The following is a 283,547-nucleotide window of genomic DNA, read 5'->3' on the forward strand; positions in this document are numbered from 1 at the left end:
ACAGTTAAGCTGCTGACACAGGCAGAGACTAGGTCACATCAGCTGGGGCAAAAGAAGGGAACAAATACTGGGATTTGGATTTCTCTTCTCTGATATTATGTATCACCATGGTATGTGTATATTGTGGGAGAGCAGTGGTAAGGAATAGGTCTTTTTTGTATGCCTAAAACCTAAACTTGTCTAACCCAGGTGTCAACAAGTACTGTTGGGAGAGACAACTCATGTTCTAAAGCAGACCGCTCGGCCAGCAGCTGTCTTGTTGCTGTGCAGTTCTCCAAAACTTTCCATCTCAACTCCTTCACCTTTGTTCTGGGAATGTACAGCAACAGAAATTCAAGAAGTGCTACTCCACTTCCACCAGCTCCATGTGAAATCCCCCAACCCCTGGACTTTCACAGTTTTGGCCAGGGGAGGAGTCTTTTGATTTTCTATTGGGAAGCTTTTTGTGGTAGTCAGCTTTACATTTCAATTTATTTTATGAAATCATGTCACTAAAAATAACTAAAATAAATCCCTGATGCACTTTTAGGGGAATTAGAAGGGGTAAGACTCCTTCCTTTCCTTAAATTGTCACATTCTTGGATTATATGTGCCATTAAAAACTTCCAGGTCCCCCAGATATTCCTCTCACTCCCTTCTCAGTAAATATTTTCTCAGCAGTTTCAGCTATTTGCTAAATGCATTGAATTTTAGCAACTTGCAAATTCTCAGGTTAGCATTTCAGAAATGATCACCGTTTCTCTGGCTGGAGCAGAAGACATCCCTTCTGTCTCAAACATTTCATTTTCTGTGAAGTGCGTGAGCTGTTTTTTTCATAGATGCTTCTCTGACACGCTCAGAGCCTGTCCCTTGCTAGCGCAAAGCAACAGGGCTCCTGTGAGAAAAAGGAGATGCATGAAACTGCTCTGCTGAGGATCTGGCCTCCTTTCTCCTCTTTGTCACTTTTTAAACTCCCCCCTTTTTGTTTTCTTTTATTTTTCTCTGCCAAGTTTTATTTGGGTGATTTCCAAAGCAAAACTCCTTAATCAAGCAGTACTGGTGCTAGAACTGTCTGTGTGTGTTGCTACTTGTCAAAAGTTAAAGGCTAAAAACTCCAGGCATATTTTGGAGGGAAATGGGGGGAAATTTTGAAATAACTTTTTTTTTCTTTTTTAGCCATCTCCCCCTTCCTCCTTCTCATTCCTTAAGATTGTTAAACTTGACATCTCTTTAAATGAGCTGGAAGAATTTCAACCTGAAGCGCTTTTTCCTTTTGAGAGTCTCCATGCTTTAGGCAAGTGAGCACGACTTTCCAAAGTGATTGATGGATTCTCATAGAAATGTCTTTCAATTTAAATAACCTAAACACATGCAAAGAGGAGGAAAAGAGGTTTGCTTGGTTGTTTGGGTTTTTTTTTTACTGTTTTTAGTCTTGTTCAGAAAGTGAATCAGTTATCTGCATCAAAACACGGGCATGTTTTCTTCTCCTCTGGAACCTAATGTTTAACTGGCTTTCCTCCATATCCTCAGTGCTGATCCACCTTGCCCCTGGAAAGCAACACTCCAGTAAGCTCAGCTTGTCCTCCCTGCTAAGCTGTGCCAGCACTCCCTCCTTGTAAATATTTTTATATGTTCTATGATTTAAGACTGGGTTTGGCCCCCTTCATGCCTTGAAATGAAGAACAAATGCATTAATACACTATACCCTCAAGGTATCAGAGAATAATTATCATTAAACATCTATGCATTCACCCCAGGTAGAGCTTGTTGCTTTAAAAGCCTTTGGTGACAAGGAAATTGAAAGGGAATACACATTCAGGTATTAAAGTTATGCAAGCTGCAGCATTGCAGTCTGCCTCCCAGACCTTCCTTAGTTCAGCACTGGGTTTTATTCAGTGTGTTATAAATTTTGCTCCCAAATTCACTTCTCACATGAAAGCCAGAGAAACTATCACTAATATGTTTTTATCTAGATATCGTGTGCATTATTAATTTTTTTTCCAACCTTTGTTGCTTTTGGCTGCCATATCATGGAAATGAGAGTTCTTCCCAACCTCACAGCACCAAGCTTTGGTTTCAGTGCACTGCAGGACATGTAGGATTTTGAAAACTGGACCTACCCGTCTATCTAGAAGAAGTCTCATGATCTAGCAAAGACCTTTGAAATCACAGCATTCCCAGAGTAACCTGATATGACTTCACATGGGCTCCAACAAGGTTTTGGGAAGTTGCTCCAAGGTCCCTTCTGAGAGGGCTGGAAACCTTCTACTACCCTATACTTTTCCCACATGAAATATACCCATGTCTGGTCCTTATCCATCTGTTCCTGTGCATTGGTCTTTCTTCTACTTCTTTGCTTTTACTGTCTCCAAGAGTGTGTTCAGACAGACATGGTGACTAGGTCCACCCAATTTATTGCTTCACCTGTGACTTTTATTTCCTCCTGTTGTTGGGATCTGTGAGATATCATGCCACAGGATTGGGGCTCCTAGGTTAGTGGACGGACAATTTGTTCCACTATTAGCACCGTCCCTGACATGGCTTTTAGCCCAGGCAAACTGTCACACTCCCAAATAATGCACGGGTCCAGTCTGGGATGAGCATGAACCAAGGACCAGGCAATGTGTGTGTGACTGATTTTTGGTGATGGGGGTACAAGGATAATTTAGCTCTGTGAACAGAAACTATATTGTACCTGTTGGCCTTGGGGCTAGAAGACATTTCCTTGATCTGCTTATTCTGTAGAATAGGCATGGCCTGAGGACTTTCTTTAGTTGGTCAGGTCATCAATAATCTCATGTCCTTCTTGTCTCTGTGGGGATCCCACTGGCTCATGGTGGGGCTGTAAAGCAGATGTCCTGTCCTGCACTCCAGGGAGCTCTCTGCAGCAGACCCAGCACATGTTTAGCCTTTCCGCAGGCTGGTGTGGACAGGCTGCCCGTCTAGGGCTGTAATAGCTCAGCAAGGCAAGGCTGCTGCAGAGAGGACACAAGTTACCTAGTGCTGTCATAACCTAAAGTCAAGAGGCCTTGGAGGCAGTAGATGACTGCAAACTTCATGAAAACAAGTCAGGGTAGAAAAATGAAATGTTCCCCGGACCCCCATTGACAAAACAATCTTGGTATCTCAGCTGTTACTAGACCTGAGAGAAAGGGCCAGGAAGGACCTGGCTCTGTTTCCTCCAAGAAAACTCGATTTATTCTCTTGCGGCTCCATTGCCTGGAATTTTTCCATGCCTGAGTCCTGCGTTCACTTGTGTGGGTGGGGGTAATAAAAAGGGGCCACAGGCAGTCTAGACAGAGGTGGCCTCCTAAAGGCAATCAATCTTCATTAAACAGACCAGAGCCCAGCAGCTGGGAGATGAACTAGGGAAAGAGCTATCTCTGGGTAGCACCGCATTTAACCCTTCAACTAGCAGTACAGCAGCTCCCTTGTATATTTTTTTTACTGAAATAAACATTTTGAGATTTATTTCCTCTCTCCAGCAGAGCAGCTATGGTGGGGCTTTTGTGCTGGTGAGCATGGATGGATTGATTATGGATGGTCCTTGATTGCCTTGAGATGAGGGATGGAGAAGTTGGAGACTGGTTTGAAGTGAATGGAAAAGCTGGTGGGGGGTTCTCAGCAGGGTGGTGCTTGCTCCCGGTACGGGGTACTTAGTCTCATCTCCAGTTGTACATGAATTACATTTTGCCCCTTGTCTCCCAAGCTTATGGTAAAGCTTCCCGGCAGCTTGACCGCAAGGAAAACCTAATTGCTGACCCCTGGCCATCATCTCTGACCCATATGGGAGGGAGCTAAGCTCAGCTTTCTTGGGGCACCAGCCACACTAGGCTCTTGTGAACTTTGCTTAGCTACAAAGGTCTCTGAGAAGGGGCTGATGCCAGGCAGACACTGGGGATTTCCAGGACCTCTAAATATTTGCACTTATTGCTGGGCCAACATTTCATTTGCATTTATTGCTAGGCCAAGGTCTGGGTTGAACTGAGCTGCCCTTTGTGTTAAGAGATGCTTGTGCAGATCTTCCAGGTTTCTTGAGTCTCTCCACGAGCACAGGCACTTCAGTACTATCCAGGTTGCACTGTTGGTGCTTAACTGTTACTTCTGGTCTTGCCATTAATGTACAGACAAATGTGTTCCCAAGCCTTAGAGATGGCAGTGGTGATATGGAAGACATAGGTGATGTTTCTCCCAGATTTAAAAAACTTTGTTTCTTCTTGTACAAGAATTGAGTGGCAACAAATGAAACAAGCAGGATCAAGGCTGAAAACTAATGAAAGGACCTCACATTTTCATGCAGCATGTAGTAAACCTATGGAACTCATCGCCGCATGACATTTGGAATGCTAAAAATTTAAATGGTTTCCAAAGTAAGATTCATAGAAGAAAAGTTCATACAGGATTTGAATGCAAAGACATTTGCAGACCTATAGATCACTGGAGGATGGAAGGATGAAGGTGTTTGCATGTTCTTGTCCTGCTTTTACACTCTTGTTAACCATCTAATGTTGACCATTGTAGGAAGCAAACGCTGCACTGGATGCCCCAGCCTAATACTGCAGCTCTCATGTCTTTCTTCAGACTTCGTTTTCAACATCTGCTGTCTTTGCATAAATATTTCACTGGCACCAGCTGCCGTTCTCTGACAGAACAAGAGTCAGCAGGGTTGACTTTCAGCTATCTTAGTTTTCTCAGAGTCTGCAGGATTTTCAGTGTGTCCTTCAGAGAGGCTGGAGTTTTCATCTTCCCTTTTCAAGCTCAGTCTCAGTCTTTGGCAAGGCTTCAGAGGAAGAAACAATCTGAAATGTGTTACAGGTGTGTGGGTTGCTGAATTTCAGGTGCTCCCCTATGGACAAGGTAAGTGAAAATGGAAGAGCTATACTGTGGTTGTTGTGGGTCACAGTCCAAAGTGAGGAGATGAGATGACGTGACTCGGACTTTGATTCAGACTACTGCAAAAAATATTGCAGAGGGGGAAAGTGGCTATTCTGTATCTTGTTATTGTCTCTGTGCTGGAGTTGTATTTTATATGACCTAATGAATTTTCAGTTTTGTAAATCCTAGTTTTAGCAAAACATATTTGGAAAAGGGCAAAGAAGAGGACATCTGTGAGGTCCCCTAAATATTCTTCAGGATGCTTGGAATCAGGAGATGTGCGCTGGGTATCATGCACATTTAGGGATATTCCCCCACCCACCCCCGCTCCCACACTAGATCTAATCCTGCAACCTAATATTTATAGGATAGATAAAATCTGAAGTGGAAGCTTAAAATCTCATGTATAAGAGTGGCTCTAATTATTTTTAATGATCATTGGCTATTCTTTCTATTCAGATAAGGCAGAATTGCAATCTCTGTACAGCTCTCAGCTACAGTTTGGGGTCCTGTACTAACATTGTGTTAGGTGGCTGTCATCAAGGCTGTGATAGCACAGGGGCTGGCAAGTAAGCCAGGTCCCTGGCTGTGGGGAGGAGCTAGCCAATCCCACCAGTCTGCTCTGGAGCCATTTGGCATGCACAGTCTGTCTGTGCCTTGCTGAGAAGTGGTGTGAGGCCAGGGAAGATGGTACCATCTCCCACCCTTCAGCCAAGTGGCTCTTGACCATGTGGAGAGTTTGATGTGTGTCACCCAGTTTTATCCTGACTGTCATTTCTTTCTCTTCTAAAATAGCACCTCAGCCTGATGGTGTTTCATGGCATAAATGGCTTTTATCCCTCTTTTCACCTCTACTGTCCATTTAATTCCCTGTAGCGCAGCCACAACTACTTCTTCCCATGGTAGAGTGACATTCAGAGCAATGCAGCATCCCCAGGAAGGGTTGATAACAGAGGACAACCCTTCTGTGTTCAAGAACCATAGACAAGAAGGCAAGTACCCTATTATTCTTTTTCCTCTCAACTTCTTTTAATTCTGACAGTATGATCCAGAACATAGTGAGATTTGACCACATGCAGGTTGGAGGGAACATTAGTTTGCCCTAAGGGTTTGGGGATCCTTTTAGAGCATGTCCTCATCAGTTTCTGTGTTAAGGCACCACTACCTTTGCCCCATGTAATTTAGTTTCGTGATGCTATATACGTGCTAGTATCTAGGGAAGCTATTCACTCCTGCATATGGGAGTGCAGAGTCTGTCAGTCCACTTGATAGCTGACTTGTAGCCCTCCTTGCCAAGGTAGATTATCTTGTAGATCAATCACTTTGAGTTTACTGTTACCTTTAAGTGCTTCCACAGGATTGTCAGATTGCAGTTGTGTATGTGCAAGTGTGAAATAGAAATGCCAGCCCAAGTGAAAGGTGAGGATTTACTCTTTCTGAGAGACATCTCAAGTGAACGCAGATGTGACAGGAATCTGCTGTGCTTTGGGGCTCCCTTTGGCCCCTGGAAAAATTAATGGTGCTAGGCAGGGCTACTGAACTTGGTTATCTGACCACTTGGGCATCCTTTCACTAGTTACACCTTGGCAAGCTGCGCACTGAAAGCTCCTGTTTTCTCTGCTTTTGCAGAAGCATGAGAGTTGGAGTTGCTCTTGGGATGCATTTAAAAGCTTTTTCTTCCCTTGTAAACTGTAGGTACTCTCATCTGAGAAAAAAATGGTGATTTATAAGTAGGTCTTTGCTTGCTTTCTAGAATACAAGGGACTGCACAGCACTGCCCTGTACAGTCATTTACTCCTGCAAGGCCCTTGTACACTCCTGCAGCCCACACTTTTCCCTCTGTGATCCCACTTCTCAGTTCGTGATCCCATTTGTGCTTCCAAACTCATGACCCCATGTGGAAACCTGCAGACACAGCTCTTGAACACTCCCACTATGAAGGCCAAGAGCTTCCTGCTGAGGACGCAAAATCAGCCTTCGTTATACTACGGAAAAAAAATCCTTTGTTAACTCTTAGCCTGCAATAGTGTTAGCACCAAAGTGCCTAATGGTCTGGGAATGAAAGGATGATAGAATCACAGAATCATTAAAGTTGGAAAAGACCTTTAAGATCTTTGAGTCCAACCGTTAACCCAGCACTGCCAAGCCCACCACTGAACCATGTCCCTAAGCATATCTACATGTCTTTCAAATACCTCCAGGGATGGTGACTCCACCACTTCCCTGGGCAGCCTGTTCTGACACTTGACCACCCTTCCAGTGAAGAAGGTGGTCAAACATCAAGGTTAATACCCAATCTAAACCTCCCCTGGCACAACTTGAGGCCGTTTACTGTCATACTGTCTCTTGTCACTTGGGAGAAGAGACCGACCCCCACCTCACTGCAACCTCCTTTTGGGTAGTTGTAGGGAGCGAGAAGGTCCCCCCTGAGCCTCCTCCTCTCCAGGCTGACCCCCCCAGCTCCCCCAGCTGCTCCCCATCAACCTTGTGCCCCAGCCCCTTCCCCAGCTGCATTGCTCATCTCTGGACATGCTCCAGCACATCAATGTCTGTCCTGTAGTGAGAGGCCCAAAACTGAACACAGTATGTGAGATGCAGCCTCACCAGCCTGGAAGTGCAGTGTTTTATCCTGCTTTCTTGTCATTGCCACCAGGTTACGTATCTCCAGGCAGGCTGCCATACTGACAGTTCATGGGTAGTTAAACCCAGCCTCACCCATCACTCACCCTAACTAGCTGTAGTAGAAGGGGCTTGATGCTTCCTACTGCAACATAAGCCTGCAGTCAGTAGAAGCCCAGAGGGAGCAGAAATGGGACAGCTGGGCCGTGGTGCAGCTGTGCTGCATGATTTATTTGCCATGCAGGACATCAGCAGTGGTTGGGGTAAAGCCCATTCCAGGACTTTCCAGGTAAATCTGTGACTGAGTGAAGTTTAGATTAGATGTTCCTAACAGAGAGCACACCACCAGGAAGCACAAAATGCTGCCATCACATGAGGAAACATCGTGTTTACAGTCCCTGCATAGCTGTCCCTGTGTAGTCCGGGGAACAGCCACCTCTTCACTGCCATGTTGCCGATTTCTAACATCTGCCATGTATCCGCTTGCCTGACGTGAGAGTGAACTGGGCTATCAAACAGTGCCACTAATTGAAATAGGATGTGTGACCAACAGAGACTCCAGCCCAGCTTTCCCAGTCCTGTCTTGCTGCAGTATCCTGATGGTAAAGGAATACATCCCAGCAGGGTATTTTCCTGTGTGCCTCCTGCAGAGCATTCAGCTACAGTCAGTGAAATATGTTCTGTATTATTTCCAAGGGGTAAGCATGGGGGAGGTCTCTCTTTCTCCTAATCGGGCTTAATTTCATTTATTTAGTAATTTTTTGTTTAGAAGTCTGGTTTTTTTTTTAATCACAAGGCATTTTCTCCAGCCAGCATAGGCACATGTGCCTTCCATATTGTGGGATTTAACTGAAGAAGTGGTTCCTAATTCATCCTGACTTTATAAGGGATATTTCCCCTCCATGGAGTCCCAAGTGATACTGCCTTCACTGTTGAGTTTTCTCTCTGTCTGGTTTCTCTGGGACCTATGTGCTGATTTTTCCTGTAGTTGGGACGTTTGGCCCAAGACACTTACAGACTCTCTCTGGCTGTTGATTTCTGTGCAGTTTGGCTTGGACTTTTGTAGGGAAGATGGCAAAAGCCCAAAGATACAGCTGCACAGAAAAACTGACCATAATTGCTTTGTTTCCACAGGCAAATCATGCTGAGAGTGGTTTCAAAGATCGTGGTACGGAGGAAAGACTTGGAGCCCTTTAGCAACAGCAGAAAGGGACAGATGACATATGAAGATGTCTTTGCAGGTGTCTTTAACAGAAAGCAAGGGGTTGGTCCCTTCAGGTTGAGGTGACGCTGCAAGAGAAGGGCAAAGGTTGAGACAGCAAGGCTGAGATGGGGAGGGAGATGCAAGATTGCCTGTGGGAAGAGGGGGGATCAGGTTGGGATAGGAGCTACAGAGCGTCCTGACGGCTTCCAGGCGGCATGCGGGTACCTCCAGAGAGAGCCATATACCAATCTGGAGATCTGGCTTAGCATCACAAGAGATAAATGTCCTCTTCTCCCACACAGTAAACTCAGCAGCACCAAGTGATGCTCTACATTGGCACTCCAGGTAATCCACTGGAGGCTCATTCAGGTCAGTGGTCCTTCACACTTGTTATCTCTCACCTTTGCAGCAAAAGGTGCTTGTGGTGACACTGGTGTGAAGGAAGAAACCATTTCCATATATTTCATATACAGTTCTAGGGGTCGGCTTTGGTCATTTTTGGTGGTCAGTGCTTGCTGGGTTGGTATCATGGAATACCAGACAAGGGAACATCCATGCCCAAAGGTGTACCCTTTATTTCTGTATAGGGCAAGTCTGGCACCCTGTAGGTGTGACTGAAAAGAAAGCTTCTTTAGCTGGGTAACTGATGAACCTGATATGCTCCAAGGAGAGTCTGCATGTGGAGTCTACCCACAAACCCACCAAAACACTATTTTAAACAGGAAAAAAAAATCTGTGTGATGTGGTGTTTGCCTGGAGCCAGAGGTGACAACCCATCAAAGTCACTTATGTTTCACAAGGGTCTGGTTTGACCCAGCATACACTCTACTGACACATAACACATTTGGTTCTTCACAACAAGGTGCTGCACAGCCTGCTTGGGTCCAGACAGCATTTAAAGAGAGCAGCAGGATGAGCTCTCTTCCCCTTTGAGTGGCCCTTCTATCAGATACTGGGGAACAATTTCTCCTTGATCTTTCACCACCTGTGTGCTGGTGGTGTCTTAGACACTGGATTTCCCTCACATGAGGCATCAGCTGATAGATGCTAATGCATTTCAGTTTTGAGCGGAGATGAACTGGAAGTCTAGAAAGGAGGTACTTCATAACCCCTTGGCAGCCCCCAGAGCCACGCTACAGTTGCTTTAATAGCCCGAACCTAAGCAGGTTACGAGAAGAAAGTATGTACAGGTTGTGTTTTCATCGCTGCCTGTTGAAAACATCCCAGCTAGCCTGTGACCTAGCACAGACTGGAAGTGGTTGATCTGGTTCATGTGCTCCAAACAATGCATGGGGAAGTTGTGAGATGCTAAAATGTTGACCCTTACCTTTTTGCTGGGTTTCGTTCTGCTTTCAGCCAGCATCTTGACTTTCCTCCCTTGCTGTGCAGTTTTGCTGTGGACTAGAAGACGTGGTGTGTTGCCCTGACAATGTCATTAAATATCAGGTGCCTCCAGCCCTCTCTCCCTCAAAAGCAGAGCTCTGGGCAGGGATTAACATAAAATTTGGCAGAGGAATGGTAGACTTCTTGGTGTTGATGATGAGCAAAGTGGGACATGAGCAGTTGGACCTGGTGTAAGTTGCTGGGGGGTGAGGGGTGTGTGCTCAGATGCTTCCAGTGGAGACCATACCCTCAGCTGGTGAAAACTGAACATCTGTTGGTTGCGATCAGGATGTACCAGGCTGTGGATGCTGGATTGAGTATGCATTCATTGCATGAATTTGAGGGCAAATGCAGCTGCCATACTGCAAAGTCTGGCTTCTTGGCCTTCTCCCCAGCCCTTCTCCAGGGTATATGTGAGGATAATGAAATGTATGACACTTCCCACCACTTCCATCCATACGTCCTAGAACAGAGAAGGCTCTGAGGTCTTGGAGTGATCAGGTGTTTAATAATTTCCTTTTGGGTGCAGGAATGGCAGGGGCTGCGTGCTACTGGAGTGTGTGGTTTGACAGCAAAGATAAATGGACTTGCTGAGTAACATTAAATATAAAAAATCCCAGGAGCTCCCCTGTTTCTTCCTGTGTCTCCAAATTGACTTTTGAAGCTGTAATTTTAAGCTGGCATGGGACAGGTATGGATGGAAATGTTGTCAAGTACAGGCAGCATCTGCTGCTTGAGGGGGAAGGTGCTGATGTAAAATGTGATCTCTGTGAATGAGGAGCCCTGGGCTGAGATGCAACACACCAGCACATGCCTGCTTTCCAAGAAATACACATTAAAAGGTTCAAAAATACACCCTGAAGAATGAGCAAGGTGGGGCGGATGCTATGCTTAGCAGTGTGTCCTTGAAGCAAATAAGGCTGCTTGCATCTTGGGCTGCATTAGTAAGAGTGAAGCCAGCAGGGCCACGGAAGAGATTGTTTCCTTTGTCTGGCACTTGTGAGATGGCTTTTGGAGTGTGGTGTCCAGTTTTGGGCTCCCCAGCATGGGAAGGTTATTGAGATACAGGAGTGAGTCCAGTGGGGGCCACTGGAGAGCATTGATGTCCAAGGGGATGCTTGGGGGTTTGGCTCTGTTCAGCTTGGAGAAGGCAGTCAGTCCTTTGGGGCTCCTTTCCCAACCTAAACTGGGATTTTACAGCTCAGTGGCATCTGATCAGTCGGGCTGTACTGTATTGCCCGTCAGAGCAAGCACTGCACTTGGAGGGCCCTGTGCAGAAGACAAGCTGCATGTCTGCTCTTCTCCCACTGACTCTGAGCAACTTGTGCTAATGGAGCCTAACAGGATCCCCAGTATATCCAGTGCCCTGGTAACTGAGTCTCTAAGCAGCTCCCAGGCATCCCAAATTCTAACTCAGGCCACCAGAGATGATGAGATTATCTTTAAAATTATGCTTTTTTTAGATATGAAGGTGGCTCTGTAACACCTCAGAGCATTATGCTCAGGGGTTTAGATGCTGCAAAGGGAAAAGTGAAGGAATGCTCTGGGGCTGCTTTCTGGAAGGATCATTTTCATATATTTGTTTTAAAATGTCTTATGTTTGAAGTATTTTATCAGATAGGAGAATCTGCTGGATTAGGTTCTTCTTTGAGAAAAACTGACATGTTTCAAGCTGTGGTCCATATGCATTTCTTGGAAAACTCTTTCCAAGAGTTTCTCTTGGAAAACTCAAGTTTACAGGCAGGGAAATTTTGAAATGGCTCAAAATTTTAAACCCTCCCAAGAAACAGGATGGGATACTGCTAGATAAAGAAGCTGTGGGCTGCTCCTGCGTGACACACATGCACATGTGGAGACAGCAGTGGTCCAGTAGTGCCTTGCTGCTTTCTGCAGGAGGTGTGTGTCGCAGCAGCTGCATCTCCAAGGATGGTCCTTGTGGCTGCTGTTCAGTTATTAACATTCAATATCCAGGATTTTTTTGAAACACAGGCTTCTCTGGTTTTATTTTAATGAATTAAAGAGAAATAGTGCCCACAGCAACATGACAGGTGCCTGTGGCTGTGAAGCAGGACATGCCAGACCAGATGATTAGCTGTCAGTGAGCCCAGCACTGCAGGGGTTGGACATGGGGATGGGTTCAGTGGCCTGAACATGTAAATATTTACTGTATTTTCAGGTTCTGGATTATCTCTCCAGGCCTCTAAAAGCATCTGCAGGAGGACAGAGGTCTCCCCTAATTCCCAAGGCATAACTGCAAGCCGCATGCATGTCTTAGCTGCCTCTGGTGGCACCTCTTGCAGCACTAAATGCCTATTTTTAGGTAAAGGCACCAAACCCACTGTGTCTTAACAAGCTGCTGGGCATCGGCTGAGCCTAAATAACTGTGTATTCTTGTGTGCATGATCCTACACTGCCAGTGTGATTTGAGGCAGATGAATTCATACCTCTTCCTATCTGCCTAAAAAATAACACTTTTCCTCTTGCATATATATATACTGTCCTAGGAGCATTTTCTTGTGGAAGGGCTTCCTTTCTGTCTGTGCATTATATTTTGTTAAACCAAGATAATTTGCTCATGGAGCCAAGCCCTAAATCTCCCCATCTGTACAACATGCAGCTATTTTATGTTCTTTTATTTAAAATACATAAAATTTCTGCATATTTAAAGCAGATAATATGGCAGTGCTTGCATAATCATGGGCAGAGTCAAGGGGAAGTTTTTGGCTGGATCTCTGGACTTCATTGTCTCGCTGGTACTTACAGGCTTAACTTATAGGTACTTACAGGTTTAACCACAGTTGAGTTCTTTGAAACTTTTTCTTTGGTCTATTTTCTCTTTTATTTAGTAAATGCTAAAAAGAGAAGAGGCAAATTTTGAACACGTTTTTGACTAACTGCAAATGGCTTGAAATGAACGGCTGCACATGACTATTACAAAAAGCAGGACAGGCAAAATTGTTGCTGAATTGTAAGCAAAGGGTCACCCTGCTCTGCAATTACCGTGGTCCCTAATGCACTGAATTGCAAATCATATCCGTTCCTGGAGCGTAATAGTATCTGGCCTGCCTGCCAGACTAAAATGAGCTCATAGAGCAAAGCAGCCCAAGAAAACAGCTTTCAGAAGAGATGGGAAAATGGTCTTAATCTCCAACCTGAGTGGGAAAGTAATCAGCCTCAGTTCCTTAACTCTGTGAGGAAGACCTTTGTACAACAGCAAGGGGGCAAAGGTACCACTTGCAAGCAGCGCTGTATTAACAGCTTCTCTGCTGGGTGTTGCTGTGCTGCAGGAGGATGTTTTCAGGGACTGGTATCCCATCGGCTGCAGAATGGTAACATCTACAAGTGATCGATTTCCCTGTCCTGGACTCAAAAATATGCTTTGAAATGGCAAGTGGAAACGTATCGCATGGATAAAACTTTAAATATTTCAACTGTTCTGGTTTTTTCTGCAGCCAGATTTTTTTAACAGCAGAATTTGGCCCAGATTTGTCCTGCCCCCATGATGGAGTGACCCACACAGCAGTTCTGGCAGCAACTAGGCTCCTGAACTGGGTTCCTCATTGAAATGGGATGAGTCCAGACCTTGCTGCCACAGTCTGGCAGCATCAATGGTTTCTGTAACCACTCATAGCTGTCTCAAGAGCACAAATTCTCTTGAATGCTTTTTTTTTTAATTTTGCTTCCCATAGGGGCCATCCTAGGAGGATTCCACTGGAAGCGTGCACCAGGAACTGAGGCCAGGACCTCTTGGTCTAAAAAGCATTGCATAGTTGTGAGAAGAGGGCATCACCGTTGTATTGGAAATTAGGAATTCAATCTGCTTCTGTGCAGTTAGCAAAATGAGGTCACTTTTTCATCCCTGGCAATACTTTTACCAGCTGCCCACTGTGCCTGCTGGGACTGTATCTCTGAATTGTGATACCACTCTACATGAGTATTGCCAGTTAGTTCGAGGACTAGCAGCAGCACATTATAACCTGGCAATTAATGATGCAGATGTGTTGCTCCTGTTTTTGGAGTCAGTGCCTCTGGATGCTACACTGTGATGTATCCACTGGTTCAGAGCTACCAGAAGATTTACCCTCCATTTCTGCATGGTGTGGTATACATTTGCCTTTATTTTCCTGGACAGGCATGTTTAAGAGTCCCCAGTGCAGTACTGTAAAAGTTATTTCTGGTTCTTACAAAGAAAAACCACTTTTACTGTGAGATTTATGTCATCCTAAATTCAGAAGACCTAAAAGGTAATAATGGTCAAAAGGAGATCATTTCTTTTTTCTTTTTTTTTCTTTTTTTTTTTTTTTTAAGTTGATGAAGAATACAGAATGGGAACATTTAAAGTTGTCTGCAATATATTCTGTACAGGGCACAGAATGAAGGTCATGCTTTGATAAGTACCGGTGTCACATACCAAACCTCTGTCTCCTTTAACTAATCTGTCTGTGCACGCTTGCCCTGATAACCCATGATGAGTGGCTGCGCTTGGTTTCACACTGGAGATCAAATGCGGCTTATTGCAGCTGGCTGTGTAGGGAAGTAGGTTTGGTCATACCTTCTCATTATTTAATTACTTTTCCAAAGAACTGAAACAATCCCCTTTTCCTCCAAACACACGTCACTGCTTTAAGGAGGGTTGCTGTTGTCTCTCTGGGTACTGGTTCAATCTTTCATGTTACTACTGGCATTTTCCTTTACAAAATGAGCAAATCTTAGCATGGTAATTAATAAATGAAAGGTTGAAATGTGTCTGCAGGGAGAACCAGTTAAAACCACAGTGGTCAGGAGGGCTCACTTCATGTAATCCCATTTACATCCGTGTGCGTGTGTATTTTGTTCTCTGTAAGCAATGCTCTGTGTTTCACCCCCATGTTTTTCATTAAAAGACTTTGGTGCTTGGTGTGCATCCAAAGGAAGCTAAATCATCTTTGTTCCACCCCTGATGAAATCAAGGTGCACAGAAAGCTTGGTTTACCCAAGCTGAGACAGGGAAGGGAGGTAAAGGTGGGCCCTACCGTTTCCCAGTGCTTTCCCTCCATCCCTGTGCTACTTACCAGGGGAGCAGGCACGAAACTGGCTGCAAAACCCCTGACTGTTGTGACCAAGCAAGAGATGGGTGTGGAAAGGAGCTGGTGTGGTCACAGTGAGGTCAGGCAGCTCCTCGGGCTTCGGGCTTCTCGTACACTTTTTTCAGCCTTGGTGCAAACTCTAGCATTAACACTTGGGTCGTTTCTAAAAGTACACAGGCTCAGGAAAGCTACCACAATCATAATTTGTCAAAGATCTGTTGAGCTATCCCATCTTCAGAACCCACATCTGCTCAGCTGTGGACATCTGCCTCTGTTGGCTGTCTTATGTTTACTAGTGAGATTACTTCCAATAAGCTTAAATATTAGGGTTTTGCTGACCAGACTGGTTTTGATTGAAAAGGGTTAAAATTTACTCATGAAGTAGCTCCTCTGAGAGGCTGGGGACAAAGAGACCTGGTGAAAGCAGCTGTAAGTAGTTCAAGATAACAGCTCTCCCAGGTGCTGGTGGAAGAGGGTGGGAGCTGAGATGCAGCTGTCCTGGACATGGTCATTATAAATGGGCTGTAACCCCCCTGCTAGCTTTGTTGAGGGTGCTGGGTGCCTACAAAGTATTAAGTGGCTCTGTTGCAGAAGTCCTGGGTTATGTCACATCTCAGTGCAACCTTGTGCTTTGGAGGTGATCCCCTAAGGCTTCATCCAGAAAGGAGCAGACTTGTTCCCTGCAAGGTTGGGTTTTATTTGTTTCCTTGACCCTCTTTGCCTAGTTTTTGTTGATCCTTCTTGAGAGAGGAGTTAAGGGTGAAACAAGAAAAAGGTGTAGTTCTGTCTAGGTATGTCTTTAAGAGTCTGGCTGTGCAGAAGTACAAGGAACTGTGAAATGAGTGACCGAGTCAATGTGCCAGATAGCTAAAGGCATCTCAGGTGTTGTTAGATGCTAGTGTCCTTTCATTTGAATCAAGCTCTGTGTGCATTACTCTCAAACAGGTGAAGTGAGTGGACGTGAGTCCCGATGTTTGCTGCTGTTTTGCTCTTGCTCCTCATTTGGAGCTATGACATGCCATCAGTATCCTTGTCCTGGGGGATTATTTCTGCTGAGTTCAACAGACACGGGATCAGGTTGAAGTGTGGTGGGCCTTTCTGGAGGACTGTGCAGCTGAAAGGAGATGTCAAGGTGCCCTGGAAGGCTAGGGGAAGGGGAGGCCAAAGAAAGAAGCGGTTACAGACCTTTGTGCAAGAAGAGCAAAGTGGTGGATAAACAGGAACAGAGGGGAGAGATCTATAAAAGGTGGTGGCAAAGTGGGAAACTGCAGCAAGGAAAACAACTGGGAACCTAATTTTGGACAAGAGGAAAAGCTACTCCACTGATTTTGGGGCTGGATTTATCATATGAGAACACTTATCTTGGAATAGTAAGAGCCATCCTGGGCACTGTAAAGCCTCAAGGCACAACTGGTCTGAATGAGACCTCACAGCATCTTTGTTCAAGCTCTTGTTTGCTTCCAGGGACCATGTCCAATTTCTCAGCCCCATGAGGGCACAGCTGTGTCTGCACTGGCCCCATCGCTTCTTTCTAGGCCTCAGGTTAACAAAGGCCAAGGGCATGAGAAATGAGGGCTGGTTTCTTTTCTGTAGGTTTTTCAAAGCAGTCAGAGGTGGTTGGGGATCAGAAAACACTGCTGAATGTTTCCCGGCTTTTATCTGATGAATTATGTGTGGGTGCCAAGACATTTTGCTAAATATTAAGTCTTAACTTTAGAAAATGGAAAGCCTTTCCTCTCCAGAAAGGTTGGCATTAAGGCAAGTGACGATTGCCCATGAATGATCCTCTTTGTTTGCCTTCCCTTACTTTCACTTGATTGGTTTAAAATATTGCTGATTGCTCGAGTAGTTGAGAAGCCTCTCTTGGAAATCTACCAAATATGCTTCAGAGTAGTTTTTTTATGATTTGCATTTGTCCTGGGTTTGATATTCTGTCCCCCCCCTTTTCTGACAACTGAAGAACCAATTTAATTCCTTGCCCCTGTGCTATCCTTTTGGTGGAGGCAGTTTGGCTCCAGGATTTGTTAATAACATACAGTTGCAGTTCAGCTCCAGGTGTTCACATCGTACCCATCTACTGCTCAACGACCTAACACAAAACTACCATGTGGCTTGAGACCCATTCCTTGGGGAAAGGTGGCCCATCACACAAACAGCTTACAGGCTAAATGGGCCTCATATTAGCACTGTGCCAGGGGTGCTGGACACCCTTGGGTTCTTCTTATTGCTTGGAGTGGTTATCTTTGTGGATTAGGACAGAGGAGCTGAATGTGGACATGATGCAGGTGCCTGCAGAGATCTCTGAGCTAGTGCCAAGCAGATTAGGCTTGATAATGGGAGATTTCAGCTGTCCTGGCACAGTGCTGTGCTGAGTTTATTAACTCAGTGGCACTCCTCTGACACCTCTTCTACCACCTATACTTACCACATAGATCAGTTCGGTGTTACAGGCTTATCATGGAACGGTTTGGTTTGGGAAGGATCTTTAAAGATCACCATGTTCCAACCCCCCTGCCATGGGCAGGGACACCTTCCACCAGTCCAGGCTGCTCCAAGCCCCGTTCAACCTGGCCTTGAACACTTCCAGGGATGGGGCAGACACAGCTGCTCTGGGCAAACTGTTCATGTGTCTCATAACTCTTGTAGTAAAGAATTTCTTCCCTGTATCTAATCTAAATCTCCCCTCTTTCAGCTTAAAGCCATTCCCCCTTGTCCTATCACTACAGGCCCTATTAAAAAGTCTGTCCCCAGCTTTCTTACAAGGCCCCTTTAGGTACTGGAAGGCCGCCCTAAGGTCTCCCTGGAACCTTCTCTTCTCCAGGCTGAACAGCCCCAGCTCTCTCAGCCTGTCTGCCTAGGAGAGGTGCTCCAGCCCCCTGATCATCTTTGTGGACTCTGACAAGTCTGTGTCCTTCTTATGCTCGAAACCCCAGAACAGACACAGCGCTGCAGGTGGGGTCTCACCAGAGCAGAGCAGAGGGGGAGAATCCCCTCCCTGGACCTGCTGGCCACGCCGCGTTTGGTGCAGCCCTGGGTTTGGTTGGCTTGCTGGGCTGTGAGTGCACATTGCCAGGTCATGTCCAGCTTATCATCTGCCAGTACCCCCAAGTACTTCTCCACAGGGCTGCTCTGCTTCCTTGGCCTTGCTGTGGTTGAATGCTAAACACTAATTAAAGCCAGAGTAAGGCATGTGAGTGTTACGGCTCTACTCCTGTGTTGAGTGAGGTCTCTTTTGAGGTGTCATAATTAAATATAAGTTTAAATATGACACTTAATTGTCATCCCCCTTGATCCCTGCTGTCATAGCCTGGTGGGTTATTTAGGCTGGGAGGTCTCTGGCTGCCTGGAGGAACAAGGTCTATCAGATTTGTGTGGTGTGTGGGGATATCTCCATTTAAGAAACTTCTTACTTCTATGATTTTGAGATAATAAATTGGCTGAGTTTGAGGAGGAAAAACCTCATACCCGAGTGAGAGCTCAGCACTTTGCATATTGACGAGGAATCTGCAGTGAATGGTGCAATACAGTGTTGTGCTGTGTGTTCACTCTTTCCTAGACAACTGAGAAGTCAACCATGGAGTCTGGACACATAGGACAGCCAGCCTCATCAGCACTGTGTGACTTGTTTCAGATTGTAGGTGAGACTGACCTCCATCATGCTGCAAACTGCCTTATCATTAGTGATCCTGGAGACAAGAAGGGCAAGAGAGCCCATGGCCAGGAGAAGCCCAGATGGACCTGGATTAAAGCCACAACTCAGTGGCCTGCCATCACTTTGGGCACCCTTAAATGGCAATTGCTCCTGCTGAAAATGCATTTGGGCTGCGTGGCACAAACATCTCCTGATTGCCCCACTCCAGGGTTGTGAACAATTGCAATTAAGCCTATTCAGCCTGATAACGAGGCATTCAGGGATTTAGGAGTTTTATATGGTTCAATTAGACTCAATTGTTAAGCCTGAGCTTTATTAAGTGCTCCTCTGAAGTCTGCTATCTGCCGGCAATCCTACTGCTTAAAACTGCAGCATAATCCTGGAGAGCTTTGGGTGATGTTTTCAGGCAGGAATTGTCAGGGGGGTGGGGGTGGAGGGGCGGTGAGGAAATGTGAGTATATATGGACACTAAGCAGTTAATTCCTGGGATGTTTTGCTGCAATGGGGGAACACCAGCCTGTTTTTCCTTTGGGCTTAAGCTGGTGCTAGAGGGATGGGAAGAGCTGCTCTGCACCTATCCTTACTTTTAAACCCATGCCTAGAGACCTGGAAGCAGGCACTTATTAATAATTCAAATGTCTTTTAGCAGCTGTTTGAGACTGTCTTATTTATTAATGGGACTGTGATGGTCCCATAAGCAGTAATGAAGTGTGGAGCCCTGAGGACACTTTGTACATCCTGTTTTCCCCCTCATACCCCTTGGCTTCACCTGGACCTCTAGGATCAGGATGGGGCTGGGATTCCCTCATACTTTGCATTTCCAGCCCACCTTGTTCCTGTTCACCCTGGGGCCTCCTGGCTTTCGCTCTTCCTTTCGATCTTTGACCTTTTGGGCCTGTTTATCTCTTGGCCAGAGGATCTCTAGCTGCAGGAACAGATAGGACCTAATGTGGTGTGACTGATTATTCATCAGGTCTGGAGTTCCCAGGACCCTGGGCACTGCAAAATAACTAGTGGTGTGGGGAGGAGCCCAAGGTGATCCCCTACTTTGAGCAGTAAAACTGCTTGTTGTTTGGGATGTGGGGTCCCTGGTTGTTCTTCTAAGTTTTTTCTGAGCTGAACTCTTCTCTATTTGTGTGGTGCAAGCTCTAGAAGGGCTGGATGGGATGTTTCGCCCTGCTTCTGCGCTGCCATGGTGTGCAGCTCCTCTGGCTTTGACAGATGCAGGAGGTGGCTGGAGGTGGGGGCCCCTGTGATCACATGAGGGTGAGATGTCAGATCATAGAATCATAGAACAGTTTAGGTTGGAAGGAACCTTTAAAGGTCATCTAGTCCATCCCCCACTGGTGGTGCTCCTGCAACACCGTGTGGGGCTGATCTCCCTCCTATAGCAGGGGGCCTGATCCTCCAGTGTCTCACCCGTTCCCAGCCCTGCAAAAAGAGTCTGCCCATTTCACCCAGAGCTTTGTGGTCACCCCACTGTGCCCACACCAAGGAGGCAAGTGTGGCACTTCTGTCCTTTTTGGGGTCATTTACCAGGCCTTTGAACCCTGGGGACTGGACACTGAAGACACCTGTGTTCCTTTCATGGCCCTGTGCCTCAATTTCTTGCTGCCTTTTAATACCAACTCTATCAGCCTCCATCTAAGAGACCATCTCTTACAAATCTCTTTGCTCTTGTGAGATGAGACAAAGTGCAATCACGATTTTATTTGAGATACCTTGACCCGTGCCCCTCCATAGCCTTCCACCACTCACGCAGCAATGTCAAACTCCTGTATTAGAACCATATATTAGTTTTACACCCCACTTCTGGTGTTTCCCACCCTCTTCAGGTGCTGATAAATAACTTGGACTCTTTGGCCGCCTGGAAACAGAGACTTTCTATCCCTCTCCCCACCCATTCCCCAAGCTGGCCCCTTCCTTTGCAAACATCCCAGTTATTTTATTATTATTTTGTGCCCACGAGGTAAAGATTTTTATTTTTTTTCCTCTCCACTCCCTTTCTCCCCCCACTTCGCTCCTGCATTCCTGCTGAAAGCTACGGGGTGGCATCCCCAGTTCCAGCCTCCCCTCCGCAGCCTCAGTCCCAGCTGCTGGCCTGCGGAGAAGGAATCGGACGTGGAGGGCGGGGGGGGGGGGGGGGGGGGGGGGGGGGGGGGGTATGCCCAGAGCGGCCCCTCCTCCTGCCTCATAACTTCTTCTTCCAAGTGTGCAGGGAGTTTCACTGCAGCCCGGCCGACGTGGATGCCAGTTTCTGGGGCCGTCGGACCCTCTCGCCCACGGGGAGAAGCCAGCGTGCAGCAGCTTTGCCCAGGTAAGCAGCACCGGTCGCCTGTAGCTGTCTGTCTGCCTGCCCAGGTACCAGGTTTTGTACGCTCTGTTGTGTTTTTTCCACTCTCCCCATTCTCGGGTTGCAGTTAAATGAGCTGCAGCACGAAAGGTGTGAGAGCGGGCCAGGGGCGATGGGGAGTTCGAGGAGGCAGCAGCCCCTGGGGCTGCAAGCTGCCTTCCAGCTTCCTGGTGCATTGCAATAGTGAACCCCTTGCTGCTGTCTCAGAAGTGCCTGGGGTGCCCAAAACCTGTCTGGAATCTGAATTTGGGGGCGACTTTGCATTTTCTGGGATGGGAGGTGGCTCAGGGGCATCAGCTGGTCTTGGAGGCAGGGAGAGGTTGTGAAGAACTGTCATGTGTAGCACATGGTGGGTTGTTTTGGGGTTTTTTGAGGCTTTCTGGGAGGAAGCGAGTTCCTATTGCCTCCTTTGATGCACCCAGGAGGTCTGAGCATTGCAATGGGCAGAATCTGGCACAAGTAAACCACCCACCAGTGGAATAAGGAGCTACATTTTTCTTCTAATCTTGTTCAGTTGGATTGTGTGATGTGGTTCATTCAGGTGGATGGTAGTAAAATAGCAAGTGCTGAAAGCAAGTCCTGGATCAAAGCTCGAAGAACAATGGAGCAGACCCCCCTGGGACTAATAACTCCAGACAAAGTGGGTATTTCAGCAGGTTATGGGAGAAGCAGCGGAAGGGGTTAGTCCGAGGCCATTCCTGGATAGAAAAGTCAGATGATTTCAAGGGGAGAAGTTATTAACTTCAGGGTGGGATTCTGCTTTTCTGCAGCTGGGCCCCACTGAGTCTGCAAAGGTTGTAGTGTTGCAATGAATGCAGTGACCACTCAGGTGCAGACCACATGCATGCAGCTCTGAGGTTTGGGTCCGCTTCCTTCCCAAGCCAGCAGCAAGTCACACAACCCAGATTTTCGTGCCTCAGTAGCACCAGCAGTTAGGGTGATTGAGATCCTTTGGCACAGTCCACCCATTCCCACCTCGTGTAGATGCTGAAGTGATGTCTTGCAGGGAACAGCAGTGATTGACAATTTTGTTTGGCTGCTATCCATCGTAGACCCAAAATAATGTAATTTCTGCTTGCAATCAAGAATTACAAGAAAGTGCCTTTCTTCTGGGTAGGGAAGAAAATTAGCCACCAGGCAGATGATTCATGGGGTGTCTGAAAAGTCTTTGTGGCTCTAACAAAAAGGTTGGTTTGTAGGATGGAGTCTGCAGAAATCACTCCATGCATTGTGTTATTGCATGTGTCAGGAGGAGCAGAAAGAGGTTGGATGATGCTGTTTGGGCTCCCCAGTGATTCTGCAATGTGGCCCCTTCTGCAGATATCTCTTCTTCAGTATCCCAAGCAGCATTAGGCCAGGCTGTGCACGGGGAGATGTGTTGGGTCAGAAAGTGCGTGAGGTTGTTTGAAGCATTGGCACATGAATATGGGGAGATGTCCTGGCACTGTCCTCAGCCTGGCTGAGGGTGTGATGTTTGTACAGTGCAGGACTGGCAGTTGCTGGGGTGGTATTTCCTCTCTGGAGGCTGTTTGAAGGGCAGCTGCTTAGGGGATTTTTAGTAGAGCAGCTTTGTCAGCTTCCCTCAGTCTTAAATATTGGGGCACTGGGGCTCATGAGAGAAAGTGGGTTTATATGCATGAAAGCTTGTCTGCTTTTTCCACTTAGCTTTCCCAAACATGGCTTGTCTCATGTTTCAGCTGTTCTCAGATTTTCCTGTCCTAAACAGTACCTCCCCACTAGGTTTGTTCCTGTGACCCTCCTTATTCCAGATAGTGAACTAGGGAAAAAGGAGAAATGCAACAGGACATCTCCAACTCCCTTGTCTGGCCACCTGGGCCCCTGTCCCAAGCAGTGACGCAAGGATGATGTCCCTTTGCCTGTAGGAAAGGTCACCCAGTCACCATGAAAGGCTTTGCAGCCACAGTGTGGAGCAGACCTGCAACCACTGCTGGAGGACCACATTGGGGAGCTTTTGGGTCTGTGCTTTGGAAAAGCACTTCCCTGGGTTGACCATTTCATAGCTGGCAGGGACCAGGGCTGCTCAAACAGGCAGCGCTGGCCTGTGTAAATGGGAAAGCCCGTCAGGGGAACGGGGGAAGGATGGGTGAGTGTAGCTGCAGAGTGAGACTGCTGGGATGAGTGATGTTTTGAGCTTGCTGCAGCAAGCAGGAGGTGGTGCAGGTGGTGGTGGAAGGTGGGCGGTGTGTTCATCTCAGGCCTCACCTTCGAGTGGAAGGAAGGCAATAAATAAATTCGTGTAAAAAGTGAGAGATTTGGGTTCAGATCCTTGCACGGGCCCTGCTGGTTGGCTGCTGAGGGCTCCCAGTGCAGGGACTGGGTGCTCTTGCCCTGCCTGGGGGAAGATGCTCTTGCCCAGGCTGGGGAGTGGGTGCCTCTGGCTCAGCCTCTCTAATTCACTGTCCATAAATCCTCCTTCCCCTGCATCTTGAGGGAGCACAAATCCAGCAGTGACTTCTGAGAGAGTGGGAGGAACAGAAAGAAATGTCTGGGATGGGTTTAGCTGCATCCACGGGAACTTTGGTGGGAGCATCCTGTGGTGCCCCAGAGGAGTGAGCGGTGCAAGTGGGCTGAGTCACCACGACATCTTGGTGGCAGGGGCCAAGTTGTGACCTCGTGCCACAGATAACTGCTTTCTGGGAAAGTTCCACCACTGCCACGGCCTGATCCTTCCTGTTTGTCCAACTTGCCCATCAGTCTGCCCCTCAGCACTTCATCAACTGATTTTGTTTGCACAGTGAGTCCATGAAAGTCTAACCAGTCTGGATAGATATGGGGAGCCAGTTCTCTCTTCCTTAACCGTTAACACTAGTCACAACCCACTTGCTTCAATGCCACAGCAACTCAGTCAGGGCTGCACATTAGACCTGGGACGCAATAGTCCAAATCAAGATGACTATCTAGTTGCACCAGCTCAGCAGCATGAAAATGCCAGTGAAATATGGGAAGGTGCATATGGGAAGGGTTTCACTTGCTTAATGGAAACCTAATCTGAGACTTGTGGTGGCTCTGTCCCTTTAAGTGGGGACTTAGCACAAGAGGGCAGCTTATTTACATCATGACTGTTCCAAGAGACTGCAGGGAAAACTCAGGGCCCATCCTCATCACAGGAGGCTTTGTATAGATGTGGCCCCTCAGGGTTATATTTTATGGTGGGCTTGTGGTACCCCACTGAGGCTGACTCCTGACCAGGGCAGACTTAGGCTGTAGGGTGGGGGGGTGGCATGGGGTTGGAGTAGCAGATTGGCAGGGTCAGGCTGCCTGCATAGGGTTCTGAGTGGCAGATGGGGATGTGCAAGTCCCATGCACAAGCCCTTCTCTTGCTTGCTCCTGCTGTGCTCAGCTATAGTCCTTGTTCCTGCAAGAGCAAAGCAAATTTGCTGGAGGCAGTGAAATGGCATCAGCCCAGAGGCAATAGAGATCTGCTTGGAGAATTACCCTACTGCAAAACTAAGAGGCTCCCAGGGGATGTGGGACCTCAGGCTGGGATCTTTGTTTTCTTTGTCCCAGCTCCCAGTCCCTTCAGTTGTGCTAAGGAGCACTTTGCAATGTGAATAACCTCCTGGAAAAGATCCAGCTAGAGTGTGAGTAACCTGAGAAATGTAGACCTGGCTGCCAGCCAAGCAGTCAACCCCTTGATCAATTGACTTCCTAACCCTTTTTTTTTTTTTTTACACACACACACACCCCCCATCTATTGATCTCCTTGTCTGTAACACCTGCCTGCCCATCTGGAAATATTACCTTTGACTCTGCCAATACATAATCCAGCTGGGCAGACTTTTCACCTTCTTTATGGGAAGACAGATTAACAAGCATTGTCTTGTGAATGCCCAAGACAGAAGTAGGGTGGAGAAACTGCAAATATCCTTGAAAACATTATACCAGTTTGGTGGGCAGCTCATGTCTCCAGGCCACAGGTGGTGAGGGATCCCTCCTTGCCTCTTAGCCAGAAGCAGGGTGGCTCATTTCAAAGCTGAGCATTAAACTGGGTGGAAGTGTCAGAAGCTGAAGTTGTTTTCAAGGTGTTCCCTTTTGCAGGGGAAGTACCTAGTGACTGTTTGACCGTTATTACTTGCCTCTCCTTTAGCTTTTTCCTTTTCACAAGTGCATTATTCATTTTTAAGTAGGATTCACATTGTGATACTTCTCAGTAGGTGCATGCCCAGGTGATGCTACCAAAGGCTGTATTAGGATCAGAAGCTCAGTGGGGAGGCAGCTGGGGTTGAAGCAGAGCCATTTGTTTCCCATAGACCTCCGATGAGCAGTGATCTCCAGCAAAACTCTCCTTCAGTTATCTACCCCAAAACTTCACTCTGCTCTTAGCATTTCTTGCAAGAAGGAGAGATTAGGGGTGGGCAGCAAACCCTCCTTTGCTGTTTGCAACAGTTACACAAGCAAAAACATCAGTCCCCCCAAACTGGGTCTCTTGGAGAGGAAGAGACTGGCTAGAGATGATCTTCACAACCACCGTCTGACCATAACTTTCGTCTTGGAAAGGTTTCTAAGTTTAGCTAAGAAGGTATTTTTACTATTGTTAATGTGAAAACCTGGTGTGTGGGGCGTCACCATGGTGTGGAGGAAAGGAGAGGAGGGTCTAGCTTTCATTTCCAGGATTCATAAGGTATTTTTCTGCTTTTCTCCTTGGTGCTTCTAAGCTGAAATGCTCCATCCAATACTCCCAGATGCTGCTTGCATGATTTCTGCAGAAGGTGAAAGATGGAAAAAACAGCCCCAGCTGCAAGTGGTCCCATACCAGGGAAGAGGTGTCACCTGCCAGTTATCTCCAGTACTTGTTACCTTTTCATCAGCCTTGCTGCCCTCTCCCCAGTGAGGAATGGCCAGAAACCAAGGAGGTCTTTCTTCCATTAAGTTTTGCCCTTAACTAGCTGTTTGCATCACATTTGAGCAAACCTTAACCTGTGTTTTGCTCCATGTTTTGTGACCCTGATGTGAACAACTGCAGGAGCTGTGGAGGAGGATATTGAAGCTGTGGTGGAGCCTGATGAGTGAGGAAAGGATAGGGCAGAAACCTCCCCATGCCATGTCTCCCATCCCGGAGGAGAGTCATAGCCAACCCTTGCCATGCTCTCAGGAGACCTATTGAGATGTTAATCCAGCTGCTTTTATACGTGACCCCCCCATCTTCCCACCGCATTTCCTGTGGAAACAACAGCTTTGGGGTCTAAACCTCGAGTTGGTGGGACTGGGAGGCCAGCAGCCCTTGTGGGTCACTGCCTTTGAACAAACCAGGCATGTTCAGCTGGGTGCTGAAGCGGAAAATAAGCTTCCTCCAGCTCTCACTTCATCTTCTTTTATTGAGCAGCCTCACAAGATTTACCATCATCTCTGTTAAACATTACTATGCCGTGCAACCCCTTTAAATCAGGAAAACAATGGTATTTATTTAAAAAAAAAGAGAGACAAAACACTTTCTTAAAGCTCGCTCTTGCTCCAAGAGAGGGAGGGGAGCCATTTACCCATTCTGCAAGGAGCAGCAGTTTCTTGTGATTGCTGATGCTGCTGTTGTTTAAACAGGCTCTGCACTGCAGCATGTGGGTAAGAATGCTCCTTGGAAAAGGCATCCTTGCGTTTCATGGAAGTATTATCTGGAGCCAAGAGAGAGTGCCACCAGGAGGGCAAGGTGAATCGAATCGATGCCTCTTCAGAAGCAGGGGAGAGCTGCAACTTTGAGGACATGGTGTTTGCTGGACCTCCAAGGAGGTCTGTTGGCCACTAGAGCTGCCACCCCTTGCCTGCAACACTGTCACTGCACTACCACCAATGGCTTCTGCTGTGTGGGTGCCTACATCAGGGAGACACTAACTCATGCTCCTCTAGCTTCCTCCTGGCTCTTCTGGCTTCTATCTGGGATGTTCATTTGGGCACACCTTGACTCAAGATGGTGCTGGATCAGAATTCAAGCTTTGGTCTAAAAAGCAGATGCAGCCACTTGGAGCATCAGGTTGTCAGGTGGATAAAACCTCATTTAGCCCTTCCTGGACAGAACTCCAACCAGAATCCTAGGGGGATTTCTGGTCATCTCTGCCGTGCAGGGACCATTGTACTTTTTTTCCCCCAAATCTGCATGATGGCTGAATGCCAGGGACCCAGCATGGCTCTTTGGGAGCTCAGCTGCCTTCTCTTCTTCTGTCCAACCTGCTAGCCCTGGGCAAGCCAGTAGTGGACAGAACTGGGCTGTGCGTTGCCCAGATGTTATGGCAATAGGGGATATGGGGAGGGAAACTATGTGGGCTATGCAAAATGCTCTCCTTAGTGCAATGAGGATGCCTGTGTCCCTCTCATAGCTGAAATGAAGTAGGTTCTTGGACCCAATCTGCATCACCATCTCATTCCAAGAGAGCTGGTGAAGGTGTAGATACAAACATGTCCTGGAGATGAAGCTTAAATTACCCAAAGTGTTATCTACATAGGGTCTGGAAAGCCATGTGACAGCTCTGAGACTGGAGGAGAGTGAGCTTCTGGAGGATCCATCTGTCCTAGTCCCTTCTCTCAGCATCAGAGCGAGAGCTGAGCTGCAATACAGTGCTGCGTGGTGCTAGTGCTGTTGTGTGCCAGTGAGAGACCTCCTGGATCTGAACCCAAGCTTGCTGCTCTTTCCTTTCCTGAGAGTTCCATGCAGCACAGCCTGGGCAAGGATGTGAGTGGTTCTGGGGGGCAGAGGTGCCTTGGGTAGGGAACATCTATTGCTGCAGGGCTTGCAGGTTGCTTTTGGGGGCAAAAAAAATCAGATCACTTCATGGCAGCCTCTTCTAACATCAAACCATCTAGTAGAGATCTTGGGAACCAGTGCCACCCAGCAATGCGCCCTGCCCTGACTCCTTGGAGAACCCAGTGCTGGGGTCAAGGCACATGTAGCATCTGGTACCCAAGATCTTGGAGCAGGAGTTGCAGGGTGTGGAGAAGAAACTTGAGATGGGAATTAATTGGGTAAGTGTCATGTTGAGACAGATGAGCCAAAGGCCCACTGATTTTTCAGCTATCTATTCATGTAAGAGGTGCATGAGATGGTTGCTTTCATGGTGTTGTAAAATTGCTTATGAGTGCTGGGCTGACTCAATGATGGGGACGTAGACCCCAAAGCATCAGTGGGTGGGCACGAAAGACAAATACAGTCATGCACCATCTAGGAGCTACCAAAATCTCTGCTGACCACAGGACTGCTGATTGGAGCACTGTCTTGTTTTGATATTAGTTATTGATATTTTTAATAATTTAGGAAATCCCATTTTTCCTTTTCCAGTCATGTGGCCAAAACTTCACTGTCACTGTAGTGAAAGAGATCTTCCACAAAATGGAAAATCCTATATGAAAATGCCCCCAAAAGGGGTGTGAATACCCGCGAGAGGGGAACAGCATGAAATCGGACATGGCCATTCCCAGCTCACAGCAGCTGAAGGACCTGAACATGTTCAGCCAGAGTTAGTGCTCCTGATCCACGTAATTAATTCTGAACTGTTTGGACTGTGTTATAATCCTTGTTTAGCCTGAGAGAAGGTGTCCACTGGGCTTTCAAAGAGACTGAGGACAAACCCAGCCCCTTGGACTTGATTTAAGCTTTGATTTTGGGTATCATTTTGTACCTCTGCCTGCAAAGGGAGCATCTCCTCCCTGTGGGTCAGCCCCTCTGGCTGCTTCTGGACAGTCCCGTGCAATTCAGAAATATGCCTCCAGCTACCAACAAGTCAATGCTCTCATATTTCTTCACAAAAACGGCTTGAATTCTGTGTTCAAAGATTTAGAGAGAAATCAATTACCATAAAAATCTATTAACTCCATTAAAAAAGAGACTAAACTTTCGACCGCCTAAGGCTTGTTTCTGTCAAGCGAGGAATAACCCATGTTTAACCAGTTTGTTCTTGCCATCCAAATCTACCATTTTCCTTGGGGTCTGATAATATCTTTCATTCCCCATGCAGAAAATGGTGCCTAATCACAGGAGAGGAGCTGCAGAAATGCCCCAGCCAGGCTCTTCTGTGTGAACATTTCAAAGCCAAAGGAGAGAACTGGCATTTCCTCAGCAGCAAATTATGAACCCGTTTGCTTGCAAAATGGACAGACCCTCTAAGCGACACCAGCTATTGCACTTTCGTCCTGTCTTCTGAGCTTTTCTTACATTGGTGACAACATGCTTCTTTTGGATGAGCTGTCAGTACCGTTTTGGAGCTGATGGTGGTTGTGGTCTTTGCTCTCCACCTCTGTGAGCTGTCAGGGTTTACTCCATTCTTTGCCTCTTTGCTGGTGTCTTAAGCCTCAAGCCCTTCTTTTTATTTTTCATCTTGCCACCAGAACTCAATGATTTGAATCTGTCCTTTGCTTTAGTCGGTGCAGTCTGTGCTTTGGTTTCCCCCATCTGAACATCATGCAAAATTACATGTAGAGGTGCTGGGATCTTGGTGACCTGTTCATATTGGTACCACTAATAACTGGACCATCTCCACACCTTTCTCCTGCTGGTTTCTCTGGTGGTTCCACATCCTGAAGTCCCCATTAATTCTCTATTCAGACTTATCTTTATATTTCAAATTACGCATCTCAGTGTGATCTCTTTGTGGGGCTGTGTTGGGATCTCTCTCTATAGGCTTTATCATAGAATCATAGAATGGTTTCGGTTGGAAGGGACCTTTCAAGGCCATCTAATCCAACTCCCCTGCAATAAGCAGGGACAACTTCAACTAGATCAGGTTGCTCACATCCCTGTCCAACCTGACCTTGAATGTTTCTAGGGATGGGACATCTACCGCCTCTCTGGGCAACCTGTGCCAGTGTCTGACCACCCTCATTATAAAGAATTTCTTATATCCAGTCATATAACTAGTTTGATTTCATGGTGTGCCTGGCAGTGCTCCATGAACAGGAGTCTTGGGCTGCTGAGCTGTGTGCAGTGATGCAGGTGAGATATAGCTGAATACTTGGCTTCAGCTGGAGCATTCATAAGGAGGTGTCCCCGTGCATTCTCTGCTGAATAATACAAGGTTGTGCTCAGCCTGCAGTCTGTCAGAGGGAGCTGCAAATAGGAGAACTTTCCTCTGTCCATCTGGCTGTTTTCAGGAGACTTGTATGAAAATATTTGAGACCTGCTTCCCTCTGTCAGATTTGGCTGACGTTGTCAAGATTTTGCTAGGTTGGGAGGCAGAGGTTCTGTCTGTGTGATACATGCCACGGCACAGTGGTGGGCTTTGGGACATGGATCTGTGCAGATCCCCTGGGAAGGTTATGCATGGCCAGGTGCGGCTCTGTTATGTAGGTTTTGTGTCTGTATGTGACAGGGATAAAAGTTTGGTGGATGAAGTTAGCAGCACCTGTCATGAGTGATCCTGGGGCAGGAGATGTGTGACATCCAGCTGGAGCCACAGGCAAATGGGAGGCAGGCACCAGCCAGATGAGACTGCAAACCGACCGTGTCTCATCCCTTATAGACAGACCTTGCTGACAGGGTTATTTGTTTATCCCAACATTTGTTTGGGGGGTGGGGGAAGGAAGAAGAGTTTATTGCAAACATATACACAGGAAGAATAAATGGAGGGGAACAGCCCAGCCTCTGGCACTACTGCACATATGTAAGACCTGCTTTTTTTCCTCTCTTACCCTCTTGCATCTTGCCAGGCTTCCTACAACTCTGTCATCTGATCCAGGTGAGGTAAAGGGAGAACCTGGTCCATCAACTTTATGGAGTTTGGAGGCAATTTGTTCAAGGAACTGTAAAACCTGGTGAAGTTGCCCATATAAATTATTTACTTACAGGGACAGTAAAAGATCAAGGAAATTGCTGGGATTCCTTTCAAAACCCTGAAGTTTATGAGGTTGTTGCCCTGCCCCTACCAGGTTTCTCTGAAGATCTCCGTAGCAGTTTTAGGAGGTCTTTGACAGGGGCTGGTGGCAGCCAGTGTCTGCAAAGATCAGCTAAGACCTTCTGGATTGAAGTTTGCTCTTTGTAGTGTATAAAATGAGCACTGTGGTGGCATCTACATGAACGGGTGATTCTAAGTGAACTGAGCTGCCCTGAGCTGGACAACAACAGCAGAGCAAATGGCAGTCCTCCATCAGCCTTGCTATCCTGAAAGATGGAACACTTGGAAGGGGCAAGCCCAGGTGTGATCTTGGCCTACTGGTGGGCTGTGAATGGAGAGAAGTGTTGGAGCAAGTGTCTGGAAGCTGCAGAACAGCTCTTGACCCTGATATGCATGTCCCACTCTGCCTTCCCTCACCTAGGGTTGGTATTTCATACTGAGGTGAACCCTTAAATGTAGTTTTCAGGAAGGGGATAACCAAGAGAGAAAAGGACTCATTTTCCTTTCAAAGTCAGAGAACAACACCCTTGAATTTGGGATCATCTGTAATCTGGATGTGCTGCAGTCATCCATGAAGGACCCACACTGGCAATGCAACAGCAGGAACTGGATGGGTTTTCACCCCAAGTCAGCATTTGCAGCTCACCACTAGAAGGCAAAGCACAACTTTAATTATTTTTTTTAATGTGATAAAAGTTAGAAATATTCTAATGTTCAAAAATTGAACACAACAGTTCAACATGCATGCACATGTGCAGATATGAATTCATGTCTGCCAGGAAATTTTAGTTTGTGGCATCCAGATTATGAAACTCTTTTGAATCCTTCATCATTGCAATGTGAATTCAAGTTGTGACTCTTCTGAGCTCGAGCCTTTCCACACCTGCAGGGTCTTTGCGTTTTGTGAATGTTAACATTTACTCACTGAAGGCCTGGGGCTCACCATGCTTGTTCTTTGTGTCTGCAGAGTCTTCTAGGATTTATTCCTTATATGACTATTTCCCTATTGCTGTTAATGTGCATTTTTTATTGTATTTGTTCCACACTGAAGCATTAAACAATATCAGAACTGTGAAAAAAAATTGGAGAAATCACATGTTAAGTTTTTATCTGCAGAAATGTGCCTTGGCTTAGCTGCCCAAAGTGACTGCAGAAACTCAGACTTATTTTTTGTCACTTAGGCTTTTTTTTTTTCCTGTATATATGTAAACTTGGATATATGTAAACTTGGACAACAAATGCTGAAGATTCAGAGGTGCTTTTTTTCCTGTCCTTTTTCCCTTGCTGGCTCCACACCCCTTTCAGGGATGACCATGTCAGTACATACTCGGGCCCTGTTGGTCAGTACTCTGGCCAGTGGTGCAAGGAAGCCAATGGTCTGGAGCTGACCTACTGTAAGGTGACATTGGCACATGCCTTGTCATATCACATAGACATTTTGGAAGCATTCTCCTATTCTTTAAAAATAAACCACTGTTTCCTTGGAATTACCAAGAGGGAATGGAGATTTCTGTTAGCATTTAAGCTTTTTCTGAATTATTTTTTTCCAGGCTTTTGGGGCTCAGTTTCTCCCAAGGGGGTCAAGCAGCAAGGAAATTTCATCCTTGATTTAGGGCAGGAATGGGAAGGATGAGGTAAATATTTGGAAAGAAAAGGCAGGAGGTATCATTTAGCTTGAGCCCAACATCAAGCCTTGTGTCTGAAAGTAGAATCACATAGAATGGTTTAGGTTGGAAGGGACCTAGTTTCAACCCCCCTGCCAGGGGCAGGGACACCTTCCACTAGACCACGAGGCTGCTCCAAGCCCCGTCCAACCTGGCCTTGAACACTTCCAGGGATGGGGCAGGCACAGCTTCTCTGGGCAACCTCATCACTCTCACCCTGAAAAAGTTTTTCCTAATATCTAACCTAAATCTCCCCTCTTTCAGCTTAAAGCCATTCCCCCTTGTCCTATCACTACAGGCCCTATTAAAAAGTCCCTCTGCAGCTTTCCTACAAGCCCCCTTAGGTACTGGAAGGCCACTCTAAGGTCTCCCCGGAGCCTTCTCTTCCCCAGGCTGAACAGCCCCAGCTCTACCAGCCTGTCTGCCTAGGAGAGGTGCTCCAGCCCTCTGATCATCTTCGTGGCCTCCTGTGGAATCCCCTCCCTGGACCTGCTGCCCACGCTGCATTTGGTGCAGCCCAGGGTTTGGTTGGCTTGCTGGGCTGTGAGCACACGTTGCCAGGTCACACTGAGCTTTTCATCCGCCAGCACCCCCAAGTCCTTCCTCAGAGCTGCTCTCCATCCATTTTCCACCCAGCCTTTCTTTGTGCCTGGGATTGCCCTGACCCACTACTTACAAACCTGTTCTGAAGGTAATGAGTTTAGAGTTTGTTAATTTACTGACTATCTTTTCTTAATTACATGGGATGGATCAGTGAGTGCCAAAGGCAATGGGGGCCATGAGCACTGGTGGCCTCCAGGGATGGTGTGTGTGTTAGAGAACCTCGATACCAGGCAGGACCCCACGGGGTGACATGTAGCAGTGGACATGCTGACACAGTTATGAAGCTCATAACACAACTCTTGCAAAAGAGGTGGGGGTAAAACCAAGTGATTTTGGGTCTCAGCTCTGCACTTCTGCTCCATTACTTGATATCCTAGAAGTTTGTGTACTTCTGTTAAAAAGCCTGCATTTACTTGTTTAATTTTGATTTTTGGTGGGTTTTTTTTGAGAAGGGGGGATTGTGGTTTTGCTTTGAAGCCACCTCCACAGAAACTAATGGAGTTACAAAGGAAGGACACAGCACAGGTTAAGCACCACACAGCAGAGATCTTGATTATATCCAAGTACACCCAGCAATTAGGAGAACAGGGAAGGAAAATAAGAAACAGAAAACACATTAGGGGAACTTAAGTCCTGAGGGTCTCAAAGATGGGTGTAGCTATGTGATGGGCAAGGTGACCACAGCCCTGGTGCCCCTGCAGTCTAGACACACACCAGGCTGTCCAGGCACTTGAACTTCATGTTGCTTGTTTGTGGATTCATTTAGGGGGAGTTACTCCAGGCTGCGCACAGGAACTCAGCCTTTTTTTTTTTTTTACGAAAGTGACCTGATTCATCATGCAATGTGATTTTGTGTTTGCGTGTTGATAGCTGGAAGGAACAGCCCTGGCAAAGAGGTGGATGAAGTCATGGAGCTTGTCTTTTCCTCATGTTTGTAATTTCCACCCTGAAAGTAGTCTGCGCCTCCCTGTGAAATCTGCTCAGCCCAAGACAAGCAGGTGAGGCTCAGAACAGGATAAGAACTTTTTATTGCCCATTAAAAAAGAATAAAAGCCCTTCTGACAACACCACTTCTGCTGCAGTTGTTGCTTCACAGAGAAAGGTCCCTGCTTCCCAGAGGGAGACTTCTGTGACAATTTTGGGGAGTTGCTAAACCACCCAGAGGCAACCAGAGCTTTCAGCTGCTGTTGTTTGCTCCATGATGGTGGGCTGGCTTTCAAAGCGTGGCAAGGGAGTTAATCCTGGATTTAGGAACCTGAAGTTTAGTCACAAAACAGGCTAATAAAGCCTTGAGTGCAGGTGATTGCTGTCTGCAGTGATCTTCTAGTGATCTTTCCTCCCTGAATAATTGAGGAAGCAGATGCTTTGCTCTTTCATCACACTACTAATATTTATATTTAGGCTTAATTGACTAATGTTGTTGCCTGAAGAAGGGTACTGCAAGGGACAGGTGCTGGGGGAGCAAACCTGGGCTCTCCCCTGTAGCCAGCATCAGAAAAGAGGTGAAGAAGTTAGTGGATTTATGGACTTTAATGCCAATTGCCTAAGACAAGATGAGCCTTTGCAGGTGGTGAAAAGCTTCCCTTGCAACTATAGCCAGGTGGGAGCATCATGCTCAGCTGACATGCATTAAAGCCTCTTTTCTCCTGCAGATCAATGCCTCTCCAGGCTGTGTGCTGACTCCAGGAACCAAGGAGTTTCTTCCCAAGGGAAAGGAAAATGTTGTATGCTCAGATCCTTGTCCTGGCAGTTGCTGTGGTGCAGTACAGAGCCGTGGCCATTCATGAAGGTATGTGACAAGTGGACTGTCATGAATGCAGCAGCTGAGGGTGATGCTGAGACACATCAGGAAGAAAAAGACCTTTTGCAAGCAGGTTTTTGTTAATGTCATGGATATACACAGAGATGCTGTCACGGTGGGGTTGTAGTGATGGTGCCATTACCTTCTGCACAGGGCCCTTCTAGGTTGGGATTATCTCGCTACCAGAGCATCTCAGCTGGCCCCAAAAGGCAGGCAGAACCTGACTTACTGCATTAGGGTTTGTGGGGAAATTGGGGCTCTTCTGAGTGTCCTGCCTCTGATACTGTTCTGCCTCAGCTGCTCTAGAGGAAGGTGGGGAGAAAGAGAAAATTTGTCCCCTCCTGAGTCCTCTTCTATCTCCAAGGCCTGGTCCAAACCATCACACAGAGTATATGAGGGAAAAGACTTTAAGGAAGTCTTGAAGCCTCTTGCTGCTGCTTAGAGAGTCAAGGTGGCGCAAGGTCTTGCCTCCTCCTGGCTCCCTGTTGCCTGTGCAAGCCCACAAAGGCCTTTTGGGGAGGAGAGACAGAAGACAAAAGGATCCTAGAGAGGAGCCTCATGGAGTTATGGCATGTCTCTACCCTCAGGGTCCTGCAGGAGGGGAAGGCTTTTTGTGAGCATCCTACAGAGCTAATGCAGAGCTCCCAGGATGTCATGGAGTTGGGCACGAGCCAGTGAGTCCTCCCTCTGAAGTGCTCTGCAGCAAGAAGCCCCCAGGCTTTGAAGGTGTAAATTCAGTAAACTCAACAAAGAGTTAATGGAAGATTTGGCTTCAACTACAAAATTAACTTGATTAAGTTCCTGTCTGTCAATTAAGCCAATATATTCAAATATAATGCTATTTAATTCAAAGCTAGGAAAAGTGCAGTAAATCAACGTTTACAGATGTCTCTGGCAAACCTGTGATTGATGAAACGTAATTTTGGAGGTGCATGGAAAATTTCAAATAAAATCGTATCCCCCTGTGATTAATATAGCTGTCTGTGTTGGTATTTTCTCCAGAAGGTACCAATCCAAATATGCTTAACATCACACGTTTCCAATGACAGCTTCAGGTACCTGATCCAAGCAGCAAACACACCTGGGTTCTATTGCCAAGCTGGGCCCCACTGGAAGGGTGCTGAGCTTCTGGCTCAGCATCTCACAAAGCAGGCTCCAGTTGCCCCTTTATAGAGAAAGGGCACCATCCTGCCCTTAATCCTGCAGAGCTCTTGCTTGTTGTCTTTCTCCTCGTTGTTCCCTGGATGCAAATGAGGGCAGGAGCATTGTGCAGGGTCAGCAACACTCCCAGGGACCAGGCACGGATGGAGGATGCTGTCTGGGCATTTGGGACATGGAGAGGTAGATAGCAAAGATCCCTGTGATACCAATGACATTTTAAGCATGTTTTCCAGATCAGGGACAAAAATGCAGGTCTCCCAGGAAAAGCCATCTGCACTGCCTTGAGTAGCTCCAAGAGGTGGGTGATTTTGGGAGGGCTGATGGATGGTCTTCTCCATCTTGCTGAACCTTTGTTGGGGTTTTCTTGTGGTAACACAGTTGTGGTTACCCTGTGAAGCTGTTGAATGATTTCTACCGGTTTTGAGGTTGGAGCCAAGGACTGGCATTGCCTTCCTTCCAAGTCCTTCTGGGGGAACAGGGACATTAAGGCCCAAGCTAGGGAAAAGGGGTAGATTCAAAATAGAAGCAGCAGCTGGGAAAAGAGCTTATGTTCATCTGCTATGAGCAGCTGAGCTGTGTCCAAGACACCCCTGACATCTTAGCTGAAAAGCATTTGTGGAGGATTGAGAATTGAAGGGAGATCTCAACAAAGAGCTCTAGGAAGGAAAACTGAAATAATTGTCTCCCGTTTTTGTCAAGGGAAAGTGCTTTCTTTTCCCAGCTGGGTACTGGTTAAACCAAAAAGCCAGTCATTATTTTTCTGCAGTAAACAGAACTGTTAGGTTGTGAAGAGCTTGGTATCAGAAGGCACAAAGAAAGGTGAAGAAACCAAAAGCCTTAGGTAACAAAGAGCCTTGGGCTGCCATCCATCCGCAGCCAGCACGATCCTCTGTCCTGCTGCATGGCCAAAGGGGATTAATCAGGGACACAGCGATGAAGGAAAGCACAAAACCTGCGTCTTTCCAAGCCCTTTAGACAGTCTGCTTATGGAAATAGGGAAGTCAGGGAAATTGAAGAGGTCAAGCTAAAACAGGTGCAGAAGCATGAGATGCCCGCCTAGCGCATCTCCCCAGCAAACTGGAACAAATGCTGCAGCCTGGTTGGATGCGAGCCGGGGGCTGCAAACCTGCGGTTGAAAGTCAAGGCAGTGGCTGGGTAAAGTCCAAAGCAGCAGTGACACAAAATGAAAAAATGTGAAGAGGTTGAACCCAGTGCTGGTGATCAAAAGACAAAAAAAGCCCTCTTCTAGCAGTTGGCACAGTCTGCTTTTTAGCAGCCCTACAGTAGTAAGTCAGCATCTGTCTGTAAGGGAGAGAAACATGAAAGAAAATACACATTTTGAACATGCTTTGTAGAGCCTTCATAAATTTTAATGTCTCTAAAAGTCATAAGATTTCTGTCCCTGGAATATATTTATTGGCTGTCTAAAGAAAATTAAATTCAATTGAGACCGAACACTGTAAAGGTAAATATGCCTTGATGTTCATTAAACAAATTTTCCTGTGCACCTATCCCTTCCCTGCCAGCTGGCGTCAGATAGCTCTGGCTTGTACAGAAAAAACACTCAAATTCTTCATTCTTTGCACAAGATACTGTTCACGCTCAGGGCTGCTGGCAGCTTGGCAAGAGAGGAGTGTTGCAGAGCTGAATGCACGGCGCGTCCCGAGCCCTCTCTGTGCAAGTCTGGAAGACTTGGTTGTTTTAGGGCTGGCAAATCATGGGTGGCCAGGTGGCTCTGTGTCTGCATGGGTGTCTCACGCTGGCTCTGGAGACCCTGATACAAGAAGCCCAGGATGGTTAGTGGGGTGGCAGAGCTGCCACATTCCCAAATCTCAGTTGTGCAAGGCTTTGGGTGTCGGTGTCTGCCTCTGGGTGTGTGAAACCCTCAGGTATCCCCTTGCTTCCAGCATGTCCTACAGACCTGAATGGTTTGGTGGATCTGGCTCTCAGTGTTTGTGCTTCAAATGAGGAACTTCCCCTGGGTGAGAGCAAAAATTGGGAAATTAGGAGGAAATTAAAGAGAACAAAGTGGCCTGTTGCTCTGGGAAGCCCGTGATCACATATTTCACTGGGCTTAAACATGGTCTGTCTTCCTTAGCTGCAGTATTTTGGGGTTCACATGACTCAGAGGGGTTTATCTCCTTGCTGGCTCATTGCATGGTGTGGGATGAGCCTTCCTGCCCCTCTTCTCCCTCAGCATGCAGGACAGCAGAGGTGGCCGACATTTTGTTCCTCGTGGGGCAGTCACAGGGCACAGGGAGGGAGAGCTCCCGGCTGGTCAAGGACTTCATCAGCAGCATGGCCTGTTCCTTTGAGAACGTGGTGATGGGCAAAGAAGGCATCCGGTTGGCGGTGGCACTCTACGGGGAGAAAACAAGGTGGGTCAGTCCATCCTCCACCACCAGCGCCCAGGATTCTATAGCCCTTCAGCTCTAGCTGGGCAACCATGTCCCCATGGTTAAAGACCTCTTGCTGCTCTGCTGAACCATTGCAAGAGCAGAGCAAGAGTTCAACCCCCAGCAATGTCACCAGAGTCTAGAGGTGCTTGGTGACGGGGAACTCTTTGGGAGTAGGGAGGATGGTATTTAAAGCTGCTACAAGGAATTCTCTGCTACCCAATTTTAGATACTGTTTTACGGTAACAGGGCTCTGGAGCTCATACCCTGGCGTCCCTTGACCACTGTGAAAAGGACTCTTGCATTCATGCAAGCCTAGTGTGACCAGCTAAGTGACAATGTTATTGCTGGTTATTACCATTATCAATGCATCCTTGCTGTAACAACAGTGTTTTCTTGCTGTTTATTCACCCATATTCCCCCATTTCTCATTCCCAGGATGAGTATTGAGCTCACGGATTATGTGAACATCAAAGAAATGCTGGTTGCAATTCAGAATCTTTCCTTCAAAGGAGGCAGCTTAAAAACAGGGTCAGCCCTGGCATTTGCAGCTCACACCATGTCTCGCCTGGACATGCTGCGAGAGGATGCAGCAAAGGTAAGTGACCTTCTGTGATGACTTCACTGGTGTCATCTTCGGTAGGGATCAGACCTGTAACTTCTTTAACTGAAGACAGGGATGAGAGGTTTTGGTTTTATTTATCCTGTCTGATTTTTGGCTTGCATTTGAGTTACCTCATTTAGGAGCTCATTCAGCTTCAGGTCACTTTATCAGTGACAGAGACAGGCACCTCCAGATTTTCAAAGAACTGACTCACTTCTTAAAAATGCTCATATTACCACATGAATTGCAGAGGGACTCAGTGCTCTAGTCTTAAATGCTTCCAGATGAGTACCCAAATTTGGGGCACTTACTGGGTAAGCTAAATGAGCAGTCTCGAGGCATGATTAAGACAAGGAAACAAGTTGTGGTGTTGATGCAGGTAGCTGTTGCTAATAGCCTGCGCACACCCACTCTGGTTACAGAGAGTGGCACTAAGTTAGCATCTTACTCAAAAAGCAGACATGTTGTAGTGTCTTTACCTTTCAGACATCAGTTCTGGGTCAATGCTTTCTTCAGATCATTTAAAAAGAATTATTTTGTTCATAATTTCTAAGGGGCTCTGAGGATGCTAAAGAGAAGGTGCTACATTCTGGTTTGCTCTGCAGGCTGCGTGAAACAGTTCACTCTGCTCTAATGGTAGATGGTCTTGACGTTAAGAACGGGGAAGCCACATGGGGAATGGATAAACCCTATGAATCAAGTCTGAAACCATCACAGCCAGGTTTCACCTCCCATGGGCCTCCCACATTTGCAGTTTGGTTCTGCACCTTCTCCTTTGCTCTGAGATCCTGCATGCCAAATGTGGTGTATATGATCCGTGTGATCAGTGTGGCTGATCAGTGTGGTCAATGAGACCTGTTTTGAGTTACAGAGCAGGAGGGAGAACATGATGCTACAGGTGGGATGTGTTACCCACCTCAACCACTTAAAGGTGTTGCAGCAGGGTGTGTCTCCGTTATAGCATCCCATGTGCCAGCCATACCTCCGGTCTGGGATTGCTGAGGTGGCTGTCATTCAAACCCAGGCTGTGGCTGAGAGAGTTTCTTACCGCCTGATAGCACCATCTAGGTGCCAGTGGCCAAATGTATTGTCTGGGGTTCGGCTAAGTCCTCCTTTAAGAGCTGCTCTTGGGTACTTGCAGGGGTGAATCCTCTCTGTGCTGGCATTAATCTCCTTCTGGAGCTAGAGTTCTGTCACAAACAGAGGTGAGACACAGCCAAGCAGGAGGAGACATGCAGAAAAGATGCTGTCATGAGCAGCAGCATTTATGCTTTGTTCCTTCTCAGCTCATGCTCATGAAAACTGATTTCATGTGAGTTACCCCAGAACTGTGGGTTATTGAAAGATTTATTTTCAGGTGCGCATCCCTTTAGAGAGAGTGACTTCATCCGAGGTCTGGCTTGTCAGTGTGAATATCCTGTGACTGTCTGTGTGACCTCCTCATGTTGTGCTCTTTCATTCCCTGGCTCTTATGCCAACTCTTGTAGGTAGTTGTTTTGATCACAGATGGGAAATCCAGTGACTCAGTTGAAGATGAAGCCCAGATCCTGCAGGATAAGGGCGTAACAGTGTTTGCTGTAGGTATGTATGGACACATTAATTTACATGGAGCATTGCCACCAAACACTGACTGCACACTGACATGCAGTCGATGCACTAGGGAAGATTCCTGATGCTTGACACCCCCCTCCTGTAAAAGCTGCACCCATCCCTAGGCTCAGCCACTAGCAACTACTGCAAGTACAGGAAGATCACATCTGTGCTGTGCTTGAGTGTTTTTTGTTGTTGTCAATAGCTGATTTATTCAGTGGAAATCTGTGGGTTTGCATCTGTCAAAACACTTGCGAATTCAGGAGTTCCATAAAAGGCAAAATGTTTTGATGTGACACTGTAAAAAATGAAATGTTTTTACTTTTGAAGGTTTCTCTTAATGGGGTTCAGACACTGACTTCAGCTACGTTAAAAATGTCCATCAGAATAACTCCATGGGCAAGGAAATGTTTCAGCACACCCCCACCCCAAGAGCTAAATACAGCCATTTGTTAGAAGTCAAATCCTTCACTTCAACAAATATTTCAGAGGAGAAGAAGGGGGGGGGGGTGTGGTGGTAGTTCATTATAGAGAGAAACCAGGTCAATTTGGACCAATGTGACATGAAAATTAGGGGAGGGTTGGTTTCTTGGGGTCCCCCCCCCCTTTTTTTAATTCAACCACAGGAAAACTCTGCCATTTTCACGCAGCCTCCCAAAGTCCCATTGTCTGCTCATCAGAAGGGCAGAAATGTCTCTGTATCCCATGGGAAGGGTGAGGCCACATCCTGTCCTGCTCCTTTTCACTCTCCACCCCAAGAAAGCTTTCCACCTCTTGGCCCATTAGCAGCCAAATACTGTGAGGCATTCTCTAACATGCCTCTAGAGAAAACCTTGACCTCTTTTCCCTGATGGAAGAGGTTTCATCTGCTTCATCACCGCCCATCCAGCTTGCGACTCCATTCCCTGTTTCATCCTTTGCCATGGGCTGCATGACTCCAAAGGTGGTATAAAACTCAAAAGGCCAGCACATTGCTCCCACTTGCTCTCAGCAGCACTTGCCAATGCCTGGCCTACGACATGGATGGCTTTTTATGTCCTCCTTTCCTCTTGTTTTCTTTGTCTAGGAATTAAGGATGCTGACAAGAATGAGTTGAACAAAATAGCTTCAGAACCTACTGCAGAACATGTGCTTTACATTGAAGATTTCCACCTGCTCCACAACATAACACCCAAGCTCTCTCGAAGGCTGTGTTTCACTGCCTCAGAGCCACCACAGCCCATCAAGCAGACCGTGCAAGGTGCATCAGGGCTTTCCCTATATCCTGCTTTCCACTTGCCCAAACCAGCCCCTTCCCAGTCCAAGGACATGCCAGCTACACCATGGAGATGGACCTCCCAAATCCCCTCTGTTCATCACAAGGGACCTTTAAGGGTTGGATGACCACAGAGGAGCAACCACCTCATGGAGCATCTATTGCTTTGGGACAGTGCTCCTGTGTATTTTGCTTGTGCCTGCATCTCCATGGTTTGCCTAGTGATACCAGATCCTGAAAGTCTTGCTGCCAGTTCAAACAAAAGGAGCAGCAATGGGCTGGGGCAGCCTTTCTGCCCCTTGGGGGCTTTCATCATGGGCCTCTCATGGTGAACTCTGGCAGCACGGCTCGGGACCTTAGGAAGAACTTCACTGCTTGCAGAAAATGCAGAGAGCAGCCAAAGAGATCTCCAGAGATCTAGACCTGTCCCCAAAGAGATACTGATGTTGCAGTGAATCCATAGGTGATTGCAATGAATTCCTGCCTCCTCTTGGCACACAAGCTCATGAGAAGATTAGTTAAGAGCTTGGGGCAGAGCTTGGGAGAACTTCATCTGAGTTCTTAAAGCATCTTTTTTTGCTTTGTCTGTGGTTCTGTAGCACTTTGGGGCTTCCTGTGGTGTTTCATGGAAAGTTCAAGCTCTCTGGCAGACTCTTCCCTGGTGACAGTAAGGAGAAAGACAGGAAGGAGCTGATGCCCTGTGTATTGAGCAGGTGTTCACAGGGGAAATGTAGCCAGAACCGTTTTTGTTTTCCTTCCTTGTGCTGTCAAGCAATTTGTCTAAAGAAAACCTGCTTGTGTGGCTCTGGCCTGGAAACAGATCGCAGCTGCCCCTGTGCTCTCAACCTAAGTGAGTGCCATCTATACCCAAGGCTTTCTCTGCATTGAATATGTTGACTCCATCAATAAACAGCTTGCACATGTACAGCAGCAGTGCCGCCATGGTCCAAACCAAAGGCCTTTCCTTTCTCTTTTTGCAGCTGAGAAGATCATTGGCCCCCAGGATTTGCATGTCAGTGAGCACAGCCACAGTTCACTGCGACTCACGTGGATGCCAGCTACAGGGAGGGTGATGGGGTACCGTGTTCATCTGCATCCCTTGCTGCCTTTGGGACAGGCAGTTTCAGAGGACCAGCGGCAGGTAGGGTTGCATTCCCGTTTTGCAGAGCACCAGTTGCGGCTCCTGGTCTTAGGGATTAGTCCTCTGCTCAGGCTGATGTTGTCATAGCCTGGTTAGGAGATGGCACCATGTCCCTCAGCCATCCCAGTCACTGCCCAGTGCATTGGCATAAACCGAAGCTTGAAGCGAAGGCCTGTAGGTAGACCATCAGATTTGCAGGTGTGTTGGTTGCTCATGCTAATTTTGTCATTGCTGCTGTCGTGAGATGGAGTTTCTGGGAGTGATACGGGGGAAGGTAGGGTGGAAAAAGGATATGGCATGAACTGGCACAAACACCATTGGGATCGATAGGAACAGGTCAATGGGAAACACTCCTTTCTCTCCTTACCTCTGTGATACCACCTCCCAAATAAGCCCATCCAGCTTCTGTAGAAGCATCCCCTGTTCCTCTTGCTGCCAAAATTGTTCACCTTGGTAAGATCTAAGCGTGTTTTGGGTTTGTGTTTGCCATGTCCTTGTGTGAGTTATGCTGCCACGTGTGCCAGCTTGCTTTGGTTCAGCTTGGTCCCTGCACAAATCTGAGAGCAAGGTTGAAGGATAGAATGCCTAAAATCTTTGATTTCTAATAATAGAAAAAAGCTATGGAAGCATAAATTATTAAGGTTATTAATTGTATTAATTATTAAGATTGTGTTTAACAAGAATGATCGGCCTTGGTTGCTTCAGAATCTCATAAGAACATAGTGAAAACACAGAAGTTATGTCTCCACCTGTCTTGCCCTTGGGTTACATTGAAATCTTACTCTATGAGCTTAAAAGAAATCTTCTTTGTCAGAGGTGGTAGCTTTTCCTCTGTTTTCAAGAGGGTTGGGGACCACCTTACGCATCATCTTACACATCTATCTTCATCTAGTGTTTTGTGGCCTATCCCATGAAACCCACCCTTCATGCTGTCCTGTCTCAGTGCTCGTACGTCCACTGTGAATCTGGATATCATTAGAGGATTGCAACATTCTGAGTTAGTGCATTTTAAGAGGCTCCTGCTCATGGAAGTCACCTTGTATAAGGTGTGAAGCCTCATGCTCCTAACCTGTTCCCAACATGGGGGTCTTCTACTGTTATAGGAATGTAATTATGTCCTTTGTCCCCTGTGTGACAGATTGTGGTAGACGGTGACAAAAGCAGCGTGCTGGTGGCTGATCTGAAACCCAACACCAAGTATGTCTTCACAGTGAGGGCCATCTATGCAGATGCCCTTGGGGAGTCAGCAGTTGTCAAGGGCAAGACAAGTGAGTGTCTTTTCTGCAGTCATCCCCGTGTCTTCTTTGTCTGTGTGGACCCAGGAAAAAAAACACCCCAAAACAGTATGTACAAGAAGTGGGGGATGGATGGGCAGGGATGGGTAGAAGGAACTTCTGTGCAAATGTCCATGGTGTGGGGTGCAGGACTGTGAGTGGATGCAGAGCAACCCATGTGGTTAACCCACTTCAAAGCAGAGGGTGCAGCCTGCTGAGTAGCTCACATCATCTTGTTTAATAACCAGCAGGATTTAACGAATCCAGGCTGGGATTCAATTAATGTAAAAGCCATGTACCTGGAATGAGAAAGCTTTTGGACAGCATGGTTTGAGAAACACAGACACGAGTTGTATGAAGAGAAGTATATTCTGAAGGTTATATTCCATAACTTTTTTTTTCAGAAGTCGATGGTCCAAAGGTTTGGGCGAGCACCATGCATGCCATTAAGGCTTCATTTCACTCAAGGTGAATGCCAAGGTGGTATGGTCATGGCCTTTAGGAAATGTCCCAAGCAGTGATCTCTGGTCTCATGAAATGATCTAGGTTGCAATCTGCCGTGCCAAATTCCTTTGCTGTCACATGGCTGGCTGTAATGACAAGGCTCTTGGAAACAAAGGAGCAAATTCACTCTTGGCCAAACCCTGGAGTGCAAGACATTGTCAGATGTGATGAAAGGAGCAGGTTTTGTCTCAGAAGTCTCTGCACCACTTAAGGGATTTTTAGAGTTTAAAGGGTGCACTAATTCCACTTCCCTCCCTGTTTTGGATGAAGTACCAAGTCTGCTTTGCCCGAGGCATTTTGAAAAGAATTATTCCTTTCTTCCTTGTCTTTTGCTTCTTCCCCAACTCTCTGCAACGTCTTAAGTTGTTTGTCTTCTTGAGGGAAAATCTCCAACAGGATGAATAAATAAAGTGCCTCAATGAGGTTGACTCATATGTACTTGCCAAGAATAAGATGGAATGTCTTTATGGGTGGAAATAAATTCATTTGATCCCTTCTCTTATTATCCCCAACATGAAGCCAGAGGCAGAAGCTATAAATCTGTCTGCCATGGCTGGCTGGATCAAAATGGGCTCCCCTTTGTAAGAGTTGTATCCATAGGCACAAGTAGCGTTTGATTCATGTGCCTTGCTCAGTCTGCATGAAACCACTGCAGTTTTCTCTGCTCATGAGGAAGTGCCTTGTGGGTAGGTATTTCAGTACCCAACACCGTTTAAAAAGGAAGCCCGGAATCATTCTATCTTGGTGGTTTTCAGCTCACTTTTCAAGTGGACAGGGTTTGGTAGAGGGGTAACTGTTGTTTTTAAGGAAACAGCTAGCAGAATAGGAAGAATTGGTGCTGCTCACCTTTGTGTGTCTCTGTCCTTAAAGACCAAAGATTTTCCAAGCTCTTTGCCATGGCACCTTATTACAGCACTGTCACATCAATTTCTGCAATATTTTTGTATTCTAAAGCACCTGTGCCTCCAGTCACTAATTTCCGTGTGATAGAAGAAGGACTTTTTAGCTTGAAAGTGTCTTGGACACCTCCACTGGGAAAACTGGAGGGCTACAAGATCTACATCCCCAGAGGTGAGTTCAGATTTTATTAATTTTTCTTGGAGCTTGTTTTAAAAGGACCAGTGACCAAAGGACAGGAAAGATGCTATTTTGTCAAAGGAGCAATGCACCACAGAGCTCCTGGCATTATTCTGGAAGGAGTCCAAGTTAGTCTTTTCCAGACAGTGTGGTTCCTGCAGGAGAGAGGAGAAGAGTCCTTTGAAGGACTTTCTTTTGAAGAACAAGATGGGGATGCTGCTGTGGGTGCTTTGTAACCATTTGCATTGTCACATCCAGACCTACTGTGGATGTTTTTCAACTGCCTGCTTTGGTGTGGATGTGGGGTGAGTTCAAACGTTTGGTATGGCTCACACTCACCTCTGTGTGATCTGGAGGGCTGGGACAGCATGGATATATCAAGCCTTAGTTACAGACAACTTTCAGCCACGCCACATGGGTTGGGGAACTTCAACCATGCCCTTCAGCCAGCTCCTGTACATGCTGTTCACCATGTGGTGAAGACATGGGATGTAGACAGGCAGTGGGAAGGCTTTACCATCACTCTTCTCCTTGGTTTTGCAGCCAACAGACCAGGAATGACCTACAAGCAGGTTCTGCGGGGTGATGTCTCTTCCCATGTACTGGACAACTTGCAGGAGGATAGAGAATACAACATCAGCATCTATGCCGTGTACCCCCAGGGGCCAAGCCAGCCTGTAGCTGCCGTAGGGAGAACATGTAAGAAGTCTGATTCTGTGGCTGGTTCCTTCTTGCCCTGGGCACCGTGTTCAAACCCGTTACTCTTGATAAGCACCTCACAGTTGGTGGATACTGCAACTACATGTGCATCAAAGGGAAAGTGTTCAACAGGTCCTTTCTAACTCCAGCCTTGACCCCTTCTTTTTCCCCATGACATGCATGGGCACGGACACCCTCAAAACACCATCAGGCTGCTTGGGAGGAAGGGTGGGAGATCTGCCAGAGCCTCATTTCCCCTGCCATTTTGCACCCGCACTGCATAAAGCAAGTGAGGTTGATGCATTAGAGGCTTTGTTCCTGGAAAGCAATGGTTACAGATCTGGTTGTTTTCACCACTGCTTTTATGAGATGCCTTCAGCCTGTCAGGCAGGGCAGGAGCCCTTGGAAATCCCTCTCCTTCTGACAGATGAGCTGGAGGAACAGTGGTGCAGGGAGGGCAGCCAGCAAAGTCCTCCACTGGCAAGTGCGTGCTCTGAAAGATTTGTTCCCTGTCCTCATTCCAGTGAAGCTCCTGCCTGTGAAAAGCATCTTGCTGCAGAACGAAACGACTGACACACTCCAGGCAAGGTGGAGCCCTGTCCGGGGAGCAACGGGGTACAGGCTTACTTGGACGTCAGCAGGTAGATACGTTGGGGTGGGGTATGTGCATCAGTGAGCTGGGAGATGAAGAGACAGGAGCTGTGAGGTCCCCAAGGCATTGGATGCAATGACAACTTCTTTGTCCAGCCATGCAATGAGAAACGAGAGGGAGCCAGGTTTTTTGTGGACTGTGAATGGTGGAGTCTTGTGTACATGGAGATAAATCAGCAGCTTGCAACAGAGAGTTATGCCATGGGTGCTGATGGTAAACTGCCATGGATGCAAAAATACCTTCTCTGGCTCTGCATAAAGCAGGCTAACAGGTACCCATCCTTTTAACATGGGATTAGTTCCAGGTTTACTGGACCTGTGTAGCCTTGGAAAGGGTTAATAGGTAGAGAGAAGCTGGTAAAATACTCCATGCAGAGCTAGATATCACACAGCCCCTGAGCATATGGGCTTACCCCTGTTTTGGGAGGACAGGTACTACCACATTACAGACTGGAAGTGCCTGTGCTTGTTGCTTTTCTCTGCAGCAGTAAGATCTGGCTTCATCTCCTAGCATCCCATAATGCATCCTCATTCTGAGACAAATTTTGGTGTTTGAAGACAGATCAGCATTTGCAGCTGGAGCTTCTCCCTTGCCCTGAACACAAACATATTTTTGTGCGAAGTGGGGAGCAGAAGTTAGACATTCAGGTTTGATGGCATATTTTGGCCTTGGGAGATGGATATTTCTGTGGTTCAAAGATGAGATGAGAAGTCAGGACACCTGGGCTCCATCACAGGCTTTGAATAAATAGCACACTCTCCTCTGGCTCAGCAATCCTGGTTATGAAATGAGGAGACATCTCCCACCAGGGGAGGGGGGCTTAATTGGAAAACAGCTCCAAAGGTCATCAGAAGGGAACACTCTTTACAGGGAAGATACAAAACCGCTTTTATTGTTTTATAATGAATGTCTCTCTGGAAAAAGTCATGGTGTACCCCAAAACTGAGCTGTTTACCCAGTCCTTGCTCAATACCCCAGCTAGAAATGGAGCACACATGTGCTCAGCTTGCCATGTCTTTGGAGTGGGGACATCCCTTCTTGAGGGGACAGTGTGAGACATCCTCAGCTGAAGCAGCAAGTGCACATCACCTCCACTCTGGATTTGCTCTTTCTGAGCAGCTCTTTCACCTGGTACCAGTTCACCCCATATCCACCAGTGGCAAAATCCCAAGGGGCAGCCCACCCTCTCTGCCCAGCATTGCGTGGCCCTCCCCCCATGCTCCATCCCATCCCGGGGCCATGTGTTATGGGTGCAGTGGTGCTGGGACGCAGACACCTTCTGCCCATCCCAGTGCAGCGGCCCCGAGCACTGGAGGGGGGTGGATTTCTCTGACTTCTAAGACAGAGAATGGCTGATGTGAAGAGAAGGTCCATGCGTGGCATGGGGTGGGAGAAGGGTGATGGGGCTCAGGGTGCTGGTGGAGCAGAAGATGAGGACATGGCACCCTCCAGTGACCAAACTGCGAATGTCAGCTTTCCCCCCCAAACCCCAACCTACTGCTGACTGTGCCTCCCTGCCTCTCTGAAACGGCGCGTGATCCCCAGGGATTAGATTTTAACTCTTCTCCTGCCGTGCCGGGGGGGTTTAGCTGAGTAGTTTCTAGTCCCCAACAAGAACACAGAAATGAGAAAATGTCTTTTGTGGCATCAGTTGGCTCAGCATCCTGCGGAGTAGGCAAGATGACACAGCACCCAGTCACCCAGGGCTGGGCAGAGTGTGGACCCTCTTAATGGGACTGCTTGCAGACCCATATGTGGCCAATTGTGTGTCGCTACCTGATTTATTTTCTTTGGTCTGCAAACCCCTGAGTTGCTGTGGGCTATTGATGATCACTGAGGTCTGCCCGAGTGGCTGTGGATTATTTCTACCTGTATAGAATTAGGTCCCCAACCAAGATTTGTGCTTGTTGCACTAAGCCCTGTTTCTACCATCTTCAGCTTGAGGATCTCACTGGCACATGTGCAAGCCCGGAGGATGAAATGCCATTCAATCTTAGGCACTGTGTAGTTCTCAAGTGGTTGTCTGCAGGACTGCCCACCTCCCTCCCAGGCAAGGAGACCCAAGCAAGGGTGGTCCTCCTTGGTCTGACCCAGGGGAGCCCAGACATCATTTCTTTTTGCAGAGGGCAGCATCCAGGATGTGAACCTCAGCAACACCTACAGCTACTACATGATCCAGGGGCTGCAGCCTGGCACAGAGTACACCGTCACCATCAATCCCATCTTTGGGGATGTTGAAGGACCAGTGGTGAGCAGTAAAGCAATGACAGGTGAGTGCTGTGCAGCAGAGGTGGGAGGCAGCCCAAGAAGACATGGATGGGGGTCAGGCTGTGCTGGCAGCACAGAGCTGGTGTCATTTGTAGTCACCACTCTGCCTGTCATCTGGTGCAGAAAACAATTTGGGTCATTACAGCTTTTGGGGGGCCACTTAGGAGCTGATGGAACCTTGATGAAACCAAGCAACTCTGCTCTCTTGCAGTGGCATCGAGCACTGTTCAGATGCTGAAAGTGAGTGATATATCCATCAACAGTGCTCTGGTCTCGTGGGACTCGGTTGCTGGGGCCACTGGGTACAGAGTAGCTTGGGGTCCTACACCAGGTAAGATCCCACTCTCCTCCAGCCTGCATCACCTTCACCTCCTGTAGCACAGAATCATGGAATGGTTTGGGTTGAAAGGGTCCTTAAAGATCACCTAGTTCCAACCTCCCTGCCATTGGCACATCTCCCAGCATGGGAGATCAGGCACTGGGAGCCTAAGAGATGGTGGGTGTAAGGACAGGTCCAGCTCATTCACTGCTCTGACCACCCTCTCCCACAACTTCAGGACATGAATTGAAACCATAAATTATTCCTGAACTGATCCAGAATGCCAGCAAGCAGGGTCCCTGCAGCAGCTATGTTCAGCCTGACCCCAGCCCAACACATGGAGCAAGAGTCCCACACCACCTTGCCTGGTCCTTGGGGAATAGTGGGACAGAGGCTTTGCAAAACTCCCTGCAGATACTGGGGAGGGACAGAGACTGTGCCAACATTGCTGTGGGCCCTGTATGTGAGAGCTGGCTTGATTCCTTTGGTTCCTCTCAGCTGGTTTGGATCCTTTAGTAATTTGAATTCCCACATAAATAACAACAAGAAAACTCTTTCTTGCCCCAGTGTACATATGAGTGTTCTACAACAGAGGTTCGGTTGGTTTGGAGATGGACTGCCAGGGAAAACATGATGTCTATCCCAGTATGTAACAGAGCTGCTTTCCAGACTCTTCAGTCTTTATTCTCTTCTATTTTATTTTCTCTCTTCCAAAGAGTTCTTTGGCAAAGACCGTCCTCGCCAGCTGGCCCTCAACAAGTCGATCACAGCCTACCAGCTCCGCAACCTGGCCCATGACACTGAGTACGTGATTTCCCTGTATGTCCTTTTTGGCTCGGTGGAGGGACCAGGGATCACAACCTCAGCCAGGACATGTGAGTATGGTCAGGGTATACAAGTAGCTACCACAGCATACAGCCCTTGCACATCTGGTTCAATTTAGTGTATCCCTACAAAGGCCTTACACTGTACCTCCTGCACCCCACTCCCATCATCTGCCCCTCATGTCAGGGGCACTGTGGTGGTGGTCCTCTGCCCAGCCAACCTGCTGCACCTGGTGGGTGAGACCGTGAATCCCAAATGCTTTAGATTTTCTGCCTGGGAGTCTTCAGATGCAAACTGGAGTATGTGTGCTCTGCAGTGGATCTGTTCATGCGCTGTGGGCTTGGGTAGAGCTTCAGATACGAACGGCCCAATCTGTGCTTCCTGAGCTTCCAGGCCTCCCAAAATCCAGACCAACGGCCAAAGTCTTCAACATTGTGGTCAAAGAGTCTAGCTGGAAAGGAGATGAGACCTGGGTAAATTCTGCCATATGAAGCCATAGGGAGTTAAAGGAACATCCTAATGTGGTCATTTCTGCCTGGTGACAAGGGCTGTCCCCTTCCTCAAAGAAGGGGGGACTCCAAAGGGCTATACTGGAAGATCAGGTTGCCTGGCAAGATGCAGAAGATGCAAATTCTTCATGTAAAATAGGGAAAGATGGTGGTCTGTTTGATGGCCAAAGTTGTCCCTCCATAGAAAACTTCTTGGTTGCTGCATCTTGGCAGGAGGTGGGGGGCAGCAGTGCTGAGCATGATGATCAGAAAGCAGAGGCAAGATTTACACAGTACCAGAACTCTGCTTGGAGAGGTTTAAAATGGCAGAGGTGACTAGCAACCCTGGAATACAGTATGGAGATAATGGGTTGACCTTTGTGAAGAAGAGCACAGGCAAACAGGGATGGTCAGCACTTGTGGGATCTCTGGGTGGATGTTTCACCCTGCAGTGACAGGCGGTGGCAGTGGCAGGTGGGGCGCTGAGATCTGCATCCCTTGACTCCCTGCATCCCTGTACTGCCTGTCCTGGGCTTGCAGAGGTGCACCCACATGGATCTAGAGCAGAACATGCTCCTTGGTGCTAAGGGAGGTAGGATGTACATGCACAGCCCAGACCTCAAGCAGTACAAACTGGTGTCTCTGCAGGTGAGGAGGATGAGACACTGAGGATAAGCAAAGGTACCACTTTTAACCTTTTTATATAATTTTGGCCTGCTTATACTGCCAATGAGGAGCCCTGCTGGACAGCACTAAGGACACTATCTAATACTATTCTCACCCTGCAGCTCCTCTTGGCTACGTTTCCAATTTCAAGGTGATGTCCTACACGAGCACAAGCCTGTCTATGGCGTGGAGTGCCACAGCAGCTGCCACCAAATTCAAAGTCACCTGGAGCCCTGTGGGAGCAGGCAAAGGTGAGCAGAGAAAGGGTGCACATGCTCATTCCTGGCACAGACCCATGCCTGTGGCTGTGGCCAAGGGAAGCATCTTTCTAAACTCCTGATCTACTGCCTCAGGTAGGAGAGGTCTCAGTATTGAGAAACATGGTCCTCAGCCTGCACCTGTTGGCAATGGCTCCTTCTCTCTTTGTGTTCATGCTCTTCTATTTATGAATGTAATCCTCAAAGTTCTGAAACAGTAGTAAGCAAGGAATGGCTGTTTCCTTCGGAGGGGATGCCACCAGCCTCACTGGTGAACTACAGGCTCTGAAGTATCCCTTTTTTTGACAGAAGAACAGGTTGCCAAGACTCAGTACCTGGGCAGTAGAGTGTTGGCTTACCGGATTGACCACTTGCTGCCTGACACCCTTTATAAAGTCAGCGTTCGGGCTGTCTTCAGCAAGGCTGAGGGGCCGGAGGTGACTCTCACTCACCGCACAGGTATGTCCTGGTGGAACCACCCTCTTTGCGTTGGGTTGCAAAGACTGGATTCATGGTCTTGTGCACTGCACATTAACGGTGGAGTGACATGAGCAGCCCCCATAGCTGGTAGCAATAATCCACAGCTGTTCCCATGGGTAGGAGTGGACAGGTCCCCCTGGCATGTCAAATAGGCTTGCCATAGGTGGGCAGCCCTGGATGTATTAACGTGGTCCCCAGTCTTATTTATCCACAGCCATCTCAGAAAGGCAGGAGCCTCTCTGCAGGCACCACTCAGGGTCAACTCACCAGCATGCATTCTTGATTTGTGGCTCTGCCTCTTCAAACTTGGGGTCCTGAGTCCTTTCAGTGTCTTTTTCACATGAGTTTGTCTGAATCACAGTTCCCCATGGTGTTTGAAGATGCATCTGGATGATCTGTCCTCTCGTGGCCCCCTCCTCATGTCCCTGTGTCATGTCACCAGAGTTTAGTGCAGGCAGTGAGAGATGTGGATGAACTCCCTCAACTGCAGTGCTCCTGTCCATGGATTCATTAGGAAATAAAGCTTGGCGTCCCTGGATAATGTCTGGAAAGTAGACATTGCATCAATACTCACATCTTCAGCTCTATAGCTTAGAGCCACAAACCTGATGATGTTTACCTTCAGCTGTTACTTCAGACATCTTACCCTGGTTCATTTTTGCAGCATCTTTTGCAGACTCCAGTCCCATCCAAACCATCCAAGATTTGAAGATTATTGAAACTGGTGTAAATAGTTTGAAGCTGTCTTGGAGGAGGCTTCCTGGAGTAACTCACTATAAGATATCCTGGGTGCCATTTGATGGTAAGCAACCTGGTCTCCTAGGTGCAGTATGAGGACAGAGCACAAGGAACCCCAAAAATGGAAGCTTAGCTCAGCTTATTCCTTTTTCCACAGATGGTCAGGGTAGTTGGGGACTGCAACGTCTATGGCAGCAGGTTGAAGCCCTGTGAACCAGGTTTTAGTCTCTAACAAAGATGCCGTTTGGATGTAGGCATAGTTCAGATTTAGGAAGTCAAAGAAGTGGCTTCCTTCCAGCAGCACATGTGATGTTTTTGTGACCAGATCTCTCACCTGCCCATGCCTCAGTTTCCCCAGATGAAAAATAAGTTCATAACCCTCCTCCCTAGCCAGGTCCCACAGGATCTGTATGAGGAAGCTGCTGTAACAATGATTGTTAATAGCAATTACCTTGCCCTTTCTGTGTATGCTGTGGGGTTTTGGAATGTCTCCTCTTAGGTGGCTTGGAAACTTCCCAGCTGGTTGCAGCAGAAACAGACTCCTTCATGATCTCCAAACTGAAGGAGAGCACCACCTACACCATCTGCATGTCTGCAATGATCAGGGGACGGAAAGGAAGCCCCACACTCCTCACAGCCAAAACCTGTGAGTACAAGACCACTGGATGGGGACAAGCGCATCTCCACATTAGTGCTGGGGGCTGTGTCTTCCTAGGGGCTATGATGTGAGATGAGGATGGAAGAAGAGCAATACTGGCCAACAGACACCTTACTTCTCAGGTGCCACCAGCCAGCATGCCAGAAAACATGTATTGGTCTTCTCTTCCTATTACCGAGAACCACTGAGAGTTTGCCTGTCTTCTCCTGCCAATAATCACCATTGGATGCTGGTTTTGTGACAAATTATCTTGGAATTACCTCTTTAGTTACAGCATCTTGACCATTTCCAGTAGATAAAGGCAAACAACTCTCATGATGCTGGGGCACCATGTGACTTGATGCTGTAGAATCGGCAGATTTGGAGACCAAACACTGGAGAAGGTCAGGGGTGTGGAGCAAACACTGTGGTTTCAAGAAGCACTAGCACCTGACACAAGTGAGAAGGCAAAAACTTTATTGCCTATCCCAGCAGCTCAGATTTCACAGTCAGTTTAGAGAAACACACAGCAGTTCAGGCTCAAGATCTGCCAAAAGTTATTTGCTAAAAACCCACCAGTTCCCACCAGCTGAGGATCGGATCTGATTTAGCTTTCTGGAAAACCCCTAAAGTGCTGTAGGGACTCCTTCCTCTCACCAGAAACATGATGCTAATTTAGGAGGCAGAAGGTCTCCAAAGCTGTTTGCAGGCTTAAGACGTGTTTCCTGGTACACACATCTTTGCACCCTGGGGTAGGTATCATCTGAGAGATTCAACAGGACCTGGAGCCATGAAGAAATGTAGTGGAGATGTGCTTCATGCTCATCATTTCTGTCTGGACTTATTGTCTTTGATTTCAGTGGGGCCAGGATTTGTGCTTCCCAAAGGATGCATCAGCTTCCTTTCAGCTTGATCAAGCTTTTGGTGGTAGCTTCTACCCACCTTAGGCTTTGTTTCTTTGTTTTCCAACAGTGGATTTACCCAAAGTGACTGAGTTCACAGTGCAGGAGGCTGCGGAGACCAGTGTTTTGCTGACTTGGATGGCTGTTCCTGGAGCATCCACATACCTACTAACGTGGCGCTTGTCCTCAGGTAATGCTTTTTGGTGATGGGAGGAAGAATGGCTTGTAATTTGGCCCAGTCCCCTCCTGTGTGAGATGCTTCTTCACCCAAGGGGATCTGAGGATGGAGCATGCATGTATCTGGCTTGCCCTGTGGTCTGTTTGATTAAGTACCTGGTTTTAGAGCCAGCTGATGCTGCAGAAGATGCAAGTGGCAGGTATTAAAGGGGAAATTTCCACCAGCAGCCTTAAGTGGCTGCTATTTCCTTCAAGTGTCATGACTTGTGTCTCCAGGTGCTGCCCACTTTGACCTGGGGTAAATGATGCTGTCACCGTTGGCACCAACACTGTTCATTCTTTTGAACCCATCTGCACCCTGTTTAGCAAAAGAACAAAAAGTTGACCCTGGGGGCTTCCACAGATCATGTCCTGTCATCTCAGCTTTTCATTTGGGTGAAAAAGGACGGGGTGGGGGGCGGAAAATGGAAGCTGCCCCACTGAGGAGACTCTCAAGATGACACATTCAACCATTGCAAAATCCTCAGGGGAAGAAAAAAGAGACATGAAAATTGCTTAGGAAAAAGCCTGCTGGTTGCTATTATCAGTCTCTCTTCCTCTGGAGTCACTACCTGTCCATTAGGGATAGTTGCAGTGAGCCAAAAAAGGTTGGCTTTTGTCATCCATACAACCCTAATTCTTATCTGTTTAAAAGCTTTGCTATATGGTAAAGAGCTTTTAAAACTTCCTTAATCATTGCTCACAATTTCTAGCGTCTATTTCTTCTTCCAGTTAATTTGGCCTTACAGGGTTTGCTGTCTTAAAGCACCAGCTATATTTCTTTTTCCTGGAGTGGGCTTAAGCTTTGTTTAATATAGCAAGTTTCCTGTCGTTGTTTCAGCCACTACATTTTTGCAAGGGATCTGTTCATCTTCACAAGTCGATAAAGAAAACGAATCTGACACTATTCCCCTGTGGTCCCTGCAATGCTTTTTGAGTTACCAGGTCATCAGCTTTCATTTTTTTTAATTCCAAGAACATTTTGCTATTGGCAGCTTAAGACTTAAAGCTTATGTCACCGAGGATGAAGTCTCCTGTGGTGGCATCATTTTTTTGCTCTGCATATTAAGGATAAGTGATTAGGGAACTGAACATTCAGCTCTCTAGGGTGATTCAAGTGATCTAATGCAACTGTTCCCCTCCTGTACCATATTGTTAAAATACCAATCCGTAACTATTAAAAAATCATTGGTTTCAGAGTTGTCAGCAGCTCAGAAATGGATAATACCGTGTCTGACAGTCCCCCTGTGCCCTCACTTAATTGATCCTTCTGAAATAGGTTTCCAACTATTGATTTAACATTCCAATTAGGTGAATCTTGCTACCACACTTCAATAGTACCAACAAGATCAAATTTATGCTCACAAGTGAGTAATTCCAATTTAAATTGTTTAATTATCCAGGCTGTCATAATTAGTGTATAAAGGCAATTAAGAATTTTGTTGGGTTTTTTTGGGTTTTTTGGTTTTTTTTGTCTCTTGGTGCCTTGATTAATTTTCTTCTCCACAACTTGTTTTTTTTTTTTTTTCTAAATGAGTACTCATTCATTACCTCTTTCCCTTGCCCCCCTTTTAAGCTTCTTTAGTGCCCTCTCCTCTGCTGGCTGATCCTAGCCAGCCTGCCCTGTAAAAGATTGGGTCCCCTTCTACACAGCTTGAGGTCATCCCACCTGTAGACCCCCTCTGTCCACTGTTAAATAAAACCAAATGTGCATGTATTTCAACGAGGCTCCATCCAGAGCCAGCCTTCCTCCCCCATGTAACAGGAACAACCTTGGAGAAGGTCAGCTAGGCACTGCCCTCCTCTCTCTTCTACCTTCTCTTGACTATCCATGGAGCACCAAAGTCATGGTTTTCTTATCCACCTAATCCACAGATACTCGTTTAATCTTGCATTTGCACCTTGAGCCTCACAGTCTCTCTCTTGCAAATCAGCTTCATTTTTTGTAGAAAGTTGTCCCGGTCAAAGACTATCTTCCTTCTCCAAAGCATGCAGACTTTTCCTGCATGTGCTTGTCAGTCTTGTGCTGGGCATCCCTCCCTGTGTATGATCCAGGTATGCCCTACCTCAGTCCACCAGCAAAGTCTCCTTCCTGTCCTGGAGCACATGTGGTAACCATGCAGTTTCTCATTATGTGAAAGCCCCATTACATGAAACAATATTTAGTGCTACACAACAGCATAGCTGTAAAAGGAAAAGTAGGTGAACGTGCCTGTTTGGGGGTTTAGACAAGCAGGGTGAGTGGTGGGCTGCCATAGATCTGTGCTTCATCAGAGCTGTCAGCTTGTGTTTCATACAGCAAATCTCCTCAGACAAGGTAGTGTGGCACCTAAACCAATTATTACTATTTTGACTTGCCTACCCAGAGGGAGGGGAGTAGGAGAGTTTGAATCAAACTGCAAGAGGGATTTTTTTTTAAAGGAGCAAAGCCTCCCATCCAAAATTTTTTGGGGGTAATTGAGAACATTTAATGAAAATTAAACACAGGATTTATACTGATGTAATTTCTTTCCATGGAAAAGACTTCTACTTTTTTTATCTTTTTAAGGGAAAATGCTATTTCAGAATGAAAAGGTGAAAGTTTCACTTTGAACAGTGTCAAAACTCATCATTCGATAGTTCTAAAATAAGACACTTATAAAATGTCAAAACATTATTCTGACATTTTCACACATTTTTCCTATCATTATTTTAAATCAAAACTATCTATTGTATGTGGCCACATTTCTCAACTAAGTTTGACTCTGCTTTGCAGTGAACTTTCCAATCATTTCTAAACAAAACAAAAAAAAAAATAGAATCCTGTTTCTATACATGCTAACTGCTGTAAACCATTGGTCTGTCACAGAGCTCATCCTCAGACACTGCCTGGACCAAATGCCCTCTCTAAACGCTTGTACAAATTCCCATTTTCTTTTCCTGTTCATGTACTCAAGAACTCCCTTGTCAGATGCAAACAACCTTATTTCTTCTGGTTTGGGACCTGACCATCCCAGTTTGCAAACATGTCTTACCAAGAGCCTCTGCTCTGAAGCCCAGGACTTACCTTGTCCCCAAGCTCCTGTTTGCCAAAGGTGGTGTCATTAGAAGATGGGATGCTAATGCGAGTTATTTTGAGTTTCTCTGGCTCCCAGTCAATGTGTGTTTCTTCCTCTTTCACAGCTTCTGATCTTTCCCAGGAACTGTTATCAGCAGCTTCTAGATCATATCGGGTGACAGGACTGAGCACCAAAGAAATGTATTTTTTTTCTATAAGACCAGTCTTTGGAGATACGGAGGGACCAGAGACAACACTCCTGGGACAAACAGGTATGAAAGCTGAAGACTTGTGTTGCAGTTTTACCTAGGTAACTGCTATTGAGAGTAATTTCTTGGCTTGCCTACCCTTCTGATGCTTTTGCTAGATAGTGGCATCATAATTAAAAGAGGTCTAAAAGACACCTTTTCTGTTTTCCTCTTACAGTGGGACATCACAGAGAGTCACCTGCACCAATCACTCCAGTGACTTTGACAAAGCTGGATATGATGAGGTCCCCATCCACACCTCCCAGCAATGTGGGAACCACTCCTCTTTCACTGGCCACCACCACAAAGCCACCACCAAAGCCAGAGACCCCACTACTGACAACTGTAGTGTCTACACCACTGACAACTGTCCCTGTGCCAAGTGAGTGTGTATCCATGTGTGATTTGATGATGATATAGCAGTAAGTAAAAGGGAGCATGGTCTTCTCTGATCTCAGGAGCCAAAACTAGTCTTTAATCATTGAGTAGTGAGAGTGGAACAATGTCAGGGAAGGAGAAGACACAAACCTCATAAAATGCAGTGAAGCTCTCAGCACTGCCCTGTAGGGTGAAGGTGCTGTCTGCTCACTCACCAACATATGGCATCACTAGTGGTATTTGGTTTATTTTGTTGCTCTGAACACAAAGAAACATGCTTCTGCTTTAGGACCCCCCAGCTTACAGAGATCCTCTCTTCCCTCTGCAGTCTGTGGCAAGTTCAAAGCAGACATTGGGTTCCTGGTGGACGAGTCCTCGAGTATTGGCCAGAGCAATTTCAATAAAGTGAAGGATTTCCTCTTCCGGATCATTTCCTATTTCCCTAAGATTGGACCTGAAGGGGCACAGGCAAGATTTTGTTATTCTGTTTCCTGAAGGTGTTTTCCTTCCAAGTGTTCCCTTTTGCTCATCCCTGCGATGAGAGTAGTCTGCTTGCTCACATGTTGTGGGTCAGAAAGGCTACGTGCTCTACCTAAAGACATGTGTGTCCAACAAAGACGTGAATGAGAGTCTCCTAAATGTCAGCTTACTCCTTTGGATACATTTCCATTTCTTGGTTATTTTTCCAAGATCAGGTCATCAGGAATAAAGTAAATTCCAGACCTACTGAAGTGGTGTCTAGGTTATGGAGCACAGGGGTGTGTCAGGTGCATGTCCCCCTCTAAGACCCCATTTCTGCCCACATGCAGACTGCTAATGGTTAGAGACCCAGGTGGGGGCCAAGATGGGAGATGCAGCACATGCCATCAGCTGCCTCCTCTAGACAAGCAGAGGACCAGACCTCCAGGCCATGCTGTGAAACACCCCAAGGACAAATGAAAAGCCTACAGCATTAAAGGACAACTCAGCAAAGCCAATGGAAAGACTCAGTAGATAATTTTGTGTCATTTCTGTTTAATTAATCCAGTATTTTAACTAGCCCTTTACAAGGGAGACCTATATAGCTCACTTTCAGTTGATCTGGAAATGGGAACTTCTTGCACTCTTTGCTTGCAGGTAGCCTTGAAGGTTTAGGTACATGATGAAGTTACCCTGGGTTAGCAAATAATTCTGAGGACATGAAGACATTTTGATTTCAGTGGCTATAGTATGGGCTGAGTAGCTGGCTTCCTTTTGCAGTCAGCAGAGATCAGAGGTTTAATTCAGCAGGAAGGGGTGTTGCCATGGGAGGTGCTGCAGCAGGAGGTGCTCTCACCCAGCCGTGAGCTGCCCAAAGTGCACCAGTCTCCCATTGGTCCTGTGCTGTATCCACCAGCAGAAATCCCTGATGCACTAGATCAGGGGTCCTCAAACTATGGCCCGCAGACTGGATACAGCCCCCCAGGGTCCTCAATCCGACTCCCCGGTATTTACAGAACCCCCCTGCTCCCCCCACTGCGGTTGGGGGGGGAAACCAAGCAGCCGCAGATGGCTGCCTGCCACTTCATCCGCGCGCTGGCCCCCTGTTTAAAAAGTATGAGGACCCCTGCACTAGAGAGTCCAAAGTAGTGCCTTGCGCATCCTTCAGTGTATGCTGGTTTCAGTCTGCAAGAAGCACAATCTCTTTCCACTCCTGTTTGCACCACAACTAGGTATATTATCCAACTCAAGGTAGATTACTGACAGCCCTCTTGCTATGTGCCCGAGCCCTCCATGGTTTTTAACCCCGTTTTCTTTGGCAGGTTGCTGTTGCTCAATACAGTGAGGAGCCCAGGGCAGCCTTCTACTTCAACCAGTACCGTGACCGCAACAGTGCCCTGAAAGCTATCAAGGAACTGCGCTATGCTGGAGGCAACACAAAAACAGGTGTGGATGGGTGAGCTGCACACATAGGGTGGACCTTCTGGCCCAACACAGAAGCTAGGGGCCAGAGAAAGCATTTGTCTGAGTGTTTTGAACCCACTTACTTGGTTAGAAAGCTATCATAGAATCGTTTAGGTTGAAAAAGACCTTTAAGATCATCAAGTCCAACCGTTAACCTAGCACTGCCAAGTCCACCACAAAACCATGAAGCGCATCTATGCTCTGGCCCAAAGTTCTTTAAAATTTGAGAACAGAGGATCCAATTTAGTTTTATTTCCAGGGATGGTCTTTCCAACTAGCCTGATGTCCTTTATCCTTGTCTTAGTTTTACTACTGGGTGTCTCTCCATTATTTTATAGCCTTGCCTGCACTGGAGAGAGGTTTTTATACATGGCTTGGAGACAAAGCCCATAAGCGTTAAGCAAGCATAGTTGATGCTGAAGCATCCTTATTGTCCACTGTATGCACATTTTAGTCAGCAAATTTCAAAGGTTATTGCCTTGTTACCCTGACAACAAAACAATGTGCCGCGTCCTATTTTCATGGTGTGTCATCACATAATGTCCTTTGTTCACCTCTGTTGTACACATAGCACAGCTCTTCATTAGCTTAGCATCTCAGAAATTCAGACGTTTTTGTCTTATGTAGTTAAAAAGCTGAGAGACAGACAGCGCTCTCCACCTGCTCGTTCCCAGCAGGACAGTAGGGTATACCTGGTTCCCTGAAGGTACATGAGCAGTAATGTTAAATTGAAAGTAGTTAGTTTTAACTTTTCTAATTTTAAATGGCCCAGTTAACATCTTCCCACCAGTCCACATAAAGGGAAGCTTTGGGGCACCCATGTATGTTAACTGAAGGCTTATATACCTCATCCTGGCTCAGTGGTATTGTCAGGAACACAGAAAAATGGGGCTGATCAAGATACAGGAATTCTGATGGGACTGGTTAGGGAAAGCAGACAAGAAACTGGTCAGGCTGCAAATTCCTAGGTAACCTTACCTCTTCTCCTTTTTATTGAGATTGTGTCAATAGAGACTTTTTACCCCTCATGGGAGTCTTTCCATACTGTTTGGGGGCTTCTTAACCATTTCAGTTTGGGGAGAGTTCTTTGTGAAGCTTTCCAGTCATTCAAAAGAAATTTGAAAATGGGAATTCCATGGATTCCTAGAGCATAGGAAAAATGCTTCGAATCTCCTGAATATGATTTTTTTTCCTTTCCAAAACTACCTCCTGAATTCAGCCTGAACCATTTCAGCCAACCTGATTTATTGCTGTCTTCCCTCAAAAGACATTGCCCTATGATAGGGGCTGCTATCCATCAATGGGACCACACTGAATGTCCTTTTTCCTCCATCTGTGGAAGGAGATCCACAATGCCCAGCTGCAGACCTAATACTTAGGCAGATTTATGCCGTGTGTCTCCATGTTTACTCAGGTCGTGGTATAGCCTACATGCTAAAGGAGTTATTTCAGTCCTCCAGAGGGATGAGATCAGATTTCCCTCACATGATGGTGCTTGTGACTGATGGACAATCCCAGGATGACGTGTTGCCACCAGCCAGAGTGGCCCATGCTTTGGGTAAGAGTTGTCCTGTTGCATTTCCCTGAAACCTTGGTTCTTCATGAATTTCCAGGGGGTTGAGAGTGGTACGTTATGTGATGTGTACACTTGGAGCGCGTTGTTGGCTTTCTGCCCTCCTTTATCCTCTCTTCTTTCTATTCCTAGCTTGAGTGTCTTGGTTTGCTATAACTCACACATGCTGCTTCAGCTGAGTTCTCACATTAGCTACTGAAGTACCTGATCCCAGAAGAGGTTATTAGCAGGAAGATTGTGATGAGGTGTTTGGAATCTCTGATCTCAAACGTTTTTGCTTCTGTTGAGTGAGCGATGTATTTCAGGGATCCGCGTCATTGCTGTGGGTGTCTCAGGAGCTGACCCCATTGAGCTCAACAGCATCTTGCTGCAGCAGAACCTCCAGAACGTTTTCTATATCAGAACATTCGACGACTTCCCAGAAATCCTCCGAGAGGTGATAGAAGTCATTTGTTCTGATCCTCAGGCTTCAGGGGCCCAGTTGCCATTGGGAGAGGTGAGCCAGTTCACAGATCTTTGAATATAAGCCAGTTTGCTTGGTGTGTGTTGTGCAAAAGCGCAATCTTCTTCCCTGAGCAAAGTTTCAAAGGTTTAGGACACTGGGTCCAATCCTGACCTCACTTACTGTCCAACCCTAGAGATAAGGAACAAAATCTTTGAAATCAAAGGAGTGGAACTGGGGAATCCAGAATACAGGATTGAAAGTTTTGTTGCATAAGGCCATTGCGGGGGCAGAGCACTTGGATGTATTATAAATTTATTGCCCCCTTCTAACTCTAGTTGATGGGTCATTGCTATGAATGTGAGCTTGTCTGCAGAGTGTCTCCAACAGTGATATTTTATGGCTGTTTCAATGAAAAGATGGGTGATAGAAAAGTGCAGTGACCTCTTGACACCTGTTGAAGGCTGATGTTTGATGTCTGATTCCAAAACTTGAAGGATCACTGATCTAAGCCAAACTCTATGCTGTAGGGTACCCGACATGAAGCTGACAAGCAGTTGCCATTTGGTGACACGGAGAGCAAGCCACACATGCCTGATACATCATCAGCTGAACCACATACCCAAAAAGAAGAGGATGCTTGTGATCCCTGGTGTTTAAAGGTAAGAATTAGTTCACTGTGTCTGTTTGGGGGTTTATATTTCAAAGAGACGATGATTACTGGTCTGATCAGGTCACTTCTCATCCCTGTGTGGTGTGCAGTGGAGTTATATCAGTGTCAAGACTTTTAACTCTGGGAACCATGTCCATGTTTGGGAAGGACATCCTAGAAGCTGCCATTTCAGCATGGGAAATGCAGCAGCCTCCTGTGCTCTTTCCCAGCAAACCAATGAAATTCAGGTTTTCCATAAATCCTGCTTCATATCTGCCAGCTCCATGCAGACATGACAGGTGTCCTGTGGCATCTCAGCTCTATGCTCCATGTGAGCCACTGAACAGACCAACAAGTTGCTGCTGCTCCTTACTTCAGAAATAAAATGTCAGGGGGCAAATCTACCCACTCCTCATACCAAGCAGGAAGCCAGAGGACATGAAGAACAGTAGGACAGCCCCAGAGCCCATGTGCTGGTCTAGTGAGTTAACTGATGTGGCTGTAGCCAGCAAAACTGAACAGTGTATGTTAGCTTCACTGGAGAAAATTAGGGTCTCTGTAGTAGCTGGTGGACAGGTAGTCAGTGTGGTGAGCAGTCTGGTCATGATTCAGTTCAAAGGTAGGTGTCCACACTGGCAGCATAGCTCAGATGGTGATGTTTGTGCTGTAGCAGTCTAAAATGGGGTGAGGTGACTGCTGTCTGTGGACAGTTGAATTAGAGTCTTTATTTCGTGCCTCCCAAACTCCTTTCCACAGTTTCTCCGATGGGGGAGAACAATTGTATTGACACTACCCTAAAGCCTTGCAGATATGTAACCAAGAATATTTAGAGTCTGTCTGAGCCAGAAAGCTCCTGAACTATAGATGACATGGGCCAAGACTTTTTGAGGCATCAATATATTCCCTGACTGCATTTTGTCCTCACACAATGCTGTGTTCTCCATCCTGTTTTCCCAATTTCAGTGCAAGCTTGAGACAAAAGAAATAACGGATGACCTCCAAGGGACTTTAAATTGTCTAATGATATGAACAGGTCTCCTGGATGATCGACTTTGCTTCTTCCTTTTGTTGCATAAGCCAAGGAGCATGCTAGTCTGTATTTTGTGGTCACTCTGGTTTGAGTTTATTTGCCATCCTTTGGTGGATAATAATCTCTTGATCATTTCTTCCATTTTCCTTCTCCTTTCAAGAACTTCAGAGGCTCACTGGCTCGCAGAGGCTATGACTCATACAGCTTTCCTACAAAGGGAGAGAAAGGAGAGCGGGTGAGTCCACCAGCATGAATCATCCACTTGATTAATATGCAACTAAATAATTAGGAAGAGACCTAGCAAAGAATCATCTTCAGTTCTTTTATGTTGGTGTTCTGATATATCCCACTCCATGCTGGCTTTGAAAATCGGGCAAAAGAAAGCTAATGTGTGCATGTGCACGGTGGCAGTTGGGGATTCTCTCAAGTGGTACAGAAAGCTAGTGCTGCATGAAGCTGTTTGGATTTGGAGGTCTGGGGCCATAACCTGCGTGCTGTTACTTTCCATGTATTTAGGGTCTACCTGGGAAGGACGGCATTCCTGGGCTGCCAGGCAGACCGGGGCGCACAGGTCCTCCTGGTCCCCCTGGACTCATGGTATGTGTTTGTTTTAACAAACTTTGTCAAAGTGCTGTTTAAGATAAGAGTGAGCATGTCTCTCAAATATCTCTTGTCTCTCTCTCCCCGCCCCCCCCTCCCCATTTTGCAGGGTCTCCCTGGCATCCAAGGTGGCGTTGTAAGTATTTTCAATGCAGCAAAGATAATCAGTACAGTGGGACCCTAAAGCTTTGGTTTTCAAGCCTTTCAAAGGCCAATTGTGCTGAGCAGGACAGGAAGCCCAAGTGACCCATTTTGCCTTTATGAGGGGCTGTTGATGTCACCAAATAGCTCCAAAGAGTCTTCCTTCTGGTCAGAGAACTGGCAAATAATGCGACACAACATGGGCACATTTCTAACCAAGCAACTCTCAGTGAACCAGAGCTGTCCAGAAAAAGACTGTGAACTCTGCCTTCAGCTATATATGTATCAGTCCTACTGCATAATCACCAGCAGCAACGTTTGCTCACAGACTTCCCATACACAACATGCAACATTTCATAACATTGCCTGGAAAACATGCATCTTGCCAGGCCAGCCAAACCTTGTATGCCCTTGTGTTTGCTGTACTAATTGCTCTACACTGTTGATGTCATTGATGGTGGCACAGCTTTGCACGCTAGATCAGAAGTCACAAAATGTACCTCCTCTGCTTTTACCTGGGCTCTATTAGTAGGAAAATGACTGTATTTGACCAGATAAATCCCCCTTGGCCCTGAGAGCTGTATTGAGAAGGTACACATTCCAAGGTGCCCAGGTCATTTGAGATGCCCTAGGATTTCCAAGGCAACCATCAAGGGCTGATAAAATATGGGTCTTGAAGAACACTTGTGAAGTAAGAGCTGGAGGTCAGGGAGGTATCAGAAAGCATCACAAATGGCACAAAACACCAGTGTATGTGTAATTGAACTAAGTCCCTGACCTCTGTTGGCTGCAACATGGTGTAAACAGCCAGCTCTTGTGCAGAAGCAACATTTCAGTGGCACCATCTTGAACTTAACTCCATCTTTTGGGCTTGGTTCAGTTGATTAAAGAGGTCTCTCATGCTATTTGACATGTCCCATCTTCCAGCTGATGCTCCCCTCGATATTGGGACCAAAACCTATTTTCATGACCACTTTAAGAATGAATGAGATTTCAGATTTTATTAGAGACAGGTCTGTGGTCTTGTGGGTGCTTTGCTGCAAGGTTTATTTTTCATTCCAGGGATCTCCTGGCTATCCAGGACCAGTGGGGCCAAAAGGAGACAGAGTGAGTTTCATTCCTGGGTTTCACTGGGAGAAAGCTTTTGTATTGCTCTGATCTTTAATTTCTAAGCATTTGCACAGTGACCTTTGGTGAATATGAACTTCTGAGCTTCACATAACTAGTGCCACACTGCTAGTCTTCAGCCTGGGGAGTGGTCCTTCAGCTTTGCTAGAAGGAATCGAATGTGTTTATGGAGAAATTTCTCAGTCCTTATCACAGGCCCTTGGCACATATCAGTTGGTTATTTGCAGAAGGAGGTAGCACTTAGACGGATCATTCTGCCTTTCTGAGTTTCCACTATGAACAAGCTTGTTTGAATACATTTAAGACACAAAAAGGTAAGGCTTCAAGATCAGTTGTGGGCAGATCCCAGGAACCATTCTATTGTCCTTCCTTCATCCCCCAATGCCCGTTCCTCCCCCTTCCTTGCATCCACCTAAGTCGTCTGTATGGCTAAAGATCAGGGAACAGATCCTGCTGAAAGCCAACCTTTTTTCCCCTGATTAATTTTCTTCCATGACAGTAAGCAAAGCTCATGGATATGGCCATGTGGTTTCTGATACCTGAAAAAGAGTTGCAGCAAGCAGGTGGTTTGGGTTTGCGGTGCAGGGAGGAACTGTTTGCTTTTAAAGTTACTTACACTGATCCTGAAATTGCTCCTAAGTCATGAAACTGCCAGTCTGCACCCAGACCTCCCAGCGCAGCTGAGTGTGTCCCCTGCTCCCTTTGTGCACAGGGCGAACCAGGCTATGTGCTGGGAGGAGTGGAGGTGATTCCTGGCCAAACTGGGCAGCCTGGACCCACTGTGAGTATCATACCCCAGGTATGGTGGACCCTTCAGCCTCTCAAGGGCTGGTACAGAGGTGAAGGGAACTGGGAGAGAGCCCACATCACTCCCTTTCCTGGTTTTCATTGTTGCAGGGACAGAAAGGGCAGCCGGGCGTTCCTGGGGTAGCAGGACCACCAGGTTTACCAGGTTTACCAGGGCCACAGGGGCCACCAGGGATCTCCATCAAGGTAAGCATGGTTATTTGAAGCATGGTTCTGTGATATACCACAGAAAGAGGAGACCCAGCATAGTCCACAGTCTCTGGATGCTCTTCATTCTGGGGCCCTGGGAGCACACATCTTCTCTCCATCATGGGATTCTCCCATTGAGGCATAGAAGGAGGCAGTCTGCAAAATGTTCCCGTCATCAGGGGCCCTGCTCTTCAACGCAGTGGGAACAGGTGATTGAAAAGGTTACAGTCAGCCTTGTCTGACATGGGAGTAGGTTCAGTGGCCTCTAAGACTTTTCCAGCTCCAGGTCCCTAGGAGGGCTGTTCAGCAGCTAGAGTGAAATTCACAGGATCACTTGTGCTGTACACAGGCAAAAGTGGACTGATGGTTCTCACCAAATGTCTCCTTGCACTGTGGGTAGGTCAAAAAGTCTCAGCAGACATCAAGAGACCTAAATCCCCCTCCTCTACCCTAAGGTGGGGGGTTGACACCAGATATTTCGGGCTGAGGTGCCTGGAGCATGCAAGATAGCAGACACCTCTACTAAAGCTCTGTCTTCCCTTGGGGGTGGGAGTTTTGGTCTCTGGGCTTTTCAGCCTGCAGGAGCTTTTTGCTGGGACTAGGTTTAGAGAGGACCCTTTCTCTAATTACCACCCTATGGTAACTCTCCTTGTCCTTTGTGTTTCAGGGTGAACCAGGGGATTCAGGTACCAGGGTAAGTACCTGAGATAGGCTTTCACTTTTGCATGTGATGAGAAGCCTTTTTTTATTTTTATTTCTAAGCTGCCCAATAGCTCTGGTTTCCCTACTTACCAGATGTCCATCAAGACCCATAAAGGTCTGCTGGGACATGCAGTAAGACTTCCCTGTGCTTCATGCAGGGCCCTCGTGGAAGGAATGGCCTCAAGGGTGACAGAGGAGGCATGGGAGAGCCGGTGAGTGGTCCACCAATGGCCAGTTGCTGAGGAAGAGCTTCTGGCCACGGTGGGAATGGGCCATTGGCCTTGAGATGCCTTCTGCCACATGGACTGGGTGTAGAGGGACAATGTCTACTGCCAGTTCTCATCAGCCACCACTTTGGGATGCCTCACTCTGTTGACAAGGGTAGGCAGATTAAACAGGGCCAATTAAGCATTTCTCACTTTGTCAGCTTCATTCTGTTGACCTGTCACTCAGGAATTGCCACAAGGAAAATGCTAAAAGGCCATCAAAGACACGGGATAACAGCCATTCATTTTGCCAAAAGCAAGGGCGTGCCTCTACCTCGTGGCATGGAGCAAAGCTGTGAGAAGTGCGTCCATCATGATGCTTGCCCTGATGATAAACCCTCCAGCATAGTCAGTTATGTTGGCAGGTGATAATAAATGTCACCTCATGAAGACTACTCCAAAGCAACAGTGATTCACCCTTGAGACTCCTCTGTCTCCTTCACCCATGGAGCAGCTGAGTGCAACCCTTCTTCTTCCCACATCCCACTCCCCTGGTCCCAGGAGGACAGAGAACAACTGGGGCAGGTCCAGGGGAGGGCAAGAAGGTGGGACAAAAAGTGCGGGATCAAAAAGTGTGGGACAGTAAACAGGCTGAGCTGGAAGCAGATTCAAAGCAAAGAGCCACTTCTTCATAAAAGTCCCACAAGGGTGTTTGGGGTGTAGGAATTTTGAGTTCAAGGGGAGATAAGAGAAGAAAAAAATGTCCATGGGGGACTACTAGGAATAGAAGAAGCCAAGCTGGGTTTGGGAAGTCCCTGCATTACAAATGGCTCAAACCTGAAAGATTACTGAGAGACTATATGCATGCCCTGTTCTTGCATCCTTCCCAAGGTGCCTGTTACTGTCCTTTATGATACATGGGCTTTTTTTTTTTTTTTTGTTACCTTTGCCATACTGTAAAGTTATATCCCACAGACCAGCCATTTCCATATGTCAGTCTTCGCCATTTCTACACCAGCAAGCATTACTATGGTCACCTTTTCACAGCAACACAGCCATGAAGAGCCACTGCAGAAAACAGCCACTGCCAGATCGACATGGGTACCCAGGCTTTTTCTTCCCATGTAACAAGCAAACACATCTTTACTTTCTCTTCCTGAGTAAAGCCAGTGATTCATATCTTATTTGTGGGTGAAAAGGAAATTTGGGAATACATAGGTATCTCTATAAATCCTCAGTTGCAAAGCAGCTGTTAAGATAGGCCCATCAGGATATATATTCCTCTGCTTGGGTTTCTACAGATTTAAAAATAGAACTTTTCTTTAGTACGATGGGTAACAAACAGTTTGAAAGAAAAAGAATTGATGATGTGTCTTACTTTTCAGGGGAAACCTGGCTTGCCAGGCCCTGTAGGGCTACATGGTGTTCCTGGACTGCCTGGACCAAGGGGAGAAAAGGTCATTACTCTCACATCAGATGCTTGTGGAATCCATCAGTCCAAGGGGGAGCTGAGAACAGCTGAGAGAAAGTAATAGCAGGATAGACATGTGGGGAGATACTTCAGGATCTCCCACCATTCCCCTTCACTCCCTGCTTGTCTGGGTTTGATTTTCTGCATGGTAGAATAGATGCTTCATCTCCATCCAAGTCCATTTTTCCTCACAGTCCTCTTGTTTCTACCCAGCAGAAGGTCTCCTCTGCAGTTCCTGCTGGTGAGAGCAACGTTTCCTCCCAAATACGGCTCGAGCCCTGCACGCTCCCTGTCCCTTGGATAGGGCTGCTTCATTGAACCCCCCACCCTGCTTCCAATGGCCACTGAAAACACCTACAGACCCTTGTTTGTAATTGTCTCGTCCAAGTTGTTGTTTGTACCTTGCCTGAAGGTTACTGATTAGACATATGTCTCAGCCAAATGTTTACACAGCAAATCCCTCCCTTCCTGCTTTGCAGGGTGGCTAAGAGTAGATCTCTGAAGCAGATATCCAGGTGGGACATGTCATGCTCTGCATCTTTGAGGACCAGGTTCCCTGAGTGCAATGCTCTGCTTACCTTACAGGGAATGGCAGGAACCGGCATTCCCGGCACTGCTGGCTTGAAAGGTGAAGAAGGAGAGCAGGTAGGTTGGCAATTTTGTGTTGAGATTTGCAGCTAAAATCTCCTTGGAGGGTTCAGTGTCTCCAGACACTCCTCCAATACCTGCCATCGTGGTTTTCCCTGGAGGGCACATCCTATGGTTACAACTGGAAAGGGTGAGAGAAGGGAAGACACTGGGTTTTAAAGTCTGAGCTTTCACTGTTTCTTCTGTTTTTTTCAGGGGGTGATGGGACCTCCAGGAGCACCAGGACCAAAGGTGGGTACTGAAACGCTGAACCTGAGTCCCTGTGCCTGGTACTCAGATGCCAAGGAAAGCATCTAGCTCTAACCATCACCATAGGCTGTGGAAATGTTGACCTCTTACTCAAAAGCAATGAAAGGGAATAATTTTACACATCAGCAGCCACTGGCCTGTGGAAGTCATTCCTGCAGGGTGCTGCAGAGACCTAGAATGGTAGCAAGTTGTGATAATCTAATAAAATAATAAAAGGCATTTTTCTGGCCAGTGAGACTCTGCAGAACTGTAGAAGTTCACATTAGATGTGTTTTGAGAGGAAGATGTAAGGAACAGATTGTCTCATATGTGCATTTTGGACACCTTCCTCTGAACCTTCCAGACCCAGATTCATTCCTAAGTTCCCAGCAGAGAAAGACCAGCCCTGTGAGAGGTGACACGGCCCATCCTGAAGTTTAACTTTTCTTCTGAAAATGCCCATCTTTCTGTTGGGGGAGAAGGAAACCTTGACTTGACCAGTTCTCTCACCTTGCTTAGGAGCCTGGGGTCAGTGGTGGGGAACAGTTTTGGCCTCTTGGTGCTGCCAGAGGAAAGGAACCAGACAAATGTAGCTCCAGTCCAAATCTGGCAACTCTGCAATGAACCCAGGGAAGATGATGGATGGCAAGGACTGGTCGGGAAGGGACTCATGGCAGACAGGAAGATTTTCTTGCATACTGCTGCATGCCTCCCAGCTCCCACTACTCTTGGAGATGTGGGAGTTCAACTCCAGGTTCTCCATGTGACAAAATACCTGGAAAGCTGCAAGTGCAGGAGGAATCAGCTGATCTTGGCATATACAGGGATGACTGCTGTAGGAGGAAGGAGACTTTCTCCTAAGCCAGGAGAAATGCCTCTCAATTCAGGTTTGAGTGGATGTTTGCCTCTTCCTGAAGTACCTGGCTTGAGCTCATGTTGAAGTTTGACACCAGAGAAAGGCTCAGGAAGTCTGAATTTTCCCTGGTATGGGGAGTGCCAGGTGTGGGTTTAGGTGGTAAGGAAACTCAGCATGGTCCCAAGTTGTTACAGCTCTTGGAGGAGCAACCACTTAGGATTGGGTTGTATGGCCCTCTGCATACCCTCTTCTGCAGGTAACTCAGGATATACTCTTTGAGTTAACTGCTGATGGCCAAATGGATCTGCGTCACTGATTTATTTCATGTCTGTTAAAGCTCAAAAAATGTCCATGTTGAGCCCAAAATAAATTATTTTCATACTTCAAATAGATAGAAAATGAAGGAAAAATTAGTATCAAAGGAAACATTTCATTCAGCATGAAACAAAGTAGTTTGCTTCCCTTTACAGTGGTGCTTTTTAATTTCATAAAATAAAAAAGGATCTTAAATCTGTAAAGTCTTTGAAAACGTAACAGCAGGTTTGCTGCTTATGTCTTGCTCTTCACGAGAGTAAAGACCTCCTTGACTTGCCCAGTCTTCATACACACGAATATGGGTCTGTGGGTGGGTGTTTCACGGACTGCTGATGCAAAGCAATGGGGAGAAAGAGCAAAATCTGGCGGGGTGCTTACTGGTGAGGTGACTGTTGATGTTTATGAGTTCTTTCTGAGTTGACAGCAGAAGGTGCAGGAGGCAATCACAGCTGCTCATTTTCATTTAGAGTGAACCAGGACCACCTAGGGAAGAAGAATTGATTGGGCCAAGGGTGTGCCTCCAAATTAATCAAATCCCAACAAAGTTTTAAAAATTAAGATTAAAAAAAAAAGTAAATATAGAACCCATAGTAACTGGGCCCCCGACCAACATCTCACTTTGCTATCTTGGTTATGCTCAGCCTCTGAGCTAAGCCTGGACCTACCCTGCAACCCCTGACCTGCACATTATCTATGCTGTTAAACCTCAATTTTTTCCAGAAGACTGTCTCATCTTCAGTTCTCAAGCTCCTTGGGAGGAAAGAGTCTGATCAAGCTCAGGATAGTCCATCTATATATATAGTAATGTATATATATTGTATTATAGAATCATAGAATGATAGGATGGTTTGGGTTGGAAGGGACCTTAAAGACCATCTAGTTCCAGCCCCCTGCCAGGGGCAGGGACACCTTCCACTAGACCAGGTTGCTCCAAGCCCCGTCCAGCCTGGCCTTGAGCACCCCCAGGGATGGGGCAGCCACAGCTTCTCTGGGCAGCCTGTGCCAGTGTCTCACCACCCTCATAGTGAAGAATTTCTTCCTAATATCTAATCTAGCTCTGTCCTTTTTTACTTTAAAACCATTCCCCCTTGTCCTGTCACTACAAGCCCTACTAAAAAGTCTGTCCCCATCTCTCTTATAAGCCCCCTTTAGGTACTGGAAGGCCGCCCTAAGGTCTCCCCGGAGCCTTCTCTCCTCCAGGCTGAACAGCCCCAGCTCTCTCAGCCTGTCTGCCTAGGAGAGGTGCTCCAGCCCCCTGATCATCTTCGTGGCCTCCTCTGGACTTGCTCCAACAGGTCCGTGTCTTTCTTATGCTGGGGGCCCCAGAGCAGACACAGCACTGCAGGTGGGGTCTCACCAGAGCAGAGCAGAGGGGGAGAATCCCCTCCCTGGACCTGCTGGCCACGCCGCGTTTGGTGCAGCCCTGGGTTTGGTTGGCTTGCTGGGCTGTGAGTGCACATTGCCAGGTTACATTGAGCTTCTCATAGGTAGTTCATATATATATATATAAATATTTATATATGTTATATAGCAGATTATTGTGGTAGAACTATATAGTAACTATATTTAATTTTATAAAAAATATGCAATTTAATATTAGGCATTATAAATAAAGTATGTATAGTAATATGTTTGATTATACAAGATAGCAATATATTATATGTACTATACTGGTAATTAATATGCAATATACAATATCTATCAATGCATGGACTACATATATAACACGCTATGTGCCATATATGAAATACATGTTAAAAAATGTATTTTTTTTTTTACTTGCTTTCCTCCCTGCTTTCACAATCTCCAGTGGAGGAAACTTGCTTAGCAGGCTCTTCTGCAGTGTGCAAACCTCCAGGCTCGTCCTGCCCTGCCAGTGGATCCTTGTCTTAACTAAAGCATCTTCTGTTTTCCAGGGTGACAAAGGGCAAGGTGGTGATAAAGGGGAAAAGGTGAGACTGGCCAGCACTGAAGTGCAAAGTAGGAGGGGAAGAAGCACTGGCTCTGTTTTGGGGCTCAGGACAGAGCAGTTGAGGTATCTGGCTGGAGATCCAGAGGGAGGGAATTTGAGGTCCCCCCCAAAGGCTTCTTCCAGTCTGGCCAGATGTAACTGGGCCACGTAGCTGCATGCCACGTAACTTCAAGGTTCAGGAGCTTGCTGATGTTGAAGGTGCTGTCATGCATGGACTAGACTTTGCACAAATGGTAAATCTCTGGGACAGTCTGCAGCTAGCAAACACTGACAAACAAACTTTGAATACTCTTTGCTGGTCCATACTGAGTATTCACAGGTTGCTTTTATTGAGCTATCTTTCAGGTTTTGACAGCTCCCCCAGCTGCACTTGTTCTGCACATGTGTTTGATTATAAACTCAAAGATCAAAGAGACAGCAGCATTTTTGCTAAGAAAAGCTAGTGAAAAATGGAAATACGCTGTCAGTCTTCCTCGAGCCAGTGCACCTTGCAGGAGCAGCCCTGCAAGCACAGCGAGTGTGTGTACTTGCAGCTTCCAGCTCTGAGCAGAGACCTGGGGCTGGGGGTTAGGCAAAGCACTGACCTTGTCTGGTGGCTCCCATTCGTCTCATAGCCGTCTCCATACCTTCTCTTGCTTGCAAAGGACCATCTTCAATAGCTTTTCCTGGGATGAGAGCTTGCTGCTCTGCACTTCATCTCTGGTAGATGGCAACCAGGCATGTTCAAGATAAGCATGGGGATTTCCCTCTCTCACCCCATAACTGTTTGGCAGAGCTGTCTTGTAGTTAGTGAAAAATTGGGCTGAAAAGCTTTCTCCCTCCATCTGGCTGGGAGCTTCTCACTACAGCAGGGATTGAAAGTGCTGAATCTTTTTTCATTTTGGTGGAAATCCTCTTTTGATGTCTTGCAGGGACTCCCAGGACCTCCAGGGCAGAAGGGAGACCAAGTAAGTCGAACAGTAAGAGAGCAACATGTTTGACTAGCTCAGGTGAGAGTATCCCGACTTTCCCCAACTTGTTCTATGTGTGCAGCTCTTGCAAGTACAGTTGAGTGTGTTTATGGGGAGGCTTACGCAGAGGTGAAGCCAGCAGGGATGTACTTGAATGCTGTTTTGCTGTTGTGCTTCTGAGATGGGTTTTGAGCTGTTTTAAGGAATGAATAGGGGGAAAAAATGAGCAGAAATTTTTCATTGCCCCAAATTGTTCATTTTACATCCTTTTGCCTTGCAGGGGAAGCCAGGATTCCCAGGTGCTCCAGCTATGGGGGTAACTATGAGTGGATTACAGACCTTCTTGTCCTATAGCTATGCAGCATCACCACCAGTGGTGCCAGTAGACTGAGGACCAAGAGAGATGTGTCCCACTGAACTGCAGGAAAAACTAATGGACCTTTTCCCTGACCCTCCAGCCAACTATGTCTTCTGCTCCCTTGCTCCACTTCTTGTATTCCCAGCCCTGCAAGATAGTTGCCCACTGTCTCCTCAAAGGAGCTTCACTGCTGTGCAGGAAACATGAGAATAAAGCCTCCCCACCACTGAAGCCTTGTGCTCCAGGCCTGTCCCCGTGCTCAAGCTCCTCATTCGTGATGGGGCTGCTCTGGTCCCTGCTGAAGCAGCATGTCCCTCTGCTGCTTCACATCTCTAAATGCTAGGGCAGCTCTAAGGAGAAAACTTGGTGGCAGCCACCACTGCATGTCCCATGGCATTGCTGCACATGGTGTGGGAGCAGCTGGAGATTGCATTAAGGACTAAGGCCCACCACCAGGACAGACTGATGTGTTATGGAGGATGCTTGAATGAGCAGAGACATTGCTGTCTGAAGGTCAGTCCTTGGTGTGTGTTAGCAAAGGCTACAGCAGCTCTCTGCTAATAGTACCTTGCATGTGTGATCGTTCAGTTCCATACCTAGAGCCAAAACCTACAGAAGCTGATGGGATTCCTCACAAGCTTCACTGGGTTTGGGATTTGGCTTGTGGTTCTTTCTGGCTTGTAGCCCATTCTGATTTGTAGCCCTTTCTAACCACCAGTGCAGGTCCTATCCCATAACAAGGCTGAGATTCTTTTGTTTTGGAAAAGGTGATTTGAATAGACCCTCCTTTGAAAGGGAGATACTTTTTTCCCAAATAAGAGAACATTGCTGTGATTTCTTTTTATCCTCAGATTTTGGGACCTCCAGGCAAGAAAGGTGTCAGGGTAAGTCCATTAATTAGCACTGCTTGAAACTTAGATGAGATCTTCAGCTGAAAAAGTGAAGGCCGTACCATGTTTCACCATCTGAACCATATCTCCCTTGTGACTGAGTGGAGAGGAGATGTTGAAAAAGTAGCAGTAGTCTTGCCCTGCTGGTATTTCTTTTGCTTTTATTAACATTTTGTACCTGGCATTCTCTTTCTAGCCCTAGTCTGGGGGGGGATTTGGGATTTCCATGTGCTAGTTTTAGAAGGGAGAGATTGCTGAAGTGCAGATCCAGCCCACGCACAGAAGATACTATCCAGCCAAGGGAGGCATTGACATAAAATCAAAGCACAGCTGAGGCTGGAAGGGACTTCTGGAAGTCTCTAGTCCCACCTCCTGCTCAAAACAGAGCCAACTTCAAAGCTGAGTCACATTGCTCAGGGTCTTGTGTGCTGAGCATCTCCATGGATGGAGATCTCCCCACATCATTTAGGCCTCTGACTCAGTGTTTGGCCTCCCCATGACGGAAGAAAACTGAATTTCTCATACCAAGGAGACCACTGAGACAGAGCTGTTCCCTGACTATATTGTCCGTATTGTACATCTACTTTATAGCACAGTGGCTACAGTTCACTCTTTCAGTGGCCTCATGGTGAAATGTGGCCTGGAATATCTATTATTATTATTATTATTATTATTATTATTATTATTGTTATTGTTATTATTGATAGCTCACTGCCAACCTGCAAAGAAATAAAAGATCTCCCTCATCTATGTAAGAAGTATTTACTGCAGGACTAACTCCTCTTGGCTTTTTGACAGCTGACATTTGTGAAATACCCTGCAGTGCTTCATACCTCCTGCACCCTACAGAGACAACAGGTTTTGTCCTTTTCACTGGGCTTGGATGTTGGAGCCACCTCCCTTTATTGGCCTTATTGTGCAGACTGCTTGACACTGTTTAGCAAAAATGTCTCTCTTCTTTTAGGCTGGCTGCATTTAGGTAGTGGGCCGGGACTCTTGCAGTGTCCCCATGTTGGAATTGGCTTGGAATATCTCAATCTTTTTGTCTTGATAGCTCATTGCCAATCTGCAGGGAAATAAAAAAATCTTAATTTTATCCTGCTCATACACTATAAATGGTGTTCTACAATACAGCAGTTGCATGGCTGGAGAGGGTGTAACTACTGTGATGAGTTTTGTATGACAGAAGATGAGATACTGCAAAGTTTCATTATAAACCCAAAGGTGGATGGTTGGGTGGTTTTGGCAAGGGAATGGTTTTCGGAGTGTATTAGAAGTGCAAAATGCAGTTCTAGGGAACCACATGAACAGGGCTTGGCTTCCTGCATGATATTATAAGCTTTGGGTATGTCTTTTTTTCAAAGGGAGACACTGGACCAACAGGGGCCCTGGGACCACAAGGAGACAAAGGAATACAAGGAGACAAAGGAGAGAAGGTAATGCACTTGCTTTTCTCAGCGCATCTTTTATTTTGGGTTTATTTTGTTTGTGTCCACAAGGGAAACTCTGAGGCAGATGGAATTCCTTCCCACGTCATGCTAACAAGGACCACCCATATGCTGAAAGCCAAGGGGAGACTTGTCACATGTAGAAGTCAAAAGCTCTTTGAAAGGAAGTCAGTGAGAGAGGCAGTTACTAATGCTCAGCTCACCCAGCTGCCAAGGACGTTCTCCGTCCTTTTCTGCTAGCTTCAAATGTGGAAATTTATGTCCTGAGCTTGAAAGCTGTTCTGGCAAGACATTATATCTCCCTCTGCATCTTGCTTAGCACCAAACACAGCACTGGCAACTAACTCCCACCAGTTACAGCAAGGGTGGGAGGTAGGCTGATCCTTGAGGTGGCTGCGAAATGGTGGTGGGGTGGAGACTGCTAACAGCAAGCATGGCATAAGATGTGTTCCCAAGAGTGAGATAATCAGCGGAGCAGGGTTATGCCACCACAGCTTGTGCATTGTGATGGAAGCATTGCAGACAAGATCTGCAAGATCAGGATGGGGAAACCAAGGCATGTGCTGGGTTCCCCAGACTGCACTCTACTGAAAGTTGACTCTCCACAACAGCATCTCTGTGGTGGCCATAAGGACAAACTGAGAGGTAGTACCAGCACAGAGTTTGTCCTAGCTGTCTCTCTGTTGTACGTAGAGTTGCAGAGAGGAAAGCTCCTGCTCCCCAAGCGTTACACTGAGATGCACATCATCATTGATTTTTGCAGGGATGTCCAGGTTTCGGCATTCCTGGTCAACCTGGGCTAAAGGGAGACCCAGGCGATAGGGTGAGTAGGGCCGTACACTGTACGTGGAAAGGGGAGGGCTAAGGAGGCAAATCAGGAGGTTCAGAGACAAAATCTCTCTATCACCTCCATGCATGTGAATTTACTGGCCTTCACCCTTGGGGAAATTAATACGGGGTGGTGACAAGGACTTGGGCTGTCACCCTGTGGTTGGCGATCCCATGGTGGTCTTGTGTGATGGGGTAATTAGCACTGTCTTCCACAGTCAGGTGCCAAGGCGGGGCTCCTCTGAAGTGCAGGCAGAGGATCACTCATGAGTCTGGAAGAAAGCACAGAGTCAAGGGTCAACTGGTAATTCTGTAAACAGCAAAGCCGAGGAAGCTTCATTTCCAATGGCTTTGTGTCCTGAAAGTGAACTTGACCTTTATCTTCCTGACTTTTGTGTCTAAGAAGGTTCAAGTGTCTGGTGGCTCCTACGTGAGTTCACTGGTGTCTAGTAGAGGCTGGCTTAATGCCTTGGTTTTCCCTTCTACAGGGACATTAACAGTCCATTTCATTAATGTAATTTCACTTTAATAGTCACATCATTAATGGTTGAACTTGATGATCTAATGGTTGGACTTGATGATCTTAAACCTCTTTTCCAACCTACATGATTCTGTGATTTTAAACCAGCAAAAACCTGCAAAACCTAAAACCTCAGGTCCCCACCCTGCCATCAAAGCTAGTAATCAAAGCATTAATGGTTTCAAAGTGGAGAAGACAGATGCATCTAGATGGTGTGTGCTTACAGAAGGGCCTCTTGGGACATCATCTGTTTTCCCTTTCTCTGCATTTTACTACGCTGTTTCAGCTGGTAATTCCTGCAATCAAAGAACAGCTTTGCAGCACTGAGTCTGATGTTTACACCCTTTAGATACAACAGAGGACCCTCACCTGAAATTATTCTACTGTATCATTCTTGCCATATGACTAATGTTCTGTATTTCTGCAGGGAAATGTAGGTTTGTCTGGCAAACCAGGTCAGAAGGTGAGTCTGTGCAGGGATTGCCACATGTAAAGCATTGTCTCATGACTGATATCTATGTCAGCCAAAGCAACTTGAGTCAGTGGGGTTTTTATCTTTGCCATAGGGCTGTGTCGAAATGCAGAGAGCATTCTAAAGCTGAAAGGTCTGAACAAATCAGGCTTTGCTGAAGTCTTCATATGACATGCAGAGCCCTACAGAAAAACAAAAGATGCTCTTGCATATTCAGTGAGGCCTTAAAAAAATCCTGCAAATCCTGGCTTGTAGGATTCCTCCTAGCAATGGTTCAAAACTGGTCAAGAGAGGTCAAGAAACATCCCAAATGTCATGTTTGTTCAGTGCATATGTTTCGCTGTGTATGTTTCTCAAACAGTGTTGCTCCACAGGCTTGGCTGAAGGACCATATGAATGTGAGAAATATTACAGCCTGATACATAGCCCAGTGAAGAGAATATTTAGGTTGGATGAGCTTGATGGGCATGGAGAAATTTGATATCAAAAAAGATAAATGAGATGCATCCATGACGGGATGTGTTAACAAGATGTGTTAATGCAGTTGCAAAGCGAAGAAAACAGCAAGAGGTATTTAGGGTTGGGAGAAGGCATGGTGAGGTGGTTGAGTGATGAGGAAAGTCTCTGTTGTACAAACATCAATTAAAGCCAATGCATAAATACCCATCCACGAGAGTTCAACTGACTTTACATGGGAATAGAAGTTAAAACATGGAGGGGCAACTGACCGTGTGCCTACACCGCACTCTCAAGACCAGACCTAACTCCTGGGTCTGTTCTAATAGGTCACTTCATTTGAGCTGCAAAGCTTCCTGGAGGTGGAGATCCTCAGAAGAGTCTGTCCTGCAGTGTCTGCCAAGGCTGATTGCGGAGTCTGAATGGACTACATTAGAGACAGATGCTTCCCAGTCCAGCCCACTAAGCAAATACTATAAGCACAACCCTTCCTGGCACAGGGTAGATGCTCTGAGCCCAAGCTTCAGCCAGGAATGTGGAAGCAATTGCATGGCCACTGGGCCTGGCATGCTGTCTGAACCTGCTCCACAATGTCTAATGTGAGAACTGTGAAATGCAGAAGAGGAATGTAACAACAGTCTTGTTTTCTTTAGGGGGATATAGGTCTTAAGGGAGAGAAAGGTGAACCAGGATTACCTGGGAAACCAGGCGAGACCGGACTAAGAGGTAAAGATGTAAGTAGAAGCTAACAATCCAGCCGTATGGTCACGCCGAACCCCTTGGTACACCACTCAGTACCAAGCTAACAACCCCAGGTTATGCCATTGCAATAGCAAGTAGGAACCAGTGACAGGATGGGACCACTCAGAAACATTCATTTTATACAGGCCTGGTTGGGGAAGAGACAGGTTTCAGCACAAGCAGCCAATGAACTACCTCTAATTAGGCATGATGGTTTGCTCATCAAGGGATCTAACTTCTCATTTGCTCTGTCTGCTCTTTGATTGCAAGTGAGGAGGTAGATCCCTTGCAGATTGTCATTAGGGTCTGCTTTAGGCTATGTTTCGGGTCTGAGTCTCTTTACCCTCGGTCTGGGAGGAACAAGTGCATGGCACCATGGTATTTGTGCTGCACTGCCTGCATGGAACATTTCTTGTTATTCAACATCATGTTTTTTCATCACTGAGTCATGTCTGTCTGACGTGCAGAGAACTAGCACAGTGCGCAGCCACAACAGCCTGGACGGGCTTGCTTTTGGCTTTAGGACACCATAGTTCCCTCTTACGATCAAACAAGGTGGTTCCTCACAAAAGCATCATAAAAGGCTTCTTCAAACAAGGTGGCCCCTCACAAAAGCATCATAAATGGCTTCTGGAAAGCCTTACCTAACCGCAGTCAATAAAGGTATTTCTTCAGTTCAAAGGGCTGAGTTGATCCCTGAACATCAGATGGAATAGGAACACCAAGGGAAGTCTTGAAAAGAAAAAAAAAGCAGCAGCTGTGTTTACAATCCTGAGGTACTGCTGCCAGACACCCCTGACTTCAGAGCCACTGGTGATTTCAGAGTAAGAGCTGTTAACCTGAGGAGGAAGTTAGGGTAATAAACTTGGTCACAGATGGAAATGTAACCTTGCACTTCTGCATTGTGTTGTAGGGAGAACCAGGGAAGAAAGGCACCTCTGGGACCAAGGTAATCAAGGGGGAGCCCACACCTTCCAGTTACATGGGTACCAAACACAGCAAGCTAACTCACCGCTGGAGCTCCTGGTATGACAGTGTAGGAGAAGGGCTGCACTGAGTTAGAGTGAAGGTCTATCCAGCCCAGCATCTCACCTCCAAGACTGACCAACTTCCCTGGAGGTCCTGGGAACAATGCAAAAGCAGGATGTCCTGTGTGAGAGGTGGTATCTCATGAGTCTTGGTAGACTTTGCTTCATGAATTTAGTCACCCCACATAAATCTTTAAAGACCCTCAACACCCCTGGGCAAAGCATTGCACAGGTTAGTTAAACAGCAGCTAGAAAATTACACCCTTTGATTTGTTTTGAAGCTGACCTCTACTCATTTTATTTCCTTTTTACTTGTCCTTATTGTAGATGAGACTATGAAGAATTTCCTTCATCTGGCCCTTGGCTTTTCTTTATTTCAGCTGTTGTTTCACCTCCCAAATCTGAAGGCTTGAAAAGAAAGGCCAAAAAAGAACTAAACTGTATTTTCCTTGAGAAATATTTCTTCATGCTCTACAGCAGATGCAGGAAACAGTACGCCATGAATAACAGTGAACTTTGGTGGAAATAACCTCATTCTACCCCTATTTATGAATACTATCACCCTACATCTCCTATCCCACTTACTTTATTTATGGAACTGCTGTAAAACACCACCTCTAATTTAAGACATCTCATATGGCCATAAGCCTGCTTTGCCTTGGCTTTCCAAGCATTAAGCAATGCCAAAGCGGAGATCTAACTCACATTAGAGCCACTGCAATGGTAGGTGAGCTTGGTTCTCTCCCTTTAAAGTGGTTCCTCCAGGTGTAAGTGCAGTAAAATCAGTATCACCAAAAGTTCAGCCTGAGGGAAGCAAACTTTCAAAAGCTACTCCTCCTCTCTTTTAGGGAGAAACTGGTGTCCCTGGAGAACCGGGAGAGAGAGGAATCAGGGTAATAATTACTATTATTACAATTTTCTGCCTGGGTGAGTAGTGGGGCATCAGGGGAGGTTGCTCTGCTGCTGCCCTGGCACCCCTGGTCTGGGCAGGAGGAGAGGACTTCCTTCTCCATCCCAACCAGAGTACCCCCTTAGAAATATCCATGTGCAAATATTTCTTGCGTGAAAAATCACAGAATGGCCAACATTTTTCTTGTTTGCTTTACCTTATTGACCTGCTGGACATGCTCTATTTCTGATTGCTTCTCTGAATCCTTTCTCGCAGGGTCCACCCGGACTCCCAGGACGCCCTGGAGAACAGGGGATAAAAGGCGATACAGGGCAGCCTGGAAAGGATGTAAGGCAGTCCCTAAAGGAGCAGTTGAGAGAGGGTGGACTTGGATAGTGCAATACCAATCAAAGAAAGAACTGTATTATTTTTCTGCCTTACAGTCTGCAAGGCATAGAAATCTGCCTCCCTTTCTCATGGGGAGAGGGATCTCCTCTTCAAAGGGAAGATTAGGGCTGTTTCTCCCTTCTTGTTTGATTAACTAGAGCACAAGTTAAATAGCAGGACTGTGCACTGGGGGTTTCTGAGTGTGTAAAAATGTCCCCAGCCCCACACTGCTGGAAAAAAAATGCTTCGCTGTCTCAGTCTGGTGAGGAAGAAAGGGAAATGATACACTTAGGTTCTGTCTGTCTGATCCCCCTCTAATAGCTTTGGAAAACATGGGCTAAGACCAGCTACATTGTCAGAGGTCTCAAAGACAGGGTGTTTCTACAAACTTTGTGAAACCAAACAGCTGGCTAGGGGAAAGTCCCTAATAAGCCCACCCGCTGAGGAAGAGGCTAATAATATTATTAAATATTAGATAACTCCTCCACTGGAGAGATGTTGAAATCCATATTTCATTAGCTCAGCTGCTCAAAGATAGGCTTGTTAGCCCATTGGATGCTGAGCTGACAAGAAGAGGGGAGACTTCTGATTCCCCTTACCACAGCTTGTTCTCATCCTGCCTCTCTCTCCACCTCCTAGGGGATCACTGGAGAGAAGGGAGGCAAGGGTGGATCTGTAGGTTTGCACATTCCCACTTATAACCTTGCATGAGAGAGAGTGTGTTTGGAGGCTAAAATCTTGAATGGCACCACTATTTTTGGGGGGAATGGGGTTATGCTGGTGTTGTATCTTCACAGGGTGAGCCTGGGCTGCCTGGGACTCCTGGAAGCATTGTAAGTAACACCTGCTTCTGTTGACTTACACGTTTATTCAGGGAAGGGATATATTGAGATTTATTGTGAATCCATGTAGGACACATTGCCAAAACTTACTGCTTTCAACAGTGCATGCTGTAGAGTGGATTTCCCTCCTGGCCTTATCAAAGGTGCAAAGCAGCAAAGCCAGCTCCTCTATACATATATGCATTAATCCCACCCCAAAGGGCATTAATCCCACCCCAAATGGCTTGTTACTGATGCTGCAAAAAGACTATGATGCAGAAGAGAATAAAAGCTAGCTATGAACCCATCTGATACCTTTAATCACCACCTGTTGTGTAATCAAGGCCTCTGAGCTCCCTCTATAGTGAAGACAGAGTTGGATACCTTCTAGGAAAGGTGCTTAGGCAGATGGAATGACTCATGCTCATAACTCTCCTGTGCCTTTGCATGGAGTTTTCCTTTGGATTAAAGGCCTAACATCAAATTCGGTCAGATGAAAAGCGAGCAACTCAACCCAGGTTTATCAAAAATAAGGCTGGAAGAGATTTTGAAAGGTCATTTAGGTGATCAAGAAGGTGTTTCAGTACATGAATGTGCAAGGCGGCATTTTTTCACCCTGTTGGCTTCAGTGGAGGTAAAGCCACCACCACCCTGCAAAGCTGAACCTCTGCCCTAGGACCAGGAGCCACAGCCTCTCAAGAGAGCGGTGCAAAACTTTATCTTCCACTCCCAGGGATGAGGCATTGGCAGGATCTGAGTAAGAGGCTCCTTCAGACTGGGTAAAATGCTACCAGTCACCTTCAGTGGTATTATTCCTGTACAAAACAATTATTTCAGTTGACTTCAGAGCTCCGAACAAGCCAGGAGCAAGGAGTTGGTGCCTTCTGGTGGTATTTCTCTCCATATTTTACAGCTCTCTGCTTCCAATACCAATGTGCTGTTTGAAACCACCCCTTTTGGGGGTCCTAGACCCATTTCCAGTTTTTGTTATCCACTGCAGCTCCTGTTCACTTGTATCTTGTGTATTCTGCACTACTTGAACTCTGGTGTGTTTGGGAGTGGGACATAGGGATAGCAAGCACCCCCTGTTCCCTTCAAAACTACAAGAGCCTTATTGCTCCAGGGTATGGCAAGATCTTCCTCTGCTAGTACGTAACCATCTCACTCCATCAGGCAGCCAGGTCCTCATAGGGTTCTAAAAGTTTGTTCTCATTCACACAGTTACCCAACCAGCTACCCAAATATCCCATTAAATGCCCATGCCAGAGAGGGACCCAAACAATGTCCTGAGTGGCAGGGAAGTGTGTGACCAGTTCCCTTTGAAAGGGACTTCACTGGAGCCACCCTGAACCTCTTACCTGTGAGAGCAAAGATGCTGCACCAGCTCCCTGTAGGTTTAATGCCAAACATAGCAGGTTTGGGTTGCTGGCTGATCTGGGAGAAAGCATCCAGCTCTGTGCCCATGGATGAAGGTTAATGGGGATAAAAGGCACATGGAGGTGAGAGGCTCTATCAAAGACATCATACTTCACTTTGTGAGCATTTTTTCCATTGTTTTGCAGATATCTTCTCTGGAGAACACCATCACCCTGAAAGGTGACAAGGTAAGATCTCCTTGCTGGAGAAGATGTGTGTTGAAGCTGAATATGTGATTATTTTGTGCATGTTGTATATTTTGTAGCTTTATTACTCTTATACGTCAAAGTCTGCAAACATAACCCAAAACTCTCAAGTTCCTTAAGCAAATTCTTGCTGTTCCCACATCCAACAATAAAGGTCCTCCAAATACAGTGCATCATTTGATGATGTCAGGGCACGGTGAGCTTTGGTTCTCCTTCCAAACCTTCAAATTTCTGCAGGGCAAACTAGAGCGATCATTTCAGCCCAGAAATCAGAGGGGTCCATTCAGATGCTGAAGTTCACTGTGAGACTGACTGCTTTGCTGAAAGGGAATAAGATGACTTGGACGTTGGAATAAGTCCAGTACATTGTCCAGATCAACAAGCCTATTGCTGTTACAGAAGATCCTTGTCATAGCAATAGCTCTAACTGTGGATAGGTTTGGAAGAGCTTTTATTTAGTACCAGCATTCGGATTGCAGTAGCATGGATCCTACACAGATGGAAATTTCAGTGGTAAGAAATAGCAGAGACAGATTTGTTCCATCCTTTTTTCAGCCTTGTGAAAAAGATCACTGAAAATATTACCAAGCCCCTCATGACTTCATGCCAACCTGCCTAAATCCTATCTGGGGGATACTCAAGTAGTGATCAGTATCAAAGCAGCTCCTTACCCACTCCCAGCACTCTTATTGTGGTCCATTTGGCAAAGCAAATGGCAAATAAATGCAGGTTTGGTTCAGTGCAGGCCACAGTGCCACATGCAGCACCAAGATCCAACCCAGACCACAACCAGAGGTGGAGTCATGGGGTAATTTGAGTAATCAAAGAGCCCAGGAAGGTGAAAAAAGTATTTAACTGCCTTCTCTCCCTCTTTCAGTTTAACAAGGTTTGTGAGTTGACCATTTATTTGACCATTTATTTTGTGCACCTTGCAGCTGGGACAGGGAAGGACACGAGGCAGATGTGGAGGAGGCAGACCAGCTGCAGTATCAATTCCTACTACATTTTGCTGGGCTGGGGGAAAAGGCTCATTCACAGAGGCGCAGACTGTGTATCTAGATGGGTCCTTCGCAGGCAGACCTGGCCTTGCCCTGCCAGTTTTCTGATTTACCTGCAGGGCTCATGAGTCCTGAGTCATAGGCAAAGCCCATGACAGACTGGGAGAACAAGATCTGCAAGCAATATCACAGTGGTTCTGTCACTTCCCCAAGCCCCACTTAAGACGTGCAGTCCCAGACTTTACTGAAGAAATGGTGTTGCTTCATCAGCCAAGCTGTGATGGCAGGGAAGTAGAGGCAAAGTTTGGTTTGCAAGGAGAGATAATACCGTTATTAGCCCAGGCTGGGTAGCAGGGGGAAAAGGAAAAGCAGGAAAGCTCTCAGGTCTGCCTTTAGGTCAGAAGCAGAAGCAGCACGTTTCAACTGAAGAGCAGAGTTGCTCCAAATTTAATTATGTGAAACAGTGAGATAGCTACAAGAAAAGCCTGGCTGATCCAATTGGAAAAGTCATTGTTATTCCGGAGCCACCATGGGCCAGTGGGTGAGAAATGCCTCAATACATGATGCATCACTTCCACTGTGAATTTTAGGCAGGACAAAGAACTAACATGTTCATGCTGGCTTACAGGGGGATTGCGGGAAGGACGGCTTGAAAGGTGAAAGAGGTCCTCCAGGCCCAAAGGTATGTCCTGAGTGCATGGAGGCATTTTTGTGTGGGTGCCATTGTGCTGGGCTGACCAGAGGGGAAGAACACCCATCTCAGATCTCTTCTGACCCCCTAAAATGTTGGGTTTTCAAAGCAGAGTTTCTGAGATGGGCTCCTCATCTTGTGGTCATAATGATGCTGTAGTCCTACAACTCGATTAAGCAGATACACAACATTTAGGTAGGAAGATGTTGTTGAGGAGCCAGATGGGATAAATCTCTAAAACATTCAGGGATGTTTCCTTCCTTTCCTCCCCCCTGCAAGTTGAAGAACACATTGGAAAGAGATGGAAGGAGAAATTGCTTCTGACACCACACACATCTAGAGATCTTTAGAGGTAGAACAAACTCCTCCACTTAATGGAGAGGAAAATGCATCAGTGGGTACAGGTAGATCTCCTCATTGGTCCAAGATGCAAGTCTTTGCAAAGGCAAGGACTTATGCAGGTGACATGCATGGGCTGTGCCTCAGACATACTGAGTTCAGCCAGCGCACCCCACATTGCAGTTCCTTTACCCCAGCACACCTTGGCATGGAGTTGCAGTGCCATCAGGGCCTTCCTGGCGCCCTTCATTCCACCGGAATCTGTCAATAAAGAAACCAGATTTCAGTGAAATGAAGCCCATCAGAGAGGCAGGTCAGCCCCCACCTCAGCAGATGTTCTTCACCCCAGCACTGGACCTCCCAAGCCATTGCCGTTCATCTGTAGTTTCATCTGTGGCACTGGCCCAGCAAGGAGAGGTGGACAGCCTGTTTATGCAACTTGCTGTTGGGAGTCCAACCCACTGCAGGTATTTGACCCAGACCACACATGGCGGTAGGGAGGGCCACCAGCACGGTAACCACCTCCAGAAGGGACCATCAACTGTGGGGGCACCTTGGCCATCCACTTCCTTGCTGCCTACTACCTCTGCACAGCTGACACAGCAGGGACAGCAGCAGTGACGTTGAGGGGCCTCAAAAACCTTCACTTTTTAAACATTGCACATGGCCAAGAAATGGAGAAGAGGATGGTGCGCATGGCCAAGAAATGGAGAAGAGGATGGTGCAAGGCTCTGGTCCAAACCTCACTTTGATGATGTTCATGTCTGGCTCTTGGTCCAAGCCTGTCCTAAGAAATGCAGCCAGCAGCTGTGTCCAATGGAGGAGTGAAGGGTGGGATTCAAGGGGGACCAAGGGACCATTGAGCAGGGTGGGATTCAAACCCCCTCTCTGAGCTGATGGGGATTTGTCTGGGGTCACAGCATGGGCTGGGAACAAAGGGCCAGATTACATGACTCTTGCTCCTCCTCAGACTTCCTCTTCTTGCTGCTCATTGGGATAATAATTAATGTGTTGCTCTTGTTCATTTGAAGGGAGAACCCGGTCCACCAGGCAAAGGAGTAGAAATGAAGGTAAATGAAATAAAAAAATTATAGAGCATATTAATGTTGGAAACACCTCCCTCTGTCTGAGGTTGGGATGGCAGAGGGGACCCAGTGTGTGTCCCCAGGCTTAGCTATCAACAACCTGCAGGGCCAGCTGGAGGAGAGAGAAGTTCTGACCCTTCTTTCCTCTTTCAGGATCTGGAGAGGCTTTTTGAAGCAAATGGTATCAATGTAGGTAACGCTTTGACCTTCCTCATGGCAATGATTGTAATTAAGTCTTTCCATCTGTTCCCTCTGGCCTTCTGGAGGCATGTGTGCTCCCCCAGGTTCAGCACTGGCACTCACAAGAGTGCAGGGTTATTACTTTTCCTTTTACAGCTTACCATAGATATTTAAATGCTTCTTGGATGGCTTTTCTGCTACTATGTTATGGGGTGGATGGTGGATTTGAGACCCATGTGACACTGAAACTTGGCAAATACCCGTTCAGAGCTTGGTGCTACTGCCTGGATTCACTTGTACTTCAGCACTGCCAGCAATAGGACACCCACCCAGCCCCATGGGTGCTCTGGCCATACTGCGTGTCATGTTTAGCAAAAAAAGTCTAGTTTGGGAGTTTTCCTTAGCTTATAACACAAATGGTAGTGAATCATCACTGTGCAATATAGTAGTGCTAGCCTGGTGGCCTCCCTCTCCACTCTCATGGTTGCCATCAAGCTCAGGAAGTGTGATAAGGCTCAGCTTTTAGTATCTACCATGCAGGTACTTACAGTTGTGCTTGTTACTTCTAGCTCCTTTCTGTAAGCTCTGGAGATGTGACCAAGGCAGTTGAGGGATTGACTGATCTGGTCAAATGTAGGAGTTTTATTTAGGATGGGGAAAGCCATCCTTGTAAGCACCATCAATTGGCTCCTAGATGCCCAAACTGTAGTCACCTGTATTTAAACCAGCTTCTGGCTGTTGGGGCACATTGCTTCACCAGGTGCTACTGGAAATGCATCAGTCATTTTGTGGTGGCTGCACTTGCACTGTGGTGTGGCACTGGGCTACTGCCTTAATGGTATCCACTGGTTGCAGCTGGCACTGCTGAAGGACCTCTCCAATGCACTCCTGCGGGATGGGCTGGATGGGCTGGTGCAGCAGCTGGGTGGCTCCAGGACAAACAAGACTTCCAGGAGAAAGCAGGCAGCTCTCCATGCTACCAAGCATGATGTGAGTATTGTCATCTGTCAACCTCAGGGGGCAGACAGACTTTGAAGGAAATAAAGGAGAAACAGAAACAAATCATTGAAGGCTTCAAGGTCACCTCTGTCATCAGGCAGGTTATGGTGACTTGCAGCCACGCTAAGAAAGAGTTAAGCTGGAACAGGCTCATGGCTCACACCAGGATCTTGGATCTTCAGGTTGAACTGATGGGATTACAGAGCACTCTTTTTTTTTTTTTTTTTTTTTTTTTTTTTTCCAGTGGAAATAAAGGAATTGGTCAACCCATGTTGTTGATGGAGGTAGCTAGAAGCCATCCTCCAAAGCCATCCCCCTCCTTGTGTCCTTTGAGGACTGGGAGTTGTTGGAGTGGTGTGTATGCAAGGGGATGAAAGCAGCTGCAAGCATGAGAAGTGATCATAGAGGTGGCCTCAAAAGCAAGAGGGATCCCAGGGAGGTAGAACTAGCTTAGAGGGAAGGTTTGGAGGTGACCATCAGGGAATGACTGACTACTTGCTCCATCCTGGTTCAGAAAAGGCCACCAGGTGGGACAGAGCATGCTGAAAGGGTGGGACAGTGGGCAGAAATAACCCATCAGGATCCAACTCATCACATGTGTGGGTCCTGGGAGCTCAGGTGTGTCATTGCCACACCAACCCACTCTTTTTGATGTTGCAGGATTCACTGGTGTTTGATACTTCTCACAATGCCCTGGCCAGCACCAAGGTGACAGAAGAAGCACAGAGCCTGGAGATGGAGGCTCAGTTTAGGGTGCCGGTGTCTGGAGGACTCCCCAAGGTGAAAATAAGGAGCAGAGCAGATGAAGTATAGTTGTGTAGATCTGTGTTCCTGCTGCAGCAATAATATTAAAAGATTGCACATCAAATATGTATTGGCTGCCTGTGAGCTCCTAGTCCATGCTCCAGTGATGCCTCCTGGTGATACTCATCCTCCTTTCCTTTCCACACAACCACAACTCCTTCTTGTCTTCTGAGCAAAAAAACCACCACATCTTGGGCTGGTTTCAAGCCATCCCCATGCTGTTATCTGTTGAACTTGCCCTGCAACTTCTCACTTGAAGGCTGTAATGTAGGTGTGTCCCTCCTGCCCCAGCAGGGATGGATCCAATCCTGCTGTCAGGTTGGGTTCAGGTTTCCCAAGAGATGAATCCTTCCCATGACTCCACAGCCCTCATCTGCTTGGTCTACCAGGCTAATTGCTAGAGTTTATCTAGTCACCTGCATCCTTTGCAATTGCAAGTAACAGATAGCTTGTGTTTATGGGAATTAGGAGTTTATTAGCAATGTTGAGGCTGAATCTCCATGCTGGACCCGAGTTCCAGTGTGGTACAGCACACCTCCAGGAATGAAATCAGAGGATTGTATCCAGGTCACCTCTCAGCTGCTGGAGGAGTTAGTTTGTGTGTACTAGACAGTCCTGATAAGAGAGTCCAGGAAATAGTGCCTGCAGCTGCAGTGGGGCTTTTCTTGTCCTTGTTTTATGACAGCCAAGAAGTGACTCTCTCCATAAAACCTTGTAGGTCACCAGTAGGAAATGTTGTCTCTAACTGGAGCACGAGAGCTGAGGGGGGTGTTTGGAGCCAGCTCCTGATGTTTTTATCTTCCTCTGTGGTTGGTTCAACAGTGACCCAGTTGCTCAGGCACTTAGGGTGAGACAGGCTTATCCCCTCTCAGCTCCAGGCTCCTGCTGCTGTCTCAGGTGAGACATGTTGCTTTTCTGGATCATTGGAAGCTGAATGATAGCATTTTAGGGGTTTGAGAGGTGATGAAGTGCTCACCAATACATGTGTTTGTATCAAGAGACACAAACTGGATGTGTGCCAGCCACCCCGGAGCCAGCGATGCTGGCATTTGGAGTACAGAGGCACCAAAGCTGTCTCTGTTAGGCTTTGGAAGCCCAACTGAATCTGACAGAAAGGGCTGGGGATGTCTGCTCATCTGGGCCAGCCTATCCAGGCTGGACTTCCACCAGGGGGTGAAGGGGGCAAAGCAGCCCTCCAACCCGTATGAGATCCTTGCAGTCTGCCCCAACCCATCCTTGCTGGCACTTTCCAAGTAAGATGCAGGAGAAGCCTTGGCACATTGGGTCTTCAGCCTTGCCCTGCTGTCTCAGAGCATGCTATTGTATTGCATAAATGGCAATGTTGATAAAGCAATGCATTGTGGATGACATCCTGATGTGGAAAAAGCAATAACTTACTTTGGTCTCTACAGGGTCCATCTGCTGCTGGTTCTGAAGCTGTGTACCAATCCCTAGAGAACCCTCCTGAGTCCCTGGAGAAAACATCTGAGGAGAGAAGGAAAGATAGAGACTCAAGAAGGAAAAACACTTCTCTCAGCAGTGTATGTAAATAACTATTCAGTGACTTTTAATTACTTTTCCATTTGTGCTGATTTAACAGATGCAAAGGAGTTACATTTGTCAGAGCTTGATTGTACAAATTGTTGCAATTCTATGAGTTTTGCTTCTATTTTAATGCAGTTAAAAGCTAAGTTAGAGAAAGGGTAAGGGTGTCTGCATGTATCAGTGCCAGAGATTGGAAAAAGGTCTTGCTTTCCACCTTCTGCTCTGGTAATTAGCGGGACTGTTGTCACTTACCCATCACCCTCTGCAGGGCTTGTCTGTATCCCCACCATACCCAGAAGATGATCTGCAAGGAAACCAGTCCACAGAGCTTCTTGAGTCCTTGGAGGAGAGGGTGGAAGGACAACCACAGCAGGACACCAGCCATGTATGTCTTCCCTAGAAATTCTGGGAAGTAGACCAGTGTGGAGATAAGTGATAGACTGGAAGGGATTGATACGCACATCTCTCACAGTGCTGTGAGTCCTGGGGCAGTTACCCGGAGGACACCACTGCTCAGACATAGGACCTGGGCAGGAGGCTGATGGCCAGCCTTGTCCTTTGCATACAGGCAGGGAAGTGGGAACCCCCCAGAGCCCTTGACAAATGTTTTGTTGTTAATTATCCACTTTTTTTTTTTTTTTTTTTTTTTTTTGGGGGAGGAATGGAAAGGATAATCTCTTTCTAATCTGGATCCATCAGCCACAGCATCCATCCTATTATCTGGGCTTGTTTGACTGAATAGCTGAGGATTCTCAATACTTTTTTAAATCAGACTTGTAGTACTCCAGGGACAGTGCAGACCCCAGACAGTGAATTTAAGGTATTTCCCCTGACAAGATATTTCCTTTTCCTTCTTACTTTCCACAGATGCCTTAGAATAGTCCACAGACTCTCACGTTTCCCTGCACAGTGTTAGACTTTTAGACCCTGGTATGTACCGTTCTGAGCCCTGGAGTGCAGAGTCTGACTCCCTTAAAGAAGAGTTTTTAGTGTCTAAGCAGGAATTTGGGAACTTTCTCCTTTTTAAGGACTCACTAACAAGAGCAAATTGTAATTTAATAAGCCTTTGTAGATGGGCTGAGCCAAGGTGACTGTTCCCGAGGAAACATGATGCAGGGTGACTTACCCTACCTCTTCTTTCAAGGTCTGCCTCTTAAAAAGTTGAAGCGGTTACTGCACTTCAGTTGAAGGACAGTTGCAAAGTGGAGGTTTCTTCCATAGCCAGGAGTTAGAACTGCTTTACAAACACATGTGTACATAACCTCTAAGACTCATTATATCATTTTCAGCAAAATTGGAGGGTGCATCCAGGCTGGTAGCAACAGATACCACATTTCAGCTGATGGGCAATAAGCTGTGGTGTTTCTGTAGTGTGGTTGTCTGAGCCCTAACATCCCATCTCACCCTTATTTTTCTGCCCTCCTGGGCATGCGTTTTCTTTTGAGAATGGAAACCATGCTCCACTGCCACGTACCAAACCCAGCACCCTCCAGCCTGAGCATCACTGTAACCATAAATGCATATTCCAGCCTAGCATGCAACACCATGCATTGAGTGACAGCAGCCCCAGTGATGGAGAGAGGGAAAATGCATTCATTCAGTGCTGTCTGAACACCTTCGCATACTGATGTGCTCTTGTGTGATGGAGGGAATGCTCTTTTTGAAAATACTCAGAGACAGGATACCAACAGCCTTAAAAAATGGACTGTAAAAATCTCTTGGATGTTTGCTTGCAACTACAGGCATGGTTACTGCTAGGAGCAGCATTAGCAAGGATATTTCTAGGAATAGCAATGAGAGAGTAGCTCTGAGTGGGGAGGCTGTTGGAGGAAATCTCACTCTGATTTTTAAGTAGTCTGCTGAAAACTTGCTTCTGCTCCTAGCACTGGCTCCTGGCTGTCTCTGCAAATTAACACTACATGGAATCCCAAAGCTGGAACCAGTGATGTTGCAGCAGCCACGAGAGGGCTCCCGGCACAAACACACACACGCAAGCACCCACTCCCCCACACACGCGTGCATGCGTGTAAGCTGCCGCTCTGGAGATGGCAGCCTGTGCCATGAGCATCCATTAGCTTTGTTTCTCCTCCTGGATGCACCTTTTCCCTTGGCTGGGAATGGTTAAGCTGGGGAGGGACCCTAAGCACAGAGTACAGAGCCCAAACTCCCTCATTTCTTGGGGGATAGGGTTGCATGATGCTGGCTGAGGTGGGAGATTTTTGGGGTCCAGTTGTTGAAAGCAGGTAGAGCTCAGTCTCTATGGACTCACACCTGGAGACCGTGAAATTGAGAGAGGGTCCTGAATCTGTGGATCTATTGGAAACTGTGGAATTTAGCAATGCTGGATGCTTTTTGTGAGCAGACATCTCGAGGCTTCACACATGCCCCTGCATGGGGTCATTTAATATATCAGATGCATCACAGACACAGCATCTTCTTCCTTGATGGAATGGGAGTGACCCCTGTTTGTTTGGTGTCTGGGAGCTAAGTGCATCCCTGTGCCCAGACACTGTAGCCATGGCACCAGGAAGTCAAGGGGACTGTGTGGCCACGCCAGATGTGACATTTGGGCAGAAAGAAGAGCTGTCCTCAGTAATTAATCCCTGCATCCCAAGGACCAAAATCAATCCCTGTGTCCTGTTTGAGATGCCACTTTCTTTTAAAAAAGCCCCATGGGATCTGCAGAGCAGAGCCACAAAACTGATTTGTAGGTGGCTTGCAGGTTCATTTATCATGACAGACCCAAGACTGGACATTTTTTAGCCAAACTCAGGGTGCCTGATATAACTTGATTTCTGCATTGAAGATTTTTCACCGGGAGGAGATACTAAATGTTAAAGGTCTCTTGAATCTTGTGGTGAAAGGCAGGAGGAGAGCCAGAGGGAGGAAGCTGAAGACTTATAATCCAAATAGGAAATCAGAGTTTAAGCTGATTAACCCCAGCAGCAGGCTGGAGGGAGATGGTATTTTTCCCTCCTGACAATTCCCTGCCTGTCGCTGCCTGAGTTATCAGAAGCAGTGCACGGGGGGCTGGTGGGGGGACAGTTTGTACTTTGGGTTCACAGAGATGATCTCCTGCCCTGTTGGGTCTGGTGCTCAAAAGCCCTATGGATTAGCGCACACAATATCAGTGTCATCTGACAGAGATGCTGCATCTAGGTGTTTGGCAATAATTATTGGGGTAATCACATAACTCGGTACTACCAGACATCTTTTCCTGAATCCCAGCCTGGAGGATTCCCCATCAAATGAATAATTGTTTGAAAGATGGGCAGGTAGCACCACTCTTCATTCTCTCATATCTAATGATCCCCATTTTGGTAGGGATGTTTGTAAAAGTAGAACAGCTGCCACAAGTTTTTTAGGGCACTTCAGACCCTCCCCCAGCACAATGGGATCTGCACCCCAAGGATGTTTTCCTTGGTTACATTTGGTGTAAAACCCTCTTTAGAGGAGGAAGAAGTGTGGTCCAGAGGCAGGGAAACAGCAGCAGCCCCTCTCTCCTTGTAGCTCCTGCATCCCCTCATCCCTGGTGGCTCCTGCAGCTGAACTGAACTCAGTGGAAATGCAAAGGGAGCGAAATGGTGCCGGTTGCTTTCCCATCAGCAACAGCTGTAATCACGAATTTTACCTGCTAAAAGGTTCATAGGGCCCTAGAGAGAAGCAGCCTGTAATAGCCCAAGAGCTTCATCTCAGAGATGCAATTTCTGGCTGGCAGGAGTTAATGGGGAAGCAAATTAACTGATGTAAAGAGGCAGGATGAGCCCAGGTACACGTGCCTGTGTGAGAAGCGGTGGCTGGTTATTCTTTCCATAGATGAGCCACTTCTTTGGTGCTACGGGACCATACTAGCCAGTTCTTGCCTCCTCGATCGCCCAGCTCCCCTGCAGTTAAGCTTACTCATTTTCACAGTTAATTCAGATAAATTGCCTCTTGTTCTCTCCATGTGGATAAACCCATAGTCACTTAATTTTCCTACCTGATACCTTCTTGCCCTTTTCTATTTCTCTTTCCTGTACCTTTTTCTTTGCAGGATTTTTTTTTTTACTCCTCCTTTTATTTCTGCTGTTCTCTTTCCTGTCCTAATTTCATCTGTTCCTTTCCTCCTTTTCTCCCTTCTATCTTTTTCATTCTTTTTTACACTGTCACCTGCCATCAGTAAATCATTCCTTTAGAAAGCAGAAGCTTTTCTACTTCTCTTTGAGATGCCTTATTGCTGGCATCTCCAAGCAGGAAACTGCTAAAATTGCGGAGGAATTGCAGAATGAAAGAGTTATTACCCCCTGCAATTTCCTACCACCCCAAGTAAATGGCAGCTTTATGAGATCACATGCAGATGGGTCGCCTTCAAAAGCTCAGCAAGGTCTTCGCAACCCGTGGGCTTGCCTCACCGCTGCCTTGTGACACTATTCACATGTCTGTGAATGGAACATGGACCCATGCTAAAGAGCAGCAGCATTTTACAGCTGGTTTGCACACAGATGAGCTGTGACCCAGTGCAGGATGGATGGGAACATCCAAGTGGTCTCATCTGATGGTGCTACCTAACCCACCCAGAACACCTTTGCATAGGACTGGGAGGTATTTCTCTAGCTTGTCCCACAAAAAACAGCCCAGATGGGGAGCCCCTCGAGTACTGACCTGTCTTTTATTCCTCCTTCTGTCATCCTTGCCTTCTTTCAGTAAAGAATTTCAGTTTTAATTAGATCAAATTTTTTCACCCTTTACATATTTTGGTGAGTCAGAAACTTCCTGGGTTCATTAGCCGCTAGGTGAAATTACCATCCCACAAGATAAAATCCAACAAAACAGGACTGTCATCCCTGCAGACCTGACAGTGCAATGTCCAGGGCTGGACTAAGCAGCATTTCTTGGAGGTACTTTATTTAGGATTTACTTCCCCTTGATTTTAACCATCTAAAAGTCTTGCACATACTTCTAAGTGAAATTAGTGGAGGTGAATCTAGGTCTTTGTTTTCACAACAAAAAGTGCGGGAATAGTGCTAAATAACTGCAGACCATCCTGACTTTTCCCTCTCCTTCATGTGCTCGTGGCAGGTTACAGGGTTGGAGTTTGGGTGTTTTGTTATAAGTAAATTCGCTGCTTTTTTGTTTTCATGCCAAAATACTCGCCGAAGCTACACTGCAGTGCTTCCACTGTGTGGTTCGAGGAATAATTGCTCTACACTTCAGCCACTAGGAATATTACAATGTTTACAACAGCAAGTAGATAATTTACCATTGCTAATATGGAAAAGAACAATTTATGAGCCAGGCTAGTAACTGTTTGTACAAGGTTTACTCGGTGTGCCTTAAATATATATTGGCCAAAAGCATCAGCACTGCAAACATCACCAAGTGGCAGATCAACATGTAGACATTAACAGGCATTAATTGTTTTCTTGTTCCAGTCAGATACACTGTGTACATTAAATGCATAGCAGGTGCGTTACTCGGGCATGGCTGGTGCAGGGAAGCATTTAACATTCAAAGTTGCAGTATTTTAAGTGGGGTTTATTTCTTTGAAATTGGAGTAAAATTGCACAGTGCTAAATAACATATATATTATTATGATGATATAGATAATGTTAGGTGCTCAGCAGGATGCCGCTTCCCTTCCCATAGGAAAATGTGAATTCAGGCAATGGCTCTGCACTCCCAAGGGACATTAGAACCAGGAGATCTGCAGAGCATGAGAGACACACAATGAAGACCCCATTTCACCATAGCAGCTTCAGGCTGGCCTGTGTGCAAAACCAGAGCCATCGGTGCGATCCAGAAGGAGGTGGTGACCCTTCCTTGTTGGCTCTGTCACAGGTTCATCCCCCCAGTGCTCCAGGAGCTTGGAAATCCCTATCTGGATCTGTGGTAAGTGAAGACCCTATACAAGGGTGTCTTCAAACAGGTGGATGCAAGGGAAACCCCAGTTGCCCAGTTGTGCAAAGTCACAATGAATGAATGTAGTGGGAGGGTGAAGGTTAGTGATAAATATTAACAAATAAAGCAATAAACAACTGCTATGGAAGCCTTTTTCTTGGCACAGCAGATTGTTCTCCCTGTATCTGGCAAGGGAAACATGATGCTTGGAAAGCAAGGGAAATGTGATGCTTGGAAAACCGAAGTGGGGAAAATCAAACTTAATCAATGAGGCAACATTATAACCTGGCTCATGGGGAAAGCAACATCATAACTGAAGAGTGTTTTGTGTCCTGAGAGTTTAGAAGATATTTTAATGTGTGTTTAAATGTGTAAATATATGTGTGAGTTTGTGAATACATACATTTCTGACACATCTGCACAATTACATTGTTGACTTTAACACAGTGTGCCAGAAATGGAAAGTGTAAAGAGTTGATTTTTACAAAATTTAAGAGAGAAAGACCTGTTTCCAGAAGTTAAGGATGAAAAACTCTGAACAACAGATTTCCTCTAAGTTTGAATGAATTTCTTTGAAAGCAGTGAGTGACCCTCACCCTGTGTTCCCAGGAGGAATGGCAGCACTGAGCTGAGCTCATCCACATCATGAGAAAACATATAATCTCATAGCCCTCCATAAAGGGCCAGGGTTAAGGTGGGTCAGATGTGCCATTGCCAAAAGACTGGAACCGGGGCATTCCTTGATTCGTGGACCCTGGCAGCCCATATGCAATGGGCAGCACCAGCTCTCAGATGTCCTGTCGAGGCAGGAGCAGATCAGACAGAGCCTGGAGGCCACCCCGTATGCAACCAGGAGCCCTTCGATAGGGTTCTCGTGATCCCTGATGACACACAGCTTCCCTGTGAGATGCTTCCAGCTTCTACACTTACTGCCTAACATCTCCATGCGAAAAGGACTTGGTGGAAATAAATTTAAATTTAATTTATAATGAAAGCAAGTTGGGTACCTCCTTGCACCCACTGCTCTCCAACTGCTCTCACACTTTCCTTTCTTTTTTGACTCAAGGCTTACCCAGGCCCTCATCACCTGAGGAGAATTAAGGTACAGCATTCATGTTGTACTCCTCTTATCACAGCTGCATGTGGTGAGGATGCAGCTGGTCCTTTCCCAGCCCCATTTTGTATGTGCTATTTTTTTTTTGTCTTACAGAAGGAGGAAAGTGGCCCAGCAGATCCATCTTCCCATGGCCAAAAGGTCAGTGCTTTTGTTTCACCTTTTAATGCAGATACCCAACAGCACCTGTGGGGCATCAGGATAGTGGTCCATCTCCCAGAACAGTCTCATTTGGAGGCTGAGGAATCATGGGTGAAAACTGGCCAGGCCAGTAGGTTCAAGAGGTAGTAATCAACAGTTTCGGCTACTGTTAACGAGCAGAGATTCCAGGCTTGAGCCTTCCACAGCTGATCCAAACATGGGGTTTGTGTTTTGGGGAGCCTCAAAAGTTTTGTCCTCTGTGGACTTCTCCTGTCTCCCTCAAATTCATGGCATCCTTTTACATCTGCAGTGTTCTGGGGCAGGGAGGCCCTCAGCTTACCACTTGTATCTGGCCCTTACTCTGCAATTTATGTTTTCTCCCTACATTTCCACTGCACAGAATAGAAGGGTTGAGGTCAGGTATGTCCCCAATCTGGTCTGGGAATGCAGGAAATGAGGAGTTCCTCCACAGGTGTTTGCTAAAAGCTGATGCAGGAACAAGGGCAGCACCTACCTGGTCCAAAGAGGGAAGGAAAAATTCCTTGTAGCAATGCATGTTTGCAATTGAAGGGTTTGCCTGTTGTTTTCCAGGGAGAAATGGGAGCTCCGGGAGTCCGTGGAGACAAAGGAGAAAAGGTAGCAATAGTGCTTTTCTGGCCAGAACCTCTCAGACCAGGAGAAGACTGTCTGTGCTAAGAGGGTCTCAAAAGGGAGAGACAACTGGGGATGTGCTGATGGAGGGGACTTTCAGGATCTATGGGAGACTGTAGCAATGTAAATTGGGATTGAGACAGTCCCACCTTTATCCCTGAACCTTGCTGTGTGTTTCTGTTCCCTCCCTTCCAGCAATGCTAGCACACTCAGGCGTAAAGGCAAAAAATTCAGGGGTTTTTCCTGATGTTCATTTTCTGCTGGATCAATGAACTAAACCAGGTGACAGACAAACAAAGACAGCCCTGGTGCAAGGGCAAGGATGGAAGAAGGGCAACACAAACCACCGTGAACAATTTTGGCAGCAAAGGTTTACAGGGGCCAAATGGCAGACTCAGGGTGGTGGGACCCAGATATTCAGAAGAAAGGCAGACAAGGCAGGGTGGGTGTTCACAGGTGCAGCCCAATGGGGAAGGGGTACTTTGCATGGGTGACCATTTAAACACCTATGTGGTGCAGCATCTTGGGGACGCAGGCATGAGAAGAGGGAGGAAGGGGAGGTGGCTGGAAGGTGGCTGGTTTTTGTCTTGCAGGGGCAGCCTGGGGAGATGGGGGAACCTGGAGAAAAGGTGAGCTGTGGATTCGGTATCAGCTGCTGGAGCAGGACAGCATTACCAGCTAAGTGGCACAAATCCAGCATTGGAGATTGCCATAGGAAAGTTGAAACCTGCTGGGTTAACCCAGTACTCCATCTCCTCCCTGTGAGCAGCGTGGCTCCGTGTTAGGTCATTTGGCTTTTCCCTAGTCACGCAGCCACTGCCCACCTCTTGTGAAAAGAGGTGGAGGTCAGAGTGGCAAGTTAGTTGCTCCATGCTGCATAGGCTATGTGCACAACTGGAAACCTTTGCTTTTGCTGCAGGGTTGCACTGAGGTGGTATTTCACATAACCTCTTGCACAGGCTTGGTAACTCTTTTCTTATTTCATAGGGCACCAAAGGAGACAGAGGTGAAAATGGTCAAAAGGTAAACAACAACATCAATACCACAGTCAGGGGTGTCCTTTCTTACACTGTGAGAGCTTGCCTCCTGCTCTCCCTCCTCCTTTTGCCATACCAAACTTCCCCATCTCAGGGGCACGTGTCCAGGTAACCTCCTGAGCTGTGGGCCAGTCACTCAGTGGGGACCCAACATCTCTCTCTTGACTAGGGAGGGACTCCAGATGGCTGACACAGACAGGACACCCACCTTATAATGAGTAGTTTTGGAAGACGTGAGTCTCACCCAGAGTCGTCTGATATGATCTCCAATAATATTCCTGCAACTCAGCTCCCTCTTTTTTGAAGTTGATTAAATGCTCTCAGCAGCTTTGTCTCTCCAGGTCAGATTAAGTCTTTACATCATCTAGAGGAGATGTCATGGTCAGTGAGGGCTCTGTAGAAACCCTCAATGTAAGATCAGCTATGAGGGACTTCAGCCAAGTGTCTAGAGAGCAGCATGAAACAAGCTCTCATTTTGATGGGCCCATTGTGGAAGGAGTGATGTTAATTTTTCCTGACCTTCTCTTTACAGGGAGAACCAGGAATTGGGTTCAGAGGTCCTGTTGGTCAGGCTGGGCCACCTGGATTTAAGGTAAGCATTTCTCCTAGATAAAGATCTCACTTGCTTTTTACTGGGTCTTTCTCTTTGTAGTCCTTGCTTTTCACCACTGGGTGTGGAGCACAGAATTGGCTGCGGCTACAAAGATAAAGCACCAAAGCCAGTCCCAGCCCGGGAAGGCAGGAACTCCGTTACATGAGTCTGGGACAGAAGGAGTGCGCTGTGTCCTCCAAAGGGCCATTTCAAAGCAGATGAGGTCCAGAGAATAGAATCATAGAATGGTTTGAGTTGGAAGTGACCTTTAAAGGTCATCTAGTCCACCTCCCCTGCAATGAGCAAGGACATCCTCAAATAGATCAGGCTGTGAAATATGTGCGTGAAAAAAATCCATGGAATTGTGGTCTCAGCAGAGATGCATTTCTGGGCTCCCTTGGGATGTTGCAGGTGTGCAGGGTTTGAATTCATTGGAAATCTCTGAAAGTCTTCAGGTAAGGGCTCCCTGCTTAGCAAGCCATGGTACGGCCCTTTCTCCAGCCCTAGGATCTCTCTTGTGAACCAGGGCTGGAGGGGATGTCCCCAGTTCTGTGTACTGGTCATGTGAATTCAAGGAGACACCCCAGGCTTTTTCCAGGACCTTTAGGGAGGCAGTTAATCCCACCTGAGATCCATGTTCCTTGTGATTCACTCAACAGGGTGAGCCAGGGGCCCCAGGACCTCCAGGAGCTCAGGGTATCCAGGGCATTCGTGGCAATGCTGGCACCCCCGGGTCACAGGGGAACAGAGGGGCTCCAGGTCTGCCCGGCATGCCAGGACAGAAGGTAGGTAGTGTGCAGTGGGGGGACAGCATGTGTTGTGTTAGCCAACTCAAGGTGAGAACAACGATGGTCCTGCTGAGACTGCCTATACTGGGTGTCCACTGTAAGTCAAGCCCCCACCCCTCCAGGTCCCCAGACCCTGAGCCTATACATAGTCAGTGAAGCAGGAGCAAAGCCTGGTTGCAAAAGGAGAGGTAACAGAATTTATTAGACTAACTAATGTTGTTAGGGGAAAATGCAGGCCAAAAGATTTGGTACAGGGGGATGTCCTTCCAGTTAAAAAAAACCAAAACAAAACAAAAACAAAAAACAAAAAAACAACCAAACAACAAAAAAAAAAAGCTGTGGAACTCCAAGCAAGCTGTTCTTCTTTTAAATTTAGTGAAGTAACTTGGTGAGATGCCCAGGAAGAAAAGGGGTGGTGATAGCACAGGGAATGTCAGCATTGCAGGGACATGGAGGCTTAGCTGGAGGTGGGGTGGGGGACAGCAGTGTGCCTAAATTCAGGGTCTCGGTGTAGCTGGAGTCCCCTCTCCTCAACAAGAGGCCCACCCAAGGAGGCTATTCCTCCTGCTTGCTTGCCAGTGCAGGGAACACCTTGGGGAACCAGCTCCTGCTTTTTCTGTCTGGATGGGGGAAAGCAGGACCTTTCCCATCAGGGTGTTCTCCTCCTTAAAGGATTTTATTTTCAAGGGAGAGCGTGGGAAGAGAGGCCGGCATGGATTTGCTGGGCCCGCAGGACCATCAGGATCCCCAGGAAAAGAGGTGACTTTTGTACATTGCCCCTGTGTCTTTTGAGCAGCAAAGGGGAGAGGTTGAGGGCCTGGTAGCTGGGCTGGGTGTGGTTTTACTCTCTCGGAGCACTGGGACAGGGGAGCATTGAAGACTTGTAAAGCAAAGTCTTCCCTTCTATTTTGTTTTCCTTGTCCTACAGGGGATTCCTGGAACACCTGGACCCAAAGGCAACAAGGTCAGTGCCAATCTGCCAGGCAGGTCACAAGCACCTAAGATCCGGGGGTGGCAATGGGACCACTGCCCTCCCCTGGCTCCTCGTCCCTAACCCCATCCAGCTACTTCATCCCTCTTTCATCCTCATGCCCTTCTTCCCCATGGTTGCTGGAGCATCCTCCAGAGAAAGCAGCAGAAAGTCAATGGAAGTGAGTCTCCTGACTCTTTCTGTGACTTCTAAATCATGGCCAAACTAATCAGCAATTGTGTGATGTGAATGAGACCTCCGGGGTTCTCTGTTCTGCAGGGAGAAATTGGTGTTGGAGCAGCTGGCCCAAGAGGTCCTCGCGGACTGCCTGGCCCTCGGGTAGGTCCCTCCATAAATGTTTCTGGCTTGGCTTCTTGCAGCCTACCCTCTTTTGGAGGCAGCTTTATACCATCACCTCCTTAAAGGCACCTGTCTTAAAAGATGTCTAAAGCGCTGGTTTCAGAGCCGTCTAATTTTTCACCAGCCAGATTTGGAGGTGATGTACACTGCTATGCCCAGCTGGAGCCGGTGCTGACCAGACTCTGCCCGCAGGTTGCAGTTAGCATCCCCTCCATAATTAGATAACTCTCAAGGATTGCAGGTCACACTGGCCAGCTGCATGACCAAGTCAATCCTGCCCCACGGACTGTATTGGCTGTGCTCTCACTGGCTAGATGGGAGCACTGAAGGCAATACCTACACCCCTACATTGGTGAGGAACCACCTCAGTTTTGTATGCTTTGGGGATGCTACCCACAAGCTCATTCCTCCAGAAATCTGCATCCAGTTCTTTTATCCTCGTTCCCTTCTTCCCTCCTGTTGTCCTGGCAGAAGGAAACCAGCCCCCACCATCCTTGGGGCAGCAACGTTCACTTTTCCTCACGCTGCTGAGAAGGTTTTGTCTCCTTCCGGCAAAGAATCCAGGGAGACCCTCTTAAGTCATAATCAGAGACCATGTTTCAATTTGCTGCTTCTGTGGCTGTTCCACAAATAAATTATTATTTATTATAATAATAAAAAAAAGATTTTATGTTGCAATCCATTTAGACAAACTCCCCATCTGCCAGCAGAACTGTTCAATGAGGCCCCTGAGACAAAACACTTAATGAGAATGTCAACAGCTGGGAAAGGTCTGGGGTAAACCTCACTCAAGCTTCATTATCTGAAGGAAATGATGAAATAATGTTTCTTCTCTTCTGACTCCAGCATAAATCTAAAGTGAATCACAGAATCTCAAATTACATTGGCTTTATACGAGAGATCTAAATTTGGCCTCACAGGATGATGCCTAAGTCTAGGCATCTTAAAGACAAGTAAGTCTTGTAGGATCTACCTAGGGAAGTCATAAAAGGACTTCACAGACCCACCAGCACAGCTATCCTTCATAGCAATGTTTATAAGGAGCTAATAGCACGCTTAAAGGAGGCTCAGAACAAGGCCTGCGGCATCTGGATACCATACCTGGGCGTGAAGATAAGCCTCACATTGGTCTCCAAAGATACAAGTTAGCGTTGAGCAGTTGACTGGTGGCCTCTTCCTTCTGAAAGTTAATGGTATGAGTTCCAGGTAAATTCCTGGATGCCTTAATTTATTGTGGTGAGTCCTGCTGAAACCACATTCAGCAACAAGTTATGAATGTGCAGAAAAGCTACTGAGCCCTCTAATCAGGGGAAAGAAATATCTCTGTCTCAAAAACATCTCAGACCTCTGTCCCTTGCTGCCCATGCCTTCATTGGATGTAAGTACATCATGGGGAGGGACACAGCAGGGCATCCAGCCTCAGATGGCTGCTTCTGAGCTATTCCTACCAGGGCGTATCTATACATAAACAGAGGAAGAGACAACTTTTTGGAGTGATTTATATCATGCTAAATCAGGTGCAGATCATCTTGGAAATGCCTGATTCTCTCAGGGACTAAGGAGAAGCTGAAGCCTGAAGCTTTGATATGACCACAGCATTATTCTCTAAACACTGCAATTTCTACCTGCAGTGACATGTGTGTGATCTCAAGCCCTTTAGGCTCTTTGATCCAGATCCATAGGAGCATTAAGACACCTAATCCTGATGGAGGTATAAATGAAGAGGTTGGACATCTCCTTCAAGGATCTGGGCTTCTGCATGCTTAATTCCTGTTGTTCCCAGTGGGATGGTTTGCAGAGTTGGGACTATGCATGCTGGATTTCTCTTTGGTCATGGCCATCATTACCCATCCCCATCCTAACAGGGTGATGAGGGCATCGTGGGAGTCCGGGGCCCCGCTGGCGTGATGGTGAGTGTTAAAATAGCACAGAGGGCATATTTTACAGCACAGACAACAGTGGACCCAGGGCTGGCAAAATCCCCGTGAGTGATGGAAAAAATAAAAGAGGTTGATGCTTTCAGTGGGAAATAGAGACAATTTGGGGAACGTGAATTCTGATGTCATGTTGGGATGAGTGAGTGTAAATCTGCAGGCAGCTGTGAGACATAAGGTGTCACGCAGAGCTCAATTGCTTTATCCTCTTGTCCATTTGGCTGACACATCTGCAGGCTGCTTTTGAAGTCCTCCTGAACTATCACTCCCTCTCTGCTCTTCTTTGTAAAGTCTGCTTGTTTACATGAATTTTCAGGGTCTTGTTCTGTTGTAAATTCCCTTTTCACTGACAGGGGACTGAGTCAGGGGAGATGCAAATCACAGCCGGTATTTTGACAAACACCTTTTTATTTATTAGGCTGTTATCTGTTATGTTGGAATGAATCTGTCATTACAAACAGGATGGGCCTTCATGAAGTTCCTCACAAGGCCAAGGGTGGTCACAGTACCAGGTTTCACCCTGGGATCTCATCTCTGAAAGGCTAATTCTCAGTAAGGCTGGCCTTTACACCACAAGGGCTTGCAAGATGATGTGTCCCAGTGGTCAAAGCAGCAGCGCAAGGCACAGGGGGATGGCGAAGCCCAGTTTTTGTACCCTTTGGGAAATATCTGTACTCTATCTTCTCCTCGCCCACCCTGTCCATGTTCACCCTTGTGAAGAGCTGCCAGTTCTACAGGTGGAAGGTGCCACCTCTCTGCATATTCAGGGAAGGTCGTTGGTCCCCAGTTTTGCAAATAGGTTACACCTGGGGTGACCACCATGGCTTTTCAGCTCTCCAGGTGTGGTTCCCATCCTGGCTCTGTCTCCAGGGGCTCTGACCTTCCCTGGGGAACATCTGGGGATCCCCATCACCTCCACCTAGGAGGAACCCTCTGGGAGCAACCGTTCACATACACTCTCTGAGAGGTGGGGGTTGCTTCTCATTAATGTTAAGGGTATGAAAATCATGGCACATGGCTTGCAAAATGGGGGAGGTTGGCTAAATTTATACATCTGCCAAGACATCCTGAGTTGTGCCCAAGAACCAATGGTGGGCAGAAGCTTATGGCTAAATTTTCTCTTTGATGAGTGTGATTCACTTCTCAAATTGCTATTAGGGGGAGAGAAAGGAGAGTAGAGGCTCCTGTGCAGGTCCTACCAGCAGCTTCTCCGTGGTGCAGCCTGCCCATGGAGGCAGCTCTGCCTTTGAGTGGAAGCTGCTCTTGCCTAACACCTTCCCTCTGCTAGTATTTACCTTCATGTGTCATTTTATGTTCTTTCAGGGTCTAAAAGGCTTCCCGGGTGTGAAAGGTGAAAGAGTAAGCAACAGTCATCTTATCTACACAGTGCCTTGGAGGAAAGCACCATTGTGGGGAGCCTTTCTCTGCAGCAGCCCACACTGCTGATGCCCCTGTTAAAACAGCAGGGACAGTCCCAGCATCTTCTGGGAGCAGACTGGGAGGGGACCTCCATCAGTGTGTGGAAGTGTGAAGTGGCATTAGCAGCCCCTTGTAATGGCTGGGCTGAAATGAGGGTGCATGTTGTCTTTATGCATGCCTAGGTCTTTTTGGAAGGAAGTTTTGGAATTTGGACAGAAGAGGACCCCTGATAAGCTCTGGCTGATCCCCAGCTGTGCAGGGCTAGGGAGCAGATGTCCTGCAGCATCAGCAGGACAATGACTGCCCAGCATGCAGCACATGCTTTTCATTTGCATCGGTGAGCAGGAGTCCCCTTGGTCTCCTGCTACATCCCACTTGCAACCCTTGGGAAGTGCAGTACTGAGAACTGCACCCCAGATGTCAGGGATGTGCAATGGGACAGCAGGGGAGAGATCCACAACCAGCTCTGCCATTCAGAAATTCAAGTGCAGTTGTAAAGCCTGCCTCTGCTCTCCTGTCCTCACCTGGTCCTTGCAGCCCGCACCTTCTCCTGCTGTCACCACACCAATCGAGCACTAGAGAAGATTATGAGATGCCATCAGGAATGAGTCCTACCCTTCAACCTCATGTACCATGCCTATTATAAAAAACTTCCGGGAGTAGCTACTGTTTCATACACTCTCAGTAAAGCATGTCAGATTTGAGGTTGAAATTTGGGAAATCCTGTATTATACAGGATGCCATTCCACCCTAAATGTAGTGTAGGCACATCCCTGCAGCACGGAGATGCTGCGTGCCATTGGGAGGTCAAAATCCAGCAATGGCTCCACATAGTGAATGTGCTGAGCATGGAGTCAGGCAAACCCCTTCAGTCCTCTGGGTCTTTATTATTTGTCAATGTAACAAATTCTAGTAGTATGCAATCTCCTGTGGTAAGCTAATGATCTTGCAGAGTGCCCAGAGGAACTGACTTCCAGCTATAATAGATCTTAGTGGCTTGGAGTGTGAATCAGTGGGCTGAGAAGCACAAGAAGAGCCTGTAAAAAGGGAATCACTCACTATCTTTTTTTCTTTCCTTTGCACAGGGCGATCGGGGACTTCTGGGACCCAAGGGAGAAAGAGTAAGGACATTCCAGATTGTGACTTTCTGGGGCAGATGGGGTAAAAGGCTTTCAGGATTTTATAGTTGCCAGTGAGCAGATGGACAGTTATTTAAATGAGTCAGTGATCTTACAAGGTAGAGGCTTAAACGGTAAAAAATATTTATATGTGTTTTCAGATGTCTGGAGTCTTAGTGATTTTATAGGATTCATATTGTTACATGTGGGTGAGTGTAGCCCACCCAGCATGGAGCACTGAGCAAGGTTCGCAGATGATGGGGTGCAAATGCCTTTCATTGAAGAGGACTTTAAATCCTACTTTCAATCCATGGTGTTATGTGCAGTGTCATCCATGTGCCTGGATCAAGATCCCATTGCCAATGAAATCTCGAGAATTTGAGGCTCAGGGCCTCATGTCTGCTTCTCTGTGTCCCTGCTCAGGTGTCCAGCCACCCCAGGGTGACATTTCTACTTCTGTCTAACAGAAGTTTCTCTTGTTGCAACTTGTCCTTTCACTGTGTGCCTCCAAAAGCCTGGATCCATCCTCATTATATTATACACCTATGTAGGTAGTGGAAAACAACATGTAGATGCCCCTCTCCTTCTCAGCGGTCTCCACCAGTTTCAATCTGCTTTGTTGATGCCATCCTTGCACTGAACACACAGCTCCAAGTTATGAGCTTGCATGATAGTTTTGACGGGATCCTACAAAACAACAAAAAGAGTCATTTTGGCAACTATTTGCTGGGGCACAAAAATGCCTCCTGTGAATTAAGGGAGGAAGAAAATTTCCACTGATTTTGGTATAACCAGCTCACCCCAAAGCATACTGTAATCTTAAGAAGACTGAGCTGGCTCATAGCAGGTAATGTGAAAATAACTCCCTGAGCACTTCTGGAAAATGCACAGAAAATGCTGAACCTCTGCCCAGTGTTTTGTTAACTTCCTTCCTGGCTGGAATGGCTTGTTAGAAAATGAGTTTTAGAAAACCTACATGATGATTCTGCTTTTGAGTCATGCAGTATTAAATGATTAAGGCTGATTTGTCTCTGAGGAAGCTACTTTCAAAGGGGACTCGCATCAGAGACGAATCAATTCTTAATCTGCTTCATGAAGAGGCCCCAAAACACTTGCCAAGCTGAAGGAATATGTAATGCATTTTCCAAAGAATACCTTAATAAAATATAAGACGGAGTGTGAGATAAAACAGAAGGGGGGGGGGGGGGGGGGGGGGGGATAATTGGCTTGGGTTTGTTCTACACAATTGCAACTTAACTTTCTTTCTAATACTCCCTTGATCGATACAGGAGTAACTGCATGAATCCCAGGGCATGTGCTATGTACTGGATTAAACTACAGGATCTTTATCCTCCCTTTTGTTCCCAAAATTGATTGGGCCCCATCTTGTCTCTGTTAGAGACCCTCCAGAGTAAGGAGGGTATATTAAGCCAGAATTTGATCAGAGTCCTATGGTGGCATTTGGATAAACTGCAAAAGATCGTCAAAGTTTGGGCAATATTGATTGATGCACGGTTGTTAAGACTCCAGCAGCAAGGCACAGTCACCCTGAAAAGGGATATTTGCAACACTGAAGAGAGCTGGAGTAAAGGAAGTCCTTTACAAATGGGCTGCAGTTGCCCATTAGAAGGTGGCTTCAGCCCTGTTCCCTCCGAACTATGGACAGCATCACCACTTTAAAGACACAACCATTGCTTTGTCAGAGCAGAGCCATTTCTTGTATGGGAATAACCTTGTCACAGGTTCTTCATCTTCTGAGGAGCGAAATGTCCCTCCTCAGCTGCTGAGCTGATAAATAGACTTGGCATGGATGTGTCCATGGGGTTACTGCATGTCTGTAGCTACTGGCTCTCTCAGGGTGACAGTTTGGGGGTCTGACCCTCCAAAAACTACCTCTGAGGGATACCCTAAGTGCCACTCCTCTCCTTCAGCTCCAACTCCATGTCCATAAATCAGGACACCATGATGTGAATGTTCATCATCCAGCTTGTAGTTAAAGATGACTAACCTTAACAATTAATGCTGTGCTGTGGAACATAGGTGCCTTCCCCAGCACATGGACCACCGTTTGGGAAATGCTTACCTTTATTGCAGATGTGTGAATTGCTATTTTGCCCATCCTAGCAGGTGCGGTTCCATCCAGTGGAACCCACGTGTTCATTTATCACCAGGTGTCTACATCTCTCTGTGTATCCTTTCTCTAGGGTGAGCCCAGGACTGTTTTTGGACCTCAGGGCTATAAAGGCAGTAAAGGCGATCTTGTAAGTTTGGTTCTTACTGACTTTTTAAGCTGTCCCTTCCCCACTGCTGGTCACATCAGCACTGAGCAGTGCTTGGGACAAGCTCTGAGAACCAGCACTTTGGTCCAGAGCCAGTGGCTGAGAGCTGAGTCCTTCTAGAAGAGACACAATCCACTAATTTCTGTCTTACCTTTCAGGGTGAACAGGGCCTGCCAGGTTTTGATGGAGACAAAGGCGAGAAGGGAGAGGATGGGCCTGTAGGAGAAAAGGTATGAACTTCCTGATGGGACTGAGAGAGACAGCAAAAAGTCACTGGTTGTGTGAGGCAGGGACTGATGTCTCTGCATCCTCCCTTCCCCTGTGCCTGCTGGAAAACATGGTACAAGGACATGCTCACCCAGCTCCCACAGAAAGGGAAAGGAGGATGCTGGGCTGGGGCTTGGGACATGGTACACATCCAGTTTACCAGATGTCAATTCTGTAGTTTTGGGACCAGGTCTGCAGTACAGGACTGCTCTGGGAAAAGTGACCATTCAATTACTGCAGCACTGTAAGAGTCCCACATCTCCCTCTCCTTCCAGGAACTGGCCGTGCTACTTCACAGCCTGCAGCTCTTGTGACATTCTTGTTAAGGCTTGTTTGGCTCCTCTCTTCCTCTTCTTCACACAGGGCTGTTGCCTGGGTGGTGGCAGAGTGAGTCGCCTGCTCCTCTGCCTTTGGTCTTTGAGAGTACCCTGTGGAGGTCTCAGGTCTCAACCCATCACCACACCACTGGGAGGAATCACATAACTCTCCCACTCTCAGACTGAGTCACAGATAAACCTCCATGTACTAATCACAACTATTTTCACATAATGCTTTTTGCTCCAAAAGTCTGACCCAGGACGGGGACTTTGCTGAATAAATATAGGTATCTACAAAAGTAGCATCCCTGTCTGACCTAGACATCCAGCTCCTGTTAGTTCCCAAGGGAACCTGTATATCAGTGTAGTTCAAGGTGAGAATCGCCTGGCCCAAAGTGGGCCTCTCCCTTGTGAAGAGGCAATTTGTGTCCTTACCACGACTGGCTGCACTGATTCGGTCCCCAGCGACTGTAAAGGAAACCCATGGAGATGCTCGCATGGGTGGTCCCTGGTTTTTTAAGTCAAATGAAAGCCCGTACATGATATATGTCAGACTGCATTCTAATAAAAAATAATGAATAAGCATCTCCTAAAGCAAGAACACCTCTTGGCCAAATATATGAAGGACTTTGGACAGAGCCTCAGAGTAGTATCTCCACCAACAGTAAGTCCAGCAGGGTCTTGTACGTGAGTGTTTGCAAGGAGGCAGCTCATCCAGAAGCTTTAAGACCATTTTCTGCTTGTTTTTCTTAAGTCCCCGTCACTGGGCACCAACTCTTTTACAGGACAGTTCCCTGAGGCTTCTGCCAAGTCATTCTGCAGCTGATGGTGTTCTTCCCTAGCAGTGCCTACCACACAGACCTTTGGGTTCCCTGGGGCTGAGGTCTGCTATAGAAATGGTGCTTTTTGTCATCCTCTCTGCCCCCTCCGTGGGTTCTTCTGCTGACCACTCTCAGGTGGGGACACTTCAAGAGCAGTAGGTACTCAAAATATATTTGACAGGGATTTTAAAATTTTAGGGAGTCAAAGGTGAAGCTGGCTCCAAGGGAGTGATGGGGCTTTTTGGAACAAGAGGACCAGTGGGACAGAAGGTGAGTACAGTAAGCACTTATACTAAGGCATTCCCTGCAAGAACTGACGTGTAAAATCCCGTCACAGTTTTCTCACAGAATGTAATTCTGCATTCCCTCTCCAAAATTGCTGATTGAAATATTATGAGGCTACCAGAGAGCAGAAGTAGCTGTGCTTTTCCAGGAGACCTCTGAAGAGTTCTCCCATTTTGTAAAGCAACAATGCTCTGGCATCTTTCCTGGGCTAAAATAGCCAATAGTGACCCACTGAAATATCAATATGGAGGCATGAGGGGTGAACTGCTGTCTAAGCTCCAGTTATAGTCAATGGAGATGTAAGGCTCCATTTGGGGTATCTAAAGGTCCCTTTGTCTCCTCTTCCACAGCTGTAGGTATCTCCTACAGCAATCCCCATTCCCAGAGGAAATGCAGCTCTTCACCATTGTAACTTGTCACCACTTTCCTTGCAGGGGGAGCCAGGAGAACCAGGCTTGCCAGGCTCTGCTGTGAGTTGGAGCATGTTTCTCTGCATTTGCAAGTCTTGGGCATGGGGCTGGGTTTGCACTGCTGGTCCTCTCCTCACAGTCATGTGTGGGTCATGGGGTGGGATGAGGCTGTGTTGGCTCAGTGCTGCCCCACAAAGCTCACATTCAAAGAGGCTTTGCTGGAAAACCAGCCATGGGCATGGGGGACCACAGCCAGAAGTATGTTTTAATAGGATGTTGCATTTTGCATTAAGGAACACATGAAATATGCATTTATTTATTCTTTTTTAATGCCTTTAGTGTATTAGGGGGCATTGCCAGACAGGAACAAATGATGTTTCATGTTCAAATGGCTTAAGAACGGTGACTAGAGGTTGTATATCCCATGAGAAAGGACTGGGCTACAAGTGGATATTCTCAGTGCTCAGTGGGTGCGTGTTCCTGGCCAGAGGGAAAACAGTTATGCTGGAGGACCTGGGTAATCTCTGAGTTCACCTGGTTTCCTGACAAACTGCAATTGGGAAAAAAAAAAAAAAAAGAAAAGAAAAGCAATTCTGGTATGCAAAAGTGTTTACATGCCTTTGAAATTCACTTTTTCGCATGGAAGAAACCCCCAGGTGAAAAACTTGGTCTCCAAGGTTGTCCAAAATGAAAAAAAAGTCCCTGCTGATTTGTTTTCATCAGGGAAAGGAAGGAATAGGAGGGGAGGGAACACCAAAAGGTGACTGGGACTTTTTCTCAGGTCATGGGAATACAAACATGTTCAATTGTAATGTGAAATATCAGTATTATCTTAAACTGTTCCCCAGTTATGCCTCTTTCTATATGTGTGAGTGATTCTCAGCACCTATCTGTTGCTGTGAAGTCTCCACAGCCATTCAGCACTGCCTGCTGATTACTGGTCACAGCTGTGTAACTATTTACAAGCCCATAATCCAGACTGGTAATTGCTCACTGAGAAAAAGGCCATCATTCAGTTAAGTATTTCAACCCCTGCCTCATTAAAAACAGCCTTCTGAGCACTTTGCCAAAGCGATAGGCTGCAACATGCTCTAAGATCTCAGCATCTGGGATCCCTACGCACAGGCATTGGATCGAGTGCATTTTTGAAATTTCCTTGTAATGAACACCTGAATCCATAGGTGACAACCAGCAGGAGTGAAGCAAAGGCATTTACTGAGGCTGCTGAGTGCAAAGTAAGCACAGCTGGACTCATCCTGGCCAGCAACTATCCAGTCATGGTTGGATGATGTGCTATTTTCTACTATCACTTACCGGGATCAGCACATTACACAGTTAACTACCAGAAAGTGATATCTTGTCAACCAAAACTGGAAGAAAGCGAAGTAATCTTTCCTTTGAAATATTTAGGTATTCTGCTGGTGCAGGTTAGCATTATCTGTGCTGTGCTTGGAGCTAGGCTGAGATAATAGGGCTTGGGTCTGGTCCTTCGTTAAGTTTCTAAAATTGCAAAAGTCACATTGGGGCCGGGGCCTTGCTGGAAGGGCCACGATATATGACATCCTGGGTGAAATTCATCTGACCTCAGGTTAGATGTCTGCCACGTCCATTTTCCATATCCAAGCAAGGCATGCTCAGGCTTGTTTTACTGGCAGCTTTAGGGTACTCTTAGAGCATGATTCTCGTCATCTATTTCAGACACCTGTGTTAGGACGCAACACCCTGATGTGACTTGTTCTTCACAAACGCAGGTTTCACTGTAGCTTCTAAGTGCTCACAGATACTTCAGTATTTCCCCCAAGTTATTCTGAAGAGTTAGGCTAGGCTGTCTTATGTATCACTCCCCAAGTCCTTGTCTCCCCTTTTCTTGAAGACAGACACTACTTGATCCAGTCTACCTACACCCAGTCTGTCCTATGCAAAGTCTTAAAGGTAATGGCTAGCAGTTCTTATTCTCAGATCCCTCTAATTCCATCTTTCATATCCACAAATTGCTGCCAACTCGTTGCAAACATTTGTTCATCCCTTTCTGTCCTGCTGAATTCACTCTGGATAATTTAACCAGCTTGTAAAAAGTCTCATCCATTTACTTTCTTTGATTTGGAATTCTATAGGAGTTCCCAATCAAGTTGACAGCGATTGTGTCTTCTCCCTGTAATCATTTCCCAGAGAATTTCAATGGATCTGGTTGACTTTACAACTGACCTCGAGGCAATGGGTGCATTCTTGATATTACTCCTCCTTTATCCTCTAAAAGTACTGCGTTCTTTTACATTGATATTCCTGCCGTGCTTCACCCTTCTATATTAATATTGCATTCTGTCTTACGCTTATTAAGTCATCATCTTGATCATGTATCAAGGCTTCCAGCTCCTCTTCTGTATTTCCCATGCTTTGTGCATTAACATACTGGCAGATTAATCCATTATTCTCACTAAAGCTCTATTATGAATACCCCTGTCCCCCTCTCTTGCCATTTTGGGTTCCCAGGATCTATGATTACCAATGTTTCTTGGCCCTCTCCATCCTGGTTTGCAGTCCTCCTCACTAGGTGTACAAGTTGGAGCTCAAAAAGCTTCTTCACCTCCTCTTCTGAGCTGAGCTCTATATTTGGCCAGCAGCCGGTGGATCCTTGCCCTCTAACTGAGGAAGCCAGGGTCTGTGTGGTAGCACCATCCACACAGCCGTGTGCCTATTCCTAGGGTGTTCAGCTTGCCTGGATGGTGGGAGACCCATCAGTTCCCTGGACCTTCTGATTTTGCACTCAGAACCACTTCCGATATGCTTCATTCTTGAATGCTTGCCAGAGCACATCTGCCAAAGCTTGTGCTGGAGCAGAGCCACCAGCATGTGACTGGGGGGATGGATGGGAGAAATCTAGGATTTTTCAGTCCACACTAATCACTGAGAGTGGTGGATTTCACAAGACGTGAAAGCAAAACTGCACACCTGAAGACAAAGCAAAAAGTGAGAGCAAGTCAAAAGATTCTGGTTAACACTGGAACAATCAGATGCTAAATATGGACAGCACAGGAAGGCTAATGGACACTCTTTTGTCACCGTTACACAGCACAATGCTACAGTCAAAACCAGACAGTAGTCTGCAAGGTCTGAAAGCTAAGTGATAATCAAGGCCTTATAACCTGGAGTATGATAGGTGTGAGAATGGTTGTAAGCAGGAATTTGACTTTACTATAGATATCATTAAGAGCATAAGACCTCTTGATATAGGTCACAGAATCACAGAATGGTAGAGTTTGGAAGGAACCTCTGGAGATCACCTAGTCCAACTCCCTGCTAAAGCAAGTTCTCCCAGAGCAGGTTGCAGAGTCTTGTCCAGGTGGGTTTTTAACGTCCCCAGAGGGGGAGACTCCACAGCCTCTCTGGGCAGCCTGGTCCCATGCTCTGTCACCCTCACAGTAAAGAAGTTCTCCCTCATATTCAGGTGGAGCTCCCTGTGCTGCAGTTTTTGCCTGTTGCCCCTTGTCATGTTGCTGGGCACCCCTGAAAAGAGCCTGGCCCCGTCCTCTTGGCACTTGCCCTTAAGGTGTTTGTAGACACTGATAACAGTGGTAGGTAGACAGCTCTGAAGAGGTACTGACAAGAAAGCCCTACCTCGCTCATCAGCTGCATGGGGACTTAGGTGAACCCATATGACAACCCAGTTCTCCTGCCTGCTGAGCAGTGGACCATTTCAAGCCAGAGGAGAGGAAAGGTGAGGTGTGGGGGTCTGCCCTGGGCTTGACAACAGGCTCCCCTGGACACTCAGAGTGGAAAAAGCCATCTCCTAAGAAGATTTTTTCCCTGGGGGTGTGTCTTGAGGTGTCCTGAACACTTCTGATGAGTCCAGGCTGGTCAAAGAGAAGTTACTCAGACAGATCTTTTGGCCACAGGTGGAAGACTACCCAGGATACCTTAGAGTCTTTGCAGCAGGGTATCAGACTGACCCATCTCTGTGATGCAGTGCCTGAGAACAAATGCTCATCACAGCTGTGAGGACCAGTAGCAGCTCCAACATCAAGAAAGAATTTTTCAGGGAGGATGCTCAGGACTGCAGCAAATAATTGTGAGCAGGACAGTCTAGACAAAAGATTCAGCAGGGAAGGGAAAAAAACACAGATGAAACTCTGAGGTTGAGAGTCCCAGCTACTTCATATGCATCATCCCATCAAATATTGAACACTGAAGCCCACGAGGTGGAAAGCCTTGTAGCAGAGGTTGCAGCCTACACCATGGTTTGGAAATGCATTAGCCCTTTGCTGTGTGTCTTCAAGCAGATTGTTCCTTTCAGGGCACGCCACTGGGGCAACATTCCTACTGCTGGGTTTCACACTTTCCCAAGGTAACCCAGCTAATTCCCCAGCTCGTTCATCAGAGTGGAAATGATGAGCCTGGAGACAAGGCAGACTTCTCCCTGGCTTCAGCCCAAAGCTTCACGGGAATTTGTGTCTGGAAGCAAAGATCCTCAGCTCTCAAAAATGTTTTTGCGTCACAGCCAGCACTCAGGACTTATGACTAAGCCCCTGCATTGCCATGCCTTCGTAGTACCTGGTGTCTTTGCAGTTAAATGAAGCTTGTTCCAGCAACACTTTAATAACAGAACCAAATAGCAAGAGCCATTTCCAGTACTCCACCAGTAATTGCCTTTAAATTGCCATTGTACTAGCTTTTATTGCCCAGCCTTTATTTGCCTGGCAGAACACGGAATGTAAATCTAAGGGAACAAATTTCCATTCAGCTTCTTTCCCTTGCCTAGTGCTCAAATGTTTTCTTCTTCCCCTCTTTCTTTTTATTTGTTTTGTTTTGGTTTTTCTTCCTATGCCATCTTTTTCTTCTCCTGGGTGCAGATGGTCTTGAAAAGCATCAGCTTTCTGACCTGCTTCCCCTTCATGTCCCAGACTTGTTCTAAACTTTCTAGTCCATATGACAAAGCCTCTTCAGCACATGATGTGTAGGAGTCCACCTATGGTAAGATAAGACCCAGATCAAAAACTTGCTTATGTTTACTGGACCATGTAGCCATGGCTTAGACCAGGGGTCCTCAGACTTTTTAACCAGGGGGCTGGCGCGTGGATGAGGTGGCAGGCAGCCATCTGCGGCTGCTTGGTTTCAGGGGTGTGTGTCTGTAAATACTGGGGGCCAGATTGAGGACCCTGGGGGGCCGTATCCAGCCCGTGGGCTGTAGTTTGGGGACCCCTGGCTTAGACCCTGATACCTTTCAGCCTACCAGCACATATTAACTCTTCCTAAAGCCACTTGGACTCCTTTCACGTCAAGAGCAGGCAAGAAGCATCTCATGATCTCAGGCAAACAGAATAGAGTTGGATACAGGCAGGTGGGGAAGCACAGGGAAACAAGGAAAGGTCTCTCCTTGACAGGAGCCACTAAGGACAACTAAGAGAAATACTAAAGCTGACTGAGAAACCTCTAACTAGTGCCAGGTTCCTTCAGGATCAGGCAGTGCTCAAGATCAAGCTTTTTAGCCGATCTCCTTGGATACAGGTGTATAAAACCCTGGCCAGATGGATCTGCACCCAGTTCAAAGCTATCTTAAAAACACCAGGCTCTTGAAGGTATCCTGGGCTTCTGAGATATAACCATCAAACCAAAAAGTTTATTACCCTCCAAGCAGGCAATTTGTCTTAGCAAACAGAGAAACTCTAGTTAGCTGGGGGTTTTATGGTCCATTTACTTCCTCAGATGGAACTTTATATTGATCGTGTCAATAAATAGCTACTATTAAATAAAGAGCTTGCTCAAGATGTTTGTGCCCGATAGTGTAGGCAGTGCTTGAAGAATGTTAACTTTACCTGATCCAGGCATGATCTGCAGAGCCATGGAGGAGCACCTGGTCAGCTTTCAAATACTTATTCTGAAATGTAAAACGTGCTGAGGCTTGGGGAGGGGTTTGAAGAAGCCACATGTTCCCCAGAGGAGGAGCTGAATTTTTATATCTGGGAATGTAAAATGTAATGGCTCTGTACTCACCATCTGACCCACCTTCAGGGGCAGCACCATCCCACCCATGTGTCTCTAGGATGTTTGCTTGTCACCATGGTCGTTTTTGAAGTGTCTGTTCATCACAGAGAGGAGAAGTAATTAGAGAGGTGATGGGTCTGCTTGGTATACAAATCTGGTAGCTGATTTTTTAATTTATTTTTTTTAAGTAAATGTGTTTCCTTTCAACAACCCACTGCAAATTAATTGCAAGTATAACATGCCACTTGTTCATCTCCTGTTCTGCTTAAACAGGCAATTCATTTTCCTCCAAGTGAGCTGAGCCCTGTGCAATCAGTGTCTCAAGTGGGGATAAATCCTATTTAATCTCACATCCAGGTTCTGAAAACTGCCATCAAAATTGGCCAGAATGGATGAGTAGACTATGACAGCCTTGAAAAAAACAACAAAACCAACAAAAAACAACAAAACAAAACAAAAAACACTAAAAAAAAAAACAAAAACCACAGGTATTTGTTTCCAGTAGCTTTTAGTTTGCTACCGAAACAGTGGGAGACCCCATGTAAAGAGGCCCCAGTGCTGGAGGTGGCTTCAATGTCCCATGCTGAGCTGAGCTGCAAGGTTGGCTCCACAAGCTGAGAACCTCTGAAGTGTGGCAAGAAGGTATCTTCTTGGAGGAGCAACTCTGTCCAGCACTACCCACAAGTCTGGGCTGGATAAAAATCTCTCTTTGGCTCCCAGCTCTCCAAATGGGAGATCTCTGAACTGCAGTTGTGCATAATCCCATGCCTGGATCTGCTCATTCATCAAACCAAATGTCACCACGCAGCACTGCTTTCCTTGACTGATGGGTCTGAAACTGCAGATGCAGTGCCCAGGATTGCGCATCCCTCTAAGTCACTCACAGTGTATGCTAGCTGCTTAATGCCCTTGCTCCTGTTTGCAACCACAGCCATCACCACCTAAATTTTCTTGGCCCGAGACTACTCTTTAGCTGCTGTGTGCCTCTATTTCCCAAGCTGTAATTATAAATAAATCAACTCACAGGTTGCATTTGTAAGTGGCTTACAAACCCATGAGGAATGGGCGCTAAATCCCAGCTTCAGGTCTTATTGCTAGCCCTAGGGTAGCTTCTAGCCTCAGACTGCAGGAACATGAAACCTGGGCTCTTGCTATTGAGTTTTGATCCTAATGACTGTCCTCAGCCACCTTCCCTGCAAGAGCTGACACAGAAATTAATTTTTCTCTTTTCTTTGGCAGGGTGCAGCAGGTCTCAATGGGAAGAACGGAAACAAGGGAGCCAAAGGTGACAGAGGTCTTCAGGGGCAGAAGGGGAAGCCAGTGAGTAACAGGGAAGGATGTGGTTTGACTGGCAAGTAGGAGGCTCTGTGCCTTTTTTGACCCCAAGATCATTTCTCCTCACACACCCTGCATGCCTCATTACTGGAGTTAGGTTCTTGCTCAGCGTAAGATGAAATCACTCCCTAAACCTCCTGGAGAAGTCTCTAATGCACATTCTGGCCTGATCTTTAGGACAAGCCGTTCTCTGGATGCCAGCAGAGAATCTGTCCGTGTCACTAAGAACAGAATCCTAAGTTTTCCCATGTTTTTCAGCATGAGTTTTCCTTTGTTATTTACCAAGGCCCAAATTTCAGGTTCCTTCACATACCAAGTCCAGTTCTCCTCAATGCTGACCTGTCTGATGGAGATAGCAGGGAACAAAGCAATCATTTGCTAAAGCCCTTATGGACTTCCCTTTCCTGGGACAAGCTGGTTCTCTGTCACTACAGGATGCCTCCCTTGCCCCAAGATAAACTCCTGCACATGGATGGGATGTCAGCCCCTTATTGCTGAAAATGCATCTTCAAACTGATGCTCGGTGGGAACATGTCTTCCCTTTACTTTCCAGAAACAAGCTGAAATCTGTGGGTTTTCTTTTTTATTCTCCCATGAGAGAAAAAAAACCAAACAGTAGAAGATTGTGGGAGGGAGGAGGGAAGAAAGACCTCGCTGAACTTCATGAACATCCTCTAGATCATTCAGCTAGTGCCTGAAGGATCCAGACTTTGAACAACAAACTCATTTTCCAGGGGCAGTGACCAACAAAAAAGCTGAGGGAGACCATCCAACATTGCCACAGTGCAGGTCCTTGTGACTGTTGCCACTCCGTTAGCTCCCAAACCTCAATAACGTCTACACCAACAGAGGTCCACAAGGGTCATTTTCCAAACGTTGCCCAGCATAAGCTACAGACCCTGTGGTAACTCATCACAGCACTTCATCCCACTTTGCTAGCAGCCCTGTCACGGTCACCCATCTTCTGCAAGGTTGTTCCCTGTCCCACCCCAGAGCTGGCTGCATTTCTAGCATCAAGGTGACCGTGATCTTCAAGTTTTCAAGGAGCCTCTGGTGATTAAAACCACAATATAAATGCAAGGTGATGCTATCACCAGGGCTGTATTTTTTACCTTTCAGTCTGTACTTGATATGTTTTTCTTTTTTCATGTAGGGAGGAAAAGGTGATCCTGGGACCACTGGTGACATTGGGCAGAAAGGAACAAAGGTAGGAGATGGGCAAGATCCTGTGAAGTCTCCATTCTTGGAGATACTCAAAAGCTGTCTGAACATGGTCCTGGTCAACCAGCTTTAGATGGCTGTGCTTGAGCAGAGGAGTTGGACAAGAAGTCCTCCAGAGCTCCCTTCCAACCTCAACCATTCCATGATTCTGTGAAACAAAGGTTGCAACAAGCAGAGAAGAGAGCCCAGGCTCCAGGCTGCAGTGAGGCCAATAGCGAAGGATGCTGCAAGCAAGGGAAGAGCTTGCAGCACTGCATTGGGGTTAACCCTGTGCACATGCAGAGTTCTTCCCTCCTGCCCTCGCTTTGATTTAACATCACTACCTGTGATCTGCTTTCTCCTCAGGGCTTACGAGGGCTTCCAGGACGCATCGGTGCTCCTGGAGCCAAAGGCATCAAGGTGAGCTATGCCCAGCTTTCCATCCTGCTCTAGCCACCTCATTTCCAGCAGTGTTCCCAAATCATTCCCAGGATAGCATCACACATGAAGAAGCCACCGTAACTCTGGCAGGAGAAGTACTTCTTGGTAGTCTGGGGCTGCAGGCTGCAGCACAGGGGGACATAGCCATGCAGAGCAGGGAGCCATGGATGGAGAGGTTTTAAGGACCTCCCTTTTTTTTTTTTTTTCATCCCACTTTGCTAGCAGCCCTGTCATGGTCACCCATCTTCTACAAGGTTGTTCCCTGTTCCACCCACAGGAAAAAAAAACAACATATTGCAGGGAATTTTTTGATAAACTGGAGTAAAAAAAAAAAAGCACACCCTGCCCACATCCCCTCCTGGTCTGTGGCTAAGCAACTGCCTGAACTCAATTCAAAATTACTGCTGGACACATTGCTCCAATTGTCAACACCATTAGTCCTTCCTCTATAAACGGGGATAATGACCGTTAACGGTCTTTTTATGAAGGGTTTTGAAAAGCTTGATGAGAAGTAAGGGAGTCTGTTGACAGCTGAGCCAATGCGATATGTTCTTATTACTGTTGTTGTTATTAATATTTTACTTCATCAGCCTTGGCCTATTGGGTAAATGAACTACTGTTCAGTGACTTTCCCACTTACTTTCACGTAGGTGGGCTTGGAGTCAGAACAGTCTAAAATTTATACTGATCTGAAGTAAGACTTTGCCCATACTTAAGCTTTCTGTTACCAGGAGTGTCATCATGTTCCCCCTTCAAGTGTGTTTTCCCAGTATTTTAGGGGTTGTTTGTGCTTACAGCCATTCACTGCTTTTTCATCCACAGGGAGAAATTGGCAGCCCTGGAAAACCAGGGATCTCAGGATCAGATGGACCACATGGACCAAAGGTGAGTATCTAAATCATGCATCTGCCTACAAGTAAGAGGTTTACAAAAAGCTTTACAGATGCTGCAAATCCACCTCTACAACAGGCTTATTTCTTTCAAATGGCACAAACAGGATTATTCTGAATCTGTTCCTATAAACCAGCATAGATCTGGGTGAAGATGCTTGGACACTGGGGTGGGGACCCCTTGACTCAACTTCATCCATCCCAGCCCTGATCCTCCACAGGCACTATTGCATGTGTTGAGTAAAAGAGCTTTTTAATGAGTTTTTTTCGATCTCCTTGAATACCATCACTGTGCAGGCTGAGACATCTTGCTGGGTCACACTCAGTAAATAATATTGTAATCTGAAGAAAAGCCAATTCGTTCAGCCAATTGCAGCCTGGCCAAGTCTGCATTGGCTATGATTTTATCTTGGTTCCTTCCAGGGTGAACAAGGAGCATCGGGGGACGATGGTGCCTTGGGGATTCCTGGGGAGAAAGGAGAAAAGGTTAGTACTCACCAGACTGCATCGAGCTGCCATTTCTAAAAGAATAAATTTCACATCCATCAGATCAAGTTAACAAAATTATACACTTTCTACATCATAGGTACCCTTTCACTGGGCAAATGTCAACTGTCTGGAGCATTAAGGCTGGGACTGCAATTGGAAAGGGCAGAAGAGGGAGGTCTCCTTAAATTCACCCTCTGCTTGATGTACAAAACCCCAGACGGGTGCCTGCTTAGGATGTGGAAAAGCCATCCAAACCCTTGAAGTGGGATTAATTGTCAGAGTTTATTCAACACCACCATGCCCAGGGTAAAGGGTGCCTGAGATGCTGTGGGGCAGAAAAAGTGAATAACACTGTTGCTTCTGGGCACGTTGGGCATGGGAGTGGGAGAGGTCTCCAAATTGACCTGCTCCCAGGCTCTGCTCTCAGCTTGAGAGCAAGTCCCCACCTTGAACACTCCCCATCCCCCACCAATTTTCCTTCTCTGCATTGCTTAATTTTCCATTTTCTTCCCTAAAAGAACAGGTCTAAAATTTGTACCTTTCCATGGAGGGAAAAAATAGGGTTTCAGTTAAAGCAGTAGTTGTTTTGGAAAAAAAAAAAAAGGAAAGAAAGAAAAGAAAACCCCACAATAATCCCAGCAGCCTCCTCCATCAAGTCTTTTGGTGTTTTCCAGACCCTTAGGCCCTTTCACATTCAGCCCCACCATCTGGTCTCCAGCTGATCTGGGTTCTTAAAGAATTTGTTGCTTTTATTGACAACTCTTCTGGTCCTCATTCCCTGATGGTCATCTGTGTCAAACACTATGGGTTCTTCTCTTGTCAAGCAACATCTCTGGCTCACTGAGTCTCTGAGCTGTAACTGGTTGGTGGCTGGGAAATTATTCCTGGGGAAATACTATTCCCTTCCTCTCCTGTTCTTCTCTCCCACAAACGTCTGCTTTCAGCCCCTGATGAAGGTTGGGTATTGGGCTGACTGAAGATCTTTCCTGCTGCTGTGTTTAACGAAAGCCTTTTCTGTTCACAGCAGCTCCAGGAGAAAGCTCAACAGTGCAGTAGGAAACACGAGTAGGAAATTTATAGGCCAGCTCCTGGTAACTTCCTTTCTCCTCCTCAGGAGTCACTGTTTTTTCCGGAGTTACAGACTAAAGGACTCCACTTTCATATGAAGGGAGAGTTGGGCATTAGAAATTATTGGGCATCACCCCAGAGAGGGGGTATCCATGTCACCAAGCAGTGAGGTGCCTTCTGGAGAAGTAAAGATGGAGAGCAAAGTTGAAATGATCTCTACCATCCTACTGATGCTCTGTTAAACAACAGCACAACAACAGACACAGTAGAATGTACATGGTCTCCCCTTACTGCCAATGCCATGAAAGTCCCGGGTAACGTTTGACTGGCCCATCTCTAAAACTACCTGTGCTTGAACTGCTCTGTCGGTGATTCTCAGGGGGCCAAGGGAGTTCCTGGCTTGGGAGGCTTCAAAGGACAAATGGGATGGCCTGGGAAGACTGGAGTTGCAGGACCAGATGGACCTCAAGGGCCACAGGGTGAACCAGGGCCACAGGTGAGCAGCAAATGGCCTGTAGCATCCCCTGAACCCTGATGAGATCAGTACCTTACATCCTCATGTGACTTAGCACCCCAGATGTGGCCCCACATGTCACCATGTACACACACATACATCTGCCCTCTCGCCACCCTTACAAGCTGGCACTTGAGGTCTCCCACAGTGAGATGGCTACAAGATCTGTTGTCTTTCTGTGGGATCTTGGCCAACTTCATCTCTTGGTGCATTTATCACCAGAGGATTTTTTTTCCCCTTTCCTCTCTTCTTTTCCTATCTACAGTGTAAGATGTGACATCTCAGTGAAGAAAGAAAAGCTGATAATGTCAAGTTAACAGGGCATCAAATGCACCCCTCCTGTTGCTAATTATCTGGGGAGCAGAACACCAGTGTTTCGGAAGGAGCTGGTGGCTTTCAGACCCCGTTTGCTGGCCATAGTTAATAAGTGTTTTTGCATGCAAGACATGCTGAGTACCTTCTGAAATGTAACAAAAGGACTTGTAAATGAGGCATGCTAATACTGTTTATGAGCAGGAACCTGCTGCCTCCAGATTCTATGGTAATGAAGAGTGTCTTGCTGCTGCCAACACAATGCAGAGGGAAGATGCTAGAGATTAATGCTAATCACCCACCCTTAGACACCATCCATTAAGTAACGAAGAAACTTCCAAGTGAAAGAGGACTGGAAATGAAAATACCTTTCTCAGTTGTGCAGGTGGGACGGGCTGAGTTTCAGGCCTGGACAAGAGAATACGTAAATTAACATGAAAGAACCAAGAACAAAAGAAAAGTTGGAGTTGAGTAACTACCTGAAAGATGCAACTATTATCCATAAGTCTTCTGAGGGATAGTCCTGTTTTAACTCCTGCCGGCCTATGAGTCTGGCAGATATTTGGTGTGCCGTGTTTCACCCTTGGGTGATGCACCCCTATATAAGTATGTGTAAGGATATAATCCTTGTGTGTGTGTGTGTATACATATCTATATGTATGTATCAACTGCATGCACACAAATACACACATGGTTTGTCAAATACTTGAGTTTCTGCTAAACGGGAATTAGAGTGTGCTGTTGCTTTGAAAACAAGGAAAGGAGATAGAGACTCTGGCAGGATTTTCTTCTTTTAATCTTTTATGCCCTGCTGATTTATTTCAGCCAAATAATCCAAATTCCAATCACCAGTGATTATGCTTCACCAACTCAGAAGCACATTCAATAGCATGGAGAATTTAACTGATATGTAGCTGCATCTGACAGTTCAGGACTGTGCTGGTAAAGGCACACCAGTGGAAATTGCTTTGGATTTTGAGGGTAGAACTTGGGACAATTCAGAGCCAATTTTGTGTGAAAGTCTGAGTGAGTCTGAACCTTACTAGGTCAGCTGTCCTGGATCTCAAAGGTGTCCCTGTCCTAGAGCCCCTTGCAGGTCTTCTGACTTGGGTGGTGTAAAGGTGCCTGTGTAGACTTTATTGATTCTTAACCTGGTTTTCTCCCCATATAGAAAAGGGCATCAAATATTGGGCAAGCCTATACCTTGCTCTTTGGAGCCACAAAACAAAAAATAGCCAACATTGGTTTTAAGTCTTAGGAAAGAAGTGATTAAGGAAGGGAAAATGCAGGTGGTGCAGCAAGGTCCATGTTGCACTGATGGTCAAACTGAACATCTGTATAGTGTCCTGAGACATCACCAAATAAAGATTTGACCTAGAGCAATCTGCTTCATGGTACAAGGGCACAGAGGATGCTCTGGGCCTCTGGCATTGTCCAGCAGCCTATTGTTATGGCTGAATCCCACTCAGTGCTTCAGGACTGACAGGGCGATTATGGAACTGATTATGGAAGGCTCCAGAGCCTTCCCCTAAAGGGGTACAGGTGTAGAAAGACCCTTCCAGAACAACAGAAAATGGACTGGATACAACTTTAGACCATAGCAACAACATTATTCTTCTTTACCTTGCTCCCCAGGCTGTGCCTTGCAATGAAAAATGTATCAAAAGAATCACAGAAGGGAGGAAGGAGCCGAAAGTACGCGATCCCCTCATGTATGTTTAAAAGGGCTGGAAGTTTTGTTATTAGCAGTTACAAGCACTGCACGCTTAGAAAGCTGTGTATGAGATAATAAATGGCTTTCATTTGGACACTGATTAAAGAGACTGTGAGATGCCACTTTCTACACCCACGCTACTACTTGTCTTTTCTCTAAATTAAGAGAAAGTCCCTGGGTCTGAACTGCAGCAGCGAGGCCACCCTCTTTTCTAACATGGGAGGGTATTATCTCCACCTGTAAGTCCTTCTCCTCCTGCTGAGACTCCATTTCTCAAACTAGTGCCAGGACAGACAGTGTCAGAGAGAGAAAACTGCCCTCTGTTCCTGCAGCATCCATCCTTTCTGCATACCATAGGAAATGCCTTGTGGTTGCCCAGGGCAGAGGGGACAGAGCCCAAGGCCCTGATGCATCACATCTGATCTCTCTGTGGATCATCTGAGATCCAGAGGGCCCTGAGTATCTTCTCCTGATGCCTAGGTTGGGCTTTAGCGTAAAAACCCCAACCAGTGGTGTGGGTTATCTCTGGAGGGTGCCCAGGCATTGCTAACTGAGCTCTCCTTTTCTTCTCTAGGGTCCACGAGGGAGAAGAGGGAGGCCTCAGCTCTGCCTCAGAGGATCCCCGGGCATGGACGGGCAAAAAGGAGAAATGGTCAGTATGGGGATGAGCCAGCCTCATCTCCCAGTGAGGTTACTCACCGCCCTGCAGCAGTGCAGAGCTCTGCATTGGGGCTGGATGAACCCAGGCTGCTCTAGGTTGCATCTCTTGGCTCTCCAAATTTTGCAACAACAATAAGCCCAGCAAGCATTTTACTCCCAAGCACCAGACACTGGACATAGGTAATACTGCCTACACTTCTACCTGAAGGTATCTCTAGCTGGGACAGCCGCTGTGAGCCCTGTTGTTTTGTGTAAGACTTCTTTGGGAAAACACCATATTTTGTGCCAGCATATCCTCAGCTGTGCTTGCCATGGCAGACCAGGAGTAAAACAGTATTCAGTGCAGTACTTCAGTACAGAGGGGCAATGCTCAGCCTTTGAGTGTACATCAGAGGATATAAACAAGAGCTTAATCTCAAGATCTCAACCTGCAACCCATGTGCAGGGTCAGTCACTACACGTTGTGGGTGCTGCCAACACTGACTCAAGGGCATTTTTACATCAGGAGGTAGCATTGCATTAGCTCCATGTGTTGGTGGAGGGTAATGTGATTTCTTCTTGTGCTCCAGTCTCTGTAAGTGAGCATGGATTGAGAAAAATGACTATCACAGCTTTAATTTAGATCATTCTTCCTGTGCTCCTTTTCCTTCAATATTTTTTCGTATTTTTAATCAACAAGTCCAGTTTTCACCAGTTCTGAGCGGAAAATTGTTCAAGGTATTTTCTCCTAGCAGGCAGAAAGCCCTGTTGGCAAACCTCAGTATCTCCCTGTTCCATCTTTTCAGCACTGGGATTACAGTCCCAGTTGCAATCTTCTGCCTGGTCTGGTTCCCAGAGGTTCTCTGGAGTCCAGATCCTCTTCATGCCTCCACCTCAGATTTTGTGGTCCCTTACAAGTTCCAAAGAAACCTGACTTAAACTGTAATTGTTAACATCCTTATTGTTTGGATAGAGCAGAAATCCCAGAAAATCTGGGAGCCTGCATGCAGCTCTGCGATACACACTTTTGTTCTTGCTTCCTTGCACATGGACTAGTCCGTTCCTTTCTGCTCAGTGAGCTACTCACAGATAACCCTAAAATTTATAAGAGAACACGTGAGCCTTTTCCCCCATGTCCTTTCCTAATGTATCTTTTCCTCTCTAAGGCACACTTATTCTTGGAGCATTTAATGGTCAATCTACTGAGCTTTTGTAATGACTTAAGTGTTTTTAACAGGGTGAAAATGGTCCAGCTGGCCAGAAAGGAGAAAAGGGAGATCCTGGTCTTTCTGTGAGTACTTTAGCCCAAGATCACATCCTATTACACAGAGCTGAATAGAGAAAATAGGGTAAACTGCCCCTCAGAGGTATAGGGGAGGAGGGAAATTCTGAGAAACAGATGAATTCAGAGAGTATCTGGGAAATGAGAGTGCTGGTCATTACCCAGAGACATCAGACATGCACAGGCTGGGGTGGGAACAGTGCTGGCCTGTAGGATGCCAAGCCCAAACAATGACCCAGAGCCCGAGGCACATTTCTTCTCTCCCTTCCTCCCCATGATGCTTAAAATACCTGCTTGGCAGATAAGTGCCAATGCCTCAAGGCTGATCAAATACAAAGGAAGAGCAGGAGAGAGAAAAGTGCCCCATTTTTAAAGTGGTTAGGGAGCTGACATTGCTACAAAAGCTGCTGCTCTGAGTTTATAAATCCTGAAGGAGTGGTTGACCCACATGGGTCAGAGCAAAATCGCTGTTGCAGCTCCCCTAACATTGGAATCTCCATCGTGTTGCCTGAGCAAGTGTCTTTTATGGCACTTGACTGATACAACATGGTACTTTCATCTTTCCAGTGTGTGGAGGCCAGGCAGGATTAGTTATAGCATAGGTGTTATGGGCAAGGGTGCCCTATGTGTGGGCTGCTGAAGAGCCCAGCTCCCTACGTAGAAAGTGCCCCAAAATTTGTCATCCCTACAAAGGATGAGAGGTGGTGACCATGCGAAGTGCAGTAGGGACACAGCCAACACACATGGAAGATGCTTAGCTGAAACAGTGGCAGTTGGTTGGCCCAGGGGTGAAGTATAGACCCAAAGTCCATGAGACCAGATGTTTTGCTCTGTGGGGAATGCCATTAGCTGGTAAAGAGGCAGAGAACAAAATGAGGTGCCGCTACATCTCATCTAAACCTAGTGCTACAGCCCATTTTGATGTGTCAAGCCTGTAGTATAATTTGAGTAGCCCTTTTGCATGGATGCAGGTGGCTTGATGAAGCTTCTCAGAGATAAGGGACATCTGAGAGACCATGGCCTCAGGGACAGTGCCAAAAGGGTTGGGGAGACTCCTTGGAAAGCCAACCCAGGCTTGAATTGTGCCATGGTCCTCACGCTGGGCTGGAGATCCCAGCTCCTCATGGCAAGAGAAGCTGGCTACAGGATGGCCATGACTTTGCAAAGGGAATCATTTCCCTGATGAGCCACAAATCTTGAACTGAGGTCCCTATGGCACCACATGTATGTCTCTGATCTCAGCCATACCTAAGTTGAGGTGGTTTCACCAGAGGCCACCTCTGGTGGGGCAATCAGTTTTGAGACAGGGCACAGAGTGGAGGGAGATGGTGCCAGGTAGAAAAGCACTGCTAACCTCTGCTTTTCCCCCATGGCACAGGAGGAGGAGGTGAAGGAGGTGGTCAGGAGTGAAATGAGAGGCAGATGCGGTAAGTTTGCTGGCAAGCCATGCTCAGGGCCACCATTCTGACATCTGTCAGCAACTAAATTGGAGCAATTTGAGTGCCGGCACATGCTGGCTCAGCAGAGCAAATAGCACCCCATTAGCAGCAAGTGGAGACTCATTGCCTCTCCACGCTCAGAGACAAGTGCGGGCTTCTGGACCACAAGGTCTCTGCCATAGTCCTGACCTGCTACTCAAACTCTTAATTTTTTCCCTTTAAACCTCCTGTCTTCACATTTCTTCCCCTGTGGTTTTGTCAGCAAAGCTTCCCTCCCTGGTCATCTCCATTTCCCTGCTGATTTGTGAAAGGCACTGGGTCACAGCAGAAAGTTTGGAGCTGCGTTTTTCCTAATAACAACCTTTTCATTACTGTCTACTTTGTGGCACTCTTGACACACAGACCTCTCCTCTCCAGTGCTGAATAACTGCCAACCAGTGCCACAACAGTAACAAAACCTACCCACGTTTAGGAGTGTTTTTACCCCAGAATCCCAGCATCACAAGGCTGTCAGGCTTTCAGGACCTTGCTTTCCTTGCCCTGGAGAGGTCCAGCTACTTGAGGGCCAGCAAACAGCTGCCCCACTCCTGCCTTATTCCATGGGGTCTGCCTATGGCCAAGGAGGACTTGGGCTCACCATCCCTTGCCAAGATGCTTCATCCATTAAGCTGGAGTTGCACTCGTTTCTGCCTAGAGACGTTAGGGGGCACTTGAAGGCTTTGAAGAGGGGGGAAAAAAGGGTGGAAAATAGTTCGTGAGAGCATGTACTGCCTGTAAAATTGATTTTGTGGAAAAATCTTACAGGGAAAAAAGAAGTAGCAAACAAACTATGCCCTGTCTGTCTTATGTTTGCAGATTGTGGGGATGAGTTGGGAAGGATGCTTATGGAAAGGGACAAGGCTGCCAATACCTGCACAGAAATGCATGTGAATTCATGCAGTAGGGTAAAAGATGTTCTCCTTGCCCCAAAACATCCTGAAACTGCAAGTGAAAAGATGTTGTTAAAAATAAGTCCTTTTATCTGTGATCCAGTGCAGAAAATGACCCTGGATCACCAACTGCTTTTAGGGGGGCAGCATTCCTTGAGAGGAATATGAGATGAGAGGGTCACCAAGAGGTTTTCTGCTTCCACCCACTACTGCAAGACAGAATCAAAGCTGTTCCTGACACCCAGCTTTAAAAGCTGCACTCACAGGAACACCTCTCCCTGCCCACAAAACAGATCCTGTTGCTCCACCATCCCAATCAACATGATAAGCTCCAGTGAGGTGCTTACAGTGCAGGTGTCTGTTTATCTTTTAAGTTCCTGGTGTGGAGCTCTAATCTATATGGTCTACAGAGTCTGGACAGCCAATGTGTCAACCTCAGGGTAGACTCCCCATGTTCAGGCAGGGGCTCATCCTCTGTGCTTCAGGGAGGCCTTGGTTCCTCCATGTGGGCAAGTGACGCAGGGTCTCATTTTTCCACAGAAGATGCTGAACCAGTTTATGGGTCTCATCTGGCCATAGTAGGTTTTAAAGACACTTAGCTCTCATGGAAGCACTTAGAGGAAATCTTCCAGCTTGGGATCTGATCCTCATGCCTGAGTGTTGATCTAGTTGCCCATATATAAACTGGATTACATAGCCTGCTGGATCCTCTCTATGGGCACAGGTGTCTTGAAGGTCTGTGTCATGTCCGTCAACACAGCTTTGATGTCTCAGTTACCCTGGGACATCCCATCTAACCTGAATGTTTCCTACTACATTTCAAGGCCATCATTAGACCTGGAAAGGGTCCCTCATCACAGCTTGGTTTTAATGTTTTAAACAGGAATAGACAAAGGAGGAACTTCAGAGCTTAACTAATTTGCAGTGAACTCATGTTCTCCAGGAATGGATTTGCTTTAATTTTTCCTTCATAACTTTTAATATTATATGATTTATGAATTTTTTTAGCCTTCATAAAACATTGTTTCATAGTGATGAAAGTAGAGCATTCTACAAAGCAAGGACTATCCAAACAGAGAGGTGGGTCAAGAAGCAGCATCCTTGCCCTGGATGTAAGAAACCAGTACAGACACAGGTGACTGGAGTAGCTGGGAACTCTCTTGGTGTGGGATATTCCAGATTACACTAGACATGAGATAGTTGTTTCCAGGCTCTGTTTCTCCTCCTGCTCTGTGTTTAGAAAGCAGATCTGTCAGGGTAGAGAACATCTCTCCCTGATGTCTATCCATGGTTCTGTACCTGGAATCCTGCCCTTGCCCCAAGGCTCCATTTGCTTATGTAATGTAAATAAATCAGAGAAAATTAATCCTGCACTGTGAATGATCTTGGACAGAGCAGCCTACATGCTCCTGCAAAGGACAACCCTTGCTGAAGTGTTTTGCCTTCATGACTCCGGTGTTACACAAGGACCTTTGCCTGTTATCTGGGTGGTCAATCCTTCAGCCAGGAGCATGTGGTCCTCTCCATCCCTCATACTCAGACCATCATTTAGAATTAAGTTAGCAAAGGAAAGCAAAGCTGGATCAAAACCACAGTGGATGCACCACAGAGCATTAATCTGGAATGGATTCAGTCTGCAGGTCCACATTGCTTCAAAACAGGTTTCTGGGTTTTGCACAGCCAGGCTCTACTAGATCTACTGTCCTCTACCTGCAAACTCTGTACATCCGTCATAAAACCAGAACTCTTAAAATATCTTCTTTGCTAACATGCTTGCTAGCCTGGTCCAGATCATGCTTGTCCCTCAAGGCACTGAGCATCAGACATGCCCAGTATGAAGGATGTTGGAGCCACAGCCTCAAACACATCCAAACACAGCTGGACACGCATAACTTAACTAACTCCTTTTGTGGATTCACAACCTTTTAGTTAACAAGTCTTACTGGTGAAGACTGGCAGTGCTTAGCACCTCCGGTGACCTATCCTATGGAGATGCTGATCCAGCAGCATTTAATTATCCATGTTGTTTTGATTATGACTCCATCCCAACTGACACAGGAAACATGTCCATGCAGTCATGGAGGTCCCATGAATGCCCAGCACACTTCTTGGGAACCACTTCCTCAAAACCAGCTTTTATTCTGAATAAGTTTAGCATATCCCCTGCTCCCTTCCTTGAGAAGCCAGTAGATGGTACAATCTCTCCTTAATTGTTTTCCCTTCTCTATATGTGTATATGTGATTTGAAAACAGGTTTCCTACCTTGACCATGTACCCCAGTGGTCTGTAGGCTTTGCCCAATGAAACACTGTGTTGTGACTTGTCTCCTACACTGTGTTGTTCAATGGCAGTAATTTTGTTGAGCTACAACCATTTACCAAAGCATGGTCGCTTTCAAACTGTGGGACCAGATTTCATCCTCACTGACCCAGCAATTAAATCCGCAGGTCTGGAGGCAGCTGAAATCAACAGGCAGCTCCAAGGGTATTTTCAGCCTCAGGAACACAGCAGAAAAGATGGTGAAAGCCAAGAAGAAATGCTTAATAAAACTCAGAGCATGACCACATTGGCTTCAGTGAAGCCCTTCATGGAGCCAACTTCACTTATTGCAGGTAAGTGCAGCTGCGTGGCTACATGCTTTCCTTCCTTCCAACCATGGCAACTGGTATCTTCTGGAGCACTCCGTGAACCCAGTGCTAAATCCTGTTCCCTGGGGCTGGGCAGAAATAAGGCAGTGATGGGATTTCCATTGAGAGCTCCCATGCTGTGGTGCCCTGGTGCTGAGAAGGGCTGATCTGTGGCTTGGAGATGAGGTAAGCTGATGCCCCTGGAAGGGGTGATGGGTGAGGAAAAAGCCAAATACGCATGGCCTCAGTGATGATCACCACTTCCAAAAGGATGCATTTTGAAAGGCTGGAAGACGGCAGCTGTTTCAGGCTTATTTTGTCTCCTCTTTCCCCTCCACGTCCTTTGCAACTTCTAGTGAAACTTTGTACCAGCCAGAAATTACATCTCTGAGACCAAACATCCAAGCTATAACAGACTATTTCTGCCCAGGGCCTCATGAACCCTTTAATGGGTAAAACTACTGATTATAGCTAACAGAAAAAACAACCAATTCTATTTCTGTCCCTTTGTGGTGCCTAAGAGAGAGGGGGAGAGAGAAGGGCCAAGGTCCTGCCCTGAAGACATATGAAATACAGCCCTGCCTGTACATGAACACCAGTGAGTGGCATCTCCTCACACTGCATCTCCCTCTACACCAGGCAACGGGACAGGGCAACAACGTGATTCAAGACTGGACACACTTTTAGGTATTATCAAGCTCCCAGTAGGATCCTGAGCAGCACCAGGCAGCTGAGGTGCAGCCATCATTTTGGGGATGAAGGCTGCTGAGCCACAGGAAGGTGAACTAAGTCCTGCTACTTGCCCATGAGGTGGAGGGAGGTTCATGGCCCACTCTGTAGGCACAGCTGATGGGGTAGTTCCTCAGGAGGCACCATGACCACCTTGGGATGCAGTGGGACACAGTGTCCTGATGGAAAAGCCCAGGAGATGAACCTGATGGATACATGTAAATCCATTAGTGCCTGGCTGAGAATGGTCATCTTTCCAGGGAGAGGACAGGATGGGGCAGTTTTGGCTGCATTTCAGGTCATCTACCCTTTCTTCTGACCATGAACCACTGTAGTGAGCATTACAGTGAGGGAGTGCTCGGCTCAGCTTCGTGCAGACCTGATAATCAATCCAGTTCCTTTGGCACAGAAGAGCTACCAGTCAGATATCCTCTTTCTCCTGTACTCATGGGATAGTGGAAGTTGAGTGGTTTTTCCAGGTCCTATGGGTCTCCCTGTCCCCTGGGATGCTGAAGGAAGCAATAAGCAGCCTTTGACATGACTGACTTGAGTGGTGTCTGGGTAACTGCCTTAAATTTTAGCAGTAACCTGAAATGACCTTCATGCAGAGGGACCCACATCAGCTGCCCTCCTCCAGGTCCATCACATCTTCAAATTCATGCCACAGCCTCCCATGGACCCTCTGACCTCCTCAACAGGGCTTTGAGTGTTGATTTATAGGAGAAACAGAGTGAAAATATGATGCAGAGTGCTGGTGGGGCGGGGAATAGGAGATTGTAGGCCTGGTTGTGGAGGGCTTTCTGCACTTGGTGCTCAAAATCCAAAATCCAAACACACTGCAAGACACGGCAGACTCAAAAAGAGTGTCCAGACACATTTCTTGCAATTCAGCAAGTCAGAAATTAGTATGTGGCTGCTCAGATTTTGTCACCAGGAGGAGGGCTGGGTAGCATGGGTGGAACTGCCATTGACCCAGGCAGGTGGATGGCACCAGTGCTCTGTCTCAAAGCAGCTACTCACAGAGCCAGATGCCTATCAGTAGAAGGGAACCATCTAAAATGCAATGTCCTGTGCCCCCGCAATGGTCCTGCACAAACTCTGGCCCTCCAACATGTACAGGGCAAAGCTTTCTGCACTGGCCGTGTGGCATCTGAGTGGCTCATCAGCACAAAAGCTGGCCAGTCAGCTCACCAGCTGGCCAGTCAGTACATGTATTGACCAACCATTACTTCTACTCTAGAAATAATTTTAAAAAAATAAAATCACGTTACACTTTCATACAGAGCAAGACACCCCAATGTTACATACTTTTACAGCCCAAAACAAGATGTTAACCTACAGTTTATGTGTATTGACCTTTATTACCCATGATGGCCCTTTCCCAGAGCTTTGGGAAGAGTTTTAAGTCAAACTCATTGATGATGACCTCCATTTTTCCCCCCATGTAATCTGCTAAGGACCAAACAAATCCCCCAAACCCAGCTAAGCTTAGAACTGCACCCCACCTTCCTCCTGCCCGCCCCCCAGCACTCTCCTGATGTTTGTGGCGTATGTCAAAGACATCATCCATCTGGATTTAAACTCACTTTATATCAAGGCAGCATTTGGGATCTGGGTGGTTTCAGATCGATGGGGCACACCACATGTTATTGAATCGCAGCTGCAGCCGTCGCCAGCCAACAATCCCATTACAGCCCAGGTCTGAGGCAGGAGGGCTCATAAATCGCTCTGATAAGCGATGAGTGTGGATAGGCGCCCTAAATGTTAACAGGATTCTGCAATTGGAGGGTTATTACTACCAGATTACAATCGCTCCTGGCTTTTCAAAGCTCGCAGATTTACAAAACTCCAGCCTGACATTTATCTCCTGCAAACAACCACAAATACTTCCATTTTCTCTGACTAACACCCAACCTTTCTGACTGAGTTGTTTAACACCATTAAGAATTTTATTGCTGCCGGTTTCTCCCTCCCCTTGCCAATTGCTCTGTGACATTTATTAAGAGAACTTGTTAGCCAGCGGAAAGCCATGTAAGGCTCCAATGATCTATATTTAAAAGGTGGGTAATTTGTTTGCATGCCCTCGTTATGTGTGATTTCCATTTGCTTCCCCAGCAGCTCCCCAGGCACAGCAGATAACGGGTCCCTCTCAGCACAAGCGCCGAGAAGCCCACAGCCAATTACCAGGTGAAATGCACTGAATTAAGTGACATTTAGTGAAGTCACTTCTTGGGTGGGAAGTGCTTTTTGGCACTGAGATCAGGGGGACATGGCACTGAAGGAGTTACACGTGCCAGCAAACAGAGACTCAGAACTCAGTTTTGGGTTTGACTTAAAAGCAGCTGGTTTTGCCCCAAGATGTATAGCTGGCAGTGAACAAACCGGAGGGTGTTTTCACCCAGTCCAGTGTGGTCCAGCCCCACCAGCAAAATGCACAGTGAGAGTTCCCCAGGCAACACCCCGACTGCAACCACCCCTGCAAAGACCCCCCAAGGACCCAGGGGTTAATCATCCTCTTGCAAAACATCAGAGACCACTAAGATGGGCACCACAGGGGCAGACAGTGCCATGGAGCAACAAGGAGCCTCATGCTCATCCCACTATGGAAATACACTGCCAGATGCCCTGCCTTGGTCCTTGCTGCCTGCTTTGCTCTGCCAACCCCATTACCGTGTGGTAAAGTGGTGACTGTGGGGCAGTGGGGGGTCCCTGGACCAGCCCCACTTATTTGTGCAGGGAGGGATGGGGGTGGCAGAATGTGGCCTTTTCCCACCCGGGTCCAACACATGAGTGGGGGTTTGGGGGTGTTTCCCTGCAGCCCCTTGCCTGCAGCCAATGGACGAGGGTTCCTGCCAGCACTATGCCCTGCTCTGGTATTACCACGCAGAGGCAGACACCTGCCGACCCTTCATCTTTGGGGGATGCCGAGGAAACAGCAACCGCTTTGAAACCAAGTGGAAATGTGAGCGGCGGTGCAAAACCTCAGCAGGTAAGGCAGCTCCTGAGCCCTCCAGCCCTCCTCTTCCTCCAGCCAGGAGTGAGGTCAAAACAGGAAAACCTATCCACCACCTGCCTACGGTGGCACATTGCCTTATGGTGCCCCACCAGAACCAAGAAAGGACTTGGAGGAGTGCCTGCAAGGTCTCATTCCCCTCCCACTCCCAGCTCACTTTGGTCCCCTCCAACCCCTCCTAGGAGCTCCTGGACATCTCATCCCTCAGGCCACATCCACTGATGGGATGTGGGTGGACTTGTGGGTGATGAGACGTGTCCATCTGGGCATCAGCACTGGGTTCTGATACTTTGCACTCCTCAAACTCAGTCACCTTGTGTCTTCTGAGAGCTGAGGTTTGCAGGACTTCAGGGCCTAGTGCCCTCTGAACCCTCAACTGCTTCATCCAAGCACCTCTAGCATCTCCAGCCATCAAGGACTCCAGGCAGAGCCTGAAGCTGGTGGAGCTGCCCTAATCTGGGCAGTCCCAAACATCCCTGCATTGAAGTAGCACCTCATCCAGGGGTTCAAAGGGGAAAACTCACTCCTGGAAGCCCAGATGGGCTCCCCTTGCCAGATCTAGTGTTGGTGGGGTCAGCCTGCATTGCTCTTCCTCATCACCAGGCATGTGGTAGCTCACTGCAGGGGAAATGTGTTCCTGCCAGCCCCTACTGCCAAGCAGTACATGAGCAGTGGCTGAAACCAGCCTTCCTAGAAAGATGCTCCTCTCTCAGACTTCCTTCTGTCTGGAGACAATCTCTCTGGGCATCAGGAGAAATGATTCTCCACAATACTTTAAAAAAAACCAAAACAAAACCTCCAGTGAGGTTCACCTTCTCTGTTTTTGAAGGCATGTTAAAAAGAGAAAGATTAAAGGGAGAGATCTGTAATTTCAGGTGCATTTCAGAGTTTTCAGGTGGTCTGTGTTTTGTTGATTGTTTTTGAGATGATCACCTATTATGCATAATCAATAGCATCGCACAGGCTGTTATCATCCACTTCAATCTTTCTGATACGCAATGGACTTTCACATCCTGGCCTTCCTATTCTGCAAGGAAGAAGGCAGTGCAAATACTTACTGCTCTAAGTCCGGTTTAAGACAGGCAATGCCATCCTTGGAGAGCTGAAGTGCTCTCTGGGGAGAAGGAGTACACACTGCCTGGCCAGGAAGGAAGGATTTGCTGCCCCAGTGCAGCCAGCCCAAACTGGGTGCCCTTTCGGGTCCCCCTGTGCTGCAAGTGTCAGCATCTCTCCTTGGGCTCCGTGGGGAGCTCTTCTTTGCTTGTTGACCATAAGGACTGTCAAGGTAGACCCGTTGACCCATTTAGCCTGGCCAGTGCCCACGATTTGTGGCCTGCTTCTTTGCAATGTACTGCATGAGGGGAAGCCACTCTCAGTGCTTTAAATCCAGGCACGGGTAGCAAATAAACCTCTTCCTGGCCAACACCTTACCCCAGGGCATAAGCATTAAGAGACAGTGTAGGCTTCACCAAGGAGCTGTAGATACCTCCAGCACTGTGTCTGCACTCCCTTTCTGGGGAGAACCAACCACTGGGGCGTAAGAGTCATCCAAACCCAAGCCAGGTCCATGGGTCCTGTATGTGCCCATTTCTCCTGACTGACCCCAAATAGTGCCAGGAGCTGGCCCAGACAGAGACATTTGCTTTACGGATGTCTGACATGTTGTGACATGACCTGTCATAGCCAATCCCATAGTGTCAGGGACGTCCCCACTCATTGTGAGCATGGGAGGTCCAAGAGGGAGCCCAAGCTGCAGCCAATCTCCAACGTCCCCTTTGTTTTCTCTTTCCTCACTTGTGAAAACCAGTCAGAGGGAGGTGATCAGCTGCAATTGCCTTGTTTAAACCAAAGAGAAATGGAGCTGTGAGAAGTCTCTCCAGGACACCTCGGAGACTGGGAGAGCAAGACAACCCATTTAACGTGAAGAGGCAAGGGATGCTTGAAAAAAAATGTTGGAAAACTGTAATTATGAGCAGGAAATAAAGTGGTATGAGGAGAGAGAGACATCTGATTGCTCAGAAAAGCCGAAATGTCCAGAGGCTCAGGACTGCACCACTCACCCTGCAGAACTACTGTGCAAAACCAGGTAACACATACGCCTGGGTTTATTTTTGTAAAATAAAAGTGTGTTAATGCTGTTGTGTATAATTCTAGTTCATAATTCACCTGGAAGCAGTAACTCTTTGAGAAAGGCAGAGAGAAAAAATTATAGAAATAGAAATAGGAATTTCTATTTCCCCATGTTGGACCGTGTGGGCAGGTTGAGCCCCATCCCATGGCCTCTCAGCTTGACCTTAAACCCTCCATGGCCTTTAGCAAGTCCCACCTTCTCCTTCACTTGACCATTCCTTGGGAAGATCCGAAACTGTACAGTAAGAAGAAAACAGGGTTCAAAACCAGGCTTCTCCCTGCAAAATGCCACCCCCAGGTCCTCAAGGTGTTCGGAGCTGCTGCCCGGAGAGGTGTGGAAATCCAGCAAGTTGGAGGCTAAGCCTCTGCATTTTGGTGGGCACATGGACCCAGCTGAGGAGTCCTATCCAACAGCATCTCCTCCAAGTGCACACTATGGCACAACATGCCAGCCCCTGGGAAGGGTCACAGCAGTTCCAATGGCATGGAATTCTCTCCTGGCTTTTGAAATTTTTACAGTTTGCCAAAGAAAGAGCAGAAGAAAAATGCTGTGCCTTTCCCATGAGCAAGGAAAGTTGCTGTTGAGTTGCTACCAGGTAGGAAACCTGGAGTCTAAAAATGACACCTCTGAGATGTGGTATGGGCCAGCTGACCGTGTCACTGCTGCTCATGTTATCGGCTTGGTGGGACTCTCCCCAGTATTTTGGTGCCAGCATTTTGGCCTCCGAGTCCTTTGTCTGGGGAGCCCTGCTGTGCCCTGGCAAGGTGAGCATCCATGGGTGCAAGCTGCAATTCCTCTCACCATAACAGGTCCCCAGCAGACATGCCCAGGATTTCTGTGAACAATCATTCTTATGTCCCATATAAACAAAAAAATATTTTCATTGAAGAATGTACATTGCATTGCATCTTCAAGGATTGCACTGGAACTGCCTTTCCTCCCCCAGACACCCTTGGTTGGGAACATAATGGCTAAATGAGGATTCATGGTGGAATGGGATTGCTGGGGACATGGTTAGGAAATCAGTGGGTTTTATTAAAAATTTTCTGCACAATTTGCCAAGGCTGAACTCAGATTTCCCTGGTTTCTGAGTCGCCTCATTGCTACTGGTAGCATAGGTAGAAGGATTCCCCTTACCCACAATGTCCCAGGAACCGAGGAAAGACAAGCAGAGCTTTCTGGGATCTTTTTTACTTTAAAAAAATAAAATAAAATAAATAGAATTTGGTATATGTTGGCAACGATACAAGTGCCATTTTCAGACTGACATCTCCAGGCTCTCCTCTTGAAATGATGTTCTGTATCAAAATGTACTTTGGCAAGAAAAATATTCCCTCAGAAAAGAAATAAGATGTTCCCAGCTGAGCAAAGCAGTGGGCTCAGTGTCACCCAAAAGAAAGCATTTACGCACTTCCAGGTACGGCCACGGCATCGAGAAACAGATGTTTTTCTGAGAAACACTGTACATTTTCACATTTCCCCGGCATCTCAGTGATAAGGGACACTTCACGAGGAAGGCTGCATGATGCTGATGTCTGCAGAGCCCCGGCTGGACTGGGGAGCTCACAGGGTGCCTGGCTGTGCAGGTGTTGCAGCTGCTGACCCTAGAAGACACAGAGTGACATGAACTCCAGCTCCTGCATCAGCCCAGGAATGTTGAGACCATCCGGGTAAGCAAAGCATTTGCAACCACCAGGAAAAAACACTTTGTTCCTAAATTGCATTGACAAAAATAATCCTTGTGCACAAGAAAAGGGAGCCCTAATGTAGCGCCAAGACCCACAAGTTCAAGTTCATTTGTCACCCTAGTATGAAAATCTTTATTTAGGTGGGCCTTTGCCAAGGGTACAAGTTGCTGAACACCCAAATTGTGCAGAGGAAACAGCATTTTGGAGCCTTGAAAGCGGGGGGGGGGGGGGGGGGGCGGAGGAACTTAGCCATATGAAAGGCTGGGGATGCACTTCCAGAGAGGTTCCCTCACATTGATTTGATTTGGGATATCTTTGCTTGCAAACCCCTGTGCTCCAAACAGTCCTTTCTGATGCAAACTAGCCCATGGCTGGACTGAAGCAAAATTATCTGTATGGGTAAAAGGGGACACATTGTAAACACAGAGTTAAGAAATGACCAATAGCCCAATTAACATTTTAACAGTGTCATAGTTCTCACTATTTAATTAATACAGAAAAAGCTCATTAATAATATTTATTATTGTAAGAAAGAAAACCTTGGCATCTCCCTTTTCTCTGGTGTGGGGCTCACCCTGCAAGTATCCCTGCAGTGAAGACACCAATGGCCTCTAGCAGAAATACCAGGTTGTCGTGCTTGAGCAGCCACCATCAGCTGACCCAGGGTGTGAGGTCAGTTCAAAGCTTGTGGTGTTTTACTAGTAACAGCAGAGAGAGAGAGAGAGAGAGAAAGAGTGTGTGTGCGTGTGCGTGCACGTGCGTGTGCATGTGTGTGTGTGTGTTTATGGGGCTGCAGTAACTTTGCACCAGCTCTATTCTGACCCGGTTCTGGATGTTCCCACACACCTCCCTGTCCTTGGCTCCTCTTGGGATTTTCAAGACTGTGTGTTACCCAGGGTCCAGCACTTGGCCAGCCCTGCCCAGGTCCATGGGGATTGGCCCAGCAAGGTAGGAAGGTTTTCCCAAGGAGGGGGTTTAAAAAGAAAGGCTTTGGGTTGGTCATCAGAGGAAACTCTAAACTGGGCCTCATCCTACCAAGCCAGCCTGTGTGTGGCTGCACCATCTGTGGTGATATGATGATACATGGGGCATATCTACACCCTACAGACTGCCGCTTGTGTGGATTTGGTGTGCAAATCACCCGATGTCCCCAGCACATGGCTCAGGGTCATTAGATGGCCTGTCCCTGTCCCACAGCTTGGCTGGCATTGCATTCATTCAGCTCCTTAAATCCTCCCAGGACATCTTTTGGGCGTTTGCCCCCAAGCCTTGTCTCTGCCCTCCCTGTGTGCTGCAGTGTTGGGTTCCCACCAGGACAATGGAGATGTTTCCAGGAGATGTTTCCAAGAGCCTTTCTCCAATTCAGGGTGCAACAACATCACCTCCTGCGAACCATTGCCACCAGCCAGCTCATTAATAACTCCAAGTGGCACTTATTTATCAAAACCAAGAGGAGAAAGACTTCTTCCATCTTGTGGTTGTTCCCCCAGAGAGCCTAACCCCTCATTTCACTTTCCCACTCCAGCTATCAACTCGATCAGGGCATTAGAAGAGAAGGGTGCATCGCTGTGGGCTGGCAAATCCCTTGGCAGGCATGTTAAGTTGACATCAAGTCTGAGGAGACAGTAGGAAAAAGTAATTGCATGATGATTTTATAGCCGTGAATCAGCAGCACAGTGAGGGTCTGGAGGCAGAAGTAGGTGAGCAAATGGACATGGGGAACCTTGGACCTGCCTGACAACATCAGGAATTTCTCTTTCTGCCTCATTATTCTCAGACACCAAACAAATGGGCCAACACCTTCATTTTTCCCTTTGAGACCAGTGTCATCACTTACGATAAGACTTCACCTTTCTAAGTGCAGAACTTCTTGTCAACTTTTGGTCCAAGCTTGGTGAGGAGTACACATGTCCCAAAGCCAAGCCTGGGGGACAAATTTGGCCTCCTGGCTTTGTGATCAAGATGTAGCCAAAGGAGAAGGTCATAGTCTCTCAGGGAAGGTGATTTGGCTCAAGACCCTTCACAATAAACCGTGCTTATGTCACAGGCCAAAGCAGCAGCTCACCAGGGAGCCAGGTGACTTAATCCAGATTTGCAAGCGGCCGGAAGACTTGAGAAGTGAAAACCAATATTGTGGGCAAGTATATAAGATCAAGCTGTTCAGTCCTCTTCTAGGTGTATTAAATGCAGTTCGAATTTCCCATCAGTGTTCTGGAAGCTTAGGCATAATAGGAAATTGGTAACTTGATTTTTTTTTGTAAATACATCTAGCTTTAAATGTTTACTATTGATTTGCCATCTCAACTACTTTGGCAGGGCCAAAATATTACCGGAATGCATCCTTGGTGTTTCTTTGGAAATGTCATGTCATTCTAATTGAGTTTCTTGAAATTATTTGATTGCAGGGTGGAGGAGACTTTTAGGACTGAACGATTTGCTGATGAGCCGGCTGCTTTCCAGGTGCAGGGAGCTGGGGCTGCTCCAAACAGGGTAAAGCCAGAAGATTCCTGAACACACATTGGAGAAAGGCCTTAGAAAGCAAAGAATATTGCTGCAAGAAGTCATTTTTGACAAGCACAAATTGCATGCCGCAAACATGTGAAAAGCTGGGGCTTTGATACACATAAAACCAGCTTCACAAACCCTCGTGGAATTTGCAAAGTGGAGGGCAATTTTGGAGCACAAGTGACCCTATCATTTGCTTCGTACAGATCACACAGCTCCAGAGCTGAGCCCATGTGTCTGTATCTGTGAGTATATATGCACCTATAGCTTGAGCACACTCAGCCCCTTTGCAGGAGGCTGTTTCTTGTGCATCTAGCCAGCAAAGTCTTGCAAGAAGGTGCAAAGGAGAAACTCTCCTCATCGCAGCATTCAATGTCCACAGGCAGTTCCTTAGCAACCCTGACAAAAGAAAATGGATCACAAGAGATGAAGAGGCCGGGCCAGTGTAATTTGGTAATTTGATAATGATACAGTCCCTCAAATGGCCTCCAGCACTGACAGCTGGGCCCCAAGCATCATCCAGCATCCTCTGGCTGCGCCCGGCAGATTGGAGCAGACAGGCTGTTTGGGAGAGAGCTGACAAAAGCTCCTGTCTTCACTCCTGCCAGAGTCAAAAGCAACAAAAAAGTTCATCGCTATGTCACCAACCTGAATTGCACTTAGCTAGGTTAATTAATTGCATGGTATTTTTAGAGCAGGAGTAATTTAGGCTCTGGAGACGCCGTGGAGGCAAACGGCCATGAGTTAATGCAGGGCTGGACCTGAGCACTGGCAAGTCCATCTTGCAAAAACCTCCACCACATCCTCCGTGCTTGGGCTCTGTGGGGGGTGGGGGAGTTTTGCATGCCATCTGCAGCCCTTTTGGGTGATATCCATCGGGTTTTGGAACAATAGTAATCACTATGTCCCTGTATTGGTATCTACAGCCTCTTGCTGGTAAACACTATACCCTGCCCACGGCAAGGGTAGAATTGAAACCCAACAGCCACAACACCCTTGAGAAGGAGGGGAATGTTGAAAAAAACAGAAAAAAAACTTCTGTGCCAGGAAGGCAGGTGTGCTTATCTGAGCTGGGACAAGCAGGAGCAAAACTGGGGATGGATTTGCCCCTGACATCACTGCCATGTGGGTCAGGAGGAAAGTCAAGGAGAAACTCTCCCCATCCAGGAGCCACTGGTCCTGCAGGAGATGCCTCAGGCATTCTGTCTCATTTTGCACCCCAGACCACCCCGGTAAATCCCACTTGATCCCTCAGACTTCCTAGGAATGGCTCCTCACTCATCCCCTGACTTGGGCATCCCTTAGCCCAGGACCCTGAGCCCCACTGGTGGGCCCTACATCCCCCAAATGTGTCCCACCCTGCCCCTGAAACCACCCCAAGCACCTCTCCATGGATCATGGAGTCAAGGGACCATCCCATGGCCACAATCCTAGTGGCAAAGAAATGCTAACCCATCTGTAGAGAAACAATCATTGCATTTCTTGAGCAATGTCTCTCCCACCCGCCTCATCCAGCTGCTGCAACCTTACCAGTGGGAGTGATCCCTGATTTCCTCTTCACTCCATGGGATATAAATAGGTTTTATGTTTAGGACCTGCTATGGGGATAAATGCCTTGAGGCCAGAGCCACTCCTGCATGTGGATCCAGACTCCTGCTGACTCCCTTTACATTTATTTTTTTCTTTATTTCTTTCCAACCAGAGATGTGATGCCCACGTAGCTGCAGGCACATACGATGTGTACAGATAGGTGCAAACACCTCTTTGAAGAAATGGTAGGAGGTGCAATAGGAAGCAGATAAAAACATTGCAGCAAACACTTGGGAAAGAAAATTTGGAAGATTTAAGATTATTTTTTCTTCTCCATTGCTTTTTTTTTTCCTCCTTTTGGAGGGGAAGCATCAAGAGCCAAGCTTTATTTCATGCCTAAAGGCTGTCAGTGGTGAAGCTGGTCTTGGGGCTTGGCCCAAGTGATTCTTGGAGAAGCAAATATAGCAATCTGTACAATAGCCCCAGCCCATTTTATCCCAGAGAGGCTTTCTGATATCACATTGGCATCAAAAGCTCAAAGCAGAGCTAATTAATTGCCAGGAACATGAAACACTGAAGGTGGGGTGGGTGGCTGCTCGTTACAGGCAGCCAAGTGCTTTGTGTATGACCAGGGCTGTAAATCCCCTGCAATGCCACAGCAGCAGCAAGAGACTCAGGGCCAAGAAGGTGAAAAAAAGAAAGACAAACTAACAGTTCACCCCTTGAAAAACTAACAAATTCCATGTCCCCAGCTCCTCTCCTCCCTCTGCTGAGGTCCCAGCTCGAAGTGATGGGGCTTTCCAATCCCTCAGTGCCTGCAATATGGCCACCTTGGAGAGACACACAGGGACTTGCTGCTTGTGACCTCTCAGAAGGAGTGAAAATCATCCCAAAATGGGGTTATGGGGAAGAGAAACCCACCAAAAGTCAGCCTCATAGGAGAGGAAGGGCTATTCACTGGGGGGTTACAGAGAGAGATGGGAAAAGGGCAACCTCGCATTACAGCACAATCCTTCCCCCTCCACAGCCTTGAAAACGCAAATTGCATCTTAGAGATTATTAAAGAAGCGACAAAGCAAACCAGAAAACTCCCTTCTGTCCCTCTATCGACCTACAGTGCATCCGTGTCTGACTCTTCTGTGCAATTCTGGTGCTGGAAGTGGTAAACAGGACCACGCATTGCATTGCCTTTGCCTCCCTGCGCCAGGCAAGACTTCTGTGCTGGTATTTGGGGCATGCATTTTGCTTTCAAGGCTTCTGGTGTGATATGACCAAAAGTCACTTCATCTTATTTTTCCCAGTAGCGGAATGGTTGTAGTGATGAAACTTTAATAAGATCCTCTTCAGCTGCCCACATTTGGGCTTTAAATGATGATTCACAGAAGGAAATTGAGGCCGGCAAGAGAGGCTGCAGAGAGGTGGGAAGGTGTCCTGCTCCTGAAGAGACAGACGCACAAGGGAGATGTGTGAGGGTGCTCATGACAAAACCTATATTTTTTGTAAGTTTGCTAATTTTCAGAGAAACTTTTCGGAGTTTGAGTCCCCTCTGCCACCATCCAGCTCTCAGGTGTGCCCCAGGCTGTTCGTGGCACAGCTCCCTCCTTCTCCAGGGTCAGCCAGGGTTATTTTGAGTTTTGCAGCAAAATCTCCTCTCTGATCCCCTGAGAAAGCAAAGAGCGAAGCAGGGATCTGCAAGCCGCAGTAGCCAGCCAGTGACAGTTTAAACGGTCTGGTTTGCTTTTAAAGCAGACTAATAGGGATGAACCAGGCAGTTTGACTTTCTTCATCTTTCTCTCTTAGGTGCTGCCTTCTCTTTCCTATTTTCCCCTAATAAAATCACTGTGAAGATTCCATGTCTGGCGTGCAGATTTGCCTCCTGCAAGGACTTTGTAGTACACTAAGCCTTCCCAACAGCAAAGTGTTTTATGGGTAAATAAAGCACAGAAATATACCCTAGTATATGCTAAGGAGTTGGAGATGGCTTTCACTGTCTGGCTTCAGCAGTGACCTGCTGAATGACAGGAAACACATTCACCTCCATGCCCCAGCTTATCTCAGGTAGATATTGTCCATCTGCAGAAAAAGAATAAGTAGACTGACATTTACATGGGTCATTCTGGCAGGAGGATTCAGTTTTGATGGGGACCCATGTGTATACACCACTCCTTCAAATGTAGTATGTCTTTAGGGTTTTGATTGCTTTTCACCTTTGCAGTCATGGAGATGATCTGTCTCAGGCCTGGCTGAGAAAGCAATTTGTTAAGCATTGAGTCACTTTGCGCCCTTCAGTCTGCTCTTGTGCCCTGGTTCCCTGAGACCTTTGGGATCCACTGCCACCCAATTCAGTCCAATGGGGTGAGGTTCAACCCCAATCGTGTGAAGATGGACCCATGGTGGAAGTGGGTAACTGCACTTGTCACCCCCCACATGCAAGACTGAAGCAGTAGCTGCAGACACCTAAGAGCCCAAGCGGCAGCTGGCACTGACAAACACCCCCTCAGGGTCCCACAGGATCTCCTAGTATGGGAATCAGCCCTTCCCCAATGTCCCCAAGTCACCTTATTGCAGCCACAGGCTGGGAAATGCTGAACATCCTGTTTCCAACCATTTACACACAATCCATGGGCCCAGCCTGAAGCATCACAGTGGATAAAAAACACACATTCACATGTTCTCCCTCCATCACACATGCTTTCCTCTCAGCCTCAGGAAAGCTTTTGTAAAAGAGGACCACCACCCCACCAGAAGGGATGGGATGGTTGCAAAGGTAGAGCAGCCATCACTTGTGTGGGGGCAGCTAAATAGACCTTACCCTATCCCAGCTTACAGTCTTCATATAGTTTAATTTACTTTTTTAGATGCACTGAAGTAAGTTAAAGACCTCACCACCTCTGGGAGAAAGTGAGTTTTAGGAAGGCTTAATTAATATACTTTGACATCGTGCCTTTCCTTAACCTATATTCCCTTCCCCAGGTACCTGAATCACAAGTTCCCAGTGATTTTGGCAATAGCAAGGCTTCAGTTTTTACCTGAACACCTGAAATTCCTGGAGGTGATGTTGGACACCAAGTCCTTGTGTCAGAGGGGTTCACCAGGCTTTGATTTCTGCGGTACCAGTTTTGCCCTACCTTTGGGGCCAGGGGATGCTAGACCCATGACCCATGCCAGAAGCAACAACCTTTCCACATCTTTTACATCCCTCAGATGATCTCCTCTGAGCAGGTGACAACTGAGTCCAAAATGCCACCAGAGATATTTTCAGCTGTTCCCCCAGCCCTTTTTAAGTGCTTCTTTAATCCAATGGGATGTGATGCCAGAGCATGGGGTGGAGACATCCTGCTCTGGTAGACAGAAGGGAACCCACTTTCTGAGCACCCACACACCACTCGTGATGCACATGTCGCCCAGGTCAGCACCCAGAGCTCCCATCCCACATGTATTTACATGGTCAACCCCGTTCTTCAATCTCCAGACCAACAAAATCAGGGGTGGTGAGTTCATAACCCAGCCTGAAGCATGCAGGGCCATCAGTCGTCTAAGCCAAACAGGGTCCAAGGGTCTCCCGATCATTCTGCAAGGACCATAGCAAACATCTGCAGCCCTCAGGGGGCAGAAGGATGCAATACACACCTCTCCAAGGAGGCATGATGGGAGAGAAACACTGGCAAAGCCCTCACTGTCCAGCCCATGCACAAAGCTTTCTTCCATGGGTAGTCAATCCCAGGTTGAGTCAAACCTGGGTGGAGCTTAGCACCACCCAAAGAATTGCATATATTTCAAAAAGCTAGTTAGATACCTCCTGCCAAGCTTCAGGTCTTGCCCTGCAATGTCCCCTGATCCACTAACACTAATTAAGCTACCAGGTAACGGTGCTGACTCAAGCCCTTCTTACCCCGTGGACGTCAAGGAAAGGCAGGACACAAGCCAAGCAGGGGGAAGCGAAGGCTGCTGAGGATCAGCACTCATGCATCCACAATGACCACAAGGGGAAATCATTTTTAATGGACCTCCACCGCAGGGGACAGGTTGGAAATAGCTCTCATCTATCACTGCTTCCTCACTGCAGAGCATGAGCTGAAGGGTTTCATCAGCTCCAGGGACCATGCAGCCCTTAGAGAAAGCTCGTGCCTCTGCAATAAATGAGCCCACAAGTGTTTGCCAGAGGGAAGGGAGAGAGGACTGCGGGCCAGATGGTGTTTTCCCTCTCTTTTGCTGGGAAGAAGTCCCTCTAAAGGAGTTTCCTACCCAGCTCTTTGTGTTAAAGTCTGCAAGTGGGTTTGCTTGCCCAGAAATACGTCCAAAGTCTCCAAAGATTTGGATAACCAAACTGCCTTCCAGGTCCCAGTGAAGGAGGGGAAAAGAAAACATCAGTCCAGGAGATGAAAGCTTCAAATGAAAATGAAAGAGGAGTGAATTGCTGGAGCGGTGGATCCTGATGTGTCTCAGCCAACAGCTGTAGGTGATTAAGGGGAAAATGCTCAACCCAGGACTGAAGCCAAAGGGGAGCTCTCAGTGTTACTGGTCGCTGCCTCTCAGATAACAGCCAGCATCTTCAGGGGCTGGGAAAGAAGCTCAAAGATGCTCATCCTAGAATATCCACAATTATGGCTCCTCTTCTCCAAAGGAGCTGCTCTGACCATCACTGGTGTGGTCCAGGAGCAAGAACATCTCCCCTTCCTAACTTGGAGCCCATCCAGGGCCACTGTTGGCTGCTATTACTTTTCTTGTGGTTGCTCAGAGGATTTTCCCCACTTTTGGTAGAATTTGTTCCTTCTGAGGGATAACTGCACAGCACCAGCCCTTTGCTGGAAGAAGATAACAATGGCATTTCCAAGCAGGTTTCAGAGAGGAGCTCTGGTAAGCAGGCAGGGCTGAGCAGGGTTCTGGGGCCACCAGGACCCCCCATCCTAGCTGCAAATCTGTGGTGGCCATCAGAGGGACCCTCCACCAGAGACCTGACTCCTTCGGGTGTCTCATGTCAGGCTCACATGGAGCAACACCTGCTTCCAGCAGGGAGATCTCCATCCCCATCCTTTTTGTAGCACAAAGCACTTTTGCTTGCAAACCAGTGCCATGGGGCATTTCAGGAGACCTCTGACCACACCAGGACCAGAGCGCTACTGGGAACCCAGGCTAGGGGTGTTTCCTGACTTGCTGCTGCTCGGTGCAATCTGAGTTAATTCTGCTGGACCTCAGTGGGTTTGGGAGTTTTAGGGTGGTTTTTTTCAAGACATACATTATCCCTACCTCCATGCTGCACCTGGGACCATGCTACCACATCCTGGAAGAAGTTTCATGAAATTTCAGTCTTCCATAGATTTTCCTGCCTGCATGGGAGAAGAAAACCCTCTAGAGATGGGAAACCAGGCAGAGGTAGACCAGTGTGAGCAGGGCAATTCTGTCCCTGCTTTGGATGGCAGTTACAAGCGGCGACCTGGAGCAAAATGCTGCCAAGGTGCTGCACCAGCCCCATTCTTCGAACAGAAACACATTAATTGGGATAACACCGTTAATCAGTACCGCAAACCCCAACAGGCATTAAAACCTCTGCATTTAAAATATCTTTGCACCAAGTGCCTGGCTACCTGGAGCAGCAGGGGGAAAAGTATGTCTGCGTGATCCTCCAAAGTCCCGGCACTGGCAACAGCCCCTTTTTTGGGTGACTCTTCCCAGGCTGTCAGATTCAGACGTCTTCCCTCCCCCGCCCCCTTTTTCCCTTCTGAATGGGGAGAGGCACCGCAGCCCTGTGACGTTGCCAGCTCCCTCTGATTTCATTTTAATGAAATCATACCCAAATGAAGGCTCCACGTCTGGAGTTACGACGCAAACCCCGTGATCGCTCATTTTTATATATACACGAGGGAGGGGAAAAGCGTTTCCATAGAGAGAAAAAATATCACAGCCCTCTTAATAACAATAAAAGAAAAGCAAGGGTGCAGAAGTTGAGGGGACCGCGCCTGATGCCTCTCTCCTCAGAGTGAGACCGCAGAAACCCCTTCCCATCCCGACCACCAAGGACTACCAGGTGAGTGCCTGGATTTCATTTACTAACCAGCAGCCACCTTCATTTGCACAAACTTTAAATATTTCAGTGCTTTCCTCGGGAGATCAGGTCCCACATTTCTCTGAAAAAAAAGAAAAAAGAAAAAAGAAAAAAAACATAGCAGGACAGGGAAAAGCAATTCAAGATAATTGTGTTAAGAGAATCCCCTCACTATTACTCCTAAGCAAAAAAAATTCTTTTTTATTATTATAAGATTTTTTTGAGATCAATCAGGCTGGGCAGCATGGGAAAGGTTTGGAAATTGTGGGAAATTGAAAAGTAGAGATATAAATCACTGCTATGATTAAAGGAATGGGGAGGTGACAAGGGCACAGCCCTGTCCCCACTGAGTCAGCTTGAATTTTGGACCCCAAGAATCAGCATTGTCAGGAGAGAATCATTAGGAAAGTGGAGGCAGCATCAGACAGAAAGAGTTTTAAGAGTCTATAGGTCTCATCCACAGTAGTATTTTATTCCAGACTTACTTTTTGACGGGGAAGAAAATAGCTTTAATCCAGCGCCTCTGCTGCCGAGGAGCCCAAGACAACCAGCACATAGCTTTGTCCCCACTTTGCCGGAGCTGCCTTGCTGGAGCAATAGACTTTTCTCTTTAATGCTGAGAGCAGATCTTCAGCTGATACAAATGGTCCTGCCGCGGCTGTCGGCACCACCTCAATATAATGCCTGTAAATTGCTCACGGGCATCCCGGCAATTTCCACCCTGAGGAATGGCACCCGCAGGTCACCCTCCGGCAGCGGCAGATTTGACTCAGACTTCCTCAGATCCACCGCGTGTGGGGTTTCTTCTTTTCCTGCTTTTTTCGGGGGCCGGGGGAACTGCATTTCAGCCACGTTACCCCCTTGTTCTGCCTTTCCCCTCACTCAGCCAAGGTCCCCAAAGAGTTTTGCTAAGTGTAAAAAGCCCGAGCTGGCTGCCGGGCCAAGCCACCCGTTTGAGGCAGCTGTGAAACAGGCAAGGAGGAGCCGCTGCTCCGTGGCTCTGGAGAGGGCAGCGGCAGCTCACACCGGCTCAGTCTCTCCCAGCAGCTGTGCCAGCTCTGCAAGGCCTTTTGAAGATATTCTGCCTCTCCACCCAGCAGCTCAGGACCAGGGTCCCAGGGAGAGCAGGGGTTGTAGACAAGGGTGAGAAATTTAGCAGCCTCTAAATTCATGCCACCCACCCTGCTAGCAGGGGCTGCCAGGATTTTTTTTTTTTTTTTTTTGTGAGGGGGACTGTTCCTTCTGAGGCTGAAACGCAGCTGCAAAGGGGGAGGTTTTGGGGTAGGAGAAAGATCTTCATCCTGTTAAGCTTTTGCAAGCAAAAAACTAAGTCCCAGTGTTTAAATGTCTGAATCGGGGCTGAAGGAAGGAGAGGTTTGGGCCCTGAATTGCTCTTGCATGGGGGCTGTGTGCCTGGGGAAAGTTTTCCTCCCCCGTGCTGCCTGGGTCGTCGTGCCATGGCTGCTGCATGTCCTCTGTCTCTCGTCTGGACACAGGGCAGAGTTAAGCGGGTGGCTGTTGTCTGGGGGGGGGGGGGGGGGGGGGTGGTGTCTCTGTGGGGTTTTGTGCAGGGGCATGTGAGGCAAAGGAGTGGAAATTAAACAGGTCCTTCAAATCCTGCCTGTACGACCTGCCCCATTCTCCCCCTCCGAGGGACTGCAAAGGGCAGGGTTAAGGGGATAAACCTGTCCCAGTCTCCCCCTCCACAGGACGGTGATGGACAGTTAAAGTGACAGCAGTTTCAGGGACCGTGGCTCAGGGGGAAGAAGAGCAGGTCCAGGGTGACAACTCCTAGGGCAAGTGATTTGACTTGATTTTGATGGGTCTGAGGACATCTCCCCCACCCAGCAGCCCCTTATGCAGTGGTGCACAGCCTCCATACCCAGAAGATGCACGTACTCCATCCCCAAAGACACAGACATCCATGGAGACCCAAGGGAGCCATCCTGCTCTGAAAGAACTTCCCACGGGCTTCCCCAGCCTCCCTGACACCTCCACACTCCTGTCCCCATGGGAAATAGATTAGCAGTTCATGACCCCAAATCAGTGATGAAACCCCAGCCCCAGGCAGGGCCCTGCACACCCGGGGACTGTCCCCTGGCCAGGGCTTGCCATGCGATGCCCTTGCCACAAGGTGGGGTCTGAAGATCGGGAATGCCAGCACACCTCCAGGCGCTTGGAGGGGCCATGTGCCCTCAGGGCTGGCCCCAGGGACACTTTTCTGACCTCGACAGGGGCAAAGACCCTCACCATGAGATCCCCTGTGGCCTTTTCGGTGGTCTTTTTGAATGGTCGGGTGGGTATACAGGGCAATGGGTCGCTTCTGGGAGAGACAGGACTCAGAGATGGGGAGGTTTTGTGGAGCAGGAGGGTTATCCCAAGGTTTTCAGTCGCCCTCAAGGCCCAGAAATGACTGTCTCTCAAGCAGGGAGTGACGCTGCTATGATGTTATTTTGGAGGTGGCCCCAGGTCCCCAGGCAGGGCTGTCCACAGGGGGATTGCACCCTAGATGGGCCATCAGATGGGGCAGCCCATCCTGAACGCAGGGTGGAGGGGGGTCCTGGGCATGGAGCCATGGGGTAACAGGCAGCCCTGGAGCACCCAGGGTCAGGGCTGGAGAAGGGACATGGGGCCATCACAGTGGACTGGTGGCAGATCACACCTCCAGCACTGGGGCTGACTGTCCCCCACTCTTCATGCCCTTTTCAGAAAGAGTTTTGTGAACAGGTGGGAGGGCAAGTTCTGGTTTCAAAGAGCACAGAAACATCTCTGGTGGCTTCAGACTGACCAGAGAGGAGCTGAAAGGAAAACCCACCTTTACAGCACCTGGTGGTACCCACAGTTACTCCATGGAGGAGTTAGCAAGGTAGAGAGGGCTTCAGGGAGGCTGCAATGAGATTCCTCCAGGCAAGGAGATACCCACAGTAGAAACCATCTCTCCTGCAGCAGGCACTGGTGCTTCAGCAAATGGATGGCCAAATCCTTTCCTTCATGGAGACTGCAGCTTTGCAAAGCATTTTGGACATTTCACCTCCCACCCAGCACCCCAAAACCAAGGGCTGGGGGATTGCACCTTGGAGGAGGAGGCCCCAGGACAACTGATTCCCACCCACCTGTCCTAACCATTAGAGGGGATGGGGGAGACCTGGGAGGTGAAACCAAGAGTGCAGAATCTGGGAGAGGGACCCAGGTCTATGGGATGTGGGAGGATGGGGAGACAATGGTGCTCTATCCTGGGCCCGGCAGGATGCTCATGCCCATCTCTGCCCTCCCCTCACTCTCTCCATTGGGCAGGCCACCACAATGGCCCACACCAGGCTGCTGCTCCTCCTTGCCCTCCTCTGTGCTGCTGAGACTGGCCAAGCTCTCCACCTCTACAACGCCGCCTCTATCTTCAGCTGCCTCAATGCGGCCCTTGCTGAAGCCCAGAAGAGCCACCCAGAAGAAAACACCATCTTGGACAAGCGCAGTTTCGACTTGCCATCGCCAGAAGAGGTGTCAGATGAGGAGGTGGGGGAGGATGCGGTGGATGAAGAGATGGGGAAAAGGACGTTCCCAGGGGAAGGCCATTACAAATATGTCTCCCAGGCACAGGTAAAGGGGAAGACGTACCAAAACCGGGCCAAGAGCGACCGCCGCACCAAGGTCACCCTCTCCCTCGACGTCCCCACCAACATCATGAACATTCTCTTCAACATCGCCAAAGCCAAGAACTTGCGGGCAAAGGCCGCCGCCAATGCTCACCTCATGGCCCAAATCGGGCGGCGGAAGTGACCCCCCACAGGGCAGGGGGGACTCAGAGCTGGGCTGGCTGCAAGGGGCCACCACCTGGCCCCAGCTTGCTGGCCAGACAGGACTGATGGCCGTGTACGATATCAGTGTTGTATATTTTTGACCCATAGAGCTACCTAACTTTCATACCTCTTCTTCCTCCTTCTCTCCTTCCTGATCTCCTCCATCCCTCCTCCTGGACATTTCCACGCGCGGGGAAGAGGCTTGTGTCTGCAGCAGGGCAAAGGGACGCATTGCCTCAGGAAGGTCTCTAATTAAAGCTACAATCTCTTGAGTTTCCAATGCTTTGTTATCCCATCGCCTCCACTGGGTGCTCGATCAGGCCTGTCTGGGCCCACTGGGTTTCCAAAACCTCCCTCCAGCTCAACTTCATGGCCCTGTCTCCACCACCATCCAGACCCTACTCCCTCCCAAATTCTCCATACACAAGTTGTCCCTACACACAATCATTACTGCATTGGAAAGGGAAAAGCAAGAATGGGCAGGGGACCTCAAGAGGAATTTCCCAGTTTCCCCTTCTGGGGACTCTCTAGGTTTTAAGGTCGTTTTACAACCACTCCTTTCCCCACCAGCACCTTCAGCAGTTGCAGCTGGGACAGCATCAACCTTCCGATCCACATGGCCCTTCACAAGTGTTCCCAAGTCATCACTTGGCACTGGTCAGGGCCACCCCATGGCCTCAGGTGAGTCTGGACCCCAAGAGCTGCAGGTGCCTCCCTGGCTGCTCCAGATCCACCTCATGGGGTCTGTCCATGTTGCCCAGTCTATCCCTGCCCACCTTTCCCACCACTCTGCCTTTCCTGGTAGACCTCTGTACCGTTTTTTCAGTTGGTGGAGCTTCAGCTCCCTATGCACAGACTTCAACATTCAACAACACAAACATTCACCCTGTTCTTTTCCACCTTCCAGTGAAGCCCAGCTCACCAAGCTCCCACCCCTTCACCTTAGACTATTTATCCCTTCCTCTAAATCTGCCATTCTCTTCACCTCCCAGCCCCGCTCCAAGATGAAACTGCATCTTCTGACCTCCATCTCTGCATGTAGCAGGCATGGGAGATGGAAAGAATTTGGCCTTTCTTTCCCAGGAGATGTTTATCAAAAGCAACAAAGCAGCTCCCACCAGCTCCATCTAGGGCATGGCCAGAGCACTCCGGGGGGACATTAAGGGGATAGATCTCCAGTTGAAGGGTTGGCAGATGGACTCACCAGCTCCATCTGAGGAGATGTAGGTGGAGGCATCTCCTCGCCGCCCCACCAAGCACCCAGAGGAGGCAACACAGCTGAATTCAGCCCCAGAAAGCCCATGCTCAGGTGGTCAAGGATCCTAGACGATCCACAGACCAGGGACTCAGGACCCAAACCCCAAAAGCAAAAACAAAACCAAAGGAGTACACCAGGCCCTTCAGCATCTTCCTCTCATAGCACACATCTCCAGCAGACGACCCACTAACATGTCCACAGCATCTCTGTGCAATGGCCTCCTCCTGCCTCAGCTCCAAGGGTGTACAGGTGAGGTCTTTCCTTGTTGCAATCCACTGTAGCCTTGCACTATATTGACCTTTAAGTACACTTTATGTATATAGCTTTATACATTTTTATAGCCCAACACTCTACACATCTATCCCCCACTGGTATGTTGAGCTCTCGTTCAGCAGGACATAGGCATTGTCCCCATTTTACACCCAGGGAAACTGAGGCACACATGCCCACTCACATCTGGTCAGGCAAAGCAGGGTAGAGCAAAGTCAGACCTGTCTGGGCACCCAGCTGGACATACTCTCGTTCCTTTGTGGGGTTGTCCAGAGGTGCCCCAGGTTGTCAGAGTTCAGCCTTTCTGGTGCAGAGATGTCTAGAGTAACCTTGGGCAGCAAGGAGCAACAGGGGTTTGCTCAGAGCCGAGGGAGAAATCATTGCTCTGAGCAGAAAGTTGAAGAGACTTTCCCCTGTGCTCCCCAGTGAGCTCCAGTAAAGCACTGGCCCAGGCTGGGAACAGGCTTTTGTCCCCCACCAGCTGCCATGGGGATCTGCACCATCCCTGGTTTTGAGGTCCTTTTCCAGCACCAGGTTAGACAATGGGAACATCTCAGCCCCACTTGTGCCTGGAAATCAAAACATCACATGCCTGGGGCTCACGCTGAGTGAGCTCAGTGAGCTTCTGATCCCCTTTAATGAAGGCAATTAACATTGAAGTGACACCACGGAAGCAGATGAGCCAAGGTGTTTGCTGGCACCAGGCTGTGCTTGCACGTGCAAAGCTGAGACAGGGACAGCAGATACCAGCTGATAGTGAGTGATGGGGAAAGCAGAGATCCTCCATCCCCAGCTGCATCCCCGCCAGGGAGTCTCACACACACCCGGCACTGGCTTGGACAAACCCTCCCAAAATTAATCATCCTTCTCAACTTCTGCCAAGCGAGACCAGGGATTGCTTGGAGGGGCTGAAACACATGCAGAGGTTGGAGGAGCCAGATTTCCTGAGGAAGCTGGATAGAAATAGGAGCACTGAAATCTCCATCAGCACCCATCTGTGCTTGGGAACATGTAGAGCCAAGGCTGCTGTGCTTGGAAAAGACATCATTGTTGATTGGGGTGATATGTGCAGTTTTGTAAAAGCCAGGTGAGGATTTGGTCTTTCCTGCCATTTCATGCAGGAAGTCTTGGTATTGCACTCAAAAAGAGAGGTTTGCTCAGGCATGGGTGCACAGTTGCTGCACGCTCACAACATACCTGCCTGCCTCCATTGCCAGGTCCCCTCCAGTCTCTTCATAATCCTTACCCCAGGCAGCCAGCTCTTCCCAGACCTCCAGGAATGCCCTCATCCTCCTTCTCCTCCTCCACATGATAATGCTCAGAGGCTTCTTTCACCCACACCAGAGCAAACCAGAGATGCTACAGTGATTTAGACAGCCCCCAAGGACAGCAGATCCTGAACCTCATCCTGGGATCAAGGAGGTCCCATGCCCATCTGGCTGAGGAAGGGATTCAGGCAGTGTAACTCAATGGGTATCAAGCATCTGGCCAAAAATGCACTCCCACTGTGCAAGGAGGTATCCACACTCACATCCATGGGGTCTTGGCTAAAAAAACCAAGATGATTTACAGCAGCAACCACAGGCAGAGTTTGCCCATGCACCTCGGGACAGAGAGCAAGGGAACATGGCAGAGTTATATCAGGAGATGATCCCTAAGCAGGGTGGTGAGATGCACTTCAGGCTGCAGATACACCTGGAGGGAGCCATCCCTGGTGGCATCAAAGCCTGCTTCTGGGATGTCCTGTCCCATTCTTGGAATGTTTTGTCCCACTCCTGGGATGTCCTGTCCTGCTCTGAGCTGGGCCAGCTGTAACCAACTCTTCCAGGAACAGGGCTACCCCTGGCCACCCAGGAGCTCTGCATGGAACTCTGTCAACACAATTTGTGATATGAATAGGAGCACATAAAGATGCAAAAGCAAACCAATTATTTGAAGAAGGATAAGAAACTGCCCCCAGTTTCAGCCGCAGACCCACTGGCTTCTGGATGGGTGATTTGCTCTGCTCTATGTCCCTCTCACGTGCTTTTGCTGTGACTCTGGACTGTTGCCTTCCTGACCATTTTCTGTGAGTTGTGCCCTGGGGCAGTCCCATTTTCTGTTCCTCTTCTTAGAAGACCCCAACTTTCCCACTGAACCCAAGAGAGGTGGTAGGGCAGAGGGTAAACCACCCATATCCAGGGCACCAGACCATGAGACTTAGTAGGTCTCATAAAGCCCATCCCCATGTCTTAAGTCTAAATCAGATTTTACAACTTGTGTTTCTGGCCTCTGAGACATCCCATGTCCGTGAGGTTTTGCTTTTTTATATGCTGCACGGAAAATAAAACCATTGTCCATTTGCAAAGTGGTGGTCACATTGGTGCCCCTCAGTCCTGGCATTATGCCATATACTGTCACCTCTCTCCTTGTCTGTTCCAAGTCCCCCCAGACATCCATCAGCCCCACATCACAGAACAGCCTCAGCACCTCTGATGAATTTTTGCCACCTAACAGCTCTTATCCCTATCTTAGAGAAGGGACACTAAGGAACAGAAAAGTCCCATCTCCACCAGTGTTCCAGGACCACACAGGTCCTACATTCCCCTCTGGCAGTGAGGCCCATCTCCATGGGACAGGCTGGGGAGAGCTCCACTCTCTGCACTGTCAATGGCCTGGGGCCAGGAAAGGGGGATGCTGCAAAGTTCAGGCACAGCCAGGGTAGCTGGATCGCATTCGATGGGCCAACACTGCCCTGGAGCTGGGAGAGCCTGGCTGCCTCATGGGGCACCAGTGCTGGAGAACCAATCCCAGCCCCATGACATTACCCCAGGGCAGGAGCCCCATTCTGCAACTCCTGTCCATCCCCAAGAGATTCAACAGACGTGCTGTTTGCATTTGGAAAAGGGCAATGGAACACAGAAAACACATTTCCAGCCCTGAAGATGGCAATGAAAGTTTTAAAAATTAGCATAATTCTTTAAATATATAAATAAATAATTCCACATGCTCCCCCACCCCCAAAAAATAACCATTCAAAGCTCCTTTTCTGATTTCACAGAAAGTGCTCTTAGACATCGTAGGGAAAGCAATTCTGAATGAATATTTAAAAGCCAAAGAAACTCCAAACTCTATGGGTTTGCAGGTGCAAATCCTTCAAAGAACCTTGATTACCCCACATGGCTATCCCTCCTGGAGCAGAAACACCTGAACCCTTTGCCAGCAGGTGGCTGCACAAGGAGGGGACAGGAGGGACCCCTTTAGCAGAGAGCCCAGCTCTACCTTCTATAAAAAGCCCAAGAGGGAGGCAGATAGGGTGTGCTCTCAGGGAGGTGGTTCTAAGTGTGGTAAGGGGTCCTGGAGGTTTGGAGCAATGGTGAGTAGCTGTGGGGCTTGGGTCTGCTCTCTGATAGTCAGGGCTGGTCCTTCCTGGCTCTGCAGGAGGGTGAGGCTGGAGATGGCTTTTTTTTTTTTTTCCCCAGTGAGATGTCTTGCCCCTGGCTGTGTGCTTCTGTAGGTGTAAAACTGGTTGTGGGGTATGGGGGAGCATGTGAGCCCTGGACAAGGGGTTCCTAAAGGTGTAGAGCTTGTGCTTGGGCATGTCCAGTGCTGGGTTGGCTTTGCAAATGTTGGTGTCCCCCTCTTCCTGGCCTAGGGAGGGCTACTCTGCTGAAATGACTTCAGACCTGTTTATCCTTCTGTGTGAAGATACTTTGAAGGTATTGCTGGTGGTACTTAATACATGACTGAGCTAGGTGCCCATCTGGTGCTGCTGTGGGGCTGGGGCAGACCTGGAACAGGGGATGAAGGTCTCTCCTTGTGGAGACTGGTTCAGCATCCCTGTTCTGCCCTTGGTGTTGGGGGTGGCTAAGGCTGTCCTGGGACTGTTTAGGAAGAGAAGTGCAGTGGTGGTGGCTGAGGGCTGCTATATTAAACATCAACACTCAGGGCAGGACCCTCTGCTGTAGTGGAGGATGTTGCTGCCCTGTGTCTGTGCTTGGTAGGGGTCCTGCTGTGCTAGGCTTCTTGCAAGAAGATAACTTGAGAGTTGCTGTGCTGGTGCAGTGTCCTGCCTAGGCCACAGCTAAAAGCGGATGGTGAAGGCAGACTAAGGTTTGGGTAAGCCCATCTGACACTTTCTTAGCTTGTAGCTCAGGGCTTCTTGAAATGGACGTGGTTTTTTCCCTTAGTAAGCCTCAGTAGAAGTCTCTAGTCCAGTCTCTCTGAGCCCAAAAGCCTGGGTTTCACAGCCTCCTGTGTCAAGGAGTTCAACAGCACAACCACACTTTCTGTACAGGGACTCCTCTCTAGCCAAGCCAAGAGTAGTTGTTTTATGGGGCAATTAGTAGTCTTGTATGGAGGTAATGAAGAAATGCTTTCTTGCTTGGATTCTCTCCAGCTGTCTCTGATCAGTGATCCTGCATAGCTGTATCTAATCTAAATGAAGATGAGAAACTACTCTGACAGTCAATTCTTGAAGCTCAACAGCACTGGCTTCTCCCATCAGAGAGAAGCAGAGGGCTGCTGTCTGAGCAGGGAGAAGTCTGCCTGTACCTCCCTGGGAGGAGCATGGTGGGAGCGTTCCCACTGCTGCCTAAGGCTGGCTGGGCTGAATCATTCCCTCCTCTGCAGCTGAAAGCACCAGATACAGTACCTGGGAAAGCTGTCTGTGCCCTGTCTCCTGCCCCAAGGCAGGATCAGCAAAGCAAAGAGAAGAAACCATGAGCAGTTGGACCTGATAGCCACCATGTACTGTAGATTCAGCAGCTGGGCGTGGTGGCCTGCTTCTGGTAACAGGGCTCTTGAGCAATATAATGAGTGTTGGGATGCGGAGGGACCTGTCACAACACCCTGCTCTCTGCATCTGCCTTGCTCAGAGATTGCAGCATCTCTCTGAAGTGCTAATGCTTATTTGTGGGTTGTTCAGCAGCTCTTGGGTGCCTGCTACAGAGAAAGTGTCCTGGCTGCCACCAAGCTGGGTTAATGTTCCTCTTGTCCATAGGTTGTTAGCCACATGCTCTATAAAGACATTCAGAAGTGCCAGCTTTAGTCTAATTCCTCAGTGTACACTCCTAACTTTCTCTTCTCTCCCATTCCTGTGCAGAGGGAGTGTATTTCTATCCATATTGGCCAGGCTGGTGTCCAGATGGGCAATTCCTGTTGGGAATTATATTGCCTGGAGCATGGGATTGAGCCAGATGGATTCTTCCCCAGTGAATTCCCAGGGCAAGCAGACTCTTCCTTTGGGACCTTCTTCAGTGAGACAGGATCAGGGAAGTATGTACCCAGGGCAATATTTGTTGACCTAGAGTCTACTGTCATTGGTAAGTCATGGAAGGTCTCCAAAACTCTTGGGGATGGGGGCAATAACTTCTCTGTACCTGAAGTGTGGTGTTGGCCACCTAAACTCTTGGTGAGGCTGCTAGCTTCCATGTAAAACTGCATCTAAATTAGTGCAAGTAACTTGGTAGACAGCAGATCTTATGCTAGTGACACTCATGAGATCTCAATCCCCTCCAGATGAGATCAGGACTGGGATCTACCGCACACTCTTCCACCCAGAGCAGCTCATCAGTGGCAAAGAAGATGCTGCCAACAACTATGCTCGGGGCCACTACACCGTTGGGAAGGAGATCATTGACTCTGTTGTTGACAGAGCTCGTAAAATGGTAAAAACCTTGTGGAGAGTTTTCTGCATAGTGCTCTGGTTGCTTTTGCCCTGGCTGTCAAGAGATGCAATGGGCTGGGTGGCTGGAGTGGAGAGAGGAAGGCAGTGGTGAGACTAAACCAAGCATATCTTGGTTGGCTTGAAAATGCCACTGTGACCTGGAACAACACAATGGGATGCCTGTGGGTGTAGGTCTTGCTGCTTGGGACTTAAGGGGAAAACCAGGGACTAAAGATGCCCCCAGCTTAAGCAGGAAAAGAAGCAGCTGTGACTTGACTGTCCAGGCAAGAGGGCTTTCCCCTAATGTGTGTAGGGTTTGCTGTGTCAATCCTGATCCAAAATCTTATCCCAACCAATGTCACATCTCAGCTTCTGGATAGTGGCTCCCCTTAGACCTCTCCTCCCTAGTGTGATAGTGTCTGGAGCATAAGGTTTCACCCACACAGACCTCAGAAGTGCTGTGATATCACTTGATTTAAGTGGAAACTTGTAGTGACCTTCAGACTTCTCCTAATCCTCTTGACTGTTAGTATTGTGAGTCTCTCTGACCTAATATGTCACTCCCTCAGGCCAGGCCTCCTTTCCTCCAAAAGTAGAAGATAATGTAAAAGCAGCTTAATTTGCTGTGTCTAACAGATCCCACCTTCTAGAAGTGAGAGGGTTGTGTGGGTGTTTGTGGGGTGGGTTTGTTTTTTTTACTACTGCTTACAAAGACTTGATCTTGATGGTTAAACACAGAACTTTAGCTTAAATCCAAGGACACCACAATAACTCCATTAATTCTGTCCTTCTGGTTCCTTCCCTGGTGCTCCAGACTGAGCAGTGCAGTGGCCTCCAAGGATTCCTGGTCTTCCACAGCTTTGGGGGAGGCACAGGCTCTGGGTTCACCTCCCTTCTCATGGAACGGCTCTCTGTGGAGTACAGCAAGAAGTCCAAGCTGGAGTTCTCTGTGTACCCAGCCCCACAGGTCTCCACAGCAGTGGTGGAGCCCTACAACTCTATCCTCACCACCCACACTACCCTGGAGCACTCGGACTGCTCCTTCATGGTGGACAACGAAGCCATCTATGACATCTGCAACCGCAACCTGGACATTGAGCGTCCCACCTACACCAACCTCAACAGGCTGATTGGGCAGATAGTCTCATCAGTCACTGCCTCCTTGAGATTCAATGGTGCTCTGAATGTTGACCTGACTGAGTTTCAGACCAACCTGGTGCCCTACCCACGGATACACTTCCCGCTCACAACCTATGCACCCATCATCTCTGCAGAGAAAGCCTACCATGAGCAGCTGTCTGTGCCAGAGATCACCAATGCTTGCTTTGAGTTCTCCAACCAGATGGTGAAATGTGACCCACGCCGTGGCAAGTACATGGCGTGCTGCCTGCTGTACCGAGGTGACGTGGTGCCCAAGGATGTGAATGCAGCCATTGCAGCCATTAAAACACGCCGGTCGATCCAGTTTGTGGACTGGTGCCCCACAGGCTTCAAGGTGGGTATCAACTACCAGCCTCCCACGGTGGTGCCTGGGGGAGACCTGGCCAAGGTGCAGCGGGCTGTGTGCATGCTGAGCAACACCACGGCCATTGCAGAGGCATGGGCCCGTCTGGACCACAAGTTTGACCTGATGTATGCCAAGCGAGCCTTTGTGCACTGGTATGTGGGGGAGGGCATGGAGGAGGGGGAGTTTTCAGAGGCCAGAGAGGACCTGGCTGCCCTGGAGAAGGATTATGAGGAGGTTGGAAGGGACTCAGCAGATGGAGAAGAATAATACTTTTACCTGTGGGAAGGCAGCTTGGAAGAGGCTTTTTGTAACCTAGTCTGCCAATCCCTCCCAGGGAAAGGAGTTGGTGGGCTGGGTCTGAGGAACTGTGACTTAAAAACTCTACAGCTTGTCTGAAAGCAACTCTTTGGTCAAGTCTCGTGCATGTACAAAGTTGACTAAATAAATAGTGATTAGCAGAACATCTTCTCCTGTCTCGATGCCACAAATCTGGCTTGTGGTGGCTGCAGGGTGGTTCCCATGTTGCCTTGGTCACTGTAGTCCTATCTGTAGGGCTTTCCTGCTTGCAGATGCTGGGGGGAGCCCTGTGAACTGGGGTGGGTGACAGCATGATGTGAGCCATCTGCCCTGGGGTGGGACTGCCGTGTTACAATGAACGTTGAAGCGATAGTTGTGCTCAGCACTGGCTGCCCATGCCCTGTCAGTGTGCTGAAACGGCCAGCTCTGGGTTTTCTGTGCTGCTTGCTGCTCCAAGGCATAGCAGGGGCGTGGGATCAGGTTTCCCTGGTCCCTTGCTGCCGTGCAGAGCCCTGCTAAAGCAATCTATGTCCTGCATTCCAGGGCCTGCCTGGAACCGTAACTGGAGTTGAGATGAGAATTCAAATACCTCTGCTGTCTGTCAGAGCCCTGTGAAAGCACCCAAACAATGTCCTAGCTCTAAACCAGGGAGATGTTTCTGGCATTAGACTTCTTCCTTCTTGTGCTGGGTGATGGCCACTCAGCAAAAGCGATGCAGGAATCCCTGTGAACAGCTAATAAGCTGAAAAAGGGGAATTAACTTGATTGCCACAGCTCCCCTGGACCACAGCAGGCTATTTCTCCACTGGGTACTCCCCTCCCAGTAAGTGATCCAAGAAAGGGAGCTGGCTGGGATGTGATGGGGAAGCTGAATCTGCAGTCAGGCTGTAATTGAAGGGCTGACAGGCTTTGCTTTGGAGGAAGTTTTAAACAACCCAAGGGAAGGGTGGAGGGGGGTGGTTATTATTAAAGCCTGTCTCTACTTGCCATTACTCAGCTGCGCTTCTGGGGGTGGCAGTCTCCCAAGGTCATGGAAGTGGGGGCTGTCTCACCTCCAACTGCCCTCTGCCTTTGGGAGCAACACTGGTGGAGCTGGCAGTGTGATGGCTGCAGAAGAGGGAACGAGCTCTCCTGTGCCTCCTGGCCCCACCAGGTGCAGTTTTATGTGTTGGGAAATGCCTCTCTCAAGAGGACTGATGTAGACCCTGAAGCGATGACTAAACCTCCCTCCAGAGGGGAAAAAAAAAAACAACAAAAAACCAGAGTGGACAAAGCAGAAAGTACCTCAGGCAAGGTGATGCCAGCTCTGCCTTCCCCCTCCTAGGTACTTGGTCAGGAGCTGAGTAACGATTGCTTGATTTTTTTTTTTTTTTTTTTTTTTTTGGTGGGAGCACTTTTCTTCTCCTCAGCATAGATGCCCTCGGATAGGGGTCCTGTTTTGGAGTACATGGTCTGTTTTCCTTGTGGTCCATTGGCAAGGCAGGTCATCTCACTACCTATAGACTGAATGCTGCAGGAGGAAGGCATGGCAGCCAGAGTAGCTGTACCATGTTTGTTGGCCTGAGGTTGCATCTAGACCATTTAATTTTATGGTACTGGAAAAGCTTAAACTCTATGGATCTGTTGAATACTCTGCATTCCTGGAGGGTCAGCCTCCTGCTTCCTAAAAGTACTATTTTCATTTTTTTTTTCTTCTCATTTTAAATCTTCTGGTGTGCTTGATAGCTCTTGAATGCAGAGCTGTATGGTAAGAGCCTGGTGCACAGCTCTTACCGGTGCTGGGAGTGGAGGAAAAGTCTGGCTGTTGGTCTCTTGGGGACATGTGCTTCTCTGCAGCCAAAGCAGTCCTGCCCAGTGCTTTGACAGCCTTGCAGCTCCATCAGGGCATTTTTGTGAATGTTCCTGAGCTTCAGGCTCATCAATTTGCAACGGCAGCAAGTTCCTTTCTGTCATATCTGTGTGTGATGGCCACAAGCTGAACCCAGAAGCGATGATGGAGTGAGGCAGTTTGTCCGCCAGCCAGCTGAAGACTGTGTCACCCTATGCTGAAGACCTAAGCAGCCTCATCACCACTGGCCCCATGCAGAGCTCCACACCTGCTCCTGACACAGCTCTCAGCTTGCATCATGCCATGGAATGGAAGCAAGAGGCAGCAGTTGCTGCTGGATCTGGGATTAACAGCACTGAAGAAGAGGGAACTTGCCTGACACCCTATAAGAAGCCTCTGGCAGAGCTCTATGTGTACCTTGAGCCTCCTCCCTGCAGGGCAGTTATCTAGTTTGTCTCATTTGGAGAAGAGGAGGCTGCAGGGTGACCTAATTGCTCTCTACAGCTTCCTGAGGAGGTGAAGCAGAAGGGAGGTGCTGATCTCTGTGGTGTCCAGTGACAGGACATGTGGGAATGGTTCAAATCTGCACCAGGGGAGGTTTAAACTGTACATTAGAAAGCATTTCTTTATCATAAGGGTGGTCAAACACTAGAACAGGCTTCCTAGGGAAGTGGTCAATGCCTGAAGCCTGCCAGTGTTTAAGAGGCATTTGGAAAACGCCCTTAATTTTCTTTAACTCTGTCAGCCCTGAAGTGACTCTGGTCACTTGGACCAGATCATAACTGTAGGTCCCTTCCAACTGAAATAGCCTAGTCTAACAATGAACCACTCTGCCCCATTGCCTGTGATCTACCCCTATTGCCCCAGCAGTAATTAACAATAGAAAATGGGCTGGAGCCCAATGTGCTGGAAGCAGATCCTGCAGGCTGCTCCATGGTTGCTGTTCATAGGAGAGTGGGGTTTTTTATGACCAGGCTTGGCTATTCCAGCACACAGGTAGTGAAAATAAAGCTGAAGCTGTGCAATGAAGTGTGTGCTGCTCTTGGGTGTGGGTCTGTACAATCCACCACTCATTAAGTTGATAAAGCATTGCCTGTGGCCATTGAGCCAGAGATGCTGACTCCCCAAAAGCCACAGGATTGATCCCTCACCAAGGAAAATCCTTTCCTTCCGTCTCTCACTGCATTCATAGGAGGGCAGGAGTGGGTCTGTGCAGACAGACATACTGGAGTATTTGATTGCAGTAATAAACAACTGCTCCAATTACATCAGCCCTGGTGCTGTGCTGATTGCTTTCCAAGCTGCAGGAGCATGTGGCTGTACTCCTGTCTTGCTCAGCTATACTGGGTCAGCCTGTGGCTCCAAGCAGGAGTGATGCTTGCTTTGTGTCCACCCCAGGCTGCTGTCACTCACATTTTTGGGGGATTGGACCAGTGGCTTCCAGCCTTAGCTGGCTGTGGGAAATAGTGCCACCAGGGAAAGGTGGTAGCCCTCAGGATCATGACCCTCCCCAAGAGCAGCAGGCCATACCTAATGTTTTCACTGAGGTAATTTCATAGCAGCGAGGAGGCTTCAGCCCAACAGTAGATGGGAGGACCCATCTATTGTCTATTCATGCTCCCAGCACCCTGGTTTTTTAGGCTAACTGCAGCTAACAATGAGCTCTGGGCTCTTTCCACCTCCCAATTATAGGAGGCAGCAACACATCTCCATCCTTCTAACCATCCCTGGCTGTACCTGCCAGTGCATCACTTTGGGAACATCTCCAGAATCACATCCCCATTAGGACAGAGGGCAGCTGTAGCTACAGGGTATGGAGGAGGTCTGGGGCGGAGGGAGACTGACTTCACTTTGAGACAGAACCCAGCATTAAAATGAGGAGTGGGTATACAACAAACAAATACGGTGTATAACTCCATGCAGCATGGAGCCAGCCATTCTCCTACTCCACAGGCTTATGAACACTCCTTCTCTATATCTTACCAGAGGCTTTTCCTCCTGAGTCACTCTATCACATGGGCCTGGCACACCTCCTCAGGGCAAACTCCAACCCCAGGTGCACAGGACTGAGTTCATGCTTGCACCAACCCCTGAGCAAGACCCCAGTCTATAGCTACACTGCTCCACCAGCCAGTACTTGCTCAGGCAACAAACAGGCTTTACCAAAGATGGTGAGGTAAAGCCCCACCAGAAAAGTACTTTTTGCCCAGGTGCCACTCCCTGTAATGGCACTGGTCAAACTAGGGGTTCCCTGTTCTCCCAGACATGCTTCCTCCAAGCTGCTCTTGGTGGCAAGAAGAACAGCATCCAGCTCCAGACAGACAAGTCCCTGCAGGGTATAAGACACTTGCCTCACAGCAATAATTATTGTTGATGATCCTCACAGATGACCTGCCCAGAGCACACTCTTATCAGCATTTGCTGTTCTCCCCAGGACAACATCCATGCAGAAGGGACCTCCCCACAGAATAAATCTTCATTAAGTCCAAAGAACTCAGAGAAAAAAAATCTTTATTCAAATAAAAAAAAAAAAAAGAAAAGACAGTTGCATAGAAGTATACAGGTGCATTTCTAATTAAAAGGTGCTTTTACAGTAAAAGCTAGAGCAAGAGTTTGCCATTTTAGCCAAAGCAGGCAGCTTGCAACATTCCCCTGGATTAGAAATCCAGATCCTCTGCCTAGGCAGGATGCATCCCCAACACTAAGTCAGGCACCTATTCAGCTTCACTCATCAATAAACAGCAGTGTGATAAAGCTCAAGACACCCATGCTATGGAAGTGCACTATGAGCGCATAAACTATGCAAGCAGAAAAGGTATAATACGTCAAACAGTAGCATTGCTGTTCAGGACAACCCTATAGCACCTCCAGGCACTCAGAACCAATTTAGCCTTATGACAGAGGACTGACTTCATTAAGAAGAGACTGCAGTTCATTAATACTCATCGTCATCAGCCTCATCTTCTCCATCTGCCGAGTCCCTTCCAACCTCCTCATAATCCTTCTCCAGGGCAGCCAGGTCCTCTCTGGCCTCTGAAAACTCCCCCTCCTCCATGCCCTCCCCCACGTACCAGTGCACAAAGGCTCGCTTGGCATACATCAGGTCAAACTTGTGGTCCAGACGGGCCCATGCCTCCGCAATGGCTGTGGTGTTGCTCAGCATGCACACAGCCCGCTGCACCTTGGCCAGGTCTCCCCCAGGCACCACCGTGGGAGGCTGGTAGTTGATACCCACCTTGAAGCCTGTGGGGCACCAGTCCACAAACTGGATCGACCGGCGTGTTTTAATGGCTGCAATGGCTGCATTCACATCCTTGGGCACCACGTCACCTCGGTACAGCAGGCAGCACGCCATGTACTTGCCACGGCGTGGGTCACATTTCACCATCTGGTTGGAGAACTCAAAGCAAGCATTGGTAATCTCTGGCACAGACAGCTGCTCATGGTAGGCTTTCTCTGCAGAGATGATGGGTGCATAGGTTGTGAGCGGGAAGTGTATCCGTGGGTAGGGCACCAGGTTGGTCTGGAATTCAATCAGGTCAACATTCAGAGCACCATTGAATCTCAAGGAGGCAGTGACTGATGAGACTATCTGCCCAATCAGCCTGTTGAGGTTGGTGTAGGTGGGACGCTCAATGTCCAGGTTGCGGTTGCAGATGTCATAGATGGCTTCGTTGTCCACCATGAAGGAGCAGTCCGAGTGCTCCAGGGTAGTGTGGGTGGTGAGGATAGAGTTGTAGGGCTCCACCACTGCTGTGGAGACCTGTGGGGCTGGGTACACAGAGAACTCCAGCTTGGACTTCTTGCTGTACTCCACAGAGAGCCGTTCCATGAGAAGGGAGGTGAACCCAGAGCCTGTGCCTCCCCCAAAGCTGTGGAAGACCAGGAATCCTTGGAGGCCACTGCACTGGTCAGCCTGCAGCAGAATAATGTATATTTACTGCTCTCTTAAGGACTAGAATCGCCATCCCAAACAATGCAGCAATAAATTCTGCTTGCTTACTGGCCAGTGTGCACCCAATGCCTACAGTGGATTCACTCAGTATATCACCCTACTGAGCATATTCAGCGTACACATGTTAATTGCAGCATTCCCTAGAGGTACCATAGGTAGCTCTATATGGTCAGATGGAAACTCTTGGCAAATTGCCCCATTATCAGCTCAATGCTTATCTCAGCACCTGAGAGGTGATGGGACATAGCATGTGGGTCCTAGAACCTGAGGAGACATCTCAAAAACATTTCGCTGACAGGCATCCAAATACATTGTTACAATCTTTCTTCACTCCTATCAAATGTGGAGTATGGTCTTCCCAGCTTGGCTACCAATGTCCATTTAGTATCAATATCCACAATTTTATGGCTTCCTTGTGGTCAAAAGTCCTTCTCTTCTGTCTGAAGTCTAGTATTGTGTCACTTCATACAAGTATGATATGCAAAGACAGTTGCTTTTAGGACAGATGTACAGGTTCAGATGACCCCTCATTTTAGTGAGGCCCAAACCTAACCAAAGCAGCAGCCACCACCCTCAGAGCTCACATAAAAGGTTTTTTTCTTTAAGACTTTTAGCCCAAACCCAGAGTATAACTACATTGTCCATGGTGTGTTACTTTAAGGGGAAGATTGTCTTTTCTTACCATTTTACGAATTCTGCTGAGGACAGTATCTATAATTTCCTTTCCGATGGTGTAGTGGCCACGGGCATAGTTGTTGGCAGCATCTTCCTTGCCACTGATGAGCTGCTCTGGGTGGAAGAGCGCATGGTAGGTCCCAGTCCTGATCTCATCTACACAAGGAGGAACGGTCATGGAGAGTAGCACACAGTTAACAGGACATTAGTATGACAGAGTAAAACACATAGCAAATCAACCAGGACCCCACATGAAGTGACAGTTGTGGTGTGATTAGCTCAGACTGGGAATAATGGAAGGGGTAAGAATAACCGTGTCCAGGCTAATTCTTCAATTTGTCCTCCATCTTTGCCCAGCAGCTACCCTGGGATCCTAACATAATTTGGCTTAGAGTTAGTACACTGCCTACATTTCTGACATTATTGTAGGATTGTGGTTACTACATGCAGCTTGTTTTTCTGCTTGTTGCAAAGCATTTTGAGGTGGCCTGAAGCACCACCTCCATCATCCGCTCTACTGCAAATGGAAGAGGAGAAGGAATGCCTCCAGTGTTGACATGTCTGCTAGAGGTACCTGACCCAGCTTCAGGTACCTTATGAAGACGGGCATTAGGAGCTGTTCCTCTGAGCTCCATGCAGTCAGTGAGGTTGTAGGCACCTACAGAGGTTATTTAAAACCACTGTCTCAATATTGGATACATTCTTTATTTACTGGCTCACTCACTGGCTTCCTAATTTAACGCCTTAATAAGATGCCTAAAAGTTTAGTGGAACTAAAACAAGTCCACATTATGTCATTTAATGGAAGGAATAAGTCACACATCCTAGATGGTAAGATAGGAGCAAACACTCAGGGGAAGCCTAGAAGGCAGAAGCAGGTAGATGGATGCAGGTGGTTGGGGGTCATTTCCACCAGTTCTTTGAGGGGGGGCGGAATAAAATGTTTTCTAGGAAGGTACTCTAAATTCAAGTGCCGCAATTGAGTCAAACACCCAGAGATCACTACAGAAGATGGAAGGGGAAGTAAAAAGTTTGCAGTAGCAAGACACCCAGTTTCCACAGAACCATGAGATGTGTAGCACCCGAAGATGCTTCACAGGTAGCATTAAGACCAGGTGAGCCACATCAGGTCATAGAAAAATGTAATTCAGTCCAGAGTCACTGAGGTTAATAAACCCACACCACTTTGCACCTGCTGAAGATCCTGCTTAAGGCAGCAGGTCTCCTAAAAGGAGAGATCAACTGAAGACAGGCCAGTGTAGTAAGAGTAATAGGTTTGTCACTCCCAGGTCCATTTAGAAATGCAAACTCTGTCTCCTGATGGCTGGAGACATTTTACTGGAGCAGAGGAGTGGGAGATGCTGGGCAATATGAGCAGCAACAAGTAAGAACGGTCAGCAGTCACAGTTAAAGATACAACACACAACCACCCTACTATTACCAATGACAGTGGGCTCCAAGTCTATGAACACTGCCCGGGGCACATGCTTGCCAGATGCTGTCTCACAGAAGAAGGTCTCAAAAGAAGAATCCAGTTGTTCAGGCTTTGGCTCTGTCAGTTTCACCTGCTTGGGGCCAGGAATGGTCCCATCCGCCTGTATCCCATGCTCAAGGCAGTACAGCTCCCAGCAGGCATTGCCCATCTGCACGCCAGCCTGCCCGATGTGGATGGAAATGCACTCCCTCTGGAAGGGGAAATGGCTTGTTAAGGAGATTTTTAGACATCCTGTGACTTAGCACTAGCCCCCGCAGTTCTTGTTTGAGCCATTTGCTACTGTGGATGATTAGGGAAACAGGCAGCTTCCACCTACCGCTGGGAGCTGGAGTGAGGATCAAATCATGATCTGCAGGGCAGCTGGACACAGCTGAGCCGCACACACAGCATCCCTAGGAAGTAGTCTCCCAGCCCAGGGGAGAAGGAAGGAAGGAGGCAGCGGGCTTCACACTGAGGCAGGAAGTAGCTGAGCAGCACTGCCTCCTTGCTCAACCAGCTCTGCCATGGAGTGGAGCAGCTGTCAGTTCCCCAGGTCCCAGAGCAATGGGGCATCAGGGACAACAGCTCCAGGCTCCTTGATAAAAAAAAACCACCCAACAAATAGAAAAATTAAAAAAAAGCACTACACAGAAAAAAAAAAAAAAAACAGCACGTATAAACCACCAAAAACACACCAAAAAAGAAAACCAAAACACAAACACTGCACCAAGCAGGGAGAAGCCAAGCTTGGGAAAACCACAGCAAAGCTGAGAGTTGCAGCAGGAAACAAGGCTAGAGAAAACCAGCAGTCGCCTGGGGCCAGAACAAGGGCAGGCTCACACCAAGGGGGAGGCTCTGAGTCCTGGTTTAACCAGGTCACCCTCCAGTAGCCTCCAACACCAGGGTAGTATTGAAGGTACTGGCGTCTTTTGGGGACTTTTGATGGTTGCACGCTTCCCTGGATAATTGGCATCTCTGCTGTTTCCATCACCCCAAGATCAAAGCACTGCTGCAGCTATGACAGAGGCTCATGTCCCAGCTCCCAAGCAGACACTCCAATTACTGCCATGCATGGCATGGGGCTGTGCTGCTTCCAGAAGAATCACTATGAAAGGGAGCTGGTGATCCCACCTGGGGATGATAAGCAGTGCAGTGGATCCCATTTGTAGCATTAATGGGCAGCTTGGTTCAGCTCTCACCTCATTTTTGCACCACCACCTAGTCCCACCCAGAGCTGGGGGTCTCCACAGGCAAGCCCAGCTCCAAGTAGCCCACCCTGAGCAGAGCATAACAAATGCCACTGACAGCCCAGCTGTCTCAGGGCTGAGAGGACACTGTGTGTGCACGCCCCTAGGCATAACTATGCTGCCAGAGGGACTCTGTCCCTTGAAAGTCACTACCCTCCTAAGCAATGCTAGACAGTCCTGGGCATTAACCACATGTGGGAGTAGCCATGAGAAGGACACAATGCAACTATTCCCTTCTTGGTCTCCAAGCATGGATGTGCCAAGACATTTCTCAGCCCTCAAACAACTCCAATGGCCACCACATGCCCAGGTCACCCACCATGAAGCTAGAAACCAGCTGGATGAATACTCCTGGTACCACAGAGGGACACCAACTCCTTTACCCACAGCTGACTAAACACCACTTAATCCAGGTCTGGGCTGAGACCACCAGTTCTGCTGGGCGTGGAGGCTGTGTTTAAGTCCTCCCTCTCCCAGTTGATATTTGCACTATGTGGGAAATGCTGACTGCCATTTGCCCATCCCTCTCAGCAAGATGGTTGCAATAGCTCCTTGCCACAGCTTGCAAGGGTCAGTGCCACAGCCGTTTCACCAGTGCTTAGCTGGGGCAGCTGCTCCACTCACTATCCTCTCCCAGCTCTCTAGTCACAGCACCTGCTTCAAGGGAGCACTGGTATCTTCAGCACAGAGAACAGGGGAGGAAGAAAAAAAAAAAAAAAAAAAAAAAAAAAAAGAGAAAAAGGGGCCTGCTGGAAGGAAGAAAGTACAGCTTTTTTCTGCAGGTTTTTTTCCCCTCTCAAATATGCCAGAAGGTTTTTTGAGATCTGGGATCTCAAACATTTGCATCAAGATGAACTGCATTTTACAGACTCTGGCTATATGCAGCCTATTGTTGTCCAGCTGATTTTCCCATTGGAAATACTATGTAAATGTTTAACTGTTTTATGGCCAAGACAGACTCAAGAAATCAGCAGATAAAAGGAAAAGTTCAAAAGCTGGCTCGCTAGGAGTTACTTTGAAGTTTTCTTCCATTTGCAACATGCAAAGGGACACCACCAGATCTTCAACAAATTAGTCTTTTGCATTCACAATGATATGGCAGTTGCATTATTCTTTACAAAAAGTTTCAGCTAGATCAGCCAGCACTGTTCAGGGTTGCAGTTTTTTAGTAGCCAGATCAATCCACTTTAGTTTCACAGCTGCAAACTCTTTAACACAAAGATTAAATTAAAAAGCTAGAAGGAAGAGGGACTTTATTCATTTAGTATCTAATCCCAAGGGTTTGTAACAGACAAAGGCAACATGGCAGCTCACTCCTAAAGAAAAAAAAAACCCTAAAGGTCTCTGCAAGTTGCACTAGCTCCCTATGGCAGTGGAAGGGTTGAAGTGTTAAACTTTGGGAAAAGGACTAGCAGTGTCAAAAATTTAAGCTTTAGTCTATCACATAGTTGTGTACTGAGGTACAGTGGTGTCCCCAAAAAAGTAAACCCAACTTGCACTAAAGAGGCAGAAACTTTGCAACTCTACAGACCCCACCTCAGGAACTGCAAACTCAGAACAAAAAGCAGCAAGAGGCCACTTAAATAGCTCTTCTCCAACCAAGTCCCTCACTTTTCCCTTATAAGGAGCAAACATTGAATCAATAAACCATAAGGTAATCAGCAATGAAACAAAGCTGTTTGGAATTAACATCCCCAAGAGAAAGGAGAGAGAAAGCAAGCAAGCTGTTTAGCTCAGAACACTTGGAAAATATACAATCTATATTTTAAGTTTAGACAAATACAAGGCATGCTCTTACCATGATGAGACTGGAGGCTTGCTAAGATCTAAGCAAAACAGCTGCTGCCCCTGCCTCTCCCTGCAACTTTATAGCCCAGGAAGGCTTGACTCCACCTGAATATAAAGAAGCTTTCTGCTAGCTTAAAGGAGCAGAGCTCCTTTTCCTTTGCATCCCTAGAAACAGCAAGGGATAAAATGATCTATTACTGTCTAGCTGGTGTGATCTCTGTGATTAAACAGCCTTGGGTGCAGTGCAATGTGAGTGTTTTTTTCTTTTTCCAAAGAGCCTCAGCTGGGGGGAAAAATAAAAATAGATGCCAATGTTTGGGTTATCCTAAAAAGAAGGAAACTCTGGGGAAGTTTGTCTGCCCTTGTGTAATTCACTTTATCTAGCAGAAACAATCTTCTCCTTATCATTATTCAGAGTACTGCTGCTGATACACTCTATTTTGCCTATTTTTAGACACAAACCTGCAATTTTTGGTCTTTCTTCCATATGTTCAATGACCTTCATGGGAATCTGCTGACTTTTGCACCTCTGGGACATTCGAGTGCAGGCTCAGACCCTCTGTTTGCCTTACCTGGTGACTATGAAGTGTTCATTTTGCCCTCTTGTCAGGAGCTGACATAAGGACTCTGAGCCAGTTTTGGCCCCATCCTGCAAATGGGTAGGTATATCTTTAAGACTGCTCTGAATCTGCCCTTAAGTCTCAGTAGTGCCTGTGTGGTTACTAGCAGCAGATAGGTAAGAGTGGTTAGTAGTAACGTGTTTACTAATTCCCTTATTTACCTCTTCATTCTCCCATTAAATGGTTCCCAAACCTTCTTTAGCTCAGCCATAGTTGCAACAGGTTGACAGCCCTGGGACTGAGGGAGATAACCTTGTCACAGACTGTGTCAGTATGAGTGAGCACCAGCCATTCAAGGGCAGGAAGTTTTCACTCTCTCTGTTCTGCATTTGTGAAACTCTCTCTGCTTACTGGGTCCACCTTGGGCTTCCCAGTACAAGACAGACATTGATATACTACAGCAAGTCCAGTGTAGACTGCCAAGCTGGTCAGATTTGGAGTATGGGATGTAGGAGGACAGGATAAGTGCTGGGCTGGTTGATCCTTGAGAAGGGGACACCTTTCAACTCACCATGAAGGTGGTCAGCTAATGGAGCAGGAGCAGATACTGAAGCATATGGGGGAGTTTTCATCCCTGAATGTATTCAAAATTCACCTGCGCAAGTCCTCAAGCAACCTGTTCTAAGTTGACCTCAAGGTTTTTTTAGGAGGGAAGATTAACCCTCTGGCCAAGGACCTGTATGCAGCAACCTGATTGTAAGAACATTCCCAGACAAAGGGTAAATATCTTTAGAGAGGCTTTATTTCCCTTTGTACTGTCAGTACTGTGTATGGGCTCAGCTGAGCCTGGAGCATGGAGGGTATTCAACCCCCAGCTCTACTGAGGCATGGGGACAAGACTGCAGCCTTGGTGGACAAAGACATAAGCTGACCTGCAAGAGGAAGCCACCTATGTGAACATCTCTCCTCCACCAGCATGTTCATCCCAACCTCTGCCTCTGAGGGGAGATGGGAGCATTACCCAGCTCCTGCTTGGGGCTATGCCATGGATTTAGGGAATTCAAGCCAAGCAGGTTGGGCACACAGCTCTGCCTGTTTTGGAAGTGAGGGAATTCAACCATAATTGGGTCAGGCGAGGTTCTTTTGTTAGATAGAGCATCATGCAAACACTGCTGCCACCGTTGTGGCCTCCAAACATCTGCTGGGAATAAAGGTGGCCTCTGAGTATAGAGAAGCTATTTATTTCTGGCTTAACCAAGATCTTACCAAAATGTGTGCACCAAGCCTGCCAGTCAGACAAGGTCTTCTCTTTCTAAGAGGTATCTGTTCCTCAATAAGAAAAGAGAAAATGAGGAACTCGAGGAGTTCAGAGCATAAAGCATTTATTCGTGAAATTATGTGGTTTTGGTAAACCCAAGTCAAAAATTTTGGGGTCTGATTTCTGTCCTTCTTGGGAAATGGAAAGCAAAAGAGAAGTTTGCTATAGTCTGATGGTGACAGAGACAACCTGCCTGCAATCTCAGCTCCAAGACATATTTAGAACACTGACAAGAAGGACAGAGACCACCCCCCACAGAGGACCTGCTGCTGCAGCTCCGAGCCTTTTTATAGCCAGACCTCACAGCTGCTGCCTCCTTCTTCCCACTCCCACATCCTAAATATTGCCTCCTCGCCCTCCCTGGTCTTCCTGTTGCTGTCCCCTCCATGTGGTCTGGCACCAGCTGCTGTTCGCCTCTGTGAAGCAAATCCTTACCCATGAGGATGTGGGTGGTGTCCCAAAACATGCTGGCTGAGTGTCCTGAGATGGAAGGGAGAAGTGATCTGTGGCCATGCTCTGGGCAAGCACTTGACTCACCAGGCTGCTGAGGAAGAGAGAAGGCACTGGGTTTCCTGTGCCACTTTGGAGAATGGCACTTATATGTTATCCTTCAGGCCTATCACTTGCTTTTGTTAGAGGTGCCCCCATGGAATCAAAATATTTTGGCCCTGGGAAGAGAAAATATTTAATTCAATATTAATTGTTGGTATTGCTGAAGCAGGAAAAAGAGGAGGGAAAAATCTCACTTCGCTTCAGGCAGAGACAAATGTGGGATTTTTTTGTATTTTTGGCTTGTTGATTGAACTGAAAAAATAGTGATTCATGTAGTTCCAAAATCCACAATTTGTGAAATAATTTGCTCCCATGTTTAATTGTTCACCTAGTTAAATTTGCTCCCTGTTTCACATGTGAATTTCCCTAGCATCGGCTTCCAGCCACTAGCTCTCATTATGCCTTTTTCTGGGAAGTACAAGTTGCCAGCTTTCCACACCCTCATCCCCCTGACGGCAGTTGCTGTCTTTTCAAGTGAATTCAGTGCTGGCCGAATATGCAGAACAACAGTCCTAGAGATCTCTATCCTCCACTTCAGCCTGAACTGCCAGATTCCATTCCACAGCAGGTCTCCATCTGCCTCTGCTGTCCTCCAGAAGCATAAAGCCACTAACATCATTAATGGGAACTCCCCAGTGACCTAGGCAAACCTGGGCTCACCTCACATAACACCACTATCCAATAACAAGCCTCTGACAGGGGAGAAACTTGGTGCGTGCCAGTGGTTCCCAAAGCTCAGATGGCAGTGAGCACATATCTCACAAGTTTGTTGTGACCCTCAGAAGCTTTGGTGGCCATCACATGTTGGCCCTGCAAATTTTTGTGTGGCCTTCAGCTTCATGACTGATGAGCAAATGAGGAACCTCCCAAGGGGCACCCACTTATTGATGGGCCAACTACTCCTCTGGACACCCCTGCTTCTCCTTGTAGGGAGGCATCAGTCCACTGTTACCCTAATTTAGGTTTGCCAGGGCTGACTCTGAAGCACTGCTCGTGATAGCAGTTGTCCTTTATCTATCATGCAGTGAGGCCCCAACCTCAGCTTAGGCATCTGTTACTGATAACAAGGGATGATTTATCTGAGCATGAGCCTGCATATCTTTAGCATTTCACTGTGTGTTTCTGTCCATGCACAGTTTGTTTTTATACTGCTCCTTGGTGTCAGCCCTTTCTGCTTCATGCATGTAAAGGATGCAAGCAGGGGCAATTCCACTTGCTTTGCTTATAAGGTTTCTTACCCCTCCCCTAATGTACAGATTTAGTTTCAGCCAAACTCCATCTCCAAACATGTCCTTGCGGTGTCAGACAGTAGAACAACTTAGATGCAGGGGGATCCATTCAGATACACTCACAAAAAAAAAAAAGAAGAATTAAACTTGCCACAAAAGTAAATTACTAATACAGTACTGTCAAAAGAAGCATTCGGCATCAGTAGGAACTTTTGGCATTCTCTATCATAATGCAAAAAGTTACAGCAAAAAGCGATTAAAACCCATTTCAAGGGTTTCATTTCAAGGCTATCAGGATGGGATGTTTTGACAATCCAATTTCTCCCCCACTCCCCTCATTTTTCTTTCCAAATAAAACGCTGGCAGACTTATCCCATTCTGGTTGATGGCTCAATGGGAGTGGAAATGCATATTTCAGCAGAACATAGTTCCAGCAGAATTCCCCCAACCAGCTCTGCCTCAAAGCTATTCCTGTAACCAAGGGTGGAGAAAGCACCATCTCTTTATTTGTGTCTGCACAGCTGTGCTTCTCCTCTGCATTCCCTAAAGCAGATAGGAACCAGCTGTGGGGTACAGACTTCTTTGTGGTGGGGTTAGGCTATAGAAATAGTGAGTGTGCAAGGATATATTATCTATTCTCCAGTTGCAAAGGGTTATTTCTACTCTTCTCCTTTTAATTGTCTTTGGAGTAATGAAGTAAATGCTTTAAGGAAAAGCTTTCTTCTATAGTAACTTGAAGAAAGATGGACTTTAATGAGTTTCAGGGTGGCTGTGTCAGGCAAAGGTTTACCTCCCAGTGCCCTGCTCCCAACTGTGGTCACCAGCAGCTGCTTGGAGAAGCGTAACGGGCTGGGAAAATGTATACAACACATCCCCTGAAGTCTCTCCCCTGATTTTTATTCAGTTCAGGGACTTGCCGAACTGCACATGGTTTCTACATACTCAATAATTCTCAATGCATTTCCCTGCCATCAGTTTGTCTCGTGCCCTTGAATATTGTCCAACATTAGTGTCAGCTCACAGGCACTTCTAATTTCAATTTATTCAGCAGGACTCCAGGTAACTAACTTACTGCTGTGTGACTTGTTTTTATCTTTCCAATACCCATTTTTTTTCTTCTTGATCTCTCTCTTGCATTTCCCTGTCTACAAAGCTGAAACCATCTCATCGGTCAAGAGTGTGTGTATGTGCACAAGCTTGTTGAAGAAACTGAGTCGTGTCTTTCTCTCTGCCAATAAAGTGATGTTACCTTGTTCTGCAAAAAATCCTAGAAGCTCTCTGCTGTCTTAGTATGCAACCCTACTACCAGTCTTGCAAGTTTTTATTTTAATCAAAGAGACTGAGCCAGAATCCCCATCATTCACTAGGGCATTGCTGTTAGTCCTCACCATGGAACTGCCTGGTGCATTTCAGCATTGATTCAACTCATTAGTGACCCTCTACAAAGGGCCCTTCTCAGAGGGACTTTTCACTCCCACCTGTCTGTGCATGGGAAGCATCCAGAGCAAAGACAGGATTAGAAAGGTTCTTACCAAATTCATGACCCGTTCAAGAGTTCAGCCTTAGTGCTTCCGTTCATGTTTAATGTCAGAGTACCAACACAGCCTTTAGTGGGGTTGAAAATTGAGTCTTTGCATCAAGTGCTTTAGAAGAATTAGGCTTGAACACTGAGGCTTAATTTGAATTATTTGGATTTATTTAAATGTGTGGAGTACAGGGATCAGGTGCCTGGCTGGAAAAGGTAGGTAGACGCATTTGAGTGTCCAGGCTGTTCTTGGCTTCATGGGATCTTCTCATTCCTGCACATTTCTCTGCTCCCTTATGGAAAAGCATTGTTTTGGAGCTGCTGAAAGTAAATTCATAGCAGTGTCAAAAGGGTGTTGTAGCTAGAGACCTGTTCCCCTGCTGTGCTGAGCTGTGCGAAGAAGTTTTGAGCAAGAGCCTTTCCCATCGCCACAGACAAACCTCATAGATGACTGACAATTCTGATTACTTGCAGTTCACAGGGCTTTTGTAATGGTCCCAAATCTCTGACAATGATACATGCTGTCATTAAGCCTACATAAACAATCATTTCAAAGTTGTAAAAGCAAACCACTTTTTCCTTCATCTTCTGAAGGTTGCAATGCATTGTAAAAATACACGTAGGGCTGTGCTGGCTTTTTTATATTGGTCAGCTCTCTGGCTAAGACAAAACACAAGTGAGGTCCAACTGTAATGTTTGTAGAAGGTGCAAGGAGTGAAAACAGAAGAGCAGAGTGACTTGGATTATCCAAACTGATTTGCTTTTGTTTTTTTTCTTTTTCTCTCTCTCTAAAGGGAGTCAATTCTGCATGGCGTGCAACCATTGAGAAATGCATCACTTGAGGCTTACAGCAGCAGTTTGGCCAGCTTGGGTATCTCGTAAGCCTCGTGGAAGAGATGTGAAACCTTTCATGAGTTCATTGTGTCACTTGGCAGAGTTTCTGTCATGGCTGTGAACCACATGCATTGTCAAACTTAATGCCTGCTGACTACCTGGAATGCAAGAGCAATTTTCATGTAGTTTTACTTATTTTCTAGGGTTTTTTTTCTAGATGAAAATACAAGACAGGTTGGTGTTTTGGTTTTGGGGTTTTTTTTTAATGGCTCTGAATACTGATGGTGACACACGCGCTAATCATGTGCAATTTATGGCCTAAGGTTTTATAGCACTATAAATGTCTAAGCTGCCTCGAATCCTCCAGATGACTACTTTCGAAGTAGTGTAAGTGCTTAAAAGAGCAACATTGCCAAATGTATAAAATTCTACAAAATAACTTGATGCTTTGAATCCTGAAAGAGATTGGTGTCAATGAGGTGTGCTTTAATATTTGCCTAATTAAGTCTGCTTGTCTGAGAACCACAAGGCTTTAACGCATGTGTTACTAATCCCCTGCCTAATCCAAAAAATCTTTCCAAAAGGGAATAGTCCTAACAAGACAGACATTTAGGTCAATAGAGTCTCTACTACTCCTTGCTGAGAGTGGGGAGAAGAAAGCCTAGCAGGCAAAAGCCCTCCCTTGAGCAAAATATTTTCTGGTCTTGAAGATGCAGAATGGAGCATAGCTCAAACTCAAGATTTCTCCTGGAGCACCACGACCTTCCGAAAATGTAGTGAAACTGTTTTGCAAACCCTTGACAGCACTTGCAAGCAGGTAGGTGCTGTAGCATCAGTGGGATTCTCACTACCCTCTTAGCAAGCCCCTGAAAGGCTGTGCCTTGTCAGTAATTCTAATTGTGCACCACTCATGAGATCCCACAGATACTATATGGACATAACCTTGAACCATTATTTGCCTTTGATGGGCATTGGGCTGCCCAAGTCCATCTTCAGTGGTGTAAACAGCCTCAAACACAGCCTCGGTGGTGCAAACAGCCTCAGATACTACCAGGGACTCAGCCATAAAGTCAGGATGTAGCCTGAAGCAAGGCAAAGCTTCTGTCCTGACCATCACCAAAGAGCACACCAACCAGTGTTGAGCTAAATGCCTGACTTTGAGATAATATCTTTATATAGCATCCTAAATCAACTTATGCTTATTAAAATTCCAAGCTCTGGTGAGCGCATAAACTGCACAAGTAGCAGGGCTATGCAGCTGCTAAGTCTCATGCGTAAGTGAGGGGAAGAAGGCACAGGGTGAGGCTGGCGTGTCTAGCTGAAGACTCTTGCTCATGTGCTGATTGGCAGTCATGTACCCTTCCTGCCCAGTGCTTGCCCTCATAGCTGCCTGTGACAAGAAGCTGGGGATCCCCTTGGGCACGATGTCTCCAGTCTGGTAGGCTCTGCCATACAGCAGAGCGAGGGAGGAACGTGTCAGAAACAGGATCTCCTTAGTGTCAGGAAGGATTTTCTTGTGCAGCCTCTGGCTCCTCTGATGAAATCATTGTGGTTGCTACTGCCTCTCAGCAGGGAATGGGAACTGTGAAAAGGTTTCTTTCACAGTGTCTTGGTTTGCCTCTTCCCTGGTCCTACTCAGGGGTTCTGCTTTTCCATCTCTGCCAGACAGAGTGGTGTGCAGATGGACAGTGCAGTACTGCCTCAAACATGGGGTCCAACTACAAGGCCCCGCTCCCATAATTAAGCAAATCGATAAGTTCCTCTGGGTCCTTCATTAGTGAGAGAGGACTGAGGGGCAGCTGTCCAGAGCATCCATTTAGCTCCAGAGCCCACAGTCACTGGAGAGATACCAAAAATCGGGGGAAACCTAATCAAGAGGATTACAAGACACATGCAAAGGATCCCTGAGCTTGACTGGCTTCTTAGCTTTCCTAAAATGTTTGCACCAGAAATCCTGTTTCTTACAGTGAGGTTCTTCCCTCTTCTGAGCTGTGGCACATACTTTGAGGTTCCCCTTTGTCTTTCACTGTTCAACAGATCCTGTGACTACTGTGGATATGAGTTCAAGGAGAGTTGTAGGGGACTCACTGTAATGTAAATTAATTTAATATAAAGACCTAAGACCCTCGTATAGAAAGGTAACAGTTGCTCTGATTTTCAGTCTACTCCTTGCTCTGCTCCTCTCTTTCCTCTGCCACCTGACCTCCTTTTTACTGCAGTCTCCAGCAAACATATTTCATTATGGCTGAAATTCAGATTGGTGTCCACTGTTCTACTTTGACAGTGAACCCCATGTCAATGGGAAGGGAGATGCTGCCAACAATCTGGGACTGCTGCACCCCTGGGAAGGTAATGTTGGATTTGGACACTGATTGATGAAACTTCCAAAATGGCAGATGAAGCTCGGTGAGTGCAGAGCAGAGGCAACCTGAGTTCTGTCATGCTTCTGCTGCTTGAAGATGGATGGAGACTTTGTCTTGAACATGCAACTGAAAAGCAAAGACAGGTGGGTGCAAAAGAGTTGATAATAAGGCAGACCTGGCTCTGCTCAAGTTCAGATTTCAGGGTGCATTTCCCTCCCTAGCCTGGCCACAGCTCAGTGCAATCGTGATTGACTCCAAATGAAGTGTGGCCTTCAAAGATCTACATTTGGATTGAATGCTCCTCTGTACCAGTTTCTTGGAACCCCTTCTATTGCCTGCTGGTCATTCAGATCTAAGCTGTAGCTGTGCAAATCGACTTGAAGACAGGGAGACTTGCCAGCTTCCACAGGCAGCTCCACACTGACCTCCCAGCCCACCCTGGGACACTTGGACTCCACAGGAGACAAGAAGGCCAGGTCATAGATCTATGATATCACTAACCACAACTTGGATACCCAGCATCCCACTTGTAGCTGCTGATAGGATGGTGTCCTCTCCCATCACATCCTTGGTTTAACAGAGCCTTCAGTATTGACTTCACCAAGAGAGTCACATCTGGTGACCACATCCTTGGATATGCTTTGCCCTCATGACCTACATATCTATAGTTGCAGCAGAGAAGGCCCACCACAAGCACTTCTCAGATCAGCGATGTCTGTACTGAGTTCTCCAACTGCATGGAAAAGTAATTTGATAAGTCTGTGGCTCACTGCCTGCTGTACTGGGGGGGATACAGTGCTCAGGGATGCAGCTGCGGTCACTGCAGAATGCAAAAAACAGGAGGTCTTTTTTTGAAAAGACAGGAAGCTTTTCAAAAGCAGGAGGACACCAGTTTGTGGATGGCTGTTGCAGAAACCAGGGTCCAGCTGAGCAGGGAAGGTCACTGAGGTAGGAGACAGCTGTGAAGGAGGACTGGAAAGAAGTGAAAGAATTTGATTGGTAGAGATGAAGTGTATGAATGTCTGAAGCATACTGAATGTCTATCAGTAACTATAAGCCAATATAAATTAAATACCAAGTGAGGCAATGCAAGTTGCTAAATCTAGTTTAGGTTTGAACAAAAATAGAAACTTAACAGTTTTGTCATGTTAAGTCTGCACTGGAATAAAATAAGCAAAATAATTCCCTTTGCTTTGGCATAATATCAGTGCTGAGTCTGACTCCTCTGGCACACTGCTGAGAGCAAGCCTGGTGTATTGGGTATGCTTATTCTTTTTCCCATCTCAACAGTATATTTCAAAATAGAAGTACAACTTCTTTCTAAAACCTTCAAATCTTTGTCTCACATATGGTTATGTTAAGCCTTTTGGCAGGCTGCTACTTTCAGCTTAAAGAGGGGGCATCTACTTCTCCAAATCAAGCCACAGGTTCCACTTCAAAAGCTAGATTTGTTTTTTAGTATCTCTGAAGAATCCATTTCTGATTCATTATTAAAATACAGCCAAGTCAGTCGAATACCTTGTGCATATGTGGGGGTTTTAATGGGTTTCAAAGAATTTCATCCAACTGCTACACAGAAGTTGAGATCAACCTGTGATTGAAATGAACACGATCAACTAACTGTAAAAGGCTATTCCAGCATAGATTCCTGGAGTGCCAGCATTGTTAAAAAGGGAGATCTTTCTGCCAAAACTGTCTGATCTAAAGGCAGATTTGTGCTCCAGTATCCAGAAGTATCCAGAGATACTTCCAATTTATAAGCAATTATAAATCATAACCCACCCCCTCTTACAGGAACAGTCAGGGCTGCCACCCCATGAGGGGAGAGACCCCATCCCCTCCATGACAGCCACTTTCCAAAGAGGGAAAGGGCTGAAATGGAGGAAAATCAAAATCTCAGCCAAGTGGGACATGTTTCCAACTGATACCTTCACTTGAGTGTGTCTAACTGTTCACCCAGTGTCTTGCTCAAAGCACCACTTAACTCCAAGTGGGATGGGAGGAACCATGAGGTCTCCTGACGGCTTTTCAAGGCAGAGTTTCTGGGGTTTGCTAGTCAACGCCTGTCGCGCCAAGGTGTCTGCTTTTCTCTAGCACTATCAGAAGTGAAGACCCCACTGCAAATGGTTTACACAGTGGTCTCATGCCGAGACGTGGCTGTGGTGAGACAGATCTTGCCCTCTCTACCAGGGAGCAGGAGTCGAAAGTCCCACCTTTTTCCTTTGCATGGCTTCGTGATGCCTCACAGGGATGGTTTGGTCCAGGCACATCCCGTGTCATCCCGGGAGAGGGAAAGCCCCTTAAAAGCCAGATGGGAAAGGGGCAGGGGTGCGGGCAGGATGCTCTGTGAGGGAAGCCGCTGACTCAGCCCCATGCCTACACCCAGGGGACACCCCCAAAGTCACACCCCATTTAAATTGCCCGTGTGTGTTTTGAGGGGGGTGTCTGAGGTAAATTTTTTAAGATTTTTAAGTTGTTTCTCCAACAACGTCTTGTTGATTTCCAACTCCTTCATGGGGATGAGGCCATTGCTCCCCTTCCCGGGGCCGTGGGGTGCTGGCCTTGCATTCTTTGCGGAAAAAATACTGAAGGGAAGGAGGGAGGACGGGAGGAAAGGAAGCATAGCGTTGGCCGGGACGGAGCAGGCGGGCGATGGCCGGTCACAACGGCTCCGTGCCTCAGTTTCCCGCCAGCCGGGGACCTCCCTCGCACGGGGCAGTAGGGGGCGCTGCGCTCTCCGTCCCCCCCTCCCCCGGCCGGCCCGCTTCCGTCAGAGCGGCGCCCTCGTGCCTCCTGGCCACGCGCCCCGCCCGCCGCGCTGATTGGCCTCTGCCGCTACCGCCGCCATTTTCAAACCGCCGGTTCGCTGCTGCCGGTACTACTGTCGCCATTTTCCGCCGAGCGGAAGCGGTGCGGCTTGGCTAGTCCCCGCCTTCTCCCTTCCCTGGTACGACGTGTAGCCATGGAGGCAGAGCCTGTTGGCCAGAAGCCCTCTCGGCTGAGACGAGGCAAGGCCAGTGCCGGGACATGCGCCAGCCACTCGCCTCCGGCGAACAGCACCCCCGCGGTGACCGCCTCGGCAGCCTCCTGCAACCGGTAGGAGCCGCGATCCCTCCCCGTTTCCCCGTCAGAGGCTGGAGCCCTGCCAGTAGCACACGGTTCCCCCTGGTTCGTGCGCGCCCCGCGAAGGGGGACCCCACCGTTCCCCTGGCTTACAAGGCGGGGGGCTCCTTTCAGCCTGCAGAGGACGCTGCTCCCTCCTGTCTTCTAAAGGGAGACCCCGGCAGGCCGTGGGGGAGCCCTCACCCTCCTGTCTTACAAGGGATATTCCCTCCTTGCGGTTGTACGGGACTCCCTTCCTAAGTCATAAGGAGAATTCCTCTCCTGCAGGCTGTGGGGGGCCCCCTGCCTTCTTATGAGACAGACACTTAACACGCACACACCCGCTCAACCCGGATCGTAGGGGATGCCTCCCTCTATGTTCTATAACGGAGGACACCCCCGGCAGGCTTCCCCCCCTGACTTATAAGGTGAACGTGTCTCCTATAATTAGGTGAGGGGTTCATCAACACCCCATCTTGTAGGAGCTGGGGAGGGGCATTCCTCAGGCCATAACCAGTTTTCCTGTCTGTTCCTGTCCCATAATGGTGGGGTGTCTTTAACGTCCCCTGGAGCGACTGGCTGAGCCTCCAGGATCTCTGCAGGCCCTAACAGCAGATCAACTCCCTCTCCTGGGCATGGGAGAGACCCTCCTCAGCTCCAGCATCAGTCCTGGCTTTTACTCTGATTTTTAAATCCCTGTGTATACCATCTATTACTGTTATTTTGATATGTTGAACTCGGGATGCTTTTCCAAGACCACCCAGTGAAAGAAACTGTTACTACTTAAGTTAACCTGAAGATCAGTTTATGTGTTGACCCAAAAAAAGTTACCTGTATGTGTTTATAAGGAGCTCCTGCCCTATCAGAAGCTGACCCCTGAGTGAATCATCTCCTGCTGACTCGTATCTAGACAAACCCAGACTGATCAGCAGAGGCTTCTGTTTTCTGTTGCCTTCAGGGTTAGGAAGTGATTTCTCCAGGTGTGCAGGTGATGGAGAAACCACCCATTTCTGACAAATGTGGCTTTAGTTACCTCAGCACAGTTTCTACCTCCAGCTGCTGTATTTGGGCAGAGGTTCACTCCTAGATGTGATCTCTTCCTCGCTGCCCTGGTTCTTTGTGCCTGATGCGGGACTGCAGCCCTTTGCATCCCAACTTGGCAGCTGCTTGAGTTGGAGTGTTGAGAAGTGCTTGTGCTTTTCTTCCAGCTTCATTTGTGCCATGGGAATGAGTGAGAGGAAGGTGATTGGGGCAGTCCCTTGTTTTGAAACCTAGTGAAATTGCCCACGGACTGGAGTGCATGTTCTTTATTAGGTGACTTAAAGCAAAGCGAGGTAAACACTGATGAGCTTGGTTTTCGTAATGGCTGGTTTTAGTAACCATTGTGCATTCTGGATGGCAGAACTTTTTAATGAAATTTTAAAAATAAATGTTTTCTTAGAAACATGCTGCAGTATCATCTTGAATATCAAATTGTAGCTCCCTAATTACCGTACTTGAAAAGCATAGCATAATTGAAGGCTTCAGTGATTTGATGAGTTGATGAAACACACTGGCTCAGTTTCTGGGATGGTCGCACATTCCTTTGTGAGGCTTGTCTGTGTGGAGAGGCCCAGGGAAATTGTGATAAAACTGGGAAAGGAGTTTATGCAGATAAGACATGCATGCATTAAACCTTTGTGTGGAGACTCACTAGCAAGATGATGCCAGCTCAGCACCTAGATGTGGTCTTGTGATGTAGGCAGAGCAATTCAAGAAGTCGCTGGCTTGAGGCTTGCTTATAGAATAATAGAAGAGTTTAACTGGAAGTGAGTTCTGGGAAGTCTTCAGTCCAACACCTGCTCAAAGCAAGGCCAACTTCAAATTTGTCAGATTGCTCAGAGCATTGGCTGGGCAGGCTTCAGAAACCACAAAGGACAGAGATTTTCTTACCTCTCTGGGTCCCTGTTCCAGAGTTTGACCACACTCATTGGGGGGGGGGGGGGGGGGGGGGGGCGGGGAGGTTATTTTTCCTTTGAGCTAATGGAAATTATCCTTGCTGCAGCTTGTGCATGTTGCCTCCTTTCATTCTGTTGTGTGTGTCCAAGAAGGGTCTGTCTCTGTCTTCTCTCTATTCCCTTTTTAGATAGCTGTAGTCAGCAGTTAGATTCTCCTCTGCCTTCTCTCACCTAGGCTGAGTGAACCTGCTCTCAGTCTTGTTCGTCCTGTGCTCCAGCCCCAACACAGTCTTGTTTGCTGTGGGCTGGATGTGCTCCAGTTGTTGATGTTTCTTGTACTGGGAAGCAAAGCTGGACCTAGTATCCAGATGGGGTCTCACAAGTACTGACTGGCATCATTTGACCTGCTTGTTGTGTTTTTGCCACCCTAAGTAATGCAGAGCCAACCATCTTGCTATAAACCACTAATAACAGAATTCAAATTGTTTAACGCCTAGTTCAGCTGTTGGGCAACTGGCAAACTAGGACAGAGGGACAGTTGGTTGGTTGTTTTAAAAAAAAGCCAAACAAACACAAAACAACCTGGAAGCAACTGGGGGGGGGGGGGGTGTTAGTTGGGGTGTTGGGGTTTTTTTAAACTGCTTTAGCCAACTGTGCAAAATCTGTGTCTTGTGTTCAGGAGTCCAGCTGCCAGTCTAACTTGTAGGGCTGGTATAAGTTAGTGTGTGACTTCTTCCCCTTGATAATGGTGAGTACATCTATCCACTTGTTGCAGGCAGGATCAGTACTTGAGTCTCTAGGCTAGGACAGGCAAGAGTTCCAACTGTTTGCGCTGTGTTTGTGGTCTGAACAGCCAGCCGGCTGCACAGGGCTGCTCTGAACAGAAAATCCACAAGCTGGGGTGGTTGAATTCATCTAGGCCTCCAGAAGAGCCACACAGGACGCTTCAGCAAAGGCCACTACTTCCTAAGTTAGCGCTCTTGCACTAGAACATAAATATATTTAAACATGCACAATAAATTACCTCAGTCTCACTGTTAATTTGCTTTAACCTTGTGAGTGTGTGTACACATGCAGGAAAAAGCTCTTGTCTCCAGCCCTGTAACCTGACCCTGGAGGAGGGAATCCTCTGCCCGCCAGCCTGATTTTAGTCAGGTATCTGTCTGGGCAGAAATGGAGCTCCAGTTGCAGGCCTGAGGCCTCTGAGGGTCTCTGTTGAATGCACTAAATACATTCAGCAATCTTTGAGGGCGAGGTAATATCTTTCATTAGACATGTCCTCTTGCAGACCCTGCCTTGCTTTTGTACCATTAGACTTTCATGGCTGCAACATTCCTGAGTAGTCTCAAATCCACTGTTTCAGTGAGGTTTTTTAAGTATTAGTTTGACTTTCATAGGAAGCATTATGTTTCACTTCTGTGATGCTAGAGAATTCCTGATGCTTCCAAAAGATGGGTATGTGGTTGGGGAGGTGTGAAGGGATGTGGTTTGGACAGAGTATTTGTAGTCAGTCTCTTGTCTATGTAATCCCAGAGCTGTATCTAAAAAGGGAGGAGACAGTTGATAGCATGCTAGAGACAGTGACTTCACACAGTTATGAACAGTGAATGTTTCCTCCGATAGCTCTAGTCTGGGGGCTGCTTTAACATCTTATAATTTTCCATTCATCCCTTTCCCCCATTGGCAATACCACTGTAACTCTCGCACAGCAATGTGATTCAGGTTTAAAGTATAAACATGAGAGGTGGTTGCTCAGTTGAACAAAGGGAGAGGAAGCTATAGAGTGTGCCCAAAGAGCAGCCCTGAAGGGGGAGTGAGGGATGGGTTTACCAAGAATGCATTCTCTCTGTTGCCAGCTAGTTTTTGACCCAGAATCAGACAGCATTACTAGTTGCTGGATGAGTTTCTCTGAACCTTGTGCCCCCAGCTCTGGCAGCTAGAAGACGACCAAAATAAATTGCAGGTAGGCTTCTGGGACAGATAAAAAACTTTGCTTTTGGTTTTGTTTGCTTTGTAATCTTGTTCCCAGCTTCATAGTTTATCTAGTCTCAAGGTGAATCCAGGTGAAGCTGACAGCTCAGGGGCATGTTATCTCTTCTGAGGTAACACACTTACATAAAACATCAGATCCTCTCTCCTGCCCCAGACACGCTATCTAACCCCAACTTGCATCTTTCATACATCTTTTGCCAAGCTGTGTGAGCCAGTGTGGAGGGTGGCTCTGGAGGAGCTCCCTCCAGCTGGGGTGGCCCAGCACGCCACTGGGAGAAGACAGGTACCATCCAACTCCAAGCCTGGAGCTTGCCAAATTTTTTTAATCTTTATCCAGAGTCAACTTTTCTCTCAGATATCTAGAAACATTCTGTAGCTTTTATATTTCAGAGGCACCCAGAGACGATCGTGCAGGGCTGGAGTACTGTTGTGCCGAGCTTTTGAGGACAGAGATGGGCTGTCAAGTCACACATCTAATAAAAGCCCTATCTCATACTGCCCTTCTTGAGTGTCTGCATCTTTGGTAGTACAGAGCCACAGTTCTTTTCAACTCCTAATGCTATGACTTGCATGTGGTGTTGTGCCTGTTTTGTGATCTGTTGTTACTTGCTTGGCACCTGGGGTCCCAGACCTCATGAAGACAGTGCAGTTCTGAACAAGAGACAGTGACATGTTGCTTTGAGACAAGCTATCTGCAGTGGGAAGGAAAGAGGATCACATTTGATTGTACATATTCATGTTCTTGTAAATATTTTAATTGTAACTGTCACTTCTCAGTAGTCATTCAAATGAGATTAATCTCAATTAACTGGCTGACTTTGTATGGAAGGATGAAAAGAAACTAGTGGTTTCTATTTAGGTCACATTAGGGTGGAAGGTGGAAAAGTTGCTCAGTTGTCAAATTGTGCAAGCAAGGGTGGTGTCATGGTAAGTCCCTGAGCAAAAGCTGGTCTGAAGCAGGCTGACCAGTGTTGACTTGAGAAAGCAAGGACAGCTTCTGTCTGGTGTGATCAACGGATTGGGCTGACAAAGGAGCTCTGTAGAGTAGCAGGTGTTGGAGAAGAGCTGAGAGTCTGGTTTTGTGTTTTGTCACAGTGCAACTGACCAGCTGCCAAAGGTGGGGTCCGGGTTCCCCAAACCAGCTCTGTTCCTGCTGCTTTCCTTGCAGCAGTCCCAGTCACTGTTTGGCTGCAGGGTGAACTGGGTAGCTGGTTTTCTGTTGAACCAGTACCCCCCAAAAAAAAAAGTTAGGTTTTGCACTTAATCAGCAGTTGAACCACCTTTCCCTGTGACCAGATGATTACTGAATTAGGCTTGCAGGGATGTGGCCGGGAGGAAGGGGGAAAGATAACCTTTTTTGATGGCACCGTGCAGTCACACTGGAGATGTGTAATGTGAAGCAAGACCCTTCACTGCAGCCTGGGCAGGAGGTTTGTCAAGAGGTTTGTTTCTGTAGCAGAAATGGGAGCAAAGAAGCTGGTTGTCCACACAGAAGGATGGGGTCTAAGGAAGCATCTGAAGAGAGTCCTTCCTGAATTATATGTTTACATATTAAACAAACAAAAAAAGCTTTTCAAAAATCTTCCCTGATCACTCACTGACCACCACTGTTCTGCAATCTGCACTAAACTCTTCAATTGGCTTTTATTTATTCGCTTTACACATTTATCCTACTGAAAGGCAATTGTTTGTTGACCAGTGACCTAGCACTTGTGAAGGCAAAGTGTTTTTGATGATGATGGCTCTCTCTTTCCTTTCTTCTCCTAATTACGGCTTTTCTGAAATGAATGTTTGTTTCCTTTTGATCTTTGTTGTGATTAAAGCCTATATTCCATCAGACTTTCTTGGGCTGGTAAAATAGTAATGAAGAGTGCAAACACACACTTTTCTTTCCTATTATCACATCAAAGTTAGCACAAATGGAAACTTTTACTCCACTGAAGAAGGTAGCTATTAAAATGCTTGACTTGAACATAATTGGAAGCTACAGTGTAGCTTTCAGAAAATGTCTAGAGGCTCTTCTATTACCACTGGGTTTTATTCCAAAAGCAAGCTGTGAGTGTCTGTGTCTGAATGTGTTCAGGCACGGTAGGTTTATATGCAACCACTTCAATCAGTTGTCCTTCCATGGGCCTCAAACACACAGCTCACAGGAGACAAGTAACGCTGCAGTAGCCATAGTAGCCTAAATTGTGTGATCGTATTTTGGCCTGAAGTTACTGTAAGAGCATGCTGATGCTTCAGCAATTGTTCATAAAAATCAAATAAGGGTTTGGGGCTTTTAAGGGTGCGTTTGTGTTTTGTGTTTCTCCTCAGCTGTTCTTTGCACAAGAACCCCACAATGATTAAGCAACTGGCTTGAAACAAAATACCCCTAAAACTGAGTGGCTTTATACTGATACAGTGTTCTTGTGACATTGTATTTTCTGCCTCCATAGACTGTGTTTCAGTTAAATAGCTAGTACTATTTTAAGGTCATCTTTCCCTACACTTTGAGTGTCAGAGGGTTATTAAAATCCAGCAAACTGTAATGTAATCCTGATGTTACTGGTCACCTATTAACTACTATTGGTGCAAGGGAACTGTCTCGTACCTACAAGGGTCAAAGAAGGTGTGAACATACCTGACTAGTCAGCTGCACAGCTCTGGAAATAGTTCTCAGTTTTCTTGTTAGGATGTGCAAAATATGTTAAAACACAGGCAGAGTTAATAAAACAAGGTGAAGCATACGCTTCATGTACTTTTTGGTGGCCTCTAAACAAGTATCTATGAAATACTGGTAGGGCCTGTGGCACATTCTTCCACCCCCAATGTGCTTGCTGTGTAGTGTGCTGTTTCTCGGTAGTTTGAGACACTTGGAATGAAGTTTCTCATAGGGAAGATGAGATGAGAGTAGGAGGAAGAATACCTGTAAAATTATTCAGAACGTGTCTTTTCTAAACCATGGTACTGCTGCTTTCCCAACCTACATGGCAAGTGCTACCAGCCAGTTATTAAAACCTATGAAAACCTTTCAGCCCTCTCAACATCCCTCTGTGTGAATGTTGATTTTGGGTAACACGAGTCTCTTAATTACTATATGCTGATGATAGCCTGCTTGTTATTGTCTTGTAAAATAGAAGTCATGCTACACTTACCAAATAATTATCTTCACTCACAAATCATTATCCTCACCATCCAATTGCTTAAGCCTAGCTATTACTGCTTCAATTAATATTTTCAGGGCAAGCTCATCACAGATGCCTTGCAGAATGCTCCCTTCAGATAAGTAACCTACACTGGATGAAGTAGGATATTACTGCTGAGCCTAGCCAACTTCAGTCCTGCAAGTCAAAAGATAAGGATAGCATCTTTCCTGTAAACATGGTCCCTTGATGATAGTAAGAATGAGCCCTTCAGTGCTTTTGCACCCAATGAGGTAATCTGTGTGTGCTGAAGATATCTTTTCTACAGTTAGGGATGTTCTTAACTCTAGCTGTCTCTTCTGACCAATAAATTGGGCAAAGGGTGGTATGAGCCCATAGCAATGATGTGGTTCAGTGTGATGGGGAGAAGACCACCTCCTCCCTGTCGTGATTTTTTTTTTTTTTAATTGTAGAGTAGCTGCAGTAGTTAATAAAAAAACCAAAGCCCTTAACCAAATGCACTTGCAGCAGAGATTGGTATCACTCTCCTGGCATCTGAGGCAGATTGTTAAAATATTCTTTCTAAAATAACAAATTATGTTAACACCTACATCTCCTAATTGGATAGGAATAGAGCACAGAGGTGTTGTTTCCTGCAATTGCAAGCAACAGTGCAATAGAGTCTACAAAATGTCTGCTTTGTGCCCTCTTACTGCAGACTACACACACTTCCAGATCCCTTCAGAAAATTTAACAGCTGCTGGTTATGATCACTGATCTCCTGGAATCTGCTGTGAAAAGATAAAAATCAATGGCACTGTCGGTCTTATAGAAAGATTAATATGTGAACAGCTTTATGAAATGGGCCTTGCTGCCTTTGGAGGGAAAGGCCAAGAAAAAGCAACAAATCCTCCTGCTGATCTGGCCAGTGGAAGGACTGAGTGACTCCAGACAAGGAGAATCATTTTACTGAAATCATGCAAGTGAGAGACTATCCAGGCATCTACTTCAGTTATCTTAATTTTGGGAGGACGCTCTGCCTGTCTTGACTATATCCTGTGCAATCAGAGGAAACTGAATGTAAAGATTCCTTTCTTGAAGGGTGGAATCTTGCATCTGTAATACAAGAGATAACAGGTAAAGGCAGGCAAGGGAACATAAAAACAGGAGAATTTGAAAGGGATGGGAGAGTGACTGTATTAGATACTGTAGAGAGCAGGTAGTCTGAGACTATGCTGGAAAATACCAGAGTTCAGCTATTCAAGAACAGCAGAAAGAAGCCTTCCTTCTAAGTCCTGGTGGCAGGCACAGGCTTCTTTGAGGGTAACAGTGGATGTGTTGTGAGTAGCTTTGAAATTAAGCAAATACATGCAATGCTACAGAAAAAGATGGATCCTCCAAAGAGGGCTGGAGGATGCAAAGAGGAACAATGTGGTTAATATGGAAGACTAGGAAACTATTTTTGTAGTGGTTTGCCAAAGAAGCGTGCAGTAGTTTCCCTAACTTTAGTAAGCATAAGGGACAAGTGTTAAATCAGAGACAGGTCTACCTTATTCAAACAGTGAGCAGAGTTTAGCTGTAGGGAAGGGTTACATCTGTTCCTGACAGACTTTTCTTTTTACCATAACAATAAGATTTTGACATATGCATAAGCGTGAGGTCCAAGTCATACCAAAGTTATCTTGCCTCTTGACTTGTACTGCACTACCAGAGGCAGCCTGGATGTACCATGTATGCTGCTACCAATTAGACCTCAAGTTCAACAAGCTTAGATAAGAACAGCCTATGGGCTAAAGAAAAGTTTAAGCTGTGAAGGAAAAAAAACCCTGGGTTTACGGATTTAATCCTCTGCTCAACTCCAGAAACATAACTTGCATCTGTACTGGATAAAAAGGAGTTGTAAAAACTTGAGCTCTAACTATCTGGGAATGTGGAGACAGGGCTTCAGATCAGCATCCTGGTGCTTTGGTGCTTTCCATCATGCCGAGTGGATGTAAAAACAGCACAGACTCAAGGTGTGACTGCTTCCTTGACTGCCCTAGCTTCACAAAAAAGCCTTGAAACTGTTGAATTTGAAACATCCCACCATCTCCTGTTGCTTGCCCTTAATATTTTGAAAGGATTTAAACTCCTGGGTTTGCTTCAGGAGTGTTTTCAGGAGCTCAGATTGAAAATAACTGGAAAACTAATTTATTGACAAGTTTTCTTTATCCTTGTCTAAATTGGAGAAGAGATGAAAAATGTAAAGACTGCTTCCAAAAATCTTTTCCTGCCCAGGTGGACACATAAGGCTTCTAATTATCAAATTACCTCTCATTCTTTCTCACATGCTGGCATGCAGGTTTCCAGGTGGTAGCCAGCAAACCTCATGCTGCTCTTGGTGTGCCTGCTAGAGACATCTCGAAGCACTCTGTAAGGCTGCCTGTGATCATTATGTAAGGAGGGAGCATTATCTCTGGTAAACGTAGCTAAGGAAATTACTGAAGGGGGTAAGGAAAACTGACAGCCTTAAAGCTCTTCTGCTTTGTTTATGTTTAATGGAGTGGTGGGCATGTCACGGCAAAATTGCTGTTAACCTGCAGAATTGCCTGTCACATGGGTAGGCTTTAATGTGTGATATTCTGCAAAGGGGGGTTGGAAATGTGAGTAGGTTCGAGAAAGCGAAGAGCTGTAGCACTGTGGCAGCCTTCTGCAGAGGTAGGCCCAGGTATGTTTGTGAAAGGGAAGACTGGAGAAAATAAAGGCATAGGAAGTGAGGAGGAGAAGCTTGTGCAAGCTGAAGAAGAGGCATTCGGATGTCTGATGGGAGAAGAATGAAACTGTGCTGTTGTTCCACCAACAGAGAACTTGTGGGACATCTTCAGCTTCCACTGTTGGGTCAAACTTTTCAAAAGTCAGAACTGTGTACTTCAAGTATTTGCACTGTTACTGTTCCTACTGAGCTAAATGTGCACTATTCACATTTGACATCATACCAGATGTCAAGGCTTTCAGTTTCTGTTGTATTAGGAAGCTTTTGCTTAATTTCTTTTGGTTTCAGTTTTCTGGGCAGCTCTTTGTATTGCCAAAGTTATGCCAAGTAAAACCTGACCCATTAGGGTTTGAAAATGGGCTTGACTTTTTTTGGGAGCCATTTACTGGTGAAAGGATGTGAGCAAATGCCTTAGACCATTTTTCAGAACTGGCAAAGTAGATGTCCTACACTAAAGTCCTCTTCAGCTCTTATGAAGTAATAAATCTGCCAAGCTGTCTTTCACTTCACAGCAGTTTCTTTTAATACAGTAGCACAAGAGAAACACAAAATACTTCTTGGCCTTCCTCATATATTTCAGGAGGGTAATATTCTTGGATTTAGCTTATTAAAATATTAGGGGTTATTTTACCAATATCTTTTTTGAAAGTCCTCAGGATAAGCTGTAGGCAAACTTACCGCCTGAAAAAAAGATGTACTCAGTCTTTGCCTAATCCAGGACATAGGAATATGATAAGCAGTAGTCTAGGTCCACATGTATTAGAAGTTTAGAGAAATGGCTTAGAGCATTTTTGTGTGCGTGTCTAGTGTCTGCAGATAACTTGTGAACCTTTCTGTAGATAATGAACAAGCACTAATTTAAAAGCTTAATAACATAATTTTATAAATGAAGGATCCCTAAATAGGATCTAATCTTTGCTGAAGACTTGGAGAAAGACAGTTGAGGGTAACTGATTTTAAAATATATTTATTTATATATTGTTTGAGTTCATAACTATGGAAATGGTATCTTTTGGCAGTTGTAATGGCTGTTGCTGTCTGTGGTAGTAAGCAAGCGCAGTCTGGGAGCCTATGAAAGTACATCAGGGAGGTATGCTGGTGAAAGAGTTTAGATCTTACAACTCTATATCTTGAACAGACCTAGAACCACCAAATTTCTTGGGGACATTGGTTGTACTGAGAAGTTGTTGTTACTGTTTGATTTCCTGATTTGCAAATCCTTTCTTGTTGGACTTTTCAGCAATGCATTTCTTTTAAAACATAGCTAAGATTTAAAAGCAATGCATAAATAAAAATATTACCTCATTGAAACTGTTGGTGGAATTCCCAGTAAATTCACAGGTTTTACCATAGCATTCCAGGATTTTACCTTGGACTGCTTTGTACAACGTATTAATTTCAAGTGCCAGTCAACGGAAACTTCCCATCTTGGCTAACTTGCAAGGATTTCCTCTCTGGATACTGGAAAAAATTAATCTCTAACGTTAATGCTTGTTTTCTAGCTCTGCTATCAGTTGGCTAATGTCACTTCTTGTCTTCTCTCTTTGTTTTTTTCCCTTTCCCTCACAATTTTTTCTTTCCTATCAGATCTGCCAGTATACTTTACACTTTAATTTTTGCATCAGATGTAAATCTGCTGTCATCTGTGGTGTTGCTCTGAAGAAACAGCAGGAAACATGTTGTTTCTGGTGAATGTCAAGCCACTGCAGCAATGAAACTTAATGGAATGTTTTGAAATGCCTGAGAAAGGAAAGCAGTAATAGGGCAATCCTGACAAGAATATGTGGAAGGAAGAACTCTTCCCAGAAAGGAATGTGATAGTGAGATGAACAAATGCTGGGAAGCAATAGAGTGAGAGAAACAAAATGGTTATATGAAAGTTTCCCTGAAAAATAATTCATAAGTGGGGAGGAAACAGCTGGTGATGATGCTGAGGTAAAGCAGTTTGAGGATGGAAAAGCCTTTTCCCCTAGTGCAAGTCAGCTGAAGATTAAACAGTATGTAAGCTCTATATGGACAATTCCCAGGGAAACTGATGGAATTTGAACACTTGTATTCCTTTTACAATGGCAATGTTTGGCTGCTTTTTGCAAGTTAAAAGATGTAAGCATTTAGAATTCACTGAATTCTTAAATTTCAAAATTCTGCTCACAACTAATGACTATTCATGTTTGCATTGGAGCTGTTCTTGAAAATAGTGTCTCTTGTATAATTTGTGTAATATGGGTTTCTATTTAGTGTGGGTGTCCCTAATAGTGAAGCTGGTACCCTGAAACTTTTACTGCTGTGGTTGAAGTGTCTTCTAAAAATCTGAAATGTAAACAAGTGCAGGAATTACTTCATCTGCTAACCAAGACTAGCAGTTGAATATAAATATAAAATACTCCAGGAAAATTCATCCACTGGATCCTGAAAAAGTCTTTAGGTAGGTCATTAGATTTGAATTTGGCTTGGAAATTAGTATTATCACCTAAGCTCTTCCTGAATGGAGTTTTGTCTTGCAAGACCAGGTCCTACAGTGAGTTGGCCAGTGTGCCATCTTCCACAGAGCTTATCCAAGCGACTGGGATGGCTGTTGCTGAAAGATTTCTGCTTTGCATCCTAATGGAAAAAATACTTCATGCAGTGGAGTGCCATGGAGGACTGGGCCTTCAGTAAATATGGTAGGAGCATGTCCTTAGCAGACAACCACCACTTTACCTTGTGCTTGTCTTCACAGCCTTGTGTGGGCAGTGCATGATTTAGTCACCCCCAACAAGCCCTGAACACAAAGGCTGCAGACATGAGCTGAGGAATTGGATTAATCTTCAAAACTAAACCGTATCACACTATTAAGATACCCAGTGAGCTGGAGAAAATGGCAAGTGAAGGTCTGCAATTTGCTTCCAAATAGGATTTTACATGGTTAAGTTTGTCTTCCTAGCTGTACATCTTCCCTGCTTCCCAGCTTTTATATTCTGCAGGCCAAATTTCAGTGATCCCTGGAAAGCAGCTGCAGTTTCGTGTAATATTCACATGCCAAAATACATACCTTGTTCTTTGAACTGTTTAAAACTTGCAGCTTCGTTGTTTCAGCTGGGGTACCTCATCCCTTAAACTATTCTTGAGTTTCGCCGCACCTGAAATTGCAGGTTGCCAGCAAAGCTGCCTAACTCTGTGGTGGCGTGCACTTGGTGGTCCCACAGTTACCGCATCCTGGTGAGAGGGGAAGTACCTTATTGAATGTGTTGACATAATTGTAAGCAATTATCTGACCAAACCTTCAACTTTACCTGCAAATGGACAGGAAGGCAGGTTTGATCACAGGCCTTGACTTCCCGGTGCCTTGCCCTACTCAAGCAATTTTATTTAGGGTTACTTTGAAGTCTTCCCAGAAATTAAAGCAAGGACAGAGGCCCTCCCAGTAGTCTTAACAGGGAGGAAAAAAGCACAGGTTATTTCAGACCTAAGTGTCAGATGTTTGGACAGATCCAAGGTGGACAAGGCAATTTGTTCCTTGAGCGGGACCCCATACTTGTCCATAACTTCTCCAAAAGAAGTGTTTGTACCCTGAAGAGGGGTGTAAAGTATATCTGTGCAGCCAGAGTCTTACAGGCTTTGTGCTGTGAGCACCACCCCTGCTACATTTGGCTGGCTCGCTGTTACCTTTATTCTTGATCTTTAACTTTGGTGAAGCCAAAGAAAATGCAGACTTCAACAACAACAAAAAAAGGCATAATGCCAATAATGTAGTTAGAATTGCAAATTCAGGTGGGCCCCACCTTATGTGGAGGAGTAGGAACAACCTTGGCTAAAGTTTCCTGCATGTTTTAGCAAGCAGTCCCAAGGACAGACAATAATGCAGCCTGATTTCCTACGGAGCTGGCTTGTGCTTGGATTCTCTGATGTCTTTTTCTCCCCACCTTCATGGCTGAGGTGTAACAGTTCATTCATGATGTGCAAAGTTGAGAGAGAGGTTTTTTTTAAAAAAAAAAAAATGCCATGGAGATCAGGTGCTTGAGTCAGGAATAGAGGTAAGGTCTGTTAGGAAAGCCATGAACAGGCTTACTTGATGCTGGGGGCCTGGGCTCTCCTGGGTTATGATACCAGAGGTGGCTGAGCATGATTTGCTGATGCTGCTGTGCAAAATACTTTATTCTTCCTGCAGTGTGAGGGGTGGGCATGTAGCAGGAGAGCTCCTGGGAAGGTAAAGACCTCCCAGTGCCATTTGGAAGGGGCTCAGGCTTCTCCCTTTTTCTCCCCCATCTTTTTCGTGTGTCTTCCTGGAGCACCGTTGCCGCCAGGAGCTTTCTTCTTGCTGTGTTCTCCTGTGCTCCTGAAGCACACAGAGGGAACTCGAGAGTATGAAATATGGGACTCCAGAGCCACTGCTGGATCAGGCAGAGCTTTCTAATTTTTTCAGTCCCTTCAGGAGCTGCCAAGCACGCAATGAAATCCTCTCCCTCTAGGTGTCACCGCTGGATTGGTAAACAGCCTTTTTCCTTCCACATCAGCCCAAGATACAACCTGGGTGTTAACATTGCACTCCTGCTCTGAGCCTAGTATTTATAATAAATTGACCACTTGGGCTACATTTGGGTTTAATTTCGTTTTATTGAGTCAAATGGTTAGTGCTTCCCCACCCAGCACGAAAGGAAATAACTTCTTGAATACCACAGGCTGACTTTTTTTCCTTTCTTCTGTAACATACTGTCTGCTGACCATGCCCCTTTCCTAAATCAGGTCAGCTCAAAGGTGATTTGGGGGGAGAAAAGTGAGCAGGGAACCAAAACATGTGAACACATCCTGGATGCCCTGGGCTCTTAGCACGTGGGTGGGCTGAACGAGGAACACAGCAGGTCTGGGAGCATTCTTCACCTGTGTCTTCACTTAAAAGCTCTCCTGCAAAGTTGTCTGGGTGGTTCCAAACTTATTTCTGAGAACCCAGAATATGTTAGTCTTTGGCATCAGAGAGACCACAAAAGCTTATTGCATAAAGTTAAATTAAGCTGATTTCCCTCCCCCGCATACATAAACGTCTTATGACTTTGTAACTGCTTTTGTATCTTGCTCGATGAGAAAGTCAGTTAAAGTGCTTGGCTTAGTTTAAACCTCTAGATGCAAGGTTTTCCAGTGAATCTAAGTGATTTAATTCCTGTGGGTGACTTTTTTTTAATGCCAGTTGTGTTCATGATGCCCTTATACTGGCTGGAAAATATCACCCAGAGCACTACAAAGCATTAACTAATTAGTGGCCTGTACTCAAAGTCCTTCAAAAATGACATTGCTGTTCATTTCATGGGAGTTTGCACTTCATACAGTCATCTTTTGAAGCAGGGGGCCTGAGCAGCTGACTTTGTTATAGCTGTTTTACAGAGGGGTCAGCTTCAAACTCAGCAGCTAAGGACATTGACGCCAATGCAGAAGTGCTGACTTTCAGAAAAAAGTCTATTAACCACAACACAGCCTGGCCTCTGGCTTGCCCACCTAGAAGGCTGCCAGCTGCTGTTAGTATCATGTCCCCTTCCCTAAGGTGTTTTATATCAGTAAAATGAGTTGGTGTTTTAACTTATGCTGTATCAACACTTGGGAAAGAAGGTGTTCACTGTAATAGGTGAAGTGTTGAGATACACAATGTTGTCAATGCAATAGTCCTTATCGTTGTATCAAGCCATGTTTTCTGAACCAGGCTTACATATGTAATGTTTTGTGTTGCTGCTTGTTATTTCGGCTGACAATGTATCTCTTACTCGGTTTTTGACATTCGTGTTGATTTGTTAGTGATTATCTCTTTGCATCGAGCTTACTGTACTTTGTAGTTGCATGCAGTGGGCTGTTGCAATACTAATTCCTACACATGAGGGGGCAGATTTGAGATTGTTCTGGAACCTAAATCTATTTTCTTTGTGTAAAGAATTGCTTCAGGATAATCTTTAGAAGAGACAAAAGTAATTTTTGTACTAACTGTCAAAGAATGTTCTCTTGAACATGAATAACCACTAGTTCAGCTGAGTGATTTTTAATAATGGGTTTCCTGTGAACACGTCTAGCAGAAAAAAAAGTTTCTCTTTTTTTATAAGATGCTACGTTCTTGCTAGAGAGGTGCTATTTTTCCCTTGCACTGTGAGATTTTTGTATGTGGGTGGGTGGTTTGTTGTAATAACTGGAAATTGTTATAATGCTTTTAATAAAACTTCGTTATTACTTTGTTTAAAACTTGAAAACAGACTTCAGGTGTATTTATATTTCTCCCATGGAAAGAGATTAGAGACTCGTGTCTGAACTCTCCTCCCTTTCTCATCGTGCTAGCTCATATGTCTTCCTTGGCCCCTGAGCAGCTGCCTTTCCCTGCCAACCTCCGTAAAATTATCCCTGGAGGCAGCAGTTCCTTGTCTACTGCAGTAACTACATTTTCTCTGATTTCTTAATCCTTCATCTGTATTGTTTTGTCTGAGTTTCAAGCTCTCTTTCGTTTCCTTGCAGGCCTTTCTTTGCTCTGTTCCTTATCTGCTACTGCTTCTAAAACCTCTATGGTCAGATAGCCAAATATCATCCAAGACTGTCATCCACACAAGGAGAATTTGGCTTCTAGCCTGAGGTTTACCTTGATCTCTACTGCCATCCATGTGCAAACCGAGCTAAATTGGCCAGATTAGGAGAATGGAAGGTATCTCAAACTGGAAATGGACATCTAGGACCTGAACCAAATAATCTGAGGGCTAATACTCTGCTGCTGCTTTCCCACTAGCAGGAGAGAGCGTAGGGCTTCAGCAGGAAGCTTCATGAGATTGTCCTGAACACATACAGATGGGCATGGAGGACCAAGAAACACTGATGTGGTTTTATGCTGGGGTTCTGTGAGTGCAACCTTAACTCAGGCACAGATACCTACCATCTGGAACAACTTCAGTTGAGACCCACTACTGAAGCTTTCACAGAAAGGGCAAGGCTGAAATGGGAAAGACTGAAATGAAAAGGGAACCCATTGAGGAATCTGAAGCCCCCAAAGTCACAGGGGAAAGAAGGCAGTTCAAAGTTAAAATCATATGAAGAAAGGTAGTCACAGTGAAAGGAAACAGTTATCTTGCCTAAGCACAGAAGGTGCACTAGTTTAAGTGCCTTAAATGAATTTAATAGAACAGTGCAAACCCTGTTTGAGAAAATGAGTTCTTCTGCGGTGGTTACTGGCCTATGTCAGCTTAGCACAGGTCGATCTGTTACTGGCTTGCAGAGTTGCCTGAGATATCAGCATTAAATGTGTTTGCATATTTTTACATTTAGTAAGAAAAGAATGAAAGGGACTGTGCCTTCAGAAAGTAAAAGCATTAAACAATCTCTTTTGTAAGAGCAAAGTACACCTTCAAGTCCTTGTACTGTTTAAATATTTAAAATATGAAGTCACTCAGTGCTGCCTTACCACCCACCTACTAGGGCCTGTTTCTCTTCTGATCTTACCCTTAAATTGTATAGACATTACATTATACAGCTCCACCCTGCAGCCATTTCCTGCCCAGCTCCTTAGTCCTTGGTATTTTCTTGGGTGTTTTTTTTTTTCCTCTTGTCTCCTTTTCTGTTTTTCCTGTAACTCCATAGGCTTTTTTATCCATGGTTCCTAGACTGCTTCTGCTGGCTTACTCTGTTCTGCCCAAATCTAACCCTGCCCCTACTACTTTTTTCCTGCATGGGCTAAGTGTTAATCTCCTTCAACCTGCAGAGCAATGCAGGGCATCTTTTTATAGCCCTGCCAAAGATAAGGAGGTGAACTTTCCTAAGAACATAAGAGCTAGTTCAGAACAAGGATCTCTCTGACCCAATGAGGTGTTTCCAACAATGATTTGAGGGCTAAGAAAGAACAAGACTGACAATTATGATGCTCCTTTCTTCTGTACAGTGTCAGTCTCCACCAGTTTTCAAGTTGTCTGCTTAGTAGCCCCCAGTAAATTTCTTCCAAGGCTTTATCTAGCCTTGTCTTGATTCCATGCAGACTTTGCATCCACGGCAGCTTTTGGCAAGGAGTCCTGCAGATCAGTTGTTTACCCAGGGTGTTCATGGTGAGGCCAGGAAAGCCTCTCCTCCACCAAAGTGGGCAGGAAAAGGGATGTAACCTGCCCTGACCCCAGTCACACCGTATTTTGTGGCTTCTAAGGGACTGCCTTGAGCAGTAAGAAAAATGCTGGTGTAGATTATTTCAAGCTGAAGCCATCCTGTGGCTGAGTTTGTTTTTGTTATGAATAATCATAACATAATCATAAATAATGACAAACATGTTATTCTAGTGATGATAAGTCCCTGTGCTGGTGCTATAGCAAATGGCAAGATGGCTTCCTTTAAATACACATGTGGCAGTAACACTGCTGTTACAAATTCCCCCACCTCCTCCAGTCGTAGGAGAGCCTTGAGCTGCAGTATAGCCCTGTATAATAGAAAAAAGCTATGCTAGTACAAGCAAGCAACCAACCACATTTCAGCTGGTCTTCAATAACCTTTTACGTGCATGTGTTCAGCCTCAGCAGAAGATGATTGTCTTTCAATGAGCACAAGCCTAACTGAACTCTTGCTCTTACTACCTCACATTTGCTGCTGGTTGCAGGAATGCCTGTGGACTCTTACAGTGCTTCAGCTCATCAGTGGTAATTTGTTACACCATGTTAAGTTGCTGTTCCAGCCCTTGAGCCCTACAACTGGCATTAACTGCATTCATAACAGGGGCTGCAGCAACAGTTTGCATAGAAGAAGAAAAACGTACAGTTGAAGTGACTGTTTGCATAGCTGTGTAGAGTTAAAAAGGAGAAAAGTTTGTGCTTGTCAGCACTGAAATGTATGTTTTCCTGAATGTTCTCTTGTGATAACTTCTAATATTTATTGGGTCAAGTTTGGTTCCCACAAGAACCCAGAATAGTTGTCTGGATTTGAACTGACACAGTCTTCCACAGCTGGCATGACTGCTGGGCAGCAGAGCTCGCTCCCATGGCTTCTGGGCACTTGGAATTCCTCTGTCCAGACTGCTCTCCCCTGAGAACGTTCAAAATAGGTATCGCACGGGAAGGGGCTGATGAGGGTGATGCTAAGTGGAAACAGTAATGTTTAAATACAACTAGTTTCAGCTGAACTTGGAGCCTTTTGCTCCCTGCCTGGAAACGTTCGAAAAGTTTATTCACTTGGAGCCTTCAAGAGCGTGGTTTTGTGGGAATTAAAAAGTCACGTAAAGTTAATCCAGAAGGGTCAGTGGTTCATTAAAGCACCCAGAGACAGCAGCCTTGTGAAGACAGCCTTATCTTCAAGTCTGGTCTCTATGAGACAGTCCTTTCCTGTAAGCATGGCTATTGTTTACAACGTATGCTTCCTTTCTCTTTCTTCCTTGAACTGCAGTCCAGATACCTAAACGTTTATTCGTGGCGATTTTTGTGCTTGTGCATTATCACCTGGTCGCGTTAAGATAACATCTCTGCATTAAAAAGTCTGCTTCTGTTTGTTTTAACAGTGGTAGTTTCTGGTCTTGGGACCAAAATTGTGGAAAAGGATGTGAACTGTTTAGAATAAAGCCTGACTAAAGATTTCTCTAAGCCTTCAGAGGTACTTGCTATCAACTGTACAGCTAGGATGACATGATGAAGTGAGTCAAAAATGTATTTATGAATCTTGCATCTGAGCTCTAACTAGAAATTTAGCTGGTATCTCCAAAGCATTGCATGGAAGATTAATTTCACCTAACTTAGGTCACCTAAAAGCTGATTGCTTAAATCTGAGCTGCAGACAAGGTTTCTTTATAGCTGATACAGAAAGAGAGGCGCCTCAAGGGCATAACCAAGCCAGCTTAAAATGCCTGGCTGGAGGTGTCAGCCTCTCTCCAGGAGTGACAGGGGAGCCTGGACAACTGCCTCCCATCCGGGGGGCTGACAGATGAGATGAGCCGTGGCCTGGCTACACATTCAGCAGGAAATGGGGAGACAAGGTTTGGCATGTGGTATTGGTGTGGTTTTATTTCTGTTCCTGGTTTTTAATTGTTAGGATTATCTTCTAGCTCATCATTCATGTGAGAAGTCGTGCACTGCCGACAGACCTGATTGACAAGGGCCTGATGCACAAAGCTCAGTGGCTCAAGAGCTGGGGGTGCATTAGCTCTGCCTCAGGGAGCTGTGCTTTGCTGCTAGAGATGATCCTGCAGCAGTGAGAGCGCTTGCATGGCTGCTGACAAGCGAAATATTTTGTCAGCAGCTGCACTGCTTCTCCCTACAGCCCTCCTCCCCTCTCCACTTCAGCATTTACATCATATCTCTGTAAATGAGAGTACAAATAGCTCTGTGAAGTGGGCAGAATTACTACATGCAGCATGTGCTTAATCATGTACCAGAAGATGTTCTGTCAGCAGCTTTCATTTTTCTCTTAATAAAGCGGAATAAAGTTTTTCTCTTCCCAGTGATGGATTATTGCCATAATCCTCTCTTACATGCTTGCAGGCAAGAGTACCTGCTTGCAGAACTGGAGCTGTCTTTGTTCAGCTGTGCCCCTGTGTGCCATAAGGCTGAGTGGAGGAGAGTCAGCTCTTGCTATCTTCCAAAGCAAAGCATGGGTGGCGGCAAGGGCAAATGCCTGGGTGAGGGAACAGCTGGGTGATGCTCTGGGGCATCACTGGCAGGAAGACATAACTGCTAAGTCCATGGGGACAGCAGCTCCCTCCTGTGCCTTGTAAAGAGGAATCATACTTCCAGAGCACCACAGTTTCCACTCGTGCCTGGTGATGCTTCTGTCCTTTCAGCTTGGGCATGGCCTGGACTCATGGACCCTTCCAGGCATCCAGGTTTTCTTTGTTTCCTCGTCAGTATAGGTTCTCTGAGATGTTTACGGTGTTCCCATCAGGTTGGCAGTTGAAGATGGTCTGGGCAGCTGCAGAGTTGCCTCAACAGGCTAGCTTGTGACCAAAGCGGACCACAGGTTTTCCTATCCAGGCTTATGTTTGCTACATCTCAGTTTGGCCGGCATAAATGTTTGCACAGTCATGTTGTAAACTAAATCACCGAAATGGTATTCTTACAAATAATCTTCACAAAAGGCTATTGTTATCTGTTTGATTTCAGTGCTCAGTTGCTGGTGTGCTGCAGCACATCATTCAACCAGAAGCCTTTGAAAAATGCCAATGTGTGCTAAGCATAAGCACTGAAGTAATTTGAACAGTTGGAAAAGGTTTAGGGTGGGGAAGAGAGGAGACTTGACCACGTGCTACTGAAAAGACCTCCTCTTTCTCCTGCAGAAAGCTCTGGCTACCAGCCTTAGCAACAGTGCTAGGGAGCTTAGTGTTTACTGAATTTGACTTGGAGCAGATACCCAGTTGGGGAGGGAAGTGTGAAGGCAATCTGGAAGGAAGATGCTTGGGTCATAAGGGAAGTCTGTGGTGAAAAGATATCACTTCAATCCTCAGATGAAACTAGATGTTGCTGTGTTGGCTGTGGAGAGACTGTTAATGTGCAGCTCTGGAGAGGTCAAGCGTGTGATTATTTGAGGATATCAGTGCATGTTTAATCTCCTTGGGGCTTATCTGCTTGTGTTCAGTGCTGCTGTTGATTGCTTCTTCAGACAAATAGCTATAATATTCCACCAATACCTGTGACAAGTAAACACTTCTAAAATGGAAAATTACTCTTCCCATTCAGTCTGTGCTGAACTTCATAAAACTATTTAAACAAAAATTTAATGTTCTTTGTATAACTTAAACCTGCCCAGAGTGTCTGAAAGCGCTTCCTTTTAGAAGCAGAGGTTGTTCCAACATAATAGAACAAAATAATGGCTATTCCAGAGTGTCTGAAAAGTACAAGAAGTTCTCAGCTCAGCAGTAGCACTGCTTGGGCCTCTCCAAGTGGTAGGTGGATTGAAGTGTTTTGATCACTGTTTAACTCTACTGCCATGGGTTTTCATGGCTTTGCTATTTGAAAGCTGAGACTGCTAGTATTACTAATTGCACCAGTGTTGCAAACCGTGATGATGATGATGCCAGAAAGTTATTGCAGCTTTCTAAACCACATTTCCAGAGAGCAACCAGTCATTCTTTTGCTCTCTATATAATTATGGCTGTAAGTATCCCACTTCCTTTTGTGTGCTGCTGGCAGTGGTAGCATTAATGAGGCAGCATTAATGACAGAGAAGCAGTCTGCAAACTTGAACTCCATGCGGAGTTCACTGGCACCATTTTGCTCTCAGCCATTGAAGTACTGAGTTCTTCTGTCTTGCTTTTAGATATTTAAAATGTCTGTCAATAGATTTTTCTTCAAGTAAAGCTTTTACCCTGCAGCTTTTCAAGATAAGGAACCGTGCAAGGACTGCTGTAAGTGCCCTTAGTCAGAGTTTGTTTGCACAGTGCTCAGGAGGCCTCTTATACTGGCCAAGGCCTCTGGATATTGTTGAAATGGAAATATTAACTATAGTAAGTTGGAAATCCGGAGGCTCTGTGTTTTGCCCCTGTAGAAAAGCTTTAAAATAGAATTCAAAAGACTCTTTGTGGAGCTTTTCTGTTCTTGTCATTCAAAACAGGCTTCACCAGTGTGGCTTGCTCATTTTGGGAAAGATGTACTTTCAGTCTGTACATGTTGGTGTAATGTTCACCATCTTGTTACTTAACTGGTGCAAGTGGTTTATATTTAAGAACAGCTTACTCTGAAAACACAAAAAAAGGAGGTTGGAAGTCAGAGGGGAAGGAAACACAGAACTGCTGCCCAGTCTGAAGAATGTATTTTGGAACTTTAAAAAGTTAAGAGAGCAGCCAGATCAAAGCATTTCTGCAGTTTCCTGGATAAGTCATCAAAAATAAGTAAAAAAAGAGTGCAGACTGTCAAATGATGCTGACTAGGCTGTGCGGATTTACAGTAAAAAGGGAGAAAAATGTTTCAAATAACTTTAATGGGAACTTGCTCTAACCTGATGAGTGAAGCTCTTCTGTGCTTTATCCTCTAGTCTAATGGGAATGTATTCTAGCACGCCCTTTGTAGATGTCTTTTGGTTTTTTATTGACCCCAAAATCTTACTTATGGCTTGCTTTTTCCCCTCCTTCCTCAAAAAAACCCAGCAAAAGTCAATGCAAAAAATGTCTCTGGTGAAGACAAACAACTAAAAAAAAATTAAGCAGCAACGCAGTGTTTGACAGAAACATTTGCTTTTTGATAAATTGATTTAAGATTAGGTGTGTTTTTTCACTGCTGTTTACACTCGTCTTCTGAAATTCAAAATGTATCCAGCGCTGAAGGGAATCCTTAAAGTCTGAGGACAAATTTGGCCAAGTGCTCACTGCCATTGCTACATCCACACTGCCTGTGCTGGTGAGTGGAGCCTGATGTTTATTTAAGGAAGGCGGTGAACAATGACTGTTTCCTTAGTCTGACTTCAATGTGAAACAATTGAGCCTGCCCACTTGCCTTAATATGTTATCTACTAAATTGCCCAAACTTCCTCTATTAAGATTATTGGGGCCCCATCTCCTTCCCTGCTATGTTGCAGAACAGGTTTTTTGTTCAGGACTTCTCCTGCCTCCCTCAGTGTTGGTAGCTGCTTTTCTAAACCTATTTGCAGGCCAATACAAACTTGAAAATACAAATTAAATGTGCACTTCTAAGGTTAAAAATATTTCAAAGCTAATGTCTGTATGGACCATCAGTATGGCAATCTCTATTTTAACAGGCTCTGCAAAGATATACCCTTGGCAAGCCTGGCAGTATCCTCATTTGCTGGTGAGCAGCCTGGAACATTCATTTCTTGAAGTAAACTGAGGGTACCAAAACAGAAGTGTTTGTTCTTTCTGCACAATCTCAACAAGATTGCCCTTCCTCTGCTCTTAGTTTAGAAAGATCTGCTTTGCCAGCGTGTTGCTGCAACATTTTACATCTTGAAACTTATTTTTGTGTGTTCACGCAATTGTCTACGTAACCCTGAAGTTCTTAATCACTTTGAAATAGGTTTCAAAGTTACATGAATCAGCCAGCTATAATTAACACTTTCTGCTTGTCTTGGGCCTGGTAAGATAAGGAAAGGGTCTATATCTGCTCATCCTGTCTTAAACAAGGAAATTATGCTGGAGACAGTCTATCAAGAAGAATCTTTTTCAAGGAAGTGACTGAACACAAATTTAATCTTTTCGTTTGGGTGACACAGCAGGGATCTCTGTGAATGTCCCCACAACAGGGCTGGGCTCTTGAAACAGCTTTGCAGTAAACACAGCAATTAACTATATCCAACTACTGGCACAAGCACAATACTTTATTCTGCTGTCTTCAGGTACTAAAGCATTACATCCAGGCTATTCTGAACTTGTTTCAATTAATCATACGGTGTTTTGAGCAATGACCAACAGTGCAGTGCTCCATCACACAGCTCTGCTTTTTCTCATGTTGTGTTGTGAGATGCATTTCATAAAACTGCCAGGATTGCTCTTAAGGTCATCACTGACCTTTAGTTCACCAGTGCTGTCTTCAGATTCTTGACAGACCTTGCAAGGGATACCCATGCAAGCACCACAGTCATGAGTCATTCATTTGCATGTAATATGTGTAGTAGTCATGCAGGTGACTAAATTTGGCTTTGTGCTTTTGCAGGCTCTAGCAGAGGAAAAAAACCCAAGCAGTTCTGCTGGTAATCATTCCCATGATCATTGCTTAAGTGGTACCTCATCAGGGCTCAGTTAGCAAGCAGTGACAGGAGGAGACACGGGGATGTCATGTGGTGAAGCTTTGAGATGAGGGAGGCCACTTCCCTAAAGGTCTTTTTTCCACTTAGCATGAGTCCGCTTCCCTTGATATCTGTCCATTTGCCACTCCTTATGGTTCCTGGCAGATCTCAGCTCCCCATACTTGGCTAATGTCTTGAAAAGGAAGAAGGATCAGTAAGACCTCTTTACACCACAAAAGGCTCATTCCTGTTAAGAAAACATGGTCAGGAAATGTCTGTGATACCAAGATCTAGAACAAGTAAGAGAATTCCTACTCCCGAAACACTGTCGATGTTGTGTTGGGGGCATGTGAAGAAAGACCAGTTTCTGATTTCTCCCTTGCCCTCTTCTCTTGACTGAGTCTTCTTACTAGACCATTGAAGAGGAAGAAATGAAAAGGAGGAAACAACAGCTGGTCTATAACAAGCTCTGTTGTTGTGGAAGATCTGTGTTGGGTGTTTGGAAGACTGAAAGGAACTTTTTAACTGGGGCAGATATTTCTATATTGCATACCTTTTGTGGAAGGGATTAGCTGCATTTCTCCCCACAGCTGCGTGACAAAAGGAAGAAAGTTTAGATGATGGAGTCTGAGATGGAGAAATGTCTCTCCAACTCTTGTGGACAACTGGAAACAAAGGTGCCTGTAGAATTTTGAACCTTAATCCTATTGTACTGCCCACCCCTGCAAATCATTTTAAAATGCTGAGGTTTCCAAGTTAATGCCTGTCATATGTGATCATTTCTCCTTTTCATGAAAGAATAGTGGCTATGTAGTCTTGATATTGAACAGTAGCAGTAGAGAGATTAATAGATGTGTGATCATCTCTATAGGTTGTGTTTTGGAAGATACCACCAGGTAGGTTCCCAGGAGACACCAAGAAAAGCCTTTTTCAAGAACAGCAGGGAGGCGAGTGGGAGGCTTCTCACACTTTTGGCTATATGAGTCCCACCCCAGCTTCAGCAGAGGGGAAAGTGAAATGCTGCATAGGCAATCCCACAATGTACATTGCCTTACAGCATGTGTGCCAAAATAAAACACTCCTTTGGATAAAAACCTTATTATAATGCCTGTATAATAGGAATGAAACACTTGGGCAATAAACGGAATCCTACAGTGGTTGCTTGAAACCTGTAAATGTAAGAGGACATGGTGATAGGTGTACCATACCTTTAAATTTGAGCTTTTTGAAAGACTGCTGTAGCCAAACTTTCTTATTATACCACGTAAAATCTCCTTTTCGTTGGAAGCTGAGTGCACTAGTACAAATGGGCCAAACTCATGCTTGTACTCAACGGCAGCTTTGTGCCTGCAGTCCCATTGCTCGCTGTGGGCAGTGAGGCACAACTCAGGGTGCACCCAGGACCTCAGACAATGCACCTGGAGCAGCTACAAGCAGCCCACATCCATACTGGGATGACTGGGAGATACTCTGAACAGTTTGCAAGCCTGTGGCTTCCAGGCCACAATTTGGCTGCCTCTGTTGTCAAAGATCAAGGTTCCTGGGATAAAATTGTGCCTCTGCTTCCCAGCATGAAAGCTCATGTCTGCCTTAGAGACTGAGGCTTAGTCCATTCTAGTAGCTCTTTCTAGCTGTGCATGGCACAGTTTGCAGACCATTAATTATCTCTTTGCTTTTCTATCTGAAGTCAAGGAATATTTAATCAAGCTCATAAATTTTGATCTGAGCAGCCTAGCAGGTTAGATGTTGGGATTAAACAGTGAGGATTTTTCTTTCTCATGTGAAAAAAATGGCTCTATTTTAAATTTCAAAGAAATCTGATGCTTATTCCCAGATTTACTTCTGAAGCGGTATGTACTCTTGTAAATCCCAAAGAATGTTCCCTTCTAGAAGTTTCTTCTCCATCTAGTGATCAGTGTACTGGTATGCAGCTCTTGGAAATGCCACTTTCCTTTCTGGAGCAGTGTCACAGACATAGTGATTGTATTAAAAATTTTTGGCTGATCCAAAGGTACCTGAAGGTCATGTGGTCTGAGGAACAGCTTCCTCTGATTTTACGTAAATTATAATTCATGCATATGGTAATTTGAACAAGTTTATTTGTAATTTTTATTTATTTTATTATATTTAATATTTAAAATAAAATATTTTGATATATATTATTTAAAAATAAAATATTTATTTTTAGATAGCTATATATTCAGATATCTAAGTCTACATATATATATATATAACATAAATGACATATTTACTATTCCAACCACTTTGAAGCCCATGACAACGTTCATGCTTCCTGTTTTTCCACCGCACATGCTGCTTGCTTACTATTTTCACTGCTTATATAGCAGCTACCTTTCTTGAACCCTTAGAGCAGGTGAAATGCTACTAAACAGGTCCTGAGGGGACTTCAGCAATCCCAGAAGATGCAGGGAAGGGTTGCTCCTATTCCATGCGACCTACTGAGGTGTCCAAACAGCTCTAACTCCCTGTCCAGAGCAAAGTATGTAACTTTCTGCTAAGGCTGCTTCAGCTTTTTATGTGTACCAGACACATTCCTTCACCATGAGTGCAGAATGAAAAGAATGTGCCCTTCTTGCACATTGTGGTCTTGTCTTTTTGGTACCAGGTGCCACATAACAGTTTTGGGTCATCTCCTTGGGTCATTCCAAGAAAAAAAATCCACTGCCTGGACAAAGTCCTTCCTAGAGAGAGTAGCACAGAACCAGCTCAGGCATTCAGCAGTTCTTAGATTTCTTCTTACATTTGAGTTTGAAGTAAAATACAGTGTCATGTGTATTAACAGACATATGCTAAGCAAAGGGACAGCATAGAAATGTATTTCTGGAGGAAAAGCACTGATAAGCTCACCTGAGCAATCTACATCTGCTGCGTAAAATGTTTGCTTCATCACCAAAAGCATCCTGTTATTCCTTCACATCTTGCTTCCAGTAAAGTACACTTCATAAAATATTTATCTCGTTGCTGTGCCCTGGCTGGTAGAAGTGCAAAAGTATTTCTGGAGGGTTGATTTATATTTTCCAAATACCAATCCAGAACACCGCACCCTGCACAAACCTTTTACAGACAAATGCTTTTTCTCTTCGATACAGAGAGCTGCTGATGTTAAATACTACTAATATTGTGAGATGAATTTGCAGTAATGCCTGAGCAATGCTGGAGTGCTAGTCCTCTGAAAGTCAGAAGGATTTGCTTTCCTATATTTCCAGGGTTTTGATAATCCTGTGGGATATTAGTATGAAGAAGAAAGGTGCAGCTGGTGAGGAGATGCCTTTACTGTCAGAGTTTGTGACAGCAAGGGGGAAATCTCCCCATTAGGTGATGCAGCTGGCTGCCTTTGAAAAAAAAGTGTGTGGCCCATGTGGAACTAAAATTCTACATGCAGAAACCCAATGACAGACAATAATGTTTCTCCATATTACGGCCAGAATAAGCTTTAAAAAATTGTTGCTGGAAACATACCTTAAGTCCACCAGACAGTGAAAGTTGGAACGTAACTTGTTTGCTTAACTCAGTGCTAGTACAATAAATGACTTGCATAAGGCAATTCGTTTAGCATTGTTCAAAGAGCAAGGATTATACAAACGATCTATTGTGTGTAGTGCTTTCTGGTGGTTTAACTTTCTTGGATCGAGAACAACTTAATGAAAGACCACAACTCAATTTCTGGTTGTAATTTTATGGGAAAGTGCAAGTCTGCATTGTCAAAGGTGCAGTTTGCTGCTTCCTTTCATTTCAGCTTTATTAACCTTGGAAAATGAGGCCACACTATTATTATTTTTTATTATTATTATTGTTTTATCCTTCCTCTTGGTCAGATTGGCAGGTTTGTGGTCAAAAAGAGATTTTCCTTCAGACCAGCCTGCAGGGCCCAGTGGAGGTTTTGCCTGCCTGTGTTGTACAGAGCCATTCATTGTAGTAAACAAGGTTTTAAAAGCTAACACCTGCAATTGTGATGGGGAATACTGGCAATCCTTTTGGTCTTTCCTTCCCAAAGAGTGTGCTACATCATTGTCTTTGCAACTTTTGTGCTAGCAGTGAAGATGTATGATACCATCAAAGCTGTGGAAAACAGATGTAGTTTATCAATTGCTACAGTAACCCCTAAGTTATTTACCTTATTCTTTTTTTCTGCTCACAGGTACCTTCTGAGGCGAGGCAGCTCTTTCACGTTTCTGACTCCGGGACCACACTGGGACTTCACCCTGGTGAGTAAAACAGCTGGGGAGTGCATATTGCAAAAGCATGCAAACAAAAGCAGGAATACAGAGATGAAGGTCCCTCTGGAAGAGAAAGAAAATCAACACATTCCCCTCTGCCTGGCTAGACGTTTTCTGAGCCACTGAGGCTTCTGAGCTTTACCTAGAGGGTGCTTTTTGCACACAGGAGTGAAGAGAAGGTAGGATATCCTGGACACTATGGTTTCTTTATAAACTTACTTTCTGATATGTTTCAAGAGTCCTGCTAACTAAGCCAGCAATGCATGGCCTTACGGCTGTAAGCCTTGTACTCTGTTCTCTCCATCCTTTAAGATACATCCCTTGCTAGAGCAGTGGTTCGCATCCAGCCTCTAGAGCTGGTAAAGATGAACCACTCTCCAGAGAGGACCTACACTGGGTTTCTATTCTGAATTGCTGCTTCATGAAGTCTGTCCCTCTTCACACAAATTGCAGGCAATTAATCAGCTGAAGTAGGTGCATAGTGCCTGGTGTTGTGTATATAGATCTTGTACCATCTTAAAGCTGGCTTTCATGAACTACCTAAGCTGATTTGCTCCCCACTGCCCCTGGAAGTGGTGATTCCATCCTCGGCCAGCAAACTGATCTAGCTGAAAAACTTGCCTTACCAAAAAGAAAACAAAGAGTTTTGGATGAGCTGATCCAGCTGACTGCACAAGCTGTATGAATGCTTGTGTCGGCACGAGTTAAGGCGTAAGAATGTGTCTGGAGGTGGGGAAAAGGAGAGGACTACCTTTCATAAGGGAAATCCCATCTAAAATCAGCTGGAGCTTCTTGTGAAAGCATCCGTTTAGACAGGCACATTGGCAGTGCCTTGAAGGGCAGCCATGTGCAATTTTGAGGCTGCACGAACACCAGTCCAGTGTGGGAGTGGATTAAATAAAACCATAATCTCTTGTAGATTTTTCTTTTGCTCAGTTTTAGAAACTTTCATCTGGTGAGTACAGCTACGTTAAACATATACATTTGAATATTACAAAGCCCTAGAAATTATATTCTTTCAAATTTGAAAATATTGTGCTCTAACAATACAAAAATATTTTGATTTAGTTTCAGGTTATTCCTGTTCTTTGTGTGGTTTTTTAATCTGCTTTTATTTGGCTATGTGCATATTCATTTCAGCTCTTAGACCATATTGTCTGTCATGACAGACTGAAAAAACTGATTTTGGAAGGACTTAATTGCTTATCTGCATTTCTCCATCATGTCCCTCATCAACCTAGTCCACCTCTGCTTCTCCCTTCAAGCCCAAATAGCTTCGTTTGCAGCTACAGATGGTGGGCATCTGGTGAAAGCTGGTGAAATCCAGCCCTTTTCTGGAGATTCAAGCTTTCCTGTGACTAGAAGTTAGTCTTGGACTGATAGACCCAACACTGGAAGAGAAGCAAAAAGGAGGAGAGAAAGAAGCATAGCTGTGCAGTTTAGTTGCCCAGCAGATGTACCCTTACTGCATGGCTGGGAACCAGGTCTCTGCTTAGAGGCTTTGCCAATGTAATTCTGCTGACACATATTGACCACAGCGCTGTATTTGGCAGCAGCCTGTAGGCAAGCAAGAACTCTACATTTCTTGGTGTCATGTCTCATGTGCTGGATGGATTAAGCCTGTCATACAAGGGTTTTTTTTCTCCATGACCACTGACCACCAAGTACTTGTATGCCAGTCACAAACAGCATCTCTTCATACCATAGTTTGTGCAGCTGTTTGGCCAGAAGTCTGTAAAATGTACCTGGCCTGAGCCTCAGAGGAAGTGGGTAACTAAGCCAAGTGTCTTTTTAATGCCTGCAGAAGTGGGATGGGTGTGAAGAGGAGGACCAGTGCACGTTCTGCTTAACTCTAAGAGAAGACTAATGCAGTTTGGGTTAAAACATCCTCTGGGTGGCTTCTGACTGGAAACAACGTTACTCATGGTCTATTTCCTTTCTTCCTTTTTGTTGAGGAGGATTCGTTTATGATAAACAAGCACTTGATCTTTGTTGTCTTAACGGTCCTGATGCACATTCCTTACCTGAATCCTTATTGGTGTTTTATGACTTCAGGTGGGCAATAAGCCACAAAAAACAGACTGATCCCTAAAGAATGAAATATCCTGGGTTTAGGCAAAAGCACTTAGTAGGAGAGAAGAAAACTGGTTGACTAGAATTGTATTCAAATTGAAAAACAGTACTTTCTTAAAAAGCATTTCTGGAGCTTTAATTGGAATCCTTGAAATGTGATTAACATTCATGCTCATGGTGTTGTTTAGGTCATTCTAAAAAAAAAGTCACAAAATATTTAGATTTGCCTTCCTGATTAGCATTTTTCAGGCTTCTCTTTTACAATACCTCTTTGAGAGCCTAAACGGGTCTCACGGTTTTTACAGTTTAATAACTTTCGTAGAAGTAACTTTTTCCACATGACTTGAGTTTCGTGCGAAGGTTAACATATCAGATCTCTGATCGTGACCGTCTCAAAAATGTGAGAAAACAGTACCATAGCAGTTGCTTTTCTATCATGTGGCTTTAAACACCCAGATTTGTGCAGTCTGAAGAGGCCGTTTTCTTGGAATCTGTTTCTGTTCTGGCACCACATGGGAATGACACAGCTGGCTCTGCAGTGAAATGTCTAAGTTTTTGTATGAAACTATATTGGGCAAAGGAAATGGGGTCCAGCCAATGCAATACTTATTGCATAAGTCTAGCCAGTTTAAAAACAAAACTTTGGCCTTCCCTTAGTGTCTGGGCTTTGGTCTGGAGTTGTATGTTAAAGAAGTTAATATACTCAACTACATAAGGAACAAATAATATTCAGACCAAAAAGGCGTGGTGTCTTTGTCTTTATTGCAAGTTTTCTTCTGTTAAATAGATGCTAATATCCTTGACTTACATATGGGAAAAATAATCTGCAGACTAAAAAGGTGTGGTTATAGCAGTCTTTTATTGCAGGGTTTGATAAGTAACAAACCCTGAATATTTTACTAAACCTAAAAAAAAAACCCCACCACAAATGTCTGTATTTGCATGTGTTCTCAAGCCTGCCAAAGGTCTGTTCAAAAAGTATGGAGTGTGCTGGGACATTAATTCAGTGTCAATGCTATAAATATGGTAAGTCATAATGTCTCATGTGACAATTTTTTCCTCTGTAGCTAGCAAGTCTATCAGTGAAGGGACTTACGTGACAGAGTCAGTTTCTTGTCTTTGCAAATTCATAAAAACCCCAGAAATACTGAACTCATTGGGGAACTTTGTACTCAAATCCACTTCTGTAGCTAGTTTGAATAGCTGAGGAGAAAAAAACACAGCACCAAAACCCAAAACATAAGAAACTAGCGAGTACATTTCTGTAATATGTCACCATTACATGTGTGTATTTAATAGTTAAATGGTAGAGTCAGCATAGTGTTGACAGACCAGAAAACACACTGAAGCCTAAAAACACGTCATACAAAAGGACTAGCCAACAACAGGTTTCTGAGAACCCTCCAGGGAAGCTGAACATCCCCTCAACAGCATCACATTTTCAAAGGAACCATGAAAAGAAGGCTGGTCAGCATTTAAAATAATTTGAGTTGTATTCAAACATTTTAAATATACTTACAATGATGACAAACCTCTTAAAGCTGAAACTTTTAAGTTGTTTGAATATATTATTAAATTCTAAGAAAACAGGAATTACATATTTGCTTCTGACAGAGGGTCAAGCTGCTGGACTGGTAGAGCACAAAACTGAAATCTGCTGAACTTCAGAGTGAACTTGCAGTAGTAGTTCCCTCTGCAGCTGCAGAGAGGGTATTTTCCTCATTTCACCTAGTTCAATGCCTAGTCTGTTAAACTGATAAACAACATGTAGACCAGTATCAAAATACAATATAGTTTCTTTTTCCTTTGTACTTAAAGAAGTGGAAGTGGATAAACTTGACTCATTTTGAAATGAAGGATAACAGTCAAACACAGGATGAAAATAAACTACTTGTTTCATGGGTGACCAAACAATTTATGCTTGTGATCCATGTTTTTTCCAGACCAGGTGACCGGCAGGCTGGCACAGTCTAACAGGATGAGTCCACAATTGGTTTACCATTATCTGGGCAATGAAAAAATAACGTAGGAGCACAGATAGTACAGAAATAGTGGGAGGTATCAGGAAGCTCAGTGCAGATGTCTTTGATCATTGTTCCACTGGCTTGTTCTCTTCTTCAGAAAGGAAAATAGCTGAGATCTCCCTAGCCAAAAGCTTCATCTATCTTCCACAAAAGCATGTATTCTTTTAGCTCATTGCATTCCTAGCAGGGGTGCTTTAGCCACAGCTGTCTATAGCCATGTCCAAAGTAATGAATTAAATAGGTGATCAAAAATGCCCTCACATTAAGCTGTTTAAGAAAGTGTACTATAATACAAATCCCTCATACACAGTAAGAATCTCCTGAATAAATTATATTTAGTTATTAGAAGGTAGCTGAGGAGCAGGAACAACCAACCTAATGCAAAATTGCTTTATGCTGGGACTGCCTCCAGGGTGAAATCTGTAGATCCCCTCACTCACAGACCCTTAACCAATGCTGGTGAGCAAACGTTCTAAGAATTTAGGCATGGTATCTTCAGATGTCCCCTAGAGGCCTCTGATCCTAATGATCTCCAAGTCTGACCTTTGTAGTACCTAAATCATTCAGAAAGCCCAACTTTATTGCTGGACTATTGACCTCAGAAGCCACAAAAGTGGCTTCATTTAACTAAATGAATCTCAAATAATTTCACAATGGTAACCACTGCGTTCTGTCTTGCTACTGAGATTACCTGCTTCAGCCTTTACTCACAACCACAATTAGGGGAGTGCAGAGAAATAAGCTTATAAGCATGTAATTTAGAGATATCGATCAGGTGACAAAACTCATGAAATATCATAAACATGCTTTGCATTTGTTTTCAACCTTTAGTTTCTTTGCAGTTATTTGGGGGGGGGGGGGGGGGGGTAAAGAAAGGAAATGTCACTAGTCTGCTTTGTAAAAAAACAGAGCTGCCTTTCTGAACGCAAATTGAGTGTACAGCTATAACTCTTGTTTCATTTCTTACAGAAGAGGAAGCGCCGAGCAAAAGACGATGATCTAGTCAGTCTTTGCAGCCTTGACTTTAAGGTAATCAAAACACATTGCTCTACAATATTGTGCAGTCATCTACTTTGTCAGCTACAGTGGCTTCTACTGGGGTATACTATACTTTCTGTGTTTGCAAGACATCTGCAGCTGTGTTTGCTCTTGCATACACCTCTGGGGTGGGCTGAGTCCTGCTAGTGATATCAGTAACACTGTTTGTGATCTCCTGTTTTAATCATTTGAATCCTAAATCTGTCACAGTTTTAATGTTGTGTGAAATAAATGTGTGTAACCCATAGTTAGCAAGAACATAAGCATTTTCAAGTGCCGGGAAGTGAAACTGTGCAAAGCCCCTTCAAATGCCCCTTTGTTTGACTTTAGTTAGTGCACTTCATTGTATTGCAAACAAGCTGAACTGGCTGGGTGGTAAATTGTTCTTAAAGCTATGGATTAAAGCAGCTTACAAAAATTAGGGTGGGTAGGTGCAGAATTGCATCTTTTTCCAAGGACTATCCAGACTTGGTATTCTGAAAGAAAAAGTGCTTTCCACTGCCCATCTGCCCTGAAGATCTCACTGTTGGACACGTCTCTGAAGAGGGGAAGAGAAATAGGGTTTTTCCTAGGAATGTAGCTATTGAGTTAACTAAGTGGTTTTTACGGTTTATTAGACTGGGATTCAAAGTAATTTGTTAGTGGGGAATTTCCTCTTTGACCTAATGACCAGCACATCCTCTGTTGTTGTCACTTACTTTGCATTTGTGCATTATTTATTAGCCTCACTTAACCTGGCTATTGCTGGATGCTTTCCATGACCGATGGTACTGTCTAACAGGCTAACTCTGGGCTTTGAGCTCTCTAGACTATATATCCTGTTCCAGATAAGAACACCCCTGTAATTTCCCAGTAGGGGAGGGAAAAGAGCGAAAAAGATTACCTGCAGAGGGCTGTGGCACAGAAGTGCTGATGTCTCTGAACCTACTGTTTTGGGCTTCTTTTGTTTCTGAGGTCTTTCTGGTTTTCTGATGCAGATGGGAGTGTTATGGCTAGGAAACCTGCCCTCAGGGAAAAGGATTTTCTTTTCTCTTTTTATCTTTTTAATTGGACTACCTTTTTATGTATCGGACAAAACTGCAAGAATTAGGGTTTCTCCCACAAAGCAGTCACTTCAAGGTGAAACTCAAATATCAACAGTAATTTGTGTACGCAACTTTTAAGAGTTTTAACAGAAATCTGCCAAGGAAAAAGCAAAATCCCTAGGCCAATACAGTCAAAGTTCAGGCTCCAGCTTTTGTTTAACCTGACTTTTTAACTCTTTCTTTTGAAAGGGTCAGACTCCCCTGAACATTTGAGAGTTCGAGCCACATCCACCCAATTCACCCCAGTATTCTTGTTAAAACACATTAACGGTACTGGTTGGATTGTAAGTTTCAGGCTTTTTGACACCAACTCTCAAGGTTATTAAAAGTTTCAAAAGCACCACAGTCAACTATCTATAGTCAGATTTTCAAAACACATCACCAGTACTTCTGAGTCTCATTGGGCACTTATGCTGGAGTACAAATTATACTTTGCCCTGTCTAGATTTGATGAGGGTGAATCAATAGCCTCAAATTTGGCTCCATCAGACATAGATATATCTATTTCATTGATGAAAAAAGGTCACAAGAGAAGATAATTTAAGAATGTTATGGTCAGACCATATATTTTTTATCCCCATCTTAGAGATAGGAACTGATTTTTCAGAGTTTGTCTCTAGAAATGTCTAACTCCACAGTATAACTGTTATTTCAGCTCCACAATCTCCCTGAGCAAATATTTCTCAACTAACAAGCTGTTGTTTTGTCACCATACTTGCAATAAAGGGGTTTGGCCAGCATTTTGCATTCACACTCCTACTAGACATAATTGTGCTGACAAAACTGCCATGCAGATGGCAATCCCATAAATGACTGCTTTGGAGCAGGTAGCTGCACCCTAGTATCCCAGACTTGGCACCCTACCCAATACATGTTTTTAAAATAGAGGGAAGGGTTTCTTTACTTTGGATGTGCACCTGTCTTTCTGAAAAGGTTGAGCAGTCCTTTAATGATGTTTAAACCTCACATATTCTAGATCATCATTCCACACGCCATGAAGATGGTGTGCAAAATGGCAGGGGATATCATGCCACTCCAGATAGACTACAATGCCCTGGCTATTGTTTATTTTGGCTTGTTAACCTCCCCCTTGCTGCCCAGAGTCCTGCGCAAAAACAAGCCAGATCTGTTAGGTCTGTTAAGCTTCTAATTTGACATGCAGCTTAAAACCCTCCAAACACTGCGAAAATATGAGTGGGAAGTTACAACCTGAGACCATAGTTACAGCTTCCACTTCCTTCAGCACTGACCCACCCCTTCTGTTATACCAAAACATGCTCCTTTGGGGAGGAGGAAAGTATTTTCTACCCAGATCATGTCTGGAGCCATAGTACAACATGAGCTGTTGGTAATTGTCTGGGTAAGACAGAAGGGAGAGTGAATTGCAGTGCAGGGACAGAAACAAGAAATTGAGGACAGGAATTTGTTAAGCAGATCTTTATGTTTTAAAACTGAGATTTATTTTTGCATTTCAGGTAGGTTTATGACCAACTTTTTGTTAAGTGATCACATATGAAACAGTTCCATATTACCCCCACAGTTATGTAAGGTGCTGAATGATTCATGGGAGGAAGTAGTGCTGTGTTTTTTGAAGGTGTGTGTGTGTGTCTTTGTTTGTTAGCAACTAGATAAATACTTTCCAGTATGTGACAGGGAATAGACAGATACAATGGTGCATTTTACCAGAGGCAAAATGAAGCCAGGCTGAGTAATGTGTAAGAATCACGTCTCGTCTGGATTGTGTTTTCTGTTGGTTATGGGATGTCCTTGTAAGGCTTTAGGAACAGGGATTTTAGAAAGGAAGTGAAGTCTTAGTGAAGATGCTTTTCATGAACCTCCATGCTGTGTCCTCGAAGCCTTACTCACCTTTTTGGGACCAGTTCTGTGAATATGACTCAGCCTGGATAGGAGTTCAGCCCAAACAAGCCCTAGAGTTGTACTAGTTTTGATAGCGGAGAGAGACTATGACAATAAAGCTGATAGTGACATTCTGCACATAAACACTGATAATTATTTTTTTTTATGTAAAAAGTTACTTGGGGGAAAAAGGAGGGAGAGAAAGAATCCTTGTGTGTCTGCCTTCGTGATGGTCCAGGTCACTTGAAGCCACCATTGAGTGTCTTTCCATGGTCAGAGTCCTCACAAGCAGCTTGGCTTCAGGCAGAGATAATACAGCCTAAAGATCATCACTAACGCAAAAAACTGCAGCAGTAACTCCTTTCTTTAGAATATATACCCACAAGCTTTAAAGAAACAACAAAACCAGTCCTTCCCTCTTCCCTTCCCCCTCCCAAAGATATAACCTCTCTAGAGGACTTTCATAGGAATTTTATTGGCGTGTCTGATTCATGCAAGAACGTGCCCATGCATAAGTTACAAATTTGTATTTGGAAATAGACTTTGATCAAAACGAACATCTCTGGCGTTGGCTACACAGTGCAACTCTGAAAAACAACTTTTGGCACGTGAGCAGGTTGGGAGCTGAAGTCAACTGTAGCTTCTCGCTCCATTACTCTGTTGTTAGGGTAGATGTTGTATTTAATATTACCAATCTGGACGGTCCATGTTTTCTGCTGTGCATTCATATTCATAAGATGGAAATTGCTTTTCTGGCCTGAGCGCACAAATGTTCACTTCAGGGATGGTTGAGGTAACTCGTTTTCTACAGAGGTCTGCAGAATGTCACAGGTTGTATTTCAGTGAAAATGCATCTGCACTGTGAGTTGTGGGTTTCTTTTTTGGTTGGTGGTTGTTTTTTTGTTTTGGGGTTGTTGGAGGGTTGTGGGGTTTTTTTATTTGTAACTGTATAATGGAATTGAATGGCAGCTAATTATAGTGACCTCCCATTATCCAAAATAAATGCTGGATTCCAGACTGGCTCATAAACTTTTCGGATGACCCAATAGTCTCTTGATGGATCATAGCCTACTTTTGCTCATTTTCCAGAATACTGCTCTGAATTTGGCTCTGAATATAAATATCTGGGAGTGGAATGTTAAACACAGCTCATGGATGGTAAACAACTACGTGTACGGCAGAGGGGGTCTGACTGCCCTGGGTATGTGAACATGTATGGGAGAAGACAATTGCCTGTGAAGATCTCCTTTATTCCAGTCCTTGAGTGTTCTGCAAGTTACACTATATATACCACATTAAGAATAGCTGTAAAGTTTTTAGGTGGACTTCAGTTCCTGGTAAATAGGATTTGAAAACATACACGCACAACAATGAAAATGAATATGCTATGAATGTAATGGATGCTTTCGTTTTCCCCGAGACTTCAAGCCGCCAAAGGGATTAAAATGTCGCAGGTTCTTTCTTTGAAGAAATTGAATCCAGATGTCAAGCACATTAGAGGCATCCAGGATCTGTGAAAACTGGGAAAACTGCCCACTGAGGAATATCCCTCTGCCTCCAGGCTCTGTTAATGCACCAGCTCTTGTCTTCTCCTCTCCAGCCAGTGGTAGAACTGAGATCTTTTGTCATTGGCTCTTGTTAGCAGCTGCAAACGGCCTTATTCCAGGGTTAAGTATAAAATAAAGCAACCCTGAAGTGGCCTGGCTGATGGTTGGAGCTGTGTAACATGGCCAGAGTCGAACTACAAGGATATTGAGGGTGCTGTAATGACTCTCTTCCAGTGATGGTAGGCTGAAAATCACAATTCAGGCCTGCTAGGGTTTTATATTAACTGTGCCTGCCATTCTCTCACATGATTTGCTTGAGTACTGCCAAAAGAAGAGACAGGAGTGCTGGCCACCCTGGCCACAGGTGCTAAAGGACATATTCAGCTGTTGGGGGAACATTCCTGCATGCCACACTTGGCAACCCCTGGCACTAGCCAGATGCCATATGTCGCTTAAACAACTGAGTATTTTTAACTGTGAAAACTTACATCAGTCTGGAATTGTACACTGGAATTTGGATGCATGTTTTCTTAGGAATTCATCATTTGTTAATCTAAAATTTATTTGATCATGCTTTGGGGCTGAAATAACAAAACGGCATGTCAATACCCCAGAGAACATTTTTATTTAGTAGCAGCCCTACCCAAAATAACTTGCAGGAGCAAGGAATGTAGCAGGTATGAGGCCGCCCAGGACTTCAGGCAAACAGCTCTGTGTAACAGCAGTCCTCCCTTCTCTGTAGAAATGAAAACGCAAGCTAAAAATAAGAGTAAAACAATGAGGGCTGGGTGATTCCTCTGTCACTTGAAGTCTTCCCAGCTCTCTAATTTGATAGTAGGAGAGGAGTCACCAAAGTATTTTGCTCCTAGAAGTGAAAACACCCATTTGAGTACAGGCAAGGAATGCTATTAATACCCACTGGCAGCAGAGCAGGAAGAACTGGCCTGTTATCCATCTCTCAGTGCAGCAACTGTCCGGGCTATGTTCTCATGGCTTCAGAACCACCATGACATGGGCTGATCCTGCCCAGTGGGCTGAAGGGGCAGGGAAAGGCACAAAGAAGATTGAGGCCAGGGCAGAGGGGTAAGGGGACACTAGGAAGACACAGGAGATGGTGCTGGGTAGAAGAAAATGTCCTGAGTTAAGGGGAAAGCTGGGATTTATGGTATGGGGTGTATAAGGTACAAATCCATAAGTCCGGCTTTATTGCCTCTGCTAACAAGGAACAATTCTCCTTTTTCCATTTGTTTTGGGTTTCGTCAGAGGGTTCCCAAGTACCACCACCTTGTTCAGGTTGGTTTGCCCAATGGAATGGTGTTTGCACTACAATGAACTTTACTAACTTAAAGGTCATATTCATGCTGCCTCTTGCATGTGTTGTAAGTAGGGCAGAGGCAGGTAATGTACAGGTATAGTAGCACACTCAGAGCCATGCTGATTATATTGCTGTAGAGGAACTTCCTAGGGCCTGGGGGTGCAAGATCCCCTTCCACCCTTGCTGTCTTCAGGCTTCTCTAGATAACATTGCTTTCCCTCTGTGCTCTGCATTGTATGTTGGTCAGGGAGTACCCATTGCATAGTGTGCATCACCACTCAGGATGGCTTTCGCCTCAAAATGGCACTTGATGATCTATACAGATATACCTGGCGTACAGAAATCACCCTATGTGTCACAGGGACAGCTGGGAACCACTTGTCTTAGGTTACCTAGGTTGCCTTACCCACTCTTTGCTTTGAATGAAGGGCAGTTGTTCAGGGCACGTAACCCTCTGCACATGCCATGCCAAGGAGCAGACAGGGTCAGAGTTGCATCAGGCCAGAGCTTTATGTTTGCACAACATGACATCAGCAGGCTGCATCAGCTGGGGCTTGCATCACCACAAATTAGTTAGCCTCACAAGGTGTCGCGCAGAAAGTCAGGGATCTCCTGGTTGGTGAATCACATGCTTCACTGGTATACAGCAGCAGGTCCCTTCCCCGAGGGCTAGGGAAGCAGGAGGACTGTTTAACACTTACATCACAGAAAACACTTCATATGGCATGAAGTGCTTCAGGACGTGGGACATCACGCTCTGGTCCTAACAAGAAGTGTTTTGAGTGCCACGTCTGTGTGTGTGACTCTGCTTCACACCTTCCCTCTCAGGTCCTGGGTGTTCATCCCCTATTTCTAGTTCACTCGGCATAGTGTGTCTACATCCCACTGAAAAGAGGCAGGCTTTCAGGGTTGAGAAGCATTCCTGAATCTTTAGACCAAGTTTAACAGACATTTGACCTTAGATTATAGGAGAAATAGGCATGTTTGATACTCCCAAAAAAATTATCTCAGTGGAGGGTTTGCCTGCTCCTCCCCAGTTATTGCCCTGTTGGTCTTCTGTTGTCTTTAAAATGGTTGACTTCAGTAATCCAAAAAAGGATTACCCATATCTGAAGGAGTCACAGTCTGTTCTCTCAGCAAGAGTGCGGAAACTCACTGTATCCTGAGTTTCTGAGAATCTTGCAGTGGATGATCCTAAATGTCCTGGGTTTGCATTGCGGAGGTTAAACAGGCGCAGATTTGCTGAGAGCAGCTCTCCACGGGAGAGAAGCAAACAAAGCTAAAAAAAAAAAAGCCAGGGAGGGGACAGCAGGACTTTCCTCCTCCCCACTACTCTGAACAATGCTGCTGCAAACCCTCTGTCCATCCCTCAGCAGGGACCCTGCCGTACCCCTGGCCACCCCCAATTTGTCTCCTCCAAGAAGAAGGTTGGTTAGCATAGGTAGGCAGAAACACAGCTGCCCTCCTGTCATCAAATAACCTCAGTTTATTTTTACCAGCACAAGAGACCTTTTATTTTGGAGATTTGTAGCAGTGCCAGGAATAATATGACTTGAACAAACAAACAAAAAATACAAACCCTTTGCATCTACAGCTGGACCTGCTGGGACAGGCTCCCCTGTTAGAAGAGGGGGAGAGGCTGAGCCCAGCCCCTGGCTAACAGAGCCGTGCCAGCACAACCTTTAAAGCTGAGCAGACTTAAAAGCACAGGTCTAGACAAGATTTATTTCTTTCTTTTTTTTTTTTTTTTTTTTTTGGAGCAAGGAGGGCTGAGGCCGTTCAAAAAAAGCAACTCACAGCGGTGAAAGTTTTATGCTCCAGAGGCGGCAACCAGAGCCGCCGTCAGGAGGAACACATCCCACCACCACGCTTGCGTGGCAGTTGTAGGCGGCGGCAGGCCACAATGCTGCCAGTGCCAGCAAAGAGGGGGGAGGGGGGGGAACAAACCAAAAAACGAAACACATTTGGCTTTATCTCTTTGGAGCACAAATAGCGAAAGCCCCGTGCTTTTCAAACTGCCCTCTATTGTGGGGTGTGATGGAACTGTCCCCTCGACCCTCAGTGGGTGGCCCTGTTGCCCTGTCTTCAGGCAGAGCCTCTCGGAGGTCCCATTTTGGGGGAGTTTAGGAGGAAATACGGGCCAGGAAAGGTGCCCGAAGGGTCCCGGTCCCCGGGCACCCTGCTGCTGGGGCAGGGGGCGTGGCTTGTGGTGGGAGGGGCGTGGCCGTGGCGGAGGCTCCGCCTCTGGCAGTGAGGATGGGGCGCGACGCGGTGGCGGTGGCAGAGCGGGGATGAGCGCCGGCTGAGGCGGCAGCGGCCGAGGCGTGGGGGCGGCCGGGAGGGAGGGGGCGCTGCGGCCGGCGGCCATGGTGGCTCACGACGAGCTCGGGGGGCTGCTGCCCATCAAAAGGACTATCCGGGTTATCGACGCGCAGAACCAGTCCTTCAGGGAGCAGGAGGTGAGGAGGAGTGGGGAAGAAGGGTTGGGTTTTTTTCCCAGTGGTGGGTTAGGGAGCCCCCTCACCTTCCCGCTCTCCGCGCTTGAGGGGAGGCGGCGAGCTGTGTACGCTGCCCGCTGGAGGGTGGCTCCGGAGTGAGGTGCAGGCAGCGATCTAAAAATAACATTTATTCTTTTTAAAAAAAGCAAAGTCAAGTTCATAGCCCCCGGAGGGTTGGGACCAGGGAGCCGAAACTGAGCTCGGCGCTTCGCCTGGCCGCGCTCCTCCTGGGGGGATTTTCACTAAAGAACAGCCTGTGGCTCCGTGCGCGCTTTTGGAGATCTCCCTAGTGAGGGTGCTTGTTCGCTGCGTGAACGAAAAGAAAAAATATATCGTGGGGGTTGGTTGGTTTTTTTTTTTATTATTGTTGTTTCTATCATGTCTTGTTATGTAGATGAGAGTAATTGCATTCCTGGTGAATGCTCGCATGCCTCCTGCTGCGACAGAAGGCAAAAGTTCAGCAGCCAGGTAGGGACTGGCTGCCCTGGGCAGGGTTTTATGGCCGAGATTAGCGGTGAGATGAGGCGGAAAAGAAATAAAGGCGGCTCCAGACAGCTCTGGGTCTTGAGGGCTCCGGTCTGAGTCGCCAGCCTCTTAAAATCCTGGCTTTAAAAAATTCAAATTTGGGCAATCTCGTTGTGCAAAAGGGAAACCAGATGTTGGGAGAGAAATAACGTAAACCAGATTTCTTAAAGGAGAGTAAATCGCTTCTAATTCTTAAAATGTGAATTTTCTGTAGGGTATAACCAGTACACTAGGCATCTGAAGTTAAACTTTGAGTCTGGGGTTGAGTAATGACTCATAAGGCACCACTCCTATCAAAGCCGGGTACTGAGTTGCTATCAAGAGCCACTGAAGTTATCAGCAGAGCGTGAGGCCAGATTTCTCTCCTGGTCTCGAACAGCTTGTTGAATTTGAGAAAGGCAGGGGTTGTAATCTCCATACCAAAGTGTCAAGCCAGAGGCTGGTCCTTCGGTTTGAGTGCAGACAACTCTTTTCATAACAGAGCTTGCGATTCAGAGAGCTCCTTGCACGTGAATCTTAAGATAGTCAGGTGGCGCTGAGTTCTGCAGGAGTTATTCAAGCTAGTGACTAAAGTCCCTTTTTGCATATTTGGCTTAATAGGAAAAGTCTTGCTTTGCGTGTTTTTTAGATTTGTCACCCTGTTTGTATTCAGCGGTCTGGGACTGGCACGTAGGACATTGCACTCCAGTGGTTTTTACAAGGATCACTTACTAATTATTACCTAGCATAGGGGGAAAGGTTGTAGGCATGCGTGCTGCTAGAGGAAAATGTTTGTTGTTCAAAAGTAGAGCCTGGTATGGTGGTTTTTTGAGCAGCGAGGTGCAATCTTTTCACAATGTGAACCTGCATCTAGAAGCACTTGAAGAAATTCCACTAGTGTGAAGTCTTGCCTGCCAGCAGAGGCACTGAGGCACAAATTTAGCTTTTGTGTGTATGATTATGATATATTTATGTACACTTTTAATAAAGAGTCCCCTGGGAAAAAAAATCTGAATGGAAGCAGAAGTGCTGTTGAACTCACTGGGCTTTTAATTATCTGTTAGTGCTGGAATGCTTAACACCACTACCTTGTTACAAAAACTTTGCAGGCTTCATTCTAATCTGGGCTTCTGTAAGTAATACAGTGTGGAGACAGGCTAATCGTTGTTTGCAAGTAGAGAACTAAAAAAAAAAAAAAAATACTGAGCCAAAGTTATTCATAGTATGAACTGTACTGAGTCTCAGCTTACACCAAGGCCGAGTTTGACTGTAAATGGAGCATATGACCCCAAGCTGAAATTCAGGTCTCGGAGAAGCAGAGGGATTTTTTTTTCCCCCTCCCTGCCTTGGATGGAACGATATGTCTGGAAGGAGAAGAAGAAACAGATGCATTTTTTCAGCAGTTAAGCCATTCATGTCTGAGTAGCACTCACAGGACAGAAAGTGGGATTTTTTTCTCTTTGAGAGGGGAAATGGCCCTTTGCTAAGCTGAATTTATAGTGTACAGAAGTTTTTCTGTTGGCCGAACACCCCAGGGCAGTACATCGCACATACAGAAAGTGGTCTGGTCATGCCGATCTCTGTGAAATTCCTCCCTCCTCAGAGCAGAGAAGGGTTCCTCGGGAGCCATGCTCTCCCTTGTTTAAAGAGAGCAATACTTTCACTTAAAGCCTGTCTTTGCATGGTTCAGGATGTATTGACTCACAAGTAGTGATTTACTATCCAAGGAGCCCTTTGTTTCTCCTGTCCCAAATGGAGAGAGGCAGGAATGCCTTCTGCCTGACCTTGTGCATATGCATGTGTCGCTTCAGCCTAGCACAGATGTGCTGGGAAGGCATTCACACATGTCCCCCATCACAGATAGTGTGTCGTTGTATCTCATATCTGGAAAGGCTGCGGAACTGACCCTTTAATAGTGAGCTGCCGAAGACTGTACAAGCATCCTAAAGTACTGAGGTTTCTTGCTATTAATTTTCAGTGTCATGGTTTTCTTTTCCTTCCTATTTATATCACTGGCCTTGACAGAGCTGTGTGTGGCTTATGTCTGTATATTTTCTGCTTGTGTTCCTTCAGTTTCTTAAGCTTCTCTTGGCTTGTGTCCCCCTATTGTAGCACACAGATACATGGTTTTCTAGAAGTAAATTACCTATCCTTTTTCTCCACTCAGAAACATCTGCAATTAATTAAAGTTTCCTTGTCTTTTGAGCCCAGCCTAACTTTCCTGCCTTCTGCATAGTCCTTTTCTTGACTGACCCTGTCTCGAGTATGGTGGCTCATGGTTGGCAAAGGAAGGCTAAGTGACTGCAGTGTTCCCCATGCTGTACCTAAACTCAGCTGGGGGTTGGGGTCCCAGGGTTGAGGACGTTCTCTTACACCTTTTCCCCATTTCTATAGTACACTCATAGTTCTGACATTACCCAAACATTTCAAGCACAGCATTGAACACGCTTTGTACTGTCCCAAGAGGTCTTTCTGTCCTGCATCACATTTCTTTTTGTGTTTCACCCCTGAAACTTTGAAGGCTTAATTCAGTGTGAGCTAACTTCTGTTGCTTAACACCGCATGTAGGCAGACAGACGGGCCACTCCTAGGGTCATGTTGCTGTAATCAGATCTTACATACGTAGCTTTTATGCTTCCTCAGTCTCATGACTGGAATCCAGCCAGCTCTGTGTGTTCCTATTACCCTTTTTTTCTTTTCAGTATTTGGCACTTCTCTTGCTACACAGAAGCAAAGGGTTTGGGCATCTTATCTTGCAATCTCAGACTAGAAATCAAGACAGCAGAGAGCTTGTCGTAAGCAGTCTTCTCATTCTTTGCCTTTTGAAATGTAAGAGGAGAGACTCAACTGCCTAATAAAGCTTAGTAAAATTTCTGCTGAGATGAACTCAAAAAAGAGGCTGTTTCCATCAGCTCATCAGAACTTCATGCTAAGAAACTTCCTTATGATGATGAGTCATGTCCAACTGTCTGCCAGATGTTTAAGAGCACCAGGGCACCTCATCTAGCCTTTCTCCTAGCCTTAAGCTCCAAGTCCATCTCTTGGCTTCCTATTGTGCACACCTTTCCCATACGGTCTTTACAACACAAAATTTTTGATGAAAAATGTGTAGGGTTGCTAGCATAATTTTAAAAACTATCTGAGCTTAAGCAGTAGGAGGTTTCCATGGGGCGTTTCCTCTTTCTTGGCAGCATTTTGGTCAGGACAGAATTGAAAACGTTCTGGGCTCCCAGCAGGGATTAGTGGTGTAGAAAAGCAGAAGCTCTATCTTTCAAATCTCAACAGTGTGTAATAAAAATTATGATGACTTGCAGGGAGTGGGGAAGAGCAGAAGGGGGAGAAAGCTTTGTAAACTGAAGGTTTTAAACCTTATCCGCTTCGTGTGTGCATGTCCCTCGCAGGAATGTTCAGCATGTGGTCATTTGCTATTTGTTAGAATAGCTGCTGAGGCTGTCCTACGCTCCAACTGCTGCTTTTCTCTCCAAAATAAAATGGAGAAACACATTCTTTCTACAAAGGAAAACATGATAAAATGGAGAAACAGATCACAGCTCCATCTTTAGATGACAGTCACTTGCCTTGCAGAGGGTAATGCTTCAGTCTATTTATGTTCAAACCATAACGGTCCCTGTGTAAGCCCTATTTTGAATTCTGACTGATGGGTATGTTATCTTGCCTCTTTTACACTGGGCAAAGTCTCTGCAGTTTAATTGCAGCCTTAAAGTTCAGACAAATATTTACAGCCCCTGGTTTCCTTTTAAGATGAATGGCTACTTCAAAACACACTTTTTGCTGCGTTTCCCACTCCTTAAGTGAGTTCATGCTTTTTAAACCTGCCTGGGCAGCCTGAGAAATGAAGTGGGAGTCACAGCCAGTACAATTTGTTCTCTGCTTTATTTACAGGAGCCAAGCAATAAGCGGGTTCGGCCTTTAGCACGGGTCACGTCCCTGGCGAGCTTGATCTCTCCTGTAAGAAATGGTGCAGTTCGGCGCTTTGGGCAGACAATACAGGTAAAAAGCAGAGCCTTCTACTCCTAGAAGTCTAGAGGTATATGGAAGGTACTGGCTCTATAGGGGGAAAACAGGCACTGGGATTTCAAGGCATCTGTTGTAAATCTACTATATGATTCGTGCAAGGAGAGAAAGCTTGCTTGGGACTTGGGTATGAAGAAGAGTTCGGGATTCAGAGGTGGCTTGCTAGATAAGCAAGTTATTGAGGGATTAAAGCAGTGAAAAAATAAACTGATTCAGATAGGGAGAATTAGCTGATAAACTGTTCCAGTGCTTGAGATACGCATATTGGAGCACGTGCTTAGATGTGAACTGACTCTGCTGTTCAGCAATCTTTCAATAATGTTAGAGAAGTGTTGTCTAAGGAGCACTATACTATAACCCCATGTATACAGATAAGAGCGCTTCTCTGTCTAGGTTTCAGTACCATTGCAGATTGTGAGAGCAAAGTTCAAGGGACTCCTGAATAGCCACATTATAGGTAGGATTATGATCCTGGGTTATTTACTTCCTCATACCTTGGAAATAGACCCAAGCTTTACCTCCCCATCTTCCTCCCAGGCGCTGCTGCTGGATCACTGCAGGGAGAGGTGCATGGAAAAGCTTGCCAATCTCTGTGCTCTCAGGGCTTTCTCAGCAGCTTGATTAAAGTGTTCCTTTATCTGAGGAAAAGTGTCTGGGTGTGTTTTCCTGCCCTGTACAACAGAGGAGGATGAAGGATTGGGAGGGGTATGGATAATACTTCTGTACTTCTGAAATGTTGGCTCTACATTATTTTATTGTGTTTTTTTAATCCCTATAGTCATTTGCCCTTCGCAGTGACAGCAAGTCTCCTGCCTGTGCCCAGAAGTCATGTAGCAGATCTGCTGCTCCTACTCCTCCTAAAAGAAGAAACAGTGTACTTTGGTCTGAGATGTTAGATGTCAACATGAAAGAGTCCCTGAGCACCAAAGAAATTAAGCGCCAGGAGGTAGGCTGTCCGTTAAACAGCAGGACTGGGAAAGGCAGCCAGGGCCTTGACTTTTTGTGTTTCCTTGGTGGGGAAAGGAGTAATGAGCATTTGTGGGTGACTGTATCTTCCTGTGCACCTTCATTTCTAAATCACTAGATTTATTTATGCATTAGGCATGGGAAAAGGTAGGCTTCTCTCTCTTGAGTCACTAGGGAGTTTGTCTCCCCAGTTTGACCCTTCAGAGATGCCAGACTCTTTTTTCATGGGGGCTCTCAGCATTTCTGAAATTCGAGACTCAGCCACTCTGGTTACTTTGCAGCAGACCCAAAGTCAGGTTCCTTGTAAAGCCAGCCTTCTTTTTCTTAAAGCTCTTGACAATTGGTTGAAAGCCAAATAGCAAGGCCTTGGCTTGCCTTTTTTTCTGTAGTTCTTAGACAAATCTTCTAGTGACAACACAGAAGCTGACTAAAGACGCCTGGGATGTGACCTCTGTGGTTTTCTGGGTTTTGTGTTTTTTCGTACTTGCCTGTGTAAAAGCAGTGATTTAAAAGGCCCTAATATTTAATTTGGCTTGTGCATGAGCATCAGAGCTTTCACACAGTTGTAAGTAATGTTGCTTTCTCAGAGCTGGGAAAGCCGGCAGATTTACTTGAGGTTCTCATGCCCAGGTGGCGTACAGTGATTCAGATGGCAAAATTGCCTATCCAGGCTGCAGAGTCAGGGTGTATATTATGGGAGCTGAAAGGCTTTTTCAGAGGAAGGCTGGGATTAAAAATTACTCTCGATGCTTTATCCCCTCCCTCACAGGCAATATACGAAATGTCCAGGGGAGAGCAAGACCTAATTGAAGACCTGAAGCTTGCCAGAAAGGTGAGTGGGTTTCTTTTCCTGCAGTCAGTAATCGTATTGCAGATAACAGTCATGTTCACTTGCACCTGCGAATGTTCTGTATCAGTTTTATCAGGCCTAGAATCCACTTTTTGAAAGCTGGCATGGAAAGTTGATGTGAACAGTCCTACAGTACTGGTTTGGTTGCAACAAACGCAGCCAAAAAAGGATTGTACTTTGCAGTCCTGCAGAGCTGGTTGAGAAATCCCTCTCTCAGATGAGAACAGTTCAGACAAGAAAGTCCATTTCATTTGAAGGCCTCGATACCTTCATACAGAGGTCAATCTTATAGTGATCAAAGCTGGTGTTACTGTTTCTGTTGGCTTCACCTCAGATCTGTCCTGCACATGACATGTCCCCTCATATTTAAATTGTCAGCTTCTAGGCTTGGGAGATTTGAGTATTTTTTAATACTGACATTCTTCGACAGGCCTATCATGATCCCATGCTGAAACTTTCTATCATGTCTGAGGAGGAACTCACTCACATATTTGGGGACTTGGATTCTTATATTCCTTTGCATGAAGGTAAGAGCAACTGGATCATTTCCACATAACATGCTGACTAAGAGTTAAAATCTGTGCTTTCTCAAGTTAGAACAGCTTACTGGGGCATTGTTGCAATTTCTATTTTTGTATTTTGATTCCAGACTTGTTGGCAAGTTTAGGAGAAGCAACAAAACCAGATGGAACAGTGGAGCAGATTGGACCCATTCTTGTGAAGTGGGTGAGTACATAACTTGGAGACAGCAGGCTAAAAATGAGCTTAAAGAACATTTAAACCTAGAAGCCGAAAAGCTGTGGGCTAAGCTGTGGGCTATCGTGGCCTTGAGCAGAAGATTGAAACGGAAATCCTGGCTATGCTGAAAACAATGGGACTCTGTCAGCCGTAATGGGGCACAATTTCACCCTGGAGGCTTACACTAATGTGACTGCAATTATTCACTGATTTATGTTTGAAATGTCTATATCTTCTGGACTGTTTGTTGCTAATGTGATTTCAATAGTGTTATTGCTGTTAATCTCAAACACCTGAACTTCAAAGGCATTGCATACAGGGTGCCGTGTTCTCACAGAAGGCTAGCTACATATACAAGGTAGTTTGTTAGCTTTTTTGTATTGGGCAAAGTATCATAGTAAGGGAAGTAGAACTCCCCAAGTTTGACATGAAAATGTGATCTGCTTTTCCTACATAGAATCTGACTCCTGAATATCGTTCTGTTCTGCAGTTACCACGACTCCATGCCTACAAAGGTTACTGTAGCAATCAGCTGGCAGCCAAAGCACTTTTAGATCAAAAGAAGCAGGACCGGAGAGTGCAGGACTTCCTTCAGCGCTGCCTTGAGTCTCCTTTCAGCCGCAAGCTAGACCTTTGGAGCTTCCTGGACATTCCTCGAAGTCGGCTGGTCAAATACCCGCTGCTCCTGAAAGAGATCCTGAGGCACACTCCCAAAGACCATCCTGATACCCAGATTCTGGAAGAAGCCGTAAGTAATAGTGATTTCATGATCATTGTTCTGACATAAACACATCACTCTGGAGCTCCAGAAAGCTTGCTTAAACCCTCAGCAATTCCATGGGGTGGTGTTCTTGGCAGACACAAAACTGACTCTTAACCCTTTGTGAAAGCAAGAGATCAGTCCACATGGATTCCATCACCTGGAGTTCTTAAATAGCACTTAAAGGGAAGATACATAAGCGAGGTCACTAAACATTTGTAAATGTTTTGGCTTATAGATATCTATAATACAAGGAGTCCTCTCTGACATCAACCTGAAGAAGGGGGAGTCGGAGTGCCAGTATTACATTGACAAGCTGGAGTACCTGGATGAGAAGCAGAAGGACCCAAGGATTGAAGGCAGCAAAGCTTTACTGTGCCATGGGGAGCTGAAGAATAAAAACGGACATGTAAGTCCCTCATGTTCATGGTAATTAATTCTCAAGTTTGAAAACTGCCATCAGAGGTAGTTCAAACTGTTTGTCTGTTATAGCGGGACCAGGAGCCCTTCCATCCTTTGGGTTGGTTTAGACAATTAGCTGAATTCAAAAAGCAGAAGAGAAAGCACCTGATGGCAGTCTGCATTTCAGGGTGTAAGGAAAAGTTTCCTGCTGACAGCTTTACAATGGGCCTTCAAAAGCTGGAAAATAATTAGTGCAAAATTACTATAGAAAGTGTGCTCTGTGCCCAAGCACTCAATCAAAAAGGATTTCCTGCTGGCTGTTTACTTTCAGGTGCTCTGACATTGCCCATTATGAGCACTGGCACACAGTTCTTGCAAACAAAAGTGTTCCTGCAAAAGCCTGTTTGGCTTTGACATGAACTGCCAGAAATTTATCTCCCACTGCAGCAGTGCTGAAAGACCCTGCTGCACTCGAGGGTTTGCTGCATTTTGTTCCGGCTTGTAGGAGTAACCTCATTTTAAACATCAAATCTTTTTCTGTTTTCTTTCTTTTTTTTTTTTTTTGTTGGTTGGTGGGTGTTTTTGTTTAATTTGGCCATTACGCTTCTGTACACATGAAGCATTTTGTATTGTCAGAAAGGATACTGCTTCTAATCATCCTATTCTTGGCATCTGTAAATAGTAATTCACTTTTTCAGGGTCATTAGAATAATAAATTAGAATAATAAACCTGTTGACGTAAGTCTGGTCTGTGCCACCACTGCCAGAGCCCTGTGTTGCTGCAACAGGAAACTGTCAGAAAGTTAATGTGGGTGAAACTTCAGATAACATGGCCTTGAATCCCAAAGGATCTGTGACCACTTTGAGTACAATGATTTGCTCATATTCAAATGTGGTTTGATTTTCAGAAACTCTACGTCTTCCTCTTCCAAGACATCCTGGTTTTGACCCGGCCAGTCACTCGCAATGAGCGTCAGGCCTACCAAGTGTACAGGCAGCCGATCCCCGTCCAGGAGCTGCTCCTTGAAGACCTGCAGGATGGCGATGTGAAAATGGGAGGATCCTTCCGAGGAGCTTTTGGCAACTCCGATAAAGGTATGGAGCAAACCAGTTCATCTGCCTGGGAATCTGTTGGTGAGGAGAGATTACACCTGGACATAGATCTCCATGGTCTGAGGTTCCTTTAGGACAGCAGACACGTGAGATGTGTTAATGTCTACCTTTAGACTGTCACTGCTGGTCTTTGCGGTTTTAGATTTGGTGGCCATGAACTTGGACATGGTGCTTTGCAGCTCATGCTCAGATTAGAAAACATTATTTCAACGTGTCTGGACTGGGTTGTGGAGTTTGGGGTTGGGTTTTTTTGGTGGAGTTTTGAATACCTTGGACACACAACCTGAAGCAGAGCAGGGCAGTCCAGATCACTTGTCTAGCAATGGAACTTCTTAAATATTGAGCTAGGAACTGATCTGCTTTTTCCTATGTTTATCTTCAGCTAAAAATATCTTCAGAGTTCGTTTCCAAGATCCCTCCCCAGGCCAGTCCCACACACTGCAGGCCAATGATGTCTTCCATAAGCAGCAATGGGTTAATTGCATCCGAACCGCCATTGCTCCCTTCCAGCGGACCGCTGCTGCAGCAGAGCTGAAGGAGCTGCCAGAGCTGAGTGAAGAGTCGGAGGAGAATAATCCCTCTGCACCTAACATCAGAGCCCAGAAGAGGCAGTCTGGCATAACTGAGATGGAGCTAGACGACAGCACATCCGAGTGTAGCTCCGTTCTGGACTCAGAGGAAGCCAAGGGTGTGGAAACACACAGAACGTCGTCTGGGCACAGCAAAACGAGGGAGAAGCAGCTAAGCAGCAAGCAGAAAGAAACACTAGTGTAAAGAAGAGCCCAGCAACATCCTGGTGGAAGACTGTTTATTTATAAATAATGTGTACATTTTTCTTGTAATGTGAGCATGATTGGATTCACTCTACTGAACAGATTTTGTTGTTGTTGTAATGGCAGCTACTGGTATACAGTTAACACTGTTGAACTGGAGTCTGTTTTTGCAAACACAGCCACTTTGAACCTGGTTTTAATGCTGTGAGTGATTCAGAAGCCCTCATGCTTTTGCCTGCTCATGGCAGATTTGAAGAGCAAACTTTGGTTTCTGAAAGATTTCCATGTGGGGTGTTTGAGGCTGGAAAACAGTAAACCTAAAGCAGAAGTCTGGGCCATCACTGTGAGCCTGGCAGCACCACCCTTCACAGTGGGTTCAGATTGACACTGCGAGAGTCCTTTTAAAGCAGACTTGAAACCTGAATTCATTATTTTTTCTTGTCTTGTACAGCACATGTTTTGCAGCGTATGGTTGTCATAATCTGTGTGATTTGTGTTAAAAAAAGGAGGGGAAAAAAAACAGACCCCAGGTTCAACAGGTTCTCAATTAACCTACTGGAATCTTTCATCTTAGTGTGTCCTTTGTACATTCCTCACTTTCACTTTTGTAACCTGCCAGGTATTTAATTTTTTTATTAGTTGTTCTGTTTCAAGTTTGTTGGGTTTTCTTTTGTTTTCTTTGGTTTTCTTTTTTTTTTTACTTTTGTATTTGTTTTCGTCGTTGTTGTTGTTCAGACTTGGCATTTCCATTGAAGTACTTGATGCTTCTTACTCCGAGGTGTGCATGTATGTACTGTTTCTCACATCGCTCAACAGTTCTGCAGAGCCCAGGCAAGCCATAGTGTCTTGAGCCGGTGGCTGATGGAGACACTCGATGTACCCCATTACGATGAGTGACATAAATGGCTTGTGTGCTCTCCGGATTGCTGAAAAAGAACTGCATTGCTAACGCATGTTGTAAAGGGTTTGGGGAGGGAAGAGGAGCAGCGGCTAGAGGGGTATAGCAGGGAGAGAAAGTAGATTTTTCTTGTTAACTGTTGCCTTTTCGAAATGAAATGCCTTCCTCAGGGAGGCAGGACTGGAGGCAACCAAGGGGTTATTGCATGTGGTAGAAAGGTAGAGAAAAGAAAGCGTTTGAAGCTGATGAGATGTAAAGACAAGAGATAGTGGTTGTATATACTTGTAATGGCAACACTGCCACGTTCTAGCGGTCCAAAGATTTGTGTGAAAGATGCCAGCTTGGTAACTGCGCCTGCAAAGTGGTGTAGGAAACAAAGCGGTGACAGCATTGAGCATATCCAACAGGTTGTTCCTGTCATGCGACTGGTGAGGACAGGGCGAGGACAGCAATCCCACAATACCCGTCCTTGAGCATTACCTGAACTCTGTGTTGAGGAGCTGTAACTCAGGTGGAGAGGGTTACCATCTGTCACACGTTTGGCCAGTAATGCTGGAAATTGGAAGAGGGTGTACATAGACACGAACATGTGGTTCTCTGTAAATGTATTGTACAGTTTTGAGTGTCAAGTACAATTAAATTCCTGACATTGTCTGGTCTGTCTCTGCCTGGGGGGGGACATGCTCACGAAGCCGGTGCTGCTGCACGCAGCCGATGAACACGTACCTGTGCTTCTCCAGTCCTGGCCCACTGCTGCACGCTCTGGGCATAGGGCTGTATTCGCAGGAGGAACCTGTGGCTTTATTCAAAACCCTTTTTCTGTCACGGTTCCTCCTTGCGTCGCTGTGGCTGGGCAGGACAGGAGGCAGAGGTTGCAGCTGCATGTGCAGCGTGTGCAGCGTGTGGCCCAGCAGCCACCACCCTTTGTGTGCAACTGGTGGTTGCTGGAAAACAGGGCACAGCTGTGTGACTCAGTGCTTGCATCACTGTGTCTGGGGAAAAAGGGAGCAGCGGTGATACTCCTTGCCCTCCTGGGGTACTTAAACCTCCTTGCTATGGAAAAGAAACCACCCCCCAGAACCAAAAGGGTCCCCGTTTAGCAAATAACTTAGAAATCTCCTAGACCGATCTTCAGAAGCAGCTGAGAGGGGAAGGGGGACTCCACTGTGCAGACTCCTGTTTGCTGGGGCAGTGGGGAGCAGCCAGTTAGCAGCAGCGTGATAAAATTGTCATGTCTCCTAAGCCCTCCCCAAAAACTGCGGCCTGACCATGTAGGGGGGTGTCTGGGCACGGCTGCAGCTCCCGGGGCGAGCAGCCCCGGCTCCACGCCAGCTCCCCCACGCTGGCCGGGGCCCTGCTTGGGAGGGGCGACCCAGCTTTGGTAGCCAGGACAGGGTTTTACAGCTGAGCTTTGACCTGTGAAGCTGAGTTTTGATCGGGAGGGGACTCAGTCCTTCCCAAGAAGGGAGAAGCTGGAAAAAGAGCTCCTGGAAAAAAAAAGAAAAAAAAAAAAAAAGGCATTAGTGGGCTGCTGGGGCACATGGCTCGTCCTGAACAGAGAGGAAATCCTGCGGAGAGTCTGCTTATCCTCCGTGCGTCAGGCTGGGGCTGAGCCTTCGTCTTGTCATCCTGTAGCCAACTGCAAATTAGCCAAAAACTTAATTTCCCTTTAAAAGTAAATTCCACACACGCACTCCCGACTCCTGGTGGTTCCTAACCCCACTCTGTCCCTCCAGGAGGAATGTGCAGACCGTAGCCACCCGCCTCCTCAGTTCCCCCCTTTGCTAGACTAAACAAGCCGGGCTTTCCTGCTTACCTCCCATGCTGAGCTCCACCGGGGCCTGGCCAGCCCTCTCCCCGCCTGTGCTGCTGAGCCAAGACCTCCCCTCCCATGTACGGGGGGACCCTGGGACACAGTGAGGTGACATACCTGGGGGCAGAGGGGGGACCTGGGCCGGCGCCATGGCCCTGAGCCCCGCTGAGCCCCTACATCCTCACCCACCCTGGCCATAGCAGTGTCCCCATCATGGCCAGGGAAAGGGAAGGTGTCCGTGCCTGGCGGGTGCGTGGGCACTGCCGCCTTCGGTAAGCAGCTCCTCAGCCCCATATTTACCTTGGGGGATCCACCCAGCTCAGGCGCTATCAGAGCCAACACCGCCCCAGTTTACAGGTGAGACCTTCCCAGAGTCGGGGTCAGAGCAGGGCACATCCCTCTCCCAAGCATCTCCCCAGCACCCTGATCCCAGCCTCCCTCCTCCGCCACGGTGACATCTGGCAGGTCCAAAAGTGGGACCCGGGTGCCTTTGCTTGGGCTAAGAAAAGCCTGACTTTAGAGGCTGCCCTGCAGACCCTGCAGCTCACCCCCAGCTTTGGAAACCTATGCTAAACTGTGTCTAAAACAAACCACTACCCACCGAAGCCCGTATTTCACACACAGCAGCCACTAGCCCCAGGAGAGCCCTGCAGCCATTGCGGGATCATGCATAGGCTCAGCCTTTCCAAAATCCCGTTTTCCACATTAAACCTCGATGCAATTTATGCCTGGCTTCGCGGAGGTTCCCCTCCATCCCCCCAGACGCTTGTGGGACCAGGCGGCCTCAGCACATCTGGGCTCGTGCGGGGGCACGGGGCCCCACGGAGGTTTCCCTGTCGGAGCTGTTTCCCACTCCACCTCCAGCTTTCTCTTTTTCCACAAATTCATCAGCCTCGCTCCCCCCTCCCTGCCACCGCCTTGTCTGCAAATGCAAACCCAGACGTCGCGGCACACATCTGCACACATCTGGGCTTGCCTTACGAGCTGCACAGGCTCGGGATAATCCAGCTGGGTGCTTTTAACCATCTGGTTTGGGTTTGATTATTTTTTTTTTTTAACCGTTACCTGGATCAGACTGCTCAAAGCCAGACGCTGAGGTTGAGTGGGCAATGCCACCTGGAAAACGCCATGTGAGGCTTTAACTTGGCTGCTTGCACCTTTCTTCATCAAAGTATCAACCCCTCCAGCTCTGGTTGGAGACATCCGAGGAAAATCAGCTGCCAAAATACCCATGAGCCAGTGGCTGCGTGGTGGCCTCGCCGCTTTCCTGTCCTACCCCACAGCCCGTCTCGGATGCTGTAAATAGGACTCGGCCATAAACTGCGGGATTTTATGGGCCAGTAGGAAGTTTTATTAGGTTAATTATCCTGCTGTGCTAATGAGAGCATAGTTAAATACAGTCAGAATCAAGAGCTGGCTTGACCTTCTCCCAATGGCTGCTGTAAATGTGGGAGGGAGTGGGTGCTAGTCGTGGAGATGTGATGGGGAGGTGCTGGGTGCTGGCAATGGGTACTGGAGATGGAGAGGCGATGGGGAAGCAAAACTCCCAGCAGCTTCCAGCTTCACTTGGCACCAAGGGACACTCAGGACAGAGCAACATCTTCATCCTTAGCAAAGTGACCCAGGGTGCCCCCACGCAGCCCACTCTCACTTTGGAGCTCAAACAACCCCTCCTGTAGCTTGAACAAACACTTTAATCCTCCCAGGCTTTGAAAACACCCAGTTATCTGTTGGTGTTTGCTTCTCCCAGCTGGGTTTGAGCCAGCTCCCCCTCATCTTGGTTCCTTGCTTGGCTGCCCAGGGCTCTTTCACAGCAATTTTCATTCGATCTTATTAAATCTGGAGCAGAACAGCAAGCATGGGCAATTAGACAGACAATTAGGGAGCAGCTCGTTGCACAAGAAGAACTGCCAAGACCTCCTCTCCCCGAAACGCACTCGCAGGGCGAGTGGTGCCGTGCCTCTTGCCAGACAGGTTCCCGGCAGAGCTTGGCCGATTCCTCCCTGCAACTGCAGTGTTTCACATGCCCAGAGTTTTTTCCAGCTGAGGTTTTCCTCAAGACAGTGATCCCCTCCCAGACTTTGTCCTACCTGGAGGCCCCCTTTCCCATGTGTTCCTCAGTAGTCCCACAGGTTGGCTTCTGTTTCGTGGCCTTCCCTCCAAATCTCACAGCTCTGATTCCTCACTGGATTAAACTGGGGTAAACTGGGGCCATTTTCCTCTAGTTAAGAAAGGAAAACTATCTTTGGCTGTGGATCCTGGTCATCTGCTCCATTAGTTCCTTGGCCCAGCTGATGAAGGTCACTTTACCGTTATGGGCACATAGGAAAGAGGGACGGATGGTTGGAGGGACAGGTAGATGGATGTAAATCTATGGATGGATGGACAGATGCATGGACAGATGGTTGGAGAGATGGATGGATGGATAGTTGGAAGGATGGATGATTGGGTGACTGGATGTGTGGGTGGATGAACAGATGGATGGATGATAATGTATGCACATATGGATGGATATGATGGATGGAATGGATGGGATGGATGGTTGGTAATGTGGTTAGGTGTACGGATGGACACGCAGATGGATGGTTAGGTGGCTGGATGGACAGCTGGGTAGATGGATGCATGGATGGATAAATAGATGAATGGATGGAAGGTAGTGAGAATAGATGAATGAACAATAGGATGGATGGACAGTTGGACAGAGAAATAACCCTCATCGCCATTTGTCTCTGAGCTCTCCTGTACTCCAAGCTGTAAGAGATGAGTAAAAATGAAAGCAGGCCATTACAACATGGTTAACCCTCACTCAGCCCTGGCATTTACCCCTGACTAACCGGGGCAGGACTCATGGCGCTGCTCACCTGATGTATCACCACATCAGCTGCCCCAGGGGCTGCGGGGCCATTCTCAGGGAGCCCAGAAGAGGCGTCACGGGCTGATTCAGGTCTCCATCAGCACAGAGCACGTCAGCTCCGGGAAGCCAGGCTCTGCCTGGACCTGCACAAGGGAACCCTCCCTCAACGGGTTTGTCATGCTGCCAACATCCTTGTGGTGGCCTTGGGGCTAGGGAGACCCCTCTCAACCCCTCCGTGCAGGGCTGGAGGCCTTTGAAAACTCCAGACCCCACCAAAATTGCCTTAAAATAGCCAATAATAGTGTGCATCACACACACACGCACCCCCCATACCACAAGCACCCTGCCTCTCCCTGAAACCACCGCTTTGCTGCAAGCCACAACACATATCTTTTAATTAGGGGGTTTGTTAGGAGCCAGCTGTGCGAAATGCCACCAGCAGAGCAAGCGGGATGGCAGCCAGGGTAGCCAAGGGGGCTGGTGGTCACCCTGCTCCAGCACTCCAAAATTCCTCTGCCTGTTCCGCTGGGGTCCAGCTGAACCCTTCCTGTAGACCCCATGGTTCAGCCTCTCCCATGTGCCCCAGCTCCTGCCTCCTCCTCCTCCTCCTCATCTGGGGAGAGGCAGGCTGGAGGGAGGAGGCCCCATCTGCGCCTCCCCGCTGGCGCCCAGCGTGCTGGAGCAGAGCCGCTTACGAACGGGGAGCGCCATGGCTGAGCGGCTGTCGGAGGAGCAGATCGCCGAATTCAAGGAAGCTTTTTCCCTTTTTGACCGGGATGGAGATGGCTGCATTACCACAAAGGAGTTGGGCACCGTCATGCGCTCGCTGGGGCAGAACCCCACCGAAGCAGAGTTGCAGGACATGGTGGGGGAGGTGGATGCTGATGGCAGCGGCACCATTGACTTCCCTGAATTCCTCTCGTTGATGGCAAGGAAGATGAGGGACACAGACAGCGAGGAGGAGATCCGTGAGGCTTTCCGCGTCTTTGACAAGGATGGCAATGGCTACATCAGTGCGGCGGAGCTGCGGCATGTCATGACCAACCTGGGTGAGAAGTTGACGGACGAGGAGGTGGATGAGATGATCAAGGAGGCTGACTGCAACAACGATGGGCAGGTCAACTACGAGGAGTTTGTGAGGATGATGACGGAGAAGTGAGCCCCTCACCACCCACCTCCAATCCCATCCCACAGGTAACTCTCTGAGATGCGGCTTTGCACCCAACCCAGCACCCATGGAAAGTCCTGAACCAAGGGGTCCAGCCCACCCATTACAATGGCCAGCCCAGATCTTGCATCTCCCCCTACCTGACCACCTTCTGCCTGGCAACTCATGCCGGCAGTTGGAAAAATAGATGTTCATGGTGTTTTTTTTAATTTTTACTTCATTTTTTCCATAGGAAACAGAGGTTGTGGTGGCTTCCCAGCCCCTCCACCCCCTATCACCTTCTCTCTGCTATCCAGGGCTGGAAAATTCTCTTTTATGCCAGCCAGAGCGTCACCAGCCAGCACCTGCATTGGATGCAGGCATCCCACCTAGCAGGATGGGGCTCAGGGTGCAGATGGAGATGGGGGGTCCCTCCCCAGTGCTCCCCACGAGACGCACCTCTCATGTCCGTAGAGGTTCCGGTGGCCACCGTGCATCCCCCAACACTGTGACAAGTCCAATAAAGAAATGTCCCCCCCACGTCCTGGAGGCTGCCAGTTCTTCATTCGGCTACTCTTTGGGGTCCCTGCTAAAAAACATCTCCCTCAAGTCACTGACACCAGTGCATCCCAGCCAGGGTCAAGCCCACATCCTCTTCCCCCGCCATCCTTTTCCCCTACAAGCTGGAAAGATGCCCCTCGTGGGTGCTGGGCATCCTCCAGCTGCAGCACCCTGGGTTGTGGCCATCCCCACCCCAAAACCCCATTGCTTTTGGGGTCTGATGTCTGCACTCCCAATTATTGCGGGCCCTTTTCTCTCCCACAAGGTAAGAGGAGAGTTGGCAGCTGGATTTGGCCTTAATCCCCATCCCAAAGATAAGTAAAGCGAGATTCACCTTTCCTGACCGTAATACACCCCGTCATGCTCCCCGTGACTCAGTTTCCCCACAAAGAGGGTGAAACCCAATTGCAGCAGCCCTCCCACCCCAAGCTGGGGTGATTCCCTACATGGATGGATTTGAAGGAAAATTAATTGTAATGAATCTTATTAATGCTCAGTCACTAATGAGCAAATGGGGAGCTGGTGTGAGTGGGGCATAGCTGTTTCATGGGGGACATCATGGTTCCAGGTATGTTCAAGCCACCATGAGGACTTCAGCTCCCACCTCCAGCCCATCCCTGAGGCCAGGATCTTTGGCAACCCCAGTTGTTTTCCCGGTGCTGGGAAAACTGGGCAGGTGCCTGCATGCCAGCCGGCGGGGCTGAGTGCGCCCACGCTGGCTTCACCCCAGGCACAGCACCCAGCCCAGCACCCAGTGCCCTCCCCACGCTGCCCTCCTGCCTGCACACCCAACCTGCCCGCAGCACGGCAGGGGGTGAGCGTGGGGCAAAGTCCAGCAAGAAAAAAGCCCCAAACCCAGCAAAATCAAGACCAGTGAAGCGGTCACACCAGGCTATTGTACCCGAGTGGCTAAAATTAGACTTTCCTGAAAACACGATTATTTATTAATGCCATGTTTCAGTGCAAAACCATACCCTGTATTTTTAGGCTTGACCTTTTCTCCTTCTATTCTGGGGTTGTTTAATTACCAGAGTATTTTTTCACGCCACTTACCCGAAGCTGGTTTTTCTTAACAACGGTCTTTAACAGGAGGCTGAATCCTGGCCAGAAACGCCAGCCCTGCAGCCCCATCAGCAGCAGCACCAGCCCAGAGAAGAACGTGTATTTGTGTTTTTGCACTAGAGAGATTTGCCTGTTTCTCCCCAGCTTTGATGCTCAGGAGCATGGTGGGAAGGTTTCCACTGGCATTGCTTGGGATGGACAGACAGACAGATGGGAGGGTCCTGCTTGCTTCGGGATTTCCAAGGGAGGGGATTTCGCTTCCCAAATCCAACTTTCCAGGCCCAGATTGCTGATGGAGTGTGCAGGATCCAGCCTGGCACTCACACATTGCCTCCTGCCACACGGGGCAGATCCATGACTCACAGGGCAGTTTGAAGCAGGCTTTAGTTAATGGTTAAATTAATTGACTGAGTACTCGGTGCCTGGGAGGCTGGGGGGGTCCATGCAGGGTGGAAGGTGGGGGTATGGGGTGGTAATGGAGAGACTGGCCATTTCCACCCCAAAACCTGGTCAAGATGGTCACCTGCACCTGGGGATGGAGACTGCAGGGTGGGACCTGGGGCATCACCTGGGATGGCTGCTGGGGGATCATCTAGGTCAGGACCTGGGGGATCCCCTGGGATAAGACCTGGGGGATCAGCTAAGAGGAGACCTGGAGGGGGGTCATCTGGCATGCAATATGGGGGACCATCTAGGATGGGGATTGGGGGATTATCTCAGATGAGTCCTGGGAGATTCCTTGGAATAAGACCTGGGGGATTATCTAAAACGGAACCTGGGATGTGGTCACCTGGGATGACACACAGGGGATCACTTAGGATGGGGCTTGGAGCATCCTTCGAGTAATTGGACCTGGGGGATCCCCCAGGATGGGACCTGGGGGATCATCGAGGATGGAATCTGGGAGGTCATCTAAGATGGGACCTGAGGCGTGGCCACATGGGGTAGCAGAGAGATCACTTAGAATGGACAATGGGGATCACCTGGAGAGGGACATCAGGTTTCATCTAGGCTGGGACATGGGGATCAAGTAGAATAGAACACGGAGGATCCTGCCAGATGGGGTGTGGGGTATCTCTTGGGATGGGACTTGTGGGGATCTGTTGGATCCAGACTGTAGCAGCTAATCCCACCTCCACTGCTGGCAAACAGTCTTCTACCACCTTTCCATATGTGGCATCTCCAGCCTTTCCAACCAAAAAGCCAAGGGCTCCAGCACTACTCAAAGGCAGGGGCCCAGCCATACCCCTGCATTGCTCCCCTTTCGCTGCTCACAGTTCTGCTTCACCTGGGCACAGACTTTCTCTAAACTGATACTTTTTAGGAGAAAAGCAGCTCATGAACCCCCCAGCATCACACACCATGGGGGACTGCAGATGTTTCTGCTACGCTGCTGCTGAATCAGTCACAACTTTTCCCCATTCCCTTTTATTTTAGCAAAACAAGATATTTTAATAACATTTCAACAACGAAGCTTTACAAACACATTAATTAAACATTGGGGAAACAATGCTGAGACCCCCCAAGAAGGACCAAGGACCTTTTCTGAGCCCTCCCAAAGGACACTGAAAAGAAGGGCAGGGTTTTTTCCCCATTTTCCCCACTTTTATCCTCATCCTGCAGCTCCCTGCCTGCCCGTCCCCTCCCCCCACACCCCAAGGACCGTGGTTCCCTGCCTCCTCCCAGCAATAACTGTGCCCTTAAGCAAACATGACGTGTTGCCTGGGAAATGTTCCTGCCTGTGGGAAGAGGAGGCCCCTCAACACCCGGCTGCCATAAAAAAATGGAGAATAAAGGATTTTTGAAGTGGGGTTGATCCCGGTTGGTGGGCCGAGGGGCTAGGGGATGCTGCAGAGGAGAGCTTGGTTGGGCTGCAGCAAGCCAGGTTCTGTACAGGGGAATAAATAACTAAACAAAGGCCAAAAACTGCTTTGCAAATATGCCTTTCCGTTATTTAGATTGGTGGAAAACTGTTGCATTTCTCAGGGGTGTTTTTTAATCTATTTTAAAGTGCTTTTTTCTCACTGATTTTCCAATTTCAGGTTATTTGTGAAAGGAGAAATTACTGTCTCTGGGAGAAATTAAAACAAAACAACGCAAATTGCCCCATGACTGCCAGGCGTTGGGCATGGGACGTTATGGGCAATGGTGCCTGGGGATGTCCATGATGATTCTGAATGGAGCAGTTTGGTGCCAGATCCAGTGCTGAGCCTAAGGTTGCACCAGATGGTGCATTGTTTTGGGGCAAAGTGCCTGATTTTTGGGACTGGAGCAGTTGGGTTTATCCCCCCCCCCCTTTTTTTTTTTTTGGGGGGGGGCGGGCATTAGCCCCTCTGTCTCACTCTGGGTACCACCATGATGCAGATGCCCAACAGCATCCAAGGCATGTTGCTGCTTTGCATGAGATAAGTTTCCTTGGACTCAGCTCACAGACTGGCCAAAATGGCATCAGCCTCCTGGCTGCACCTTCCAGGGCATCCAGTGAGGGGGCTTGGGGGGCTGCATTAGTGAAATGCATGTGGGAATTAGTGAAATGAAAGCAGGGAAAGGCTCTGGCCCCATAATTCTGCACTGAATCCCATGGGATCTGCACCAAATCTGCAAGTAGGACAAGGAGAGGGGACAAGTGGGACAGGGAGATGGGGATGAGTAGGAGAAGGAGAGGGGACAAGTGGTACCAGGAGACCAACAGGATCAGGAGAGGGAAACAAATCAGACCAGGAGCTGAGGACAAGAAGAACCAGAAAAGGGGGAAAATGCAATGAAAAGATAGAACAAACGGGACCAGGAGATGGGGACAAGTGTGACCAGGAGAAAGAAAGTGGGATGTGGAGACAAGGGCAAGTGGAACCAAGAGAAGGAAACAAGTTGGACCAGGAGAAGGGACTGGTGGGACAAGGAGACTCTAAGAACAAGTCTGTGCTGTGGATAAGTGGGAGCAAAAGACAAGTGGGACAAGAAGAGGGGACCAGAACCACCAGAAGATGGGGACAAGTATGACCACGACAGGGGACCCCATGGTATGCCAGGTATTTGTTGGGGCATGAGGTGAGTGAAGATGCCCTGTGCCCCACTGCAAGGAGGGGGAGACCTCCCCAGCCCCTCCATCTCCTTCCCCCAGCATTCCAAGGCTCAACGTAAAGCCCCAAGACTTTTGTGAAGATGCTCAGGACTCCTCACAAGGACGCAGGGAGTCCCCAGCTGCCACTGCATTTCACAAAGCTCCTCTCCTCCCTTCCACTGCTGAGGAGTTTCCCAAGTTCAGGTTACCAAAATAAGCCCCTGGTCTCAGCCTGGGAGTGTTTTGAGTGTGCAATGCAACCAGCGCCAGCCCCTGGGCGCTCGATGATGGCTGGGTTTCCAGCATTGCAGAGTGGGCAGATGTGGCTCCATCCCAGCCAGCTGGCAGGGGATTAAATCAGACAAGGTCTTTGCAGGCACCAGGAGGGTTTCCTGGATGTCTGAAGGGACCCTGAGTCCCCCAGGAATCCAGTGAGGACGTGCAGCAGCCATAGGGTGGCCAAAGTGGTGACCATCAACCTTCAAGGGATGTAGTCTACCACTGGCACCATGGGATTTGGCTCTCTCTACCCAAAAAGCCATGCAGCCCTGCAGGGGTTAACTGCAGTGGCTGTGATCAGAGCTGCTTCATTTTCCATCCCTGCAGCATAGGAGCCCTGTTTTAATGGGAAATTAATAGCGCCATGACCTCAGCCACCACGCACGCAGCCCCGCTGGCCGGCGTGCCGGCAGCCCCACGTAATCACAACCCACCGTATCCCAGCTGGAGATTTTTGGGGCCTTCTGCTTCTTTTCTACCGCCAGGATAGGCAGAAGGATGGTTCCGTAGCTCTATAAATCACCCCCAGCAATGAACAAACAGTTAAAAAAACACATCCCCAGCTTTCACAGCTTTAGAGCTCAGCACCTTCCCCTCTTTATAGCTTAAAAAAGAACACCTTCATTTCCCACTTTGGTCCATACTAGCCCCAAATCAGCCCTCACAAGAAGCGATTAAGAAAAAAAAAAAAGAGCCCAGGCAAAACTGAAAGGAAGAAACAACAGCTGTGCAGCACCTCCATCTCAATTTCTTGCCCTATTTTCATCCCATCCAGGGAGGTACAACCTGCCCTGTGCCCTTCCTTTCCCCCAGCTGAGCTGGATTTGCAGGTCTTTCCCTCAATTACTGTTTTTCTCCTTAAAAACGCACACACCCCTGAGCCAAAATCAGAGGGATATTTTTTTTTTTTTTACTGACAGATCTGGGGAATACGAAAAAGCTTTTTGTGATGAGGAGAACTGAAGCCTGGAGGTAGGAACTGAGTCAGCTGGAGGCGATTTGTTGTTCATTTATCACTATCCATTTTTACTCAGGAAAAGGGGGGGGGAACCCAACAAATACAGGTGGAATGGGGCCCAAGTTTGCAGATTTAAGAGCTTTGCAGGAATAAAAGAGCATCTTGGCTCTTGATCATCTTGGCGACCCACGATGCCTTTGCCGTCCGCCCACGGAAAACCGCCCGGGCTTGTTTCAGGGAGCAGATTTTTCAAAATTTTTCCAGGATTTGTCTTTCTCCTGCAAAAATGTGGCTGGTGTAGACCCCGCTGGTTAGGCGTTTCCCACCTGCAGGGAGGTTTCGCGGCTCCTGCTGGGGCGAGCAGCGCCGCCAAGCGGTGCTGTGCAGGGAAGCACTCCCCGCAACCCAGCGGCAGCAAAACCTGCAGATTTGCAAGCTTTTCGCACTTGTATCGCAAATCGGTGCCAATTCTGCCCAAAACACCTCCCCAGAACACACAAGTACCTTTTCCCCACCTCAACCAGCTGCTCCAACCCACAAGAAGGACTCAGTAAGCAGGCTGGCTGGAGGTCATCTCTTAGGGAAGAGAGGGACTGTCCCTTTCTATCCAAACACCTCCAAATTTCTTTGGGATTTTGTTTCCAGCTTCCATTTTCTTCCAGGATTCAGGATTTCTCCCAGCCCATTTTCAAGCTGCCCAGGGTGAAGAGCTATCCCTCAGTCCCAGCCCCTCTTCCCAGGTTTCAGCAACATGTGGGAAGCATTCCTGGGAAACAAGGACTAAAACTTTTGGGGGCATGGCGGGGCTTGTTTTTCATTGTTTCAGTGTCCTCTCAAAATCTCAGACAGCATGCCCCTAAAAGCCTGTGATCACTAGAAAAACAAGCCTTCTTTACAGAATCACAGAATGGTTTGGGTTGGACGGGACCTTAAAGACCATCTAGTTCCAGCCCCTCTGCCATGGGCAGGGTCACCTTCCACCAGCCCAGGTTGCTCCCAGCCCCGTCCAGCCTGGCCTTGAGCACCCCCAGGGATGGGGCAGCCACAGCTTCTCCGGGCAACCTGTGTCAGTACCTCGCCACCCTCACAGTAAAGAATTTCTTCCTAATATCTAAATTTACCCTCTTTTAGCTTAATGCCATTCCTCCTTGTCTTATTGCTACAGGCCCTACTGGAAAGTCTGTCCCCATCTTTCTCACAGGCCCCCTTTAGGTACTGGAAGGTGCTATAAGGTCTCTCTGGAGCCTTCTCTGCTCCAGGCTGAACAGCCCCAGCTCTCTCTGCCTGTTGTCCTAGGAGAGGTGCTCCAGCCCTCTGACCATCTTTGTGGCCTCCTCTGGACTCGCTCCAACAGGTCCGTGTCCTTCTTATGCTGGGGGCCCCAGAGCAGACACAGCGCTGCAGGTGGGGTCTCATGAGAACAGAGTAGATGGGGAGAATCCCCTCCCTGGACCTGCTGGCCACGCTGCTTTTGGTGCAGCCCAGGATACAATTGGCTTCCTGGGATGCAAACACACATTACTGGGTCATGTCCAATGTGTCACCCACCAGTATCCCCAAATTTCTCTTCACAAAGCTGCTCTCAGTCATCTCTGTTGATACTGGCGACTGGCCCAGTGCAGGACCTTGCACTTGACCTTGTTGGATTTCATGAGGTTCACATGGGTCCCCTCTTTAAGCCTGCCAAGGTCCCTCTGGACAGCATCCCTTCCCTCCAGCAAATCAACTTTACCCTCAGCCTGGTGTCATCTGCAGAGTCAATCCCGCTATGCCATTGATGAAGATATTAGAGTACTGGTCCCCATACAGAGCCATGAGGGACACACCTTGTTACTAGTTGCCACTTGGACACTGAGCCATTGTCCATAACTCTCTGGATGTGGCCACACAGCCAGCACAGACTTGGGCTGGTTTGTCCTCCAGAGGGTAAGTTCAGCTGGTTGCACAGGTCCATAAAGCCAGGGCTGACACGCTGCCTGCCCACAGCCTCGCTGCAATTAAGGCTGAGGCTGACAAAGCAAGTGGAGCTGGCAGGGCTCCCGCACAGACCCCACACCCCAACCGCAACCGTCTACAAGAAGAAACACAGTCAGGCACAGATGAAACCTTCCAGAGCGAGTTTTAATCACGAATAGCACTCCAGCGTGTTCACACCTGCCCAAATCTCACCTCCACAGCATGCCAGGAACCATTACAAATCAGACAATCAGGTATAAATACAAATAGCATCTTCATAACATGCTATACTCTTTCCAAACAGAGGTCATTGCTTCCTGAGCCTGGTGTCTCAGTACCTAAACCCAGAGAAGAATCGGAGTATCACAGTTACAGGGCACCCACCAAAGAACAAGCTGCATCTATGCTGCTGGGTGGAAAAGTTGTTGGTTTGGGTTTTTTGGCAGGACGCATGAGGTTTTTGTTCAAAGCAGCATGCAGGCAGGAGAGTCTCGGGTTAACTAACAGCACAGGCGAACCTAAAGGTGCCACATAGAAGTAGTCAAGATTTCCAAAGGTCCTAAGAAATCAGTAGGGTTTTTTTTCCTCCCTTACGCTTTGCTACCTTGCTATGGGTTTAGATGCTGGCTTTAAGTTTGAAAATAACAGCCTTGGCCTTAAAACCCCTGATTTCAAAACAACTACTGCTCCGGCCATCCCCAAGCCAGGGAACAGGATGTTCACCAGCCTCTGAGCTGCCCAAGGCTGGACCTCAAGCAAGCGCCAGAGAGCAGAGACTGCCCTTTTACACTGAGTTTACTGCAGAGTTTACACCGACTCCCGCTGAAGTGCACAGGACAGGCACCATCTTCTTGCAAGTGACTGCAGGATCACTTGTTCCCCTGAAGAAAGGAGGGAAGTGATGAACAGGGTGTTGAAAGCTCAGGTAAATACTCAAGGTCTTCAGCATTTGGGTTTGTTGGTTTTGTTTGGTTTTTTTTAAAATCAAGAGGTAGAACAGATACTTCATGCTCATGCTTGCTTTAACCATGATGCAACCACTGCATTACTCATCTTCAGGTGCCGCCTTCCAGAGGACACTGAGGTCTTTTCTTGTTGCTGCTAAGATTAGGGCAGCTCTTGGGGTTTGCCCTCTTGTACAAAGATATTTTGTACAAGATATTAAAAAATAAAACCACCAACCCTGTTTGTGTTTGTTGCCTTCCCTTCTCTGCTGTTTCTTTATGCCAAGACTTGGGGAGCTGCACCAATGGCACAAATCTTTCCTTCATGCATAGAGGGGAAGGGTGGCTCCTCTCCACATCGTCTGGGGAAAGCAATGGCTGCTGGCATTACAAGGAGTTAATTCTTCAGCGCTTCGAGGCTTTCTTCCAATCATCAGCTTCAGCCACACCTTGTTTTTTCTGGACAAACTTCACATAGTTGGGGAAAAGCTGCTATGATCAAGCTCCCTGCTCACGAGCTGACCTTAAGAAGCCTGGCCAGCAGCAACCACCAGCGAGCAACCCGGGAGCAAGCCTGACTGTCCGTAAGATTATTTTCCTGGATGAAAGCAAAGTCCTGTTCTCATTTGGGCTTCCCTGAAGCAGCAGCATTACTTCAGACTGCTCCCTGTGCTTCTGGACCCATAGCAAAGCTGGCAGAGAAACCCACAGGACAGGGGAGGTGGCCCAAAATGCTCAACTGGGTTTGCAGTTTGGGGAGCCCAGGAAAGGGGATGGATGAAAGCAGGACTAACCTGGTGGGTTTGGGTTTGTTTGCATTGGATTTATGCCCTAATTTGACATTAGGATTAAAGGGTGAAGGAAGTCAAATAATAGCCAGAACATAAAAATAAAGCAGTGGGTGTAATCCAAGTGGAGTCAGTCGAGGAGTTTCACTTAATAATACCTCTGATTCAGAGAGCCTCCTTCATTCCCAGCAATCCCCAAACTCTTTAAAAACCCACAGGTCCTTCAGCTACCACTGAAACAGCAAAAGCACCCAGTCCCTATAACCTAAGAGTGAATTGGGTGCTTGGGATCTCCAAGTTTTTTAATCCATAACTGAGAGAAGGCAACCTTATGTGGCCAGAGGGTATATCACCCAGGTGAGATGCATAAACTTCCAGAAGATAAGGTCCTTGAGACCTTCTTTCTCATACACATAAGAAACAAACGACAATCACTGCAAAAATAACCGGAGGAGGGTAATACTGGAGGCAGCCACAACAGCCTTTCCCAACCCGTACCTGCAACATGATGGTGCAATGAGAGATGGGTATGGCTTAATGGGATACAGAAAAGCATGCCCACAGCCTCTGGGATGTCTTGCAGGTGATCCTGAACCATCCATTTCCGTGGTTCATGTCAAGCAGGGCAGCGCAGTGCGACAGTTTAGCAGAAGCAGAGTGTTGGGGATGGCTCTTTGACAACCTGCCATGGCCTCTTGTGTTAGTAAGTGGAGCCACTCTCAGCAATTCATGGGCCAGGAGAGACCCTAATCCAAATCTGACCCTCAGTGTAGCCCTCACCCCCCCTGTTAGGGCAATGTTATCTCCAAAGCTTCTAATTATAATCTTAATTTGAGATGGCTGCAGTGATTCCCAGCTCTCCAGACTATACTTGCAGTAAGGATGATGATGCTACTCATGCAGCAACAGCTAACTGCCACAAAAATTGCAGTCTGAGATATTAAGGTAAGCAAAACATCACATCAGTTTAATTTGGCATCTACTTCGCCTTTACTCTGAGCTGTAAAACACAACAGCTCAGAAGATGCTACACAACCAGCTGAGAAATCCCTGCAGGATTAAAAGAACTGAGGGCTAGACAGGGTGGATAAAAGATCAAAAAGAATATAAACCTCCGTTTTCACTTGCAGTTTAGAAACTCAGAGATGCACAAGTAAACACCTGTTGGGTCACCAACAGCCATGGCATGATCGGGCCACCTGCCTTAGAACCACAGCACACCAGGAAACAACTTGGGTGTCGTTTTCTAGTTTGTTGGCTCTCAAAGGACTATCCTGGAACACCTCTCCCTCCAGACATGGCTGTAACAAGTGGATGTCTTAAGAAAACTGCTACTCAATGAGTCTGGCTATTGCCACCAAATAAGAGGTGCTTAGCTCTCTCAGTAAGCCCCTCCTGGATGCTGCATTGATCAGCAGGACCTCTAAAAAGACATTAAAAAATAAAAACAACAAAACTTTCAGACCTACCAGAAAGGTGATTTGAAAGAGAGGGAAAAAATAAAGATGACATAAATAGGAACTTGTAATTTTATTCTCGGTTGTTCAAGGAATCTTTAGCTTTTACATTGGAAACTTGGACTTACCCGCTTCATTATTTCATCAGCTTAGGCAATGTTAAAAAAAGCAACCTAACAAGGGATTTGAGTTGGAACCAACAGGGAAGGTTTTCACCCCAGATTACCAAAAGGTACACTTTCCTAATACATGTTTGTCTGTAAGGACATGCATGTTGGGCAGAAGAAGCTTTTCTTGAAAGATACAAAACCTTTATCCTATCAATCTGGCAATAAACACTTCTAGGGCTTCCCTGAGCTTCTCAGCAACTTCACATTTCTGATACATTAAAGACAAAAAACAGAATTATAAACAGACAATTACGCAAAGAGCAGGATCTCAAACTTTTTTCTGTCCAGCTCTATATGACACGGCATAGCAAAATAAAACCACCAAAGGGGTGCAGAGGGAATGAACCTAACGGAAAATTAAAAAACAAAGTGATTTGCTGGTCACCATTAAAGTGCATTCAGTTCCACCTCAGCTCATCAACCCTGTGCTTATGTGATTTTCCCCTGTCCCTCCCAAGGCTGAGCCCCATCGTGCTGGCCAGGGGAGCGAGAGATCTTGAAAGAGATTGCTTACTTTTAATCATTAATTCACAGCATGAAGAATGTTGAGAGCCCTGAGTTAGCTTGATGCCACATTAGACAGCGGATTTCGTGACATCTGCTGTCATTCAGAGGAGAAATTTATTCTCATCACAGTGCTAAGACTTGCCACGGGGGCACTGGGGAGCTCCATCCCCTTAGTACCATGTATCCTGTAGGTTACTGCCTTCAGACAACATGTAACATCTCATCTGGAGGGCAGACGACAATTTTGGCTCTGTTCATACAAGATTCAAATCACGGAAGGACAAAGCTGCAGTCACGCCAGCTGAAGCCGAAGGATTCAAGCACAACACTCAGCAGCACACGGCTCAGGGCTGCCTCCTGCTGCCAACCTCTGAAGAGGCTCCAGCACCGAGAGACAAACTCGGAGGGGGGGAAAATAAAAATAAAAATCTCAAAACCTAAGTCAGAACCCAGCCCTCCTATTGCCTTTCACGTGTGGGTATACACCACAGGGATCTGCTGCACCGCGACACAAGGAACATGCTCTCGCCGTACTTCAGGCACCATCGGGCAGCAGCTCTGCCACTTACTGCACAGAAAACCAACAGAGTGACCACAGTGGTTCAGAGCGAGTGGAAAAATATTGTTTGGGACCAGCCATCTGGAGGGAAGCATCCCTGGATGTGCAGAGAGACCTGCTTCCTGCTTGGGCTTGAAAATTAGACACGGTGACACCCTAGAGGAACACTACAGTAAGGACTGGCTCACCGTCAGCAAGGAAGGAGCATGGGCAAAGTCACCCCTGATCTGGCAGCAGTTTGTCCTCACCGCTGGCGTTGAGCCAAAGCCCACTGATGTTCACGGAAAGTCAGTAACCGGCTGCAGTACCTCTAATTAGTCCTGAGCTTGCTGGAGACTTAATTTGCCTCCAGCTAGAGCACACAGGTCTCTCAAACCTTGTCCCTTGGCATTAGGCAGTCGTCACCTGAGTTATTAACACTGAGGTGGGATCCACCGCTCCCACTGCAGAAACACAGACGTCTGTATCCGAGGGTATCACCTCCAAATCCCTTTGCAGTCAGCGGAGAGAGGCGCTCCCAAGGCATTCTGTATCATCCCAGCACAGGCATCTAAAAGGGGACAGATGAATCATGCTCCAGAAGTATCTATTTCTCTTCACTGACTGCAAAGGGAGCCGGGCTAGATTATACGGAGATGCCTTAGGCTAGAGACATGTAAAATTAGGCAAAACTAATCCCACTCAAAGAGCGAGCACTATGGCCTCAAACACAGTGACAGTCTAACAGATCCAGCTTCAAGCCAGTGCTACACATCGTCTGAGCCTGTTTTTGCCCACGGAGAAGAGGAAGTGCTGCCTCATAAATACTATTTACACCAGTTTGCTGAAATTAAAATTAGTTTCTTGGGGGGAGGTAGAAGAGAAAGAGACAAGATACTTCATACTGCGGGAGCTTAAGATATCGTCCTTCCCAGCCACCTTTTCCCCATCAGTTGTAGGACAGGTACTGGATTAGTCGCGGAGGAATATTTAGCTTGGCAATCTTCTCCAGTGCTCGCTGCCCAGCAGCCTTCCTCACTGTAACTCTGCAGAGCTGTGACAAACTCAGAGGCGTTTCTAAAATGAGAAAAGAGGATCCAAAGTTAGGGCTGCAGCTCAGCGGACTGCTGACCTTCCCAGAGAGCACAGACCTCCTGTCGACATCTGGCATCGCCCCTGCCATGATCACAAGCCTGGCTCTGCTTCCAAGCGCTCAACCTCCCACAGCACCCAGGCCCAAGGAAGGCACTGCAGAGCCACAGGCATGCTCCCTCAAGGCTCATCCCAATGCAAATCCCACCAGAAATAGCATGGCTGCAGCATGCTTCTCCCAGCTCCCTTCCCCACCTGCATCCTCCAAAGGCTGACGGTGCCCAGCATGTCACCTGCTCCGATCCACTGGGGCCATGCAAGACTTTCAGATCTCCCTTAGTAATGCTGTATTAAGTCTCAGCAACACTGCATACAAGAACAAAAACTACTTCCAACACTTCCCTACCACTCCGTTCCTCCATCCGAGAGATGGAGACTCAGCACTCCGCTGAAAGCTCAAATAAAACTCCCCACAGCCCCTTCCAGGCAGCCCCGTCTGCAGCCCACAGCCTCAGCGCCACGTGTTGATGCTAGTGCACGGACGCAGAGTTCAGTCTGGCACACTGCCCTGGAAGGAGTCAGTCCTAAGAAGCTTCCATCCCTATACCCCCACAGCCTTGGCAATCACCAGCCTCCAAGGTCTGCATCTGTCCTGTATCTAGTCCTGAATGCAATGATACCAATTAAAAGAAAAATAATACTAAAGCTAGCACAATACTGTTACAACGGTCTGCGTTGAAAAGCAACTCGTGCAGTTCTGCTGGCCGGACTGAGGGGGCTGTAAACTCTGGCAAGATACAAGAAGTATTTATGGGCACGCAGGATTCAACCTCTTCAGCCAGCTCAGCTGCAGCCAGACCAGCACACTTCATGGCTCTCTAAAGAAAGAGAGCAATAAATAACCCAGAGGAGAGATTGCTACAGGGAAAGAAGTCAGAGGGAGAAGGGGCTATAAGGGGCTCCCCACCCAAAGGACTGCAAAGCCAGAAAATACTTGATTTTTCTGTAAAAAAGACATTTTTCTTTCTATAAGGAAGAATTTTTTTACTGTGAGGGTGGCGAGGCACTGGCACAGGTTGCCCAGAGAAGCTGTGGCTGCCCCATCCCTGGAAGTGTTCCAGGCCAGGTTGGACGGGGCTGGGAGCAACCTGGTCTAGTGGAAGGTGTCCCTGTCCCTGGCAGGGGGGGTTGGAACACGGTGATCTTTAAGGTCCCTACCAACCCAAACCATCCTGTGATTCTGTGACTTTTAGGATCATCTAATGCTATGGTGTTGAGCAGCAGTCTGCAAAAGCTCAGAAAGGTCTGTGATTTACTCCTCTGAGCTCCACCAAGGGTAACCAAGATAAAGATTGACTTAAAGCCATTCTCAAACCTCAGTCAAATGTCTCCTCCAAAATTTGACAGCCAACACAGCTAAAGTTTAATGCTTTCCCTGCCCCAAATAAAATGAGTTTTCAGCTGGGTGATTTTCTTGACCTGACTTAATGCATCAAAGCATTAACGCTCATGCTGACACATGAGAGGGGCCTGAATTCAATGAGGGCATGATTTGGACCATCTTTCCACTGTCATTCAACCACAATTAAGCAGAGTCAGTCTACGGTCAGCTGCTACACTTTGCCACCAAGAACTCTAAACCTTCACAGGAAGATGATAAGGGATCTACAAATCAAAGCTGACTGAGAATCACGATCTGGTGCAATGGAGCTGGCAGTGACTGAATTCCTGGGGCAGGGGATCATATCTCACTTACTTTCATAGTACTCAAAGCACTTTGCTGTGGGACTGCTGCTCCAGGTGTAATCCGATGGCTTCTTTCCTCGGTTGTCCCTTGCGTAAATGTTTCCTCCAAATTCAATCAGCATCTCCACCAGATCTACGTTTTTCACTTTTGCTGCATGGTGGAGGGCTGTCTCATGAAGTTTAGCAGCATTCACATTTGCCCCTGGGGACAGAGAGAAAACCAAACCTGTTCGTGAAAGCCTCACTTGACCCAAATGTAAGGAGCAGTTTGACTGGAGAAAAAAAATGCTGTTAAAACACACAGGACCAGCCAGAACAAGATCCAAACAGCACAAAGAGGAAACTAAACTACTGAACAAGTTATTGGTGCTGGCAACACATGAGTTTTCCTTTCTGGCTTTATGATTTCCTTGCAGAGAAATTATTTTAGTCCATGTTACCAGGTAAATAAGCTGCTGAGTGTGAAGTTCAGAATTGCTTCCTGAATCCGTGCTGTCCAAAGCCAGCAAAAAGCCATTCACAGTCATCCCAGTGGAGTATTCCCACAAACAGTGATGGCTTTGTTAAATGTTTTAACAGAAATACTCCAGACTCATGAGAAACTGCAGCTCACCATCAGACACTACTGCAGGATCAAGTTTTAGTTACAGATACTTTTACTAAGAAAGTTTGGGCTTTATAAGCTTACAGCAAAAGGTCCTTCTCATACCCCCACAACTGCTTCCATTTTACCAACTGACTTGTTAGCAGAGGTGAGACAAACCTCACTCAATTCAAACTATTGACTTTTAGGTATGTGTGGTCACACTGAACTCCCCTTACAGTTAAAGAGAAGAAACAGGCATTTCTGGGGAATCAATTGATGGGTGCCCAAGACAGGGAACCGGAGTGGCTGGAAACAAGCAAGCTTAGATGTGTAATTTTTAGACAAATGATGTTCAGTGAAACAAATCCCCACCCCTGGGCCAAATCTCCTCCCAGTAAGCCCAAGCCACGACACGAAGTCCAACTCCAAATTCCCTCAAAGTTAGCAGCAAGAAAACTGGGATGTGAAACCTGGAGCACAGAACATTGACTTGAACATCCAGCAAACTCATCTGGGCATAACACCAACCAGATCTCCCTGAGGTATGAAGTGACTTCACCTCTGGTTTTCTGTACAACATCAAACCCTGACATCTCCCCCTAAAACCTACCCAAAACTGTATGGCTGCGTTACCAAAGCTGAATGCATGCTCACCAGCTGATACCACTTTGGAGAAGAAGCTGATACTTTGTTCTAAGGGGTTGAAAAATTCTGAATTTTATGAAAATAAGGGCATGAGAATGTGACTGAGAACATCACAAATGGGATATTGACAGTCATATGCTGAAAAAAATGCTTAAGCATTAAGCTTTGCTCAGGTAAAGGCAAAACATTTCACCTTTGTCATCTATATTATGCTGAGAGTGAATAAGCTCTTCAACAAGAATGCCACTGCAGAGCACCAAAGGAAATGCTGTGCACAGACACCACCATCTCCTGCCCACCCAGAAGCAAACCCTGTGGCTGCCATACCTGCCTTCAGCAGCAACTTTGCACAGTCCAGATGCTCCCTGGCACAGGCCACATGTAGGGGAGTCCCAAAATGGCAGTCGTGAGCCTCCAAGTTCGCGCCAACATCGATGAGGAGTTGCACGCACTCTGAGCTACCTTTAGAAAGGGAAGATCCAAGTCAAAACAAAGAATCCAGCTCAAATGGGAGCATACGGCAGGCTGGGGTCAGCTTGACCCACAAACAGCCTGTTTAATATTTGGGGTGATGGCTGCAAAACAGAAGTGTTTGTGAGCCAACGCAATACACTGTAGGACAAAGACTGTGAGACCACAACACAAGAAATAAAGAGTCACACCGGCATGGCACTGAGACTAACGTGTCTCACCGGGAATCAGGTCAAACGAACCTGAATTCCAGGGTCTGCACAAAATTGCCTGTTGTTTGTAGAGACGGTTGTATTGCTGATCCTGCCCTGGGTGGATCAGATCACCCTCAAGACCACTCCAGCTTTACGTCTTCCAATGCTAACAATATGACTTAACAGAAAGTGGGCAGTCATCATCATCGAGCCTCAGGAAAAAAGTTTAACAAGGAAAAGCTAAGCAAGAGCTCACAGCTACATATTTTAAGTCAGCACCTGTTTGTCAAAAATGCTGTCTCCCATAGCCTTCATAGTCAAAGGGAAACTGTCCAGGACAGGGAGGAGAGAGGAGGTATTACATCGTACAAAGAGGAAACTGAGGCACAAAATCATTAAGGGATTTGGTCACAATCACCTAATGGGGACATTGCCACTCTCACATCCAGGCTTTCCTGCTGTTGCATCTGTGTATGCAGAAGTTCAGAGGAACAATTACATTTAAACACCCCTCTGCCACTCCTCCACCTCTGCTACCGTCACAGCCACCCCTGATGCTTGCTCCTGCTCTGCAACCCAGATCCAAAAGTCCAGAAGAGGCTTGAGTAAAGGCCAGAGGTAACAGAGAGTGGCTGGCATGTGCCAGCTGGGACATTATTTTGGCCCCTGCGGTTTTCTCTTATCCCCTGGACAGACCCTGCAGCTGGAAAAGGGTGAGTGAGGGACAAGGAGCACTACAGCACTGCCCAACAGTCCCTGGCACTTTCTTCCCACCCAACAGCCTCCTCCAGCAGCTTTGAACAACCACCTGATTAAGATGGTCTCATGCCTTAATCAGAGCAATTTATTCCATCTCAGCTTGGACTAGAGGGAAAGGGTGCAAACTCCCCTCTGCTCATGACAGCAAAGCTACTTGTTTGCCTGAAGGTTTTTCTAATAGAGCACCAAGAAGCTGTCGTTTTATCTGCCTAAGATCTTATCTTGAGTCTGTCATATGGGATAAAAGCACCCAACACAATGGACAGCTTTATTCACCAGATACTACAGCACTCTGCATTCAGAATTCAACCAGGGATGTGCCCACTGATGTATCTGCAAGCTGTAATGGTCTGATGAGCAACAGCAGCTTACAGTCAACATAAGACACTTGGCAGCTGCTTTTTTTTTCCACCCAAGCCGCAAATAACCATGCAAAGAGCACACCAGCTTACCATTCATGCAGGCTTCATGGAGGGGAGATGCTGTGTAAAGGGGAGGATTCACCTTGGCACCGTGGGACAGCAGCACTTTCACACACTCTATGCTACCTGAGGCACAGGCATCGCAGAGCGGAGTGCTGCCATCGATATTCCTGGCATCCACCTTCAAGGCAGAAAAAAAGATGTTAGGTACCTGCAGGCTGCTGTGTGGCATTACCCTTTTGCCTATGTTCTCACTTCTTTTAACCCCAGAAATATTCTGAGCTAGGGAAAGAGTTGGTTGCTAACTGTCACCAACATGGCTTGCGCTGTTCCCATCACTCTCAGGGCATGGATGCACATTAATGACACAAATTTAGGCTGCTATTTCCATTCTTAGATTTTTCTGCCCCTCTCCTGGCAGCTGAGTAACACGTTAACTCCTCATCTGCTTTAGTGCAAAGCCCAGCTTCATCGGCGGACTGAGCCAAGCTGTCTGACTTTAAAAACGAGTAGATATGGTGCTTAGGGACATGGTTTAGCGGTGGACTTGGCAGTCCTGGGTTAACGGTTGGATTTGATGATCTTAATGGTCTTTTCCAACGTAAATGACTCTATGACTCAATGCGAAGGACTAGGGAGCATACACGTGCTCCACTTCACTGGCTTTGCTCAGAGCACTGCTGTCTTCAGTGTGTGAGAAGGCACAAGCCCTTGAAGACAATTGTCACCAGCTATACCCAGAGATTCTGTTTGGCTGATTTTTGTTTCCGTTGTAAAAATTAAAGCAATAGAAGAAGAAATTAAAGAATAACTATAAATCTCCTCTGGAAGCTACATGACCCCTGCTATTCTTCTGACCCCTTGATTCATCCCAGTTAGCTTTAGGTATCTGAGTCATCTGAACTAGATTTTTAGTCACCCTGGGTTCTGCCAAGTCGGTGAAGAGAGAGAGGGCGAGACAGAAATACTTTCAGGCAGATGTTTACGTCAAATCAAGCTCCAACACCCTCTGAAGAGGCCTGCCATCCTCTGCTGACTGTCAAGAAAGCCCAGGGTGATGAAGAACCTAGAGCTAGACAGGGAGAATTCAGATCCCAGGAATAAAATCAAGATGAAGTTCCCAGCTGGATCAGACCCAGATACACACCTGGGCCCCTGCAGCCAGCAGAAGCTTGACACACTGTGTTTGCCCCCGCAGGCTCGCCTCATGCAATGGGGTGATAGAGTCATAGGTGACTGCATTCACACAGGCTCCACTCTCTATCAGCTGCTGCAGCTGTAGGATCTCTCCCCGCCTGGCTGCTTCATGAACTGGCGTTCGATCAGCCCAGAAGCCTAGAGAGGAAAGAATAAATAAATAAGTAAATAAATAAAACCATACATGTGGAGCAAATGGATCTCATGCTGGAGAAAAGCAGACAGGGAACGTGGGCCAGCAGCTAGAAGAGAGAGCTGGGAACGAGGAGCTTATTCTGCACCATGCCCTCACTCAGCGTGTGTTTTTTTAATTGGGTGCTTAATGTTCGTAGGTTCCTGGTTGACCGTTGCCCTGTCAGGGACTGTTTGTATTGCTGGGCTCCCTTGCAGTTTCTGAAATGCTTTGCTGTAGTTGCTTGAAACTATATCCTAGCACAAACCCCAGCAGCGTTCATTAGGTCCAGATTCATCCCAGTGAGCTCTTAACCATTTAGCGTTAAGGGTGCTGTCCCTTCTGGCTCCACCTGAAATCACTGGAAACAGGACATCTCCAGAGAGCAACTCAGCCCACCTAAAAAATATCTTCCCCAAAAGTCAGTGGAGCTTCAACAACTGAGTTTATAGCGTCGACACCTTCGCTGAGCATCTACAGCTGCACGGGGCAAGTCTGGGTTTTGCTTGCCAGCACTAACTGAGGATATCATCTCCTTTCAGGTGTTTTGCTTTCAAGGTAGGAACAAGTACAGAACAGCCCTGTGCATTTTCATGCAACTTTCAGCAAGATAAAGGCATCTTCTCCATAAAAATAAGTGCCTTGGTACCCTGCAAAAGCAGGGCTTATCGCAGCCATATGGTGCTGTTTGCATAAATGTTAATACTAAAAACCACCAGCAAACCAGACCTTGCAGTTACAGTTCCTCCCCTTTACACATCTCCGTAAGACCCCCATTTCAAGGCAAGCACTGACAGAGCAGAAGAAAAAGGGTGATTTGCCTTATTTCTAAAAAAAATAAACGCCTTGTCACCTATTTCAGTTGGACTGACCATCTCTCTCTCCATCCCTAAATGCAACATTTTCTTTACCAGCATAAAGCAGCAAATGCCAACACAAGCTAGTGTTATGAAAGATGGAGCAGACCTGAAGAATAACGCAACACTGAGGTGTATAGTGGACTGAAACCACTCCTTGAAAGGGAATCACGAGTACTGGCATTTTCCCAGCGCACAGTTATAAGCAGGCTTTTTTGTTTGCTTCTTAGATCCTCATCCCCTTGGCCAATATCCCTGGGCAGGATCTTTTTTCCCCTCTCTGGAGCTTCTCCTGGTTTATGTCAGGAGAAGCAAGATGTCTGAGAATGAGGATGGAGCACACAAATTGCCAGTCACCGAACAGCATCACTTTGTCACCACCAGGACTGAGAAGAAGAAGCTCCAGCAGCATTTCGCTAAGTGCTTATTTATACAGCCCAAAAACCCAAACCTGCACACTGCAGGCTCCTCAAATTTCTTCTCTCCTACTGCACAATTCCCTATGTGGCAGGCTGACATGAGAAATAACACCAGCAGTCCCCATAGATAGGGCTCCCACCTGGAGCCGTACGTGCGTTACGGGGCAGCTGGGGCCAGAGCTCCTACATCTGCGGCTCAGGACCTCTGGTTCAGCACTGCCAGCTGCAGCACCAGGCAGGGGGAGCACGGCCGGTCCCTGCTGCAGCTAGAGAGCACCGGTGCCAGGGGAACCAGCCGTGCAGCACCGCCTCACGCTCCCTACGGGCTCTCCTGCGGGTCCATCCACGGGGCAAGCTGCCGGGCTGGGCCCGCTGCTCCAGCCGGCCGGGCCCCGTTCCCAGGGACAGGATTTCTCAGCGCTGTGCGAGCAGCTCCGTCACCTCCAGCGCTGCGGAGGGATGGCGGAGACAGGGCTCGGGCCCGGCGAGGTGCTGCGTAGCTCCCACCCGCCATCTCCCTCCGAGGAGGGGGCCGTGCCCTCTCGTCCTGCTCCCCAGCAGTGCCGCCGCCGCTCGCACACGTTCCCGGGGGAACGATGGGCATTCCCCACACCCAGAAGCGGGGGCTCTGCCAGCAGCATCCTCCCCTTCCTCGGGTGAAGCCACCCGCTCCCCGACCCATCCTACGCACCCCAAAACCACCCTGCCCCCCCCCCCTCCGAAACGCGGCGCTAGCACCGGCCCCCGCCTCTCCCCGCGGCGGATCAACCCCACCGCGCCGCGCACACGGACCCCGCGGCCGCGCCCCACGCACTGATCTCGCCCCGCAGGGACCCGCCGCTGGCGGCGCTCTCCATGGCCCGGGCCGCCGGTCCGGCCGCCGCCACTCCGCCTCCGGCCCCGGCACGGCACGGCACGGCACGGCCCCGCACGGCACGGTACGGCACGGCACGGTACGGCACGGCCCCGCACGGCACGGCACGGCACGGCACGGCACGGAACGGCCCCGCACGGCACGGCCCCGGCCGCGGCGGCCGCCGGGACTTGTAGTGCCCGGGCGGGGCGAGCACCGGGGTGTGCGGGGAGGGGGTACTGGGGGCGGAGGGGGTCCTGAGGACACTGGGGTGTGCAGGGAGGGGGTTCCGGTGCGGGGATGCTGGGGGCACTGGTGTGTGCGGGGAGGGGGTCCTGGTGCGGGGGTACTGGGGGCACTGGTGTTTGCAAGGAGGGGGTACTGGAGGTAGAGAGGGTACTAGGTGCACTGGTATGTGTAGGGAGGGGGTACTGGGGGCGCTGCGGGTCCTAGGAGCACTGATGTGTGCAGGGAGGGGGTTCTGGGGGCATTGGGGAGGGGACTGCTAGTACTGGTTTGGGGGGAAGGGGTAGTGGAAGTACTGTTGTGTATAGGGAGGGGGGACTAGGGGCACTGGTATATGTGGGAAGGGGTACATGGGGTACTGGGATGGAAGGGGGGCACTAGTGTGGAAGGAGGGGTGCTGGGGATACTGGTGTGGGTGGGGATTGGATACTGGGGGCACTGGTGTATGTGAGGAGGGAGTTCTGGGGGTACTGGTTTGTGTAGGGAGCAGGTACTGGGGACACTGCTCTATGGGGAGAATGGGTACTGGGAGCACTGATGTTTGGGGGGACTAGGGGCACTGGTATGTGAGGGCGAGGTTACTGGTGTGTGGTGGGAGGCATGTATTGGGAGCCTTTGGTGTGTGCAGAGGCGGTACTGGGGTTCTGGTGTGTGTGGGCCGGTGGCACGTGGGGAAGGGGTACTGGTATATGTGGAGGAATGGTATTTGGGGGAACTGGGGTGTGGGAAGGGGTACTGGGGTCACTGGTGTGTGTGTGTAGGGAGGGGCTAGTGGTGGCACTGGTGCAAAGAGACTGGGGTGCTGACAGGGGGAAGGAGAGGCAACAGGGACCCCTAAGACCGGTGTGGAATACAAGAAGATGCTGAGCATGTGATCTGGGGACACAGGGTGTTTTGGGGAGAGGTAGGGCTGCAGGGCTGGTGCTTGTGGAGAGCTGGGGAAGGGGCTCAGTGTGGAGGGGAAGGACAGGCCATTCACACGGCTGTGCGATGGGGTGCAGGAGCTGGATGAGAATGTGTTTTGGGGAGCTGCTGTGGCAAAGAGAGGTTTGGGGTGTGCTGGAGCAGACTGGAGAGAGCACTGGGGCCTGTAGAACTGGGACAATGTGAGTACCAAAAATATGCCAAAAATGAAGCGGGACTCTTTTCCCTGGATCCCAGATGGCAGCAGAGTCCACTTAGGTCCCAGGGCTGAGTGAGCTGCTCTTCCAGAGTCACCAGGACCACAGCGAGTTCCTTGGCAATTATGTCATTGATGATATTACTTCCTGGAAATAACACGTCACACATGCAACATGGAACAGGGAGCCAGGCCTCCCAGACACTCTGTAACAACTGGCATTTCTTTATTGAGCTCTCTGGTTTTGCTGGGTCATCCTGTCAATCGCTGCTCTGCAAAATTTACGAGTAGGTAAGACAGCTGAAACAGAAGCACAGAAAGGTGATTTGCCAAAGATGACAAAAAGAAGTCAGTGCAAGGCTGAAACTACAGCCTGAATGGCTTAATTCCCACTTGGTTCACCCAGGAGAGTGCAGCCTTTTTCTACCACTTCACCTCCATCTATCCCAGATTTCTGCTCTCTCAGGGTAGGAGCTAGGGTAAGATGCATTCCTTAAAATCTTTATTTTAAAGCTTCTAAAATAACCATGCCCGCATGGAGGCAACAGCAGAACCTGCAGGAAACATCCACTTACCATGCTTGATCATGCCAATGAAACCATCAACAGCGCTGCTGGTGTCTCAGATATCCAGTCGTCATCACATCAGCTCACCTGCTGCAGGGGCATGCTCCAAGGCTCCAAGCACATCCCTTTCCTCAGCTCAGGAGCCCTACACAGCAACTCCCATCTCATCAACAAATTGCTGATTAGTTACCCAGGGTCACGGAGTGGGAGAGAAGCCACAGCAATCAAGCTGCAGGAGACCAGAGCCAAATATCAGCATACCACACTCAGAATATGAACATAAACATCACTGCCCTAAAATCTTGCACATTCTCCGATGTTTCTCCCGTCTTACCACCTAGGACTAAAACCGCAGAGCCAGGTAATACACGTATTTCTTCTTCCACCTTTTCCTCCTCCTCTAATTACTAAATCCTCTAATTACTACATCTAAATACTTATCTCTAAATTACTGACTGTTCTTTGTGTTAGAGATGTAGGAGAAACAACCCAGGCTGTACAGCAATCTGCCATTCATCCATGGGTTTTCTTTCCCTGTGTGCCAGGTTTTGCTTCCTGACCCACACTCACGTAGACATATCCAGAAATACAAAGCATTTGCTGTCCTAATTCCCAACAGATTATTTAGATAGCTGATATTTATGAGGACTTTAAAAGAGGCCATGGTGCCTGTATGTTTGTTTTGCTTTGGCAAAACAATTTACCCAAAGAGAAACCAGACCTGTGGGCTGGTGTTTATGTGGGCAAGGAGTTAAATTTGGGTGCTAGTTTGAGAAACACGACTTGACTCTTCACTTCCTGAACTCTCAGAAAGGTACCATGTACCCAAAACACTGACGCCTTCAATTCGCTAGCCGAGCCAAGCTTTGTCAACCGCTGCTGGCAGCTTGGACAGCTGCCATGCGATAGTGTTATTAACCTTTTCTCATTTACCTCCGAGTCTTGAAAGAGGAGGCATGTATCAGCTTTCCTGTGTGTCCTACTTTGATGGCATTCCCAGTCTTGCAGTCTTCCCCTGATGTCCTTCTCCAGTTGCTGGAGTAAGCAAGCAAGGAGACATGTTAAATGGATTTATAAACAGAGACCCCAAAAAATCCCCTTCACCCCAAAAAGATTCTGCAGGATTCCTTCACTGCACAGCCCTGACGTACACTTGCAATTCTGTTCATGTTTTTCATTTTGCCCACCTGCTTTGCATTTGTATGTGCACTTCTCAGGTGGTTGGGAGATGTTCTCTAGGGTACACAGCCAGCTGAAGAACACCTGCTTCCCCCTTCCATCTACAGCAGAACAAAGGATGAAATAATATTAAAAATTTTTACATTTTTATATATATATATAAAAAAAGGAAAATTCTATTGCTTCTTGCTATTCTGCAGTGACTACACTTTTAAAACAGAAATCTGCCCTGTGCTTATGCCCCACTTTGAGGGAAAAATCAATATTTTGCAGCAGTGGACATTTTTCTCCTGAAAACACTGATTTTGAAGAAAACCAATTTTCCATTGCAGGAAGATGAAATTAAATAAGTCCAGAGGGAAACTTCTGGTCAGCACAGTGGCAGACCTGCTGCCACTTTCAAGTAGTAAGAAAATCAAGCCTGTCTTGCACTAACTTCATAACAACTAAAATTGGTACACCCTGGTAACTGACAGAGTATGAGGATTAGCCCAGGATAGGACCTCTCAAAATGTGAGCTATTATCTTTTCTGTCCTTATGTTGCAGCCATTCATGCCAGCCTCAAAGGCAGGACAAGATAGCTGCGTAATTGGTTTCACATTTTCCAGGGTTTCCATTCCCTATTTAAAGTTGCAAAGAGTTGGCATGCCAGCACCATTAACAGAAACACAGGCAACAGGGCTGGAAGTGATCTCAGAAAACCACTTAAATTTTCTCACCTCTCACCCCAAAGTAGGACCAGGGATGAATATAGGAAGTGGATAAACTCATCTGCTTAGTGCCAGGTAGAGATGGAAATACTCTACGGGCCTGCACATAATGTCAGCTGCAGTTCAGACAGGGCTGGGGATTAATCAGCTTTTGATAACGGAACTATGACACAGGCAATAATATGAAGAGATAAATACAGTGCCTGCCTCAGTTTGATAAGATCAGGAGTAAATGTTCCTATTTCAAAGCATATTCCTATATACACAACACCTGAAAGAAGGCCACTAAGAAGGATGGCATTTTAACTTTCCCAAATTCCTTATCTGGCCTCCAGCAAAACACTCACTGCCTCAGTTTTCTCCTCTGTAAAATATGGATATTGCTGATTTATGAAATCTGCCTGATGGAGGAGTTTAAGCATCACAGAATGGGCTGATGTGGCTCAGGGCAGGAGAAACTATTCTAAGACCAGCCAGCACCTCTTCAGCCTCACCTGGCTCTTCTGTGGAGAGAATGTAGGATTAACAAATTATGATTCTATGATTACATGGAAGGAGATAGATTAGAGGTTGGAAATAGCACAGTCAAAGTGGGAAAGAAGCAGCTGTGGAGGAGGATCATGGATACAATCTAAATTTCCATCTATGAGAAAATAATTCACTGTAAATATCACTTAGCTGAACAGGATCGTTTGCCTGCATCTGCAGATAGTCTGAAATAAGACACAGTAAGGTACAACAAACTCCAGCCTCACACAAGCTGGTATCAGCTCTGAAGATAATAACACGGATTGCAAATGCTCCTTCTGTTTAATTACTACAGGACTGGTAACTGCAAGAGAAGAAAAAGGTACTCTGTTTAGGAGATCTGTACGATCTCAAACACACGGTCTCATTTTGCCATGGTCAAACAGTAACATTTTGGTTATAGAAAGAACTTGTATCTCCTGGCTCCATTCTTGTGCTCAGCAAGGAGTAATAATGTTTAGGCTCTATCTTCAGAGACTGTTGGATTTACAGTGCAAAAAATACAGAATAAACAGCACAGCTATTCAGTTTTACAATTACCTCAACAATGATTTTTCAAAAATGTGAGGGAAATGGCAAAGGGACTTGAAAAAAAAAACCCACTTGCTCACCACAGAAAATCCTCATCTGCACTTTGTCACTTTCTTGTCATCTTTGACTCATTTCCTGAGTGGTCCTAGTAGCTGCCTGTGCAGTGTGTGGGTTTACACCACTGTGAAAACACCATAAAACAAGCCGGGTTTTGCTAGAAGCAAAGAACCAAGTTGGTTGGTTAACAACTTTGATTCTGATTCCCCAGTGCTGCTAGAACTATTGCAATGTTTGTTATCACAACTTGAACAGAAAGCTGGTTTCTCAGGAAGTTGCAAGATGCCAAAATAGCCAAAAAACCAAACACAAGAATAAACCAAACCAGAAACCGAAAATATTAACTGTGCTTTACTGCAGGAGGTGTATACCACATGAATACACCATGAGCAAGTACCAGAGTTCAATGGCAATGAAAATACAACACATTTTCCAACAAACACAAGCAGCATATCAGTCATGGGTACAATGTGATTTGGGATTTCCTCCAAGAGATGAAAGACTCTTGACATACCAGTAGGCTCTAAAAATGTGCTGGCCTATATAGATAAGCATATGCTGGGAAGGTAAGAAGGAAGATTTTGAGGGAAAAGACTCAATCAGCTATTTCTCTGGAAGGAATAATCCTCTGCATTTAATTTCAATCTGTGACCCGCAATGTTGGAAAGCACATGATAAATGTTACAGTCATTCTCAGAGAAACCAGATATACGTACATCGTGCTGGAGGATTCCAACGTCTGGATGGAGATAGAGATGGTATTTGCTGTGGTATTTTTGAAGAATTTCCCCTATTGCTGAAAGACATGACAAAATCAAAGGTCTCAGGCAAAATTTGGTTCTCTTGCTGCAGATCCCAAAGTAATTATGGGAGTTTTGCTTGAGTCGAGTGAAGGATGGGGCAAGACAGCTTTATGGGAGATGACACACACCCTGAAAGTGTTGTAGAATAAAGTAGACCTTTGAGCATTTCATGCTTTTCTTTGCAGTTTGTTTTGACACTCCTTTACAGAAAATAGAGTAGAGCAGAAATGAGTGGGAGCAAACCTTTTTCTGTCCATCTGGATTAAATCAGAAGGGCTCAGACTTTGTGGTGGTGTGCAGCAGCCATTTCTGAGCTAGCTGCCTGCTCCCACCCCTTCGCAGGTGACATGACACCTTTAAAAAACACTCTGCAGTTTTTCTGGGCATACCAAACATAACATCCTACCAAAGAGGTCAAACAAGCCCACAAGTTCTCTTTTCCCACTTTCCCTTTCAGTTAAGGTCCTGAGCCAACACTTCCCAAGCCAAATGGCTCTGAACTTGGTAATTTACCACAGCACATTAAAAGTTCCTCAAACAACAGATGCTGAGGCCTACCCGACCCTCCAGATTGGCCTCATGGTGCTGCATCTAGGGAAGCTTCTGGTTCAGGCTCATTTCTGTACAAAACCAGGCAATTTCTTGGGGCAGACTTGTACAAAAAGATCAGTCAGGCACCGTCCTGCTTGGCTTCATTCCTGAAAGCACTGCCTGGGAAGGGAAACTTCATCTTGACATAAAACCATGCTAGGATCCTGCTGTGACAGATGCCCATCATGCCTCTTCTCCCTGCTGTAGCTACTTGCCTGCAGTTCCTCTCAGTTTCTGCAGTTGCCCCTCTCGCCCCTGGACACATCTGTCCAAAGTCTCTGCAGCAGAGGAACACCAGGGTTTTCAGCACCCTCCCAAAAGGCACCTGTGATATTTTCACGTGCTTGCATTTTACCTTTTAGATCTGCTTTAATCTGTCCCAACAGCCATGCCAATGAAAGAACACTCAGACTGGGCATCAGCAGTATCAGCCAGCCACGGGCTTCATGATTTGGCTCTGAGATCTATGCAAATGCAAACGTGTTCAGAATTACCTTGAGCCACTGGTGACCTCCTCCCATCTAGACTCCCTCTGCAGCAGTTAAGAGGATGGTTCACCGACTGGATGATCTCATGAGCAGAAGAGGAAGAGGGTCCTCCAGCAGATCACTGATTTTCTAGAAAACTGAAGAATCCAGTCTGTGAAACCACTACCTTGTTGTCACGTTGGGCTGAAACTGGATAATGGCTTCAAAAGTTAATAGAAGAGACACACAGACAGAAAGAGTATGATCACAAGCCTTGTTTCCTTAGGAAACCAAATGAAAACCACACCAATCTCTCATGCCACGTGTTATAAGGAAGTGGGAGAAAACCAAAGAGAAGTTCAGTGTTTCCACGTATTTCTTTGTCATCTGCTGTCCCATGATTCACACGTGGCAGGAAAAGGGGAGGGAGCCTGCAGGTCCTATGCCATTCAGTGTCTGCAGGCTGTGTTTGTACACTTCACACAGCACCTGGGACTCCTGACACTGCCCCACACAGGCAATAATGACCTCAAGCCTAACTATTTGCTTTATCGTTTTGTGTTGTCTTTCAGCAGGAGGACAGTGCCATTTTCAGGAATTGCTACTTAGACCTCCCCGTTGCTTCATTTCATTGCTACTATTTTTTTTCACCGAGTGACTGACAGCATCTGCAGGCATCATTCATTTTTTTCTGAATAAAAGAGGAAATAGATCTTCAAATGACACTTCTTTATTTTAGACTTACAAGTATGCCAGAACTTTATGAGTCATTCTTTCAAAGAAGCCAAAATAGAGTATTGCCAGGAACTAGGTCCCCACCACAGTTAGATCATGAGCTTTTCTCTTGCACAGACTATATGTGCCACCACCCAAAAAGGCATGAGGCACCAAATAGCAACACAGAAAGTCCAGTTAGAAACAGTCTGACCTCCAGAGGTTCCAGTTACTCTCCCCAGCAAAACAATAACAAAATTCCCTCAAATTCCTTCTTTTTCTAATAGATGCAACGAGACTAGATCATTGAGAAAGGAGCTTTCACCAGAAATCCTATGTTTCCTCATCAAAAATAATTCCTTATGCTAAAATACTTGCTTTTCATTGCGGCAGTGGCTGAACAGTCACACTTGAGGTGGAAACCTGAGCACTCTGACTGCCAATCTGCTCTTCCTTGGCAACATGTGGAAGCTCAGAGCCCTTCTCATATCTCCTAGGCTGAGGCACACGTTTACATGGGGCTGCTCATCTCACACTGCCACAGGGCAACTGGGGACACTGACCTTCCAAAAATATTTCTGTCTCACCTCACCTGAGTACTACAGCACAGGAACATGGAAAGCCTTTTTTCTTACTCCCAGGCTAGCTGTGTTTAGGACCAGCAACACCAGCAAGAATTCCAGCCTTTGATATATCAGCAGGAGCTAGAAAAATCAGTGGATCTGGCAAATCAGAGATACGCTGCTATGTACTCAGAGTGCAAAACTGCTATCAACACTGTCTTTACTGACTGTAGAACACCAGAAAAATCACTTACTCTTCCCTGTGCCTTCATTTTTTCACTGGGCAGTAGCACTTTGCACTCTGCTGCTCTGGTAGCAAATTCTTAGGATGGGTGAGATATCTGTAACGGCATGTTACTGACCTGCAGCATTGCTTTGGGTAATAAATGACTTACAAATCAGCTGAAACCTTGTTGCCTCATTTCCCTTTTTTTTTTTGTTTGTTTTTTGTTTTTGTTTGCCAGTCTTTCCTGCTAAGGCTATGAATACCCCAGCGTGCAAAAATACACCCGATTAGGTCAGGAGAGCTAAACCAGAGCCTGGGCGCTGGGGAGCTGAGTACAGAGACACCCAAATAGGCTGTGCAAACACCAGCAAGGACTGGGAATCAGTCCCTCTATAAATGTATTGGCTCAGCTGGGTGATCGCACAAGGTGTCTGGGGCACGCATCACAGTATGGACACAGCACCACAGAGGTCATTGCCAAAATCCCAGGTGGGTTCCTTGCCAAGCACACACCAGACTCATTGCTCAGCACAGCCAAACGCATGCCCATGCAACACAACCATTGACCCATCATGCAGCATGCTGTGTTCACAACAACCCCTTACGTAAGAGGCTGGGCAAGCCCAGATCATCATGTTCCCTGCTCCAACATCTATTACAACATTGACTACTTGCTGCATTCGCAGCATCCCTGAGAGGCTGCTGAGCCTGGTGAACCCTAAAAATTATCATCCATTCCTACTGTACCATGTAGAGTCTGACAATACTGCAATGAGTGTCACATGCTGGTCTGAGACCGGAGCATGGTTCTGTTTGTATTCTCAGGAACAGAATCAAGACTCAAAACGGAGTCAAGAGCCAAGGAACTTTATTTGCCCAACAATAAATCTGCAAATGCAAAGGGAGAGAGAGAGAGATAAAGAGAGAGAAAAGAAGAAAAGAAAGAAGGAAAGAATGGAAAGAGTTCAGAGCAATAGCTACCACCCCAGAGCTCTGGTGTCCCGATAAGTTTGATTCATTTTTAAGTCCAGTGGGGGAATATTCCATCCCATGTTAGTTGGTTCTGTTTTTTATAGAGTTGTTACAAGCTGTTCTGCTCAACCACACCCCCCACCCAACATTGGTGTCCAACATTGGTGTCCAACATTCCTCAGGGGCCTCCAGGCATCTTGACCCCCCTCACCTCAAGTCTGGGCACATGCACAGGGGTTTGGTTAAGTTTTGCAGGGTCAGCCTCCCCTGTTGCTCCATGGCATCACTCAGTTTTGGTGGCAGTGGTGTTACCTTCCTGCCTTAAATCTCTTCTGAGGCAGCGGTGTTATCTTCCTGCCTTAACAATGTATTCACTGTGGTGATGGCATGAGTTTAGCAATGCTGAGACAACACATCTGCTGTGGCAATGGTGGGCCTCACCAGTGCAGTCTCTCACAAATGAGGCAACTCAGAACCATCAAAAGAGACCATATACCTCTTGGAGCAACATTAAAAGGATCTAGGGCACAGGTGGTGTTCTTTATGCTCCCAGTGAGAGGAAGTGGTTTAGGAAGGAGGAGACAAATTATAGGATTCACCTGACCAAGAGGGGCAAGATAGTTTTATCATAGAATTGTTTGGGTTGGAAGGGACCTTAAAGATCACCATGTTTCACTGCTGCTGCCATGGGCAGGGACACCTTCCAGTAGACCAGGCTACTCCGAGCCCCACCTTGAACAACAGGACAAGGGGGAATGGTTTTAAACTAAAAAAGGGTAGAATTAATTAGATATTAGGAAGAAATTCTTCACTATGAGGGTGGTGAGGCACTGGCATGGGTTGCCCAGAGAAGCTGTGGCTGCCCCATCCCTGGGGGTGCTCAAGGTCAGGTTGGATGGGGCTTGAAGAAACCTGGTCTAGTGGTTCACATGCAACTACTCAAGTGACATGTCTCCATGCTGGGCTGATCTAGACAGATTCCAGGTGGTAGATGGAAACTGGGCTATTTATCTACTTCTTCTGGTCAGACATTCATTTACCCCTCCACTCCTGGAGCAAATCCACAACTGGGCCAAACGCTTCCATGTTTTCAACAGAGGAACAAAACATAGAATGTCTAGGGACACACATTCACATGACACAGGACACTTTTTAACATCTTGGAGAAAGTCCTATTTAAAAGGGGTGACCAAGTAACCCCACTGCACAGGGGCTGCTGGTGTGAAATGGGGCCAGGAGCCACTCCATGAGGGTCCCCGTGGGCACCCCACCCCACGGGAGGCAGCAGCAACAGGGACAGGCCAAGGAGGAGGCACTGAGGTAGGGGCCACTGAAAATGGGATGAGGAAATATGAGGGAAGGGGCCAGAAGGGTTAAAGATAGGGAAAGGCCCTGAGGGAAGGGGCCAAGAGAAGAGCCAAAGGGAGGGGCTGAGGGGAAGCCCGAAAGAAGGGGCTGAAGGAAGGTGTGGCGGGGGAAGGGGCCCAGGGCAGGCCCAAAACAAGGTGCCGGCAGAAGGCGCTGAGGTGAGCGACAGGGCTTCAGGGCGGGTGAAGGCCGAGGGAAACCTGAGGAAAGAGCTGCAGACAGGCGCCGAGGCGATCGGGGCTGGGCTTGAGAGGCAGTGGCGAGGTCCGAACAAGGGGCCGGGGGAAAGACCGAGGCGAGGGAAGGTGCCCGGGCCAGGAGGTGATCGGTGAGGGGCCGGTGCCGGCGCGGCGGTGACCCGCGGGAAGAGGAAGGGGCCGCGGGCGCGGCCGCCCTCTCTTTCCGGTTCAGTTTTCACTTTCTGTTTTTTTCCCGGCTGCCGCCGCCCGCCCCCGGCGCGGCCCGGCCTGGCCCTGCCTCCCCGCCCCGCCGTCCCTCCGCGGCGCCCTTTCACTTCCTGGGGCCGGCGGATGGCGGCGGCCCGCGGCGCGCCCGCCTCGTGTGCCGCCCCGCGCCGCCTGAGCCCGCCGGCCCGCCCGGCCCGGTAGCGCCGCGCCCTCCCGGGGCCCCGCCGGGAGCGAAGCCGCGCCGAGGGCCGGGCGGGCCGGCATGCGGGCGGTGTGAAGGCCGGAGCGGCGGGGAGAGGCGAGGTGCCAGTCCTGGGCATGGGCGAGCGGCGGGATGAGGAGGCCGGCGAGCCGGGCGCGGGTGAGCGGGGCCCGGGGGGCGGTCGCGGGGCGCGCCGCGGGGAGGGCGGCCGGCTCAGTCCCACCCTTCGCCCGAGGAGGAGAGGCCGAGCCGGCTTCGCCCCTGTTTCTCCAGAGCCGGGGCTGCGGGGCCCGGTGGGGACGAGCTTGAAGGGGTGCCTGCCCCTGGCAGGGTGAGGGGCACCGTGAGGCACCTGCCCCCAGCTCCTGGGCGCCTGGAGGCCTTCGACACCTAGAAAACAGCTTTTTTAATGTGGCGTTGGCTGCCTTGCTGGGGCCACGTTGGCTTTTCCGAGCTCCCGCTGGTGCCAGTAGCAGACCCAAGGCCGGTGCAGCTGGGAGAGCCGCAGTCCTTTTCAGTTTTGTGTGGCCACACACAGCTTCGGTCTGTCCCTGGGGAGCCGTGTTGGTCAGTACAGGTGTCCTTCAGGAGCAGGACGTGGAAATACAAACAGCTCGGCTGTGTGCTGCTCCTTTCCTGAGGGCTGGTGTACGGAGCTGGGGGCTGGAAGGCCTCTGCTCCTGCTGTGGAGCAGCTGTGCTGCCCTGCAGGACTGGAAATTGGCCCTAGAAGAGGGGTAAAAAAATGTTTTTGCTCTGGTCCTGCACAGTTCTGCTCCCAGATTGTCCTCAAACTAATTGTCCCGCAGAGGCTTGGGTAGGAGCTGGGCTTGCTGAGCTGTAGGCCTGCACTCCTTATGGGGGGGTGTGGATAAAAGTCTGGGGTAGATGAAGCAATCAGGAAAGTGGATGGCACAAAAACAGTTGTAAAACGTGTTTCTTACTCCATGGGAACAACGTTGGTTTTGTGTTTGTGTTTTGTTTTTTTTTTTTTAAATGTGCAATAGAGGCTGCCTGGCCCAGAATAATCAGTAGCCTTGTGGGTTGGTGCTCATTGTGAATGCAGGAGATGCTGGGTGAAGCTCTGCTCTGTGGGGGATTCAAGTCAGAACATTAACCTCATGGTTTTACCTCAAATGTTTGGTCAAAGTGGATGTTTCTTAGTGCTGCTTGATAGATCTCATTATAGTGCTTATAAGAGACTGGTAATGAACAGTGAGCCAGACATGGGGCTCTGCGGGCACTAGCTGTCCTATGGCTGAGGCTGGAAATTACCAGTCTGCACCTGAATGAATTTGTGAGATATAGTACGTTGTCAAGAAAATGTCTGATTTCACAGAAATTGCTGTTTTTCCAATCGAAAAATCATTTTGTCAGAGAATTCCCTATCTGCTGCGATAAGAAGGGTCAATACTTGCCTAGGACCAGACACTGTATCACCCAGCACTGAAACTGGTTTTGCATACTAGTTTGGTCTATTTTTAGTGTTCCTCTTAAACCTGGCGGGTTTGGCAGTAGCAGAGCTAGCTTAAATGTTCCCTGTTCCCAGATACTCACCCCCAATACCCCCTAACATCGACATCCACCCACCTTTGAACTATGTTGGTACAATTCTTTGTGTGGAGCCATGGAGCAGTCTAGATTGCTGAACATATCTGGATTAAAAATAGCTTCTTTTACTTTATTTTCTGCTGCACTTTCCTGACTTTCTTCATTATACAGCCCCAGCTGTGCCAGGAGGGGAAGAGAAGCACTGGGGCAAGGGCTTGCATAGGTCACTGTAGCTGGCCACCAAAATGCATGTGGGATTACAGCTTTGGTAGAATAGACTGGTTTTATTACATGAAATATATATGTTAGTCACTCTGACACCTGCTGAAGTGACTAACTGATTGTTCTTGATTAGAATCATGTTGAGACAGGAAAGGGAAATGTTTATTATTTTTGGTAAGTGCTGGTTTTGTGCAGTTTGGCTTTCTTGGGTGCGGGGATTGATGGTGAGATGGTGAGAACCTGCTAGTTCTGATGGGGTTTTTGGAGTCAGTGTGCATGGAGATTTTAGTACTTGGCTTTGGTACTGGTTTTGTTTGAAACTGTAAGTGTGTCTCGGTAATTTCCTCAGCCAAAGGGTCCACAGAGGACATGTGCTTAGAACTGTGTTGCCTTATCAAGCAGAATAAGAGATGGGGAAAGTCAGTGCTGGTAGGAGAGCATCTATGGTGAGAGCAAAAGTAATGCAACAAACCACACCGAAGGAAGGATGTATCCCTGTTTGGGAAGTTTTCAGGCTTGCTCACAGGCAAAAGGAGTAAGTAAGCAGCAGTTTGGAGGAATGCAGCTGCAGGATTTGGGGCGGGGGAACTGTATGTTTGCTTTCTCCAGCCACAAACAAGTTGGGTTGGTTTTTTTTTCTTTTCCCAAATAGGGGAGCTCTGCCTTGGGGAGATCATTTTAACACATGAACTGTTGCTCTCACAAGGCTGCCTATGTGTTGGGAGGCCCCGGACATCGCTGCAGTGTGTGCAGTTGCCTTGGCAGCTCATGGCCTTTAGATCCAGGACATTCTCAGCATCAATTTTCAGGGTCCCAGGAGGCAGCAGATGAACTCCAGCTTGCATGGCAGCAGGCTGATGTTTCTTGGGAGGGACTGGATATTGCTCTGTGGGTCCTGGGTTTCAACATGTGGGTTTCCATGTAGTGTCTGTGGGCTGTGTGCAAGGGATCCTCGAAACGTAACCTAGCAAAGGCAAACCCATCATCAGCGGGTTTTTAGTTTGCTGTGCGCGAGTCTGCAGCTCTCCCACAAGGTCAAAGCACGTCAAGTCTCACTCTTAGGCCATTGCAGCTACTGCACTAGCATGCAGAGTCACTTGACTGGATGGTTTTGCAAAGAAGAGGTTATCTTTAGTTGTCTAAGTGCTAAAATACCTGTGCTGGTGCTAGATTTCGGAAGATTCAGTTGCAGACACCTGCAGCTGAGTGAACTTACAACAGGTGGCAACCCTATATGAGATGATAGAAGAGGGGAGCTGTGGCAGGAGGGGACTCTGAGGAGCATCTGCTGATATGAAAGGCAGCAACAACTGCCGTTGCAATGAATTAACGAGGGAAAACCTGTAATAACCACATCCTCAATTACTTGAGCGGCTGACACTAACAGGAGGGAGGTTATAAAATCAAATAAATGTTACTTGGAAGGTTTCTCTGGTATAGGACTCCTACCCTGAGTAGATTTTTCACCAGTGTCAGAGTGGGGCAGCTGTAGCTTTGCCCAGACAAGAATGGGGACCTCCACCTCTCTGTGACCAGTTCTGAGGCTGCATCGCTCTCTAAGGAAAAAATTTAATCCTCTTGTCCAGTCTGAACGCCTCCAAAGGTGCAACTTGAGATGTTTCCCCTTATTTTTTCCATCTGCTGGTGCAAGAAGAGAGGCTTCAACATCTCTGTGACTCTCCATCAGGGTGTTGTGGGCTGCAGTTGGATTTCCCCAGCTTTTCTGCCCAGACTAAACAAGCCCAGCTCCCTTGCTCTCTGTGTAATTATGTACAGTCTTATTGGGGCTGCCTTCTCTGGGTAGGAATTTTGGGCACAGTTTGGAACAACCAGGCTTCCTGAGAATTCTTAGGACACAGGGGTTTTTTACATAGTGTAGGAACATAGCCTTCCCTACTCACGAGGAAACTAATAATGTTTTCTCCCCATCCAACTAGATGAATTCAGATATTGCTGTGAGATTAAATCTGCATTGGCAGTGCTCAAGTGGACCTGTCTGTGTAAAGGTTGCGTGTCCTCTGGATAGTGGTAGCTCTCCTGAGAGGATGCAAGAGGTTCCCTGCGTCACCTGACTCCTAAAAGTAATCTAAAAAAATACTGTTAGTCTCTGTTACTGAGATTAAAAGCATTACAAAAGCTCCTGCAGCCTAGATATCTGCATTCCCAGGCTGCCTGATCTCAGATGTAATTTAAAATACAATCCAGCACCTGTTTTTTTCAGTTTGGCAGCAATCACCTTGTCTCGCTCTGAAAGAGTGTTTTAAATACATCAAACCAGGAGATTGCAAAAGATACCATCTGACCCCAAAAAGGGACATAACTCCTGCATTTTAGGCCAAGGATGTTAATTTAGGAGAGCAGAACTGCATCAGCCTGCTTGCTTTTCTCAGCTAAATGCAAAGGTTAGAGAGTTGTGCCATCCAAAACTTCCCCACCTTGCCCAGCAGTTTGAGTGGTTGGTTCCTCTGGGGAAAAACAGCTCCACAGTTAGGAGAGCTCTTGAACCTCCAAGCAAGGCAACCACCCTCTTTCTGAGAGTATGAGGAAACATCTGTTGCAGAGAGGTGGTTTGTAATGGTCTGTTACGATGATTTGCTTGCAGGAGGCCCGTCGTAGTTGCAGGATAATTGACTCAGTAAGTTGTCTTGTCCATGACAGCATCACACAGAGTAAGAGATGCTTCCTACTGCCGTCACACTAATGTGGCACTGCATATCCATCATCTGGCATCAGCCTGGCTCCATGCATCGGGGTAGGGGTAAAATCTTGTGCTAATTTAATGGACAGTCCCAGCTAAGACCCAAGATTCATCTTGGCTGGTATCCTGACTCCAGGAGTGACCACTTGGTGAAAAGTATGTAAACAAAGGTGCAGCGTTCTTTCTCCTGAAAACTCATACCACATGAATAGGTGTGTGGCTCAGGGACTTCCTGAGGAAGAGGTGGAATCTTTGCATTTAATAGATTCTCCCCCCCTGCTGATTTTTTAACTCCTCTGCAGCATCCCCCAGCAAGATCTTAAAAAAGCGCTACTTGTTATTAGAGCCCTTCCTGGCTCTGCCAGACAGCCCATGGTACAACCTTTGCCACCTTTTCCATCCCCAGTGGGAGGCCTTTTCCCTTTTCATTTGCTAACAGATTCACTCCTCATGATCAGTCCCTAGAATAGTAGTTGCTGACTTCTGTTTTTCATTATCTGTTTCTTTGTCCTGCCACCTGCTTCCCATCAAGGAGGTTTTGGCTGAGCTTATCAGGGATGTCTCAGGACTGCTGGCTGAAGAGACATCCTTCTTTGTCAGTATATTTAAACAACTATTTAGGGACTGATGTCCTATGATGTCCTGCTCACTGGGGATGCCTGGCTGACTCTGGACTCAGCGACATGGATCGTCTTTGAAGTGAGACTTTTCCATTGCTGACTGGCCCCACTTCTGGGAGTGGTTTGGTGAGTGTGTCATTCTGGTTGTACATCTCACATAATAGCTGAAAGAATTTTGCAGGTAGATAGCTGGTCAAGCATGTAGTACTGTGGAGTTTTATAACACGGAGTTAAAAGGGATGGTTCATATAATTGTCATAATTACTGTGTGCCAGAGGTGATGAGAAATTAAAACTAAAGAGTAAGAGCAGCAAAATCAGAATGGGAGACTATAAACAGGGGAGAGACAGTGGACTTCAGAAGACCCAAAGAAGTTTGAGTGATGATCTTGAGAAGTCTCAGCTGGCAGTAAATGAACTGTAGATGGTACGGAGTGGCATGTGGTGGTGCCAGAGCTGACACAGCCAGTGATGCCTGCTGTTACCACTCATACTAACGATGGGACCGAGCCAGGAAAATGGAGGAAATCCTGGCTGAAGAGAGGCAAGATGGAGAAGGGCTATGGGAAGGGAACATGCAGGAGCAGCCGTGCCAAGGACAGGTTGAAAGCCCTGTAGGTGAGCAGTGTGGCAGTGTTCAGTACGTGTTGACCGTGCTGGGTTGCAGACTTTTGGAGAT

At 47.0% G+C, this 283,547-nt stretch overlaps 9 protein-coding genes and 1 long non-coding RNA gene across 23 annotated transcripts in view; 7 read left to right on the plus strand and 3 right to left on the minus strand.

Annotated features, from left to right (window-relative positions):
- The first annotated feature begins 20,918 nt into the window (after positions 1–20,918).
- Positions 20,919–138,725, plus strand: LOC308066324 (uncharacterized protein). The gene is made up of 87 exons (XM_080393454.1): positions 20,919–21,095; positions 34,099–35,017; positions 38,388–38,568; positions 39,025–39,184; positions 40,678–40,771; positions 41,847–42,020; positions 43,016–43,176; positions 44,315–44,444; positions 45,909–46,025; positions 46,575–46,730; positions 47,255–47,371; positions 49,506–49,652; positions 49,862–49,981; positions 50,686–50,844; positions 52,071–52,199; positions 52,515–52,664; positions 53,350–53,487; positions 53,923–54,069; positions 55,033–55,152; positions 58,341–58,487; positions 58,642–58,845; positions 59,170–59,309; positions 60,623–60,746; positions 62,179–62,322; positions 62,643–62,833; positions 63,310–63,441; positions 64,622–64,696; positions 64,978–65,058; positions 65,171–65,197; positions 66,265–66,309; positions 67,043–67,111; positions 67,228–67,323; positions 67,994–68,020; positions 68,187–68,240; positions 69,620–69,691; positions 70,291–70,350; positions 70,549–70,584; positions 74,636–74,671; positions 74,955–74,990; positions 75,884–75,916; positions 77,287–77,358; positions 78,134–78,193; positions 79,146–79,181; positions 80,300–80,380; positions 81,301–81,336; positions 82,264–82,308; positions 82,581–82,652; positions 83,489–83,524; positions 85,075–85,116; positions 86,761–86,814; positions 88,194–88,232; positions 88,401–88,436; positions 89,283–89,417; positions 90,087–90,206; positions 91,643–91,771; positions 92,044–92,160; positions 97,401–97,643; positions 98,719–99,050; positions 99,308–99,327; positions 99,410–99,543; positions 100,152–100,187; positions 100,546–100,581; positions 101,128–101,187; positions 101,847–101,972; positions 102,663–102,734; positions 102,904–102,939; positions 103,225–103,284; positions 105,171–105,215; positions 106,563–106,598; positions 107,744–107,779; positions 109,981–110,037; positions 110,214–110,285; positions 111,659–111,730; positions 112,180–112,215; positions 119,374–119,454; positions 120,623–120,676; positions 121,036–121,089; positions 121,933–121,995; positions 122,424–122,486; positions 123,937–124,053; positions 126,672–126,749; positions 127,974–128,027; positions 129,397–129,445; positions 130,927–130,964; positions 132,677–133,178; positions 135,858–135,929; positions 136,561–138,725. Exons 2-87 carry the CDS (start codon positions 34,948–34,950, stop codon positions 136,935–136,937), a joined length of 8,520 nt encoding a protein of 2,839 aa, XP_080249580.1. The 5' UTR covers positions 20,919–21,095; positions 34,099–34,947; the 3' UTR covers positions 136,938–138,725.
- Positions 138,726–142,036: 3,311 nt separating this feature from the next.
- UCN3 (urocortin 3) lies at positions 142,037–161,094 on the plus strand. Its single transcript, XM_080390708.1, has one exon. The coding sequence runs from the start codon at positions 153,956–153,958 to the stop codon at positions 154,424–154,426; it is 471 nt and encodes a 156-aa protein (XP_080246834.1). The 5' UTR covers positions 142,037–153,955; the 3' UTR covers positions 154,427–161,094.
- On the plus strand, positions 161,007–168,191 carry LOC308065124 (tubulin alpha-1C chain-like). Its single transcript, XM_080390711.1, has 3 exons — positions 161,007–161,277; positions 161,474–161,622; positions 162,436–168,191. The coding sequence occupies exons 1-3, from the start codon at positions 161,100–161,102 to the stop codon at positions 163,393–163,395; spliced, it is 1,287 nt and encodes a 428-aa protein (XP_080246837.1). The 5' UTR covers positions 161,007–161,099; the 3' UTR covers positions 163,396–168,191.
- Positions 167,774–174,420, minus strand: LOC308065110 (tubulin alpha-1C chain-like). The gene is made up of 4 exons (XM_080390682.1): positions 174,403–174,420; positions 171,325–171,568; positions 169,891–170,039; positions 167,774–169,169 (listed from the first exon to the last, which is right to left on the minus strand). Exons 1-4 carry the CDS (start codon positions 174,403–174,405, stop codon positions 168,189–168,191), a joined length of 1,377 nt encoding a protein of 458 aa, XP_080246808.1. The 5' UTR covers positions 174,406–174,420; the 3' UTR covers positions 167,774–168,188.
- An 11,310-nt stretch (positions 174,421–185,730) lies between these two features.
- LOC308065123 (neuroepithelial cell-transforming gene 1 protein-like) lies at positions 185,731–225,637 on the plus strand. Its single transcript, XM_080390710.1, has 4 exons — positions 185,731–185,869; positions 214,466–214,532; positions 219,611–219,670; positions 223,711–225,637. Exons 1-4 carry the CDS (start codon positions 185,736–185,738, stop codon positions 223,828–223,830), a joined length of 381 nt encoding a protein of 126 aa, XP_080246836.1. The 5' UTR covers positions 185,731–185,735; the 3' UTR covers positions 223,831–225,637.
- Positions 225,638–227,750: 2,113 nt separating this feature from the next.
- Positions 227,751–239,672, plus strand: LOC308065108 (neuroepithelial cell-transforming gene 1 protein-like). Of its 3 annotated transcripts, XM_080390679.1 has the most exons (11): positions 227,861–227,942; positions 229,135–229,193; positions 232,389–232,496; positions 233,316–233,466; positions 234,256–234,318; positions 234,767–234,863; positions 234,986–235,062; positions 235,565–235,822; positions 236,073–236,243; positions 237,145–237,331; positions 237,732–239,672. In XM_080390679.1, exons 3-11 carry the CDS (start codon positions 232,462–232,464, stop codon positions 238,121–238,123), a joined length of 1,431 nt encoding a protein of 476 aa, XP_080246805.1. In that variant the 5' UTR covers positions 227,861–227,942; positions 229,135–229,193; positions 232,389–232,461; the 3' UTR covers positions 238,124–239,672. The 3 variants fall into 3 exon arrangements, with proteins under 3 accessions (XP_080246803.1, XP_080246804.1, XP_080246805.1); XM_080390677.1 differs by lacking the exon at positions 229,135–229,193 and having other exon boundaries at positions 227,751–227,942; positions 233,299–233,466; XM_080390678.1 differs by lacking the exon at positions 229,135–229,193 and having other exon boundaries at positions 227,805–227,942.
- A 122-nt stretch (positions 239,673–239,794) lies between these two features.
- Positions 239,795–256,200, plus strand: LOC308065122 (calmodulin, striated muscle). The gene has a single exon (XM_080390709.1). The coding sequence runs from the start codon at positions 244,397–244,399 to the stop codon at positions 244,844–244,846; it is 450 nt and encodes a 149-aa protein (XP_080246835.1). The 5' UTR covers positions 239,795–244,396; the 3' UTR covers positions 244,847–256,200.
- On the minus strand, positions 255,955–266,567 carry ASB13 (ankyrin repeat and SOCS box containing 13). Its single transcript, XM_080390700.1, has 6 exons — positions 266,490–266,567; positions 264,178–264,365; positions 263,061–263,211; positions 261,512–261,646; positions 259,964–260,155; positions 255,955–258,192 (listed from the first exon to the last, which is right to left on the minus strand). Exons 1-6 carry the CDS (start codon positions 266,530–266,532, stop codon positions 258,065–258,067), a joined length of 837 nt encoding a protein of 278 aa, XP_080246826.1. The 5' UTR covers positions 266,533–266,567; the 3' UTR covers positions 255,955–258,064.
- Positions 266,568–268,101: 1,534 nt separating this feature from the next.
- Positions 268,102–277,539, minus strand: LOC308065125. 8 transcript variants are annotated; one of them, XR_013928664.1, is made up of 5 exons: positions 273,355–277,539; positions 272,183–272,262; positions 269,648–271,182; positions 269,394–269,495; positions 268,102–268,689 (listed from the first exon to the last, which is right to left on the minus strand). It is a non-coding gene; the product is annotated as an uncharacterized lncRNA (long non-coding RNA). The 8 variants fall into 8 exon arrangements; XR_013928665.1 differs by having other exon boundaries at positions 269,648–269,740; positions 271,047–277,539; XR_013928666.1 differs by having other exon boundaries at positions 269,648–269,740; positions 270,698–277,539.
- Positions 277,540–277,675: 136 nt separating this feature from the next.
- The window catches only part of TASOR2 (transcription activation suppressor family member 2), a 43,548-nt gene continuing 37,676 nt past the window's right edge, over positions 277,676–283,547 (plus strand). For 2 of the 5 annotated variants that reach the window (XM_080390657.1, XM_080390658.1), the window contains exon 1: positions 277,679–277,938. In XM_080390657.1, coding sequence (XP_080246783.1) covers positions 277,896–277,938 — 43 coding nt within the window. In that variant the 5' untranslated portion in view covers positions 277,679–277,895. Of the gene's footprint in view, positions 277,939–283,547 lie in introns of all 5 variants that reach the window. The other 3 variants (XM_080390659.1, XM_080390655.1, XM_080390656.1) reach the window with 3 other exon arrangements.

The sequence above is a fragment of the Falco punctatus genome (assembly GCF_963210335.1).
Source record: "Falco punctatus genome assembly, chromosome: 6".
Taxonomy (NCBI): Eukaryota; Metazoa; Chordata; class Aves; order Falconiformes; family Falconidae; genus Falco; species Falco punctatus.

Coding starts and splice junctions, on each gene's coding strand:
- LOC308066324 (XM_080393454.1), top strand. CDS start 34,948: ATGTTGTATGCTCAGATCCTTGTCCTGGCAGTTGCTGTGGTGCAGTAC. Junction 58,846..59,169: donor GACAACTGTCCCTGTGCCAA/GTGAGTGTGTAT, acceptor TTCCCTCTGCAG/TCTGTGGCAAGTTCAAAGCA. Junction 107,780..109,980: donor TGGGACCCAAGGGAGAAAGA/GTAAGGACATTC, acceptor TCCTTTCTCTAG/GGTGAGCCCAGGACTGTTTT.
- UCN3 (XM_080390708.1), top strand. CDS start 153,956: ATGGCCCACACCAGGCTGCTGCTCCTCCTTGCCCTCCTCTGTGCTGCT.
- LOC308065124 (XM_080390711.1), top strand. CDS start 161,100: ATGGGCAATTCCTGTTGGGAATTATATTGCCTGGAGCATGGGATTGAG. Junction 161,278..161,473: donor CCTAGAGTCTACTGTCATTG/GTAAGTCATGGA, acceptor AATCCCCTCCAG/ATGAGATCAGGACTGGGATC. Junction 161,623..162,435: donor TTGACAGAGCTCGTAAAATG/GTAAAAACCTTG, acceptor CTGGTGCTCCAG/ACTGAGCAGTGCAGTGGCCT.
- LOC308065110 (XM_080390682.1), bottom strand. Junction 170,040..171,324: donor CTTGGAGCCCACTGTCATTG/GTAATAGTAGGG, acceptor CTCCTTGTGTAG/ATGAGATCAGGACTGGGACC. Junction 169,170..169,890: donor TCAGCAGAATTCGTAAAATG/GTAAGAAAAGAC, acceptor ATTCTGCTGCAG/GCTGACCAGTGCAGTGGCCT.
- LOC308065123 (XM_080390710.1), top strand. CDS start 185,736: ATGGAGGCAGAGCCTGTTGGCCAGAAGCCCTCTCGGCTGAGACGAGGC. Junction 214,533..219,610: donor CACACTGGGACTTCACCCTG/GTGAGTAAAACA, acceptor CATTTCTTACAG/AAGAGGAAGCGCCGAGCAAA. Junction 219,671..223,710: donor TTTGCAGCCTTGACTTTAAG/GTAATCAAAACA, acceptor CTCATTTTCCAG/AATACTGCTCTGAATTTGGC.
- LOC308065108 (XM_080390677.1), top strand. CDS start 227,850: ATGGTGGCTCACGACGAGCTCGGGGGGCTGCTGCCCATCAAAAGGACT. Junction 227,943..232,388: donor AGTCCTTCAGGGAGCAGGAG/GTGAGGAGGAGT, acceptor CTTTATTTACAG/GAGCCAAGCAATAAGCGGGT. Junction 236,244..237,144: donor TGAAGAATAAAAACGGACAT/GTAAGTCCCTCA, acceptor TTTGATTTTCAG/AAACTCTACGTCTTCCTCTT.
- LOC308065122 (XM_080390709.1), top strand. CDS start 244,397: ATGGCTGAGCGGCTGTCGGAGGAGCAGATCGCCGAATTCAAGGAAGCT.
- ASB13 (XM_080390700.1), bottom strand. CDS start 266,532: ATGGAGAGCGCCGCCAGCGGCGGGTCCCTGCGGGGCGAGATCA. Junction 260,156..261,511: donor AAAGTTGCTGCTGAAGGCAG/GTATGGCAGCCA, acceptor CTCTGTCCCCAG/GGGCAAATGTGAATGCTGCT. Junction 258,193..259,963: donor GTGCTTTGAGTACTATGAAA/GTAAGTGAGATA, acceptor TTCTCATTTTAG/AAACGCCTCTGAGTTTGTCA.